Source organism: Chenopodium quinoa, unplaced genomic scaffold, assembly GCF_001683475.1.
Source record: "Chenopodium quinoa cultivar QQ74 unplaced genomic scaffold, ASM168347v1, whole genome shotgun sequence".
Classification (NCBI taxonomy): domain Eukaryota; kingdom Viridiplantae; phylum Streptophyta; class Magnoliopsida; order Caryophyllales; family Amaranthaceae; genus Chenopodium; species Chenopodium quinoa.
The window spans coordinates 2,571,141-2,857,820 of NW_018744718.1; the positions used below are offsets into that span (position 1 = coordinate 2,571,141).

Genomic DNA, 286,680 nt, shown 5'->3' on the forward strand with positions numbered 1-286,680 from the left:
TCCATCTAAAAAAAAATAAAAAATTATTGCATATGGGTAGGAGTCTAGTACAGTGGTACATAATTACATATACTGATATACACATTAGCATTAGCTATTAGCTAATCATCTGAATTAAGGGTCATCAACTAACCTAAAAAGGAGTTTACCCTACAACATAAATTATATATCCAATAAATACAATCTCAACCTCAGTTTTCCAGCTTTACTTCCCATCTAACTTCCACAATTCCGTGTGCTTTGCGTCTTTGCAACATCCACACATCTTTTTCACAATATACCCACGTGCCTTTTTACCTTCAATTAATACAACAACTTGCTACATTCTTTTAATTATATTATATTATATTATATTATAAAATTATACTACAAGTATAAGATTTTCATGTTGAAAATCTCTCTAGAATCACCAAAAATCACAAACATTTTAGACCCAAAACCATCCTAAGAAAACCATGTAGTATACATCAAATAAATATATAAATTTTTACAATATGGTTTATGGTGAGCCAAAAAAGAAAATGATCATATTAGTACCATATCCAGCACAAGGGCATGTAACACCCATGCTAAAACTAGCCTCATCATTATCAACCTTCGGGTTTCGACCATTGGTGGTGTTGCCGGAGTTCATACACAGGTTGATTTTCAACAAAATCAACGCCGCCACCAAGGGTGGGATCGTGTGTGTATCGATCCCAGACGGGTTGGATGAGGAGAGTAAGTCTCGCGATTTCTTTAATATTGAGAAAGCAATGGAGGATCACATGCCGCCTTACATGGAGCGTCTAATTCGTAAGACTAGTAATAATAATGGTGGTGAAAATATAGCATGCATGGTTGTTGATCTACTAGCTTCTTGGGCTTTTGATGTTGGGACTAAATGTGGTGTTGCTGTTGCTGGGTTTTGGCCTGCGATGTTGGCTACTTATTCTTTGATATCTTCCATTCCTGAGTTGGTCCAAAGAGGTCTCATCTCCGAGTCAGGTAAATTTTCCGTTTCTTAATACTATGAGTAGTTGTAACACTTTGACTTATTACTGTTACGATAAAGCATATATATAGTTCTTGTTAGGTTTTTCTCATATGAATTTTAAAAGATCCAATGTTTTTGTAAATTAAATACGTGTATTTTATAATTTAAAGTATGCATAAAACAACATCAATGTGTAACTTGTAGTACAGTACTATATAAGAACATGCATGTTATTAGACAGTCTAATTTAAATTAGTAATGCTCAACTTTGATCTAGTGTGACACTGTATTAGTTTTCTTCTTTTTCGATTAATATAGGAGGTTTCATTTGTACAAGTGTACATCAACAGTACTCTAACCAAATCTAACTACAGAGTGCTTAACTACAAACAACACGTTCGAGTAATTACTTTATCATACTCGTTTAAAATTATATTAATAGCCACATAACTATTTATTATAGTACAATTAGTTGACATTCACCCTTGGACGAAAGAAAGATACAATATGTTAATCTCCTTTAAGTTAAGGGCTAAAAGCCTAAAGTAAAGTATACACATGCTAGTAATAATAATACCTGAACTCCTGAAGTATACATGCGAAATTATACAATGAAGGTGAGGAATAACTCAAGTGATTAGAGCTATAGGCCCTGTTTGGTAAATAGGTTAAAGCTGAAGCTGATTATGTTAGCTGATTTTGACTAGCTGATTTTATTAACTGATTTGACTAACTTATTTTATTAGCTGATTGTATAAAAGTGTTTAATAAATAGCTGATAGCTTACAGGTGATTGAATATGTGAAATGACCAATAAACTAATTGTGGGATTAAAGATAGGATTTAAAATTAAATGAGGTTATAAGTGTCATTTCACAATAATTAATGAATAAGCTAATTGAAAAAGCTCCTAAAATGAGCTTTTTCAAAAAGAGCTTATTTAGTGGAATAAACTCTTTCAATAAGCTTACTACCAAACACTTGTTTGACTAGTTAATCAGCTAAAGTTACTCAAATAAGCTAATATACCCCCAATAAACTTACAACCAAACAAGGCCATGGCCCTGTTTGGGAGAAAGCTGAAAGGTGAAGCTGATTGAGTTAGCTGATTTTGACTAGCTGATTTTATTAACTGATTTGACTAACTTATTGTATTAACTGATTATATAAAAGTGTTTGGTAAATAGCTGATAGCTTAAAGGTGATTGAGTATGTGAAATGACCAATAAGCTAATTGTGGGGTAGGTAGTTTAGATAGAATTTTAAATTAAATGAGGTTATAAGTGTCATTTCACAATAATTAATGAATAAGCTAATTGAAAAAGCTCCTAAAATGAGCTTTTTCAAAAAGAGATTATTTAGTGGAATAAGCTCTTTCAATAAGCTTACTACCAAACACTTGTACTAGCTTGTTTGACTAGTCAATCAGCTAAAGTTAGTCAAATAAGCTAATATAACCCCAATAAGCTAACTACCAAACAGGGTCCATATCTAAAATGTTGCTGTCATATCACCATGTTAATACTATTTTTTATTTATTATAAATTCTTAAGTCAATAACTCAACAAGTCAACTTGCGATAAAATACCATGAATCAATCAAACGTATTTGAGTATTTCATATCAAGTGATATTAAAATAATTTCATGTACTTTAATCAACCCATGTTCCTATGCGTGTTTAAGCAGTGTTCCCTCCTCTAATTTCCATTTACAAATGTCCAAAATAAATGTTGATGCTCTTGTTATATGGTAATATTTTTAATTTTAGCTTCGTTAACGTTCTTTGTTTTCTTTTTATTTTTTTTTATTTTTATTTTTAAAATTCACTTCAATATAAAGTGTCATTTTTTTTGTTGAATTCATTGCAATATAAAGGGTTAATGATAATCACTACGGAAAAAATCAAATTTAAAACTCTAATTATCAACTTGACCTCTTGTTCGAGTTGATTCTCTAACCCAGAATTAGAGTTACTCGAGTTTAAATCTCATCCACCCCTCATTTTCAGAGACTTTTCTTAACAAAAATTTGTGTTTACCACATAATGTATTCAAAATTTGTAGGGCTCCCACAATTTCATGGACCAATATCATTTCAACATGACCAACCACTTCTTAAGAGTGAAGATTTACCTTGGTTAATTGGAACTCAAGCTGCAAAAATGGCAAGATTTAAGTTTTGGGCCAAAACCATGGATCGGTCCAGATCTCTCAGGTGGATCCTTGTCAACTCTTTCCCAAACGAGTCACAAAATATATGGGCCAAAACACCAGGCACGGCCCAACCACTTATTCAATCGGCCCATTAGGCAGTAATGAAGTGAGTGAAAGCCCAACTTTTTGGGAAGCAGATGAAAGCTGTTTGGGCTGGCTAGAGCAACAAGAGCCCAACTCAGTGATATACATATCGTTTGGAAGTTGGGTTAGCCCAATTGGCGAAGCAAAGGTGAGAAATTTGGCCCTAGCATTGGAAGAGCTAAGAAGCCCATTTGTTTGGGTTCTTGGGCCTGAATGGAGAGATGGGCTGCCCAAAGGGTACATAGAAAGATATCAAAGATTAGGTGACCAAGGGAAGATAGTTGCATGGGCACCACAAGTTGAAGTATTGCAACAAAAGGCAGTTGGGTGTTACATCACACATTGTGGATGGAATTCTACTATGGAGGCTATACAATGTAAGAAATGCCTCTTGTGTTTTCCGGTGGCCGGCGATCAATCCTTGAATTGCGAATACATCGTGAATGTGTGGAAAATCGGGGTTAAGATGAATGGGTTTAGTGTAAAGGATGTCTGTGACGGTGTTAAAAGGGTGATGCAAGATCGAGAGATGAAGAAGAGAATCGAGGCTTTGAACATGAGGGTCATGGGGGAGAAGGCAAGCTTGGAAGTTAAAGATAATTTGTTAGGATTCGTGAAAGATATTAAGAGACCGTTTAATGCATTACAATTTAATATATGAAGAATCATACTATAAGGAAAGCTTGTGAAGTTTGTGAACTATATTACCTTTCACTTGTTAACTTTGTGAATAAACTATCTTTAATTATTTAATATATATATATATATTTTGTAAACTATGGATTATAGCTTTTGTTTTGTTTTGTTTAACACTACTTAATAAAAATCTTGACCTACAACTCATTATGATTCCAATCACACACCATTGGCTTCCAATTGCTTAATTCACTTTAAAATTAAATGAATTAGAAATCAATTCAACAATTAAATATCAATCATAAAAATGTGTGATTTGGAGTTTAAGTATATACATTTGAAATATTCCAAATTACTTCGTTATTTACTTATTTTGTATATGTGTATCAATTTTTTTTTCATCTTTGGATAATGCACCTTATCAAGGAGTGGTCAGGAAGAAAGACTATCAAAGAACCTCCAAATATGTACACTTAATGCTCTATAATCAAGGGTGTAGATGTGTAGGCATTCAAACCAAATTCTAAGTATCTAGTGGTTATGATAATTATGTTTGTGATGGTTACTCTTATAAATTAGCTATACTCTCTCTGTTTTTTATTTAATAATTTTTTCACAAACAATATCACACCTTGACAATGTCTTATGTAAATCTTCACCAGCATAAAAGCATTATCTTTGTGATAGGAGGCTAGAGTAGTTGGCTAATTCTTCGACTTTCAGGTATGAGGGTAGGGGTTAAATCTCACCAAACTCATTTTAGGAGGGATTTCCCTTAAATTCATCTTTTTTAGGATGGACCTTCTCCTTACCATAAAATAAAAAAATAAATAAAAAAGCATAATATTTTTTTTTTAAAAAATTATTCATCTACCAATCATATAACAAAGGGTCATAAATTAAAGAAGTTGTAATCTAAATTAGAAAAGAAAAGAAATGCAATATAAAAGTTAACTTTTGAATACACAAGACATCTAGCTAGTTATCTACAAGTATCACTACATACACTTCCCAAAACTAAGATAACAATAACAAATTAACAACTCTTGCATCACCCAAATTAAGTATTTATTTTATCAAAAGTATGAACAAGTATTCTTCCTAAATTTGATAGGCTTGGTGCTTAGATAATCGACCGTAATGTTACAGGATACGTGCAAACGATGCTTCGTTTTCACTAGCTTCCCAACGACATATCCTCGAGAATGGATCTCCGTTTCGAGAATGAACGGAACCTGGCCACCGTGCTCGTTAGAGACATCTACACTTGATCCAGCACCATACAACGGTACCTTGTCTCCGTATACTGTAATTGAAGTAGTCCTTCGACTCTTTCTAGGCTGATAATGTTTCAGTAACTGTAATGATCACAAGTATTATTATAATTGTCGTTTTTTCTACATAGTAGGCTACATTTCTTTATCAGGTATAAATTTGAATTTACTATAATGGTAAAAATTAGTACTGAGATATGTAGAAACAGAATACTGACCTGACCAGTAGCAACTGTAATCTCCGAGTAGAGAAGAGCAATGGGGGTTGAGCTAACATGGATGCCGAAAAATGTAGCAGGATTGTGTATGCCTAGCTTCAGTGAGCCATTGAATGTCATTACTCTTGTTGGTACACCGGAGAAATCCGTTGCCTCCGACACAGAGAAGTAGTGTACTGATAAGCTCTGCCAAGAAGCCAAGCCAAGCCAAATTTCTAAGAACAAATTTAACAAGTTGGTTTTGTTTAATTTGTTTTAATGTGTATTGTACACTTAACAAATATTATACTAATTACGGAGTAATTATATGTAATGATTTTTATTTTAAGGTATAGTGACGGTGGTCTAAACAAAAATTGACTACTAAATCAATATCAATTGTAACTTGTTACTCTCAATCACCTTTTTCTTATCTCTTAGTGTTTTATGAGTTAAATGAGACAACAGACAAGTAAAATGAGACAGATATGTATAAAACGTTTGTAAATAATGATTCTTTTTCTTTTATTTTGAATTTTATAATGAGTTTATCACACTTTTCCCCTGTTTTCTTGTGCCAACAAGGAGTTTAATGATTGTCCATAGATTTATTTCATTTATAACACAGTAATCTCCTGGCACATGACCAATAATGAGATTTAATTCATAAGCTAATTGAAGAAATTAATAAAAGCAACTTAAACCCACAATATCCTAACCACTCTTAACGACCATGTTTAAGTTATTTTGATCAACTAATTATCCTTTTACATTTTAATCTCTTTTAAAAACCGTTTTCGAAAGAATGTGTTTTGAAACAAAAAGAAACTCAATAGTTTAACTCAAAGTCTACCAAAGAAGTAATAATTAATAACCATCTTATAATTACTTAATTAGTTAACAACCTAATAAAGTATACACTAAACCAAAATTAAGCTAGTGGATAATATTGAGATTAATAAATTAACAAAAACAAATAACCAAACAATTGTCCTTTGCTAACAACAAAAAACTAATTAACATAGTACTTATCAATATATGAGCAAGACAATTAGTAATAAAAGACAAGAAAAATAAATAAGTTATTACCTTCAAAGTGACTTGAGTTTTAAAAGGTCTACTAGCACCCCAAATGATCAAGCAAAACAAAGTAAACAACACAACAAAACTAAACACCGCAATTAAGGCTTGAACCCTTCTTGACAACCCTTTCTCATCAACACCATCATAGTGACCTTCTTCAAGAATTACATTACACTCAGGCCAACCTTTCTCATTCCTCCTTCGGCTCCCTTTTCGCCCCGAGGAAGACCGAAACACACCCGAAAACCGGCTTGCGGATGAGTTCCTTGAGTGCCTACCCATGGAAGGATGTGAAGGGGACTCCATAGGACTATTGTACATAGGTGTTGCTTGTAATGAAGCTGACTTGTTGTCTCCATCATGTGAGTCTCTTGATGGACTTTGTACATAGTATATTGGTCTTTTTGGTGATCTTGAAGGTGATGATGGTGCTGAACTTGTTAAATCTGACTCTGATTTTGTGTGTATCATCCTTGTATTTTGGAGATAAATATGAGAGTTGATTAAAAAAAAAAACAGGGGAATTTAATAAGAAAGGAGGGGGAGTTTTTATTTTTGTTAGAGTGAGGGACCAATAATAAGTGAAGCAAGTGGTGTTAGTCGTGTTTTATATACTTTTTTCGTTATAGCCATTCGTACAAGATTTTATGCAAGTGAAAAATTACAAAGAATTAAAATAAATGAGTGACCGTGTGGCCCAACTAAGGAGAAAAGATTTAGAGAAAATTTATTAAACATGAAAATAGGGTAAGTAAATTCGTAGCCCTATATAGAAAATTTAAGAGTAAATTAAGAGGAAGGGAATTTTAAAAATAAATGGATGAGTGACTATGTGAGTATGTGGCCTAGATTAATAAGAAAAAAGGTGGTCAATTGACCAGATTGGTAAATAAAAAAGACCCTTAGTGACAAATTGGTAAAAAAACTTATTCCGGCGACAATTTGATAAAAAAAAGCTAACTATATGCTACAATTTGGTAAAAAAAATAAACTCCGGCGACATTTAGCCCAAAAAATCTTATTATTGTCGACAAACTCTTTAAAAATCTTAATTTAATTTGTGTTTTGTGTTTTTAAATTTATTTTTCCCATTTAAGATTTAGAATTACTATGCCATCCCCTTTTTATTTTGCTAAATCCCAATACCAATTTTTTTAACCCCTTTTTAAAAGAATTTCGTTAATAAGGGGTATGAAACTTAAGTGAAATTGATACTTCAACATTTTTTTTTCTTGAAATTGTTATTTCCATTAAAAGGGTTGATAAAAAAACATGAAAAACGAACTAAAATAAGCATTCGCGAGTATTTTGTCGGAAATTTTTGTATTTTTTGGATTAATTGTCGCCTAAGATTGTTTTATTTACCAAATTGTCGCTTAGGGTTATTTTTTTTACCAAATTATCGTCAGATTTATTTTTTTACCAAATTGTCGCTAAGGGTCTTTTTTTATTTACCAATCTGGTCAATTGGCCGAAAAAGGTACAAGTATATGTAAATTGAAAACCTTATATGGAAAAGTTACTAGTAAAATGAGACAAACGGAATAAAATAAGCATTTACAAATAATAAAAATTGAAAGATGGCCAACAGAAAAATATGCTGTAGTAGGTGACAAGGGATACAACAGTATAAGGATTAAAGAGTGAGGACTAGACTATATATACCTCAAAATTACTACCACTAATATTATAGTGCAAGTGCAAGTGCAACTGCCTTTAACTTGTGTGGATATGTTCGATTGTAGGGCTAAAAGTGTCGGCAACCGACGAATTTCTACCAAATTATGATAGAGATCAAATTAGAATCTCTTTTTCAAAAACTAGACAATGTAAGGTTATGTTGAATTATTAGAGATTATAATTAGCATGTCATTGCGATGGGGATTTCCATATACCTTAAATTAGTTTTCGAGACTCCACAATTTTTTTAGGTTAGATAGCATAAATGACACGAGATTTGACATAATTTTTATGAAATTTTGTCAACAACTACCAAATAAAGCACGTGTTTTGAAAGCAACTGCATATTAAAAGCTTTTTTTAAAAGAACTACCACAAAGTTGTAAGAAGTTTAAGTAGCACTACCACTCTAACAATTTTGGTTAGAATTTTCGACATTTGAGTCTCACTTTTTATGACTTTTTACCTTTATAAAGGGTAATCTAGTCAATTTAGATGGTGATTATATGAGGAAAAGGTACAAAGTGGAACCCACATGCCGAATATTCTAGTTAGAATTATTAGAGTGGTAGTGCTACTTAAACTTTTTACAATTTTGTGGTAGTTTTTTTTTAAAAAAACACGCGCTTTAATTGGTAGTTCTCGACAAAATTTCCTAATTTTTATTGCTGGTAGGTGTATAATGTCTATTCCTTTTGCAATGTTGACTTAGATCGAAACATTTTTCATAATAATATTTAAAGCACTAGTTGAACACTAGCTAGTAAACACTCAATAATCTAAAGAAGACAACACCTAATGACCTTTTTTTAGAATTTTAACCTGGAAGGTTGGAATATTATGAGTTATAAAATGAATGCATAATTGAATTGGTGAACTATATCCCTATTGTTACATCACCATTGTAACTAATTAGGGTGTAGGAGTACATATATATAATGCAATAAGGAACACAAATTATTTTGTCAATATTGTCTCCATCATTCATTGATGAGTGTATTTTATTTTTATGTAATGAAAAAAAATATATAATAACTTAATGTTATTGACGTTTATGGTTCATGTCCTTAGCGGTTTATCTTTTAAGGTTATGATAAATACTACAAATATATAAAACAAGTTAAACAACCCATGATTGGTATATGTCAATATATCCTAGATAAATGAAAGAAAGCTAAATAATTGTATGATTAGGATATGAATGCGATTAAGCAAACTTAGACAAATAATGAAATCCTTTTGAAAGTAATTGATGAAAAATTATGATAATGATATGAATTGGACTATAATTCCTCAGGATTTCATTTTTTCAATATAAGTCTATTTGATGGAGCATCAAATTCGAAAAATATTGAAACTTGAAATATCTTGAGTCTTGAATGAAGGTCATACCTTAAAATCAAATCCTTAATCATGTATGGGAAAAATATTGCTTACTAGTACATATCTTCATTTTCAATTGTAACATTTAAATTTGGAGCAAATACAAGTTTATCTGTCAGATAAACGAATTTTTGTAAATCTGATGACGTTTTTGTAAATATATTGAAATAACGTGGTCATTTATTCAGTGCTTTTGGTGAGTTGTTCGATCATTGTTTGCAACTTGCTTTTACGGTTTGCTGAGGAAGTTACACATGTACGTACCCCTTAACTAGTACATGAAAAGACACATGTACCCTTCCATTGATACTTGAAAAGACGATTAATTTGTTTATCTGGGGAATTAACTGGGTATAGCTCTTAAATTTGAAATTATCTATTACTTTGTATTTTTTTTAGGTAAGAATAAAAGGTTTTTGAGGGGAGAGGTAAATAAATCCGATCTCTTGGATAAGTTCCATAAGATTTAATATGGGAAATTCCCTGTTTCTCATGGTGAGAAACGAAATTTATTTCTCATGGGGGCATTTTCGTAAATAAATCAACAACTTTTTCATTATTGTGGGCTTCACAATTGAATAAAGTTGAATAAAATTGTTGGTTTATTTACAAAAATGCCATGTGAAAAATAAAATTTGTTTCTTACCATGAGAAATTGGGAAATCCTCATTTAATCTTTAGACATAAATTTTAGGTGGATAACATTTGCAAGATACTACTTCTCTAACCCCCCTCCCCCTCAATCTAAAACAATATACCAATTTATGTAACACTTTTTATGATAAAAAAAAGTACAAAGTACTAAAGAATGGAAGAACTAAATTTATGTAACACTTTTTATGATAAAAATAAAGTGCGAAGTATTAAAGAATGGAAGAACTAGATGCAACTCCAAAATAGTGGACTGTAAAGCAAGAAAGCTCTCCAAAGACTTCCTTACCTACCAATAATAGAAATCAAGAAATGAGTACAAAACCAAAAGAAAAGTGAATACGACAAAGTATTAATACACTATACACCTTTTAATTATAATAGCCAGCCAATAACATTGGCCCACATTGGATTAAGACTAAACACCTTTCGTTGTCCAAATTATTAGTGGAATAGTGGTAGTTACTATTACAGTTATCCGTTTACCCCATCTCATGGATCGATATCATAGCCCAAATATACAGTGGTCACTCTTAAGCGGGCCTATAGTTTAATATTGGGCTAAGTTTGGGCCTAAAAGGACTTGGTCTTTCATTCATTTTTAGTGGACACTTCGGTTATAGTGTAAGCTTATAATAATGCTAAATTCTTCATCCGTTGTATTTTAGTATTCTCACATTTCTTATTTTCATGTTTGCCAAATTGTCAATATATGAATTTACAAAACTAATATCTTTAATATCAATAAGACAAAGTTAAAATATGACTATATTGAAAATAATATATATTATGATGAATATTACACACGACTATGTTTATTTTGCAACTCTAAAAGTCACTGAAACCATTTAGAAAATATTTAATGGTTTTTTGTTTTTTTTTTTTTTTTTTTTTTTTTTTTTTTTTTTTTAATTTAATGGGTAAGATGCTTATTTTGTCATGCACTCCTAAACTTATTTGTAGCCTGAGTACATATATATAGCATTACATTATCAAAAAATAATACACTCCTCTCATGAATATTTTATTTAGGTCGAATTTAATCGAAACCTAGATATTTAGATGGAGGTTGAGCTTTGATCTCTGCATAAATCAGCTCCAATCTAAATTTGATTTATGCAAGGTAAACTATCAACCAGCAAAGTGTCACAAATTAGGGTTTCTTCTTCTTTTCCCTCTTTTTTTTTTTTTTTTTTTTTTTTTTTTTTTTTTTTTTTTTTTTTTGGTAAAGGATGTCTAGAAAGGTTGTTTGATGATTAGATCATGCCTCATTCATTATGAGAGGAATATGGGACTATCATGTCTATCAATATTCTCGCTCAAAGATAGTGCATAATCTTTCTTCATGAGGATTCCATATGCGTTGCATAATTGTTGCATCTCGATATAGGACATACAATACCCCTAATTTATAAAAGTACAATACAACCTTAATTAGCTTATTTCTGTCTAACAAAAGGGATACGAAGTGATATATCATTGTCTTCGTACAAGCTGCATGCTCTAAAGCTTAGCACGATTTGGTAATATGTCCAATATGATCAGTTTTCTAATTAAGCTAAGCTACATTCGATTGGGTTTGGGATTGGTTTGGTTAGTTCAAGTTCTGTTCAATTCAGTCTATTCCGAATGGTTTATATTATGATACTTGAATAGGCGAGTAAGTCTTAAACATTATCATGCTCAATTTATCATTTATGTAAATTTTTCATTTGATTCAAACTAAGTTATAATTCCCCATCAATATATATTTTTAATTTCATACTAATCTCATATATAAATTACTGTAAAATTAAACCATTTTTTTCAACCAGCTAGTCTAAACATTCAATTAAATCATTCGGTCAAACCAGTCAATATAGTTTATTATTAACAACTAATTACCAAACAATGACTTTTATCCATCTTTACTCTTTTTTAATTTTACTTACCCTACTTTCATAAATGTCATCTTTATCTTACAGTCTAACACATCAACCACTTGCTTGAACACTCATATATGGCTAACAGTAAAATGGCCGGTGTTAAATATCACACATAAATAGTTTAAAGAACGAACGATGTAGTAAAATTTCTCGGAATCCAATGCATAAAGATAACAACATAACTTCCATGCAACTTTAAGGAAATGCATGTGGCATATCTTAACATCAGACAATGCAACTTTAATACTACAAAAAATTAAAACTTTGACAAAAGTGTGTTAAGTTTGTGGATTCCTCTTGCCTTTTTTTTTTGCATGAATATGCAGAGTCATGTACACAGATCCATCCTCTTTTTTTGCTTTAATTTCTTCCTTTATAAAAGCTTTGCTTGATGAAAGAATACAATATTATCTATAAAAATATTTATATATAGAGTAAAAAGCAACATTAACATTAGTAGAGTAATAATAATGTCATATTTAAAGAGAAGCAAGAATGGATGGAAAGTAGACATTATGTAGAGAAAAAAAAAAAGATGAGAAGGGTTGGTGTATGTAAAAGTAGCCATTTTCTTTTTGGATGTAAAGTCGATGATAATTTAACCATTTATTTACCTGCGAAAGAGAAAGAAGTATGATTAATCATAATGTGAAAAAGTTATTTATCACGTAAATTATGTAATTTTAACGTATAACATGACAACTAAATCCGAATATAAGTAGTGTAAAGGAGTTTATAGCTTACTACTTCCAGCGAAAACTCGGCAAATGAAAGTGAGAAATATGATGACAATCACAATTGCAGCTAGTAGTCCAATTACCAGTGCAAAATTTTTCACTCCCCTATTTTTGTCATCGGTTCCTCCTACAAAGAAAAAAAAGGAAAATAAAGATAAATGAGTAAGTCAAATTTACAAAGTAATGTTACAATGATATGGATCCTAGTCATTAGTCACCACAAAGAAATTAAATTAATCAAAGTCTAAAGTAAAACACAACAATATAACATTACATTCACATGTATACGAAGTACTATATGGTGATCTTTACTGATTATTTATTGATTGTACTACGTATTAAGTTAATTATGGTCCAAGACTCCAAGCTTCCAACTATGGAAATGGACATTTTCAAAAAGTAACTTCACATATACATAGAATTTTATTGTCCAATGACTTGCTTTAATTAGAGTATATTCATAATATGAATTATTTAGCAAAAACTTGCCTTTTTTTTAATTTTACTTTAGGCTACATTTTTAAAAGTTAGATTTTTTTTGGTGTATATAGAGCTATGTCAAATAATATAGGTACATGAAATATACATGATGATAAATATTTAACTGGCCTATGGTATCAACGTTCAATACATAAACCAATAAAATTAGGTGGCATCATTCACTAAAAGGACATGTTAAACATCTAAAATTCTAATACTCCACATATATTGATATATACACTATATATAATACTCCGTAATATATATATAAGCTTATCGATTATATAGAGTAGAAAAAATAGTATTGACGATTTATCAGTTACAATAGCAAAACCAAAACTTTGTTAAGTTTAGATAAAAGTATTCATATTGTCATTACAACTATAAGTAACATACAATTGTTTAAATGTCAAGCATATTACCAAGAACAAAAGTAATGAATTCGTGTTGCACTAGATACGAAAAAAGAACAGAGAGAGTATCGATTAAATCATTTTATGAAAGAAGTGATTAGATAATAATTTGTGTGTATATATATTATATAGAAAAACTTACCAATACCATTATTATTGAAATATCCACGACCACCTCCAATAGTATACCTAACGTAACATTTTTCCAAATACATATCACCATTACCACTCGTAGCACATTCCGTCTTTACTTGATCAACACTCTCTTTCAAGCAATCTTGACATTGTCCTTCACTCAAATCCCCTACACACTGCGCAATCATTGCCACATCCTTCGACCCGCCGGCTCGATAAAACCCTCCTCCGTTCCCCACCACCCCTTCCAACACCGCGTCACGGTTCGCAATCTTATCTTGGTTCCCCGTAGGTTGTCCACACTTTTTCATCACCACGGTCTTATCCTCGGCCCCGATGAAGGTGTCGTTGTCGTACTTAACGTAGCACCCTTGGAGTTGGATGGCCCCGCCGCATGACCCGGGGCATAAGGCTCCTAGACGGCTAACCGAGTTGGCTACGCACGTGGCGCAGTCCGGCATGGAGAGGTCGCCACGGCATTGGTAGAGGCCGTAGACGACCTCGTGCGTGGAGGTACCGGCGATGGCGAAGTGGTTGTAGGCCATGTAGGTGGCTGAGTTGACTAGGGAGGTGAGGAGGGAGTTGAGGTTTGAGGTGTAGGCGACGTCGGAGGAGGAGTACTTGAGTTGGGAGCAGCCGCCGTAGACGAAGGAGTTGAGGGTGGAGGAGTCGGAGGCGGTGGCGAGGGAGAGGAGGAGTAAGAGAGGGAGTAATGGAAGTGAAGTTGCCATGTGATAATAATGCAAGGGTTTGAGCTTTGGGAGGAAAAGGGAAAGAAAATGATGTAGAAAATGAAGTTGGTAGTGTTGTGGAAGCTTACATTAGCATATATCACTTGCTAGGGTTACTTGTTTTTTTTTTCTAATGTTAAGTTATGCTTCAAAAGTCTATAATGTTAGGGGTATTATTGTAAAACTATATATATATATATATATATATATATATATATATATATATATATAGTATTAGAGTGTGTAGCATTATTATCATTGATATATATACTTCTTACAATCTTACTGTTAGGAATACAGAAAAATATATTATTGTGATATATTTTCCATATACATCTTATAAAAGAATAAATAAAATAAAATGAAATGTAGGTATCATAGGACGTTATAGAATTATCACTAGTAGAAAACAAATAGGCAACCCCCTAATGGCACCGGTTCAGGCCAAACCGGTGCCAAAAACTGGCCTGAAAATGGGCAGGTTTTTAAACAAAGAGAAATGGCACTGGTTCAGCTCAAACCGGTGCCAAAAAAAAAGGGCACCGGTTTGAACCGGTGCCTTTACGAACCGGTTCTTTAATTATAAAAAAAAAAACCGCCCATTTAAAACCCCCCCAAACCCTAAAGTTGCCTGCCCATTCTCTCTCCTCTCCTCTCCTCCTCTTTCCTTCTTGCTCACCATTTCCTTCATTTCTTTATCTTTCTGGATCTCCTCCTCCTTTCTATCACTAGAAGACCAAAAACAAATCGAAAACAACAACAAATCGAAGACCAATAAACCGCCCATTTTAATCAATTTCTTGGTTTTTTTTACCATTAATCGATTTCTGGGTTTTTCGATTTGAATTTTTTTTTTCAATTCCAATTATTTCGATTTCCGGGTGTTTTCGATTTCTGGGTTTCTTTTTCGATTTTTTTTTTCTTTCTATTTCTGTTTTTTTTTTCGATTTCAATTTTGATTGTGTTGTTTTCGATTTTGATTTTGTTTTTTGATTTCAATTTCAATTTCGATTTTGATTTTGTTTTTCAAGTTGCATGCGGTTTTGGGGTTTTATTTTCGTGATTTTTAGGTTTTTTTCCTGGGTTTTTTTTTTTCCATTTCAATTCTCTTTTAATTGGGTTTTTTTTTTCGATTTTCATTTTTTTCCGATTTCTGGGTTTATTTTATTTTTTTTTTCAAGTTTGTTTTAATCAAATTTTTAATCAATTTCGATTTTCATTTTTTTTTCTGATTTCAATTTTTTTTTTCGATTACAATTTTTTTTGTTTTCTGGGTATTTTGAATACTGGGTTTTTTTCGATTTTAATTTTTTTTTTCGATTTCTTATTTTTTTCTGGGTATATTCGAATTTTTCATATTTATTTTTTGGGTTTTTTTTAATCGAATTTAAATTTATTTATTTTCTGGGTTTTTTTTAATCGAATTTAATTTTATTTATTTTCTGGGTTTAATTCTTTTTTAACTGATAGATGTTCTGGGTTTTTTTTTCTTTTCAACTAATTTTCTTTTTTTTTTTTCGATTTTCTGGAATTTTTTTAATTTTTTTCGCAGCTTAATTAAATCATTTTAATCGATTTATTTTGGTTGTTTTAATTGGTACAGGTACATGGATTTAGATCTTAAATTGAAGAATCAAGATGCAAGTATATTGATTTAGATGTTGTATGGGTTTTTTTTATTGTGAAGTTGTAAATTTTTATTTTGATTTATATTGTAATTTTTTTTATATGTTGTAATTTTTTTTTTTTTGATTTATATGTTGTAATTTTTTTATTGATCTATATTGTATTTTTTTTATTATATATATATTGAAAAAATTTGATTATATTGATTGTGATGTGCCATTTATATTTTGTGTTCTCATTCAATTTTAGTTTATTTAATTTTTAAGTTTAAAAAAAAATTAATTTTTTGACACTTTTGGCACCGGTTAATCGGTGCCAAAAGTGGTGAATTAATTTTTTTTTGTAATTTTAATTTCAAGTTTTGGCACCGGTTTGAACCACTTTTTGACACCCCCCACATTGGCACCGGTTCAAACCTGTGCCTTAGGCCGGGTTTGAACCGGTGCCAAATTCATTTTTTCACGTAGTGTATGTCAATTTTTTTTTTTCAATAGATCTCTAGCTAATTTGATTTTGTTTACCCAAGTAATAATTATCCCTATGTTTCATTTAATTTTTAATCTAAAATTTTAGCTCTATACATACATTATTGTCCACATCATTGGATTTTCTTAGGTTCAATAACATGATTTTTACATATGAAAACAATTAAAATTAAAAACTACAAAATAGATTTCATTATCTACCAAAAAAAAAAGGATTCATTTTAATTAGAGAGTATTTTAATTACGGAGTATATGATATATACTTGTACTAGAGTACTAGACATGGTATCAAGTTCACACCAATTCCAAGATTGACTCAACACTTAGCTTAATTATTAAATTGGTCTTAACTAGTTTAAAGTCAAATCACAAACAATAAACATGGTATTTGAATGGGATTTGTAACCGGGTCATAGAATTTGGGTTGTATATTCGGTCTAACTCCCTTTTACTTTAATTTTTTTGGCTGGTATGACTTATCATCATAATTGGCCTACATCATATTCATACATATTCATATTAGTAGCTTTTAGGTGAAAGAGATTCGGTTTGTTCAAATAAAGCTTAAATCCTTATGAAATAAAGGTTCTTCATTTTGAATTTTACAAAAAGCATAGGTAAAGGCTAAAGGGAGAGCACACTATAATGTATATACTCAAATCTCATTGGAAGAAACTTGAAAAAAAAAAGATGCTTAAAGATTAAAGATCATCTGTTGCTCGCTTTATAAAAGTTTATCTAATAAGAATATTATGATTTAATGGCTGCTTTTAGTAATCTGATGAATGATACAGCTTACTTGTTGGACCATTTGTAGAAGGCCCATTAGCCCATAATCTCTAGACTAGCCTTGGACGGACTCGCTATGGATATAGAGCTGTCAAATCAGATGTACAAATCAGACTTGATTTAAATTTGGTCAAGACATATTAGATTTGGCTTATTTTAAGTCAATGAATTCTTGCAAATCAAATATGAAGTATGAGTTAAGTTCTATAATCTATATGGATCATTCTTGGGTTGGATAGCACTAGAATTTGGATCGTCAAATTATATATGATGCTCTCTTCATGTCCGAATATACAAGGGTGATTGAAAACTCGAGCAGCTCAATTCTTGCCCTTTAACGGGTGCAATACACCGTTTAATCCCTTTCCTTGACCCTTCAATAATCTCATTCTTAACTATGTTATATAGACACAAATGCGCTTGAATGAAGATGATGACGGACAATTGACAGCTTAATTGCGATCAAAAGGACGAGCTTTCCCATCCCCATGAGAATCTCGCAAGTAATGATCTACGCCAAAAGGGCAACATGACTAGTTTGATATCACATACTTGCCTACCAAATTGTACAATGTACAAATGAGTGTACTACATCTACACGAATTGTATTAATTTAATAACTAGATATATTTGTATATCTAGTAATGGCTAGAGAGTCTGATAGCTAGGAATGACAACGGGTCCGACTCGGAACGGATTATGCTAAATCCGACTCCGATCCGACAGGAAGTCAAAGGTTAAATCCGACTTCGACATTCGACTCCGACTTCAATATCCGACCTCTGACCCGACTCCGAGTTTTTTTTTTCATTATTCAATATACTTTGAGATGTTGGGCTATTTGGGCCTTTACAACCCACACCCAATGCCACCATGACCCACACAAAAATCCACTATCTATTGGAGTCGGAGTCAGATAATCCGTTAAAGTCGGACATTTGTCGAAGTCGGATTTTTTTCTCGGATTTTTTGTAGGATTTGACTCAGACCCTCCTCCGACTCGGAGTCGGATTATTTTAACGGAGTCGAACTCGGATTATTTTTTCTCGGACTCGGAGCGGAAATCTTTACCTCGGGTCGGGGCGGAGTAGGGCCGGATCCGGACTAGATTGTCATCCCTACTGATAGCTAGATATTTGGATATTATCGGTTTGGGTGCTCGAATAACTTTTTTGGGCTTCTTATAATAACATGGGCAATCAAGTCCATTTGGACTCCGTTACATCAATAAAAATAAGGTCCATAATCAACTCTTTTGTGCTACGCATGACAGCATTGTGATATTAAGGCCAAGTATTCGGCATACAGAGGGGATCAACTAGCCAAGGCCCAAGGCACCAACTATCTCATGTAACTATACGTCTATACTACTCGTATTTGCTATCCCTCAAACCAATTACTTCCGAGAATCAAGGTTGACCTTATGGTTAGAGGCCCTCCTTCCACCCTTGTGCAAGTTGGATCCCTTATTTCCCCCCAACTTGCAAGGGAATTCTCCTTACCTTACAAAAAAAATAAAAAAATAAAAAAATAAATAAATAAAACCAATGACTTCCAAGTACGGAGTATATGTGGTTAGTGGAGGAACCAGAATTTTTTACAATAATATTATCTGGAACCTCTTACAAACAAATTATCTTTGGTAATCTATAATTTGTAAAATTTATTCAGTGGTAACATTAGTTAAGTATTTTAAGGAAAATTAACCATGGTTAATGTTTTAAAAGTGAGGGAAAAGCGAAAAGACTAAACTATCCCTTTTAACAAAAACCCACCACCCACTACTTCCCCTTGCCGCCCCTGCCCGCCCAGCCCTATTCCCCTGCTCCCGGCCGGGCGCGCCCACCAAGATTCCCCTCCCCGACGCCGGCTGAACCCCCTCCCCTTGTCACCGCAACCCTAAACCACCCAATCCCACCCTCATAATCATTTCCTCTCTCTTCCACGACACCGTTAATACCACTAACACCAACACCATCACATAAACCACCATCCGCCCAAAATCTCAAATCTCCTTCCACCAATTCTCAACGCCTTCAGACTTTTGCCGTTGTCAATTGTCTCTTGCAAACTCCGATCTCGCCGTCAATCGTCTCGACAACAAAAATTGGTTTTGTTGGTTTCGATAAGAATTCATGGGTTTCGATAAGGGTTTTCGTGGGTTTTGTGGGGGATATGAGAGGGAAGAAAGGGAAGCATCGCGACAGGGGGAGGGAATCGGCACAGACGGCACCGGACCCAGGGGAGGGAGATATGGGATCGACCGGCGCCGAGGGCACGTGGATTGGGTTTTGGCGGTGGGCTGGGTGGAGTGGTGGGTGATTTATTTTTTTAATTGTTAAAAAAATAAAGGAAAATTTAATTTTTAAGGATATGTTAGTCATTTTGCCTTTAATTAAGTATGGTTAGGTTTATAATTGTAAATTAATCTCATTAATGTCACCACTTAATTAGTAACACAAATAGCCATAGGTGATTACCAAAGATAATTTGATTTTTTGATGTTTAGAAAAATAAAAAACTTAAGAGTACTATTAAGAATTTCCCAAAATTAATATACATTTAGGTGCTGCATATCAATCATAAATGAATGCTTTTTTAATAGAAAAGCTGAAAAGGTAATGTTCTAAATACTAGGTTGTTGGTAAGCTTGAACATAATAATGGACTATGGAGTATGTATTTTATTTAAACAAAATTTACACTTTGACTAATTGTTCAAATAACTTATTATTATTATTTATTTATTTATTTTTATTTTTTTGACAAAGAGGATTCAAATAATGTTGTTAACAATGCATATATAAAATTACAAATAGAATTATTACCAACCAAGCATAAATGAGGTTACTAATGAAGTTGGGGATTCGTAGATGAAACAATGTTGAATGGTGATGAGAGTGAATGTAAATGTAATGGTGTTGGACAGTTGATGTTTATCTGTAAGAGTGATATTAATGGATAAACTCCAAAGCAGGTGGGTGACACACAATTTCAGTTTCCAGGGTTAATCCTAAATTAAAGCATATAAAAATAAAATATTTCATATTCTACTACTCCAACACACACCCATGTCATCATATTACCATCTAATCCAAATTTGGCACGTCAAAATTTTGTACTCCCAACACATTCACACATCATACTAAATATCTATCCCTATTTTTAGTCCCTCTTTCTCACATAGTCATAAATCATACTCCCTCCGACCCAAAAAGAACGATCCATTTGGGTTGATTACGCGGGTATTAAGGAAGTTAAGTAAAAAGAAGTAAAAGTATATTGGAAAAATAGATTTACATGGGGTTTGTAAAAAAATAGAGAGACAAATAAAATAACATGGAAAATCAAATTTTTATATAGGGAAGCTAATTTTGCACAAATATTGTTGCAAATTGGTGGTGTTTTAATGCAAATGGATCATTCTTTTTGGGACAAAGTTTTGGCCAAATGGGTCGTTCTTTTTGGGACGGAGGGATTAATACACAAAATTTAGGATGGCATTTTAGATTTTACACACTTTACCAACCAATATTTCTTGGATAATTTATTCTTTTTGTTCCTTAAAATGTCCATAATAAATTTTCACTTTATTAATTAACAGTGGCAATGTAGATTTGTTATTCAATATGTGAGATGATAAATTTAAGAGTAATTCCAAAGGCTATTCTCATTACAATGAATGAATATGACCTATTTTATTAAAAAAAAAAAACAGGTCAATATTTAAGGAACGAAAAATTACTTAACCTCGTGTTCAACTAGGAAAATGGTACAATGACATAACACATGAGGGGCGATTGTCAATCATAATACAACCAATAGAAAAATTGAGGTGAGTACAAAATAACACCCGAGTATAGATGATTTATTGTAATAATATACTACTCCCTCCATCTCTAAATTACAAATCTAATTTTAGTATTTATTCCCCATATAATAGAGATAAATAGGATTATAATTTAGAGACGGAAAGAGTACGTACAATATTAATGAATACTTAAAAAGTCTAATCAAGGAACATAACACTAAAGAACAGAAAGGGTACCCTCAAAGTTGGGAGGAAAATTATTAATAACACTAAAATGTAAGCAAAGTTTGGAATATGTGCCAGACTTCAATTATGTAATCATAAATACGCAAACAAATGGATCATTTACATTTGGAAGGCTAGAGATGGGCATTTCAGGCTCCCACTTCTCTCTGTATATAAAAAGCCAACCTCTGCTTCTGCTAACTTTCTATATTTTACCACATTTAGCTTTTGAAACTTGAAACTTTGTTTTTTCCTAATAAAAGAAAAAAAATAGTACAATTGAGTTTATCTTTTCTGGGTTTTTAAGATAAGAATCAATAAGATCATATCTCATCTGGGTTTTTGTTTTGGAAAGAAACAGAGAAAATGTTGGAAGGTAAAGCTTTGATAGAGGATACTGATATGCCTTTGAAGATGCAGATCCAAGCTATGGCTTCTGCTTCTCATGCTCTTGATCTTTTTGATGTTTTTGACTACAAATCTATAGCTGCTCATATTAAAAAGGTATTCTACAAAAAAACCCGACTTGAGTTTTCATTTTAATTTTTATCCATTACTCATGTCGGACATAGGTACATGTCAAAGCGTCCGGGCTTGGTGATATAATGAAACAACTTCATGGTTTTGTACAAACAAAGTGTCAAATGTTCATCATGTTAAATCTCACATTGGTGGGGTTCGTGTGTGTTTAATGAAAAGTCCGAGTAACATATAGTATACTAAATATGATTGTTTTCTGATATGTTATGTGCAAAATGTAACAGGATTTTGACAAGAAATATGGAGGAGGATGGCAATGTGTGGTGGGATCAAATTTTGGGTGTTTCTTCACACATTCAAAAGGAAGTTTCATCTACTTCACACTTGAGACACTCAAATTCCTCATCTTCAAAGGGGCTGTTTCTTCTTCTTGACTTATTTTGTAAATAGAAAAGAAAACAATAAAGGGGAAAAGTGCAATTTATTACCCTTTTATTATTCTTATGTTTGTAATGTTTGTTTAATTTTCTAGGCTTTGTTAATGTCATCCCACTTTAAAGTGTAAATGGGTGATTTTCAGTCTTGAGAGCAGATGCAAGGTTAGTTTAGGTATTTTCCTTGCTGTGATTTAAGACAATTTCATCTGCCCTGTTTCACCAGTTTGAAAATATTAATATACTTAGTAGTAGTATTATCATGATGCATTACTACATTATTATAATTATAATCTAATACGAAATACGTAGTACGGAGTAATATTTATTTATCCTATGGAATATAATTTGTCAAATTAAAATAGTCTCACTACTGCATGTCTGCATTAATTGTTTTGATTAGTATACGATAAGATTGTGATTTCTTACAAATATAAGAAATCTAAGCGTATGGGAGTCTTCTTTTTCTAATTTGGATGGTTAATGGTGATTATAATGTATTAATGAAATTTTAACAAATGGAAATACTCCTACTTTAATTAAATCATTCAATTGGATCAAAACTAGCTTAACCAGTTAAAATCCTAGGATACATTCAATCCTCACCAAGTGTTATGCATCTACCCTCACTATTAATTATCATCTCTAATTTGATACATTTATAGCAAAATTTTCCGAACATTACAAGATATTATTTCATTATACGACTATCATTTCAGGACGGAGAGTGTACAGAGGTAACTAGGTAAGTCCATAGAGCTAACCTTCCTCCAAATTCTAACTTATAGCTTATACATGTTCTTGAACTTTATAAAACGAACAAAAAGAGATGGACCCATGCACAATAATAATTTAACAATAATCACACTACATAACCATTGTTCTTACGCATTATATGCAGTTGCTATTGACGTTGACGTGCCCAAAAATATTGAATCAAGAATCACTTATTCGTCCACTATACATATTGATGATTATTTAATCATGCCAAATTAACTTAAGTGCCAATAATCAGTTTGGTTCAGTGCATCTTCCAAAACCCCAAAAAAGTAGGGCCTGTTATCAAGTACAGTAATTTTTACATTAAATTTAAAAAACATGTGCTCAAAGATGCTAATTTATGGATAAGGTGAGCCAACTAATGTTAAGGCCTGGTCTTAGGGATGAGGTGAGAAACCTACCCATAACATGCATATTATGTGATGCAGAAGCTGATAAAACGGCCATTCACAGATATGGAGGTGCAGGAAATGGCCTTCAACCCACATCATCATGTCAAGGATTGTCAACTAGTTATTCCAATCCGTTGAGTCTAACCTTCTAGTTATTTACTTATTTCAATCCAACAAAATTTGACTAATTGTCTAACAATTACGCAACTAACCAGGACTTGATATCAATGGTGTTCTTAATTGAGATTAACAATAGTTCACTAATTATAGGTATTAGGCCAAAACATCCACTGTTTGTTGCCCAGCTTATAAATGGTTCTTCTCGGTTTCTCCATCAGAAGTGCTAGAATGTGACACAGTGAAACAGATTATAAAATTACTACTTGCAATAGCTTTAAGGAAAACAAAGTTGAATCACTGAATAATGAAGTTTTGATGCAACTTTGTACATCCAGAATCAGATCAACAATATGTCATCTGACTATCTAAGAGGTTTAGACAAGAAGCTAAATCCTAAACTACAGGAGATTGCAAAATCAACTGTGCTATGGTAAATGATAATTTTTATGTAAGAAAAAGGTGGATCTTGTGTACATGTATGAAAATCATAGATGCCTTTCATCGCCTCAGAATACTGCAAAGATGAGAGACAGCTGACAAAATAATACAGAGAGCAATACGAAGCATCTAAGTGAAAAACCAGAGAATTACCAGAATCTCAGGTGAGCAGAGCCATTTCATAGGTAATGTGGCGATAAGACAGATTGCATTGATCTCAATGGTCCAAATTCCGAAGTCTTCGATGCCTTCAGAGTTCAGATAATGTTAAATAACTGGAGTCAACAATGGCTCTTTTTGGAAATGTGCCTCCAGATTTCTGATCACAAGATCAGCCATGGCTTTGCAAGTTTCAACAGTGTCACTTCCAACATGAGATAACATCACCACGTTATCAAGCTTCAACAGTTCTTCTGGAACGTTTGGCTCATTCTCAAAAACATCAAGCCCTGCACCACCTAATCTACCTTCGAGTAGAGCAGATACAAGCTCAGCTTCAACAACATGAGCACCTCTTCCAATGTTTATGAGGATACTCTTTGGACCCAGTGCATCAATGACATCACGGTTGATGATATGACGGGTTTCTTCAGTTAGGGAGCATGAAATGACAAGAATTTCACAGTTAGCTGCCAAGTCAACAACCTTTTCATAGTATTTGTACTGCACATCAGGTTTCTTAGACCTGGAGCAGTAACTAACTTGGCATCCAAATGCTCCTGCTCTCTTTGCAATAGCAGAGCCAATCCTGCCTAATCCAAGAATTCCCACTGATTTACCAGTGAACTGGAAAGATATAATAGGAGAAAAAGAACGAATATGAGAAAGACTATACAGATGACCAATCACAATTATGTTCCACTAATGTCAAAGCTGACCTATGCCATTTTAACATTTGTAAAAGATAGTAAAACATACAACTATACCAAACAGTAAGCATAATATTAAAAGTTGGCATTGCATCTTTGATATTATATACTTCTAATTGTAGTAATTAGTGAATCTAAGCAAACATTTACAGTTTGGAAAGGAAGACAAGTTAAATGAAAGTTATGATCAATCTTCTCATTTTAAAGGATATAATCAACAAGCTGAAGATTCAAAACAGTAGGCTTGAGGTCCAGTTAGATGGCTCTAATCAACTTTTAAATGAAATTGTGATCTTTGGTCAATCATACGAAAGAAAGAAAACTTACTTTCTCAACGTTGCTAAATCTTGTTCTATAATACTGCGCATTGAACAGCTGACACTACTGGCTTAAAAGTGTTTTGACAATTTAATTAAAATGACTTACCAGTCTTATGATATTGAGCAGCTTATTAAGGCTGGCTGACTAGCTTAAAAAGGTATAAATGATGGCATTATCATCTTATTTACAATAAAATCTTCCACCAGATATCCAACCATTACATTTTGGTTGCTGATGAGTGATGACATATGCTAAATGCTAATGGACCTTTATCCCCTATAACTCTTCACCTTTACGTAGGGATGGGGGTTTTCTCTAATTGAAGTGAAATACGAGTACTGGTTTATTTCTTCTAACAGGCTGGTATTTATCTCTGTACAAATGCAACTCATGAGGTCAAACCTTTATCTTCATAATTCTTCCTATTCCTTTTATCTCAAGATTTTATTGAACAATTTATCACAGAGAAATAAAATACAGTTCCAACACAAGACCTTCTCTCATAAATGTCCCATAACAAAACTCGAACAAGACCATCATGTCATCAACTGTCTCCTAGTAAAGGGGGGAGCGAGGGGAGTAATGTAGATCTAAGCTTGTTCATACGATACAGAATCTATATAAGCTTAAACTTAGAAAGTTCTTAATCCAAATACAAGAACAGTTTGATCAATAATCTTTTGGTGGCAGGAAACCAAATGGACAATACACAATTACATGAAACATTTTACAAAAATTAAACGAGTTATCCAGGGTCAATAACCACACACATAGAACAATGGCGCGATTAAATCCCAAGTCTTTAATACCACCTCCTAAGACTCAACCAACTCACTAATTGGCAATTTGGGCATTCCCTAATTCTCAAAAAGCTCAAACACTCAAGTAACAAACAAATGCACATAACATAGTCATAAACACCACCAATCAAACACCTAAGAATGAATCAAATAACATTAAATCAAACAAATACTTGGTAAATAAAGAATCTTTCTATAAAATTTAATTATTAGAATAAGAGAACAACCTTAGTAGACAAAGGAAGATCAGAATCCTTCCAACACCCATTTCTGACAAAAGCATCAGCAACACAAACCCTTCTAAGAGTGCTCAAAATCAACCCAATAGCCAAATCAGCAACATCATCAGTAAGAACATCAGGGGTATTAGTAACCTTAATTTCTTTCTTCTTACACAAACCCAGATCAATTTTATCAAACCCAACACTGTAGCTTGCGATAATCTCTAAATTGGGGAGGGATTCGATCAAATCTGCGTTGGCACCATTTGCTGCATTACTTACAAATGCGTGGATTGAGTTTGAGTTTTGTTTGAGAAATTGTTGGGTTGAACAAGGGTTTTCCCAGATTTTGAAGAGGGTGAAGCGGGAATTGAGTTCGTGTTCTAAGTAAGGCAACATTGGAGAGGTCATTAGTACGCCTTTCTTCTCCATTTGTAAAGAGTAGAGAGATGTGAGAGAAAAGGAGTGATTAGAGAAGACTTCCTAATAGAACTATAACTATGATTTATGGTTTAGTTTGTTCGGTAAAATTGGTTTCATTTGGTGTTTAGCCAGTAACGAATTAATGACATGACGTAGACAAGATTTTGTCCGAGATACTCCGTATTTAATTGAGTTTATGAATATCACCGATTAACCTCTATGGCTTTTATATGTCGAAATTATTTGGTAACACTACTTGAAAATTTATGGGTTCATATATATTTTGATTATGTACAATTGAGGTGTAAATTGACCCCATTCAAGTATATAACCAACTTACAACATAAATATATTGTTACTTTGTTAGGGTATTACCGTGTATAACCTATTCCTTAAAAATGAGTCATTTACCGGTTTTACCCTGTTAATGGTGTATAAGAACTGACCTATACCGTATTATGTACAGGCAATTGTGTACAAATGCCAGAATGATAAGAAACAAAACTTGGGAGATCTTATATACTCATGTCTAAAAAAAAAAAAAAAAACAGGGTTGTACACTGGTTAGCAAATGCCAGGATCAATCAAAGTGCAAGAATAGAGCTTGACCAACTCTCCTAATTAGGGAGAATTTATTCTTCATCATGACATTAACAGTTACAGAGTACGGAGTAATATTCTCTGTTTGAGGCCTACCCACCTCTTTAGCACCCAAAAAAAAAAAAAAAAAAAAAAAAAAAAAAAAAAAAAAAAGCCAAGTACTTGAAAAATAGCCTATTTTTATGACCCAAACTGGTCTTGGGAATAAATAATGTTAAGCAGGGAATTCAATTTGCGATATAATACAACCGTGCTCAGTCAAATGATAAATGGTTCGTTTCCCTAACAAAACAGTTTGTCCACTATCAGGAATCATATATTAATGGCCTACAATTACCCTGAACAATCAAACAACTGGAGTCAACAGCGGTTTTCCATTGAAGTGAGCCTCCAAGTTCCCAAGAACAAGATTAGCCATGTCAGTACGAGTCTCCTCAGTCCCACTTGCAACATGAGGCAAGAGTACTACATTGTCAAGCTTGAACAACTCTTCAGGAACATGAGGTTCATTTGCAAAGACATCAAGCCCAGCTCCACCTAGCCGGCCATCAGAAAGTGCTTTTACTAGCTCTGGTTCGTCAACATGAGGGCCCCTTCCAATGTTGATCAGAACACCTTTAGGCCCCAAGGCGTCTAGTACTTCACGGTTGACAATATGTCGTGTTTCTTCAGTTAAGGCACAAGCAACTACCAGTATGTCGCAATTGGAGACAAGCTCGATGACACTGGGATAATAAGTATAGTTTGAATCAGCCTTCTTAGATCTTGAGTAATAAGAAATTGGACAGTCAAATGCTTCAGCTCTCTTGGCAACTGCAGCACCAATCCTACCCAAACCTATAATTCCAACCCTTTTGCCACTGAACTAGAAAGAAAAAGCAGAAAGCACAGTTAGTGCTGAAAGGAACACTCATGGAATGAAATACAATAGAAAGTTGGCAATAGGTTTAGTCAAAAAGATAATTGAGTACTCGTTTGCATTATCAGTCCCTTATATAAAAAGAGCAGCATGTAAATACCAATGAGGCAATGCATGATACAACAAAGTACAGCATGTAACATAGACAAATTGGCATATTTACTCTGTAAAGCAAGCAGCTCAATGGCAAGAAGGCCAAGAACCTATTCAATACTGAATGGAGTTTGGTGGAGGAAATCAGTATTGGTAATAGATATGCCAGTAACAGGTTAAAACTAGCCTAACATATCCAACTAGCTACAGCTTCATGGTATGGTAAACTGGTAAAGTATAGATGCAGGTTTCCAACTTCATAATCACAAGGACACATTTTTGAGCATCCTCGGTTAGGCAGAAATTTTAAACTAAAAAAAAAGGATAAAAAAGAACAACAAACAAAAAGGAATTTACAAGGGGGAATGGAGGATCAGTATTAATTCGCACAAGCAATTTCAAGATAATATCACCAATCATATTGTTTAGTTATGCATTAAATTAGTTACCACCTAACGATCTCCCGTTCATCTCCAGTCCAACATAACCAAAGCAAAGATCATCAAAAACAGCTAAAGCACAAGGAAGATATTGTCAACATGATTTCCAAGCCCAAGCCCCCACCACACCCCACTCTATTTTGTGGTTCACAAAGACTGAGCCAGCTAAAGGGTCACTGTTGATATAGAAAACCCTAATTAAAATTCAACATCTATGCTTGTAATCAGCATTTTAACATCTATGTGCTCTCATGCATAACAGCTAATTTAAATTTAAGGTTTCTGAGCAGCAATTTTTCTGAGTTTTTGATGAGCTTCATGCTGATAGCTATATGATCAACAATATGGTGAATTAAAGATAAAGACTTGCAGTTGGGTTTTGATAGCCATAGTAAACATTTAAACTTTTAATCATGCTTGGAAACTTTGTAGATTAAAAAAACAGGACACCGCTACTAAAACTTTACAGGCCCTGCCAGAACAACCCAGTGCAGATACCATAAGGTCCATAGCAATGATACATGAGCATGCATTTTTCGGAGTTGACGGCTAATACATTTACAGTATCTTGCAAGTCAGATAAAAATCACGAATAGACAATTCAGTAGGATAAAATGTTCTCCCCAATTCCTGAAGTAGCAAAAATTAGGCTCTTTGCTCAAATTGCACTACAAACCATTTCTACAAAACTTAACAGATTTACAAATTCATTATTACCACATTTAAAAAACAATAAACAAAATTCAAATTTGATATCAGTTTTTACTCAACTCAAATTATATCAAAGCATAATCAGTTCAATATCAAAAGAGCCAAATTATACCAAAGCATAACAATTCAATGTGGCTCCTTTTCTACTCAAATTACACCAAAGAAAATCAATTTAATTTCAACACAGTCACATTAATCATCAAACTACACCAAAATCTATCAGCAACAACATCAATGGACTTCAGTATTTCATCATCAAAATATAAACAATTATAAATGAAAGAAAAATTAAAATTGGTTACCATTTAACTCAAATTAAACCAAATCAGAATCAATCAAACTTCAGAATAACCATATTAACCATAATTCAATCAAAAAAATGAATCAAACCCAATTCCATAAATAAAAGGGTAATCAAATCAAATTAAATCAAATTAACATACCCTAGTAGTCAATCGAAAATCCCCTTTCTTCCACAACCCATTACGAACATAAAGATCACACTGAGGAATCCTCCGTAAAACAGCAAGCATAAGCCCAATCGCCAAATCTGCAACATCATCAGTCAAAACATCAGGGGTATTAGTAACCTTGATTCCTCTTTCTTTGCATTTACCCAGATCAATTTTATCAAGTCCGACGCTAAAACTCGACACAATTTCAAGCTTCGGCAAAGCGTCGATAAGGGAGGCGTCGGCGCCGGCGAAAGCGTTACCGACGACGGCGCGAATGGAGTTGGCGTGTTGAGAGAGGAACTGGGTTCGGTCTGGAAAGTTGGAGAAGTGGAAGAGATTGTAGCGTTTGGTGAGTTCTTCTTCAAGGTAGGTGTTCATTGGGCATGCTAATAGTACTCCAATTGACTCCATTTTTTTGTTGGTGATGATGTTGTTGTTGATTGAGTTGAGTGTGTTTTTTGTGAGAGTGTATTTTATGGATTGTGAATAAATTTGTGTGGAATTAGTGGTTGGAAATTATCAAATTAGACTTGGTTTTGGTCGTGTCTTGTGTGATTTGTTTGTTGTGTTATGTTGGGCATGTAGCATATATTCGAGTGACACGTACTTTAAGATTAGGGAGTCCTCGATGATATGAATGTACCATTAAGGTTTCGGTCAAGTGGTTATGACTAAGGGTGTGTTTTCTTCAAATTATTTTAAGTTAAGTTCAGTTTAGTCAATTAAAACAGACTCTAAGATATACTTCCTCCGTTTTAAATACTTGGTTCATTTCTCCATGCGCGGAGTTGGAATTAGGAGGTTCTTATTTATGAGCATTGCAATTTACGAGTTTATTCCTCTCTACATTCACTTAAAAAGATTGTTTATTCCTCTCTACATTCACTTAAAGGATTTTTCATCACTCCCTCTCCCACTTTCCATTCTCTTTCATCAAGTAAATGATTATAAAATGATAAATGTTAAATGTGTTCAATTATAGCAAAAGAAATGTTATTTAATAGAGAATTAATGTATGCCAATTGATGATCTGATGTTATATTTTTTAAATTCTATTGTGTAAAAAACAAGCATAACAAATTATATAAATGAAGATTTGTGGGGCTTAATTCCAGTTTATATAATGCATAATGAGGAGATTCTACTTTCCTTCACTTTAGGAGATTTCATCTCATGGTTGGGATGCCATGAGACAAAGCGGCCACAAACTCCTTTATGAGGAAATTTCTCCTCATGATGAGTGGATTGGCTCTAAAGGGAATCCATTCTCTTCATCACTAGCACAATTTGTTGTCACCGAGCACCACAACTTCAAAACCTTGTCAATATTGATCCTAAATACCAAACTTGACACAAAGAAGAGCGGACTACTTTCATAGCAAGTAACTATAGCCCACTATCAGGTATTGTCCATATCAAGTACTTTTTTATTATTATTATTTTTTTTGTTTATACTGTTATTATTGATAAATATACTATTATTGTTGATTTTATACTATTATTTTGTATTCTATACCGTTACTATTCCAATGAGATTTTCAATGAATAAAGAGGGGAAAAGAAAAGAGCATATTTTGTATTATACTGTTATTATTAATTTTATACTGTTATTATTGATTTTTATACTATTTTCATCCCTTGGTATGGACCATACCGGTAGCAGTCCATCACGCCATTAAACAACTAATAAGGGCGAAATGTCAATGGTGCATGCTTCAATCCCCAATCCTTATTCTACTTTTTTCTTGAAGTCTTGAACCCATTGTCTAATCATTTTTCTTCAAAGGTGTCTTAAACACTTTAACAATTTGACCTACATTAGTGACCTAACTATTAACTAATTAGACAAATTGACTTTTCCCACCAATCCACCATTGCAATTGTGATCACCTACCACATCTATACCAATAGATGGTTGGATCAACCCAATATAAGGGTAGACAAATTATATCTATTCTACAAGATAGAATCAAAGTTTAGTAACAATAATCATTTTCCTTAATTACTCTCTACAAATAAGTAAGAAACTTGTGATTAATGTTAGTACAATAGTACTTGTACTTATTTTTGTATATATGATCGATGAATATTGTAAGCTCAGTAGACCTATATGCATGTTTGACATACTCCATTGAATTGTTCCATTTTAATTTTCCCATTTTTAATTTGAACTTTTTATTCACTTTTTTTTTTGAGGGAAACCATACGGTGTAATCATTAATTAATGGACAAAGTGTCCGAGAGTACATATGGAGCAACTTTCGGGGGACAATGATTCACCCAAACTTGCTCTACACCGAAAGGCCTTAATTTAGCTAAATGATGCGCAACATTATTGCCATCTCTCTTAACATGAGCCCAAGCAAAAGGAGAAAAATCATTACGTAAAAATAAAATATCCTCTAGAATTCCATCAAGATCGGAGAAGTAAACCGCACCCTTGGAAAGCCGGTTCACAATAACTTGGCAATCTGTTTCCAAAATGACATCTTTATACCCATACTTCCTGACAACGCCAATAGCAAAACACAATGCCTTTGCTTCAGCCACTTCAGGAGGCCACCAAGCTCTTACTCTACGGGAAGCAGCCAACAGCACCTTCCCTTCACCATCACGAACCACAGCACCCATTCCAGCCTAACCCTCTTCAGCTAAAGACGCATCCGCATTCACCTTGACAATACCCCTAGGAGGAGAAACCCACCTCTTGCTGCTGAAAGGAATAGTGTCCTTCGAACAAGTGTATTATTCTGATAGCGGGTTCAGAGTTATTAGAAAGCTAATATATTCAGTAAAGTCAAGTGATCGGAATGCCTGGGTGGAGGCCGCTTCCGATCAGTAATATTAATATAATTAATATTACAGCTTAACCTTGACTAAACCCTTCGGGTCACACCCAAGCAAATATATGCGAACCAACTCGACGACTTAATTCGGAAGAAATTAATTCGTCGCCCGAGTGTTAAATAATTAGACGTCGGTAATTCGAGCTTAGAGCGTCGAAACCGATCGTCGGAAGTCGAGTCTAAATGATAAAAGACGAGACGCGCAAAATAATAATAAATCAACAATATTCCCGAAAATACCCCTAGTATCGAAGTGCCCCGAGCATCCGAATGCTAGGGACAAGACGAGCTGGCGCACCGTGCTGGCAGCCACGGCCAGCCGCGACTAGGCACAGCAGCAGCCGCGTCGCACCACGGCAGCAGCCGCAGCCGCACCGCGCCACAGCAGCAGCTGGTGCGGGTTGGGCTCGGGCCGGGCTCGGATTTGGCTCGTGACTTGGCTCGGGCCATAGGGCCGTGAATAAGGGGAAGCTTAGATTATGGAGTAAGTGGGGTTTCCATGTGGCACAAGGTGAGGGAGAGTGTGGGGAGCAAGTTTGGTCCCCATCTCCAAGTGGTCCTCCCTACTCTCTCATGTATGCTTGACACTTGTTGATTTATTACTAGTTTGCTTAATAATTTTATTTTAGCTTTAAAATAAAATGTGAAAATCTCATTGTCCCACATTGATGGGAGAGATTTTCATACTCCCATCATTCTCTATAAATACCCAACTTGGGGCATTGGAAATGATGCTTGAGTGGGAGTTAAAAAGAGCATTCCATAATTTTGGGAAAACTCTTAAACTCATATAACACTCGGGTTTTGGTCGGACCTCGCTAACCCCCAGGTAGTAGACCTTAAAGTTGTGTTCGCCTTTTTGTGGGTGGATACCGTCGGAGGCGCGGCGCTTGACGTGCTCGTAGCTTTCAAGTAAGAGCCCCGGTTTTTGGGCGAAGCTCGCTTCGAGGGTAAGATTCGTTATCTTTTCTTTGTGATTATTTATTTATGCTTTATGATTTTAATTATTGCGAGTGGTTCCTCTGGTAGGGGTTTGTTTCCGCGGTGAGTCGGACTCACCAAACCCCAACAGCGGTATCAGAGCCCCGCTCGTTTATCTTTATAATCATATTTTTCAAGGTTTATTTTGGCTTAATTTTCTGGTTTAAGTTGCTAATTAGATTAGTAGCTCCGTTTTATTTATTTTAATCCCGTTTTTAATGTCGAGTTTGGCCCAGAACCCTGATTTTCGCCCAAGACTAGTGAATTTTGGGTGGAAAAAGTGTTATGGAAAGGTTTTTACCCCCAAGGGAACTGTGATTTTAGCCAAATTCTGACCAGAAATGCCTTTTTCGAGGGGTTTTTCGTTTTTGACGAAATTTTTTAAGTCTTTTCTAACCTTGAAATTAATGGCATAAATAGTTGATTATATGGTTGATTATTTGCATTATTTTCTGCATTTTTATGTCCCCTTAAAGCACACTTACTTGGTAGTATTTGATGCTTAAAAGTTGATTTATTTTCACATAATGGCAAACTAATTGCTTTTTAGTGTGAAAGTTTTATTTTTTGAGGCTTCCTAAGTGTTAAAGATTCAATCTTTATTTGTGATAAGTGATTGAAACTTTAAAAACCACTAAATTCCATGTTATTTTGTGTTGAACTTTGATGTTTTAATCTTTTTGAGTTGATTGGAAACATAAAGTTTCGATTTTTGTGATAGAAATTTGGTTATCTTCACGTTGGAAGATATAATTTTCAAGGATTCACAAAATTTAGATGTTGGAATTTTCATTATGAACATTAAAGTTCATATTTTTCCAACTTCCCTTTACTTTGTCAAATTCTCAAGTTTAATTTAAATTGATTGAATTGAAAATGAGAAATTGCCTCAATTTTATGTTGCACCAAGCTAAACCAATTTAATTAAGAATGGTTCTTGGAATTATTTTGGTTATTTGCACTTTGAAAATTTTATTAAGTTAGACTTGTTTAAAATTTTATTTTGCTCTCTAAATTAGTTCTAAAATTAATTTAGAATTAATTATTGTTGTCTCGCGAAAAGGGATCAAATCCCGAGGCCGTGGCACGCAAAACGAGGCATTGCATCACCTTGGCGAGCCGGGCTGCATAGCAGCCCATATGTGGCTGCCAAGGTGGCAGCGCCGCCTTACTTGCAGCCACACGCGCGGCAGCAACCACGCACGGCAGCAGCACGCGGGCTGCAGCAGCCACGCGCGGCTGTGCCGTGGCAGCAGCTCGCGGCTGTGTGCCGTGGGCCGTGTGTTCGTGGTCTTGGCGTGTGTGTATGCTTGGTGCGGTGAGGTGGCTAGCCGTAGTAGGCTTGATGTTGCTTATTTTGCCGTTTTATTTATTTTAATTAATTTTGTTTATTTTAATTAAAATTTTGGGAGGCTAGGCCTCGGTTTTGAGCGGCATTGGCAAAATATCATTTTGACAAGTTTGGGTGCTACCAACTTAATTAATTAGATTAATTAAGGAAATGCGGAATTTAGTGGGAGCTTCAATTATTAATGACGTAAATTATATAATCGGTTAAACAACTTTGACTAGTTTTAATTAGGCGTGTTAATCGGATTAACCACCTAGATTAGTTACTAGTGCGCGCGTTGTTTAAATGCATTTTATTTTGTTTTAATTTGTAAATTGCATGGGCCATTCACAAATAGTGAATGGATGAATGGAATATATATATTCTCTCTCACAGGTTTTATGAAATGGCAACTAGTGGGACCTGACTATGATAGAAAATACGGACTACGTGTCGTTATGTATTTTTGTAAATCTAAATACGGTCTACGCACCGTTAAGTATTTTTGTACTTTAGTATTTAGATCATTCCTAGTTGTAGACTCTAATTTTTTTGCATAGTTTGGTTAAGTCTTGAAGACGGCGTATCTTGGAAGACAAAGCCTTGAATTGCAAATGAAGACCTTTTGAAGATATGAATATCTCAAGGGGTCATGCTAGTTGCCAATATGCATCTATAATTTCGCTTTATATTTTATGCTTATATATATATGTGTGAATTATTCGTTAGATGCATGTTTAGGTTTTCTTGATGTTGCGATGATTAGTTAAGTTCACTTAAATCAACCAACATAGATATCCTAGGTCCCTAATAATATTGAGTCAAACTTGCCTTTCCAAAACAACACTTACTAACCGAACGAGAATGATGGTAGGCTACGCCAAAGCGAGGTTCCATCACTTCTCCAAGGGGCATAAGGCACACCGGGTGTTCACGTTGGTTTTGGTTTAACTCATCGGTATGAGTGAGGAGTCATCACATACCGTGGCAAAAGAGACACATCGTCAAAGATGCATTAGATGCGACGATTGTCTAACCAAGAGTGGCTTAGAGCCATTACCAAGGCAATGCTTACCCTAGAATATTGAGTGTTTAAGACAAGCCAAAGCATGCTTAACCACTCTTTGTTTCTTCGGATCTTGGAATCGCCTTATTTTCGCCAAATAGGGACAATTATTATGCGTAAATAAGACGTTTAATAAGATTGAAGTTTGCATGAATGCTATTAAATTTCAAACTTATTATGTTCTTGATAAATGGTTATACTTAGCACTTATATTTATAGTATTCTAAATCAAATAATATTGTTTCCATGATTGGTAAAGGAAATCCTTGAGAATAGTTCTCAAAGAAAGGAAAAGCATTTCTAAAATACAATTCTCATGAATGACCTTTTAAGTCCGAAAGGACGGTTGGATATCATGTATTCAAAATACTAGGTAGTTTTGATAAAACATGAGGTATTGAGTTGCAAACTCAAGATTGTCAATGTTTGACAACCAACGTATCTTTTCGCATCACAATTGAGTAGGACTCATTGATGTAGTAATTCGAGTAAGAATTAATGGAAAAGATGAAACTTTGTTTAACGGCGCACTAGGTGCTTGATTATGCCTAACAAAGTATAAGAGTCAAGGTACTTAAAGAAATGATTCTTAAAGCAAGATTATGAGATATTGTATGATAAGAAATATAGGAAAGAAGGAACGAAGAAAAGGAATTAGATTTCATTTCAACTCATGAGTTCATGTTATTGTAGTTAACTTAGCAATTCGTTATCTTCACAAGTATCGGATACTGCTTGAGTGTTCCACTATGATAGTGACCTCAAACTATTGAAGTTAAGCTAAGTTATCGACTTACCAGCTTAGAATGAAGCAAGAAGAGCTACATCAGTTGTAAGGTCGTATGTTTTGTTTAAAGACCTTTTAAGACAAAGGCTGGAACAAGTAATGGTTATTATGTCCCATAATCAGCAATTGATCCGTTTACACACGGAAAGACTCACATTCAAAGTAATGAGCAATAGTTGCGAGATTTATTTGAATGGGATGGTTATCCAAGCGTTGAGTTAAGAATGCCTGATTATAAACAAACATTTCCCTAAACATGATAAACTCACTAAGTTCAAGTCATGGGCTTGATTTGCATTCCGAACATCTTTAGCAATGTCACATCGACAAGAAAGTACTCAAAGGCTCTATTAGATAGACTCTTGATAGTTTCTCGATTTGGAATCGTTCTAAGACAAGCAAGTCTTACTTGTTGAAACCAAACAGAGAGCTATTGTTCTTGGTATAGACAGTTAACTCCGAAGGCTAAAGAGGATTCAATTACTTCAACGTTTCACAAATAATTTGAAAGGATATGGCTATATTCATCAAATGTGAACAAACTTGACTTGAGTAGCTCAAGAGTTCAGTGAAGTACAGAATCGACTTGGCAAGATATCAAAACGTCTATATTAGATCGAGCGATGTTTGCTTGAGCCAAGCGTGACTATCTCAAAGTTATGAATGAAAATTTTCATAAATAACTCCACAAAGAACATAGTGTGTCTTCATGGAGACCTCGGTGTCATTTGAAAATGACTCGAACAATGATGGTTCACAACCCTTCCTATAAAGTTCTTAAAGATTTGCACAAATGACTAATGTTACACTAAACAATGTGTCGAAGCTAAGAAAGGACGCCATATTCAGTTATGGATAGAAATAACTTCTAAAAGTCTTTTCAAGTATATTTCTAAGGCTCTTAGTCTCAGTGGGAGTTCACTAGCTCAGTGGGAGCAAAGTGGCTCAGTGAGAGCTAGGTGACTCAGTGGGAGCTGAATGGCTCAATAAAGACTAAGATAGCTCAAGTAGGAGCTAACTGTTTGTTTCACAATGAACTTTTACCCAAAAACAATATACATGTCTCTTTGTAAGCATTCAAGTGAGACTACGGGTATTACCTCCACATCCTAATTGAGAACAAAAATTGTTTGTTGCTCTAAGTAGTGTCTTTCTGGAAAGTAACACGTTTCCAAAACGACAAGTGGGAGACAAATGAACTCGATGACCATCGAACTTAGCAACAAACTAGAACTGAGAATCTTGGAAGACCTTAAAGGACTTCATGAGAATGCTTGATCAAGAATACTCAAAAGGACTTTACAAGTGCCTTAAAAGAGAATTCATTACTCACAAAACATTAAAAATGTTGGAGTAATATCAACATAATAAAAGGGATTTGAAAGCGCCTTAAAACTCAGTGTTTGATGCAATTGCCCCGTATAGGTATAGAATTCACCAAAGGCTTGGATTGAATCCTGTAAATTTTCTATTAAGTTAGAAACAAACCTAAGACTTACAAGCATACTATTTACTATTAGATAGTAAAGGAATAATGTCTTGTAAGATAGCTACGACAAATCCAAATTCCGAATAATGGTTAAAGACCATGTAAATCCGAAATAGACTCCATGTTTGAAAATCATGTTTGAAACTTGATTAATTTGCATGAAAGGTGAAAGACCCATCGATTGCAAATAAGTTTTCAAGGAGAAAACTAACAAATGTGGAAATGTATATGCATACATAGCTAGATTGGTTGTAAAGGATATAATTAATATCAAGGAGTTGATTTTAATAAAATCCCATTCACCAATCGGAATGCTCAAGTCTTTTTGTGATTGATCTAGCAAAATTGCACATATGAAATATGACAAAATAGATACAAAAACCGCCTACCCAAAATAGGATTTTGGAAGTGACTATGGAATAGTCTAAGGGTTTTGAAAATCTAAATAATGCTAGATTTGAGAGCAAGCACATGGAATCCGTCATAGGATTAAAGGAAGCATTGCATGAAGGAATTGGAACGTGTTTTCTCATAAAGTTAATAAGAGGATTGACTTATGGAGAAACATAGAAATTCTGATGAACAAGAAGTTTAGTGGGAGCAAAAGTAATGGTTCAACAAGAAGTTTACGAACTCTATTGTGAAACAACCATCAAATGCTAAATGTTTAGATTTGAAAGTATTTTCGACAATGGACCGAGCTAAAGACGATACTTAGTACATGTTGGGAATTTAGTTCTATGGTATAGACTTAATTAAATGTTTAAATGAGTAAAAGAAATTACCATGTTAAACATGAAGAACTTTGAAAGGCTTTCGACCCATATGTATGAAGCTAAGTAAATGTTTGACCTATGTATAAGCTAGGCTAAGTACTAAGTCAAACGAGAAAGACTCTAGTAGGAGACTTTCAACCACATCATATAACGAACAATTTGGCAAGACTCAGTGTAACTGTATGAGCTAAATGTTACATGGATGGAATAAAAGTGAGAATAATTCTAGAATTAAATCCATCATGTAAAGATATGATATGGAATCGTCAGATGACTTAAATGCTTAGAGCATGTGAAGTACATATATAATACCAATCGACATTAATCTAAGTATTAGATTATTAGATTATAGTCAAGAACATCCAAAGAACTTAGATAAGTAGTTGGATGAGTTCTTGACGCATGGAAACAAATATAATTTGAGTTTTGATGTTGCAAGCACAAACCTTAACAAGGATTAGATCCTTAGCAAGGAAGCCATTTATAAGCACGAGGCAAGAAGTGTCGTGGCTTGAGAATGGTAACATGGATGTGCATCCATGTATAATGTGTGGGAATTTAAGGAAAATTTCCATGCTCAACAGCGATAAGGGTATCCCAAATCGTTGTGAGTCGCTTGGAGTGAAACCCAAGCAAGGCATCATCAGGGAGTCTACTAAAATATATGTTGAGAATTGATAAGTGTATAATATACCATATTTTTAGTCCCTAATATTAGTCTTATAATCATTTTCTTTTATTTATTTTAATAAATTAGTCAATTTAATATTTATAGTTCTTATTTTATGTTAGTATTTTATTTTATAGCAATTATTGTAATAACTGATACTTAATAATACTTTGTTTGTTTTTAATAGGAAAGAAAGTGGAGTATGAAGTGGATTTGGCTATTGTAGAGCATCAAAGGAGGACCAAATTGTGTGGTTATCTAATTCACATTCACGTGCTCTTTCATCATCAAATAAAAGAAGCAAAACAAAAAGGAAAAAAAATAAGAAGAAGAAGATAAGGAGTTAGGCGTGAAGTCAGCAGAAGACCCAAATCACAATGAAAAGATAATCATCCAAATCCCATCAATATTGCAATTTTATCTAAATCCTCCGATGAGTAATGCGATGAAGATATCAGATTCACAAGATAGAGTTTTGGCCAAGAAAAATTCGCAAATTCAGTTCATGCAATTGGTTATAAATTCAGCTCGTATTTCTCCAATTAGAAACACACAACTTAACCAGAAAATACACGAGTGAGGTAGTCCGAGTGACTCATAATTGGGCAATTGTAGCAGAGAAGGTAGCCATTGGAGGGAAGCTTAGTCTCGAGTCCAAGGTTGAACGAGAACGACGACAATTCGCGGGGTCGAATTTGGGTCTTGTACGGTTGTTCTTGGGAGTATAGTTCATAAGTCTTCTTACTCAATTGTTCCATTTACTGTTATTTTGGATTGTTTTTGCTAAGATTGATTAATTACTTTTATTGGATTATTGGTGTGATGATTTGATTATTGATTTTATAATCTATTTGCATGGTTTATTTCAATTTACGGCTATTTGAATTTGCTAGGTATTAATTATTAATTTTGCAGTTCAGCTATGATTGTTACCTTTCTATTGTTGGATTGTAAAGTATTGCTATCTATATGGTTGAGCTTAGTTTAAATTGTATAGAAGAGTAGTCCCTAATTTTAAATCGAGTCTGCGATTATGGTTTGGTTTAAGTTAGAGAGCAATTTCAATCTAAATAATCTGACATTTATGTGATCGGATTAGTTAGAACTAATGAGGTCTCCTAGATATTAATGCTGCCAAGACTAATTCATGCAAGTTGCGACCATATTTGTGTTAATTAGATTGGTTTAGAGTCAATTTCGGCTTAGTTCAAAATTGGTTTAAAATAAGGGAAGACAGGGAGTCTTTGTTACTAAAGTCTCTACAGTTAGTCTGGTAATTAAGTTGATTAATTATGCGAGTCCGGTTTATTATAATCACCAATAGTTTAATTTGAGTAAATGTTATTAATGGAGTTGGTTAAGTATGTCATCGATTGTATATAGTAGTTTAAATTCTATATTTTTTCATTATAGTACTAGTTGATTATTATCATACAAACCCCCTCATTCTATGTACATATGTGAATAAATGTATAGTATATAAGTTTCCGTAATATATCTAGTTAAACCTTGATTAAAGAGTTAAAAGTCTCCTCGTGGGATCGACCCTTGCTTACCCTTTTACTAGTTGTTAATATTTTTGAAGGTTAAGTTAGGAAAATAAATATTTAATTTTATACGGTAAACGACACGTATCAAGAATATTGTTGCCTTAAAGGCAATAATAAGGAAAGATGTTAAATGGAAAAGTTCGTTGTTGAACGTTGATGATTGTAGGTTGTCAAGTAGAAGGTCTCGAATCATAAAAATGAGTGGGAGCCATTGCTTGGACAATAAATCCTGAATCACATGTAATCCATTAAAACTCTCAAAATTTTATCATCTTATTATGGAAATGGTGGATAATGAAGATGCTAAGGTTTGCAAAGTAATTATAACTAAACCTATGCAATAAGTGAACGACAACATTCATAATTGCATGAAAGAAATCAAGCATATCAAATCTGGGTGTGATTTCTATGAATGTTTTATGAAGAGTATTACTCTTTAAACATTTGGGAAAAACCATTTATCATAAGATGAAACATTGTGAAGTTTCATAGTGGAATAAAATATTTCTAAATATTCCACAAAACTATTTAATTGTGGTTTAGAATTAAATAATGAGTCCATTCGATTTTAATAAATATTCAAAATAGGGTATCAAGTCAATGGCTTGGATAAAGAAACACCTATTAAGTGAACATTGAATATTTTAATCGAAAATTATCTCTAATCAAGATCATATTTTGTGGACGGTTGATGACCATCAGAGATTAGTGTGTAGTATGATTTATAGCACCGTTTCTTGTGCTATGAGGATATAAATCATTTGCACAGGTATTGGTTTAGAACCATACTGGATCGACCTATGAGGATACTTTAAGAGATTTAAAAATCGTCATAAGTATTTTCTCATTATTACTATCGGAACTCTTTTCCTTTGACCATGAGTAGTGGGAGATCTCTTGTTTGAGTACTGGTCCGCTTTGGTATCCGCCAAACGTCTGCCGTAACTGGGGATTATAAAGACAGATATTGGGCGGGTGAGTTCTCTTAGTAAGAGAAGCTACATTAAAAGACTGGAAATATCCCCCTACTAACAATAGGGAACATATCTTGTTGTTTACAAGGCCTCTCGAAGAGCGAGACTGTGAAAAATGCATGGTCGTGCTCAGATGGATTTTAGAAATCATCTGCTTATTAACAGTCAAACTCGGATTTCAAGAAACACTTCTGGACGTAACAGAGATGACTAGTAATCTTACTCTGTAATTCATGAAGAGACATGAAGAGACATAGGATGAGGGCTATTCTGATTGAAAGGAATAGTGTCCTTCGAACAAGTGTATTATTCTGATAGCGGGTTCAGAATTATTAGAAAGCTAATATATTCAGTAAGGTCAAGTGATCGGAATGCCTGGGTGGAGGCCGCTTCCGATCAGTAATATCAATATAATTAATATTAGAGCTTAATCTTGACTGAACCCTTCGGGTCACACCCAAGCAAATATATGCGAACCAACTCGACGAATTAATTCGGAAGAAATTAATTTGTCGCCCGAGTGTTAAATAACTAGACGTCGGTAATTCGAGCTTAGAGCGTCGAAACCGATCGTCGGAAGTCGAGTCTAAATGATAAAAGACGAGACGCGCAAAATAATAATAAATCAACAATATTCCCGAAAATACCCCTAGCATCGGAGTGCCCCGAGCATCCGAATGCTAGGGGCAAGACGAGCTGGCGCACCGTGCTGGCAGCCACGGCCAGCCGCGACTAGGCACAGCAGCAGCAGCGCCGCACCGCGCCACAGCAGCAGCTGGTGCGGGCTGGGCTCGAGCCGGGCTCGGGCTTGGCTCGTGACTTGGCTCGGGCCATAGGGCCGTGAATAAGGGGAAGCTTAGATTATGGAGTAAGTGGAGTTGCCATGTGGCACAAGGTGAGGGAGAGAGTGGGGAGCAAGTTTGGTCCCCATCTCCAAGTGGTCCTCACCTACTCTCTCATGTATGCTTGACACTTGTTGATTATTACTAGTTTGCTTAATAATTTTATTTTAGCTTTAAAATAAAATGTGAAAATCTCATTGTCCCACATTGATGGGAGAGATTTTCATACTCCCATCATTCCCTATAAATACCCAACTTGGGGCATTGGAAATGATGCTTGAGTGGGAGTTAAAAAGAGCATTCTATAATTTTGGGAAAACTCTTAAACTCATATAACACTCGGGTTTTGGTCGGACCTCGCTAACCCCCAGGTAGTAGACCTTAAAGTTGTGTTCGCCTTTTTGTGGGTGGATACCGTCGGAGGCGCGACGCTTGACGTGCTCGTAGCTTTCAAGTAAGAGCCCCGGTTTTTGGGCGAAGCTCGCTTCGAGGGTAAGATTCGTTATCTTTTCTTTGTGATTATTTATTTATGCTTTATGATTTTAATTATTGCGAGTGGTTCCTCGGGTAGGGGTTTGTTTCCGCGGTGAGTCGGACTCACCAAACCCCAATAGCTGCTGCGAGCACACTTTACAGGGGCAGGGGTATAAATCTTTTTGCTATAGGCATCAAAATTATCAACATACCTGTGCATACGAGCCAAGAGAATAGCATTTGGGGTATATTTTCCCTCAAACACCTTCAGATTTCTCTCCCCCCATATACACCACATAAGGAAAGCCACACGTTGCCTGAGCTTCACATTCGCATCTTCCCAACTCACCACCATTTCGCACAAATCAGCAGGTCTCCTCTGGATTAGTTCAGCACACCCACTATCCTCCCAGAGCTCCTGAACACGCTGACAATCAAATAAAGCGTGAGAGCTTGATTCCACCGCATCCCCACACCGAGGACAGGCAGTTTCGTCGACCATATGGCGTTCAGCAAGAAGAGCACGAGTTGGAAGAGTTCCCGTACATAAACGCCATAGGAAGTGTCAAACTTTAGGAGTTACTTCTAAGCCCCAAATGGTCCTCCAAACACGGTGAAAATCATCCATATTACAACCTTTGCCAAGCATGTAAGCAGTTTTGGTAGAATATAACCCATCATTTGAAAAAGCCCAAGTTAACAAATCCTTAGGCTCCCTCAAACTAAGTGGAATAGTAAGAATACACTTTTGATCCCTCTCATTAAAATGAGCAGAAATCAAGTCCTCATTCCACTCAAAGCGACTAAAATCAATTAAATCACTAACCTGGTTAATACCTTCACAAGGCTTGGATGTAATGAATCTCCCAAGCTCATCCGCAACCCATGGATCCCTCCACACGTTTACCGTCGAACCATTCCCTATGCGCCAAATAACTCCTTCTTTAACCAACGATTTTGAGCTCCATATACTCCTCCATGAGTAACTACCCGCATAGCCAAGAGATGCATCTAGGAAATCGCAATTCGGGTAGTACTTTGCTTTCATGACCTTACTAAGGAGAGAGCCATCCTTGAAAACAAGACGCCACGCTTGCCTACCAAGGAGAGCATCATTAAAGACACTCAAGTCACGAAACCCCATCCCTCCAAGGCATTTAGGAGTACACATTGCTGCCCAACTCCGCCAATGAACCTTTCGTCTCATTCCCTTTTGACCCCAAAAGAACCTAGCCATCGCACTTCCAATCTTCTCAACAACTGAGCATGGAAATTTATAAACTCCCATCAAATATGTCGGAATAGCTTGGATGACTGCCTTTAAAAGTACTTCCTTCCCAGCACGAGATAAAAGTTTCTCTTTCCATCCCTGGAGCTTTTTCCACATTCTATCCAAAATAGCCGCAAAAATTGCTTTTTTTGAACGACCAACCACCGTAGGAATTCCAAGATACTTCTCATGTCTATCAACCTGTCGCATATTCAGAACACTCATCAATTCATCTCTTTGCCCTTGTCTAACACCTTTGCTAAAAGAAACTTCCGACTTTTCATAATTAATTTTCTGCCCAGATGCTACTTCGTACTTGTTGAGAATATCAACTATGGCTTCGCATTCCCGTCGGTTAGATCTAGCAAAAAGAATACTATCATCTGCAAAAAGAAGATGAGAAACAATCGGCCCATTACGACTAGCTTTTGCTCCATGAAGAACGACGGTTGATGAAGTTCTGGAAATCCGGGTCAGTCGGCTTGTCAGAACAGGCGGTAGGCAGAAAAGGTCCGAAATGTCAGAGCAAGTTCAGGGGTCCGAATGTTCTCGCAAAGTTCTCAAATGTGAAAATGACCGAAGTCAGCACTTCCTTATATAGGCAAAGTGAGAAGGCGAAGGGTCGCTTCCAAATTCAAAATTTGGGCGGGAAAATCTCTCGGCCGTTTGCAAGGTGACACCTGTAGCAGGCCGTCGCCTATCACCGTGCGACACCTGTCACAGGCGACACGTGACCAGTCACGTGCCACCTGTGAGGGGCAAATGATTAGGGGATTTTTATCCTCCAATCACAGTCTGACAAGTGGACCAACCAGGTTCCGCCACGTGTCCTTCACGTAGGCCAATAGGAGCCTGCCACGTGTCAATTACAGACTCGTCCTCTGCGGACCAATCGAGACACGCCACGTGTCCACCCATGCCAAATGGGAAAACCGGCCACCAAGGCCCAATCCTGTTTAGAGGCCCGGTCAGCCCTAGGTTTACCCTAAACCTAGAGAGTGGCACGCTTCTCAAGACTATAAATACTCCTCTTAATCCTCATTAAGAGGAGGGAGAAAAAGAGAGAGAAGAAGAGAGAGAACTCTAATAGCACATGGATTGTACTTTAAACACTCTCACCTAGAGAGACTAAACCACTTTAATTTCCGCATTAATTACTCCTTAATCAGGTACTAACTTGACCGTTGGAGGCGGAGCTCTCAGGAGTCTCCGTTATTTTGCAGGTACAGGCGGCCGGTTCCAGTCTCGGTGTTGTAACTCTCCCGCAGGACATCAGAAAACCCCGAAACATTTTGGCGCCGTCTGTGGGGAGAGTACTTCTGAGATGGCATCCAAGTCTGTACCGACTCCTGAAGAGAGGCGTCCCCTAAACGACCCTCAAGTTCAGTCGGACCATGACACCGAAAGTGAATTTGAAGTGGAAACTCATACAGCTCCAGACGGGACCCTAAGGGCCCGACGTACCCGTCATACCGAAAGGAGGGAACGGGAGCATCTTCAAACAGGAAGCGAGCCAGCAGGCGCACCGCCTGCTCGGCAACAGCCGACTGATGGGTCTGCTCCCATCACAAGGAACGAACTCATGACCTTCATGAGGGACTTCAAGGGAGAGATTCAAGAGTTGATCAACAAAAAGCCGCCTGCTTCAGTCAAAGAGCAGTCGGCCAAAAAACCTTCCACTTCACTGAAGAGGAAGCCAGTTCAAGGGCGAGAGGCAACTCCTCATCCTAAATTCAAGAAGAGGGAGTCACCTGCTCTTGATTTCACAAAATTCCGTTATCCTACGGGAAATAGGAAACCTGTTCGTCACATTCAGGCGGACGGGTCGAAGAAAACATACACAGACGCTCGTCTGCTGTTAGAACAGAAGAAGAGTGACCGACTGTCAGAGTCGGCCTCTACTTCAAATTTTCAAGAAAGTTTACAAAATACCTCGATGAGGCATATCCAGTCGTATCATGAGAGTCAGTCAGGCGGCACCTCCCGTCAGTCAGGCTTTCATAGCGACCAGGCGGTACCAAACCCACCGTTTGTACCGCAACAACAGTATTTTATGCAGCCACCTCCATTTGGTGGACCTGCAGCAAAAAACGTCCAACCTATGGACTGGCAGCTACGGTTGCTTAGACTTGGTGAACAGCCGTCGGCCTTCTCCAAGGAAATTACTGAAGCCGCTCAGCCGGCCAAAGTAAAAAATGTACTAGTAGGCGCCTATGACGGCACTACTAACCCAGAAGACCATCTGATGGCATTCACCAACCTGATGTACCTTCAAGGGTTGGATGATCCCACTTGGTGCAAGTGTTTCCCAGCGACTCTCAAGGGAATCGCACAGCAATGGTTCGGCAACCTGCCGACTGGTTGTGTAAACAGCTTCAGGACGCTTGCTTACTTATTTGCCTCCAACTTCGCCATGAACATCCCTGCGAAGAAAACGACCCTTGATTTGGGAACAATTCAGCAGGGCGAGAAGGAGGGGCTTCGTTCTTACATCAGGCGGTTCAACCTGATGAGAATACAGATTCAAGGGTTACCGGATGAGGTAGCTTATACTGACTTTTTTAGAGGTCTCAAAGACGGGTCTACCTTCAAATTTGACTTAGTTCGAAAAAGGGTGGCGACTCTTCAAGAGGCCTTGATTGAAGCAGAAGCCTATATACAGGCGACTGATCTGTGTACAATAAAACAGTCGGACGGGAAAAGGTTCGACAAAAGAGAAGGACGACAGAAACAGTCGTCTAACAAAGAGGAGAAAAGAAAAGAGGTCTGGGCGGCCGATTCCTCTAAACAGCCGGCCCAGAAGAAGAAAAAAGAATTCAAACCATACTCCCCAAAGTATGTGTTTAACAAGGACAACCAGTTTATCCTAAAAGAAATAAAGGGACGGTTCTCAATTGAGAAGCCGGTCCCCATGAAGGGTTCTGCAAACAACCGGAACCAAGACAAAATCTGTGCTTATCATGATGACGTTGGTCATCACACCAATGACTGTATCAGTCTCATGCGGTACCTAGACCGCTTGGCTGAGCAAGGTGATCTTGACACTTATGTCAAGAAATCTACGGGGAACACTTCCTCAAAAAACCAGTCGGCCAAAAAGAATCAACAGGCCGACAGTTCCGATACAGACGATGCAGTCGTCTACACCATTGCAGGCGGCTTCTCAGGAGGCGGCCCCACTATTAGGGGCAACAAAGATAATATAAGGCGGTTAGATGTAAATTCCGTTCACCAAGAACGGCCGTCCAAATATACATTTCCTGAGATTGTCATCACTGAAGAGGATCTAGGAGGGGTAAGGGGGCCGCATGACGACCCTCTCGTTATTGAATGTAAAGTGGCCAACCAGAGAGTTGGCCGAATCCTCATAGATACCGGGAGCTCCTCAGATCTCATCAGCAGCAAATGTCTGTCAAAACTGAAATATCAGACGGACTGCATACATCCGGCCTCTCACCCTTTAATAGGGTTTGGAGGAGGAGTCGTCCACCCACTGGGACGAGTAGATTTACCCATTCGTCTGGGCGAAAAAGGGGAAGGACGACACATGGTAGTCCGGTTCCTAGTAGTAGAGGAACTCTCGGCCTACAACATGATTCTGGGTCGACCAACCCTGAATAATTCCAAGGCTGTTATAATCCCGTCTCTTATGCTGCTTAAGTTTGAGAGGGATAATGGAACAGTCGGCTCCCTAAGGGGAGATCAGAGGATGGCCCGAGAGTGTTATCTCTCGGATGTCAAGCCCACTGTTATGGCCACTGGGTCAAGTGGAGAAAAAACAGACCTTGACAATGTCAAGGAGAGTGCGCCTGTTCAAGAAACAGGCGACAAAAAGAGAAAGGCGTCCCAGACAGAGTCCGCAAGAAAAGCAAGAAAATAGCAATCATTGGCAGAGGAGCGGCCGGTTGAGTTCCGCCCTCAGCCGGCTGGTGAGCATGCGGACCTGATCTTAGACGATTCACGTCCTGACCGAACAGTCAAAGTTGGGACGACTGCTCTGAGAAACCTTGGTGACGACTTTCACAACTTATTGAAAGAATACAAGGACATCTTTGCATTTGAAGTCCATGAGATGCCAGGCATTAGTCCTGATCTGGCAGTACATAAACTCGCTGTGGATCCGAAAAAAGAAGCCGGTACGGCAAAAGAAGCGGAACCATGGCGAAGAAAGAAGTCAGGCGGCAGCCGCCGAAGTTAAAAAATTACTTGATGCAGGGTTCATTCGGCAATGTTACTTCCCAGACTGGGTTGCAAATGTGGTTCTTGTTAAAAAGCCGAATGGTACCTGGCGAATGTGTGTAGACTACACAGACTTGAATAAGGCGTGCCCCAAAGACAGTTACCCTCTGCCTAAAATTGATAGCCTGGTCGACTCAACAGCCGGCCATGCTTTGATGAGCTTTATGGACGCCTACTCTGGTTTCCATCAAATTCCTTTGTGGAAGAAAGATCAGGAGAAGACGGCCTTCGTCACTGATCAGGGGTTATACTGTTACACTGTTATGCCGTTTGGTCTTAAGAATGCCCCGGCTACCTTCCAACGAATGATAAACACAGTGTTCTTTGATCAAATTGGGAGAAATGTTGAGGCATATATTGATGATATGATTGTCAAGACTAAACTTCAGAAAGATCATCTGACGGACCTCCGAGAAACTTTCGCCACACTCAGGCGGCACCATGTCATGCTCAATCCCAAGAAATGTGTATTTGGAGTTGAGTCTGGGAAATTTCTCGGATTCCTTATCAATCAGAGAGGAATAGAGGCGAACCCTGAGAAGGTGCAGGCGGTCATCGACATGCAGTCGCCCCGTACCGTCCGAGAGGTTCAAAAATTAACAGGTTGTCTGGCGGCCTTGGGGAGATTCCTAAGCCGATCAGGCGACAAATGCCTATACTTTTTCCAGGCAATTAAGAAAAAGGCAAGGTTTGAATGGGGGCCGGATGCTGAGGCCGCCTTCCAGAAATTGAAAGTTCACTTGCATTCCTTGCCGAGGCTGGTCAGCCCTTTGCCCAAAGAAGTACTTTACATGTATTTGGCCGTCTCTGATCATGCGTTAAGCGCTGTGCTCCTTGCTGAAAGGGACGGCTGTCAGCTCCCGGTCTACTTTGTCAGTCACGTACTGAAAAATGCCGAGTTGAGGTATCCCCTAGTGGAGAAATTTGGTCTTGCACTCTTCATGGCTGTAAAAAAATTGAAGCCCTACTTTTTGGCACATGTAGTCGTCGTGTATACCGACCAACCAATCAAGCGGCCCCTTACCGTCATGGAGTCGTCAGGACGAATGATCAAATGGGCCATAGAAATTCAGAGCCTCGAAGTTACTTTCGAGCCTAGAAAAGCAGTGAAGGGGCAAGCTTTTGCTGACTTTATTGTAGAGATGACTCGTCCTCCTGACTCTCAAGTTCCAGACCAAGTCTGGAAGGTATATGTGGACGGAAGCTCTACTTCAAATGGTTGTGGAGCAGGCGTCGTATGTCAATCTCCAGAGGGCGACAGGTTCGAGTATGCTCTACGCTTCAGTTTTCAGGCTTCAAACAATGAGGCAGAATATGAAGCTTTACTAGCCGGGATCCGCATGTGCAAGGCGGCGGGGGCAAGAAAAATAGACGCCTGTTCTGATTCACAATTGATAGTAAGTCAGTACAATGGCGAATACGAAGCAACCCATCCGGCCATGATCAAGTATTTACAGGCGGTCCGACAAGCAGTCGGCTCCCTTGAGGATTTCCATCTGATCCAAGTGCCGAGATCAGAAAACAACCAGGCAGATGCACTGTCAAAATTAGCATCATCCGCCTCCTCCGATACTCCCCGAACTGTTTTTTGGGAAGTAATGGAGAAGAGAAGCATCGAGGAAAACCCTATTGGAATCCTAGACAGAAGCTCAACCTGGATGGATTCAATCAGGGCATATCTGACAAACGGTACACTGCCGGATGATCATCAACAGGCGGCAGCACTGAAAAGACGAGCCACCAATTTTGAAATGATAAAGGGAGAACTTCACAAAAGGGGGTACTTACAACCCTTCTTAAAGTGCGTTACTCCAGAAAAGGGACGAGAGATACTAGACGATCTCCACTCTGGTTACTGTGCTTCACATATAGGTGGAAGGACGCTTGCTCAAAGGGCAAGGCGCCAGGGCTACTTCTGGCCTACCTTAGAAGCTGATGCTATGGAGATGGTGAAAAAATGTGACAAGTGCCAAAGGTTTGGCAAATTAATTCACCGTCCGGCTACTGACCTCACTACCATTCATAGCCCACTACCGTTTGCTAAGTGGGGCATGGACATTCTGGGTCCATATACGCCTGCTACAGGCGGCAGAAGGTATATACTTGTTGCCGTTGACTACTTCACTAAATGGGTAGAGGCGGAGGCTGTAAAGGGAATAAAGACGAAAGATGTAATTTCATTCATTTGGAAAAACGTCATCACTCGGTTTGGGGTTCCCATGTCTATGGTTTTTGATAATGGTCCCCAATTTGAGACGCCTGTTCTCAAAAGCTGGTTGGGTGACCAAGGAATTGCAAACTACTTTTCATCTGTCGGCCGTCCACAAGCAAACGGCCAGGTAGAAGCCTTTAATAAAATCATCTCAGACGGTCTCAAGAAAAAGATTGAACGAGCAGGCGGCCTATGGGCGGATGAACTACCACATGTTCTCTGGGCCATTAGGACGACTGAAAAAGGGGCGACTGGAGAAACTCCATTCCTCCTAACTTATGGTGCGGAAGCTGTCCTTCCAATAGAACACTACGAGCCGACTCTGCGAGTAATGCTATATGACGAAGAGGCAAACTGGGAAGCCATGCGCCTGGCATTAGACTCACTTCCTGAAAAGAGGGGCAATGCTGTTTTGCGCCATGAGATCTATCGCCTGAGAATGACTAGATCATACAACAAAAAAGTACACAGGCGTCCACTCAAAGTAGGGGACTTTGTACTTAGAAAAATGGAAGCAGTTGGAAGGGCTAATGAGTCTGGCAAACTAACTCCCAACTGGGAAGGACCCTACCGAATCTATGAGGAAGTCAGGGACGGTACCTACCGTCTGGAAACACCAGACGGACAACCGTTGCCTCGAACTTGGAATGTAGATAACCTTAAAAAATATTTCTTCTGAATGATGTAAAGTAAAGAGCTACTTAACAAAGTTTGCACTTACTATTCAATTTTGTATTACGAGGGGCATGCCGTCTGTACCTTTACAGTCGGCTACTCTCCATTGAGTTTCACTCTATCTTCAGAGGGGCATGCCGTCTGTACCTTTACAGTCGGCTACTCTCCATTGAGTTTTTCACTCTATCTTCAGAGGGGCATGCCGTCTGTTCCTTTACAGTCGGCTACTCTCCATTGAGTATTTTACTCACAATACTTAGCTAAAAAGATTAGGGCCTGGTCGACCCTGTGCCTAACAGGCGGCTACCCTCCTTTTACTTAGCACCTACGTTCACCAAGAACTTACCAAGGCCACAGGCCGAATGATCAGACCAGGCGCCAAGCCACCTGATCAATTTACAAAACTAATACGACCTGTCCCAACATCATAGCAGGCGTCCGACGGCATCCCTCCGGATGAAATTCGTCGCAGAGAGCAGCTCCCTTTTGGGTGGAACATTGTTCTATAAACTAATTACACGGCACCTATACGACTGTCCCCAAGGGCAACCACGTAGCCGTTTTTGAGACAAGGATAACTCTTATCACTAACCAAACCAGTGGTAGCAGTTGACATCTGAGTCAGATGACCGCCTGTATTACTTGGGATAAATGCAGGGGGTACCTATTGAGTTAATAGCCAACAAACATTGGCGAATCAAGGGGACTAGCCGGCCTACGCCGCCTGGTACCTCTACTTCTCAAACATAAGTGGCGGCGACTGAGTAACTCCAACGTTAACTCATAGTCACTCCTTCAAACTTGGTATGGAACCTAAAAAGTTTGAGTCGTCCGCCTGTTTTAAACAAACAAGGGCACTCAAACCCCTATTCCTACTAGGTAACCTATTGAGTTAATAGCCAACAAACATTGGCAAATCAAGAGGATCAGCCGGCCTCCGTCGTCTGGTACCTCTACTACTCAATCTAGATTGTGACGAAGACTAAGTAACTCTTATGTTAACTTAATAGTCACTCAAACTTAGTATGGAGCCTAAAAGGTATGAGTCGTCCGCCTGTTTTTAACAAACAGGGGCCCTCAACCACTACTCTTGCTAGGTTAACAAATTACGAGTTAAAAGCCAACATTGGCAATAAAGGGAAACAACCGGTACCCGCCGCTTGTTATCCTACTTAATTCCTTGGCGACTAGGTAATACTATTTACTTGGTCGGACCGATTGAATAAATGGCCGACTGATCGCCCATCTTGGAAACAGACAACCAGTCGTCCAGGGGCATAGGCGGACCATCCGTACCTGTCTACAATCGGCCATGCAAAACAGTCGATAGTGTACAATGCAATATCAAATATTCAACACTTAGACAGTCGATATAGGGTAATGCAATATCAAAAAATGATTTCATTAATGAAGATAAAAATATTCAGAACCCCGGCCCCCTGGCCGGGTAAATACAATCAAACGGCACGCAGGCCGTGGAAAGAATACATTAAGCTTAAGAAGGGGGCAGTTCAGTATTAGCAGTTGCCGCCTGGTCAGCACTCTTCTTGCTAGACTCGGCTTCAGCTGCATCCTCTTTTGATGCCTTACCCCCAAGTGGCACAAGCGCCACAACCGGCTCATCCTCAACCAAGGCTTCCTCCAACGCCTCGTCCTCAGCAGCCGCCAGGATCTCTTGATTATATATTTCAGAACACTGGCGGTACGTTTTTTCCCACGAGGCAAAGTCGGCACTGGGGAAGAGGCGGCTCCAGGTCATGCGCTGGATCTGGGAAGAGTCTTCAATCATCTCTCGGACGAGCTCTCTCTTCTCTTGCTCAGCCTTCTCCGTGAGCTCTCTCTTCTCTTGGTCAGCCTTCTCCGAGAGCTCTTTGGTTAGACTCTTCTCCTGGGTCACCAGGCGTTCTTTTACGTTAGCCAAGGATTTTTCCATGGTATCGTAGGAGAGTATCTTTTGGCGGAGAGGTTTAAGCTCGGCCTTGAGGTTGGAGACGGTCGCCTCCAGCTCGCTGTTCCTCTTCTGGGCCGTCTCTAACTGGGCCCGGATAGCGGCGGTAGCCTGCGCCTGATAATAAAGAATATCAATTGTCAGAACTTCATTTTGGGCAATTTGAAACATTGCCTTGTCACAGTTAGAGGCGGCCATAGCTTTTGCAGCCTTTACCTCTTTGTTTTTCCGATCAAGCGGCTTGCGAAGGCCGTTCACTCGGAGCAGGGCCTAAGTAAAAAGGGAACAGACGTCAGTTTCCAAACAAGATAACAGGCGTCCTGGAACTCAAATACAAAAAATGCTAAGTATACCTCAGCAAGGACCCCTGCAATCCCATCAAGGTCAAGGGTGCCGACACCCCTGACCGCCTCCCTTTCAGATGGAGGAACTGCTTTGATCATGGACTTGGCTACCTCTACCAAGTCAGGTTCCTGAGGGCCGGCTGCATCAAGCGTAAAAAAGCAAGTTAGACCTAGTCAAGAAGAAAGCAAGTGAAGGTTTTTACAAGTAATTGTCCATACTTCTAGGCGGCCCCGCCGGAGTTTTAGAAGAAGTGGCCGGCTGCTTTTCAGCCGCCACTGTTTTCCTGGAAGACCCAGGAGAGCTTGCAACAGTCGTCCTCCGGGCCTTGGGGTCCGGCTGTTGCGAGGAAGAAGCTCTTGGAGTGCCCGACTGAAAAAAAAAAAAAAAAAAAAAAAAAAAGAAAAAAAGTTAGTATATGCATAAGACAACAACTCCTAAAAGAGGAAGAGTTTCGAGGCCTACCAAGGGTGCCCCCTTGTTGGGGGAGTCGGTACAGGACTGTTTCATGAGAGAGGCCCGCAACATGGCCGCTGCAGTCTTGGATGCTGTTATTTTGCTCATGGCGTCAGCTGCAAAAAATAAACAGCAAAGTTAGTAAAAATCTCAAGTAAACAAGGCGTGAAAAAAACAGAGTATTTGTCAGGCCGGCTACCTCTAGAGCACCGACTGCTGAGGCCACAGGCGGCCAAAAAGTACTCGTCATAGAGCCACTTAAAGCTCGGGACGCAGTTCAGGGGTACTTGCTCTCGTACCCCTGAAGTAGAGTTCACCCTAGTCTCTACTTTGAAGAGTCCTCTGTCTAGGATCTCTTTTTTAGCCTTTGGGGGAACAGGCGGCATGCTGCGGCCGCCTGCGAGAAGAGGCGGATCCCTATTCCACTTGTTAAAGCGTTTGTTCAGCTCCGTGTCTGAACCCTCGATGATAAGGAAGGTGTTCCGCCAATCCTTCCATTTGTTCGCCTTACCTCTCGTCATGAGGTAGCCCCTGTGACTTGTTAATTGATACCAGCCGGTACCGCCCGACTTAGGGGTCCGGCTGAGATAGTTCATGTGGGCGAAAGCCTCGAAGCTTGGCTCCACCCCGTACATTTCGCACCCGGCCACATAGCCGAGTACGTTTACCCAAGAGTTGGGGGCTAACTGCCATAACCCCAAATCATACCCATCTAAAATCCGCTGAACAGCCGGATGTAATGGGAAGCGCAGTCCAGCTTTGATGGCCGCCACATAGCAGCCAAAGCAGCCGTCATCATAGCTGGTACCAGCCGGCCAGACGACAGTGTCTTCTGGATCCGGCACGAACAGTAAAAACTCCGGGCCCATTCTGTGGTTAGCAATAAAGCTCTCCACTTTGTCTTGCATGGTTGCGATCCGGCCCCGGGGTACCGTGCAGTAGTAGGGGGTGTTTTCCTCTCTGTGAGAGGCGGACGGCTCCGCCCAATTGTCCCCTTTCTCAACTGCATGAGAAAGCCTCGCCTCTTGTAGGCGACTGTTTCTTTCTTCTGAGCCTGGAGAACTGTGGCCAGAAGAGCTGGACTCGGACTCGTCCTCTGACGAGTCCGAAGAGGACGACTCCTCCCCTCTCCCAGAGGGGCCCGCCTCCTCTCCCTTAGAAGGAGCAGGAGGAAAATTAGACGTATCAACGGTAAGATGGGAAGGGACCACCTTGCCCCCTCTCTCAGAACTGTCGGCTTGGCAGCCGCCTCGTTTCAATTCTACATCTGGCGCCTGGTCAGATGTTTCACTAAGGAGCATCCTTTGGGAGGAGCCGTCTGAGTTTGACATCATGACAGTCTTTTTTGTTCTGGCCATCACGTTCTGCATAGACACAGATACAGTCGGACTTTGTATAAAGGGCAAAGATGGGTCCAGAAAAGGGCAGGCGGCACTCCTAGTCCTAGATTCAGCCGTCCCCGGTGACCGGCTGATCACTAACTTAGGTCGTGTCGTGTGCTTCCGTGGTGCCATTTCAAAAAATAAAAAGAAAATTAAGAGTAAGAGAACTGAGTTACCTGAACGAGTGACGGTTGATGAAGTTCTGGAAATCCGGGTCAGTCGGCTTGTCAGAACAGGCGGTAGGCAGAAAAGGTCCGAAATGTCAGAGCAAGTTCAGGGGTCCGAATGTTCTCGCAAAGTTCTCAAATGTGAAAATGACCGAAGTCAGCACTTCCTTATATAGGCAAAGTGAGAAGGCGAAGGGTCGCTTCCAAATTCAAAATTTGGGCGGGAAAATCTCTCGGCCGTTTGCAAGGTGACACCTGTAGCAGGCCGTCGCCTATCACCGTGCGACACCTGTCACAGGCGACACGTGACCAGTCACGTGCCACCTGTGAGGGGCAAATGATTAGGGGATTTTTATCCTCCAATCACAGTCTGACAAGTGGACCAACCAGGTTCCGCCACGTGTCCTTCACGTAGGCCAATAGGAGCCTGCCACGTGTCAATTACAGACTCGTCCTCTGCGGACCAATCGAGACACGCCACGTGTCCACCCATGCCAAATGGGAAAACCGGCCACCAAGGCCCAATCCTGTTTAGAGGCCCGGTCAGCCCTAGGTTTACCCTAAACCTAGAGAGTGGCACGCTTCTCAAGACTATAAATACTCCTCTTAATCCTCATTAAGAGGAGGGAGAAAAAGAGAGAGAAGAAGAGAGAGAACTCTAATAGCACATGGATTGTACTTTAAACACTCTCACCTAGAGAGACTAAACCACTTTAATTTCCGCATTAATTACTCCTTAATCAGGTACTAACTTGACCGTTGGAGGCGGAGCTCTCAGGAGTCTCCGTTATTTTGCAGGTACAGGCGGCCGGTTCCAGTCTCGGTGTTGTAACTCTCCCGCAGGACATCAGAAAACCCCGAAACAGTAAGCCCCGGGTAGGAGCCACCTCCCCACACACTCTCCCATTAATAATGAAAGAGTACTTCACCGTCGACACACACATCATTACGAGATTCACCCATCTGCCATCAAATCCCATAGTAAGCAATAACTTACGCAAAAACCCCCATTCCACTCTATCATAAGCCTTACTCATGTCCAATTTTAGTGCTATCGTACCCTTTCGACCCTTACTCCTTTTCTTCATGGTGTGAAATAATTCCATTGCAATCAGCGCATTATCAGTAATTAATCTCCCCGGAACAAAAGCACTCTGGTTCTCAGAAACAATTCCGGGCAAAATTAATTTTAATCTCATCACAAGGGCCTTCGAAACAAGCTTGTAGAGGACATTACAAAGACTTATGGGTCTAAACTCTGCAGTAGTTTTTGGTTCGTTTACTTTTGGGATCAAGGCAATATTAGTTCTATTTACAAGGTCAAGAGATGAATAACCATGCAAAATGTCACTAACAAAACTAGTTACATCATCACCAACAATATGCCAAAATTTCTGATAAAAAATTGCATGCATACCATCGGGTCCGGGAGCTTTGCAAGGGTGCATTTGATTAAGAGCCGCAAAAATTTCATCCTTCATATAAGGCTTGAGCAAATCGAGGTTTTGTTTAGTAGAAATTGTACTTTGGACATGCTGCAACACTTCATCAATACCCAAATCCGAAGGCATACTCGACCCAAAAATGCCTTGAAAATAATTGGTGACCACCTTCTCAATCTTGTTACCATCTCACTGCCACTCCCCTTCTTCATCAAAAATCCCTTTAATGGTGTTCTTCTTTTTCCTTTGTTAGGCTTTATGATGAAAATAACTCGTGTTTTTATCCCTGTCCCGAATTTCAGCCACTCTAGACCGTATGTACCAGTGCGCTTCTTGCTTCTCGTGGAGGGCATTAAGTTCCTTCTCAAGACGGACACACTCATCACAACTGGCTGGGGAAATCATGGCCTGCTGGGCAGCCTGAAGAGCTGCTTCAATGTCTTCAATTTTGCGCCCAAGATCGTCAAACTTTTCCCTGCTCCAATCCAACAACTTGCTGCCAACTGTTTGAAGCTTCACCACTACATTATCACCAACACCATCAGACCACACCTTGCGCACTGTCTCTTCACATTCTTTGTCTAGAAGCCAAGCTGTCTCAAACATAAATCTTCTTTTATTCTTCTTCTTTCGGGCACCATTATCATCAAACCGAGTCAAAATGGGCGTGTGATCCGAACAATATCGCAGGAGGTGTTCCAAATAAACCCCGGGGTAGAGATTAAGCCATGAAGGAGAGGCAACAAAACGATCGAGCCTTTCCCTAATTTTAGTGGCAGCATCATCCCCCTTCTCCCAAGTCCACCATTGTCCCTGAAAACCAAGGTCTCGAAGCTCGCACGTATCCATGACTTCACGAAAACTAACCATCTCCCTTCTATCACGATCCGAACCCCCCTCCTTCTCATCATACGTTAATATTTCATTGAAGTCTCCACCAAAAATAATTGGCAAAGAAATCCCCTCACATAGGTGTTGGATGAGCTCCCAAGTACGATGTTTATTCGAAGAGTCCGGCCACCCATATAACCCCACAAACCTCCATTTCACCCCACCCTTTGTAACATCCCCACATATATGGTTATGCAAAAAGGAAACGAGGGAAAAATCCACCTTATCAGCATTCCAATACAAGCAAATACCACCCGACTTTCCTCTACTCGAAACACCAAAAGCATTCGAATAGCCAATTCTATCCTTCACACCTTCCGAAACCAACTTACTGATCATAGTCTCCGAAATGAAAACCATGTCAGGGGAATAAAGATTGCTCCACTTACGGAGCCTGCGAACTGACCAAGGGTTGCCCATCCCTCGGCAGTTCCAACATAAGAGACTCATTGGACCTTGCGGGGTTGGTCCCTGCTAACCTCCGCCATTATATCATCTTGGTAATCAAAGCCCATCTTCGAATGCTTCACATCATTAGCAACCCCATCTTCTAAAGCATCTTGCTGCAAGCTAACTCCCCTTTTCCCCCCCAACTCCACTTTACAACTCCCCCCTGGTGTCCCCACTCCAACTCTGGCAATCCTCTTAAAAGCTCTCATTCCACTAGACTTCCCAGTTGGCTCTGAGACTTCTGGAGTGACAACACTAAGACCACGGTCCTGCACATTATTATCTCCTCCCTCCTTTATCAGAGCAGCACCTACACTCTCCGCCTCCACTTCATTAATTACAGCAAGCTCTCCCTTATCTCAAGCACAAGTAGACAGCTTCTCACTTGGTTGTTCAATCTCTTGAGACTCGGGTCAGCTTCCTTGGTTACAAATAACTGACGTTTTCCTTTCGTAACTAACTCCAACTCCTCAGTCTCCTTCGCCCTTCCCTTCCTAGGAGAGGCACGAAGGAAAAGTCCCCAGCCCAACTTCTTCTCTTTCTCTTCATCAGAAACAGAAAGACAATCTTTCTCAGAGTGGCCAATAACACCACAAGCAAAGCAAAAATATGGCAGGCGCTCATACTTAAAGTCCACTTTTAATTCATTCCCTCCCCTGTCTCGAATTTTCTGGTATCTCCGCAAAGGTTTGTTCACATCAACAAAAATTCAAACTCTCTTATATCTGTTCAGTCCAAGTGCATCCTCCTCTATTTCAATAAAATCCCCTAAACCTGTCACCAAGGCCTTGACATATTCATCCGATCGACAATTAAAAGGTAAATTACTCACCCTCACCCAAAAAGGAGTGAATTGCAAATTCACTTGATTAGGTTGTTCATCTCCCCTCACCTCATTCAAAACCAGCAAATGGTTCTCCCAACACCATGGTCTCCCTTTAAAGATTTTTTCTTTGTCACGCCAATAGAAGAATTGGAATGCATATAGGTTAGGGCTTAAAGTTCTAATAATTAATCCCTCAGATGGAGCCCAGACCTTCAGCATTGTTCGTTTGAAAGCCTCGACATTGTAGGGACGAGCAGTACACAACCTCCCTACTAACAACAATTCAAGGTTTTCATCTGTCTTCGGCCCTTCAATATCTCCCAGATTAATCACGCTGCTATAATCCTCGTCCAATCGAAGGGACGAGCACTTTTCAATCAATTCCTCTGCCATGGATCCAGAGTCCAATCGTTCGAGACGAAGAACGACCTTTTTCGCAAGGGAGCAAACCCTATCTTTCGAGGGAGTTTTTAGTACTCGTATTTTCTATTAACTTTTTAATCACTTAACAATATTTCAAATGAGAAAAAAGAAAAAGGGGGCATATATAGGTAAATAGAATTATAAGATGATTAAGTAATACTCATTCTAATGACAATTAATTAGCTTTTATTTTTTATTTTGTTGAAATATTAAAAATATTCCTTTGTAATTTTGACAACGAGTCTTTTTAGAGTTTATTTATTTATTTATTATTATTATTTTAATATATATTCTAAGTGAAACACTATTATTTATGAATTATGATGGTGCTAGAGCACTTGTAATGTGTGGAATTTTGCGTTAAGGCATCATTCTCGATGTTTTCGGCGCGAATACATATGCAAACTTGTAATAGACGATCCAACACATACTTATATAGTTATGTATGTTAAATATCAAATATCAAATGATATAATAACTAATTCATTAAAATAATGCTTCTTTATATGTTGACCATAAAATGATATGAGTACACTCTTAAAATGCATTTATAATTAACATACACAATAACAATATCATCTAACATACACATAACATAATTATATAGATACACCTTATAATGTTCCCTATGAAAATGAAGAAATAGTTGTCGTATCCATTATTAATCAATCATGATGATGCCTTAGACGTGGCTGTTGGTTGGACTTTCTTGACTGTCCAAAACACTAACTAGCCAAAAATCCAAACATTATTCTCCTTATCCTTAGATAAAACTTCCACTTTACCCTTAATCACCCCCTAATTAAATCATAATCAAATCTTAATTAAAATATTCTCTCTTTCATGACAACTTGTAACTTTTCCTCCCAAAACATGCACCCCACGTTCTTAACATCCTTTCTTTTCAAAAATAGTAAACTATCACAAAAACAATCATCCTACCAATTCTTTGCCAACCTAAACTATGCTTGATTTTTCTCTTCCCTCTTAACAATTTTTTTTCTTTTTTGTTACAATTTTTTTAAAAAAATTAAAAAAAAATAAAAATAAACAAAAGTCAAATAAAGATTTCTTCTTCATCACAAACTTTTCTTCCTCTCTTTTTCTCCCCTTATTCTTATTATACTTCATGACACAAAAACATCCTTGTTGTTGCCATTAACAAAAATTTCTTCATTTTTGTGTCATGCAAAATTTTTTGTTCCAACCACAACCACATCCATTCCATGATAGTTAACACAAATTTAGCTAGGAAGGAAATGGTGCACGCGTCGTTGGAGCAAGAACAAGAGAATTACAAGGCAAGGCTTAACCAAATTCGTGGAATGAATAGAGAAAGTGTTGGGAATAATAGCATGAGGCGCGGCCATTCACAAAGTATGATCCTAGAGAGCTCGAGCGCAGAGGACTTGGTTGAGGATCCAAGGGGTACCAAAAGTTATGCTTCTAAGGTAGAACAACCTTTGTTGATTAGCCATAGGATTGGTTCTAGCTTAGAGAAGGATCAAGGTCCTGGTCCGCGATCAAGGTTGACCGCGTATGGTGGAGGTGATAGAGATGGCCTTCAGAAAGGTATGAACACAATTCATAACATTTTCAATATATTGTTCATGTACAATCATTAGATGATTTTATTATGGTTTTCGATGATATATTTAATATAGTATTACCATGTTATAGGTGCATTGTAATTATTTAACGATTTTGGTTTATGGTTTTAGATATGGAAATGATGAAGGAGAGGTTTGCCAAGTTGCTCCTCGGCGAAGATATGTCTGGTGGAGGAAAGGGTGTGTCCTCGGCTTTGGCCTTGTCCAACGCCGTCACCAATTTAGCAGGTAAGGCCTATAACAACCCGAAAATATATCTGTTTTTGGGTTTTTTTTTTTTTTTTTTTTTTTTTTTTTTCCAACAGAGGTCTATAATTGGAATAATATCAGATTGTTTATATTGTATACATGTGTATATGATTATAATTGCTCAAGTGTGCATTTTGATTCAATAGAATAGTAAATTTTGTTAGAATTGCATTATAACCTTCAAACATAGGCTAATGTCTAAGGTTGATGTGTAATTTATGTTAATCCATAATTATCTACAACAATATACAAATACATAGAGTACATTTCACGAACCATAGCGATGATTTGAGCAATAGCACGGGCGTGCAAGGCCTGCAGGACAATTTCTTGAGGCCACCATCTGCCCTGCATCATATTGAGAAAGTAATATTAGAATGGTCAATAAATTTGTTTCATGATTAACTAACACAAAGTAGTACCTTGTGCATTATAATGCAGCATCTGTGTTTGGAGAACAGAGGAAACTAGAGCCAATGGCCCCGGAAAACAGGTCTAGATGGAAGAAGGAAATCGATTGGCTGTTATCTGTTACTGATCATATAGTTGAATTTGTTCCTTCTCAACAAAAATCCGCGAATGGAACTAATATGGAGGCAAGTTTCTTCTTATCTAACACCTCATTTTGTCAAATTTGTTCATACTTTATTACAAGTTGGACTAATTGTATTATCATATCTTTGTAACAGATCATGATAACAAAACAAAGAACGGATATCCAAATGAATATCCCTGCCCTTCGAAAATTTGATGCCATGCTAATTGTAAGTTTTCAAATTAGGCTAAATTCGTATGTTATCTTATCATGTAGTACACTATTGTACATGTAAGTAATTCGGTTTTCAAAACAGAATTTGAATTGCTTGTATGTATCATGAATATAGGACTGTCTAGACAATTTCAAGGACCAAAACGAATTCTATTACATAGCTAAAGATGCTGATGATTCAGAGAAAGGGTCTAAAAGAGATGATAAATGGTGGTTACCTACAGTCAAAGTTCCTACAAATGGCCTATCTGAAGTCACCAAGAAATGGCTGCAGTTTCAGAAGGATTCTGTCAACCAAGTGCTTAAGGCCGCGATGGCTATCAATGCACAAGTCTTATCAGAAATGGAAATCCCCGAAAACTACATTGAATCCCTGCCTAAGGTTTTAATACTAAAGAACATAATTCTTTGTTTTACAAATACAAGTTTCCTAGATTTTTGATGATAAAAATGTCGCGTTTTCTTGGTAGAATGGAAGAGCTAGCCTTGGAGATGCACTATACAAAAGCATAACAGTTGAATATTTGATCCTGAGCAATTTTTTACAATAATGGACTTATCATCCGAGCACAAAATTCTCGATCTCAAGAACAGAATTGAGGCTTCAGTAGTGATTTGGAGACGAAAAATGACCAACAAAGATGCCAAGTCTCCTTGGGGTTCAGCCGTGAGTAAAGGTGGGCACGGGCCGTACCGGCACGCGGACGGCACGGGCCCGACATGACGCCAGCACGGCCCGGCATGGCACGACCACCGGCACGGCACGACACGGCGGCCCACCTGTGGGCCGTGGGCCGTACCGTGAACAAAAAAATAGTTTTGGCACGGGCACGGCACGCGGCACGATGGGCGGCACGTGGGCCGGCACGCCGGCACGGCACGTGGCACGGCCGGGCACGGCACGAGCCCGCCATATAATAAAATAATTTAATTATTTTGTATTATTAAATTATCGTACCTGCTACCGTCATATAATAAAATAAGTTATTCTTCAATTTTTTGTGTTTTCGGATTATCGCACTCGTATTTTTTTTTATTATATGCATTGTTGTTTTTTGCTAAATTAATAAAATTGTTTTTATTTTTTTATATAAACTTAAACATAATTATTAATTAGATAAATAATTTATATAACCTAAATTAAAATAAAGTTGTTCAAAAAATATAAACAAATTATATTAACATTAACATAAACATAAATTAATCACATATATTAAGTTGTACTAAAAAATATATATATATCGTTTAATTCTTTTTTTTTCATTTATTAAAAAAAAATAAATAAAAATAAAAAGGGTGGCACGATTTGGCCCGCGGCCCGGCACGGCACGGCCCGCAAGGCACGTGGGTCGTGCCGTGCCGTGGGCTGGGGTGTGCCAATTTCAGGCACGGCACGACCCGCCGCGGAGCCGGCACGGCACGACCCCCACCACGGCACGGCTAGGCACGGCCCGCGGCGACACGGCACGGCCCGTTGCCCATGTTTAGCCTTGAGTATAGAGAAGAGGGAACTATTTGAAGAGAGGGCGGAAACCATCTTGATTATCATCAAGCAACGATTCCCTGGAATATCTCAATCTCAACTCGGTATTAGCAAGATTCAATTTAACAAGGTAAAATTACATGCTAATCAAGGCCTCCTTTCATGTCATTTTTAGCTTTAATCAGCTGGTCAGCTCTTATCTGAACTTATTTTTTAGACGACTTATTAAGTATGAAGTCTAAATTAGGGGAGCTAGGTTTCAGATAAGTCGAAACAAGAAACCTAAACAAGTTTGTGTAATGTGGTTATTTTATGGCTTTTGCAGGATATTGGTCATGCACTTCTAGAAAGCTACTCAAGAATCCTCGAGAGTTTAGCACACACAGTCTTATCGCGAATAGAAGATGTTCTGTATGCAGACTCTCTTGCTCAAAACCCATCACTCGCGCAAAAGAAGAGGAATCCCCTAGCAGACATCAAGATCACTTCAACAAAGTTCCCAAATGCAGATGAAGAAATAGAGAGACTAAATGCTGTAGGAACACCGCCATCTATGACACTCTCAGACTTCATGGGCTGGACTATGGACAACAATGAAGGAGACTTGAAAGCAAAGGAAGGAGCAGGAAATGAGGACATAAAAGATATAAGTGACTTAAAAGTTGGAAAACTCGCGAACATTGCATTGCCTAAGAAGGTATCCTACCTAGAGAATTTGGGTGGCTTAAGAAGTCCAACTGCTCGACATTGACAAGAGACAGTTAGATTACATTCCGAAATGATTGTAACTTCGATCTTGAGAGATATAATGGAGAGAGCGAGAGAGAAAGCACTTGTTAACAGAGCTTATAGAGATATATATATGCTCAAACCACATGTAACTAATTATAGCTAAGCTAGTTTCCTCAACAGTTTTAACTTCCCTTGTTTTTTGTGGTTGGGGAAGCTAATGCATTGGGTTTGACAGCAAGCAAATTGTTCTTTCTTCGGCGTATAAGTACTGATAATGATGCATGTACACAGAATCTTTAGACATAATCAACTAATTCAGATGTTAAGTTGTTGATCATTACTTCATTTGTCATTAAAATTTATAATTCTTAGTTTTAAAACATGATTACTAGCACATGTCCAATATAGGCGAATCCAGGATTTTGAAGACAGGGTGTCGATATTATGACTACCAAAAGTAAAACAAATTAAACTCGTGCTTCTAATGGTGTCTAGGCTTACATTTTCCAATATCCGAGAAATCATCTTTAAATTCACATTTAAGTCCCTTGCAACATTTAACACCCGTGAAGTCACCACAAAATTGGTCCTTTTTCTTACACAATTTCCCTTTCTTACAAACTCCACCAGCATGCTGAAAATCACCTAGCAGTATGCAATGTAGTCCTTTGCAACACTTGTATCCGGCAAGGCCTCCACAAAACTCGTTCTTCTTCTTACATTTCGGGTTTTTTGGTATACATTTTCCTATCGCGTTTTTGAAATCATCTGTGCGTACACACTTCAATTTTTTGCAACATTTTGCTTCTGTAATGCCTCCACAAAAGTCGTACGCCTTCTTACATTTTGTACTTTTCGGTATACACTTTCCGATTTCATCGTCCGGAGAATCATCTTTAGTAATGCACTTTAGTCCTTTGCAACATTTTTTTCCGGTATCACCTCCACATAAGTCGTATGCTTGCTTACATTTCTTTGATTTAGCGGTAACTATAAGATTTAAGTTGTATAAGAGAGGAATTGAACTAGTTAAATATAAAGTTTGTGAAATATTAATCACTTGAAAAAAAAAAATTGTTTTTAAATATGAAATTTCTACATTAGATAATGAAAGTTGAAACGATAATGCAATTCAGATCATCTGAAATATGAAGCAAAATCCTTATTGATGCATGTAAAACATGAATATTAATTTTGAACAATGTTGGACAACAGAGAATAATCATTTCAAGAAAGAAACATGTTACATGTACGTGTTATTTTTTGTTATATTCACTTTAAGTTAATTCATACTTCCTCCATTTTCTTTTACTTGCAACACTTCCCTAAAAAGGAAATGTCACAATACTTGCAACACACTATAAAAGGAAAGTTACTTTAGGGAATACTATATCCCTTATTTAAAGCACATGACCCACTAAATTACACTCCTAATTTAACAACCACTCATCCTATTTTAAAGTTTATTATATCATGTAAACCTCACCTTCCTTAATTACCGCGCTAAAAGGTGTGTTGCATCAAAAAGAAAACGGAGGAAGTATTTGATAAACCTAGCTAGTCTCTATAGTATTATCTCACAATATTACACATTTGTCACTTTAAGATAATTTATCGAGCAGGTGCTTATTGCCCTAGAGGGGGGGGGGGTTTACCTGATATGGTTTGGAAAGCCACTAGCATAATAGTGGTGATGAAAATTGTAGTGAGAGCTCTAGCCATTTGCAAATTATGATCGTCAGTGATCGATATCAAGGCAAAGTATGAGCAGGGTAGAATCAAAGACTTGACTACTATTATTATAAATAAGAGTTAATCATGAATTTTGTTAAGTTTGTATATATGCATAAAATCAAACTATATAATTGGTGCAAATAAAATTACTAAAAAGATTAAAACTATATATATATAGAGGGAGTAATAAGTTTTGACTTAATGAGTAGTAAGCTATTGCTTTGTTGATGTCTAACAATTTCATCATCTGGCGGTCACGCTCTTTATTTTGCAGTTCATCCGCTTCACAAATTTGTTACTTTGCTATTCTTTTAATTCTCTTAACATTGTATTGTGAGTCAGGTATTAGATATAAGTTGTATAATTAATAGTAGTAATAGTGGTAGATGTATATAAGTTGTATAATTTGGCTGTTACTTATTGGCTAATTTGCAATAGCCTCGGCTTGCTTACAATAATCACTCATAATAGGAAGTTTAGGGCTTGTTTGACATAGTTTTTTATTTTCAGTTTTTTGTTTTTTTGAAAAAAAAAAACAAAAAAAGGAAACAAGAAAAAGGTGTTTCTACTTTTCTGTTGACAGTTTTCAATATTATCATGATTTTAGTGGGTTTGTCTAATTTTTGTTTTATTATATGACATATATCATATGAGTTTGAAAATCAAAAAACAGAAAATCACGACGATGCCAAACGAAGCCTTAACATTAAGTTTTTATCTAAGAGTAGCGCGTTACACGTACAAATCTACTTATTAATGCACAAGTATTATTAATTCATGATCAATTGGTTTTTCTTTGTTTGATTTAATTTTTCCAGGTGAAGGCATAGTGTAATTAACTTTTGTGTCATTTTAAGTGTATTAGCTTAGGTTTCAAAAAAAAGTGTTTTGTTATTATAAGATACATTTTATATTATTATGAGTTAACTCGAATAAACTCTAAGCTAAATGACACAACACGACTAACCATTTTTAATATTATCGTACAAATTACGTGACCCGACTCAATCAAACTAAACATTCGATTTAGCAACTATAATGAGTCGGAATCTTGGATGTATAGCCTGTGCTTAACTCATGCACATTACAGTAATTATGAGGGAAAACACAATCGAAAAGCAAAGTTTATGGACCCAGAAACTGCTTATAAAGAAAAAGAAACAAATTACTTAATACTAAATTTTATTACAATCAATTAACTCAGCAATGTTCTTGACAAATTTGATACAATCAAGAATCAACTAACTTTATTACATTCAACTAACTGAGCAAAGTTCTTGACAAATTTGTAACAATTAACTAACTCAGCAATGTTCTTGACACAAATCAAACACTTACAACTGATGAAAATCAATCAACAAACACAAACTTCTGTCTGCTGACTAACACACACACACACTACTAAAATGCATGATTAGAAACCTCAGCATCAACCTAAAAACTGAGTGTAATCATACTTATTGACACCTAACATACTAAAACACCTAGAATTAAAGACTGATTATAATCTGTAGTCTGACATAAAAGAACTGATACCTAGGAAAAGTTCAGTATTGTACTAAAGAATCAAATTGAGCCTAGACCATGATCACAAGTTCTTGCGTATGATCGACGACATTTTTGACAGCTTCTGACGCCAAACAGGCTTGCTTCTTCCTCTGCCTCCTCCCTGCATCATTCCGCGGAGCCTCTCATCTGCATCAGCTATACCTTCACTGCTCAACCCTGTTCGTATGCCTTCAAAATTAGCCTCCGAGTGAATCAAAGGGTCTCTCAACAGATCAGATGCTTCAGATCTGTCATGTGGAAGGTTCAGACAGCAGTCAATGAAATGCCTAATCTGAGGATCTGTCACTTTCTCAAACGCAGCAGGCCTTTCACCTCTCTGAACACACGACTTAACTTCAGCGCGATTTCTGCACTCGCTGTAAATCTTGTCTCTACTCATCATCTGAATCACACACATCCCGAAAGAATACATGTCAGCCCGCTGATCATAGTCCAACATAAAAACCTCTGGTGCCGTGTACTCTAGTGCACCAGGATAGTCCTGTAAATCAGCACCCTCTTCAAGCCTTATCGCGGCACCAAACTCTCCTAGCTTAACCTCGCCTGTATTCCCATTAATAAAGATGTTCTCCAGGCTAACATCACGGTGTATAATCGGCGGGGTTTGACTGTGAAGATAGTCCAATGCTAAAAGAATCTGTTTACACCATCTCCTGATTGTTTGCCTATTACCAACAAGATCGTATTTCAGACTGTAATCCCTCAAATTCTCTGAAGAAAAAGCCTCAGTAATCATATGAACAGTCTTCAGATTTTCATCAGGCCAAAAATGGAAACATTTTACTATATTTTCATGTTGTAAAGACTGTAACAAGTTAGGCTCAATACAGTAATCTTTGAATTTCTTCTTCTTCTTGACTTCTTCTTCTGTTGAAAGTCCTAAGACAATCTTACACCAGTAGATTTGTACACCAGTATCTGTATCAATTCCATCATAGACTAATTTCATGGGGTGGGGGTGTGATACTGTCATGTGGTACCTTTCGTATCGCCCCTCGGAATCTGCCTCCGCTACACCGCGTCGTAGCATTATCGCTTGTGAACTCGAACCCGAACCCGACATGACTGTGTACTGATGAAGGAGTGATTAACAGAAGAAGGGAAGAAAACAGAACAGAAACAGAGAGATTTCTGAGGATTTTTGGTGATGAAAGTAGAATTTCTGAAAATGTTGCTGTAATAATGAAGAGTGCTTGAAAAAGGGTTGAGGAATGATTTGATTTATAAGGGTGGGTTGATATTTAAAAGGGTAGTTTGGTTGTTACAGAATCAAAATTTTATCCAAACGAATTTATCTTCTTTGGTCTGAGAGTTTGTTATGGCAGTTAGTTAAATCGGTTATGATCAAGAAATGAAAAAACCCTTTCTTGATTTCTTTTTTTTTTTTTTTAAAAAAAAAATATATATATTTAAGGAACCCTTTCTTGATTTTTATTTAACAAACATTTTTTTTCCCTTTAATAAAAATAGGGAGTTGGCTACTTTAACTAGTTTGATTTGTAACAAGAAAGAAGCCGGTTATGTCAGTAATTTAAAACAAAACAAAGGAGCATTTCTGTAATAAAAAATAAATAAATAAAACAAAATTAAGTTTTAAATAAAAAAAGTATGCAAAAGAAAAAACAGTGTAATGTAGAGATAGGATTCGTAGTATTGTACTAGCTATAATTAAGTATATAAGGAATTGCTTAAAAATATTTTAAAATAAGGATTTACATTGTAAGATTACTAATTCACTACATCAATAGTTCAACTAGTTTTTTGACTAGTTGACAGTTCATACATCAATAGTTCCACTAGTTAACTTCATTAGCTATACTCAAATCGATTATTTTTATGCTATTGTGTATGAACTGTTATGGAATAAGTGTATGGCCTGGTAAATCTCTTGTACTTTTGTTCATTTTTAAAGCTTTGCTCCGTACACAATTGAGAAAATCTACATGGATTGAACTCTTAAATTTCTCATTTTTCACTCTCCGTATATAATTTTGAGATGAATGTACATTAATTTATGGAAAATTTGCAAATTACCACCCAAAAATAGGTCCATTTTCTAAATAACCACCCATTAAAAATTTTATTTTTAATTACCACCCACTAAAATATTTAATTACGCAGATTACCACCTTTTTCAATTTTCCGTTTGATTTCAGGTGTGTGGGGCCCATATAATGGCTATTAACGGCTAGTTGATGTTTCCAAAATGAATTCCCCCCAATTTTTTCTTTTAAAACATATCTCCCACCCCTTTTTGGGATTTATGCTCCAAATTCTCCCCAATTTACATGAATTTCACCCCCGGTAATTGCTGAAGCTTCGCAAGAAATTTCAGAGGCTAATTCGAATCAGGTAAAGTATTTCAATCTTTAAATTTAGGGTTCTTATTATGCTTAAATTGGGGAAGACTGATTGAATAGTTGATTAGGGTTTATATTTTCGCAAATTAGGATTCTTATTGTATTTGAATTGGGGGAAATTGGGTATTTAGTTAATTAGGGTTCATGTTCTTTGCCCAATTGTGTTTTTCTCTATGAATTGGGAGTTCTTACCTCTGATGTCGCCATTGACAGCAAGCAATGTCAGGTGATGAACTCAGCACGTGGTCCCCAGTAAAACTCCCTAAAGATGGCGACTTTCACAAAGAACCTTCACGCAAAACCCCAATTACAAAGTGCAAGTTTTATAAGAACTGAAACTAATTTAGGGTTTAATCTCCAATTTTGGATCCTAATCTGAAGAGTGGGTAAGAATGTATGGAGATGGGCGAATTTGCAGAGAGAATGGAATGAGAGAATTGACAGAAGAGAAGTCTTCAGTAGCATGCAATAGTGAAGTCGACAAAAAAGAAAAAAAAATAAGGAGGGAAGTAACGATTGTGGGCCCCACACACCTGAAATCAAACGGAAAATTGAAAAAGGTGGTAATCTGCGTAATGAAATATTTTAGTGGGTGGTAATTTAAAATAAATTTTTTAATGGGTGGTTATTTAGAAAATGGACCTATTTTTGAGTGGTAATTTGTAAATTTTCCTTAATTTATTATAAGCCAATTCTACTTGGTATTAATCTACTTATATGTCACTATATACACTATAAGATCTTCATATGAAAATAAACGTCACTATAACTAATTAAAAACTTCAATATTACTATAATAAAGCTAGAGGTTATCTATAATTTTATTTTTTAAAAAAAAAAAAATTAAAAACCCTTATACTTGTATTAGGTTATGTGTAAGTTTGTTACAACTTATTTTTACTATAACACTTATTTATACTTAGATCCTTGGTGGTTTTTTTTTCTTTCTCAAAAAAAAAAAAAAAAAAAAAAAAAAAAAAAAAAAATCACTTAAAGAGAGGTAAACTTTTACTGTACATATACATCTATTTACGCTTTGTCTAATGTAAGAAAAAAGTTACACTACTTTGTATACTTGTATTAAATTTATTTGTTTTGTCTCGACATGCAATTTTAATATATACTAGGTTAGATTCCGTGCCATGCACGATTTTTCAACCTTTGTCACGGAGTATCAATTTAATTTTATTTTTTTTTAAATCTCAAATCAAGGTACTTAAAAAATATTTTTTTTTTATTTTTTTTTAATACATACTATATTGCTTTCTTCTATTTATTTCGAACCTTGATGACATTTTTTTTCCCCAAATATGATAATTTTTCATTCACCAACTATGTTAAGTTGAAAAATATATATTCATGATTTTTTTTTAAAAAACTAAATATATATATAAATAATCATTATACATTTAAGTTTATAATAAATACTGTATATTATTATACGATTTTTTTTTTCTAAATTTTGGAAGTAAATATTTTGCGTACATTTTTTATCAATTTTTTAATTTTTTTTTTGTTAAAAAAATATACTAAGGACACACCAGAAGATGACACGAGTCGTTGCTGGTGTGTCTTTTAGTATATTGTTATTGACTAACGTATTATATAGATGATAATACAAAAAAAAAATTGTATCTTATTTTATTATTTGAATATTATGATTTGATTTTACATGTTAAATATTTTATTTTTGCCGTTTTTTTATATGAAATATGTGACAATATTATGTTTGACTAATTTATGTAAATCATTATTTATATAGATGCTTGTATCATGTTATCATAATATTTATAGACTTTACAAATAAGATATGAAATTGCATGTTACTAGTTAAGGTATTAGTAATTAAGGAAGTATATATATATACGATATCACGATGTTACCATAATATTACTAATAGAATTAAGGATGTAAACTTTTAACATAATTAAGAAATATGTAACTATAAGAAGAGGCATAGTAGTTTACTAATTAAGGAAGTATATTTATGCACGGGTGCTATGCTACCATAATATTACTAACAAAATCATGCTCTGACCATTTACCATTATTATCACTATGCTAGACTTTACTAATTAAATGTGATATTACATTTTTTTTTCCATAATATTTTATATAGTCATTTAGAATAACATACTTAAAATATTCTTGTTTTAATATGGAAGTATAAACATTAAAAATAAAATAAAATAATATAAGATAGCGAATCATATAGCGACACTTGTCAGGCTCACATTGAGGCGCTTCTCTTTTAGTATAGTAAATAGATAGATAGATAGATAGATAGATAGATAGATGTGCTCCAATTTTAATCAATAAACCTATACTAAAGACGAATCTCAAATAACATGTGTCACTTTATGGTGAAATAATTTCCCGCCTAATTTTACTTTCCAAAAATTTTCTTTTTATTACAATTGTTACTAAATCTTACCAAAACTTAAATTATCATAATTTTCAAGGAAAAGTATATACCCGATATTTCATCAACTATTATAGCAATAATTTTCCTTTTTTATATTACAACAAATCTAAAGTTGGAAAAACATTATTCAATAAATCAATGATTGATGAAATTCTTATTAATCAACGAATAAGGAAAATGTTAGTACTACAAATTCTTGCAAAAAAAAAAAAGAAAAAAGAAAAAGAAAATGTATAAACCAAAATTATTTTTAAAAAAAAAATATTATACATAATAATTTCTTATAAAATTAATGTTAGTACTACAAATTCAAAAAGCAAGACATATTTATGTGTAAATTAATTTTATTAAAGTTTAATTAGGATAATTTTTAAATTAATAAGTTAAATAAAGATATTACTACTATTCGTGCATGCACGGGATTTATACTAGTTACTTAATAAAATCCAAATGAAAGTGAGGGATAACACAAGTGGTTAGAGCTTCCCTCCCGATTTTGGGAGGTTTTGGAATCGATTCTCACCCACCCTTGTGGCTCTCTAAATACCAAAAAAAAAAAAAAAATGATACGAATAAAAATGATTGATTGCAATATTGAGTCGTAAAAATGACTTACATCTAAATTCAAAAGAAAAAGAAAAAGAAAAAAAAAAGTTTTTTGGCGGGAAATATCATATGGCGTATAAAGGACAGTGGGAAAGAGAATAATTGGAGAAATTCAGTGAAGCCTATTCCCAATATTCACAAAGTTTGATCATTTGTTCTTCATATTTTCGGGAGAAACAAGTTTTGCGATCAAGTAATTCTACTAATCTCTTCTTCAATTACTATTTTAATTATCGTTCTTATAATCGCGTTGCATTTGAACGAATTTTTTAATCAAACTTTTTTTTTTTTACTTGATCATCTCTTATTTATTTTATTGATCTGAGAGAATAATTAACTGTATTTGTGCAATTTGTTGATTATTATATTTTGTTACTGCTATATGCTTGTATACCTAAATCTAATCGTAGGAAAAAAAAAAAAAAAGTAAAAAATAATTTCTAATGTAAAACCCTAATAAAATTATTGAATTTGGTTGTAGTTGATTACGAATCTTAGTATACTTTTAATTTCGCAACCATGTCGAGGGTTGATGCACACATTTTTGGGGTTTTTTTTAATTTATTTTTTTATTTTTTTATTTTATTTTTTTAATTTTATGGTTGTTTGGACTAGTGCGTTATGAAATTGTAAGTACATTTATAACATTTTATGGAAAATTAGGATTTTATTTATAGGTTTCTTCAAAAAAAAAAAAAAAAAAAGGATTTTATTTATAGGAAATTAGATAGGAAATAAATTAATGAGATTCGAATTCTGAGTTGAGTCTATGAGATGGGGAGCTGTGGTTTTACTGCCTCGATTGTACATTTGTACCTTTAGAATGTCTTTGTATAATCGTATGTAGATTGTAGAGGAAAGTGCACGGGTTGAATGTAATTTTAGGGAATGATTTCTAATTATGACGGACAAAATACATTTGGACTACCTCATTGTTACATGCCTCGAGCATATTGTGTTGATATGGAATTTTCTATGTGTGTAGAAGAAAATAGTATCCAACATTAGAAGATTGGGAACAATGTAACATTTAGTGTGTATTAGTATAGATCTTCATTTGACTTTTATGTGGATCGTCTCGATCTCCTCTTGTCATGAGCCTTTATGTGTGGGCAATTTGTAGCAGGACAATAAGGCATAAATGGTTCTTTGCTGAAATTTATTTTATTGGATTAATGTGTGTACAATTTAAACATTATAGCAGTGAAACATGACATCCTAATGAGTAATGACCTGCTCACATAAGCAGCTTTTGGTTCATTTCGATGGAAATTGTTTAATCAATCATATTGGTATAATGTTTGATAACGGTTTCATACATACATGTTGTGTAGAAAAAGATGTACCTTTAAGGATTTAAGCAGCTTGAGGATTTAGTCCTTGCAGGCTCATGGCAGTATGTCGAAACTATCAACATTTCTTGCCCTTGGGTAACCAGTTCGACCATAGAACTAGTGTTGTGCTCGATCTTCCCAATTTGCTGCATTTTAAGTATGTGGATTACTTGGCTGAAAATTACTGCATAAAGAATATGAACTCTCTTAAGGAAGCTCATATTGACATTTCATTGGACATAGATAATTCAGATTGGTCTACTTTCAGGGATTCAGTTTTAGGACTCTTAAATGGAATCTCTTGTGCCAAGCGTCTGTACTTGTCCGGCAATTGCATGGAGGTGGCTCTCTTCTACCATCTTAAGCCTATTCTCTTTTCCCTGCATTCTTTACAATGTGTTGTTGATGTCTAATTCTAATTTTACGCTCTTTGATGGATTATTACTTTTTTTTTTTTTTTTTTGACAATAATCTTTATTTCAAAATGATCTTATCCATTAGTCCTTCATTATCATAACTAAAACATGATGGACTGGTACTCTGGTGGATTTAGGGGTTATATAATACAGGATGACTATAGGGAATATATTGTTTGTTCTCGAGAATTTTTTTTTTTTTTTTTATTTTTTTTTTAAAGACAACAGCAAAAAATTAATTTAGGGTGCAGAAACTATCTAATACAACCTAAAATTTGTGAGAAAATACATAATAAAAAATATTGTTAGAAACTACCTTATAAAACGTAAAATGTTATAAGGTACTACCATTGGCCAAATTTCCACCATTAATCCAATTTTAAGGTGTTGACCTACCTTTAAACACCTCTGAAACCACCATAAAGGTGGTAAGGTTATTTTTGGGGGTGGTTAGAAGATCTTCCGAGTTGGTGAGGGTAGTTTAATTTCGTGATTCGAGACGTTGATTTTTGGGGTTAGAGGTGGTGATTTTGGAATTGGAGGGTGGTTTTGGCTTGGTGAAGGCAATTTCAAGTAGGCTGTGTTGGCTTTAGGGTGAAAATGGTGGTTTTGGGGGTGTTTTGAGGTGGGTCAATAATGGTGGATTTCCGATGGAGGTAGTATTTTACAACAATTAACATTTAGTTAGGTAGTTTTTTACAACATTTTACCTTTTATTAGGTAGTTTTTTACAATATTTTTTTATTAGGTAATTTCTCACAAAATCTGAAGTTCATTAGGCAGTTTTTGACAAAAAAAGTCCATTAATTTATAAATCAAGTTTCACCTAAGATTGAACTTTTGGGGAATAAGTTCACAGGTCTAATTCTGCATGTAGCCATATAGCAATACACTTGCACAAATAACACAATTTCACATTCCTCTACATTTTATTAAGGAAAACAAAGATATTTTTATTGTCAAATTATTTATACTTTCTTTATATATTTCTTGTAATAAAATAATAGTGCATAGAGCAATATTATTCAACATGTTATAAGTAGAATATAAAATAGGTCATACTTCTAATTTATTGAATGTTTGTACTTCTAAGGTCCTGGGTTTTTATTCACTTGTAACGCACCTGTTTAGCATACATTTTAATGAGATATTAAAATAGGTAAATGGATAAATCAATTAATAACTATATGCTAAAAGACATACCAGTAATGACATGTGTCATCTCCCAAATATATATATATATATATATATATATATATATATATATAATAATTAAGTCACAATCTTTATTTTCTTTTAAACTTTTTATTTCTTAAGTTACAATAATGTCCCTCAAAAGAAAGGGTTTATCTCCTTCGAAAGATAAGTTTTTTCGATCTCTTTCAAAAGATGATCGAAAGACTTGGTTTTTCGAACCCCTTCAAAAAAACAAGGTTTGATCTATGTTCAATTTGGTCTCGGGTTGTGCGGGGCTACGATTGATTATCAATTTACTCTGATAACCAACTTTGATTTCGATGAGACACTCGTGTTTTCTTCTGGAAATTCAGTGCCTTGGTATCATGATCTGTCAGAGTCGAAATTACATAGCCTGTATGAAAAATATTTAAAAGGACACAGCACATTCAAGTATTTTGTGGATCGAGTTCTGATGCTTTGCAAGCGCACACACATCAACAAATTTCGCCTTAACTGTGTTCAGTCATATGATTCTAATCGTATTAAAAGATGGATAGAGTTTGCATTACTTAAAGGTGTTTCAGAGCTTGATGTCTTCAACTCTCAGTTCAATTCAAGTGTTACACAACAAATTTTCGTGTGTGCAACATTGGTGGTGCTGAAGTTACCTGGAAAATTCGAAATGAAATTACCTGAATCTTACTTTTTGCCAAATCTGAAGTTCCTGCAACTTAAGTCTGGCTGTTTCCCGAAGAACTTCCCTTTGAACAGGCTGATGTCTGTCTGTCCGATGCTGGAAGATTTGGTCCTTGGAGGCAGATGGGGAGATGATGTCAAAGTTATTAACATTTCTTCTCCTACTTTGATAAATTTGACCATGAATTTTATCACCACTAGTAATTATGACCGGCCTAGGACTGATGTTTTGCTCGATCTTCCCAATCTGCTATATTTCAATTATGAGGATATCTTGGCCATACATTACAGCATGAATTTAAATTCTCTTGTGGATGCTCGTATCAGAACAGCATTGACGGGAAGAAGATATGATCCTGATGATGAATCTCCGCAGAATTTCAGTGATTCTATGATAGAATTGTTAAAAGGAGTCTCTAGTGCCAAACATCTATACCTCTCTGGAGGTTTGCAGGTAGCTCTTTAAGTTCCCGCTATTGGTTTTGGATTATGATTTTTCTATTAATTTTTTATATCAATGTAAATTCTTAAGAATCTCAACGTGTTTTCTTTGATGGTTGTATGTAGGCTCTAAGTTTTGGTGAAGATAAGCTTCCGAGCTTCCATCTTGGTGAATATAAGCGGTTTCCGAGCTTCAATCACCTGTCCTGCTTAGACATAGATTTGAGTAGCCAATGTGGTATTTGGGAACACTTCCTGCTGGCTTTTCTGCACAGCTCTCCCATGCTTGAGAATCTTGTGATTCCTGGGGTTAGTACATTTATCTCTTCTGCATAAATCATCCGTTATTTTAATTGTACTACCTCTGTCTGGTTATGTGCAACGATTTGACATAAAGCAGAGAGGGAAAATGTCTAATCGTTGCACATAACCTATAACAGAGGTAACATTTGTTTTCCTAATTTTCTTCCACTCTATCAACTTTTTCAGGGACTCCCAGCCAGCTCATTTATTTATGTGTCGAAATCGAAATCAAAATCGAGATCGAAGATATGCTTCTGGGATGGTTTGAAAACACCGCCTTCTTGTCTTTCCTCTCACCTTAAGACTATTACCATAGGTTCATTTCATGCCCAGGAGTATGAAGAGCTGGGTGTAACAAAGTATTTTCTCAAGTATGGGAAAGTGCTGACAAAGCTGATATTATACTGTAAATTGAAATCGGAAAAGGAGTATACAGAGTTAAAGCAGCTGTTTAAGATAGGAAGGTTAGCCTCCAAGAAATGTTCACTTGATTTGCTGAATGATGATACAACATAGAATAATCTTTGCAGCCCTACATTGTCGTCGGTTTGGTTCGTCTTTTTTGTCAACAGCAGCTTCAATTAGTTATTGCATATGGTGCAGGTGAACCTTAGTTTCCATTAATATGGATGCTTATTTCGAACTTATGGACAAATAGTGCATTTCTTATAGTATTAAGTTGGTATTATGAACTTCTGCATCTAGGTGAAGGTGAGCTAATTTTTCGAGTTTACTAGTAGTGACTAATGATTTAAATGTTCTATGGCTTTTGATGTATGGCTTTAATGTTGTGGTGTGAAGTAGTGCCGATTTTGCCTTGTTTAAGCTCCTATATCTTTCTTATCTATTTATGAAGTTGTAATCTATGGTTTGATCTTATGGTTCTGCAAAGAACAACCTTTTGTTGAGTAGATATTGAACACAATTATACACATTTGTGGGAGTGTCACAAGTTCAGACGCTTTGTGAACTACTCCCTCCGTTTTTAAATACTTGCTCCACTTTTCTTTTTCGACCGTTTTTAAATACTTGTTCCATTTCCTTATTTGGAAAGCTTTAACAATATTTAATTAATTTCTCTCACCTAGTGAACCCACCATTAATCATATTTTATTAATTTCATGTTATCTTTCCTCCAATTCTGTCAACTGCTTTTGTTTTTACAATTTTTTAATTCTTCCACTTACCCCACTACCTTTATATTTTATTACTTTCTCCAATTTCTCCTAAAACTCCGTGCACGGAGAAATGTAGCAAGTATTTAAAAACGGATGGAGTACTTTGTATATTTGAGGACCTTCAAGGGGTCACTGAAGGTCCAACATATACAAGTAATTTACCCGTGGTCGTGCATGATTATGTATCCTTCCCATATACTTCTATTGTTACTAAGACTTATAGGTGGCCATTGAATGACCAATGACCTGGTCATGAGGAGAAAAAAAGAACTTTTTATATTAATAAAATGGAAGAAAGAAAAAAAAAGGGATAAGAGAAGTTGATGACCAGGTCTTTGTAATGACAAGATAAAATTTTGGTCATGAATATATTAATTGACAAGTGGCTACATATTATTGGAAGAAAGAAATGGGTATCTGTATGGTAAAGTAAGAGAGAGAAAATCATGACCAAAATTATTTTGGGCAACCATTGGGAGTCTTTGGTCATGATTGGTCATGTTACTTGGTCATGGATGAGTAGAAAGTGAAAGAAATTATATAATAATCCATGATCAAGAATTTTGGGTCATCCATTGGGTATACTCTTAGGGGACTCTACACGTTTTGGGTCATCCACTAAAGAAAGACCCTGATCGGGTCAAAACACTTTGAGAGTGAGGGGGAAAGAGTAAAGGATCCCCACCCTCATATTGTCTGTAGTGGGGATTGAACCTCCAAATTCAAGGTTGGAAGGTGCAACCTTTACCATTAGACCAAACTTAGCTTGGTAACACGTTAGGAATTGGGTCATACATTTCAACACACTATTTTAATACGAGTATTCAATATGAAGTACTTTCAATTATTTACATTAGAAATGAGTATATATATATATATATATATATATATATATATATATATATATATATATATATATATATATATATATATAAAATACGATGAATCTAGTAAGATTTTGATCAATAATATTTTTTTGGGTTAAAAATCACAATTAATTATCATAGGCACATACTCCCTCTAACCCTCTGTCTCATAATATAAATATATAATGCCTCTTTTTCTTTTTAGGTGAACAAAAATACAAAATAAAATTTAGATAATTAAATTTTTTTTTTTCAAATGATTACAACAAACACTTATAAGGCTATAATTTTTCTTATATTCTCCGTACAATTCACAAGCATTTGTCAAAATAGGTCTACTAAATAGTGCCAAAACTCTCAATAAAACGTTTACAAAAAACAGAGGAAGTAGTAAAGTACGGAGTACTCCGTTATACTTAAAAAAAAAAAAAAAAACCAATTACGGTATATAAGATCTCACTTAATTATTAAAGCTTAAACAAGATTTTTTAAAAAAAGGGAGAAAGTATTAATTAAAGAACAACATCTGTAAATAACGGTCCTAATAATATTCCCACAAACTCTTAATAACATCCGGTTTACACTAAATTAGTGTAAATCAGGCTGGCTGGGCAACTTCATCACCGAGAAAAACACCCTCGCCACTCCCTTAGCTTCTCCCAAGAATCCGGCGTCCCCCTCCGATTTCGACCTTGCTGATCACCCCAATCTCCCGATTCCAGCGCCACTGACCTCCCCCCATCCCCCGATTTGTCGAGTTTGAAGTCCGGGATTACAACAACTCCGAATACCTCGACCCCAATTGCATATATACCTTATTGTGGGTATCTATCATTTCACCTCATCGACTTTAATGGTGGAAAACATGGCGGCAGCAGAGGTGGCGATGACTATGGCGGCAGAGGTGACAATGAAGACAACGTTGAATGAAAATATATGAGGACTTGCAGTTGGTAACGGAGAGGGAGAAGGGGGTTGAGGGTTTGATGGAGGAGAGAGAATTTGAAGGTTTGTTAATGGTGGAAATGTTTAGTTTTGAGGAGAGATAAAGATACCGGATGAAAGTAGAGCCATTGGGTTAACTTTTGCATTTTGTGTTTATTTATTTATTTTTTTATTTTGATACTCTGTTTTTGTGAAAAAAAAAAGGTCACTTTTGTGAAATGTGGGATTATTTTTATGACTTATGGCGAATTTCTTTGGTTTCTTTTGGTGTTTTGTTAATTTACTTTTTAATGTTTTGAGTATGTGGCATGAACTTTTGTGAAAATGGGTCTCTTTTGTAAAAAAAAAAAAAAAAAGGGTTACTTTTGTGAAAATATGGGTCACTTTTGTAATAAAAATGGTCACTTTTGTAAAGAAAATGGTCACTTTTATAAGGAAAAAGGGTCACTTTTCGCAAAAATATTCGATGTACAATAAAATTATTGTAAATTGGGGGCATGCAAAAAGAGTTGTAATATTCCTATATCCTACTTATAACTTTATAAGTGCAATTTTGGAATTTAAGTACTACTCGTATTATCTTGTCAAAAAAGTACTACTCGTATTAGGGACTGGGGCCACTGGGCCAGGTGTGCTACTTAAGTCGAATCTGGATATAATCCAAGCTTAAAATCTGGGGAATCGGGTGGATATCCATAAAAAAAAATAATATTAGGGACTGGGAGGAGCCGTGGAGAGCAAGTACTGTCGTAGAGTAGATGTTTAGAGTGTAGGCTTTGACTTTAGTCACTTTGCTGTCAGAACATGCTTGAACCCTCTGTTCATTTAATTTCATAAAAAAAAAAAAAAAAAAAAAAAAAAACATAAAATAAAAACAAAACGGAGTACAGTATATGAAAAGGTGGAGAGAGACTGAGTTAAAAGTGTTTTAAGCTTATGCTGTTCATCTTTCAGAAGAAAGCTAGCTTATGGGAAATTCAGTAATGTTTCTTATCCTTTTTCTTCTTTAATTGTCTATATATTCATGCTTTGCTTTCTTCTGTTTCTTGTTTAATTTTATCTTTTGCATTGTACATTTCATTTCTGTCACAAAAAAATATTTTTATTAAAAAATAAATAAATAAAACTGAGATATATTGTGAATTTTTTTTTCTCTGTTGAGGTTTTGAGTGTATTAACTTTTTTTTTTTTTGTTTTTTTTTTTTGAAAAAGAGTGTACATATAACTTTGTTGAGAACTTGAGATGTATCATGTATAGTATTGATGTTACAAAAAATTCTTGTTTTTTTTTTTTTTTTTTTTTTTTTTTTCTTTTGGTCTTTTTATTACTCATCTTAAAAGGATACTACTTCTGAATTTCTGATCTTAGTCTCTAAGGGCCTAAGGCCATAATTAAATTTAGTGTAATACTACCAAAATATTTCAAAGTTGCAACTAAAAAAATCGAAGTAGTACGTTATAAGGGTACAAATTATATGGAGTAATAAATTGATATAATGAAATTATACTACATGACGAATTTGACAAGAACCTACGTGAATATATTCCGTATTTTTTTTGAACATGTAAATATGTGGTCAAGATTGCGTCAATAGAACAAGAATGGAGGAAGTATCTTTAAATGGGAAGCAGAGAAAAGGATATACGAGTACACAATAGTTAGGAAAAAAATTGTTTTCCATCCTATAATAAATTGATGAAAATTATTTCTCCAAAGCAAACACAGCTGCTATTTGTGCAGAAAATTCAATACTTCCTCCGTTCCAATAGTATTGCAACAAGGATGAAATTACGCATCACAAAACACATTTTATATATTCAATATCTATATTTGTGTAAGAGTAAAAATTATAAAAAGTTGATATTATAAAAGTATTTTATGAAACGAATCTAACAAGATTTCACATGATTATATTATGCTTAATGTATTTATCATATTATACGGTCAAATAAGAGTGATGAATAGTGCAAAAAGTTCATTGTTGTAATATTAATAAAACGGAGGAAGTATTATTTTAAAGATAGAATGGGGCTAGGGGCTAGCTCCTATTTGTGTTTGTTAAAATTTAGTTTTATACTCTCTTTAATCAAAATCTTTTCCAGGTGGTGGACCATTGGCCCATTGTATTGTTTATGGGAGATGAATATCTTTAGTCTATACAACCTTAATTAGGCTAAATTTTCATAATATTTGATGTAATTATAGCACTTTCATCGTCTAATTTTGCACAATTGGGCTTTCTGTAACACCATTTGATGGATGTCATGAAGAGTATGTGCTAAAGTGTCCCTTGATTATAATACTTGATATTAGGGGCAAATCTTTGACCTCCCTAAGTATTTTTGAATTGTTATTATAAGTTTTATAATACTTACATATAAAAAGTTGTGACATATTGATTAAGTATTCTTGTTTTTGAGCAAAAGGTTGGAGGATCAAATTTTGTCCCCAAACTTTTTAGCCCAAGGTCCTCCACTGTTTGATATGTTTTTTCCATGTATTATTTCATTAAATAAACACATTATAGTAAATTTGGTTTGTATGGAGTAGATCTTCTTCCAAGTATAAAACACATCACGGTAATTTTGGTTTGTATGGAGTAGATCCTCTTCCGAGTATGACATCATGGACAAATGGGAACATCTGTTAGGAGCTGAAGAAGTAGCTAACTACGAGTACCTAATATGTGAAATGTGCATAACACATAGTATCAAATTTTCGTAATCTAGATAGTAATAGTATTTTAATCCTTTTATTGAAAAGTTAACTTGATTAGAGTTTCATGCATACATGTACTGAAAGAGTTGGTTATTGCTTCATTGTGTACCGTACAATTAAACCTTTAGATTATACAATCATGATTTTCTTACATGGTATAATCTATCATATTTGAGATAACTTCCTGTATATTTGAATAGTATTCGTAGCATCTTTTGCAGTTTTGCAAATTAGCCGCAAAGTCATCTGCATATCGAGCTTAGAAAACCATGTAGGATCATATAGCAGATATAGTGTAATATTCTTATACATTGCTAGATTCTGTTGAGTATCGAGTTGTTCTTTGCGTGTAATTAAGTAACCTTATGCAATTAAGTATACCTAAGTGATTTATCGATGCTGTTGTTTGTCTGATGAAGTAAAAGTATCTTGCAGCCCATAGATGAAGGGGTTGACAGGATCAGTGGTTTACCAGACAATATTCTCGGGCACATACTCTCTTTTCTTCCAACAAAGAATGCAGTCGGAACTAGTGTTTTATCACACAGATGGAAGTATCTTTTTACTCTAATAACCAACTTTGATTTCGATGAGAGAGACTTGTTTTCTTCTAGAGGTGGCTTTCGTTCTCAGTATTCGAATGGGTCTGGCACATTCAAGATTTTGGTGAATCGAACTCTGATGCTCTGCAAGGCCACAAAGATCAACAAATTTCGCGTTAAATGTGCTAGGGATTCTGACTGCTCAAATGTTAATAGTTGGATAGAGTTTGCATTACTTAGAGGTGTTTCAGAGCTCAGTGTCTCCACACATCAGTTTGAGTCAAGTGCACTTCCACGACAACTTTTCTTCTGTGAAACACTGGTGGTGCTGAAGTTAAGTGGAAGATTCGAGATAAAATTACATGAATCTCACATTTTGCCTCATCTGAAGTTCCTGCAACTCAAGTCAAGTTCTGTCAAATTTGCGGATAACTGCTCTTTGAACAGGCTGATTTCTGGCTGTCCAATGCTGGAGGACATGGTCCTTAAAGGAAGTTGGGAAGATTTCTCAACTATAAACATTTCATCTCCTACTCTGAGAAGTTTGACCTTGAATTTCAGAGAAGTATTTATGGATGGCAAACATAGAACTAATGTTGTGCTTGATCTTCCAAATCTGCTTCATTTTAAGTATGTGGATTACTTGGCAATACATTACAGCATGAATTTCAATTCTCTTGTGGATGCTCGTATTGACATATCGTTGGACTTAGAAAACTTGTTGGAAGTATCCGAGGTTTTCTGTGATTCTATGATAGAACTCTTACATGGAGTCTCTAGTGCTGAGCATTTATACCTCGATGGAAAATGCATGGAGGTAGCTCTTTTAACTCTTTTCTTATTTGTGTTATGGTCAATGAGAATTCTTATTTATTTTCTTTGATGGGTGTATGTAGGCTCTGAGTTGTGGTGATCAATTTAAGCTTCCAACCTTCAATAGGCTTATTTGCTTAATCATAGATTGGATTGGATATGCTAACTGGAGACGTGTCCTGCCTGAGTTTCTGCACAGCTCACCCGTGCTTGATTGTCTTGTCTTTCCCGGGGTTGGTACATTTCTTCTGCTAATATCATGCAACATAAAAATATGAATTTGTTTTGCTTAATTTTCTTCCATTCTGTCAACTTGTTTAGGGACTCCTACATCGTGCAGATGATGATGACTATGATGACAAATACTTCTGGGGCAGATTGCGAAAACCACCTCCTTGTCTTTCCACTCACCTCAAGATTATTTTCATAGATAAATTTCATGGCGAGTTTGATGAAGAGCTGAAGATAGCAAAGTATCTTATACGGAAGGGGAAGGTTCTAACAAAGCTGATGTTAGGCTTGAGAATGAAATCAGAGAAAGGATGTAAGGAAATACAGAAGTTGATGAAGGAAGGTTAGCCTCCGGGGAATGCTCACTTGTTGTTGTAACAGACGACTAGTCTTTGTAGTTCCTCCATTGTTGTTGGTTCGTCTTTTTTTTTTTTGTCAACAGCAGCTTCAGTTAGTTACCAAGTGCAGGTGCTATAATGATCTGATGACTAATATTTTGAGTTCTTGCATCCGATGCAGGTGAACCTGAGTTTCCATTAGTATGGATGCTTATTTTGAACTTTAGACAAATTTGTATTTCTTATTGTATGCTGTTGGTTTTATGAACTTCTGTGTCTAGCTAGAGGCGAGCCTTAGTCTTTCGAGTCTGCTGCTAACTAATGATATATTGATATGAATGTCCTATGACTTTTGACATATGCCTATATTCTTGTGATGATGTGAAGTAGCACAGTTTTTGCCATCTATCTAATCTCTTAATGAGTTGTTAGTCAAGCAATATACCATTTGAAAGGGTAACAAGGCTTGCAAGGCTGCAAATGCAAGGTTCTAACACGGAACGACTAGGATGTAGGAATATTTCATATCCTTCCATAGATTATAGACAACTCCTTTGAAACCTTCATGCCTAGAATTTGTCAATCCCTGTTTCTGACTGACTTAAGACAATTGTTACCATTGCATCCCATGTTGTGCAGTCTAAAATCTCAACATGCCCTAGTATATGTCAATTCGCCTCTTTGTCAAGTCTTCAATGCTAAAATGTCTTAAACAATCTTATATACATTTGTGCTACTATATTGTTTGATCTAAATCGGATTAGTCCTATTGTTTCATAGTTGATCATCCTGATTCTCTATGTCATTAAATAGTATATTGTTTCATAGTTGATCAAAGTATATTTAATATATGAAAACATTAAACAGTCATTACATCAACATTAAGTTTTGCCTGTTCTATAGAGTACTTTGCTAGTGACAGTTGTACAATAATAACATAGTTCTGATTTTTGTACTTGATGATAACTCTAAGACTTAATAAAGTAGTACTATTTCCAATTTTAAAAATTCTGTCTAAATTTAGTTGACACAAAATTGATTTAAATTCAATATCAATGTGATAGTTAATTTATAAAAATTCAACGTGATAGTTAATTTATGAATGTGGTCGAGAGCTCTTTACTTAAACAAATAACTGTGTGACATGTGATTATGTGAACATGTAAGGTGAAAGAGCATCTCATCCATATACATCCCATTGACCAGTGGTGTTAGCTATATCTACAAAGTCAAAGTAAACACTCTTGTCTCCATAAGCAACCACTGCACCACTCCTTTATGATACCATAAAATTACCATTTACTCAACATAAGCAATCATAATTATAGTGTACTGTATAAAACTCATATAAACGGATCGGATGCGGGTGATGGGTTAGGTGAGTAACGGGTGGATGCAGGTGAAGTTTCATCCAACCTGATTTTGATTTTTTTTTTAATTAAAAAAAAAAAAAAAAAACCAATAATATGTACGGTCAAAAGCCTAGTTTTACTCAAAATATCACCTTTTCGGAATTCCAAAAAAGGAAACCTCTTGGCCAGATTTTTTTCTCTCCTCCATTTCTTCACTCAGAGAGTGAGAATTCTCAGAACGAAAATGGCAACGACGTCGTATTTCTCATCAATACTACTCAGTAGTGTAACTTCTAGTTCCCTCAATTCAACTCATTGGAAAAGGGTAATTTCTCCGGTTGAATGCGGTTCAATTTCGGGTCGAAATGGGCCAATTCGACTCAAAACTGGTTCCGGGTCATCAACTCGGAGATTGGCTAAGGTTGAAGACAGAGGAGAAATATTGGAGAGTAATTGTGGGTTTCTGGTAGATGTTGTTGATGATGTTAATAATGATGATGATGAACAATCTTTTGTTGATTCTTCTAAACACGAGGTAATTTCTTGATTGTAATATTATGTGTTTCTGTAATAGTTGTAATGTAATGTAATACGGTTGATTTTGATAATGTAATGCGACAACTGAATCCAAAAATGAGGTAGTAGTTGGATAATTGATGGTTTGATGACGATCTTTGTTTTGTGTTTGGTTATTATTTACTTTGGTAGAATTGTTTGAATGAGAATAGAGTTGAGTAGTTCAAATTTGGTTTTGATTGCAATTGGAATTGTTGTTGGGAGATATATGAAATTATTGGTAAATTGTGTGTTTAGTCTTTTGAAAATGTTCATAATAAGATCAAAACAAGTACTCTTTCCATTTGGATTTAATAGTCGATTTGATAGTGAATGTGGAGATATTTGGTTTGTTGGGAGAATATGATAATTGGGTTTGTAAATGAGGTGTTGTTATCTTGGGTTTGATCTTGATGTATCCTAGTATAATATCATTAGTTGACATTTGATGATTGATGGAGGGAGTTATAAAATGACATAAAGAAAATGGGTTTGCAAGAGCATGTAGGATTAGATTGAAGGGAAAGTAGGAGGGACGTTATGTGGGGATCACAGGGTATATGATCTTGGTTTATGTAGCTGACCCCGTCTTTTTGAATAATAAGGCTTTCATTTTGTTGCAATGAAGAGTTTTCCTAGCACAATAGAGGTATATAGTTAGAAGAATGTGATAAAATGACAACCATTTGGATCGTAGTGATATTTGAAAAAGAAATTCAAGATTTGGGAGGTGAGTTTCTTTCTTTGTGCTTGACCAAGGTTACACTGGATAACATAGCAATGTACTTTTAATATTCTGATGATGTATCGGTTGGATGCATTACTCCCCTTTTGGTGTTTATTAAAACTTTATGATGATATAGTGAAATTGCTTGTCATTTATGGATTTGTTTTTCTACTATAAACCCCCTTCATAATGGAGTGAGTATATTCCAGTAAAAGAGATTAGATTATCTTTATCGAGTACTGAATTGTAGCCTAACAACTCTTCATCAGATATAGTATTTTTTCTTGTTTCCCGTTAGATTATCATGTGAAGCACCTTGCCATTTTGTAAAGTCCTTTGAAGTGTATTCTGTATTTCTGTTCATCTTCTATACAAAGTACATCATAGTCTGACAACTTTTCAACTGGTTCTCGAATCTAATTTTCTTGAATATATAATTCATGCTTTCAGGTTGCAGAGATAATCCCAGAGATTCCAGAACGTGATTATGCTGGAACACCTTATGTCCCTATTTATGTGATGTTGCCAGTAAGTTTGATTTGTCTTTATTTTATATATCTCCGAATACTTTGTGTTTCCTTCATTGCTCAACCACCTTATTAGTCTCCCTAACCCCTAGTCCCTTGTTGCACTTGCATGTAAGCTTCTATTATTTTTATCACTTAATGTTATTGTTTAATTTACCTTTAGTTCATACTTTCTCTTGTAACAGTTAAATACAATTGACATGAACTGTGAGCTGGTTAATCCACAAAACCTCATCGAGCAACTAAAAATATTAAAGTCGATTAATGTTGATGGTGTTATGGTTGATTGTTGGTGGGGCATAGTTGAGGCACTTGCTCCTCAAAAATATAACTGGAGTGGTTACAAGGAACTGTTTCAAATTGTGCGTGATTTTGGACTTAAATTGCAGGTATTCTATCTTTCTGTGCTCTTGTGTGGTTATGTACTATGAAGGATTTTTCAAGCTTCATTTTTGACTTTATGATACTTCATATTGGTGTTTAAGACTAGTGGAATTCTAATGGCTTGTCATGGTTACACTTCAGTGCGTCACAAGTCTTTAGATACATATCATGAAGCAATATTCTGTCTGGAGTAAAATAATGATTTTTTAGGTTGACAAATGCACTGCAATTTTTATGGACTTGATGAATCGTGTATTTCAACCTTTCTTAGACCAATTTGTGGTGGTGTTTATTGATGACATATTGGTTTATTCAAAGAACAAAGAGGACCATGCAGAGCATTTGAGAGCGGTGCTAGCTACTTTAAGGGCTAACATTCGAGCTAGTATTGTTCTTGTGTTAACTATACTTGTGCTAGTTTGGCAACCTTGCAATGAATTCATTGCCATCTTAAATGATGGTTGTTTTTAAAATGAAAACTTTATCTCAGATCATGAAATACCTATTTCCAAGAGATTAGGAGTAACTGTGTCATCTTCTCTGGAATAATTTTTGGCTCAGGAATGTACAAAATAGAAAGACTAGTAATAAATGACATACAACGAGAAATCTTATTTAATCAATAGGTTTTGGACTAAGTCTAGGTTTTTATAACATCATTAAAGGATTTGTGTTCAGATTTTTTTTACACCTTATCATGAATTTTACTTGTAGAATCTCAAATGGTTGTTCTATTATAGGTTGTTATGTCTTTTCATGCATGTGGAGGCAATGTTGGGGATGATGTTAATATTCCTCTCCCTCATTGGATCACAGAAATCGGTCAAACTAATCCTGATATATATTTCACGGATAAAGAAGGCAAACGCAATACCGAAAGCCTTTCTTGGGGAATAGACAAAGAGCGTGTTTTAAGAGGCCGTACAGCAGTTGAGGTATCAGAATTTATGAATATTTTAATGGCAGTTTGCTTCTGTATTTGTTCATCTGTTTGTACAATACGTGCACTTTTATTCCTTTTTTAGGGTTTGGATGGAAAATATTTTTTGGTAATCTTTCTATAGCCCAAACTTAGTTACGATCTCATGAAAATTGCATCACAAAATACTATGTTAATTAAAATACATAGTCTACTATGGACTCTCTAGTTTGGATGGGTTTGTGAATCTTTTTTTTGAAATTCTTCTGGATGACACGACAGGTTTACTATGATTACATGAGAAGCTTCCGTGCGGAATTCAATGAGTTTTTTGAAAGTGGAACCATCTCGGAGATTGAGGTTGGACTAGGTCCATGTGGGGAGCTACGTTATCCATCCTATCCTGCAAATCAGGGCTGGAAATATCCAGGCATTGGTGAATTCCAGGTAATAACCTATCTGCATACTGTAAATAGTTTTCTGCATAGCTGCATATAGTTGAAAGTTCTCATAGATTCCAAATACTCCCCCGTCCTAACCGTTTCTGAATGCTTCAACGGTTGCAACACGTGCAAAGGACATATATATATATATATATATATATATATATATATATTGAGAGAAGAAATTTAATAAATAGGATAATACAATTCATAGAGCAAAAGAAGTTGCTGCTAGGATATTCTTAAAAAGGATAATACAAAGCATGGTATATACTGCAGAAACTTGACATGAATTAAAACTTACCTTCTGCAGTGTTATGACAAATATCTAATGAAGAGTCTTCAGAAGGCAGCTGAAGTAAGGGGACATGTGTCTTGGGGTAGAGCACCTGATAATTCAGGTTCTTATAATTCTTGGCCACATAAGACAGGTTTTTTTCGTGATGGTGGTGATTATGACAGCTATTATGGTAGATTTTTCCTTAATTGGTATTCTAAGGTTCTGATTGATCATGGAGATCGTGTACTTGCCCTGGCCAACCAAGCCTTTGAAGGCTTCCCTATTGCTGCGAAGGTGAGGAAGCAATGTTTTAGGCCCTGCTTTACAGGCATTTGTGATTTCAATGTGCTATCTACAGTTGAAGGTTGGAATGTTCTTTCATTACTGAAGTCAAGACTTTTGTTTGGTGTGCAGCTGTCAGGTATTCATTGGTGGTACAAGACAGCCAGTCATGCTGCTGAGCTGACTGCTGGGTTCTACAATTCTTCCAATCGTGATGGCTATGCTCCGATTGCAGCAATGTTGAAGCAACATGAAGCTGCTCTTAACTTTACCTGTGTGGAATTACGCACAATGGACCAGCATGAGTCTTACCCAGAAGCACTAGCAGACCCTGAGGGGTTGGTTTGGCAGGTTAGCTCATATTAGACTTCAACTTTCGGCTATCAGTTCTGTGAATCTATGATTATCTAGTGAGGTCAAGTGACCTAATGAGACCATTTTGTTTTCTTCCCTTCCCCTTTTTTCTTGATAGCAATGTATGTTTTTTCTCCATTTGAGATGATGGTGAGATCATTTATGTAATTATGGTCTGGTGCATTCTATCTCAGCCTTATAATTCCAGGCACATAAACTTAGAGATGTCTTGCAAAGCCCTGCTATATTGCTATGATTATTTCACCTCAGCCTTTGAAATCATCCCAATGTGATTGTTTGGATCCACTTTTCTGCTATTGTGTTTGACTGCAAATTTTATTATCCTTTTTTTTTAATTTAGATTTTGAGAAATGTGGTTTGGCAGAAGGCAGAAGCACTAAAATCATATTTTGATGACTTTACTTTTGGTCATTTTGTTTCAATCCTCTAAAGCAACAATTGTTCTTTTTCACAACAAGAAATCTTTAACATTTTAGACATTTGTGAAATCTTTAGAGTGTAGATCCCTAATAATTACTGTTTTATTCTAGGTCCTGAATGCTGCATGGGATGTGAGCATACCAGTTGCCAGTGAGAATGCTCTTACTTGTTATGACAGAGAAGGCTATAACAAAATATTGAAAAATGCTAAGCCTCATGATGATCCTGATGGAAAGCATCTATCTGCTTTCACATATCTCAGACTTAATCCTGATTTAATGGAAGAATACAACTTCCTGGAGTTTGAAAGATTTGTCAAAAGAATGCATGGTACAATTACAAATCCCTTCACGCGCATTTGATCAGTAGATTCACACTCACATGCACTGATCTTTCTTTTTTTTCAAATAATGTTAATAAAATGAGAACTATTATGAAATGAAAAGTTTGATGTTTCAAATACTTTTACAGGTGAATCAGTCCCAGATCTTAATTGCCCAAGGGAACCATCGTTACCTGAAAGTCCAGAGGATTCTCAGGAGCCGGAGCCTGAAATCAAACTTGAAGGTGTCTAAGTGGCTATTATGTAGAATAGTAAATCAATCACTGATCTTACATACCTAGTTAGCTACACTGGTTGATTTCACCCCAAGTTGTATATCTCTATTTTTTGTATAGATCATAACTAAGTAGTAGACACTATATGACTTGCTGATTTGCCAACCATGTATAGTGATCTGTCACATACATAGTATTTTTTTTTTTAGCTTGAATCCAGCCTTTATGGGACAGATTATAATCCCAATTCATTCAACTTTTACCATTACCTGAATTCCAGGAAGTCTCTTGCATTGGTGGTGCTGAAGTTGCGTGGAAAATTTGAATTGAAATTACCTGAATCTCACTTTTTGCCAAATCTGAAGTTCCTGCAACTCCATTCTGCCAAGTTTCCAGAGAACTGCTCTATGAACAGGCTGATTTCTTCTCCTAGTCTAAGATGTTTGACCTTAAATTTCAGAGAAAGTATTTATGTCTGGCAAACATAGAACTAATGTTGTGCTCAATCTTCCCAATCTGCTTCATTTTAATTATGTGGTTACTTGGCAATACATTACAACATGAATGTCAATACTCTTGTGGATGCTCGCATTGGCATAGCGTTGGACTAAGAAAACTTAATGCGAATATCTGAGGTTTCCTGTGATTCTATAGTAGAACCCTTACATGGAGTCTCTGCCAAACATTTGTACCTCTCCGGAAAGTTCATGGAGGTAGCTCTTTTTAATCCATTCTTATTTATTCATGGTATTCTTATCTATTGTCTTTTATGTGTGCATTTAGGCTCTCAATTGTGGTCAACCTAGGCCTCCAACCTTCAATACCTGTCCTGCTTAAACCTGGATTGGACAAGATATGTTGACTGGTGACGTTTCCTGCCTGAGATTCTGCACAGCTCGCCCGTGCTTGAGTATCTTGTCTTTCCCGGGGTTAGTGGCCTGGATTTCTTTTGCGTGTATCATTTAACATTAAAATAACAATTGGTTTGCTTTTCATTCTGTGACTTCTTTCAACTTATGGGATTCCTGCATCGTGAAGATGATGATTATGATGACAAACACTTGTCTTTCCACTCACCTCAAGATTATTTTCATAGATTCATTTCCTGGCGAGTTTGATGAAGAGCTGAAGGTAACAAAGTATCTTCTCCGGAATGGAAGGTGCCGACAAAGCTGATGTTAGGCTGGACAAGGAGATCAGAAAAAGGATAGGGAAATAAATAAGTTGTTGAAGGTAGGAAGGTTGGCCTCCGGGAAATGCTCACTTGATGTGATGACAGACTATTCTTTGCAACCCCTCCATTGTCATTGGTTTGTCTTTTTTTGTCAACAATAGCATCAATTAGTAACCAAGTGCAGGTGCTATTATGGTCTGATGATTCTGATCTTTTGCGGTTCCTGCATCTGATGCAGGTGAATCTGAGTTTCTATTTGTATGGATGCTTATTTTGAACTTGTGGACTAAATTGTTTTTCTTATTGTATGCTGTTGGTATTATGAACTTCTGCATCTAGGTAGAGGCGAGCCCTAGTCTTCCGAGTCTACTGTTTATTAATGATATATTGATATGAATGTCCTATGGCTTTTGACATATGGCTTGATTCTTGTCAAGTGAAGTAGAGCAGTTTTTGCCATGTTTTTGGTTCAATGGCTCCTACATGAAAGGTCTGAACAATGTGTTGAAGTTGGAGGTCTGTTATGAATTCATGTCTTAAGGAAGCTGATGCAATGCAATATCTGTTCTTCTTTCATCAGCGCTCTGATAATGCATATACAGAAAGTTTGTAGAGAGTAGAGACATGTAGCTTATTAAAATGTTAAGTTGTTTATCATTGTTTCATTTCATCATTAAAAGAGGTAATTCTACTCCGAATTCAAAGGAAAATTAAAATCAGAAAACCAGGTGCTCTTAAAATTGTACATTCAATTAAAGATACTTTTGAGTTTTACAATATGATTAATAGTACATGAGAATAAGAGGTTCTTAGATCTTTCCACGAGGTCCGAGCTTAGGAGGTTGTTGAGGACCCCTTGTGATGGGTAGCACATCAGGAGGAGCGGTGGCACTGACGTATGTGAGCAAGGAACCACCTCCCAATATCAAAAATTTGAGCAACAATCCTCTCTTGGTGAATGGAGCTGCAAATGTCTCAAAGAATTTGCTCTGCAATAGGATGCACAAATCATTTACATACAGCCTAATGCAATCAATTACTAGTTTTTTATAAGTTAATGTAATGATTTCGAGTGTAAAGTAGTAATATGTAAGGCAGAGAAATATACACATCTTAAATCGATCATCCCTACTACTTCTAAATCTGTCACAATTATATGACAGTCTGCAGTCTCAATAAAACATAGTGTATATAACATTGAACAACACGAAAACGAGCAAAATATCAAGCTAACATTACATTATGTGATGAACAAAAACTCTTAAATCAGTTGATAGTTATTTCAAAGATAAATTCTGAAGTCATAACACAATCGTTGCTAGCATAATTAATATCAAAGAACATCTAATATATACAAAACAGTTCATTACACCAGCACTAAGTTTTGCCTGCTCTATAGAGTAATTTGCTAGCAACTGTTGTACAATGACATAGTTCTGAACTTGATGATAACCCTTAACACTTTATAATATACTATTTCCAATTTCCATCTAGATTTAGTTGTCACAAAACCGGTTCAAATTACAATATCAACGTGACGTGAAAATATAGTAAAAATTAATCAAGAAAGTGCAATAAACCTGAAGAGAGTTGTAAGGTGAAGGAGCATCTGATCCATAGACATCCCATTGACCAGTGGTGTTAGCTATATCTTCCAAGTCAAAGTAAACACTCTTGTCACCATACTTAGCAACCACTGCACCACTCCTGTATGTTACCATAAAATTACAATTTAAAATAAAGTAATCATAATTATTATTTATAAAACTCATATTTTTTATTTGTTACATGAGTATTTATATTAGTTACAAGTTTGTTACGAGTACTGTCTAGATTACATTATCAACACGACTATTAATTCCGAACAAAGAGAGTATTTACCTGGCGTTGTTGAGCTTGAAGCTCTGGCGGGCAGGCTTGATGTGAAGCTTAGTACCAGTGATGGAACTTCCAGCAAGGCCCTTGATGGTGGTGGGCTGCACGGCAGCCAAGGTTGCTAGAGAAGCCATTTAATTGGGTATGTATGTGTTTGTACCAAGTGAAGATTTTTCTTTCTCTGATTATCACTTGGCTAAAATTAGTACATAGCCAATGTTTAAGTTTTTGTGGAACAGAATGAATCTAAGTTGTCCACGTGGCATTGCTGATTTTCTTGGGATAGATTTGAACTCCTACCAGGTTGTGACACTTGGATTTTGAGCTGGATAAGGCTATCTAATTTGATTCTCCTTGCTTTGGTTTGTATTTTTGCTTAGGTTCTTTTAAATGAACTTATTACTTGTAAAAGATTTTATTTTAAAGTTCAAAGATTTGGATATCAAGCATGGTGGTTTAAACTTAAAAGTCAAAGTATTTCAAGAGCAAGAAATTAATCTCGTCTACATCATTGTTTTTTGTGACTCTATATGCCAAAAACAAAATACAGTAAAATATTAAATATAAGAATTAATGATCATAACGCATAACGACATAAAACTAGTTAGGATAATTACTTTGGCCTCTAACAACTAAATCTAGTAGTCCTCTACAACTGAATTCTACCACCACAATCATTTGATATATTTGCATTAGAGTATTAGACATAAAACAGTAAACACATACGCAACAAGCCAACAATACTAAAACAAAAACTCCCATTTCATTGCATGGTCACCCAAATTACATATTTCTTGGGTTGAGATGCTTGGGCTTAGCAACAACAATTATGCAAAGCCATGATGAGTTAAAACATACCTGTAAATTGATTGGGCTTAAAATCGACGGTTATTAGGCTAAGTCTGAATTAAAACTTATGAATTGCTTGAGCATAAAATCAATGTTATTAAAGCTAAGCCATGAATTAGACATTTTTATGGGTTGAAATGCAGGGATCCAAACTAATATGAAGTATTGATCATTTATTCATCTCTTATACGAGTACTATGTATATACTAATCGATGACTTCCTGACCTAGTAGCAAAGACTGAGAAGCTACGTACAATTATACAATAAGGGCATATTCACATTTATTGAACTGAACTAAAGTGAACTAAACTGAGCTGGAATGAATATTTTATGAGAGAAAGAAATTAAGAGCTGAAGTTAACTGAACTAAACTGATTAGAGCTAAACTGAACTGAAATTAAGCTGAAGTGATCAGGCACTAAGTCATAGGTTTAGTTTCAAGTTTAATTAAAACATTTTGAAATAAAATGGGTTGGTTTGAAATATGTTCATTTGATTACTATGTCAATATGTACTCTCCGCCCCCCCCCCCCTCCCAATTTGAGACGACTAAGGGTTAATAATCATGTTGGGTATTGGCTTGAGAGGGAGTTGACCCGGATTAAAACATGTACGAGTTACAATTTGGTTGGGTCATAAACAACTCAGCATAATTGGGTAATGGGTTGATACAGGTTCATTTGACTAGAGATATCAATTCGGGTGTCTGGATCAAGTTCAGTGATACCTCTACATTTGACCAATGGGTCGATTTCGATTAGTGACCAAATCATTCAATATCGGGTTGAGCCATATTGGTGCATTAACTTTGCCTATAGTCCACTACATCTAAACCTCAATCCAACCCTCAAACCAAATACCAATCCAGCCCACAACAAACACACACTTCCTCAATCCTCATCCTCTTCTTCATCTTCCACCCAAACAAAAAGATGAGCTAATCCCCTCATCCTCAATCCAAATTCCCAACAATGTCTCTCACTTTCTCTCTCCTCAAACCCCCTCTCTCCTCATCCAAACCCACCACCCCATTCCTCCATGGCACCACCACCACCACCACCAAATTCTCTCTCCTCCCATCATTCTCCGCCCTCTCTCTCTCCACCCCACCACCCTCCTCCACCGCAACCTCCACCTTCCCCATCATCAAAGCCATGAGATCAATGCAAGGCAAAGTCGTCTGCGCCACCAACGACAAAACCGTTAACGTTGAAGTCACTCGTCTCGCACCCCACCCCAAGTACAAGCGTCGGGTCAGGATGAAGAAGAAGTACCAGGCCCATGACCCGGATAACAGGTTCAAAGTTGGTGATTGGGTTCAGCTTGAAAAGTGTCGGCCCATTAGTAAAACCAAGACTTTTCTTGCTGTTTTTCCTGAAGGTAGACAGCTTCCTGGGCCCAGGCCCAAGCCCGTTGTTGCTGATGCTGATGCTCCCAATGAACTTGGGATTCCTCTGGAATCTCAGGCTGGTGAAGGGGATAAGACTGTGTGAGTGAGTTTAGGTTTTCAATTTTGGGGTTTTAGGATGTGTTTGTAAGGTGTTTGATGAAATGCCTGACTCAATATTTGGGGGGTTTTGGTTCAATTGTAATCATAACATTTGTATGTTTTTCTACTGTCTAAATTTAATGTAAGATTTTGTTATAAATTTTTATTTATTTTTTGAGTAATTTACTAGTAATTTACTACAGTTTCTTTCAATGTCATTTGAATATATTAGTGTTTAATGAAGTCTAAGTACTTGACTACTGAATATCTTGATTTTTTTTTTTTTTGGGTGATAATTCTGTAGTTTAATGTTAATTTTGAATACTGCGTAGTATTTTTAGTTGAAATTGAAACACAAGTTTACCGAGAGTGAGGAATAGCTTAGAGCTTAATGGCCGGTTCCAAAAATCAATTCTCATCACCCGCCCTTATAATCCTATCATCGAAATAATATCATATGCTATCACTCTATCAGCCTATATGTATAAGGACGGTTCTGTTTCGTATCCAGATTTTGGTGATCAATCCGCGTATTTGAAACTGTCAAAGCATAGTATTTTAAAAATAAAAATGCACTGGCTTGATAACCATGTTTTGTAAAGAAATACCAGTCAAAACTTGAAAATAATCAGATCACATTGCTATGTAAAGGAAACCAATTCAAAAGCATTACATTTTCATGTTGCAAATAATCTGATCTGATCCCATTAGTGCAGATTGAAATGGAAAAGAAGAAGAAGAAAGCAAAGAATTGCTTGACGAATGCTGGGAGATGATCTTTGGTCGTCTTGAGCATGAAAGAGACCAAGAATCAATCAGTTTAGTCTGCAAGAGATTCCTGTCAATCATCAATTCCTTAAAAGTTAGCTTAAAAATCCCAGAATATACAACAATCTCAACCATCTCTAGGCTGGTGCAACGATTCCCCAACCTTAAGCAGATACAGTTCAGTGACTTCCGAGGAGACCTGAATGAAGCTGTTGTTGTAATTGCACGGTCTGGATTGGACTTGGAAGAGTTATTGGATATGGCACATGATCGATATAAACGAGCAGTTTGGTTAGAGGAGCTGGGTTCAAACATGAGGAATCTGAAAGTACTGAGGTTTGCAGGTGGAGAAAGAGATGCTGATCTTGTCAGGGTAGCAGACTCGTTCCCTCAGCTCGAGGAACTGCATATGAGGGACCGTGTTAAGGATGATGATGGTAAACTCATTGTTGCGACTGATAAAGGGATAGATTATATGTCATTGAAGCTCAAGAGATTACGCAAGATAGAGCTTTCAGTTGTTTAGTAGTACTATATATGTATAAGGTATAGTTTGAAACTGTGTTTATTGTAATAAATAAGTACACTAGTAGATTGTACTCGCAATTTACTATGTCCATATGTTTAATTTCCGCTTTCATTGTTATGAAAATACCATTTCTTTTATTCTGCTGTAAAAATTATCTTGCCCCGGTTTAAATTTGAGGGTAATTCTGTTGATTTTTTAAGTTATAAATGCAGTTTACACAAGAAATTAAGAAGACAGGGAACTTCCAGTTAGTAGTTAAGTGACCAGGTGCTTTACAATACATGCAACATTTTTAAAGGGTACAACTCTGTGAAAGAACTAAATGAGTGAATTGCATACAATTAAAATTTAAGCAGACTTGTAGATAACAAGTGCCAAAGTTTATGACATGTAATACAAAGCTAAATATTTTTCGTATGCAGATTTTGGTGATCATTCCGCGTATTTGAAACTATGTCAAAGCGTAGTATATTGAAAATAAAATGCACTGGCTTGATAACAATGTTTTGTAAAGAAAACCCAGTCAAAACTTGAAAAGATCAGATCACATAGTTATGTAAAGGAAAGGAAACCAAGTCAAAAACAATACATATTCATGTTGCAAATAATCTGATCTGATTCCATTGGTTCAGATTGAAATGGAAAAAGAAGAAGAAGAAAGCAAAGAATTGCCTGACGAATGCTGGGAGATGATCTTTGATCGTCTTAAGCATGAAAGTGACCAAGAATCAGTCAGTTTAGTCTGCAAGAGATTCCTGTCAATCACCAATTCCTTAAAAGTTAGCATAAAAATCCCAGAATGTACAACAATCTCAACCATCTCTAGGCTGGTGCAACGATTCCCCAACCTTAAGCAGATACAGTTCAGTGGCTTCCGAGAAGACCTGAATGAAGCTGTTGTTGCAATTGCACGGTCCGGGTTGGACTTGGAAGAGCTGTTGGATATGGCATATGACCGGTATCAGCGAGCAGTTTGGTTAGAGGAGCTGGGTTCAAACATGAAGAATCTGAAAGTACTGAGGTTTGCAGGTGGAGAGGGAGATGCTGATCTTGTCAGAGTAGCAGACTCGTTCCCTCAGCTCGAGGAACTGCATATCAGGGACCGTTATAAGAATGATAATGGTAAAATCATTGTTGCGACTGATAAAGGGATGGATTATATGTCATTGAAGCTCAAGAGATTACGCAAGATAGTGCTTTCGGATAGATTATATGGTATTTCAGATAAGTCCCTTATTTCCCTGTCAAAAAACTGTCCATTACTAGAGCAAATTGAGGTCACTGTTAGTGGTTCTGTGACAGCAAAAGGAATTTCATTCCTTGTTAACAATAGCCATCATTTGAATTCATTATACCTATCTGCACATTTTAAAATCGAATCATTCGGTGTCAAAGGCTCTACTGATTTAACCAACTTACAATCTCTCATGTTAACAAATGTTGAAATATCAGATGATTTTCTCGTTTCTATAATAGAAGCACGAATCCCTATTGCTTGCTTGTTTCTAGCAGATTGTGAAGGGTACACGTTTAGTGGGATCTCAAGGCTCCTACAACACTTATCTCAATCTCTAAAATCTTTAGCCTTGGTGAGTGTTGAATTCCTCACAAATGAGCATATAGAGTACTTGTCCTCTTTTCTCGAAAACCTGACATCAATTCAGCTCCGTAGTTGTTCCAATCTGTCTGAATCAGCTTTTGTTATGATTACACAAAGATGCCTTCGTCTATACCATTTTGCAATGACTAATTCAAGCGTCGGAAGAGAAGAGTACATTTATGATGGCCTAATGAAGAAGAATCGCGCAATAAAGTACTTGGACCTATCATTACATAAAAACTTTAGCCCTGCAGCTCTGAAAAGGCTTCTTAACATATGTCCCGAAGTAGAGAAGCTTGATCTAAGTCATTGTTTCTTACCCCGTGATCAACTGAATGTTCCTTTTATCTTTGAGTGCAACTTGTACTCAGGGATATCGTGCAACAGGAGTCCTGCAGAATTGGATTTGACTGTGTCCAATAGTGTGGAAGATTACGAAATAGACATGGAGTTAGAGTTGTCAGTGTTAGAGGAGTTGATCGTGAGTTATTCAGGGATTAACGATAAATTGCTTACAAAGATCAGCCCTAGATTGACTCACCTGGATCTGGAGGGTTGCAAGAATGTGACAGAAAAAGGGGTAAAGGAAGTGGTGAAATCGTGTAAACGACTGAGATACTTGAACATAAGTTATTGTGATAAACTGGATTTCAAAATAATAGCATGGATACTGACAAACAGATCATCCCTGAGAAAACTGGTCTCAACAACATCATATGATCACAGATACCAAGACGACGATAACCTGAAACTCTTCCTGCAGCAAGGCTGTCTGACAAACAGATCATCCCTGAGAAAACTGGTCTCAACAACATCATATGATCACAGATACCAAGACGACGATAACCTGAAACTCTTCCTGCAGCAAGGCTGTCTTGTCCTCAAGGGTATAGACTACTCTAAACTCGATGACCTGTTTAGTACCATGTATGTGGTATAGTTTGAAATTGTGTGTATTGTGATAAATTGTACACCAGTAGATTGTTATCGCAATTTACTATGTCCAAATGTTTAATTTCTGCTTTCATGATCAAAGCTTGTATGAAACTCCCATTTATTTTATTCTGCTGTGAAAATTACCTTGCCTTGGTTTAAATTTGAGGAGTATCCTGCTGTTTTTTAAGTTAGAAATGTAGTTTACTCGAGAAATTCATAAGACAGGATACTTCCAGTTGATAGTTAAGTAACCAAGTGCATGCTTCACAATTCATGTAACATAAGGGCTACAAGTCTGTGAAAGAATTAAAGGAATGAATTGTAGACAATTATAATTTAAGCAGAGACCTGTAAAGAACAATTGGAATTGAAGTATGAGACCATATAAATCTGAACTGTTTTGTTAGATTATAATTTGCTTCTAATATGATGCCTCATATGTTTCTCCCTTGTTCTGTACCTTGAAAAAGAGGCACAAATTCATGTTACAAGTTCGAAAGATCTATGAGAACTTGGGGAGATCAGATGGAAAAACAAATTGGACTAATACGCCATAAAAGCAGAGACATCAAGGGTAAATCTATAATATTTTACAGCTATAGATCTCTACCTAATTACAGGAAATCCGAGTATAACTCATCCATCCTCACATTCCAAGCTTGTCTTTATTTTCCCAAGTATGCATGCTATAACTGAGCTAACTGGCTCTACGGATTCCACTGTGAGCTTCGCTGCAGGAGAGCTATTTGTGACTACTTGTAAAGCTATTGTGAGCAAAGACCCTCCTTCGGAGCTTCTCTCTTCTTGCCTAGAAGTAAGCACAAGGGGTCTTGACTCTGATCCATCTGGGAGGATTGAGAATCCGGAAGGCAAAACCGCCACGTTGCCAGAGTCACAACCTGTCATGACTGACTGCAGACCTGATATTTCCACAGGGGCATAGACCACCATAGATTCATAAGCATTTGTGCTGTTATCTTGGAGTACCCAGTTCGCGTTTTCCTTAGACTTCATTGTCTGACATCAAAGTGCAGAAAATCGTGTCACATATAGAGGCAAATATGTTGAACACAAAGCTCTGATATTGCACAGCACAGAAAAATAAAGCTACCTGAATGCTGACTGAATTGCCTCGATCCTGTCCTTTTGCTAAGTTTGCAATTGATTGTACTTGACCTCCGTTTGCCATTACATCCCACTGCATGATATGCAATAATATTTCAGGACATTAATAACGAAATTTTGGACAAGAAATGTTGTATAGAGTGTTGAACCTCATGCCGGCGTGAGTCATCTCTTAAGAAATCAAACAGAACACTGGGAGATACAGGAAGCCACACAGATGAGACGGCACATAAGATAACTCCAATAGGTTCACAGGGATCATTCAAGTTTTTTCGCGATGATACTCTAACATCTTCGCCTGTTTTAGTTGTGATCTTGGTCCATGAGTTGGAAGTGGATGCTCCTAGTGCTCGGCAGAAGCTCCATGTCATTCTCTGAGCCAACTTTAGTATGCTCTTTCTCCCAGCTAATGTGCCAACACCTACAACCAGATAATGATATTACTCTGCTTGCCAAAACATTTCAAAAACAGTCTAATTTTTGGGAGAAAATTTCCAATGTACCACTTGAATCCTTGGTAGGAACATTAGTAGCCATGAAGAAAACCAGGCGTTCGCATTGAAGTTGCAGGGTAGCCATCCAATGTTTAGCACCAAAGGCAAGGCCACTGCTAACTATGGTTCTGTACAAGGAATGGACCGCGCTCTTTTGGCATTCCACATGCTCTACCCAAGTAACCTAATAATCATACTTACACATTAGTTAAACTTGTGTTTTGTATAACTAGTTTGGACTATCAAAATTCTTAAAACTAAGCATCTTTTGTATGTATGTGCACCTTGCAATGGCCATTTGATTTATCTTCTATGATGCAACCAGAAGGCCGTTTTCTACACTTTATTAGTGAAGCATCAATGTTATCTTCAAGATTGTCTATGGACACATCAACAATCGCCCACTGCTCGGGGCTCAATTGTTTGCAACATCGTACAAAGTACACCTCTCTTGTAGGAACCATTGGTGTCAACATTTGCAACTCAGCATACATCTGCATAGAATGTACTAAAATAAACTATATTGTCCAAAACAATGTTGTGAAAATTTCGCTCAGTAGATAATTACATGATTCTTCCTATCTTCTATGAGGCCTTGTTCTTTTAACCTTATAAATAATAGAACAGTGAGAGTACAGATAAGGGCCGATAAGTTCAAATAGTTCATACAAGGATAATAGTTCCAATCATATAAGGATCGAGAAGTTTATATAGATGAAGCCTAGACCCCATATTCAACCTCGTAATACTTAAATTCAGCAAGACACTGTGACATCTAAGTCTGAATAGAACAAGGTTCCAACTTAACAGAAAAAATGTATGTAAATTTAAGGAAGTCAAAGAGTGTAATCATGAGTCATTTTTATATACCAAGTACTACCAACATTTGGTGCAACATGAAACTATTGTTTGATTGATATATAATGCAACATTGCTTCAAGAGTAATTTCGCAAAAGCTATTTTCGCAAATGCTCTTGACTTATTCGTTAAAATCATCAATTATAGCTAAAATGTCAAATAAAAGGTCTTTTTGACATTGAGTTGGGTGGTAGTGATGAGAAAAAGGTTGAATCTGTTAAATTAGGGAGTATTCTATGTGAAAATGATTATGTTTTTGTTGCACCCTACTTTTAGGGGAAAAAAAAAGAGCACCTGAAATTTCCTCAACTACACTAAGAAAGAGCCAAAAACTCGTACGTTTTAATCATTCTAATCATAATGCAATTTATAGTCCATGTTTAATAATGATGACTACTTACCAACTGAACTGCACCATCTCTATTGAGACCTTCACCATTGCAGATGACATCCACCAAAGCCGCCTTGGAAACCAAGCATGGGAATATCTCCTTCCATTGATTCTACGAAAAAATACAAATTCATTGAGGATAAGTATCCTCTACAATACTAGATGTTCTTGTACATAAGCAACAAACACTAACAAAAGAAAACCAAATTGTTTTTTAAGTCTAGAGTTAATGCTAATAGTTATTATATATCTTACCACATCCATGAAGCTTTGAACTAGTCTAGGAAGATCCACGAAAACAACTCGACTTTCCCTTGAGGCCTCTATTGATCTTCTAGGCTTTGCACCATCACTTGAGTTCTCCACAGAAAACTCTCTGATATACTCATCGTAGTTTAGTATTTCTCGGTCAGTCTCCACACTTTTCAACCACAATGGCTCCCCTAAAGTCGCCATCTTTTTTAGTTCTTCCAATGATTTATCCACAGCATCCATAATCTTTGACTTGTCAATGCCAAAGACCCCAGTGTACAAATCTAAGGAGCTTCTACTATCTTGATCATTTGAAGTCGAACATGAAGCTGTTGGAGAGACTCTTCCTGGTGGGTATTTTCCCACCACTGCTCGAAGTTTCTCAACCTATATAACATGAAAGAACAGATATATATAATTAAGTTTGCTTTGTTTTTATTTTTAGAGTGAAAAGGTTTCAAGTGAAATAATTATACCTCAGCTTTAAGTCTAGCATTTTCGAGTTTTAACTGCTGCTGATCATCAGCTGTTGCAGTATTGTCTCTACTAGTAGTAGCAAATCCGCAGTTGGGGCAAGAAGATTTATGTGTGTTATCTCTTAAGGACTTGTTCTCCTCTTTTAGCTTTTCTAGCTCCGTTTTCAATAAGGAATTTTCATGGCGCTCTTGTATAGCCTGATACATAAGAAGCATGCACCGATGCACATACGTAAGATGCAGTGTAAAGTTACATGTGTGTGTTTTCGTTCAAAATTAATAGTCACGTATGTCAGAGGTTAAGACAATGAAACAACTGTTTTAGATGGATGGATTATAGACATTGAGTAATAAAGATTACCTTAATTTGAGTTCGGCGATTTTGAAACCAAAATTTGACTTGCCTAGGATGAAGGCCTAATTGTTTGCTAAGTTGTTGCCTTTGCTTCTCATCTGGATGTGGTGACTCTTTAAACAGCCTGCATTTGTTTGTATTATCAAGTACAACTTCAAATAATGCAACAAACTAAATTGAAGTACGTAAAACATTATCTTTAGCTAAATTAAGGGTTATTTGTATTAATTACTCCATGTTATTGGTTGCATACAAATTTATTCAAAAAAAAAGGTTACATACAAATTGTAATTTGAATAAATAAATTATTCTTTTCATCTACTGATAAGTTGTAAGTGCAACCCATTTAAACATTTTTAGATTAAATTAGACCTTAAAAAATTCAAATCGGAACACCTTATTTAAAGTAGAGTAGTCTACGTAATATGATTTATATCATACATACTTGCATGTTATTGGGGAACAAAATCAAATGGGAATTGAAGTTGATGATATAATAATCACGGATCTACAAGTTAATTTGATGATTAGTGCAATTTGTTTCATTAATTTAGGTTTAGGGAGGACCTATGCAATCATAAGAAGATAAAAAGATTTGTGGGACTGGACTAACATGAGAGATCAAATTAGGAAAGGGGAAAAAAATTGAATTATAATGAGTGCACTTAAAACAATATTATCATGATTTTCACACTAAAAAGGTTGTCTGATGATTAATGGGACTTTTTGCAAGATGAAATTAATACAGAAAAAAAATTATAAAAACTCTGAAAAATATATAGCCTTATTTGTGCTTACACTTAAAAATAAACAATATATGAAATTTTATTTGACATAAATATTATTCAAAAGAGGCATTGTATTAAGAGAGCCACAAGGGCGGGTGATGAGAATCGATCCTAGGATCACCTGGGACCGGGAGGGGAGGTCTAACCACTTGAGCTATCCCTCACTCTCTCCGTACCATTTTAATAGGCCAGATATTATATTGAACGTCCCAGATTAATAACGCTTTTCTCAACAGTTGTAAAAATAAATCAATGGTAATTCTGATAATTCAAACTATATCCTTGAAAATGATCTAGAATTAAATGTGACCTATTCATAAGAGAAACCAAGTACTTATACCTCGGTGTAAAAGCATTCAATTCTTAAATTCTACTGTAATAAACAGTACAGTACTCAATTGATATTGATAGTTTGATAGATTAGTCTCTAATTAAAAATAAATAATTAAACCTTTTGGTAGATTAGACATTCGACTGATATATCTACCCAATTAATTACTGTGCTACAGAAGAAATTAAATTTCAATAGTAGTTTGACTAGTTTCTTTATATAAATAAAAAAAATAAAAAAAAAATAGAGTAAAATAAAAAATAAAAAAAATGGGCCACAACCAAAGACTAGCTAAAGTTACATAAACTTTAGAATAAAATTTAGTAGAGATTTTAAACCATATAATTCATAATTATGGCATACCCCGAGTATAATTATACAGAATAACAGAATATATAATATGGAGTATAATTTCTTAAATTAGCATTAAATATTGATTTATATATGTATGACAATATCACACATAAAAATCCTAATTGATAGGATTAAGATCTTGTTGAGTGCACATTATTTTAATTATTAAGAAAAATAAGTTCGTATAAAGGTTAAGAAGTTCAGTTATCTTCCCGACGACTATGCTAAGAATTAAGAAACATTGATTCTTCTCCAACAATTAATTTCATCTCTGAATCATTCTGATGTGTACATAAAATGCAACATGATGATAAACAATTGTTAGAAATTTAGAATCTAGATTCCGAGGAAATAGCTTTTCACGAGTGGAAGAATAAAGAGCTACCAGACAACAAAGATAAATAAAAAGGGCAATAAACAAAGTGCAAGTAGAAATTTTCCAATAATCCAATTATAACTTCGACTTTTTTGTTTTTCTTTTTGTACTTCAAAATTATAATGAAGTCATAAGAAATTTCCTTGATCGTAGTTGCATAATAATTCAATACAATAACTAACTTATAATTAAAGTTAAGCTAGTAAATTACCTAATTAGTGTTTTAGCACGCAATTAGTAATTAGCTAGCTAGCTAGAGGCTAATCACTAGCTTAATCAAGAGTTAGAGACAAAGCATGAACGTGTACGGTTTTTAATTTGGACCACTTTTTTTGTTCTTTTTCCATTCTATATTAAAAACACGTTTTTTAGATTGAGAAAATAATTACAAAATAAATACATATAATCAGAAGAAGAAAAATAATTGCATATTGTTTCTTACAATAATTTAGGAGTATGAAAAATTATTAATAAATTGAAGGTAGAATTAAATAAAAGAAAATAAGACTTTTTTTTTTTATGTATTGAAGCTATAAGAACATTAAGAAGAATATACTTTGCATTATTATTGTAATAAGCTATTCATCTTAAAACAATGGCTTCCCAAAATTTAATGGTGTCAAACTATAAGAGTAAAGAGAATATTCTAATAGTGGAGTACTTTTGGAATATACAAATTGGTTTAAATACAAGTTAATATATTATAGTCCTTTCAAAAAAAGAAAAAGTTAATATATTATTGAATTTAATAGTGTTAAACTGTTAAATTCACTACTTACTCCTACAATGCAATAAATTCCCAATATTTAGAAAACGTACCACAGGGTAGTACTTTAGAAAAGAAAATGTACGATTGGAGTATTATACAGTATATGGATGTTATATACGGAGTAATAATTAATGATTACGATGAAATTAAAAGAATACCGTATCAACTTATTTTCTTTCCTATGGTGTAGAGAGAAGAGTCAAACAACAAGTAATATAAATGTAATTTAATCTTATACACCGTATTTTGAGTACTACGCGCACATATTTTAATCGATAAAAGGTAGTTAGCAATTACATGAAAAAAGTATCATGATTCATGTAATACTAGATTAACATTTTAATGTTTTTAACAAATGAACTTGCTTCCAAAGGTTAGGTAAGGGGGAATTAGCATTTAATTTATTTATTGCCAAATAAAATTATTTTGAGGATATAAATTACAAAACGTGGAAAAAAATTAGGCATTACACCATTAAATTTGATGAGGAAAGGAAAAGGCTATTATGTGGGGTAGATATATATATATTAGTACTTATTAATTACAGCCAACGAAAAACATTAACTACTTACTTTTTAGCAATTAATTGTGATTTGTAGCCCTGTAGAAAATGACGATAAAATCTTTCATTATTATTATTATTATTATTATTATTATTATTATTATTATTATTATTGAGTAGTATTCTAATTAGTCATTTCTCAACAAGCATTCACGAGAGCAAGATCAAATCAAAGATAAAAAAAGGTAGATTTTGCAAAGTTTATTTTCAACACGAACATAAAAACGTCACCGGCCATGCACAGACTTACCTAAATAAATTTTACGTCACTTTCACCCAACCCACCCGTCCTCGGAAAAGACAACAACGACTAACTTACTAATTAAGTGATACAACTCTCTCACAACTCTCGTTCTCAAAACACGAAGAAAAAGGAATTCATTTAACTAGGTACGAAGTATACTTTTTAACTTCTAATCTTTTTCATTAAAACTCAAAACTTAATAATTGTATCGTCCATACAAGTCTCTAACAATCCTCACTAGAGTGGAGAACCTTATTAATCGACATAAGATGTAACTTTCTCACAACCCTCGAAATTGATTTTAAAGAACAAAGAATAAGAAATTATACTCGTAATAAAATTATATTGAGGGTATATATTTTCTTTTATCGATTTGTAATATAAACGGTTCCACTAGATATTTTATAATTTTACGACCTTCCCTAGTCAACTCGACCTCACTATTTAACAATAAATAAAACAAATTAACAATAGTAGTGGTAAATCATCATGAAATTAATTACCATAACACAAAAAAAAAGAACAGTTAAAGGATCGAGAATGAACATACGCTTCCATTTCACGAATTTGTTCAGTAGTATGACGATGATATTTCTTCCTCTTCTTTTTCTTCCCTTTATCATCACCACCACCACCATCGTCGTCGTCATCGTCGTCATCATTAGCATTAATCATAAAATCATCCTCCGACCTCGAACGAGCGGGGCCGGAGTTCTCACTACTAATCTCAACCGTATCTTCCCGCCTTCCGCCACCGCTCCCCTCTTCACCCTCCTCTACTTCCGTACTCTTCGCTTTAGCTGTTGCATCCTCAGCGCCTCGGAAAATCCCAGCCTTACATCAACGGAATAAATAATATCAGTAACCAAAATAAAAAAAATAATTACAGTGATATAAATAATGATTTGATGATAGAAATGAAAAGAAGAGAGGATTAATGAAATTATTACAAGGGAAAGAGAGAGAGCAGGGGAAGAGAAGAAGTCTTTAGGGAATTGGGAATTTGGGGGATTGTTAGACATATCGACGCCCATTTGCGACGAAAAATGAAGAAATAATAAGCAATTTTGTAATTGAAGGTTTTATTTACTTGTATTTATTTGGTTATGAAATTTGGAGAGAGAGAGAGAAAGAAGAGAGGACGTGCAGATGAAGGGGGGAAGTGGGGTCGGGTAGAGTTAAGGATATAAAAACAAAAGAAGGTTTTAGAGAGAGAAAATGAGAGAGAGAGAATGTGAACTGGTAGAGGTTGACTGGTAGCAATTGAGGGAGCAGCTTTGAGAATTGAGATGAGAGAAAATGATGTAGAAGGGTTGGATTATGAGTTTTTGTGCTAATTGCAATTTCTTTGGAGAGATTGGATGGTGGATTGGTGGTAAAGGGTCGAACCGTCAAAGGAACTCGGAGATTAACATTTCAATTTATCTCCTCTCATAATTTTACATATTAATTTTTGTGTCACTATATAATTTGACTTTTAATATTTAAAAAATAAAAGAAAAATATTATAGTGTAAGAAGAGATATATTTACCGTTAATTTATACTTAAGTGTATTATGTATATAATCCATCCTACATTTGGGCAGGGGTCGGTATGGGTTGGTTATGAAAAATGGCGTGGTTCAAGCATAATCTAGACGTGACACAAGAGATACACTGATGGAGTGATGGATTATAATTCATAGGTCTTGTTTGGCTGCTGGCTGTTTAACAAGGCTTGTTTGTAGTAGTTATTTAATTATTTGTTGTATGTACATATGTTTGCTAAAATCAGTTGTTAGCTTTTGGCTGTAACTATGCAAAATGACCTTAAAGGACATTGTTATGTGTTCTTATTCATTTATTATCAGTATTATTAGATTAATAGTTACTGACTTTTAATTACTATTAATTACTATATATACTAATCATTAATTATTAATTATTAATTATCAATTATTAATAACTAATAATTGATTACTAATTATTAATACTAATTACTAAATATTACTCCGTAATAACTAATTATTAATAATCATTAATTATTAATTAATAATTACTAATCAATAATTAAATAATTGATTATTAATTGTTAATTATTTATCATTTTTTATTTATTATTAATTATTAATTAATTAAGGATAAAGAAGTAATTTGTTTAATGAAAAGCCAAAAACAAAAATCTAGTCTTACTAGCCTTTTGATTTTGGCGGAAAAGTCATTTATCAAACATGTATTTTTCCTGTTTGACCAAAAGAAAAAACCAAAAGTCAATCAAAAAGCCAGCTAAAAGCCATTTACCAAACAAGGTCATAACCTTATCTCCTGGGAGCGAGTCATGGGGTCTTGATGGATATTATTTTCAAATTTTGGCATGGTTGTGAGTGATTAGTCTACGTGTACTATACGTTGAATTGCATATATTTTTAAAAATCCCGTGTTGATACATGTGGCTACACACATCATGGCATTTGTGTCAAGTCATACATGGGCTATGTTTGTGACATATTGGCACGCGTGTGGCATGACACGACCTAACTTTTTTCTCGGTGTAGCTTGTTTTTAACACAAGGTAGATTCACTACGCTGAGCTACCTTCGACGGGTTAGGGGTCACGTCCTCTAAATTTGAATTGTTTTAGATGGCATACGTAAAGTCTCCGTGTTGTCAATAAGGCTTTTAGGGGAAATCATGCACTAAGGGCCTGTTCTCATTGACTGAACTCAGCTGAACTGCGCTGAACTGAACTGAACTGAGCTGAACTGAACTGAAATGAAATGAATATTTTATAAGAGAAGGAAATTAGGAGCTGAACTGAATTGAACTGAGCTGAACTGAACTGAATTTCAACGTAAAAGAACAGACCCTAAGACTCTATCAATAATATAATAGAGGTGAACTAAATAAACTCTATTGCCCAAATGACTCTAATTTTTATCCTCTTTTGGTAGTTCAATCACTTTGAAAGTTAGTTACATGATAATTGACCCTTTTAAATGGCTTAAACTAAAATATAATAATACACAAGAAAAAAAAAATCAAACTAAATGAAATAAAATAAATTCCGATAAAAAATAAATTCGAAAAAAATAACATATGTTCATCTTAAATTAAATAATTTTAGATAAACTATTAATTAATTTTGTTCCTCTCATCCTCTCTTCTAGGGTTTTCTAATTTTTTTTTTCCCTTTTAAGGTGAAAAAGTGCCTAAAAGCCTATTCACATTTACTGAATTGAGTTGAACTGAAGTGAAATGAACTGAATTTATTGGAGCTCAACAAAACTGAACTGAACAGAATATTTTATGAGAGAGGGAAATTAGGAGCTGAATTGAACTGATTGGAGTTTAAGTAAATGTGAACATGTCCTATTTTCCTTGGAAATTAGACTATTTACGACTCTTTCCCCTTATTTTTCTTTAATTTTGCATTTTAAGCTTCAATAAATCTACAAGAGTAGTGTAGATGTTCTTTCATCTCCTGGTGGTGGAGTGTCTCCTTATGGTGGTCATTAGTTTTTGTTAGTTCAGTTGTTTTTTTTTTTTTTTTTGTGGGGTTCTTTTGTGTGTTAGGGTTAATAAAAAAAATATAGGTAATCATCTTTTGCCCTATTATTGGTTCGCTGATAAAGATTTGTTCGGAATCGCAACGATTGTCATTTTTTAGACGCGTTCAAGTGAATCAGATGAAAAAATCTTTACGGCTACAACAAATTGTTAGACCGTCTCTCCAAAAAGATTTTATGTTCCAGCAATGTGTGTGAGACATGTACCACGGTGCAAGATCTATTCAACGATCGTAGTTTCTATGAAGAAAACCCTTATTTGATTCAATTTTATGTATTTGTTAATTTAAATTTCATTTGTAAATGGCGTATGTATAACTTTTTATTAATGAATTGATTTGTTAAAAAAAATATAGATAGATGAAAAGGATAATGCTAACAATTAGACAGAGAATTAATACCGGTGATCGGGTGATGCTCAATATTAAATGTTTGATCTGTAGTATTACTGTTTCATGACGTTTGTATTATTATTTGATTGTTTGTTTGTATATAAAAGTCATTTGTTTTAACTGTTTATGTTCTTCCCTTCATATTCCTAAAAATAAAATAAAAATTGCTATTGAGTTCACTTCAATTTCCGGTTTATGTTGACTTGTGTCGGCTTGGTTTTGTGTCCATTATTTTAGATGAAGGGGTACCAATGGATTTGGACTACACTTGTTTTACGGAATTAATATTTGACAATTGACACATCATGTTCGGGGAAACCATAAAATCAAAGATGAAATCGTAACATTATTAAGAGTAATATACTACTCTTAGTAGCTTTTTTTTTAGTTGACGTGTTTTGACTTTAACACTATTTAAACATTTCTATTTGACTGTATCTTGTGATTTATAGGTAATGAAAAATATAATTATGTGGAATCTTGTTAGATTCGTCGCAGGATATTTTTTTCAAATATCAATTTTTTATAATTTTTGTTTTTTGGTAATTAAAGACATTAACGATGATAGTTGTGCATTGGCAAACGTGATAAAAAGAAACGTGTCAACTAAAAAAACTGAGGAAATATTACGAATTTATGATAGAAATTGTTTCATACACCCGGGTGTACGGTGTACCCAAGAGTATTTTTTTTATTCTTTTGATGATTATTGCTCATTTTTATCATCAAATGAACTAACAAAAACCCTTGGGTGTACCGTACACCTGGGTGTATATAACAATATCTCATATTACGGAGTACCTATATTTTTCTTGATTGTTACTCACTTTTCGTATTTATCTATTTTACTTTTTATTTTATTCCAACATTCTTTTTCTAATGAAATAAGGGAGTTATTACCTTGAATAAAAGACATTCAACATTTACAATCATCTTGCACTTACGTTACTTTTTTTTTTTTTTTGCAATTTCCTACCTCAATTTGGGTTCTTGAGGGCTAAAATGACCCTTAAAATCTTAACGAAATATTTTTCGACACGCAAATCAATGAAAAATTTGAATTGGTTGTAATTTACAATTTATTAGTACTTTTAGGCTGAAATTTGCAATTTATTTTTAAATTGTTGCAATTTACAAAATACAAACTTTAAATGGTTGCAATTTACAAATTTTTCGGTTTATTACAAATAACCAAATGATTACAAACTTTAATTGGTTGCAATTTACAATTTATTGTTACATTTTTTTTTTGCAAAAAAGTTATTATTATTATTATTATTATTATTAGAGTCCACTAATCCTTTTTTGGCAAAACAAAATTAAAGTCCCATTGTTAAAATTTTTCCTTTTTTAGTAAGTGGTTTCTTTACAATTTTAACCTCATTCTTCTAATTTAATCTCCAAATTATCCTCAAATTTTACTGATTTTTATGCCAAATATTTTTAATCCTCAATTTTTACTGATTTTTTTAATTTATGAGCACACTACTTATTCTCTTTTTTCTTTTTCTCTCACTTGAATGCACTTTATGTACTTTGGTACTTCCAATCTCATGGTTTAAGTAATCTACAAAAACATTAAATATCGTCAAAAATGAGAAATGAGACTTTAATAAAAATACGGAGGGAGTATGCGCTAAAAAAAGGACGAAGTGAGTATTATAATTATATGTGGCTAGCTACACGATGTGGCCAGCCATCATAGGGGTTACTTTGTTAGTGTAATAGGGGTTACTTGGATAGTGTCAAAGGGATTACTCTGCCAGTGTTAAAAAGGTTACTATATTGGTGTTATAGGGATTACCCAATCAGAATTACAAGGGTTACTTATTAGTATTAGGCAAAAACTAACGAACGCCCCGGAGACGTTGGATAAACTAGCTAAAAGTAGAAAGATTAAATTACAATGAACATTAATTACACCTCGACGCATGATTTTGTCATGCTTTTTCAAATTAATACCATTTTAGGCAATATTTTAATTGTTTATCCAATGCCCCGCGAATGTTCGTTAGTAAGATCCTTAGTATTATAGAGGTTACTTTGTTATTTTATAAGTGGTCACACGGTTTGACCAGCCACACATAAGACGGTCTGCATTATTATTACGACCCATTAAAAAAATATTAATATTACCAGTATTATTAAATTCCTTAACTTCTTGTACATATAACATATTGTCTTGCTAGTTTTACGGATGATACTGAAGTTTTGCATTGGCAACCTTAACAAGAAAAAGGCGAAAAGCCAATCAATAGCTTTAGGCTTTAACCGAGCCAAGCTAGCTAACAACGCCAAATAAAAGCAGAACAAAAAAGGGCCAAAAGAAAAAGAAAAAAACATCAAGTCAAAACTAAAGTCTTAAAAAAAGTTTCAAGTCCATTAATGCTACAAACAAGCATTCTCCAATAAGATGATTTTTCTTTTTTTAAAATACACAAATGGTGAAAATGAGACACTGTGTCTTTTTGTCATTAATTGGGCTCAAAGAATCTCAAGTATTTAATGGATTTAGCTCCAAAGCTTTTCATAACCATCATATATACACATACATACCTTTATTATTAGGACATTTTATGAGAAACTACCTTTTAAAGTATTTTTTTGCGAGAAACTACCTTATAAAAAAATGTTGTAAATAACTACCTTATAAAAGCTAAATGTTGTACGATACTACCCTTGGTCGGAAAGTGAGAGTTGACTTAATTTTTCCGGCGTTGACCTAGTCATGTGCCGGTCACGTGACGTTTAATTCATCTTTCCCCATTTTTTCCCCGAGCCTATCCATATATTGTAATAAAAAAAATTATGAATTACCACGTATTGAACTGGTTAGAATAGTTTAGGAGAATACTAAATTTGGAAGATTTTTTAAGGGAAAAAATAGTGCATAATTTTTTATTTTTTTTTGGTGTTTAGAGAGCCACAAGCCCACAAGGGCGGGTGATGAAAATCGATCCCAAGATCTCTTGGAACCGGAAGGGGAGCTCTAACCACTTGAGTTACCCCTCACTCTCAGAGTGCATAAATTTTAAGTATCGGATTTTATTCAGAGGTTCATGGTTGAAAGTTGGGAAAAAATTGTGCAGTAATTACACACTTTGTGGATTATTATTGTTGTTTTTTTTTTATTATTATTATTATAAAAATATCAATAAACCTACAAAGTCAATCAATTTACAAGAAATTGATGGGTAATTTACAAGATACTAAATTATTTTTTATTATTATTATTATTATTATTATTATTAATATAGACAAAGTCATGCAACCTACAAAAAATTAATGGGAAAAAAAATTGTGTAGTTATTACACACTTTGTTGTTATTATTATTATTATTATTAGTTTAATATTAATTGTTATTGAAATTGTTATTATTAAATATTAATTATTATTATTTTCAAGCAGAGCATAAAGATTTTAGCATAGTAGAGCATACCAGAGCGAAACAACTTAAAAGAACCGGGGCTAAGTTTGTTGGAATAAACAAAAAAAGAATAATAGTTTGAATTATTATGAAATAAAAGGAGTAGTTTTCACTAAAAAATAATTATAATGTGTAAAAATAAGTATCGTCTAGTAAAAATTGATCTAAATTAGTCAAAATTAAGGTCTATTGTACTTAATAAATTAATTGTTGTTTTTTATTTTTTTGGTGTAAAAAGAGTTGTAAGGGCAAGACAAAATTTGATACCAACCTACCAGGTCTTAGGAACTAATGTATTTTCCCCTAATACTTTAACCAAATAAGCTAATTGACATTTAAATAATACTCCGTATAATTTTTTTTATCAATAAAAATAATTTTTAATCAATAATAAAATAATGTCAATAAAATTGAGGAAATTTATAGAACCCTAAGAAAAAATAAGGTAATTTAAGTAAATTGACTAAAGAGATAGCCTTACACCTAATTTTGTAATTATGAAAGTTTATTTAATGGTAGGGGACGAATCGCATTAAATTTATCACTAACCATAAAATTTATTTGATTTAACATTATTATAATCAATACTTGTATAACTTGGATGGAGCTCATAAGTACTTCGTATAAACTACTTCGATCCGTTTCTTTTTATTTTACCGTATATTTTATCCGTAGTATATATTTTATTTTGGGTAATGTTATCTGGCAAAAGCTAATGAGCGCCCCGGGGCATTATATAAGAGAATTAAAGTGTAAATATTAGAGTAAAATTAACATTAACTACACCCGAAACGCGTGATTTTGTCATGAATTCCTAACTTAATACCATTTCAACCAATATAATTTATCCTTATCTAGCACCCCGGGGCGCTCGTTAGCAAGATCCATGTTATATATAGCCCTAAGGACTATATATAAGCATTAAATATACTCTTGGAAATTGTATAAAATTAGAAATTCATGACAAAAACACGCGTAAATCACTGTAATTAGTGTTTATATTTTTATAATAACTTTTTAGGATTTTCAAGTGTAAATTTAATGCTTATATGTAACAACTTACAAGGGTTGTTCTTATTGTAAATATGCATGGGTGATGGGTGTCATTTACTATACCAATGCACTTCATTTTTAACATAATTGCCTTTAATCATATCCTAGTTTTGTGTCCGTACCATGCCCGAATTCTTTATTGAATATTAAAATAAATATTTAATCTATATGTTAAATTTTAAAATATATCATACTATCATTGTAAAATAAATTAGGAATTGATAGACATGTAATGACTAATAATAATATTGGTGAGTGTTCGATTAAATACATAACAAATTGTTTTAAACCCGTGGATCGGAGTTGACCCGAACCCTAACGTTGGCTAGGTTGAACATTTCTCGACACGTAACTTAAAGTGACCCTATTCAACATGACTCGTATGACCAAAACCTGATTGACAGGTTTACATACAGTAATAAAATCATATTAGATTGTGAAGTATATTATTTTAATCGATTAAAATATATTAAAATTAGATATTGTGTGTTTTGAACTACTTTCTTTGGTTTAAAAAAAATATTATCATATAAAAAATAAATTTATATAATAATTATTGGGAGTTATGATCTATTATTTTTTGAAAAATTATATTTCAATTTGTACATATGAAATATTGGTATTTTATCGAAAACAAAACTCTAAATTAACAATTTTATCCTAAAATTTTATACAAATTTGATTGAAAATAAAATTCTAAACTAACTTTTTTTATTATACGGAGTCTGTCTAAACCTATCTAACGTGGCGCGTCACTTAGCTTGGCGAAAAATTAGAATGCCAAGTGTCAATGTCTCGTAGCTTGGCTAAAGTTTAGCTTTATATATATATACTAGTTTTGTGCCCCGTGCGATACTCGGGTTGTTTATGGAATTTTAAGATAAAATTATATTATAATTCAATTTAATTGATTGAAGATAGAATTCTAAATTAACTTTTTTTTCTTCTACAAAGTCTATCCATACTTATCCAACGTGGTACGACACTTGGCGAAAAGTTAAAATGCTATACGATGTTGTCTTGTGGCCTAATTATAAGTTTATTACGGAGTATTTGGTATTTTATCGAAAATAAAACTCTAAACTAACCATCTTATTCTAAAATTCTATCCTAGTTTGATTGAAAAAAGAATTTCTAACTAATTTTTTATCTTATGAATCTATTTAAATCTATCCAAGGTGGCGCGACACTTGGCGAAAAGTTAGAATGCCAAGTGTCACTATTTCGTGATCTGCCTAAAAGTTTAGCTTTATATATTAGTTATATAATTAGCTATATGATTAGTAAGGGTTATAAAGTTCTCACCAAAAAAAAAAGAGTAAGAGTTATAAACGGTTAACATTGAGCGTACATATGTATGTAACTCAATATTATTTTCCTAATTAAAGTATGAGTGTTTGGTAAAGTAATGGTTGACTAGTTGGGTATATATGTAACTCAATATTATTTTCCTAAAACTATAGATTATATTCTCAACATCTATGACCTCTAATCTTCAAAAGGTAATGGTTCTAACTTTTGATAAAAGCTACCTCAGCTCTATCATTAAACACTACTTGTACCACTACATTGCCAAACGCTCATATTTTGGTCAAAACCATTAAAAAATACCTAAAAGCTACTGCCGAACACGCACGTTGTTCAAAAAAAAATTATTAATAAGATGAATACTATCATGCGTGACTATAATTTTTCTTATATTTTAGAAACAATATAGATGATTTAATAAATTTGTGAATATAGTAGTAAGATTCTTAACAAAAACATTAATAAAAAAAATGGAGCAAGTGTATGTTAAATCTTAATCCAACCTACCTAATTATGCTACTATTATAAGCAAGCCATATGCTCAACACAAGTATATATTATCGTAGTTACTAAGCATGGTTTGATGTAGTAATAAGGTTTGCATCTGGGATCAAACCTCACTAGAGGCACTTTGGGCCATTTGGGGTAGGAATTCCCTTACCCTTCCCCCCATCCACTCCCAAAGTGCCTACGCCGCTAACCCACGCTGAGAGGACTTGTGAGAGATTCCGGTCCAATATGACCCTTCTCCTTACCAAAAAGAAATTACCGTAGTACTCTGTATATACAGAGTATTATTTTCAATTACATAAATTCTTGCTATTTTTTTTATTAAGTTGGTCCCTCGAAAATTTAATTAGTTGTTTTTTCTCAAGTACCAAAAATTATGAACCACAGCTTATATAAACAACAAACCAATAGAAATGGTTGTAATAAGCCCACGAAATACATGCATGAAAAATTAGGTCTAGATCCAATTGTTGTATTAGCAATAAATCACTTTAAGGACCAGAGAATTAGACCAATCACAGAATAGAAGCAACATATAGCAGTCAAATATGCTATGGTTATATATCTTGTACAATAAGATAAACATTTATAATATAGCTTTGTAGGTTAATTATTATTTGTTCCTATATTATATTAAAATAGTTTGAACTATGTGTGTGCCAATAATAATTTACTTAAGACAATAAGTTTGATTAGGAGTGTGTGGTCTAATTTTTAAAACTCCACGGCTAGGGCGACATCCTATTAAGTATTTTGATTAGGTATATGTAAGCTTTGACGCGAATGCAACCACCTAGGTGCGGTGAGGTTGTAACCACGGATGCCACCCTTCCGGTGGATTTTAAAAAATGTTGGTAAGGATACTATATATGCTGCCTCTTTAGGTCACTATTTAAAAAAAAAAGTTAAAAAAAAAATCAGGATATCAATCCTTTTTTATAGATAGTATTTTCTTCTTGTAGTAAATTTATTTTTTTGATAAATTAGGTTTTAATCTTAATCTTAAGGGAATAATTTCCTAACTTTCGGTATACTGAAAATAATATAATCATTATATAAAAAATATTTAAATTTTAGGAAGAAGGAAGTTAAGTCCAAACATGATCAATTATATAATTATTTTCAACCCTTCAAAGAATTATGAAATTTTTTATTTTATTGAATGAACAAATTTACTAGAATTAGGAACATGAAGATGTTTACATGTTAGAGATACTACTTAGAGATATGAATTACTAGTACAAATTACCAATAAAATGCTAGAAAGAATATTTCCATAATACTAGTAATAGTTAGAACTAGTTCAGACTATCAATTTGGTTGTTATGAATGGTAGATAATAAGCTGTAATGAAGTAATGATCACATGGCATATGAGCATAACAACCATGTCGAAAGTGGGAAATTCATTTTAATTGATTGATCTTCTTGTTGATCACTAGTCTTCGTTCATTCCTTTTCCCACTCATGCTATGCAACATGTCTCTTTTACATTTAATTCGTTAAGCAAAGTAAGACAAAGAAATACCAAATGAGATTTTGGCCTAGTGGATAGAATTGACAATTTGTATAGTGTACAATATAGATGGTAGGTTCAAATCCTCCTATTCCCAGGTAATTTGCATTGTTCTTATGGCTCAATCAGACTTAAAATTACGTAGAAACAAAGAAACTAAAGTAACACCGTGGACTAAACATATCTAGTTAATCATTTACCGAATATGTGGTGTGTTTATTGGATAGGAAAATTAAAACACGGTTTCATAATTAATTTCCGAAGATAGACTTATTGATAGTGCTCTTAAATCTTAATTGATTAATTAACTTATATCACGATCAATTAGTTAATTAGCTACGAAGTACAAACTTATCTCTAGTTGTCTTGTATTACAATCCTTTGACTTGTGCAAAAGGGACTAGGTGGAAAAGTAGAAAACGACCAGAAAGACCATGAAAGAAAGAGCAAAGATTACAAACAAGAAAAGATGAAAAAAGTGAGCGACCAAAAATACATGAACTACTTTCACTAAATTGGTGTTTTCGTATAAAGTATCCAAGTGATGAAATGTGCATATGACGTCTATTTTAGTAAATCTAAAGAAATGAAACTGAGATACTTCAATTCATAGTTCATACTAGTTGTACAAATCTTTAAACCTTTTTTACTTGTCGTCACACAAGTAAAAGGAATCGTTATTGACCTTTGTATGTAAAAGGAAAAAGATAGGGCAACAAATAAAGTTTTGGTGTAGATTTATTGCTAACTTTACTAGTATACTTGTTCTAACATGTAAGCATTAATTAACATTACTTGTTACCTCATTAAATCAAGAGTTTACAAAGTTTACGTGCAACTTAGGTCATTGATTTATTTATCACTAGATTAGTGCCCATGTAATGCATGATATAAATAGTAATAATTTTTTTTTCCACAATTAATTTGTCTAGACAACTGGTGTACATAGAATAAACGAATTTCAATGTTTATAAGAGAAATGAAATAATAAGAGAAAAATTATTAAAACTAAAATTGAGAAGAAGAAGAAGAAAAAAAAACAGAGTAGTTGGGATGATTAAATGTGTTGAAAATATTTAAAAATGGAGTATCAAATTAATGATGCGTGTATTATTATTACTTTTGAAAAAAATCTAATATTCCATTTAAAGATAATTATTAAAGAGTTGAAATAATATTTTAGGTTTGAAATAATTTAATTTAGAATATTTGATTAAGTGTAGTATTCCATGTTAATTATACAAAAGCTAGTGTCGCAAGCAATATGAGATGAATGACCTGTTCTGATTTACTGAACTGAATTGAACTGAATTGATTGGAGCTGAGTTGAATTGAATAGAGCTGAAATGAATTGTTTATGAGAGAAGAAAATTAGAAGCTGAACTAAATTGAACTGATTGGAGCTGAACTGAACTAAACTAAAATTAAGTTGAAGAGAACAGGGCCGAAGTGAAGAGAATCATTGGTAACAATTATGATCCAGCAATGAGTGACGACTCATCACTCAAATGTGAATAAATTTAACTACTCCGATATATATACCTCCTCTAATTAAGTTCTCAAATTTATTTTCAACTTATGAAGAGTATAGAGCTTACTTCTTAAAGGTTTACACGGACAACATAGTACACAAACATTATAGGTCTATAGTTCATTGAGTAACGTTGTACCCAATTTAACCAATTTTCAACAAAATAACTACTCGTTGTAGTTTAGTACTAATATTTATTTGAGTAGAAAATGCTTTTCTTTTTTCTTATTGTTTTGGAGGGTAAGAGATGCTTTTCTTAAGGATTGTCTACCATCATAATGACTAAACATCGTGTCATACATTTGATCTTTCCCTCTCATCTCCTCACCCCACCTCTTTTTCCTCTTAGAATCTTGTTATATATTGCAAATTTTAGGATACACATCAAAAATGTCTTATTCTATCCAACTTAATGGAAAATTATTATCGGATTCCATCCTTCCATCACATTTTAATTACACGTCTTATTTCAGTAATGTAACTTGAACTAGCAATGTTTTTTTTGGTGTTCCACCCGGTTCACCCTTTGGGCTAATCTGAATTCGGGAATCAGTTTTGAGTGGTTAGGTTCCACTCCCCTTCCGATTGTTGTTGCGAGGGATCGAACACGAGTCCTCCCTACCAAGTGTAGTCTCAATCACCACTACACCAACAACCAATTGGTAATTTGAACTAGTAATGTGAGTATGCAATAACTTATTTCAAATAATGATAATAATTTTACAATTAGTAAAGATATAAGTAATCCATACCCTAAAGTCTACCTAATCAAAGCCATCCGTGTCATATTAATTACATGTTCTATTACAATAATGTATGCAATTAGAACTAGCTAGTGATGATGTAATGTAATTTGAACAAGTAATGTGAGTAAACAATAACTTATTTCAAATAATGACGGTAATTCAATAAGAACTTAAGATATAAGTAGTCCAAACCCTAAACTCGACCTGTCCAAAGTCATCCACGTTAACATATTAGGCATCATACAATTTTATTTTGAGGATAAAGACATCAAATTCATAATATAAAAAAAAAAACAAAACACACGAGGAGAATGAGAAATAATAATAGGTGGTTGTAAATTTATGAAATGAAGAAAAACTAGAAATAAGGCAGACAAATGAGTATGACCCACGCCTTCAATATTTTATTGTACACAGAACTCAGTAGTACATTACATAAACTAACGAAAGCTCCATCACATTAAATCATCAATATCTGATTAAATACAAAAACTATAGTAATTATCAAAGAATACAAAAATATGATCAGTGTAACAACCGCCATATATGATTTATGTTAATCTAATGGAAAAAGAAGTAAGTTGGTGCACATTTTTATTTCTTTCTCTCTCTTCCTTTCCAACTGTCTCTGTTTGCTTTCAGCCTTTCACCATCTTCCTCCTTAGTCTTCCACATAATGATAAACCTAACAAATTTGAAACATAATGTACCAAACATTACAAAAGGTCAATTAGCATATGCTCCAGATATCAATTTGTAATAACTAATAAGCATTATTAATATGGCAACAGGCATCAACCGACTGCCGTCGTATTGTAAAGGTAATTGATCTTAGCGCAGCTGTGTACGACAGCCCCAAACCTAGCAACATTACCTGCAAAAGTGGTAACATGGACATATTCAAGGTTTTTGATCTTACCGCGACTATGCATGACATCCCAAACCTAGCAAATATTACCTGCAAAAGTTGTTATAGTTCAAGATTACCGGGGTGATCTCACAGTTTTGACAATAAGTGAAGCCAGCAAAAATAAAAAATTAATGACAATAATTGGGACTAATTATGAGTGCCGTGACGGTAATTCTTATAAGCAATTAATGAAGATACTGGCAAGATCATATATTTAATAAACTTCCTGAGTTCCTTTTCCTTTCAAGAAACAATCTAACTTTGTTATTGAGGTTCAACAAACAGTCATTAGTTGATGTCTTGAAAATAAGATATGATGGTTGTTTTGGACAAGCAGATGAAAAACTACCCACGTACCAAACTTAATTATATGCCTTTAGATGATGAAAATGATGATTATGAATGTGGAATAAATGTGCAAGAGATATTTAGGGACCCTGCAAATAAAAGACAAACAATGTGACCAGAATTTAACAAAAGAAAAAGGGCTTATAGGAACAATGGCTTTGATGATTGTCCGTACATGTATATGTCACTCATTCATGAATGCAATCACAGGCCACAATAGCTCAAGTTTCAGAGGAAATAAATTCTTCAACCTATATTTGTCCCTTCATATTAATTGAAACAAATACGGAGTAGTAACAACCCTCCTCTCTGCTCCAAAAAAACCCTATTCCTTGAATAATTATTGGATGGTTCTGGACCAAAACTTCATTCGTCCATTAGATCATTACGACACGTTATTAAGGTCTTAATAACATTAATACTAATTAATGGCATTGCGTATCCGTTCGCCACAGCCAGAACGATTTCCGTGGTATTCTCCATAATCCTAGACTAACAGTGAGTAAACAGATATGGGGAGAGGGAAAGGAATGGAAATAGACGTATAAACTTTCCTTTCCCTATCAAGAAAACATATCCTAATGTTAAAATGATTAGGAAGAAAATCACAAACCCACCACTTCCCTTCCATAGCCAATTATAAACTCGAACATGTTTAGTCCCTTTCTCTCGACATTAATAACATAAAAACCTATAAGTTTGATACAGTCCCCAACCTAACAAGAAAAATATAAGGTTTCAAAAAGAGTTATATATCTACATGGTGAAAAAGCAATATGAATGTTAGCTAAAGACAGGTAAGGATACAAAGGAAATATTGATAAGAAGCCTTAAGTCAAGTATATGCAGCACAACAGGTACCTAAAAGAGGTCTCATCAGAACACAATTTCTTTAACTCCGAATCTACTCATCAAGTTTGTACATGCAATGATACCAATCAAACATCAACACAAATTACACAATACTGTGAGCAACAAGCAGAGACAAAGAAAGGAAAAAAGTTGTTATGTTAATGTAATTCAGAAAGGGTGAATGTAAACATAAACATTGAGAGCATGACACCAGAAAAGGGGAAAACGTAAGACAGTGAAAGAAACAATGGTTCAAGAAAGTATTGATGCTTGTACTACGGTTAAGTAAGCTAATTAAGGTGACAATTTTGATCACAATCAACATCTATTAAGATTAAGCTCAAAGTGCAAATTCCGTGTTCCACAGAAAGCGTAGCAAAACAAGCAATAGTTTCGGACACGAAATGCCCTTCAATCTTTTACCAAATCCAAATTTTTACTTTATCTTTCCATTGTGGGAATATGAGTTTCCACAGCAGTGATCATGCTTTTTAGTTTTCACGATGCTCATAATTAATAAAGATCAAGTAGGCAAAGATCATCTACCAGTCCCAACTAACAGTCCAATTCAGTCAATATTCCAATGAATAACTCCTAATTATAACCCAATCCCAATACCAGAACTTATTAGATTACAAAGTAATTATTACTATATAAACATGTAAAGTGTATCTCAGTAATCTCACTAAGCAATAAATTGAATACAAACATGTAAAATGCAGTAAGTACACTACAGAACACTGAATATTATAGTGGGTCAGATACAGTGCTGAAGCTTCAATTTATAGCATCCAGCAGCTAGGAAACATTGGAGGGTGGGCCTAAAGATACCAGTTGCTGAAGGCCCATATTTTGTATGCAACCATAATCAAATGCCATTTTCTGATTGCAAGCATTAGTGCTAGTCATGATATTAAGCACGAAATGAATATACCAAATGCTGCAAAAGGACATCTTGCACAACAGAAAACACATGCAATTTCCTTCACTATTCACTACATTTTCTCAGGATTATGAGCAATAGTTCTAGAATTTAAGGATTTTATCAGAGCAATAGGATAGAACGGATGAGATGCATATCTTTACACGTATGGAAACCAAAGACAATTTAATGTTCAAATGGTCAGAACTTGAATCACAGCCCGACAGTGGAGAGCCTAGTGGCCCAGCCATTAGTTACGTTTCTCTCACAAGCCATCTCTGGGTGAAAAACAAACGTGGCATCTCAAAAGCCATCTTTTGTGAAAAACAAATGCAGCAAAGGTAATTTGAACAGACGGTAAAAAATTGCCTGTTTAAGCATGAATGAGAATCCTATTCATTGTGCCCTTGTGTTGGTGCATGTGAAAAAGTAGTAGTAGAAATATTAAGTTCAATTAAAATTATGAACAAGACAAACCTTTTACAAGCACGGGAATTAAAAAATTAAGCTCTGTCTGGCACTCTGGCACATTGAATATGTTGTAATTTTAGCCAAGAACCTAATATCTGTACATGGTAATGAAAGGTATCAATTAGCAAAATTCAACACAAAAACACCAAAAAAAAAAAAAAAAAAAAAAAGGAGGCAAAAAAAGTTTTGCCATTTCGACTAATACTGCCAACTAAAGCTTATATTACTGAAACATGTAACTGCTTGAACAAAGTTGCATATTGTTTTAGTTAGCTTCAGAAGGCAGAGAAACTAATATTCCGTATTAAGCAATTAAAACCAGCAATAAGTGAAACTAAATTTTCAGTTTTAAAAAGCTAATATTGGGGTTTTGGAAAAGTGGAAATGCATAGATCAAATTGATGAACTACCAATTTCTGAAAGCTGGTACCAACATTTGCACAGTGAAAATATTTCTATGAGCTTATCAGTGACCTTTTCTTTTTTAGAAAATATTAAGAGTTCAAAGATTTATGTTCTCAGTTCTCAGTTCCCAGTATAAAATCAAATAAAAATAATTCCTATTGAACTATATTGTAAAATCAGATAACAAATTTGTTTTTCATAATTAGATCTAAGTTGGGTGAAACTTTGGCTAAAGATCACTCATGGACTGGAGAAAGGTTGAAGTGGAGGGTGATGCACAGATTGTGATTCAAGCCTTGAAGGAGCAATGTAGGCATGGAGGTGACTAAACTACCAACTTATTTTTGAAGGTGCCTTAGCCCCAAGTGATTCCTTGTCTTTCTTTTTTTGCTTTGGTGACTGTCATGAGGCCGCTTGCTGTCTATCTAGCTTGGTGTAACTAAAATCCCAGGACAATCCTAGGGGTTGCCAAATTTGCTTATCCGCAATTCTGAACTTGATTCATTGATCTGAATTGTGGATCAGTAGATTCAGGACTGATACAAATCAGACTAGGGCCACTAGGCAGCAAAATTTGATTTTCTTAAAGAATTTAGTAGTAGTTGATTTGCTTAGTTACTTGACCTAGCTAGTGCTCTACATTCCATAATAGCGATCAGTTCCAGGCCACACTGGTTCCAGCTAACTTCCTCTTTATCTACTCTAGTAAAATGTAGTTAGAGGCCTAAACTCAAAGGCTCCTTTCACACTCTTTATAGGCCACAACATCATATTAGGCCTGGGTAACATGGATTTTGATATTAAACATGTATGTTCAGAGAAATTCGATACATTTGAAAGTCAAAGAAGAAAATAGATGCACAAAACAAATGAAGTTGCAATATATTGCGTATTTTCCCCACAACTACTGAATGAAGAGCATAATTCAACCACCTGTTTTTATCTCAAGATGTCACAATTCTTACTCCTAAAATCCTAAGTGCTCAAGACTAACACATAGGCTATTCACTATATATCTTTGGGGAGTACATACCTAAAAAACAGAAGAGGTGTAAGGGTACTACGAGAAAATAAGTCAAACATTTAAAAAATTTTGTCTAGGAGGAGAAATAATAGAAGCTATAGATATTGAGTGTCCAGTAATAATCCTGATGATTCAGAAACTTAAATTATAAATGATCAGTCAAGGCACAAATCAGAATAGCCAAAGCTCATGTGAGCAAGCATGAGCATCCACTGACCATCAGCATGGGAGATTCAAATATAGGTAATATGCAAATATGCGAACAAGTTTTTGAGTTAAGGACTTACAGTCTGGATTGCTAGACCGCTTGGAGGCAAATTATAGTAGAAACCAACCATCATATTGTAGGATGTCAGATTACAGAGTCTCATACTTATATCTCTAAAGTAAACTTAATTTCTATTGTCCAAAACTAATAGTCGTTTGTTAATCACTTAATCCATTCACATTCCCAGAAGGGACACGTCAACACATAAAACATTCACCAACTCACCATAGTTTGACATGTTTCTATGTAGAGCAACAAAATGTATGAAAATTTCAAATGGCACACTATTTTGCACCAAATTTGTCTAATCACAATCCTACTATAATATTGACTAACACCAGTGATATTAAGTTTGATCTTCCAAAAAAAAAGTGAGAATTCCAGCACAGAAATTTCTGACAAAGTTAAAGATTTAATTAAGCATCCTAATTAGTGTAATTAGTCTAAATAGGTTCTTTCTTCATCACAATAACACTGCATTGAAGCAGCATAAAAACATAAAAGACGACGATTGTTCAGTAACAAAAAGATTCCTATTATCAGAAAATCCTGTCAAGAAATGTGATCTGTCTGTGAAGAGTATGAGCTAAGACATTAATAATAACAAGTCAGAGAAAACAAAACAGGCTACTAAGCACTACCTAGCATGAGAGTTTAGCTATTTTCATAATAAACAGGCAAATCTATAAATAATGATTAAATTGTTGTAAGGGTTAACATAGAAAAGGTGTCAACAAGTTTGCAACGAATACTGCAATTTTCACATCAAGTGTTATTTCCTAACAAAATTTGAACCAAACCAAAAAAGGAAAATACGAAAGTATTGCAAGATTCATACAAGTAATTATAAATTCTGACATTAAAGTCAATACAGTAGAGAGCTGAGAAATAGAATAATTCTCCACGGGACTGAGATTACCTGCACCAATGACGCAGGTAAGCATGACAATCATGAGAGGATTGCAAGGTCAATTCTTCTTGTCATTGATGCTAAACTTTCTCAAAATTACAAGCACTGGTGTATACCCTTGTCGCTTATTCAGTTTTAAACTCAACCAAGACCAAGCACCTACAGGATACCATTGCTTCTCAACATGAAAATTTCATTAACTTATCAGGGAGCCACCAATAAAGCAGCTATTGACAGCCCACATTCACCAAGCCAGCTCAGTAGTCTTAAACAAAGTTGTTACCAACCATTTGAAATCGAAACTTTAAAGTCTCCCAATACCATCAAAAGGCGTGGCTGCTGGTCATCTTGTAAGCATTGTACTGATGTCAACGCGTCCTCTCAGAGAAATAGTCTAGCACTACAATAGAGTTACTACTTCCAGTAGGTTTGTTGATAGAGCATGTTTGAATGATGATATATACTCTTGGGTCCTCAAAGGCCCAGGATGAACTAGCAGGCAAATAACATATTCCATCAGTCCATCTGAAGATCTTGGGAATCAACATGTCCAGGGAACTCATCACAATTGTCAACCTTAACAAAACGTTTATAAAAACAACAATATCGAAAGGATTTTAAAACGAGAATCTTGAAACAGGATAGCTGCTGCAGAACTTCGTTCAAACCAAACAGCAGTGGAGAGAAAATCCTTCATTTTAATTTAAAAATTCTGAGTTTGATTATAGGATTTGAGTATCTTCTCCATCACAAAGATCTCACTTTACGGAGGAAATAAAGTAAACCAAAAAGAGAAAATCACACCAGTCTAACCACCAGTGGCTGCTCTACTTCATATATCCCCTTTAACCCCTGCATTCACCAAAATCAATACTTTCCAATAGTAAAGCACCTCAACCCGTCAATTCTTAACCACGTCATAATTCTGCTGATACCATGCCAACATATTAATCAAGGAAACTAAACCCAGTAATGCCATATTGTGGTAAAAATTCAATGGCATTCGAACGACACAAACAACAGCCAATAATCCTCGGTTCTGTATAACATACATGAATATCTCCATCATCACTAAACTCGATCAAGAACTTCATAAACCAACCATAATGATGATTACACAAACAATATCAGATTAATCCAATAACCAATAAGTCACAATGTCAATACCCAGAATCGTAAAATGTCGTTTCACTAGACCAATTACGAGCATTAAATTCACAACTTGAACCTAATGCAAGACAAGCAACAATGTTATAAAAAAAAATAGTTAGTAATTTGTTTAGGGTTTTTAGGGTTTTAATATATAGCAACAAAATTAAACCACTTGATTCGAAAAACATAATGCTCAGTGAAATGAAAACTGGAATTTGATTGTGTAAGCAAATAAATTCTTGGTTTAAAGAATAAGAACCCTAATTTCTAAGTTAAATCAGTTTTACAGTAGTAAATTGAAAAAAAGTTGATATGCAATTTCGAATTAGCTAAATTGAAGTAAAATCAAGATGAAGAAGAAGATTACCAATGTTGGAAGATCGTCGGAAGCTGCCTTGCATCACCCAAAATTGGCCGGCGATGTTCGTCGGCGACGAGACAGCCCCGTCAATGTTTTTGTGTAAGTAGTGTAGTTCTAATTCTAACTGTTTCAATAAAACTTATTCCCTCTGTTTTCTTAACAGAATCTTCCCGCAGTGAGTTAAATTTAACAATTGGATATTTTGCAAAAAAAAATACTCCCAAATACTTGCTCCATTTCTGTTGGACACGTATACCGATGCTAATCTTTGCTCACTAATAATAATCTATTCATTGAGATGATTTCAACAAGTACCCACACGACTATATTTTTTACTATGTATAAATCACAAACATTAGTCAAATTAGGACAAATGAATAGTGCAAAAATAGAAATTGAGCAAGTATTTAAAAACGGAGGGAACACTATTTAAATGACGCGTTTTGAGAAGAATTACCATTTAATTTTATTTTTTGTGAAAAACTACCCCAAAAACTTAAAAAGTTTGAGTTGCACTACCTTGGCAACTATTTCGACAAGAATCTCTGGCTGTGGGGCTACTCAAATTTAAGAAGCCGGAGATTGGGGGAGTTAACGTCTTAGGAAATGCCAATACGTTGAATTATGGATTTGGATTTCACTTTTAGGTAGCCACAAGTAGTGAAGTAGAGGGCGGTTTCGTTGAGAGGAAAAGCGTTAGTGCAAATCGGTGGACAATTATTCCACGGTATATCATGTTGTCTTTTAAACAATGGAAGTTGAGGAATCTTCACTTCTGCAACAATGGAACTTGAAATCAATGGAAGATGGATTGATGGAAAACTCACAAGCAAATGATAAATACCTTTTTTTCGGGTTAACCATATCCTCAAATTTGTCATTTTTCTTAGGGTTTTTGTTATTTCGCCGTTAAAATGGTGGTAACTGGTATTGGGTTTGAGGTATATTATGGTGTTGAGTTTGGTATTTGATGTGCTAATGGGTTGTATCCGCTATTGTTGTTGGGATATGGAGGAGGAAGAAGGAAGAAAGAATGAAGGAAGAAGACATGATGTTTATCCAAGAAAAACTAAAAGACGCTTTCTAAAAAAACACAAAAGATTGAAGAATTACAACAATGCCATCTGAGCAACACATTTTGTAACTCATAACCTTGGCACACTCATTTTTAACCGACAAAGTTGTAAATAAATATACTAAAACTTACACCATTTATGATAAAAGTCGGATAAAATTGCTAATGACTTTAGCGATATCATTAGCAATTCGAACAATACAAAATTTTTAGGGTAAAACTACTGCTAGTGTTACTTAGCACTTACCACTACAATAGTGAAAAATAGGGGTGGGACTTTTCAAACCGAACCGTAAAACCGTCCGTTACCGAACCGAACCATCACGGACCGAACCGTTTATAACCCGCTAATTTTAAACCGAAAACCGAACTGAACCGTATAATGTCAAACCGAAATCGAACCGAACCAATTAATGTTAACCCGTTACGAACCGTAAACCAATAACAAACCAAACCGTTTATAAACCGAAACCGTTTGAACCGATTAATGTTAACCTGCTAACTAATTAAACCGAACCGTTTATAAACCGAAACCGTTTAAACCGTAGGAAAAAACCGTTTAAATCGAACCATTTACAACCCGCTAACCGTTTAAACCGAACTGTTATAACCCATTAAACCGTTTAAACCGAACTATTTTCAAACCGCAACCCGTTTAAACCGATCCGATTACAAACTATTTAAACCGAACCGTTTACAACCCGTTCCATTCAAATTGAACTATTTACAGCCTTTAACAATTTGTTAGAATTCCACGAAATATATTTTTAACAGTACAATTTTTTTTACATATAATTATTGATTTAAATTTGTAAATTTTTTTCCTATTATAAAATTAAAATTATATTCTTGTATAACTAAATTAGGAGTTATAAATTAAATAAAAAAATGAAAAAATTTGGCCACCCACCCAATCCAACCACCCTCCACCCACCCACCACCGTAACCCACCCTAACACCACCCCCGCCGTCACCCCAGACCCACCCTAACACTACCCCCCACCCACCACCATTACCGTAACCCACCCCCACCCCACCACCGTTACCGTAACCCACCCCCACCCCACCAACGTCAACCCAGACCCACCCTAACACCACCCCCGCACCCACCATAATTACCGTAACCCACCCCACCCCACCCCACCACCCACCGTAAATAAAAAAACCCAGACCCAAACCTTACCCCACCCCATCCACCACCGTCACCGTAAATAATAAAAACCCAGACCCATACCCCACCCCACCTACCACCATCACCGTAACGTACTCCACCCCACCCCACCCCACCCACCACCGTCACTGTAAAAAAAAAAAAAAAACCAGACCCAACCCCAACCACACCCACCACCGTCACCGTAACACACCCCACCCCACCCCATACAAAAAAATCGAAAAAAAAACCCAAACCCACCTTAACCCCACCCCCACGAAACCCAACATCCTCGAAACCCCCCAACTCACTCTAATTGCTCACCCACCATAAAACTCCCTCCCTCCCTCGAAAAATCCTCCCTCCCCACCCACCCGAACCCAGTCTAACCGCCGCCGCACCCACCCTAACTCGGCCCCCTCCGTTGCCCACAACTTGAAAAAAAATTAAAAAGAAAAACAGAAAATAAAAAAAAGAAGAACGAAAACACCTTATATATTAATCCTGAATTTGGCCTCAAATTTGGTTTGAAAAGGCCAAATTCGATCATGAAACAACTAGATCTAGAGTTTCGTGGTCGAATTTGACCATAAAAACCGTCGTGCGTGGTGCCGGTGGACGGAGACGGAGAAACGAGATGGAAGAAAGGAGAACATAGACGGAAGAAGGGAGAAGAAGGAAGAAGAATAAAGGAAGAAGGAAGAGGAGATAAGAGAGAAAACGAGAGAGCAGTGAGCATATTAGCAGCCATGGCTTCAAAAAATTGATAATATTACAGAAGAGGATTAAGAAAACGAGAGAGAAATCAAAAAGAGTACTAAAGAGACGATGGTAAGAGTGATCTGATTGGTGGAAAAGAAAACACACGGATCGTGAATTGGAATGTGTGCGATGATAGGTCGTTAGATGACATGCAAATCAATGGCTGATATTTAATATAAGACGGTGACACGAATCATGGGATAATGGATTTGGATAATATGTTTTTTTTATTCATAGCTACGTACTAATAAAAACACTACTGTACTCTTAACTTTATGTAACTTATAAATTGTAAGAAACACAAATGTTTGGAAATTGGAATTGATTCAATATGACATATTTAATGTATATTAGTTATATGTATATCAGTATATGTAATAAATAATAATGTATGGTACGATTGGTATCATACTATCATTGGTATGTATAGATAATCGATAAATGTATCTGATTATTAAAACTTAAAACAGTTGATGATCGATCTAATTGAATACTTCTACTTCCCCACCCGTTTTCTTTAACTTGCAAGTTGCAACATATATATGTTGCAGCCTTGTAGGCACGTAATCTTAAAAGGTGATTAGAGAGGGTAAGACAACAAAGTAATTCAGCAATATAACTTTAACACCAAAATTATGGAATAGTTACAAACAATTGTCAATTATTACTTTATTAGACTAATGGGAAATTGAATAATCGTGATTTTAATTAAACATCCAAATATAGTTCCGTAACATTAAATTATTAGTTTATTACAATATCAATTATCGATTTATCGTATTCAAAGTACCAATTCATCAAATCATGGTTATGACGCGATCTTTAAAACAAGAAGCTGATAGCCTGATAATATTTGATAATGAAACAATAATACATTAATACCTTATAAATTTGTAATAGACTAATATTTAATAAACAACAACAAGACTATAACCAAATTTGAAACATAACACATTAACATGATATAGAATGAATGAGAATTTCTGTAATTCTATATAATCTGATATCTGAATCGATTTATCGTATTCAAATTAGCAACTCATCAAAACATGGTCATGACACGATATCTAAAACAATCCAACAAGAAGCTGATAACCTAATAATATATATTTAATAATGAAACAATAATACATTAATACATTATAAATTTGTAATAGACTAATATGATAATATCGAATAAACAACAACAAGAGTATAACCAAACTTGAAACATAACATATTAACATGATATAGAATAATTGAATAAATGAAGATTTGTGTAATTGTATATAATCCGATGTCTGAAAATAAAGTGACGAAGTCCCAACTTTATATAAAACGAAAATAGCTAACCGGTCAAAAATCTCTTAAAACCCAATTTCTACTCGATCCATTATTTTTTTCACCAACCTATGCCGACCCGCTAATGAAATGGAAATACTAGTCCCAACTTGATATAAAACAAAACGCGCTAACTGGTCAAAACCACTTTTTAGAACTCGATTTCAACCCGATCCAATTTAACCGATTACCAAACTAACCCGAACGATTTTAGCACCAAACCGAGTATAAACCGAACCGATATGAATCGAACTAGCATTAACCCGGGTAAACCCGCCCCTGAACCGACCCATTTTAAAATAATCCGTTCATGACCCGAACCGATATGAACCCGGACCGACGTTGACCCGGTAAAACCGCCCCTGAACCGATCCGTTTCTAACCGGTCAGATCATGACCCGAACCGTTTATAAACCGAACGGGCATTGACCCGGGTAAACCCGCCCCTGAACCGACCTGTTTCAAACCGACCCGATTATTAACCGAACCGTTTAAAAACCGAACCGGCATTGACCCGAGTAAATCCGCCCCTGAAGCAACCCGTTTCTAACCGATCTGATTATGACCCGAATTGTTTATAAACCGAACCGTTTATGACCCGAACCGAATTTAAATCGTACAAAAATAAACCGAAACCGAACCGACCTGTGACTAATCAAAACCGAACTGAACCGACCCGCCGTCTAAATGAAACCGTTTTAACCCGAACCGTTTCAAACCGAAACCGTTTCAAACTGAGGTCAAACCGAACTGCCAGACCGAAGTCCCACCCCTAGTGAAAAAGATTTTGTGGGTCATGACTATTGAATTATGTGGTGAGGTGTGTTGAATATGAGCCACTCAAAACACTTTGAAATTCTTCAACCTGTCTTCTTCCACTCTATACTGTCTCCGGCCATTCCCACCTCCGGCTTACACTCTCTCTTCTCAACTTCACTCTACTGAAAAACAATAAAGGCAAATTCATCTTCTTCATCTCACATAATTTCTCTCTGTTTTTTGGTTAATTGTATAATTTGTAGAATTTTATCTAAAGTTTCTCACCTTTTTTTTTACAGGTTTGTGAAACTGTGATTATGGCTTCTATAATTGCAAATCTTTCTCTTCCCATTTTGATGAATGGGGTAAAACCCTCTTTGAAACCCACTTCAAACTTTCCAGTTTGTGCATTTCCAGGTCAATTTCTTCTTGTTTACTGCCTTTTATTAAGCTGTAATTTGTTTATCATTGTCTGAAATTTATTCTATGAATGTAGTTGTTTTTGGATTATGTGTTGTTACTGAAACCTGGGAGTTGATGAATGTTCATTTTGTTATCTGATTTGGAAAAATCTAATACTCTAACTGTTTGCTTGTGGGTTACTATTTGGGTTCGGAATTAATTGTCACGTTGATGGTGTAATTCAAACTACTCCCTTCGTCCCTTATTACATGTGAGTTACTGACTTACTGTCTTAGAAATAGGCCTGTAAATAAGGGACGGAGGGAGTAGTAATGTGATAACTAAATTTGTAACGGTGGTAGTATTATGAAATTGCTTATAATGCATCTTAAGACTGAAGCTGCTATTGGGTTAATGAAGTGAATACAAGCAGAGAGGGAAATCAATAGATCTCATATAACTCAATCTTAAACAACCTTAACAAGATAGCAAAACCTAATCTAATATATCGTCTGATTACAGACTGTTGGGGCTGAAACCCTACCTATAGTTGCTGTTTCTAGGTGTCTAAATACACAATTTTTGATGAAGTCATAATTAGATACTATTCTCAGACATTCCTAAATTCCAACCCACAAAACTTATAAGATTGCTGTTAAAATTTCATTTACTGGCATTGAAGGCACCAGAGTAACAAAGTCAGAAATAGCAGATCAGAAAGAGAAGTTGACCACCACGGCTAAGTAAATTGGCCGATGAATAGCCAGTGATAAGGTATAGGAACTAGGAAAAGCTTTCTCAGAAGCCCATTTTTAGGCTTGACACCATATGCCTTGTCTCAATTTTCATTTTATGTATTTTGACTCATGAAGTGAGTTAAGGGATGAGGATTCATCCTAAATGCCTTTATTATTGTTGGTGCATATCATGAGAGTGTATATTGATCAAAATGTAATACAGCAGAGTAATAACTAACTGTTATCTCCTGATATCTCTGGCGTTTGTCATCCATAAGAGATTAAAGTCAATGGTAAGATTAGGGTAAGACTGTTTGGAAGCTTCAATAGAAACCAGCTGTTGCCTTTTGGTACATGTCTTCTAGAAATAGGTGATCTAAGTGAAGTGATGAGTGGTCCATTTCTAGACTTGCTGGGGTTAGAGAGGAGTGCATGAAGATACACTTGCAGAAAGGAAAACATGTTCAACTGGAATTGTTTGTCTGTAATGTAGACTTTCCGATCCATTAATGTATTTCTTGCATTTATGTCTATTATGTTAATACACCAGAAACTATTCACAACTGGTTAGAAATGGCTTAAGAAACCTGGACCCCAACCTAATGGGAATCCTTTCTCAAGCTCAGCTTGTGTTTCATATATTATGTTCATGTACTATAGTTTATGTACATCACTTCTGATTTTTTTTTCCTTTTAGAATCATGTAAATTTTAAATTTCTTGCTTATCTTGATGGGTGCTTCTTTTCAGAAAGACGAGGCCGTGTGGCGGTTGTTGTGAAAGCAACAAGTGACAGTTCTGATTCTTCAACGTCTTTGAATGTTGTCAAATCAGTTCAGAATCTTGTGAGCATCTTCTTACACCCTCCCTACCTTCTGTTCTGCGTCCACTTTGATGGTCATGTAGTATTTACCTTCTCAAGAGATACCTTCCTACAATAATGCAAGTAGAATTGAAACTTGAAAGTTAAAAATTGTTTTTGTTTTGGTCGGCTGATCCATCTAGCACAATTAACTACTTATAATCAATACCAAATTTCTAACTTCTTCTCCCTTTTTTTTGGCATTCAAATGTGTAACTTTTTGGACTATTGTTGATGCAGTGGGATAGCCCTGAAGATCGAATTGCTGTTATTGGTTTGGGGTTGACAGCTGTTATTGCATTTTGGACCTCACTTAATGTCATTGCGGTATGTGCTATGGACTTTTTATTTTGCATTATGTGAGCTTAAAGCATGGTTGTGCGTGGGTATATTTAAGAAAGAAGAACTATACTTAAGGATTGTACTGAGAAGATCTGTATACTCTATATTGTACTTGCTCTCTTTTATTTTTCTCTGACTAGGACTTTACCGTTCCGACAATACCTTAAATTAGTTAATGCTCTGATAATCTATCTGTTGGTTTTTGACAAACAATTTCCAATTATGGGCAACAAGGGAAATTTATTGAAAAATAGAAGTATTGTATACAGAACCTCTGGAGATGTCCATAGATAGTATAGATTTTATTCCAACAAAACTTGAAGGGGGAAGTATAGAGAAGCCCGGAGATTATTTTACCATTGGAATTTGATTGATATTTTCTTATGTAAGCTGACATTTTGTAATGAACTGGCTTAAGGGAAAGGGCTAGTGTAGGCAATGCAGTACTTAATCAGTTATAATAAGCTTTTAGGAAAAGCTAGTCTGGTATTTAGATATAAGAAGGCTATATAAAGAGAAGAGGATGGAAGAAAGACCATGATGAACAAGCCTCTCAAAAGCTTATATTATCTGTTATTTCCCGTTTTTATTGCAAATTTTCATCTTCTTCTTTCTTTCAAATTGTGATAGATAAGACATAAGAAGGCTATATAAAGGGAAGACTAATGAGAGAAAAACCTTGATGTACAAGCCTCTTGAAAGCTTGCATTGCCTGTTATTTTTAGATTTAAATGCGAATTTTCATCTTCTTCTTTCTTTCAATTTCTGCACAAATTTTTAGTTAATAAAACATCTATCTTGTATTATTCTGTTATAGAATGCCATAAGTCGGCAGTATTTAAAGTGAATATAAAGATTAGTGGAACAAGAAGATAATCGTGATTAATTTTTGGATAGCAGCAATAATAAAAGATTATACAAGCTTTTGACAGGCTTTCTCTCTTCAAAATTGTAAAACAAGCTAAAGAAAACATTCAATAATGTTCATCATGAATACTGTTGATAAATCAGGCATTACATTGGTCAAGCTCCCAAAGTGTTGCATTCATGATACTGACTTGGATGTTAAAAGCTGTTTCTTTCAAAAAGCTAAGCATCTCACTGGAAACCTTTCATTTGCTTGGATGAAATTTGCTCACAATGATATTAGGGTCTCCTTCTGGCTATAATGCATATTGTGGTTATCTTGGAGATGACGAGAAAGAGAGAGGAAGAAGGAATGAGGGAGAGATAATGGAGAGGGGGGAAAGAAGCGTAGCTTGGGATGAATAATGAATCAGAACCGTGAAAGACAGATGTGGAATGAGGAGGGAAAGGGGATTTTTTTCTTTCTAATTTTATTTAATGGCATTAGTATTACTTTGTGTATTGGCAAAGTACAATAACTTCTATTACCATACGTGATGACTGGGTTTATCTGAGAATATTCTAAATCTCATTGTCATCATGGAGACATGGATAATTGTCTTAAATTTTATTGATGATGATTGTTTTTGAGTTACATAACTTTTGTACGATTTGGTCATATTTATCTAGTCTTGCTCAACACTTCTTGGAATCTGGGTTTCTGATTCGTTTTTGCAATTCTCTCACTTTCTTGGCATTCATGTCATTTTGTAACTGTTCTGTAGTTGTGAACTTGTGATTTACAATTCTATATAGATAACCAGTCATCATTTTGGCTTTGAATTATGGCTAAGAAACAGATTTCGGATTTCCCTTCTTTTGACTCTGTTATATCTGTTTTATGAACAGGCAGTCGACAAGCTTCCTTTGATTCCAGGTTTCTTGGAATTTGTTGGGATATTGTTCTCTTCGGTAAGTATATCCTACTATGCTTGCTTAAAACTTGCAAGTCTTGGCAATGACTACTCTGTAATATTATATCAATCTGTTACTCTAACTTCAACTTTCTATCTGGTGGTTGATTAATCTTTATGAGACTCATATTGGTGGTAGCTAGACTACTAAGCTGTTGTGTCTGGACTGAATGATATCACAGAAACAAGAAGCCCTGGGAGAGGGGGCGGGGGGTGTCAGGAGAGGAAATGTGGACATTGGACCTTAATTATGATTCAGGTTTCTTATTTTAACAGTTATAAGCTCATGACTATTTGGTCACTATTCATATAATTGCATATCCAAAAAAGACTTTGAAAACAAAAGGCGAAGCTTCCCCTGCAATGCTTTATTGTTAGATGAATTTTGCTGTTAGGTGAGTTACATCAGTTCTCATTTGCGCAAGTAATTAAAAGAAGTTTGGGTGGCTGAGTTTGTAGGTCTATAGAATCAGATATTTATGTGATTTGAGAAGTTGGGTAGATTGTTTATCCTCCCACGGTAAAATCTCTAAAACTTTCTTTACGTTGGTCGAATGTTGTTCTCAATGATGGCCAAACCTTCTAATCACATCTTTTTTTGTTAAGAGACATGTACTAGACATAAGGTAAACGGATGAAGGCCATGTATAGCAGCAACCCATATGTTGTTTCACTCTTCAATTTCATGCTTAAAACCTCAATAATTTTACCTAACCTTCTAGTCCTATGATGAAGAGACTCTCCTGATTAGTGATCATATTATATACTAAAAACCTTTGCCCTTATTCTTCTTCTTGTTTAATGTTGGATTGATCCTAATTGGTTTTCGATGTATAACTTCATATGTAATATTTTTTGTTTCCAGTGGTTTATTTACCGGTATCTCTTGTTCAAGCCTGACAGGTGAGTAAAAGTTTCTCTTCAACTTATTCTTCATCCTTTCTTTATTTATTGCCTGCTTTCTTCTCATCAACTCTGTCTAATTTTTAAATTTTCATTGGGGGCCTTGCGTTATCATAGAGAGGAGCTGTTTAGGAACATCAACAAGTCGGTATCAAACATCTTGGGCCAGTGAAGGACACCACACCATCATCTGTTGATTAGGTATTGATGTGTTTATCTCGGTTTTTGCTGTATGATGCATTAGCTCTGGCCTCTGGGACTCGAACGACCAAAAACCCTTTATTGTATAGCATATTACTTAGTGACATGATACATGGTATAGCATAGTAGTACTTGCCTAAGTTTCTGCTTTGTAGGAGCTATGGTCCAGTTTGGAGTTCTAGATTAACGAAACAATCACAATGTATTACTCGTACAAAATCTTTTGGGTACACCCGATAAACAGTGGAGTATTTTTATTGTATTATGCAATGTCCAATTGTTCTACCCGAACTAATTTTAAGTAATTTTTGGTCACCTATAACCTGGTTTGGAAACCTATAACCTGTGTTACAGAGTATTGATTTTTACAAGGTTAATTTCTTGTAAAAAAAGTAAATTATATCTATATAAAAAAAAACATATATTATTACTATTATAATAGATTCACAAGTAAAACAATCACAAAAATATATCTGCATTTAGGGCACATCTATTTGGACATTATTAAACCTTGTAATATATTTTTATGATTATATGATAGTAATTTCATTATCTTCGTTTTCATTGTTCCTTCTTATATAGTGTAGAACTGATGTATACTATCTCTTTTTTTTAAGGAAACTTTTTAGAGTATCTCTTTGAATAAAGTGAAAGAAATAATTTAATAAATAAATAAAATTTAATGACCAAAATGATAAACAAAAAAAAAAAAAAAGGATACCAAGCAAATTCAATCCATATTAATTAGGTTAAGTATTTGATGTTACTTCATCTGTAAGATACAAGTAACCGATCAGTAACGCAAATTCTATTTATACTCCACAATTTATTGCGATTGATTTGTTACTAGCAATTCAACCTTCTTTGTTCTCCACAAATTTGGTGCCCTTTATTTGTTTTCCCAGATACAAGCAATTCAATAACCTTTTTGCAATTATAATGGAGTCAGCAGCTTCCAATTCTTCTCCTTCATACTCCCCATATTCAAGATTCTCATCCTACTCACCTGAATACACCCCTTCGTCACCTGAATACACTCCGTCGTCTCCTGAGTACACACCAAGGTCACCTGAATACTCTCCGTTGTCTCCTGAATACACTCCATCGTCTCCTGAGTACACACCAAGGTCACCTGAATACACTCCGTCGTCTCCTGAATACACTCCATCGTCTCCTGAGTACACACCAAGGTCTCCTGAATACACTTCGTCGTCTCCTGAGTACACACCAAGGTCACCTGAATACACTCCGTCGTCTCCTGAATACACTCCGTCGTCTCCTGAGTACACACCAAGGTCACCTGAATACACTCCGTCATCTCCTGAGTACACACCAAAGTCACCTGAATACACCCCGTTGTCTACTGAATACACTCCATCTTCACCAGTTTATTCGCGGTGTAAGAGACGAGGAGAGACACCTTTTAAGGTGTAGATCAAGAAGAGAAAAACAAGCAAGGCACCTTTGATTTTTGTATGGCAGTTTAGTGTTAATAATTGATAAGATGTTAATGTTAAAGCAATAATGTTTTTGAATTTTCTGTATCATGATATATTATGAGTTATGAAGTTTCGTTTGACATTTTAATGTTGAACACTTTGAACGGAAATCTTGAACAATGTTGCTTAGTTTTTTTTTTTTCGTTACTTGGTTCGTTAATTTCAAGACAATTTCTATCTTTTACATTCTTATTAGCTAGTTTATGAATTCAGATTGTTTGTAAAAAAATACATACACAAATATTATGTATTTAGATTGAGGTTGATTCTTGAAAATCATGCTTTGAATTTCGGTGCAAGAACAATTCAAATAGACGCCTTGAGCTAGAGTCAAGCCCTACTCAACTCATTGTCTACTTGGACACGTATGTCGGTACATATTTTTTGTCAGTAATATATTTAATTATCAAAAGACAATAAGTATAAATTATAACAATTGAAAATTAATAATCTATTCATTGAGATGATTCTAACTAGTGACTTAGTGAGCAAGTAATAAAATACAGAGGGAGTATTCGATTTTCAACCCTAATTTTCATATTTTCATGAGAGTTAAATTATTGGGCTTTGCTAGAAAAAAAAAGTTTTGCATGTTAAATCATCCTCAAGCCCATAAATCATAAACCCAACTCGCTATGGGCCCAACATTAAACCGCCTCAGCACTCCCCTCCCTTCCCTTGTCTATAAATATACAAAGGGGGTGTAACTTTTCCCTCATTCTAAGCCTTAGATAAAAAATAAAAAAATAAAAAAAATAAAAACACTTCAACACCAATTTTACTCATGAAGCCTTCTCAATCCTACTACTACCGTAACAACCACCACCACTACCACCATTACAATCCTCCTCCACCCTCGCGATATCCACCGCTACTACCCACACCGCCACACTACCACCATCCATCGCCTTTTCGCCTTTACGAGACCCCAACATTACCTCGAAAACCACACAATAATCACCACCACCAATTACCCTCCCAAAATCCAACTTACCAAAATGCCTTAATTTCTACCCTGCCTAATGATCATCACCCTACAACATCACCACCACCACCAGCTGAACTCCGAATTTACTCTCCTTCGTCTCCATTTTACTCCCCGGTATCTCCCAATTACTGTGGTTCTTACTATTATCCACATTACACTAATTCTTCACCTGATCATGATGTACCATATTCACCGTGGTCTCCCAAGTACTCCTTACCATCTCCTGTCTTCGTACCACCATCACCGCCGTCTCCCATTCACACCGAGGAGCCGTCTCAGGCATCGTACTCGCCTCCTCCTTCTCCTGTCCACTCTCCTTCGTGCTCTTCTATGGACGATCACTCGCTGTCGTACTCCCCTTCTTACGTACCCTACACCCCTTAATATATACGAAGTATTTGATTTTTTAAACTCTAGGCGAATTTTGTCATTATAATTGTATTGTAGACCCTTGTTTAAAAAATTTGTTCAAATATAAGGCCATTTATAAATTGGTATTGAATGATTATATTGTGTAAACATCAAATTAAATCCACTATTGATGATTCAAGAAATAATTAAATTGTTTTAAAGGTAATTTGTCTTACATTTTGAAACTTTTTCAAAAGTCGTTGCTTTGATCATGTACAAACTAACTAGAAATTGGTAATACTGTATAAATTTAAAGTGTGAAGAAGTATATATGGTATATGACTTTCCTTTTTTTTATATGACATTTAACGAAATTTAACTTCTACTTGTATAATTTCTTTAATGCATATATATAATGATAATACTTTTTAATTTGAATTTGGTATGAAGTGTAGTGTAGAGTATTTTGATTTATGACAATTAACAGTTTATTATTATGTTTTTTGGTACTAAAAAGGTGTGGACATTTCTTTTTTCTTTTTTTTTTTGGTGTATAGATAATTTCTCTATACATATATATATAAAAATTACAAAATTTATTAAAATATAAGGAAAGTAATTTACAAGGTATTTAGAATGTGGGAATAAGAATTCTTGAATTCATTATATATTCCCTTGTTTTATACTAGTGGACGTAAGATACTAATTTACTAGTTTAATCCAATTTTAGGAGGGCATATCACAACTTGTAGTGTACTCTTTACATCTCGATAGAAGTGTAAGATTGACTTTTTACTCAAACACTAATTCAAATCAATGAATGAAATTTAACCAATAAAACATAGAGTGGATTATTCCATTGTACTTGTTTCAAAATATTTATAATAGCAACAACAACAATCTTGTTAGAAATCTTAGAATAATATTCATTTGTATTTTCATTATTTCAACTGTTTATAATGGGATGTTAAATATCGTCCTCGAATATCTATTTAACGCCCGCAAAATAAAATAAAATTACGTATTTTTCCTTATAATAACGATTTTAAAAATAATTACTTTCACCCCAATTTCACACTTTTACTGTACACAAAACTTTTTACCGTTCTCTCTAGTGGTCAACGACCACTAACGCTCATCGAACAACCACCCCAACCACCGTGAGTTTCAAAATCAAACAAAATTTTTAAATTTTGCAAAATCAAATTCGTTAGATGTTATGGACAACGACGAAATACCAGAAGCACAACCTTAGACGCTCGCCAAAGGCTTGTCGAATCGTACGGAATCGGTACGTCGCGATAATTTTTTTAAAAAAATTAGAAACCCAAAAAATGCCTAGAATTTTCGAATACCTTAGGTTAAAACGCCTAGTTTTTTTGAAACATCCTAGGCTATTCGAAAAAACTAGGCATTTCAGCCTAGGGTATTCTAAAAAAACTAGGCGTTTCACCTCAAACGCCTGGATTTTTCGTACAACCACACGGTTGTTCACACGAACTAGGCGTTTGAGCCTAGGATGTGAGAAAAATCTAGGCGTTTGCCGCGAATTTAGAAAATAGTAATAAAAAAAAAATTTCTTCGCCGACGACCGACTTCCGTTTGTCCTTGCTCGTCATTAGCGCGGCTATGTAGATTGTGAAACCAGAGGTAAGGAGTATTAAAAGGGTAAATTTGTAATTTTAGTTTATTTTACGGACATTAGTTAGACATGAGGGCACGTTTAGCTTCCCACTTTATAATTTTATTTACTGCAATATTATTATAATCTTATTATAATTTTTATACTCATATTAGAATCATCTTCATTTGTTAATTAGAATAGAGGAAATCTATGAAATGGTACCCTATGTCAAAAAGTTTTAAATAAATGAGGGTTTTATTTTTATTTTTATTTTTGGATGAGAATATGGTGAGTATTGTAATGGTGTAAAAGTTTGACATGTATATACTTCTTGAAAATAGTTAGTAATGATTAAATAATAATAATAATAATAATAATAATAATAATAATAATAATATACTAAAATACACACCATTAATGACACATGTCAGTTTTCGGTGTGTCCTTGGTATTTTTTTTTTAAAAAAATATTTGATAGAAAATTTATTTAAGGAAATTATTTGTAAAATTTAATTACTATATAAATAGAAATGATATTTACCTTTTTTTTTTATATTCACATTCAATTAATTAATTAATATGGAAAATAGATTAGCAAAATATAATCTTTGTAAATATTTTTAAAAAATATAATCTTTGTAAATATTTTAAAAAAATACCATCTTCTACTATAAGTTTTTATGTGGAAAACATAATATCCGTTTCAAGGATACAATTGAGATAGACAAAAGTTAATGACTAAAAACGAGATATTACAATATATGATCACTGATAAGTATATACGTCCATAATTTTTTTTTGTCAATAATCGTGCATGGCACGGTACCTAATCTAGTAATAATAGTAAGACAACTGAACCACACAAGCCTAATAGGGGACTATAAGACTAAGAATAGCTATTTCTAATCCAACTTAAAAGTATCTTCATCTCCTTATTTTGTTTGTGTTTCAACCACTTTGGATCATTATCCAGTTCATTTTCTAAATAAAAGCATTTTGACCCTCAGATTAAAAAAAAAATGAAAAAAATACTATTGGAACACTCACTTGAAAAGCCTAGAACACTTGTTTCTTATAAATATATCATCAATTTAAAATTACACGTAAGCTAAATATACATTTTTTTTGTTGTTATAGCCACTACAAATTAAAATTTCGATGTATCTTCTAATACCCTATTGAAAAAAAGGCTATAAGTTAGTTAATTCTAAGTTAGAGCAATAATTATTAATTAAATTGAACATTTTGTCAAAGAAAAAAAAACATGTAATATAATTTCAAGTAAAATTAAGATAAAATTACCCGAAATGACTAAATTGGACCATAAATCCATTTGAAATTATTGTATTACTTCCAAAATGTTTGAGAGTTGAATGCATTGAATTGCATGTATGTCATGTTGTAACTAAGGGATAGAATGAACAATTTGTTTATAGAATTGTAAAAATCTTTGTATTATATATATTAACTCAATGAAAGCGTGGAGGAATGAATGTGGTATTTGAAATTGCAATAGTCATTTCTATTTGTTAAGTTGAAAGGTTTTGATTGGAACATTGTGTTATTTACCACAATTAGCCGAAAAATGAACTCGCTACAAGTCTATAATTTCAAAAACATGATATATAGATGAACTTCTAATCTTTTTTTAATTAGTAGTATATGATATTATTATTATTACACGTATATATTGAGCAAATAGCAAAGTTTGTTTTTCAAAGAATAGGTTAACTATGGAGTAATTCTTTAGCAAATTTAAATAAACTAATTATTCTAAATTATTATAATTATTCATTTAAATACACTTTCATAATGGTTTAAAATTTTAAAAATAAATTCTTATTATATTATATATTATATGTCTTATATTATGTATTATATATTATATATTATATATGATGTGTATATATCTTATACTATTGGAACATTAAGTATAACATTCAAATAAAGACAAGCATAACCACCAAAATAAATTTAATACTACATAATACTAAGTAGAATAATGGTTGAATATACCTTATTATCATGACTCACTATCGAAAGAAATTTGTTCTCCTATGGAATGTTTATGTCAAAATAAAACATAGGAGCCGAGGAGGCTAGTGCTCCAACCGTAATATGATGGTATGTGAGCCTAAATCATGCGGCTAACACTGTGTATATAGAAAATTACATAATTAATATCATGTTTATAATATTATAATAGATTCTACAACAAAATGTTAATAAGTCAAATAATAATAACAAAGGCTAACTAATTACTTACTTCCGGATTAGGAGCAACCTAAGCTATACTATAACCGGTGCATGTTGATCTAATATTTTTTTTTTATATCGATTATAATCTCTGCAAAATCGACTAATGCTTGTTCGGAAGTAAACATGTAACACCCCCTAGTCAATGTATGTAATCAAATAAAATAAACAAAATTTAAATAAAGTTAACTCAATGTATAGGACTAATGTCCCAAATTTTAGTGATGCTTGATTAATAACTCCAATGTTTTGTATAATATAACCAGCTAATGGACTTTAATTTTATTTTCAAAGTAAACTATGAGAAGGTTTTTTGAATGTGGACCGGACCAATTAGTCCGATCTAAGTAATACCTTTGATTGAACTACTCATGTTCCCGGCATCAAAGTGGACTATGGTAAGAAGAGTTTAAGAACATCAAGTTATATAGCAAAAATTATGAGTAATTAGTAACCAAGTGTATGTTTTCTTTATAATTACCATGTATTTAATTAAGTTTAATGTTAAGGAATGAAAATATAAAAAGTGAATTTCTCCACTATTCTACATCTTAGTTATGCTCTTAAGTCTTACTATACATAGACTAGTATGAAAATTAAGAACATTTAATTATAAGTAAACATGTATGTATTAGTGGGTTTATTTACTTTGTTGATTAGGATATATAGATTACACAAAGTTAATTAATTTCTCCACTAATCTACTTCTTTGTTAACAGAAATGAAGTGATGATTTTTTTTTAAATAAAAAAAAATGAAGTGATCATAATACCACGTTGATAAATAATACTAGTTCAAATTTCAATGAACGAAAAAAAAAAAGTTTAGTTAGATAATTAGTACGTAATTAGCATGCATGCCAAGCAAAGACAACAAACTTAACACTACGGGAGCACAACGGTAGAACAAAATATTTACCTCTATGTTCATCGGCCAAGAAGACCTACTAAAACCAGGCACAATCCATCAATTGTCATACCTAAGTCCAAGCCAAAGTTCCTTTCAATTCCCAACACTTTTCCCGAATACTTGCGGCCTTTTTCTATGGACCCCAATTCCAAAGAAGCTCAAATGATGAAGTCAGCTTTGACTCATTGTGAAGATCCTTTTAGGGTTATTCAACACTTCTGTGCGCCCTCAATCGAAGATATGGTTGATTATGTATCTTCTGAGTTCAATCCCTCGGTTGCGAGTAAGGATCTTCAAGTGCTTAGTGTTATCATCACCCCTCCCAAGGAAGGTAGCAACAAGTATACGTACGGCATATATTATACTCCTTCTGTCTCATATTAAGTGTTTAATTATGTTTGATGTGATTTAACCATATTTTGAAAAAATTATAATTATTCTTTTTAAAAGAAAACTTTTATTTTTATTTTATAATTATAAACTAGATTAGTGCCCGTGCAATGCACAGTAGTAATATTTTTTTTTTAAAAAGAAATATAATATAAATATGAGGCAACTCATTATAAAAAATAAATAAATAAACAAAAAAGAGGCAACTCATGTGGAATAAACAATACAATGTGCATAAGAAAAATGCAGTACTAAGGCCAAAATTATTAATATTAAATTTGAGAAAAACAAAATTATTGTTTGTTAGTGGTATTTAAAAATTTTAAAAGTAGTATACAAGATGTTACATTAATGATTCATGTTTTTCCCAATAAAATTATACAACATACTTCTAAAAAATAAGTTAAGGAGAATAACAAAATAAAATAAAAAAAAATTAAGGATGACATCATATATTGTTTTGGAGGGAAATTTTTTAATGACAGCTTGACATATGTCAAAAATGACGTAAACATGTTGTATTTTAGTATTAGTTAATAGATAGATAGATTCATATCGACACAACGTAGCTTAAAACAAATATCAACATGGGTATCACGAATAACGTTGTGCCGAAATAAATTAATAATTATAAAATAAAATAAAAGTTTTATTTTAAAAAGAATAATTATAGTTTTTTTCTAAATATAGTTAAACCGCAAACCTAACCGCACCTGTTGTTTAGTGCGGCTTTTTTTAGAAATGCAATTAGGTGCAGTTTGAAAAAATTACATGCAAATCGTAATTTTACGATTTGATGCGGTTTATGATCCAAATCGCATCGCGAAACACCTCCCAAAACATACATACAGAATGAGAGTATAAATATATAATTAGTTTATTATGTGGGCTCCCTTGAAAAAAAAAATTATTATTATGCGGGCTATGGGCCTGGCCCTGATGTTAGAGATCACTGCAAATTTTCAAAATTTTCTTTTAACGAATTATTTTAGGGTTTGAGTCTTTATTATCTCTAATAATCGTCTATAAAAACAGTTTTTTAGTTTTCATACGTTACATTTTACATAAACTCAGTTTTCTCTCTTTTGTTGAACCCGTCTTTGTTCATACAAAAATGGCGAGAACAAAAAATTGTAAGCGCAGCACTGGAGGCAAAGCTCCACAAGGCATCCAAGTAGAAAAAAAGCCGTGCACTACACACCGTCGCTACTCGGTGATCACCGAGGGTGGGCGCCCTATCATGAACTTCAGCTTGAAAGTAGCCAATCATGTATTGCAAAAAAGTCTTACGGAAAACAACAATAGTCCTACAAACATGGTATTATCTCCGCTTTCAATCGACGCCGTGCTTAACATCTTGGCCCTAGGATGCCACGGTCCGACGCTAGAGCAATTGCTTGAGCTACTTGGGTGCAACGACGTCAATGAATTTAATGAGATGGCGTCGGGTTTAGCCGATGTGCTTAGGGAATCAAAGGGTGATGATGCGCCTGAAATCTCTTTTGCTAATATATTGTGGGTTGATAACAAGTTCCCTTTAAAACCTCCGTTTCGAGAGGTTTTAAGGACTGAATTCCAAACTGAAGCTTGGCCTGTTGATTTCAATAACAAGGTAATAATGTGTAATTTAAGTTATATTTTTTTGTTAGCCATGTTATTTCTTTATTTGATTGTCATATATGTTGTAGAAAGATTGAGACTAAGACCTGTTCACATTTACTGAACTAAACTGATCGGAGCTGAATTGAACTGAAATTAAGTAAATGTGAAGAGACTCAAAACCATAAACCATAAAAATAATGTACTGTATCAAAAAGTATAATATATTTTGGGACCATTAATTAGGTATGAAGATTTATATTGTATTTAATTTTACTAAGAACCAAAGTCTTTAAATTACTGATGGTCTTACGAGAAAGAAAATGTGGTGGAACATATCCATGGATTGATAGAACCATTTATTTGGAGCATTAAAGTCTAACATAATATTATAAATTCATTATATGAAAATCAAAAAGATTACAGAAGATATTTTTTTTAACGTGAAAAAATAATACGGAGTATCATAAATAGATAGCTAGATGATATACAAAATGTTTCAGATATAGCAAGTTCACTCATAAACCATAAGTCATAATAATAAGTCAAATATATGGTATCTTCTGATATTCTAATACGGAGTAAAAGCTAGATTTTTGCTAATTTAAAGTTGAGTTAGATAAAATTTAATTAATTCTGACCTTATGGAGCAATTTTTCACTGTATTGTAAATCTTCTTCAATATATTCCAAGTTTATTTTTTTTTTTCTTTTTTTTTTCCTTCTTGTTTTGAACTTTATGTTTCTTGATAGTTGAGCTAATCTAGCAACATTTTTGGTAACTTGATCTATGTAATCTGTAGAAATACAAATTAAACCTTATTTTGCTTTTAGGGCCTATTCTGATTAACTGAGCTATGAAGAAACATACTCTTATTAAACAATAATGTATTCTATTATTAAATTCCTTAACATATTTATCATTTTTTGAAGGATGAAGTGAAGCAAATGGTAAGTGAAGTGAATATTTGGTCAGAATCAATATCAAAGGGCTTTATAAAACAAATAATTTCGGAAAACATGATTGCTAAAGACACCATGATGCTATTGTTAAATGCCTTGTACTTCAAAGGAACATGGGTTAACAGATTCAAGACTGAAGAGACTAAAGATGAAGACTTTTACTTGCTCAATGGAAACAAAGTTCAAGTCCCCTTCATTGGACAAACTCATAAGAGCTTCGACTATGGAACTTTCGAGGGATGTCAAGTCTTAAGGATGCTATACAACGAAGAAGAAGTCGAAAAGGGTGAAAAAGCTAGGAGCTTTTCAATGTACATTTTCTTGCCTGAACAAAAGGACGGATTGCCAAATCTAATGCAAAACATCAATATAGACGCGGCCATGTTTAGGGACAGGATTAAGCTCGAGAGTACATCAATTGCCAAACTCTCCATTCCGAAGTTTAATTTTGAATCCCAAGTTCAACTCTCGTACCCTATGAAAGAGTTAGGATTGACATTGCCATTTGATAAGCATAACAAGGATCTTACGGGATTCGTTGACTTTCCGGTTGAAAGTCAAGGGCTTTTTGTTACAAATGTGGTTCAAAAATGTCGTGTGGAAGTTGATGAAGAAGGAACCAAAGCCGTGGCTTTCACCCGTGTTCATCTAGCCACAAAGGCAGCGCGAAGGTTAACTCCGCCACCACCACCAATAAACTTTGTGGCGGACCATCCATTCATGTTTATTATTAGGGAAGATTTTTCAGGGGCTATACTTTTCGTTGGCACAGTGGTTGATCCTCAATCTACAAGAGTAAGATAATATTGCAAGCTTGAACCCTATATTCTCTTCTTGGACTAGCCATATTATAGTTTGTGTTGCAATAATACTTTAGTTTTTATTTATTATTAAGAGTTTATTTTAGTACAAATTGTGGTCTGCTAATAATTGATTATTGCATAAAATGCTACAAAGTAGAATGCAAGTATGTAACAGTTTACTGTTTACCGTATCATATATTAGAACAAACAACTTAAACAAGTAATGCAGCGTGCATCCTTGCTTATTAAATTAGTAGACAAAATGAAAGATATCACCAGCAGAAAATATTATTAGAGAAACTTGCAAAGTCGATGACTGAAAAATCTTGATATAATTAGAGAAACTTTACTATTGGTATTAGGAAATTTTGACTTTTACCATCTCACAAAAATCCAAAAATTGCTTTTACCACCTTCACAATAAATTTTTTTTTATTTTACCACCCCATAAAAAAATTAAAATTAGATTTTACCACCATACCTAACTCCAGTGACGGGGCTATTTTTTCAATTTTACCCCAATTTTCCTCGATTATGTTGTATATAAAACCCAGGTCCCTCTTTTTGTCCAAAAATCCCTGAATTCAGCTTTGTTTATGCGAATTTGTTCCAAAATCCTCAAATTTGCTCTACCCTAACAATCCTAGCATCCAATTGTTCCAAATTTGTGCTCGTTTAACGTGGTTAAGAAGGAAATTGGAAGAAGTTACTCATTCAGTTCATTTGCAAACACCATGAATTATTATGTATACTTTCGCAATTCTTCTCTTAATTATGTTCCAATTGTTATGTTTGATTGTAAGTAGGGCTGTTCATCGGTTCGATACCGGCCCAGACCGACTTAGACCTAAAATTAGAATTTTAAGAACTGAAGACCGGACCGATTAAGATAGGATCAAACCCGGACCGAACCGCTTTGGACCAATTTAAGAATTTTGTTAAAAAAGAATTCTAATTTTTTTAGTAATTATATGGAAAACTCAAAAAAAGTAAAGGAAAGTCTACACTTTATCGTTTTTTTTTGTATATTTAGTACAAAAAACCTCATAAATTTAAAGTTTTCTAAGCTTATTAAGAATAATTTTAACTGTTATTTAAGGTTTCATGCATATTTTCTTTAAAACAAAAAAAAATCGGCCTGGCCCAATACCGATTTTTATAGAGTTTTGGACCGGAACGGACCGAAGGCCGAAAAAATACATTTTGAGACCCGAAGACCGGCCCGATTAATTCGGTAATGTAATTAGGGTTTAAGAATGATAATTGTGTTCAATTAGAAGTAATGGTTGATGCTGATGGTTGTCAATTGCAGCCGGAAATGTCCTACATAAGTGTATCACCATCAGGAAATTTTGTGGTGTCACCCAATAGTGATGAAATTCAAAGTTAGGGTTTTACTTTATAGAGAGAAGAAAACAAATTGAGAGGAGAGAGGTTAAATTTTAGACAATTTAATGGAGGAAGGTGAGAAATTGATTGCAAAATAGGGAAGGTGAGAAAATGAAGAGAGAGAGAGAGAGAGAGAGGGGGGGGGGAGAACCGGGGTTTTACCTTTTAATTTGGATGGAAATGTAAAATACTAGGGCCCACATCAATTTTTCGTCACTGGAGTTAGGTTGTGGTTGTAAAATCTAACTTTAATTTATTTATGAGGTGGTAAATTAAAACTTTTGATTGTGGAGATGGTAAAAGCAATTTTTGGATTTCCTCAAAAAAAAAAAAAAAAAAAATTGATTTTTGTCGGGTGGTAAAAGTCAAAATAACCTTAGTATTAATTGATTGACTTAGGTTAAAATATTAGGCAATAAAAAAAAATATATTCCGTACCTATGGACTTATGGAGTACAAAAGGTTCAATGTTTCTCTGAATTATATTCTTTCCATCTAATTTTTAGTTTTTTAACAATTTTTTTTACATGCACATATATTTTTTCTTGATATATGTATATGCGTGATATAATTTAATAAACAACTTTTTTTTTATAACAGAATTTAATAAACAACTTGAATGCAAAATATACTTCCTATATATTTGTCATCAAAATGATCTTATAAAACAATTTATGTTAATTTTTCCAAAAAAAAAAAAATCTAAAGTATGTCCATGATTTGTTGTGAATGATTTTTGGCAAAGATAAATAAAAGATCTAGTATAATATTTTGATGGATTGTACGGGAGAGACTAGTAGACCAAATATTATCATATTATACAAATATTCTTTTAAAATATTTTGGCTTAAAAAAAAAAAAAAAAAAAAAAAAAAAAAAAACCTAAAGACAACGCATATTATTTTATAACTGGTATGTTTTTAATTGATTCGTTTTGTTCAACTACCTACTCGTATAAAATAGGGTTTGCCCTTTCAGGATTAGGGCAGAGTTAAAAAACGAGCTAAAAAAAAATCAAAGATGCTGAGATTGCAACTCGCAAAATCAAATGGTCGTCTTGGGTTTGCCCGAACCAAATTTGTCGCAAGAAGAAAAGGAATTTCAAAATATGAATCATACAATGTTCATGTAAGTTCCTCATCATACCATTAATCTCTTTATTCAATGTTTTTCAAACAACAAATTAGAGTAAAAAAGTTCGTATTTTTTATAATCTATTTTGATGTTATTATACCTTAATAACATTAAACCTGGATTATTATATTGTATTATATATGAAGTAATGATTTTTTTTTTTTATTCATACAATATAAAGCTTTCATGTTCGTTTTGATCGGAGTTAATTTTACTAGTACCATTGCAAAGTTGGTGCATCAGTTGGTGATATTATTGGTGCATAGTGATAGATAATAGATTTATATATTATCTTGTTAATATTCTGTAAAGAGATATCGTGTGTAATTAGCCTCTCATAATTAGGTTGTAAATACCTATATATATTGATTAATGAGAAACACTCCAACGAAGGAGAATTACACTATTCTACATGGTATCAGATTCTAATCAGGGTTTTCTCTTCTCTCTCTCTTTTCTCAAACCCTAAACACGATCTAAGGCCTTCTAGCCGTCCACCACCACTTTCGGCTATCCTTCTCCCTCAACCTCCATAGCCGGCGATGATACTCCTCCCCCACCTCCCCCTCCACCTCCCTCAAACACCTTCCACCCGGCCTATGCCGCAACCAATTAACATCAAAAACCTCATGTCTGTCACCCTTGATCAACAAGAGGCTCAATACACCACTTGGGCAGAGCTTTTCCACATCCAAGCGTGTGCCTTCAATCTCCTCGATCACATTGATGACAAGGTTTCTCGTCCGTCGGACACTGATGATGCTACGTGGAAAAGGTTGGATGCTATCGTGAAGAATTGGATTTATGCCTCAATTTCCAAAGACCTTGTTAACACTATCATGAAACCGGGTGCTACGGCGCTTGAATTGTGGAATCGTCTCAAGGAAATTTTTCATGACAATAAGCACACTAGGGAGGTATATTTAGAGGAGCAGTTTAGTACCACCAAACTAGAGCAATTTGCAAACATGTCAGATTATTGTATGCATCTCAAACTTCTTGCCGATCAATTGAGCAACGTCGACAACCCGGTCTCCGATCGAAAGATGGTTCTCTATTTGATTGCGGGTCTTCCTGAAGGGAAATATGATACCGTCGCTGCTTTGATCTCCCAAACCGAGCCTACCCCTACTTTCAACAAGGCTCGTTCCATGTTTATTCTAGAGGAGACAAGGAAAAATAAGCAAGAGGAACACGGGCAACACGCCCTTATTGCTCAAAATTCGGGTGGGACCACTTCCACCACCTCCGGAACCACCACGACGCCGGTAGACCAGCAGCACGCCACCAGCAAGGGTGGTCGCGGCCGCGGCCGTGGCAGCAGCAAGGGTGGGAAGGGCAGAGGTCGTGGGCGAAATAACAACAACAATCAACAACAGCAAGCTCAGTCAGGTGGGCCTCAGCAGTGGCAGGCCCAACCTAACGGCCCACATTGGCAGCAGGCCCATCAATGGGGAGCCAATCCTTCATGGGAGCAGCAGCCTGGGCAATGGGCTTCCCCCCCCGCCCATTTCCCACGGCCCAACAGCAGCAACACAGAGGCCTAGCTCCATCTATTTTGGGTCGCCCTCCTCAGCAGGCCTATTATGCGAGTCCAAGTCAGCACGGTTATGGTCCTCTCATGTCTCCAACGGACTTGGGTCAAGCTTATAGTTCCATGAGCCTTCAACCGCCGGACAATGGATGGTACATGGACACGGGGGCTACTTCCCACATGACTCGTGATTCGGGTAATTTTTCTACATTGTTTAATTTGAGTTTTCCTCAATATATTGTTGTTGGTGATGGCAAACGTATTCCAATTTTGGGCTATGGCAATTCCACTACCCCCTCACCTAACCCACCTTTTCATCTCAAGCATGTCCTTTATGTGCCTAACATAATTAAAAATTTAATTTCCGTTAGAAAATTTGCTTGTGATAATTCTGTGTCTATTGAGTTTGACCCTCTCGGTTTTTCTGTGAAGGACCTTCTTTCGGGGACAATTCTAGCGAGGTGCAATAGTGTGGGGACTTATATCCATTCTCAACATCTTCCGCTACATATGACAATAGTCAACTTTCTCTAGCTGCTATTTCTCCTTCTACTTGGCATCATAGACTTGGACACCCAGGCGATCCTGTTTTTGATTTTCTTAGGAAAAACAATTTAATCAAATGTAATAAGAGAAATAATTCTCATTTTTGCTATTCTTGTCCTTTAGGAAAACATGTACGACTTCCTTTTAAGCCCTCTACTTCTATCACTTTTTCACCGTTTGACATTATTCATGCGGATTTATGGACATCTCCTATTCTTAGCAAATTGGGTCATAAATACTATCTTGTATTGCTTGATGATTTCTCTCATTTTATTTGGGTGTTTCCTATGAAATATAAATCGCAAGTCTATGATATCTTTCTTAATTTTCGAGCATATGTTAAAACTCAATTCGAAAGAGATATAAAATCTTTCCAAAGTGACAATGGTCGCGAATTTGATAATTCTCCATTTCACCAGTTTTGTGCTAATAATGGCATGGTCTTTCGTTTTTCTTGCCCAAACACTTCTTCCCAAAATGGCAAAGCCGAAAGAATTATTCGCACTATTAACAATATGTCTCGAACCATACTCTTTCATGCCTCTCTTCCACCTTCCTTTTGGGTATATTCTGTTAATATGGTTGCCTACATTCTCAACATCCTTCCCTCCACAACCATACATAACAAAACTCCAACCGAAATTCTATATCGTAGAGCCCCTACATATGATCATCTTCGTGTTTTTGGTTGTCTTTGTTACCCAAATCTAAGTGCCGTTGCACCGCACAAACTTGCTCCTAGGTCCACACCTTGTGTGTTTTTGGGGTTTCCTTCTAATCATCGGGGATATTTGTGTTTTGATTTGTCTACCAACAAACTAATCACTTCTAGGCATGTGACTTTCGTTGAGGATATTTTCCCTTTCTCCAACATTAAAAAGTTTAGGGAAATTGATTATGATTTTCTTGATCATAACCCCACTGCCATTAACCCCATGCATTTCCCACCCCACGCCATTGCAGGCCCACTTCCCACAAATGGCCCACAACTCACTACTCCTCCAAACTCACCATCTCATACCTCTCCCACTCACCATACGCTGACCCAGAACAGTCCGCAGGTGGGCTGCGGCATTTCAGGCCCAACCGCAACCCCCTTGCGGACCTCCCTGTCTAGCCCACCCCATTCACCACATACTCCCTCTTCCTCTCCCACTATGATCCAGTTCGGCTCCCTTCCACACCCGAGCCCAGTTCCTCACACAAGGCATGACACTCCTCCCACTCGCACTATGCAAACATGTGCCATGAGTGGTATTTTTAAGCCAAACCCCAAGTATCAAGCTAATATTGCGGTCCCCTCTATTTCCCCACTTCCTGAAAACCCGAAATTAGCCATGCTTGACCATAATTGGAATACCGCCATGAATGAGGAATTTAATGCTCTTACTAAACAGCATACTTGGGATCTTGTTCCAAGGCCGGAAGGGGCCAATGTTATTCGTTGTATGTGGTTATATAAACAAAAATACAGGGAAAATGGTGACTTGGAGAGACACAAAGCAAGACTTGTTGTGAATGGCAAGTCTCAACAGGTTGGTGTGGATTGTGATGAGACTTTTAGTCTAGTGGTGAAACCGGCGACTATTCGTACTGTTTTGAGTATTGCTTTGGGTAGGGACTGGCCTATTCATCAGTTAGATGTCAAAAATGCGTTTCTTCATGGTGATTTAAAAGAAACAGTATTTATGCATCAACCACCGGGATTTGTAGATCCCAAGGCTCCAACTTATGTTTTTCGGCTCAATAGATCGCTCTATGGTCTTAAACAAGCCCCGAGGGCTTGGTACCAACAGTTCGCTAATTTTCTGATGCAGATTGGCTTTGTATGCAGTAAAAGTGATAATTCCCTCTCTATTTGGCGACATGGTGCTAATGTTGCATATCTCTTGCTCTATGTTGATGACATTGCACTTATAGCTTCCTCAGAACAACTCAAGAGTGATATCATTGCTCTACTCAAGTCCGAATTCTCCATGACTTATTTAGGGAAGTTGAGTTTTTTTTGGGAATTTCTGTCACACGTACAAAGGACTCCATGATTCCTTGTCAGAGTAAATATGCAGAGGAAATTATTCACAGGGCTAAGATGGACAATTGCAAACCAGTTGTTACACCGGTCAACACTAAGTCAAAGCTCAGTGCTCACGATGGTGAGCCAGTGCAGGATCCCTCCCTCTACAGGAGCCTTGCAGATGCGCTTCAGTACCTCACATTCACCAGACCCGATATTGCTTATGCTGTTCAGCAGGTTTGTTTGTTCATGCATGCTCCTAGGGAACCTCACTTTAACGCTCTTAAGCGTATTATACGATATATCAAATGCACTTCTGATCATGGACTACATTTATATCGTTCTGCTCCTACGAGACTTATTTCTTACACAGATGCCGATTGGGGCGGGTGCCCGGACACGCGACGTTCCACTTCTGGGTATTGTGTTTATTTGGGTGATAATCTGGTCTCTTGGTCCGCAAAACGACAGGCTACATTGTCCAAATCAAGTGCCGAAGCAGAATATAGAGGTGTTGCTAATGTTGTTTCTGAATTATGTTGGCTCCGGAATCTACTTCTCGAGTTACATTGCCCCATTCGACAGGCATCCTTGGTTTATTGTGATAATATTTCTGCCGTCTACTTATCTTCCAATCCGGTACAACACCAACGTACCAAGCACATTGAGATGGACATTCATTTTGTACGCGACAAGGTCGCCCTTGGAGAGATCAAGGTTTTACATGTTCCGTCCTCTTATCAGTACGCAGATATTTTCACCAAAGGATTACCTCGCCAACTGTTCTTGGATTTCAGATACAGTCTCAGCGTCCGTCCTCCTCCCGCTTCACTGCGGGGGTGTGATAGATAATAGATTTATATATTATCTTGTTAATATTTTGTAAAGAGATATCGTGTGTGTAATACCCCTAATTTTTGAAAATATTTTCTTAATTAGTAATTTCTTTAATTAATTGAAATAATTAAAATTTCTAAATTATGATCTTGGTCGGTCCGTATTTTTATTAATTAACGTTGTACGCCGTTTTAATTTTATTTTCCGGATTTTATCTTAATAATACTTAACAACTTTAGCTTAATTATTATCTCATGAATTACAACAAATCTTAGTTTTGATATTATCTATATATTTTAACTTGATTTAATTATCAAATCTAATTATTTTATTTATTTAAGAATGATTTTCGTTATATATATATATGTAAAAAAAAAAAAAAAAAAAAAAGAAGGGCCGTGAGTTATGAAGAAGCCATACTCATCATTATTATTTTTTTTAAAATCTCTTAATTTACCATTTTTTTTTTTACTTAAATCTCTTAATTTATCTTTCTTAACCATATTAGCATTTATCTTACTTCCATCCCTAATCCTTTCCATTGTATTTTCCCACATGAATTAACCTAGACTAAGTTTCACTCATATTCATTTAACAAACTTACATTTATCATGTTCCCATGTTAATCTCAAACTTCATTTAACTCTATCTTACTACCCCTTAAACACTATAAATAGACCCTCAACACTTCACAAATTCCTCACACCAAAAATTAGAAATCCTCTTCTCTACTCTATATCTCATCACCCCTTTTTCTTACTCTATCTAGCTTAAATAAACTCTGCAACCCATAACCAAGTTGTTGCCACCGAACAACCACCTCATCCGCCACCAACGACCACCCAACTATACTAATAGCACTATTTTGATAAAGGTTAATATTTAGGTAGTTCATGCACAATAGAATGGTGTTTTTGGTTTTGTGTTATTTTGTTAACCTTATATTAATTAAGGTTATTTTATTTGTGTAGGAGGAGTCTCCCGATCGTGGTCAAGTTTAGTAGTCGTACCTTTTTTTTGTTCTCATGATCAAGGTATGTATAGGTGGCAAGGTCCTTGATACAATTTTGAATGCGTGTTTTGTATAACGTTTGTTTTAATGATTGTTTGAATAAATGTTGCGTATGAGTATTTAAGTTAACAATTTTCATGACAAGTTAAAGTATATAATTTTATGATTTGAAGGTTTGATCTCTAAATGTTGATTGTTTTAATAAAAGTTGTTTGATTTATAAATCACTTGGTTTAATTAATTTGTAGCTCATTATGAGCCTGAGTATTTGATATTTTAATTGTCCCTCTACCCGGGGCTGGTTAAGTAAGACCATGAGCTTTGTATGATCTGGTCTTTCCTCGAGTATAGTATAACTTGCTTGGGGGGTGTGCACACTTAGGTGAGGAAAATTGGTTTAGAAATATATCAAAAATTGAGAAGTTTATAAATTGGAAATCTATTGGTTTGGAAAGTTTTTATTGATGAATATTACTACCCTTGGAAGGTTTAATTATTTTTGGAAAGTTTTATTTTGGAAAGTGACTCGTGACAGGTTTTAAATTTAGATGGTTATTTCGAAAGCAAGTTTGTCTAATAAAAGTATTTACATGCCTTGCATTTATACGTACTTAGTGTTTTTGCTAATCTGTTTTCCTTTTTGTTTTGGTTCGCCCTGTTTACCATTTTGGTAAGCAGTCTTGATTTCAGGTGTGAAGTTGTTCGTACGCATGCTAGAGTCGGGATTGGGATCACATAGATAGGAATTAATTTTATTTATGTATGGACAAGTTTTTTATTAGCTTATTTTGAAACAGTTATTATAATTATTCATATTATTAATAAAAGTTAGTAATTTTTCCGCTGCAGTTTGAGTAATTAAATAAGCCTTACGTTTTCACGTGGCGGTAATACGCCCAAGTCTATCTCTACGGTATTTGTATACGTATAAACATAGTATTTACGTAGAGGGAGATTTGGGGGTGTTACAGTGTGTAATTAGCCTCTCATAATTAGGTTGTAAATACCTATATATATTGATTAATGAGAAACACTCCAGCGAAGGAGAATTACACTATTCTACACATAGTATTTTTCTATGTTAATGTTTCATTGAGAAGAAACTAAATATGTTGTTTTTGCTTTAATATGTATTATGAACCCTAATAATGTAGGGTTCTTGTACTCAACCTCTTTTTTTTTATTCCGTTATTTTCTTGTTTTTACTAGGCTTCCAATATAATTGTATCCATCCTATTAAATTTGAACACGATCGTTCATTTATGTTGACTAATATTAACCGTTAATATAGATTACTTTTATTTTTTAAAAAAAAAATAAGAAGGCCACAACATTTTGTCAGTTTCTTTTGCAGAGTAGGTTTTTTTTAATATCTTAGCCTTACTTAAATATGAACAAGCCCTAACTCCATTTCCAATTAAAGTTTTTAATATCTGATTAAGTAATTAATAGTAAGGCTAAGATATTAATTACGATTCCCCAAGCTTTACTAGGAAGCTATTATCTGATTTCCGAATCAATCAATTTGTGTAACACTAAGGGCCTGTTCACATTTACTGAATTGAGTTGAACTGAACTGAACTGATTGGAGCTGAACTGAACTGAGCTGAAATAAATACTTTATGAGAGAGGGAAATTAGGATGTGAGCTGAACTGAACTGATTGGAGTTGAACTGAACTGAACTGATTAGAGTTGAACTGAACTAAGCTGAAATTAAGTAAATGTGAACAAGCCCTAACTCCATTTTTCTTCATAAGAGATGAATATACATAATGATTTTTAAATATATTCCAAAGAAAACGAACAATTCAAGGTTTTTTTTTTTTTTTTTACTGAGAAACGGACAGAGTTATGTGTCCCAAAATTGACCCTATTATATAAAAGATTCATATTAGTCCGTATAAAATAAATGGTTGGGATTTGATTTAATATAATGACTATGATTTTATTGTCTAATATCATCTTAATTTTTAAGAAAATATATATAGTATACACGAAGGTTTAGTTGGAGAGTGATGCTATTTCGGTTGTCTACGCATTAAGACGACTAAAGGTACATGATACGCTCCTTTCTTCCTTTTGCTAGAAGATATTGGTGCTCTCTCTTTGTCTTTTGATTTCTGCAAGTGTTCTCATGTAAAACGGGCGGGTAACACCCTAGCTCACTTAATTATTAGCTAGGTCGGATTTTAGGGGGCTATGAGTATGTTTGTATGGGTCCTTTTTCCCAAAGCCTTACGACTTTGGCGGATATTGATTTAATATAACCTCGTCCCGTTTTTATAACAAAAAATAATTAAAAAAGTAACTCTAACATAGTTTCTTTTTTTCTTTTTTTTTTTATAAATGTAACCCGAGTCAAAAGTTTAATTTCTTCTTTATGAAGATGTAATTTTTTTTTCCTTTCCCTAAATAATGTTGGGAAATTATCTAATTCCCAAATTACAGCTACTCTTTTTTTAATTCCCATTATACCGTCCACGTCAGCTAAGGAAAACAAACCGATTTTTTTTTTCTCGGTCCAGCAACAAACAAACCGCTACTTCAAGTAGCGGTTTTAATTTTGTAAACCGCTACTTCAAGTAGCGGATTTCCTCAAAACACCGCTACTTGAAGTAGCGGTTTATGATTTATGAGTTTGTTTTGTAAGTTTTCTTTAAAAACAAAATATCTGCAAATCAGTAATTAGTAAATACAAACCGCTACTTCAAGTAGCGGTTTCTAATATGTAAACCGTTACTTGAAGTAGCAGTTTTCAGTAGCACACCGCTACTTGAAGTAGCGGTTTTCTAATAAACCCGTTTTTTAAAAAAATTCCCACTGAACCGGTGACGTGGACAGTATGGTGGGAATTAAAAAAAGACTAGCTGTAATTTGGGAATTAGATAATTTCCCAACATTATTTAGGGAAAGGGCTCGAGCATAATATTATGATTAATATGACTTGAGCAAAATATTATAATTGTACGTTGCTTTTGCTAGAGATTTGGCACCTTAGCACAAAGCCAAGAAGACAAAGGCATGGTGACAAACAGCATTACGAAAAATAACATGGATTTCAGTTTAGAAGTGGCAAAAAAAGCTCTGAATCATAACTCATCATCAGTTAACAAAAACATGATTTGCTCTCCTTTCTCCATTAGCACCACCCTCAACGCCTTAGTTGCCGGTGCGAAAGGCAACACCTTGGAGAAACTACTTGGCCTCCTCGGCTATAATAACATGGAAGAAGTCATTGCTATGGCCTCTAAATCGGCGTCTGTTGTTAAATCCAACGGCGTTAGTGGTGGTGGACCGATAATTGCTTATGCAAATGGAGTATGGTTGGATAGGAAATTTTCTCTTAATAGTTCGTACAAAGAGTTTCTTCTAAGAATTTTCGAAGTGCAACCGAAAGTAGTGGATTTCCAAGCCAAGGTATAAACCTACACCCTTGTTTTCATATTAATTGCATTTACATATATTAGCTAGGATTCAAAACTAAAAGTCAGTTTGATTAACCAAAAAATATTAGATAATATATTACTATCTTTGCATCTTTAAAAAGCTATTTCAATTATGTTTAAACTTTTCTTATCAAACAATTTATCATCCATTAAATAGGAAGAACTTTATTTTAGAAACAATTACGGAGTAGTGATTAGTTTGGTTCTAAAATCAATAATTATTCCTTTTTAGGGTCTATTATTTTCAGTTCAGTTCAGTTCTTAATTTATTCAATTCAGTTCAGTTCAGCTCAATAAGTTCAGCTCAGTTCAGTCAATCAGAACAAACCCTTAGTTAACTTTTCTATGTTTTTCAATGTAGACCAAGGTTTCAAGCTAGAGAGTTTGAAAAATACATACTTCATTACATAATTAGTCACTGCACATAATTATATTATACGATCCTTTGTGATATAGTAGTTGCATGTATAACTTGTTTTTTTCTCTATTAAATCATGGCGTATTAGGAAATTTAATCATAATTTTAGCCGAGCAAATTAAGTGTATGTATGTAGTTATGTACATAACTGCTACGTATTTAAAGATCCCAATTTGGATAATTTTCTCATTAATTATGATGTATATATGACTGTATGTTTATTTATTCCTTGTGAAGCCTTATGAAGTAGTGAAGGATGTCAACTCCTGGATTAACGAACAAACGAATGGGTTCATTCCAAAAGTGTTATCTTCGAATCACACTTTCAACCAAGACATTGTAATGTTTCTAGCCAATGCATTATATTTCAAAGGAAAATGGGCTACGACTTTTGATTCATCCATGACACAAAATCGTCGATTTCATCTCCTTAACGGAGACACCGTGCAAGTTCCCTTGATGAAAAAGTCGAATTGCATGTATGAGTACGGCTCCTATAAGGGTTGCAAGGTTCTCAAGATGCCATATTTGGGTGACAAAAACGATAAAAGAAGGTTCTCTATGTACATATTTTTACCAGACTAACACGTGTGGTCTCCCTAAACTTATGGAGAACATCAAGTTGAGCAACAACATGTTTGATAATGAACAAATCAAGCTCACCAACATCAATATAGGGAACGTTTTACTCCCAAAGTTTAAATTCGAAAGCTCAATTGAGCTTTCGAGTGTAATGAAAGAATTAGGGCTAACACTACCCTTTGAGTATCCCGGGGAGCTTACTAAGATTGTTGATCTCCCATCAGAATTAAGTGATTTGATCTTTGTTTCGGATATTGTTCAAAGTTGTCGTATCGAAACTAATGAAACAGGTACGGAGGCAGCGTGCTTCACCAGGAAACGATTTGCAACCGGGTGTGCTCCGCCATCATCCTTGGATTTCATTGTTGATCATCCTTTCATGTTCATGATTAGGGAAGATCACTTTGGCAAAATACTTTTCATGGGCACGGTTTATAATCCTTTACTGGATTAAGGCATAATACAAGGTTGAGGTGTTGAGCAAGGTTTTGATCTACTACTAATTCGTTAATCGTTATTAGTCCATGTAATGGTCTAGGATCATTATATATATTTTAAGGTAACGAATTTAATTTTAGTGTATTACTAATTACTATTATTGATTATACTTAATGCAGTTTGAGTTTTAGATTAGTTATAATTTTAGTGTATTACTATTATAATTAGTTATAATTATTTAATTTTAGGCATAATATGTTTTGAGAATAATTTTATTTCTATCATATTGAATTTTAAATTTAAAAAACTTGCAAGTAATATATATTTGTTTAACCAACGATTATCAATTTTCATTTTTAAGGGAGTTTACTATGTAGTATATGATTTGTTGAAAATAATATTTTATTTCTCCACTTGTAAATATTTCCTTAAACGATACATGAAGAATTTTAGACGATAGATCAATATACTACCTCCGGTCCAATTTAATTGCCACTTTGGGGGTGATTGCGGAGGTCGAGGCAAATTTTCCTAATCATATTTATTGAAAGATAAGGGTATACACTTAAGTATTAATCCAAGTAATTAAAAAAAAAAAAAACAAATTCAACCCAATTTAAAAAAAAAACCACCACCACCGACACCACCTAGCTACACAGAAACCACCCACCAGGCCAACACCACCACCTACCACCGAACCCAGCCACCCAAGCACCGACGAACCCAGCCACCACCAAATCACCACAGCCGAACACAGCACTGCCAAAACAACCAACCCCGAAACCACCAACACCAAAACCACCAACCACGAAACAACCAACACGAAACCACCAACCACGAAACAACCAACCCCAAAACAACCAACACTGAAACCACCACAGCCGAACGCACCAACTGCCGAAACAACCAACACCGAAACTCACCGACGAGCCGCAGTAACCTCCCACCTACCACCAAACCCATAAACCCACGAACCCACAAACCCACAGATCTGGAAAAATAATAGGAATGGTTGAAGGAGGAGAGAGAAAAAAAATGGGGATGAGGAAGAAGATGTAGAAATTTGATGAATTATGGTGATGAAGATTGAGGAGGAAGATGGAGGTGGCTGGAATTGGTTTTGGTGGCTAAGGGGTTGATTTTGGTGAAAATAGGTTACTTAATTAATGTTGGGGTTAAAGCAAATTAGATAAAATTAGTTTTGTAATTAGGGTGTTTTAAAAAAAAGTAAGGGTAAAATGGTAATTTCATCACTAAAAAGTTACTAAAAAAGGAAAGAAATGGGAAAGTTGCAAGTAATGTGGACCGGCCCAAAAAGGAAATAGTTGCAACTAAATTGAACCGGAGGTAGTATATTTGTGTTGAAAAAAATCACCTAATTAAAACAATGCTATGTATATAGGGAAAAAAAAAAGTATATAATTGTGCGACTCTTATCGTACAGCAGAAATGCCACAACAAAAATATTAGAAACTCAATATGCTCTCGTTGAGAGTCGAACTCAAGACCTCCCGCTTACTAAACGGGTGCTCTAACCAACTGAGCTACGAGAGCTGATTGTTAATAGGTGCCTAGTAAATGCAATTATACAAAACACCTTTTGGAGTTTTGGGTAACAAAATTAATTAGTGCTCTAAATCTATATTTAATCAAATGGTCATGCAAAACACTCACTACCACTGTACCACATCAAGAGCGAGATGTCTAATACTCTAATGCCATGCCACCAATTTGTCGGCAAATTTCAAAGTTTAAATTAACAACCCAAAAAAAAAAATTAATAAAATATACTTGTCGCTCTATTCTTTTTTTTCCCAATTGACTTATTACGATCTCATTAATTAAGGGATTCATCAAATGATGACCTCAAAACTATATGTCATATTATTTTGTATTTTAAGATGTGTGTCTAATCAATTTTATCTTTTGACCAACAATACATTGACTAATGTGAAAGATAGTCATGAACTACAATCATTAAAGGAAATTGAACATATATATGAAGTATAACAATTATAATTAACTTTATTTATTGTTTAAATTAAAGAGAAACGACACCAAGTTAGACGAGTTATTATAGGCAAGCTAAGGTTCATTACTGTATTGTGTATGTACTGTTATGATATATCGCTAAAAGAACATGATGCATGGTTGTTATCGAGTACTTTTGTTTGTTATGAATTATTGCAAGTAATGTCGTACATATGATGCGAGGTGTACAAGAAGTGAAGAAGGCCATTAGGCTAATTACCACAACCTACTTGTGAGTTGTGACAAAGATGACAAGTTGCACTACATGTCATTTGAAGTAGTGTTAAAAAAAGTTACATTTTTTTAAATAAAATTCATTATTACAATTATACGGAAGAAAATTTCCCTTTATCATTTCAAACTAAATTAACATGTATCTCATTAAATGCTAAACCAATAGTAATTCAATTTTAAAAAAATTCATTATTAGATGGTGGCATCTGTATATCGTATACAGTGCATTCGATAAAAATCAAGTATGCATAAAGCCAATGATCATGAAGACTAAAACAAAAGAATATAAATTCCAATAACATAACATCATTTTTGCTATAGCTATTATTCTATTTTTTTTTTTTTTGAGGACAACTATTATTCTATTATGTATGTTCATTGTAGTTAGTTTTCATGTTATTTGGTTTTAGATTCAGTGTTCAACGGATTCACAACGAACACTGTGCATACACTTTCACCATCATAATTGCAAGTAAAATCCACATTATAAAAGCAAAAAAGATTAGTGAGAGTTTTCCAAAACCATATCCCTCAACCTAAATCAAAACTTACTAAGCACAATCGAAATACTAATGGATATCCACTTAAATCCCCCCACCTAATCTAATAAAATGTATACTAATCCGTATGCTCAATCATATATTCATATTCCATCAACAATATCAATAAACAAAATAGAACGTGAGTTATCTAAAATAGAGAATTTAGATAACTTGTGTATAACATGAGCACAAACTAGTTTCACAAATTCTTATGGTTGCTCATACCGTGTGGCCGGCTACCTTGTAGGTTACTTTGTTAGTGTTATAGGGGTTACTCGATTTGTGTTACAAGGGGTTACTTCGTCAGTGTTATAGAGGTTAATCGATCCGTGTTTTAGGGGTAACTCGATCCGTATTATAGGGTCGGAGTTTCTCGATCAATGTTATAGATTTTTATAGTCTTTTATAAGAGGTCACATGGTGACCCGCCGCACAAAAAACCGCTAAACAAGTTTTTAGTTTTTAATGGGTATAATTTTTAAAAAAAAAATTAAAAAGAAAAAAAAAAAATCAATTACTGTATTTTGATTTAACAAAATTTCGAACAAATTTTGCTGCGTAAAGTACGAGTGTCAAAAATTGGGTTGGATCCACCAAAATCAAAAGTATTTCCAGAGTGTTAATTATAGTATCATCTTCCTTCTCAATCTGATCATGGTTGTATATTCCAGACTTCACACCTGAGCTCTCACCTTTCTTCTTTCTCTCTCCTCCCGATCTTCCGCAACATTATTGCCGATTTCCTAGATCTCAATTATTTCCAGGTTCTCAATCACACTCTTAATTTATTCATTTTTGTTTCTGTATTTTATTAATTAATTTGCACATTTGCATAATTTAATTGTTAAATAATGTTTGATTGTTGGGATTTTGCTGTGATTTTAGGGTTTTGTGATGAATTTGATGTTAAATTGTCGAATTTTGTGATCGAATCGAAGTTAGGAAGATGGATTGGTGGGGGAAAAGTGTGTCGTTGGGAAACTTGGATTTTTCTGGAGCTGTGAATAAGCTTCAAGAGAGTGTCAAGAATATTGAGAAGAATTTTGATAGTGCTCTTGGTTTGGAAGATAAGCCTCAGTCTGGCGATGAAGGTATTTCACTTTTATTATAATTTCGAATTTTGTATTTTGAATTTGAATTTGATTTGGATGTAGTAATGTAGTATTATTGTTTCTTGTTGAATACTTGAATTCTAGTGGGAATTGTGTGGTAATTAGATGCTTTGTTATGGAATTGATAATTGGTAGAATGTGGAGTAGATCAGAAAAGGTATGTGAATCCTGGGAATAGTGGGATCAGACCGATTAAGCTGTTGAACACGGTTTGTCTTCAGCTCGTTGTTCGATTGGTTTAGTGAGAAACTATTATTGCTGCTTTATGAAGGGAGATTTTGAGTTAGGGAGTGTGTTTGGAACAGAAGAATTGTTGACATTATACATGGGATTTGTCTGAGCCAGATGGAAGGGGCATTATGTAGGCGGCACTTGTACAATGTGTTATAATTTATTAGATGCTATGATTATATGAAAGCATGAACTACGACTCAAAACCTATAGTCAATTTGATTTCTGATACTGTAGTAGTTTTAGACAGTGATGAAAGCATCTGCTATGTCTCTAATTCATTTTCATTCTGTTTTTCAATAGGAGCACTTGACAATTGATTTTAATTTTACTCATTTCTTTTGTATCTATAAAGTGTAAAGAGAAGGCTTGATCTCTAAGTCGTTCGATTTAATAATTGTAGAATAGTGGTTTTCAGTTTCTTGATCCTTGCCCTTAGGATTTTTTTAGATCTATATCTTGATGTGGGTAAAGTACATGGAAGTAGTGGAGGTGGTGGTTGTTTGAGCCATCATCCCTAAATCCAATGTAATCCCGCCTCCGACCAGTAAAAAAAAAGAACAGAATTTCCTATATTTTAACAATACAATATGTAACATGTTGGTGGCTATGGAAGTGGAGAAATGAAAGATGTATTGAGAGAGGGGTAAGTCTACCCTATATCAGGCGGCTTTATTATGACTAGAATTGGAGACATTTGAAAAGCATTAGAAAGAGGCAATATGATAAGTGGATATATACATCCACGAAAGGACAGGTATGGTTGAATACCAATGGGGCTACAAAGGGAAACCCAGGTTCTGCAGGGGCAAGGTGTGTTATTGGAAATATAGAAGAGCTATTCGAAATGTTTGCTATAAAGTGTGGGATATGTTCATGTACGAAAGTTGAACTGCTTGGAATGCTTCGAGGTCTTATTATGGCTTGGAATGGAGGTCACCATAACACATAGAGTCTAACTCACGGTTGACTCGGAGATAGTTGCCCCCTTGTTAGTGGAGCCTATTCCTCTCAACTCTCCTTATACTGATATCATTTGCCAGTGCAAAGCTCTCCATGATCTACGTTAATATCCCACCTGTTTTTGGAGCAGTCCTGGAGGACCTTCGAGCTGTTTTATTGGAGGACTTGGGGGAAGTACTAGATCACGTATGGGGCCTGAAAACTCTTTCTAGCCATGAAGGCGGAACAGCTGGATGTGTGATTTAGTAATCTGCTAGTTTTCTGTCTTTGCTGTTCTGTTTTGTTTTGGTTCGCTTTTTGTCTGCGTCTTTTCTTTTACAGTTTGTTTTAGTTTTCTTTTTCACTAAAAAAAAAAAAAACAAAAAACGATATGTACGTGTTAAAATTTAAAACTTGTCTTTCAGCCTGCACATTGAGTCATTGATTATCAGTGCATAAATGATTGTGTTATAGCAAGAGTGGGATGTTCTCAGCTGATGCTTCTTTTGCTAACTATTTGTATTAGTTTCTGGAGAACAATCTTCTTCTAGCAATAGAACTGCATTATTCAATCCTGTTATGGCATTTATGGGTCATAGAGGAGAGGAAAATGCAGATGAGGCTGATGACAGTGAAGTTTCGCATGACGAGGCAAGTGGAGAGAGTAAAGATGGTTTTCCAGAGATTTCAGAAAGCACTCAGGATCCCTCTATAGTTGAGGAGAAGAAAGATGATGTACCTGATACAGATGTTAAGCCTGCTGCAGAGTCAGTGCTTCCTGCTGATGAAGAGGGGGAAGTGAAAGAGCAAAGAGATAATGTAGCATCTGAAGCTGTAGATGAGGTGGTCACTTTGGCAAAGGATTCTGATGAAGTCAAAGCTGATGCACAGGAGCCTGCTACCTCACCTAAACAAACAATCCAGGATGCTGGGATAACAAATTCTAATAAACAGCTTGATGAGGAAGGGGTAGCTGAGGGGGTATCCCCAGAACATTCAGAATTAGCAGAAAGTAATCTAGCTGATCAAGTGCAACAACTACCTATTGATAATGTAATTACTAGGGAAGCTAGTGATGGTGTAGAGACAAAAGAAAGCGGGCAAGAGCTCGCTGTGGACAGAGATATCCCTAAACAAGAGGAAGTGTCAATTGATACTGGAAATCTGATTGAGCACTTGCAAACTGATGATAGTATTGGCATTGCTGAATCTGAAAGTCCTACTGAATCAGTCAATGATAGCGCATCTGCTGAACTTCCAAGTAATGCAATCCAGGGAATTGTTTCTGGTCAAGCTACTGAGGAAAGTGATTCACATGATACAACTATTGAAGAGTCAAAGCAATTCAAAGAAGATGAAAATGCTAAGGTTGATAGACCTGTCTCAGTGGCCAATGTGTCTGACTCTGCTGATGCTGTCCTTGAGCTAGAAAAGGTGAAGAAGGACATGAAAATGATGGAAGCTGCATTGCAGGGAGCTGCTCGACAGGCTCAAGTATGTCTTATATCTGTCATCTTGTGAAGAGGGTTGGACACTATAATTGTTCATAGTCTTATAAACTGATTATAAACTAACCAGATTCTCATTTTACTGTTTTCCAGACTAAAGCCGATGAAATTGCGAGGTTAATGGGTGAAAATGAACAGTTAAAATCTGTCTTGGAAGATTTAAGGGTGAGCTTCTAACTATGTTACTGCTCCTTTTCGCTCATATATTCCTCTGTTTGCTGTACCCAAGAGCAGCTCTGGGATCTGAAAAAGAAAACTCTAAATTAAGTTTTGGGGTCTAGGAGAAGAAAACTGAAAATAAAGTTCTGAAATACGTTTCATTTATTTTGTCAGAGAGATGGAAAATGCTACTATTTTCATATTTTGTTTACTTAATTTTTGTTCCATTGACATTCCAAGGCTTCATTTTCATTTCTACCTTTATTACTCTCCCTCAGTTAAACAAACGCCAAGTAGCTCTCTTCTAGGTTTCTTCATTGGCTGGTTTTTTATTTTTTCTTCCTTATTGGGGATTCGTAGGGAAAGAACCTTCAATGCATCCTTCTAGGTTTTTGTTGCCTGGTGTATTTCAAAAAGACTAGTTACTTTAAGGAGAACTTACTCCCCATGATACATCCTAAATTGAAAAAGATATTCGAAAAGATAGACGAGGTTCCCCCTGGTCTATTTAGGCTTGCTCGGCCTTTGTCACTTGCTCGTGCTTTGGTTTGATGTGGTGTATATAGAGGCTTGAGAGGACTATCAGGGAACTTGATAACCTAGCATAGTGGAGAGATGAGATTTCATATATGTGTTGGTATTTGGAGATCGATACTTACAGTAATAGGAATTAACAGGATCTAACTGATGTGCTTTAGGAATTAACAGGATCGATATTGTCCTTTCCCACAGTTAGGTGCTCTTAGAAGTGAAATTAGTCTCCAAAGGAACATAAATGTGAATTTCATCTTTTGGTTTAGTAAGTGGCCGACTCTTGGCCTGCCTCGTTGGCTTTACTTGTTCTCTATCTGTAGCATATGTCACATAGCCACATTAATACCTTGCATCACTGCATCAGTAATCTGCATTTGGTGAATTGATTTTTTGTTTCTTTGGTTGTTCATTGGATGTCAAAGAAAAGAATCTAGGATTAACTCTTATCTGTTAGAATATATGAGCTGTCAAGTTTAAAATTATCTGACACAGAATTTGTGCTGAGATTCTTATGTTGAATCAGCTTGTTAGTATTCAGTTATCATTTTCTTATTTAACTTATAAGCTTTAGATGAATGCTTGTTTGTGGAATTTGATGGCCTATTAATCCATACTCCATAGACAGAGCTCTTTATCTTGACGTGTTAAATTTGTAAGGATAACTGTGAAACCGAGTATTCTTTGTTGTTGCATATGATCTGCTACATATATGAACTGGCTTACATGAAGTGGAGAATAGGGGGCTTTGGGCCGCCGACATTTGGAGTTTATTTTGTGAAAAGTAACTGAATTAAGAGGCTTGAGGAAAAGCAGATTCATAGAGAATAACCTTACTAGCTCTTCGTCCTGTAATTTACCATGTAGTAATTAATTGCTTAAAAAGATTTTCAGCACAACTCTGTTCATATCTCCTGGTCATCATTTTTTCTATATGAACAACGATCTATTTATTAAAATTTAACACGAAAAGTCTATTGATGAGAGTGGTAAAGAAATTTGGCTGTACCATGTTTTTTCATGACATAGTGACAAGTCGGTAAAATACGAGTATTAAGTGTGAACTTTGCCAAGAATCAGATATATTATATATTTTTGAATGGGCATGTCAGCAACCCTTGCTAAATTATTTCTGCTGTAGGAATTGTAGATCTATTGCTTATATATATATTTTGGAACTGTAGATCTATTGCTTATTCACCATGATTTGATTGAGTTTTGTAGGTCTTTCTAGGGTTGAAGTGTTTGTGTCAGCTATATTGATATTAGCATATAATGTAACTTTATCACACAAGTTGCAGTTATCTATTTTCTCTATTTGCTTGATCAAAGAGGCTTATTCCCTTGGGAGAATTTTTGTTTTTACTTCTAATTTCTGGCTCCTTTTAGTTGAAGATGTGTTACTGTTATATCTGCTAAGTTTATCTAAAAACAGTAAATATCTATGACAGCGGAAATCCAATGATGCAGAAGTTGAGTCTTTGCGTGAGGAATATCATCAAAGGGTTGCAACTCTTGAACGTAAGGTACGGTTATTCTATTATGCACTAAACTCCAGGGTTTGCTGTTTTAATTATTTATTTTATTTTATTTTGACCGCCCCTTGAGTTTATTGCTTCTGAACTTTTCTTTTGACATAGTTAGATATTGTAGCCGTGGTTAATAAATGTTTAGGTGTTTTTTGATTTGTCAGAGTTTATTATCTTATAACGGACTGGTACAGTGGTACCAGCCATTTGGTTGTATTACTATTGACTGAGGTTTCCTGACTTTAAGCTCTAAGTAGTCCTAATTACTTTAGCAAGAAGACAAATTTTTTATTGGGCTTCCACTTTTGTTAGTAATTTTTCTTATATCATTTCTTCATGTGCATGATTATAGGTTTATGCTCTAACCAAGGAAAGGGATACATTACGACGAGAGCAGAACAAGAGAAGTGATGCTGCTGCTCTTTTGAAGGAAAAAGATGAAATTATAACTCAAGTCATGGCTGAGGGTGAGAGCTGAACTATGAGAAACTCTTCTCTTTGGTTGTGTACTAATATGATATCATTGTGGTTTGTCTTATTGCTTTTGTCCAAATTTTTCAGCAAAATTTTTACCTTCTTTAAGAAATTTTGACGAGGGCTCTTGTATTGATTTCTTTGTTATGTTAACAAAGTCAGGAATTTCAAGTAGCCTTAACACTGGGATTTCTTGGCTCAAAATCTTGTTAATCATATTGATGTTTCCAAACTTAAGCTAGAAGCCTCAGATTAAAGCGGTGAAGAGAGTGAGTTAGTTAAACTGAGTTGCATATTGTAGAAAATCAAGCCTAATTCAGGTCACCAAAATTTCTAATCTCTGAGTATACCAAATGGTAAGATAAAAGTTTAAATGGAATTTTGACAATTGATTTAATGGCTGTTTGTCCACTAAGAGTCTTGAAAGGGCGTGATGCTAAAAAAAGCACAATGGGAAATTTTCTGTGTCTTCTTGTGTAGTAAGAGCCCATATTTTATTCTAGAATGCACTTTACAGAAACAATTTAATCATAAGTTCAGCTATTTAAAGGCTAACTATGATGGATCCCCAAAGAATGTACATGAGTTTTATATTTGAATATATCATTTGATCTTGATAAACAACTATATGTCAACTAAAGATGAACCTTTCAAGAGCTTCTCTTTGGAAAATTTTCCCTTGAATCTAATTTTCTCTCCATAATTGTATTAGCAGCTTTCTGATCATATTAAATTTACTGTATTTATCTGTATCTACCTGTATTCCATGATAGGGGAAGAGCTTTCAAAGAAGCAAGCCGCTCAAGAAGCTCAAATGAGAAAATTAAGGGCTCAGGTTGTTATTCTATTCTCCTTTATTTTTTCATGTAAGCCAACCAATTATTGAAGGGTACTAATTTGCTATTTTCCTGGTTTTTTGTGAAAGCTAGATTAGAGAATTGGATGAAGAGAAGAAGGCATTGGTTACGAAGTTACAGGTAATTGATTCGTGGGTTACAATTCAAATGAGTTTAGAGTTTAATAAATTTCTTTTCTTAATCACCGATAAATCAGATGTAGTACTTTAACATTGTTATTGTATGATGAAGCGATGATATGTGCAACAGTGCAAGCCTATTACTTCAGGATTTTAGGTATAGAGAACAGATGCTTTTTTGGTCTCTGACCCGACCACCCATGAATTGCATCACATTTTCTAAAACAGAACCAGCTTTTTAAATGCTTCAAATTTATTTCATAACTCTTATTTCTGTATCTCCAATCAATTTTATTATGTAAAATTGTGTTTCAGCACTTTTATTTTTGTTTTTAAGACAAAGTTTGTCAGTTGTGAGTCTATTTCTCTTTTACATATTATAATTTTTGTTGCTTTGACATTCAAATGTTTGCTTGCCCATTTGCCTCACCATGTTATGCTGTTAGCCTTACTCTTTCCAACTTATATGCTTGATCAACTTAAAATTTCCAAGAAAACTTGCAGTGTTCTTGTCATGATATACTTTTGCATGGCAATTGAAAAGTGCTTTATTTACACTGAACTCTAGCAGGGAAAAATTCTTTGCAACATTTTCATGTGTAGTGAAACATTAGATGAATCTGATATAAAGAAAAGCAAGAGTGTTCCCCCCCCCCCTCAACTTACATTGGGCCTCTATGGAGAACATGCAACTTTTTTTTTATAAACTTTTTCTTCATCTATTTCTTTTGGGGTTTGGGGAGATATCTAGGACAATATTTTAGGTAAGGATGGTAAAAGCTTCATTATCTCCATATTTGGTTTGGTAATAATTTGATGATAATAAATTATAATTCATTAAACTGGGTACACTTATTTTAGTAACTGTAGTATATATATGCCATTTAACATCTCTGGTTATCTCCCTATATGATGTAAACTTTGGTTCTACAAGATGGTTCTGGTGTGATGTCCTGTTTATTCTTACTGAGCGTTTCTATTTGATTTGTGCAGCTTGAAGAAAATAAAGTGGAGAGTATAAAGAAAGACAAGGCTGCAACTGAGAAGTTGCTCCAAGAAACGATTGAAAAGCACCAAGCAGAGCTTGCAGGTCAAAAGGAATATTATACAAATGCTTTGAATGCAGCAAAAGAGGCTGAATCGTTGGCAGAGTCACGGGCCAATAATGAAGCCCGGACTGAGTTGGAGGGACGTCTAAGGGAAGCCGAGGAACGAGAAACAATGCTTGTCCAAGCGCTCGAGGAATTAAGACAGACATTAAGCAATCAGGAGCAGCAGGTTCTTTTCTAAACACCAGTGTGTATTTAATTTATCTGCAAGCTGATATTATTTTGCTTTTCCTATGAGGTACTGTTTGAAGATGATATGTTTGGTTTTTTCTTATTGTATTATATAGGCAATTGCGAAGGAAGACATGTTACGCAGAGATATTGAGGACCTTCAGAAACGATACCAAGTCTGTTATAGTCTTGTTTTTTAAAACTTACCTTACTTGTGCTAGTTCATTCTGGTGACTGCCTATTTGAGTTTCTAACAATATTACTTATTTTCTTGATGCTTCTTAGGAAAGTGAGCGCCGGTGTGAGGAGCTTGTTTCACAACTACCTGAGTCCACTAGGCCTCTCCTGCGACAAATTGAAGCTATGCAGGTTTTTCCCCTTAATTAGAAATTCTTTTTGGAAAATGAAGGATGCAAATATGCTTACAAGATTTCCGATATTATGTTTATTCTTCTTTGCTTGCAGGAGACGTCTGCTCGCAAGGCTGAAGCTTGGGCAGCTGTAGAGAGAACTCTTCAATCTCGGCTTCAGGTTTCTATTCATCTTCTAAACACCTCTACACAACTGTTATTAAGCATTTCTTACAAGCCTTCTTTTACAGGAAGCAGAAGCTAAAGCTGCTTCTGCGGAGGAAAGAGAGCGATCAATAAATGAGCGTTTATCACAAACTCTTTCCCGGATCAATGTTCTTGAAGCTCAGGTAAAGTTCCTATATCTTAGTATAGACAATAAATGGAATGCATAGCCTTTTGTTTATTTTGAAAAGAAGATGGTAGCTTATACTGTTACATTTTGTAGATTTCATGCCTCAGAGCAGAGCAGACACAGCTTAATAAGTCTCTTGAAAAAGAAAGACAAAGAGCAGCTGAAAATCGGCAAGAATACCTTGCTGCAAAGGAAATAGCAGATACTCATGAAGGTCGTGCAAAACAGCTTGAAGAAGAGATCAAGGAACTTAAGAGAAAATACAAAAATGAGTTGCAAGAAGCCCTTACCCACAGGGAACTTCTACAGCAGGTTAGCATTTGGTTATGATTATCATCTATCATGTATTCTCACTGCATCTTCAGTGTTGCTGTTCACACATTCAATTGTATTTATTTGTTTTTGGATTATAATAGGAGTTAGATCGGGAAAAGGCAGCTAGATTAGATTTGGAAAAGGCTGCTCATGTACAGTCTTCTTCTGCGTCAGATCAAAGTCCAACAATGAAGAACAAATCGACACTTGAAAATGGTATCAATTTGTTATTTACCCGTAAAATAGTGACCATTTTTTTTTCCTAATATAATTTGCGTCTACAGGGAACTTAACACGTAAACTTTCAAGCGCCAGCAGTGTGGGTAATATGGAAGAAAGCTTCTTCTTGCAAGCTTCTCTAGACTCTTCCTCCTCTTTCCTAGACCGGAGAAATTCTGGAGAGGCTATCATGAGTCCTTATTACTTGAAGAGCATGACACCTAGTGCCTTTGAAGCCGCCCTTCGACAAAAGGAGGGAGAACTTGCATCATATATGTCTCGCCTGGTATGTTTTAATGCTGTTTTGACTTCAAGAGCCAACCTTTTTTAGTTCGTACTATTGTCTTTTTTTTTTTTTTTTTTTTTTTAAAGTTCTACTATTGTCTTGGGTACTTGAGTATGTATTTGAATGTACGAAAAGTCTCAACTAAAGAAATATCTTCTGTTCTCATGGTCAGGATCCCATTGACGTTATCAACACAAGAATATTAAATGGTAGAATTTGGTCACTTCATAGCATGTTGAGTTCTACTTATAGTTGTGTTCCTAACAGCTTCATGATTTGAAGCTGGAATCCCTAAAGAGTTAAAAATTATGATGAACTGTTTCTCATGCATCACTTTTAACCTATCCATCTAGAAATTTTAAGAGAAATTCCCTCTTCATTATGGTGGCATGTTTGATCTTCTTACTTTTTAATGATTATATTATTGGAGAAGAATTCTCAATTTGCCAATTTATGGATCAAATGATGGTAATTAACATTGGTAGGTAGAAACCACTAGAGTAAAACAACTTAATGGCTGCACCAGTCCTTGTGTATTGTTTTCCGTGATTTCTAAATTCTAAGTTTTGTGTACTTATAGGCTTCATTGGAATCTATACGGGACTCACTTGCTGAAGAACTAGTTAAAATGACTGAGCAGGTTTGTTCAACTGTTCTTCCACAAACATATTATGGGTTCATGTGTTGTTGTCTTGCTTACTTTTTATCTGCTTTGCAGTGTGAGAAATTGCGGAGTGAAGCTTCTATGTTGCCCAGCATACGGGCAGAGCTAGAGTCTCTGAGAAGGAGACATACTGCCGCTCTAGAGCTGATGGGTGAACGTGATGAGGAGGTATGTTAATTATGCTACTTTAGTGCAGTAAGGAGATATGTGCTGTAGTGATTGTTATTTAGTTTTATCCTTTACTAGTTAAATGACACAATCATTATCAAAATGATTCTTTTTTCATTGACGTGACGTCCTTAATGTAATTGTATATGGTGTGATGAACTGTTTGGAAAAGGTCTTAGTGAGTCAGTTTACCAGGCTGCTCATTCCATGACATTAAGTCTGAATTTTGCAAACTTAGGTATGCTATAGCTTAAATTTTTGACCTTTTGAATTATCTCCCCACATGTGTTGGCGAGAGAATTGATTCAAGAATATTTTAGCAAAAATATATAGTATGATTCTGAACACTTGCTCCCTGCCAAAGAATGTATCCATCTTTTAGATTGATCTAGTGGATTTTGGTTAGTGACTCTGGTTTCAGTTGAGCAATTACATTTTGTTTCCACTGAGTTAATTTTAGTAATTAGAACTACGCTTCTTAAAGGTGTAATACTTTTTTCTCCTCCACTCAAAAAACTACAATCCTCAGTTTATGTGAAATTTTTATGTCTCAAAGGGGACAGTTTTTCTGGATACTAATCTCAGGGAATAAGGGTTTTATTTATTTGTTTATGTTTCAAGATCTAAATTGTTCTCGGGCAGTTCCTCCCCGTACATCTTATTGTTGCTTATATGAAGTGTGTGGAAACTAGAAAGGTATAATTATTATGGGATAAAAAGAAGAGAGGGAGGGGAGGGGGGGGGGAAGATGGTATTATGAGGTATGCCTAAAATATTATAAAACAAAAAAGAATGGGAAAAAGTTGAAAATGAGTAGAACAAAAAAAGAAAAGAGGGAGTACAAACAAAAGTGTCCAGCTAATTGCCAACTTCTAATTCAACCAAACATGTTATACATTCACTTGTCAAATAAGCCCTCAATTATCGATTAATAGTGTTACCAAACAAGCTTATTAGTTTGCTACAAATATGCTATTTGTTGACAGTGTTAAATTTTAGTTTTTAGTAAAAGTTTCAAAATACAATTTATATGTTATAATTATTAATTTTGTTTATGAATATAGTTCAAGAATAAATTTAATTCTTATTCAAAAGCTTTGAATCAAACGATATGAGAGAGTTTTAGCAATTTGAGTTGAAAATACTACTATTTGAAAATTTTCACAGAAGTCTTATTCAAAAGCTTTGAAAGTTAAACAATGTGAAGTAGACAGTAACATTTCTTCTTTATTCACACTCTCTGGACTGGCTAAGATTTTGCTGAAAAGAACTGCAAAACCAGTTTGATGCTATGAGTAAATTTTTTGTCCTTGGTTGATCAAAACTTAAAGGTCTGTCAATTTTTGTTTTATTTTATTGCTGCATCAAAATTGGCCTTCTATAGTCCATTGCCTGTTATACAGTTTAAACTTTGAAGGTTATTTATTTATTATTTTTCTAACAGATTTCTACTTATGCTAGATTACCTTCTAGCTATCTATCAGAATTAACCTTACTAATTGTTGTTGACGAGTAGTAAAGTTTTACTTCGTATATAGCATTGTGGTATTGTCATAGAGTGCTAAATTACTATCCCTAGAGATCTACTTGACAATCTTGCTGAAGCTACCATCAAATGGTCAGTCCAGTGTTCTGGGCCTATTGTAATGAAAGATAATGCTAGAAACAGCATGATTTATGTTGGCCTGAGTTTGAGCAGCCTACTACAGTCTCAAGTAGGAAATGAGCTTTTGGCTTGATTTCTGCCCATCCTCTCTATCTGCATATTTTGGATAGATACCACTCTGCCTCCTCCCCCCCAAAGTCATTTTTCTTCGTCCCATTTTTTTGCAACTTTGAGGTATTATTTGTGAGGCATAAAATATTCAAAAATTGCAAAAAATATGAAACGGAGGTAGTAATACATTTAGGAAAGTGCTTATTATAACTATTTTTTGCTGTTTAGCTGGAAGAACTTCGTGCTGATATCGTGGACTTGAAAGAAATGTACAGAGAACAAGTCAACTTACTTGTCAACAAGGTACTCTCAGCCTTGTTTGTGTGGATCATTTTATCTTCCTTCACAATTCTTGCAAATTCATGCTCTATTTATACTTGTATATGTAACACAGATTCAGATGTTAAGTCCACAAATGGGTGTTGCATGATCATTTCAACCAGTGTCTGTATCAAGCTTTTCATCCATGGGAATTTAGTATCAATCTCACAACTCGCCAAATTACTGCAAGTCCAAGCATTTCAATTTATCTGAGTGTTTCAGGAAGAATCTACGTCCTCGCTTGATTAGAAACTGTATTGATGTATACTAACTGTTACCCTTAGGAATTCAATACTAGTCACTTGTAGCATAATTCCAACTAATTTGGAAGAGATTTTGTGAGAATTGGGGTGTTGTATTGTATAGCATGAATACCATAAGGATTGGACTTTATATTTTTTGGGGGGTATTACTCAATTGTATCTAATTATGCAAAACTGTTACATCTTCATTATTTTCATTACTCATAAAGTGAAAGGTTAACTTCATTCTTTCAGTAAAGCATGTAAGATATGGCATCGGTTGTTTTGCTTCGTTCTTGCATGAACATCAACTTAATCTGCGTTTGATTTAGCTTAGGAAGATATGTATTGCCTTGGTTATAAACTTATAACGGTGTCGTTACCGAACTAACAAGTGCCGTGATAAAACTGATATGAAATGCAGAAACAACTATTCTGCATATCTGCCAGTCTTCAGCAGTCAAGTAAAAGGGTATAACCTCCTCCCTCGTCTCTCTCGAACACCGCCTGCCACTCCAGCAGCCTCGAAGACTTTTAGATTGGGTTGGTTGGGTGTTGATCCATTAAAACAGGGGTTAGTTTGGTCTCATTAAAAAGAGGAATTGGTTGTGCTCATTTCTACCTTTATTCGGACACTTTTGCTATAAAGGTTGCGTTTCTCCGTCTTTTTCAATTTTGGCTAGTCTACCAATACCACCACTAATCCACCACCCTATATTTTTTTTATCTATTCTTTTGGCAGTTTCCCTCATTAATTTATTCCCTAAATCTTTGATGCTTTTTGGTTCCAAAGACAGTGTGGATCTTTAGAATCAATATACAAAGAAAACTGTGAAAGTCAACGTCTAAAAAGTCAATGCCTCAGTAATAGGTACTTGTAGTAATATAAAAACTTAAAGTGAGATAATTATTTTAGCTTGTATAAATGTAAATGTCACATGAACTAACAGCTAATTGCCAACATATACTTTAACTAAAAATGTTTCATAAATCATAGTAATGGGTTTAATTACTCAGTTATCGACAAATTATTTTCCTAACAAGACCTTAAAAAAAGTGTTTAAGCGATGTATAACTCTACCACTAGATACGATATTTGCCAATCTACTTTTTTTTTTTTTTTTTTTTTTTGAAAATTTGCAAGTGTTAAGTCAGAAATATAACTATAATGTGAGCTTATTATTTGTATCATTGAAAGAATTATTATACCACCTTGCTATAAGTGCTAATAACATCATACACTCCAGGCTTACAAAAAAAAAAAAATACTACGTATAACCATAATGTGAGCTTATTATTTAGTAACTTCATGTTCCGAAAAGTACACTTAAAATAATTAAAACTTGTGGTTAAATGTACTTTAAATTAGGTATTCTCGAATGAACAAGTACGTGTTTAAATTCACAAATAAAAAACGTCTTTGCACTATAAAAAGGTTAAAGGGGTTGGTGTTATTGTGGAGATCTAAAGCAACAGTAAATCAACACAAGTGGGAAGTGCAACTGGCAATGACCAAATAATTGTTGAGTTTCTAAGGAAGTTGGAAAACCAAACCAAATTATTAGCAGGAATTGACAGAAGATAGTGACAGAGTCATGCTAGTATTAAACCCTTTATTATTTTATTATTAATCCTTTATTATTTTATTATTAATTATTAATACTCCTACTATTAGTTGTAAATTAAATACTACTCCATTTTTTAAAAGATTTTTATAGGAATTTTTATTTGCAAAACATTCTGACAGCTTGCAATTGTTGCAAATGACCAATCTTATCGAGTTTTTACTATTTTTAATGGCGCCTGTTTTTTTAAAAAAATAATTAATTCAATTCCAGCCGTTAGATAACTATATGTACAGCCTAGATTGACTCACACTACTTACTATGGTCCCCACATTAATTAAAAACATACTCCCTTGATTGATTTAATAAGTGTTATAGTTTGACGAAACACGTATGTCGAGACACGAATTTAACCCTTAATTTATCTAATTATACTCCGTATGTTAATAAAATCATAGGAAATTTTATGATATGAAAGTATACATTATAACGATTCCAACAATGTATTATATAATAAAATTTGTATTTTATATATTAGTAAATTAATCAGGTCAAAACTATTATGTGAATAGTGAAAAAGGTCAAACTGTAACACTTATTAAATCACGAAGGGAGTAATAATATTCATTGTTACTTGAGCTATGTATAATAATAAGAAGCTTAAAAATAGAAATATATATCGTAGTTTGAACACTGTTATGGACACATAAAGTAGCATTTACAAGTAAGGTTTATGCATTATGCATCGATTCGCTTTGTTTCTGATTAATTACAAGACTTCTCCTTTTCACTTTTTTTCTCTCACTTGCATCACTTTTAAAGTCGAGAAGAATCCATCATTCTTGAATTTTTTTTTTTGTATACAAACATTATTTATTAATTAACTCTTCCATAACATCTCTTTAAATCATTTTTATTAATCTTATTTCCACTAACAATCCTCTCTGATCGATGATTATCATCTCACTAGTCTAAACTTTACAATTTCTTCAATGTACTCCCTTCGTTTTTAAATTCTTACACCATTTCTCTATGCGTTAGGTTTTAGTATAAGCTTTTTAAATAAGAAAATAGAGTAAGTATTTAAAAATGGCTGCAAAGGAAAAGTAGAGCAAGCATTTAAAAACGAAGAGAGTATAAACTAAGGGCCTATTCATATTTACTTATTTTCAGTTCAGTTCAATTCAATTCAGTTCAGCTCCAATCAGTTCAGTTCAGTTCAATTCAGTTCAGCTCCAATCAGTTCAGTTCAGTTCAATTCAGTTCATCTCCAATCAGTTCAGTTCAGCTTAGTTCAGTTCATTTCAGTTCAGCTCTAACAGTTCAGTTCAGTTCAGTTTTATGCATTTTAATTTTTCAGTTCAGTTCAGTTCAATTTTATGCATTTTAATTTTTCAGTTCAGTTCAGCTCCAATCAGTTCAGTTCAGTTCAGCTCCAATCAGTTTAGTTCAGTTCAGTAAATATAAACAGACCCTAATTCACTAAGCAAAGTGTTGCAATTAATATAAAACGGGCAAAAAATATCATAATCTAATCAAAATATCACGTGCTAAACCCCATACGGCCATACCCAAAAAAAAAAAAAAAAAAAAAGTTCACCCTCTCCAAAAACACCAAGAACCTCTTTCTCTCTCCTCCCAAACACACACACTCTCTCTATTCCACTTTCTCTCTATATCTCTACTTTTCCGGCGCTTAACTTTCGACGCTTAATCTTCTGGGTAAACTTCTTTCTCAGCTAAAATCTTCATTTTCTCTCTCTTTCTTCTTCGTCTTCTTCAATTCAACTTCTCTGTAAATTTGCTCAGATCTGCAACTCTCAATTTTTCCGGCTATTTTCTCACTCTTCTTTCATTACTCTTAACCTCCGACGGAATCTCCGGCGAGCTCAATCTTAGTTCCGTTGGAATATTCGTGGAATCTTCTGAAATTCGTGTTTTTCGGCGTTTTCCGATAATCTTTCATCATCGACCTAACCCTAGCTCCTTGCTAACAATTTATTGATTTGTTTAATCGGAATCTTTTCTTCCAGGTATTTAGCGTTTTTTTGTAGTTTTATATTTTTTGAAATTCGGTTTTTTTTTAACTGTTTTATTGATAATGTAGGCTATATTATCGGCTTATCTTAAGAAATTAGTTGTGTTTTGCAAATTTAGAAACTTAAGCACTTGGAAATGGAAATTTGTGCTGTTGAATTTGAATTTAGGTCAAATTTTTGGCTTAATTTAGGGATAATGTAGGATTTATAGTGCCAAGAACCCTAAAATGATGAATTGTGGTGGTGGAATTGATTTTCAATTGTTCAATTGAGCTTGTTTCGAGGAGAAAGATTTTTATGGGTCAATTATGGGTTTACCAGAAGTTACAGGAGTGAATTAAAGGCGTTTCGTGTCATTAAGCTGCGAAATTCAGCCTTTTAGTTGATTGTTAGTAATAGTTGTTACTCTAGCATTTGTTTGATGTTGATCATTGATTGTCTCATGGATTTGAATGCCTACCAGCTTTGGAAAACCATGTCCAAGACTCTCTTTCGGATATAAAAACGAAGAGTTTATGTTAAAATTCTGACAATCTAGTGCGAGTACACTTTCAGATAAGTGTGGTGGGCTGGTGGGATTATGTTGGTGTTTCAGTAATGGAAGAATTGTTCTATTCTGGGGTCTTCGATTTTCTTTAAACATGCCTTGACTTGACTTATTACTATAAAAAGAACTCGCTATCCAAATGAAACACTCTATGTGCGGTTCCTTTCAATTGGAGCCTGCCACTCAAACAATGCTACTCCTATTAAGCCTAACATGTTCTTCAAAATGGTTACCCTGACATGCAATATTGAAAATTGATTGTGATTTTAGTATAGTGTACAGTGATTTGAGTATTAAGCTGAAGCTTGAAGTTGATTGGTGAGTGTTAGAAATATACCAATTGCATTTTCATTAACTAAATTTTTTTGTTGGCTGTTTGACAATCTTTGAACAGCAAACAGTGGTGTCTCTGTATTAAGTTGCAGCTGTAGCTTCTAGGCTTGACAAATATGAGAAATTATACTTCAACTATAAGCCATGTGAATTTTGTATTAGACTTCTTCCATCCCTAATGAATAGACCACATCCTACTCTTGGATTGTAATAAACTATATAGGTTTAGTTTAAAAACTTATAAATCATCCATACCACCCTTAATGATAAAACTAAGTATGTGGCATGGTAATGATTTAAAAAGTTACAAAAAGAAGGACCGCCATGGTAATAAAACCCAATTCCTTATCTAATATGGCCTATTATTTAGGGACGTATAAGGAATACCGGTTAATATACCTTTTAAGCCTGCAAGGTTTATCTTGTTGATTTTGAAAGATAGGAGGATTCTAGTGGTAGAGATGAAATTTGAGTGTAGTGTTTCCTACTTCCCTTAATGATAAAACTAAGTATGTGGCATGGTAATGATTTAAAAAGTTACAAAAAGAAGGACCGCCTTGGTAATAAAACCCAATTCCTTAAAATTGACCTTCAATCTAATATGGCCTATTATTTAGGGACGTATAAGGAATACCGGTTAATATACCTTTTAAGCCTGCAAGGTTTATCTTGTTGATTTTGAAAGATAGGAGGATTCTAGTGGTAGAGATGAAATTTGAGTGGAGTGTTTCCTACTTCTGTGATGCAAAAGGAGTGATGCTGTAATGAGTAATGACAAAGTTGTTGACAGCATGATTTAAATTAGTGATGCTCATTGGTGCAGTGGCTATTATGCAAATAATGGTCTATTTTGTATCAGCTACCTTAAATTCATTTATGGATATTACTTGATTCTATACTTGTGAAATTATGTGGAATATGCAGAATTTAAGAGACACCTGCTGTAGTTGTTGAATGCTAAACTCTGTAGAATGATTTTTTAATTCATTTGGCATTCTCAACTTTTATGAGCTAGATCCAAATATTCTTTCTTCTCCCAAAGAAATTTCATATATTGATCATCTAACAAAACTATTACTTTGTAGGTAATTGTTGCACCTAGGATATGTCAAATCCCAAAGGGCCTGCAAATTTCAGAAATCTGATGCAGAATGGGAAGAACTCTCTACTTCCCCCTAAATGTCCATTTCCCAGCATAACCTCATCTTACTCTGATTATGGACCCAATACCAGTTTGGGTTCAAAACCTACCTCAAAGTGCAGAGATGGAAATGCTTATCATCAAAGAACTTCATCAGAGAGCCTTTTAGATGAGCAGCCTTCTTGGTTGGATGATCTTTTGAATGAGCCAGATACTCCTGTTCGCAAAGGTCATCGTCGTTCATCAAGTGATTCTTTTGCTTATTGTGATGCTGGCAGTATGCCCAGCATGGATTATATGGCACCAATGACGGTGTCGCACGATGAAAACATTCAAAACAAGTTCAGACCTATGGTATCTGCTCCATTATGGGGATCACAAAACTTTGATCTTAGCAAAGAAACTCCTCAAGGGTCACTCTACCATGACCTTAACTTTTATGGGAAACGTAAGAACAAGGCATTGGAAATGAAATTGGCTCCTGCAAATCATACCAGTGGCTTGCGTTTATCAAGGGATAATGCCGTGACCCAAAGTGTAGGAGGGTCTGCAGCTCCACTTGAAGCATATCCAGTTCCAGCTGAGAAGCAATACCAAAGTGACTCTGGTATTGCTTCTGAAAAGAAAGATGGTTCCCATGCCAAAACTCCATCTGAAAATGATACTAAACGTGCTAAGCAGTAAGCCTCTATCTCATTAATAATTGTTACTGACTATAGTTAGCGGCTCTCACCTTTTGCTTTCTGTTTTTCTTTTTATTTATTTTTTATTTTTTTGAAGGAGGGGGGGGGGGGGTGTTTATAAACACCCTTATATGCCTCTTCTCAAGCCCCTGAGTTAAAAAGGAGAGAGAAGAAAGAAAGAATAAAAAAAACTCAAAAGTAATATTGTATTGTTCACCTTATCATTCTTAAATCTAGTTTTTTGTGCTTAGTTCCTTGTAGATTGATAACCATTTTTTTAAAAAAATTATCATCCCTGTCCCTTTTTAGATTCTTGTTTATAGTACCGCCTATTCTTATGCAACATGCTGAACCTCCTATTGCTTGAGTAATCACATAGCTGAAAATATATGAAGCTCTTCATTTATCATTTGGTGATCTATTGATCTGTGACCTCAAACAATTTTCCGTTGTTTTACATGACTGATAAAGTTTAATTTATTGTTTGGTATGTACTTTGTTGAAGGTTCTTTTGTACAAGATTATGTTATCATGCTATTCCCTATGCTAAAAAAGATAAGAACCATAGACAATGTTAGTTGCTAGGAACTATGTGTAGATCTTCGTTGATGAACCTTCTGCTTGCCCTCATGTAATTGACTGACCCTTACAGGGTGTTTCTTACTTTTATATTTAATTAATAATTAAATTAAGAGGACTATTCTAACGAAATATTTGAGTAGCAGTTCATAAAGAGAAATCTGTCTACTCCGTATTTCAGATGGTCAAAACTTGAGACTAGAGATAGTTGAGGCTATACAATATATATATATATATATATATATATATATATATATATATATATATATATATATATATATATATATATATATATGTGTGTGTGTGTGTGTGTGTGTGTGTGTGTGTGTTCTTTCCAATGTTAATAGCTTTGTAATTTTTTGAACATCTATTGTTTTAATGTTAAACAACCTGCTTAGGTCTGGTAGCTGCTAATTTGACTGCTATATTGAGAACAAAATTTTTCTCTGAACTTTTCTTAATGTAGGCAATTTGCTCAACGTTCGAGGGTTCGGAAGCTTCAGTACATAGCTGAGCTGGAAAATAATGTACAGGCATTACAGGCAAGTTTTTGTTTAGTAATTTACCAAATCGGTCCTTTTCTTCTCTCCTGTACAATTATGGGAAAGGAAAAGGTAGGTCAAAGGCCACTGGTTTTATACTTTCTTGTCTAATTTTACAGGCAGAGGGGTCTGAAGTTTCAGCAGAGCTTGAGTTTCTTAATCAACAGAATCTAATCCTAAGCATGGAGAATAAAGCTCTTAAGCAACGTTTGGAAAGCTTGTCCCAGGAGAAGCTCATCAAATACAGTAAGTGTTGTCAACTATTTTGAAGATAAATAAGCTCTCTTTTGTAATATGGTGATGTCAAAGATTGTGATTGTCAGACAAGCTGCTTAAGCTAGGTCATAATTTTGTTAATCCAGTCTTGTCTCTGTTTTCTGGTATGCTTGATTGTTTGGAAGCAGTCAGAAGCTTGATGCTTGTATACTAGAAAAATCCTCTTATAACTTTTTTTTATTATTATTTATAAATCACTCATTGGAGTGGGGGTGAGTTATTTTTTGAATTAGTGGATCCTAGGGGTCACAGTGCAAATGACATGCTGAATGATTTCATTGGACTTGTATCAGTTATGGGAGAGATTTTAGTTACCATGATAGTTGATAATCTAATGCATGATGTGTATTGTGTGCCAAATTGCCAACCCCTCTCGCATATTGTGGGTCTAACCGTCCAAGATGCTACCATTTGATGTCACATCATACATTTTTTTGAGGCTGGTCTGCTGGTATAGAGTACTCTGATAGATTCATGAATGTTGAATCTTGCTTTGATCTCTTCTGCTAAGATCTTTCATGCTGATACTGCTAAAATTTTGAAATCTCATTCTTCACTTTGGCTCTTCCTCTGGTGAATTTATAATAAAAATAGTACAGCCTTTACTTAAAAGTTTTGCCCTCATAATAAAGAAGCTTGCTGTTTTGAGATTACGTATCATTTCTTGCTAATTGCTACTTTGTGTCTTTGTATGACTTTGTAAAATTTGAAGTTTGTCTGGAGCTCCCTGTTATTCATAAGCAATTCTGATGAATGGTAAAAATATCAGTATATTATATTGTATTTATATTGATAACATAAAATGGCCATTTTCTGTGCTATGCCATGTAATTGCTGCAATCGATGAGAATTGAGTTAAATAGTGCTAAGAAAGCTCATGTTGGTTTCAGTGGAGCATAAAGTTTTGGAAAGAGAAATAGGCCGTCTTCGGACTTTGTACCAACAGCAGCAGCAGCAGCCACACCAGCCACTTCAGCGGCCGTCATCTAGCCACAGACGTACAAATAGCAGAGATCTTGATTCACAGTTTGCAAATCTCAATTTAAAGCATAAGGAGTCTAGTTCAGGCCCTGACTCCTTCAGTGGTCCAGTTGGTATTTGAACCTTGGGATTGTCAGAGGAATTTGTATGTGCTTTGTGTCCTTCAATCACTGATGCCACGCTTGTTTAGCTGTCATTTCTGCTGCAGGATTGGTCCCTTTTGACGTCAAGGTGTCCCCGTAGCTCGGATAACCTAATTTCTTCTTTCAGTTTTCATTTTCATTGAATTATTATTGTTTTGTGCACCTGGTGGCCGTCACTGGAATGGAAGGAAATTCTTTTTCCCAGGGATGTCTTGCCTGAGGTGGTTAAGGGGAGGGTATTTGTCTCGTGTGATGTAGCAATCACTAATTTAAGAATTTGTTTATCCCATTGTTTTTGCCTTTTGCGCATAGCAATTGTCAGATGTAGAACCTTGCAGAAAAGCAGGAGTGGATATGGGAAAGTTACCTGTAAGAGTATGTATTACAGGTTACTTGTAATGCATTATTGGTGAAACAGCTCTATAGACTATAATGAGCATTTTTACTGACAATTCATCCTTGTTATTTAGATGTAAATTGTTTAATGTGCAGTTAAAGTAGTTCTTGTTTGAGGCTTGGTCTGATTTGTCTTCCTTCTTCCCCCTCTTTTTTTAATTTAATTTTATTTTTATTAATATTATGATTATCATCATCTCGGGTTGGCTATGACAAATTTTTTGGCTCAATTGTTTGAAGCGTAATCTGTGTTTTCAAAAACATAACTCAGCTTTAAAAGAAACAACCTGTGCGGCTATGCCTCGAGGTTTAATAGGCCTGTATACCTTAATTTGGATGCTGTGACTATTTAATATGCAAGTATTTAATGTGCATTTAAGAAACTTACACATAAGTACAGATCTGGTCTCAACTCCTGTTGTTAAGACCAGTTTGTTTCAAGGATTTGTGTAGGTGATACGGAGTATTTGATTAAAAAAATACTTAAGTCTTTGAGGATTCTTGCCCTTCTATCACTTAAATTCTACAGATCAATGTTTAAGTAATAGGTCCCACTGCGTCCATCTTTCCATTTATGTCATAGAGGTGGTGATCTGGTCATTCAAATCAATTTAAACTAAATTAATTTGGGTAAGACTTGCTTAGCCTTACTTTCGATTGGTTCCTCATTTTTATAGCCTATATGCTTAGTTAATAATTATAAGTATTGGTAACATTTATAATCAGGTCATTCAGGTCGGGTCAAATTGAGCCAAGTGATTTTGGATAGAATCCATGTTTCAAGTTGGGTATTGAGTATAGTTCAGTTTTTCCAAGTTGATATGTTTAGATTAATATTTGGTGAATTCATTAAAGGTCCAAGTGAAAATTAGGAGAATTTAACACAGTAAAAAAATTATACTCCGTTTTTGTTCTAGCTTCTAACTAGTCTGCAGTCCCTCGACACTTACCAATCAAGGTGAAAACCAAAATGAAAGACACTAACTGAATCGTTGCAAGGCCAATCTTTGGTTATCTTGGTTAGTCACTAGACCTATACTCCGCCCTATGTTTTCTCAACACTCAACAGAACCAAATTCTGCCAGTGAGTAGAATTGAGCACATGAATCTACTGTCAATACAAAGATCCACCTGTGATAGATTTAACTGCCAGCCCAGTTCACTAAATTTTTTTTTAAAGAGAAGCACTAAACTTCAGCAACTTGCAAAAATAGACAACAGAATGGCAGTATATATCATAAACAGAGACATGTAACTTCCAAATAATTCAGTGTTCAACGGAGACGGATATCCAGTAAGAGGTTTCATTTTCCTCATCAAGGTAGTTCTTATGCTATACATGATGGAATATTTAAAATTGACAATTTACCTTGAGATAACTATGCTCTATGGTCATAAACAACAATTACAATGTAAACAGGGTCAAGACTCAGGAGCCAAGTAGCTTTTTCCACCTGGCGTATCCTAAAATCAGGAGAAAAATCAGAAAAGAAAAGGCAGTGCCACCTCCAATAACGTAGCCAAATATACCGTTTATATTATATAGGCTACATGGTATATTCATGCCAAAAAATCCTGCTATGAGGGTATCAAGTGCTATTGCAAATGATGCAATTGTCAGATTGAGCTGCAATTGAATAAGTTCGTTACGCTGGTTGTCAAGTTGGATATTCACATAATCTTCCGTATCGTCAATGTATTCCCTTACCTGCAGCATATACATGGTTATCAGATAACTAAAAGAACATAATGACCCGCAAACACTTCTGGGAATCATTCTTAGTAAGCGAGAAATACAACTCAGGACAGAAGAATTAAGCAGTTTGGCACTTTCAGCAGTTCAATTTTAAGTGAGACAAGAAAATTACAGATAATTTAAATTAGTGTTAGTCTGCCACAATTCTGACTCTGACAACTCAACTCTCTCGTAAAAACATACAAAGTGTGTTGAGTTGTTGACAACCACTATGGTCAATGAGGTTCATCAAATGGTAGTTTAAGACTTAGCTTACATTCAATAAGAAAACAAAATCATCATGGGTTAATTACTCCCAGAGGTAGCAATCACATTGTTCTAGGTCAATTTTATTCGGGTAAGACTCGTTCAGGTTGAATCGGGTCATTTTATGTTCTATTGCCAATATGTAATTTTTAATAGAATAATCAATATTAAAAACAGTGATTACTAGGTTGGTTCGAATCAGGTAGAGTACGGTTTCGGGTGGGGTAATCGGGCATGGTTCGGGTTTTAACAGGTCTAATCGCATCTCTTACTCCCCCAAACACCCCCCCCCCCTCTCAACCAACCTTAAAATAAAAACGACTGTCAGAGGAGGGATTAAAGCATTACGGGACACGTCACATCAACACCAAAGCCTACCAAGATTCATAGATCACAGTATTTCATTAAAGAACTAACATGGCTACATCAAATCAATAAATCTTTTAGGAATCATTGCACAGATAGGTGCGCATATTTATATTTATAATAATGACAAGCAAATGCCACCAAAATTAGCAAAATGTCACCCTTAATATATAATAAACTCTCACATGCCACTTCATCAAATAAAATAAAAATAAATAAATTAAAAAAAAAAGATACCTTTTCTGATTGCTACATCAATAATAATTTTAATCAAATATCAAATTGGTTTCCTTAATCAATTTCGATCAATCACAAATTTCAGCACACCTAATCAGAAGATTGTTGATACATCATACATACTCCATCTGTCCCTCTAAAATTGCCCCAAAGGTTAATTTTTATTTTTCGAAGACTTCATTGAAGTTTTGGCAAGTGAAGTTGTTCTTTTGTCATTTTCTTAGCCTGTATCTCATAGCAAACCCAATGGGACAGCAACAAGAAAACTGGGATAAAATTAGAGGGACAGAGTGAGTGCTAACCAAAGATCTATCCAGCACTAGCTAACCAACCAGCAACAAAATATTTAAAATAACAAAAAAAATAAAGGACCCCTAGGTCCCCTACAGGCTACATCACACCAGGTCCATACAAGTAACGGCAAAAGAGCATACATGATGCTGCCATATAAGCAGCAAATACAGTGAGAAAAGGAGCCCCCTATTCCACTTGTCCCCGGCCCCCACAGTAAATTAAATAAATAAACAAACTTAGTGCAGCTCCATAACAATCTGTCAGTTTTCATTTTTTCAAGTACACCAGCTTGGAATTTTAGGCCTAATGATTGTCCTCCCTCCTCTCAACAGGGTAACAGATGAAGAGCTTCTCCAGTCTCCACTAGACACCCCCCCCAAAAGAAAAAAAAAAAAAAAAAACAAAACATGGATGAATGTGCCAGCTTTTTCTCCATCTCATTCTTAAGCTGTGGAGTAACTTCGTCAATTTTCGGACTCCATTTTGACTTTTACAGACTTGTTTCAGTCATAGAGAAAATCACCTAATATACTCCTCTTGTTACCAACACCATTTGCGAATATTTTGTCCTCGTAAATTGTAATTGATATGTAATCCTTTAGTCTAATCGCCTTTACCAAAATTCCCAACCCCCTCTCTAGCTATCTCGCATATAAGAATTAATCCCAAACTCCCAACTCCCATATTTTTTAGAATAGCAAATACCTAAGGGTTTAAAAAGAGACTTTACAATACTTTATGGGTTATAAGAGATTAAGAGCATACACAAGACATTAAAAACATAAAAATATGATGATACCCTCCTGCCCCTCTCTTCGCCTTTTCTTATCACAGAAAAGAAAAAGGAAAAAAAATAGAACCATGCAGAATTTTCGCAGGTACCAGAAAAATCAAGATGAAACAATGCATATACAACCTTACATCCCCTCAAAAGCACAGGTAAAATTACAAGTGCTAGCATACCTATCTCAGCACACAAATTACTTCACCAAAAAGAAAAAAAAAAAAAAAAAATATATATATATATATATATACACGATTGCATGTAAACAGGAAAAAAAAAATGCTATGGTCTTCCACAAATAGAGCAATACTTACAGACAATATCTTGTTCCTAGTCCCATCCAACTGCATGAAATAAGCCTCCAGTAACATCTCAAGATCTTCAACATCATCATCCCAGTAGTTGCTGGTCATTATACTTCCACTCCGATGAGAGCTGTTCCGATGAAGAGCATGTTGTGACGGGACAAGGGAATGTGATGCAGCTGAATTCATTAAAGCTTCAGATTGTTGATATTGAATCAACTTTCTCGTAAGATATAGATGAGCCATATCTTCATTATCATCCAAAAGATGCTCAATTTCATCTCTTACCTTGAAAGATTAGGATTTAAACTTATTCAGAAGCTGAACACAACAATACAGCAGTAAGATAATATGGAGGATTGTTGACAAGAAGCTATTGATTAAGATGAGTAACAAAAATATATGTACAATCCATCATAAAATCAACACTGTAGCATCTTTACATGTATATTATAGGTTAAAAGGCGGATTAAGATGTGACCACTGACCACAAACATTGTACATCCAAGAATGTAATAATTAATGATAAAACTCATTTAATATATTTGTCGAAGGATCTACCATAAAAATTGAAAAATAATGGATAAAAGCAAAGATTGTGACCAAGACAAGTGACAAAGACACGATGTAACAGCTGAGTTCAGAAACAGCAAAAAAAGTGGCATGTAGGCTGCAGCAAACAACCTTTACCTTGGCTTTAATAGACACAATAAATTCGTGAGAATTGCAAAGGACATTTACCCCAAAAGTCTGATCCCTAGCAATTTCATAAAAAGATAGAGTTTCCAATAAGTCTGATCTAGCAACTTTCATGAAAGATAGAGCTTCCAAATAAAATCTGAAAATAAGTGCTGGCAAGGTGGGCAATTAATGAACAAGGTACAACATATTCAGCAGTGCAGCACAGATACTCTAACAAAAGAAATATCACAATCACACTACACAGCACTGCCAAGAACTCAAAAGACAACTTTCCATAAGTGTATTGGCTGTATTGACAGAATGAATCAAGCTTTAGGTGACATTGAATTTGAAAAGCAAATCCACGACGTCCAAAAGGTATCTAACGTTCCATCTAATAAGAAAGCATCTAGAACAGAAATTCAAGACATCGGACTAGAAAAAAGAGCTGTGACCTACCTAGAATCCTACACAAGTAATCCCCATGAGAGCAAGAGCAGTGAGCACTCAAGTTGGGAAGTTCATACTCTGACTTCAGTATACAAATATAGAGATGATATAGGTGTATTTGTAAACAGATCCTACAGAGGATGAAAGATTAAATAAGTTTGATAATACTCTTCTTTCCCGGCTATTAATTTGGCTATGGTTCCACAATGATCACATACTAATTCATCTACATCACAACATGCCTACTAGACAAGAAGTAATATGAAAATACTTTCACTGTACAGAAAGGTATCCAACTGTAAGATTTTAGAAGCATAGCTCAATTCAGCGTTTATTACCTTTTGCACCCGAGCAAGCAAGCGGGTGAGATTACTCTTCAAGCTCCTCACACGTTCAAGATTCTTGGTACTTACGTTTCGAGCCAATTCATCCAACACAGGATAAGCATGCTTCTCAAGCTCAGCAACATTGGAATCCAAATAAGAACAGACCACCTCTAAGGCAATTTCTAGCACCTGGAATTCAAATGGAAGCTCCTGCTGCTCACCTTCAACAGCTTCAGGGGTACGTGCCCACTGCGCCTCAGTGGAACGTACTTTATTATCACGATCATTTACAAGTTCTGATTTATTCATAGCCTGATTCTTATGAGGAAGCTGTTGCCGAAGCTGATCCACGAAAGGAAGAACCTCCTGGCGAAGAGGCTCAAGTAAAAGCACCTCTTCAGCAGTTACTATGGCCTTGATGAACTCTAAATTGACAACCATGGCTCTTTCTCTAGCTGCCAAAAAAGATACAGGAAAAAAAACATTACTGAGCTTGATCCTCCTAATCCATCCTATAAGATTTAAGTCAACAATTGCGTGTAACAGCATTGTTTACTTATACTACTATAAGACAAATTCAAATAGAAGGAAACTTAAGCTTATAGCAAAACAGCAAACCTATTATAAACTTACAACTCATTCATGTCAAAATTAAATCAAATCATACCAAAGTTTTGTGCAGAGTTTCCATTTACTTGTTACCAAACATCTTTGATTGCTTATACATAAATGCTTTATTAAAGTTTTGATTATACACATTGCCAAATCTAACAAGATCCTACTACATAATGTTTATTATAATACGTAAGTGCAAAATACGGTCAAAACTTAGTCAAATCAATACATCTGAACAGAAATATTTGGACTAACAACACTAAGTTAACAGGTCAGCCCATTGCTCAGTTATTAACCGAGTAATGTAACAAGATAGTTTCTTTACCCACTATAATATGACAAATGATGGAAATACTCCCAGTGCCTAATATACTAGCCAGCCTTATTTTGCTATCTTAAAGGAACAACTGAAATACTCCCTCCCGAACAAAATTTGAGCAATAAGATTATATCCTCTAATCAGTAATGAATGCATATTCAACCAGTTTTCTTGCATAACACACTTTCAGTTATATCTTTCACGCCTTCACTAGCTGATTAGCAATCACTCCCCGTGCCCTAAGTATGTGTAGTTCGATTCAAGACCGGTTAGCTATTGCATTGGTGTTCTAAAGTGACAAGCAACAATATTTTTCCAATCCAAAGAAGCAAGCATTAAGGAAATTTATTAGTTGATCAAAGTAACAATTGACAAGTAATTAGAAACAAAATCAAGATACACAACTCCCAATTTAGAACAAAATTAAACCCGTGTTAGTTATTCCATTGGTATTCAAAACGCGCTAAATTCATTGCATTAAGTCACACATTAAGTGGACACCTACATCAAAATCCAGTTATAATCAACTTTGCATAATCAAAAAAAATAATTCCACAACATTATACTTATACCACTATGGTAATTAACGATTAGCTCGCGATTAGACTGCCTCACACTAATTTATTGCGAGACATTAAAATTCAAACTTACCTCAACAAACAAATAAAAATAGATCAGTCAACCATTAAATAAACTCTAATAACCTCAAAATAACACAAAACAACATAAAATAAATCAAAATCATCACAAAAAACCAAACAAAAAGATGAAATTAATACCAAGAATATTAGAAGATTGAGAGAAAACAGGCCCAAGAATCCTCAAATCTCTCGCCGGAATCCCAACACGCTTAATAATCGAACTCTTATCCCACTCAAACAATTCCGACTCACCAAACTTATCGAATTTCATCCATAACCTCGAACCTCCCATCTTCTTCTTCACTTTACTACTACTCGCAACGACAACAGCGTCGGCGGAAGATCCGGCAACTTCATCGGTTTTCGGCGTCGGAACAATTTCAATTCCCGAGGTTTCCGGCGACATCATAGCCGGAAGTTTGCGATTCCGGCGACGAGAGAAACTCCGGCGGAAAGAGAAAGGGTTCTTCCCCATTCTCTCTCTTCCTGAGGAATTGGTAGGCTTTCTCTCTCCTCAGAAAGTGGGATGATTGCGTGAATAATCTGGGTTATTTCCGACGGGTCGGGTTTGTCTGCCATCAACTCCAACAAAAGTCGCCGAATATATTTTTTGGGTGTTGGTTTAAAAATGGATTGGATGTGATTTGCGCAAGATAACTACTTTCCTTCCACCCTAATTTTTTAAGTTGGGAGTTTTGGAAGTGGACCATCTTCTGATTGTTCGTTTTCGCCGGGAACTGTTTGCGATAATGTAACTTTTACTTGTAACTTTGAATATTTTAGATCTCACAAATAATACGTAAATTAACAGAGGGTTGGAGGTAGTATTCAATATTCTCTTCATTTTTCTTTCAAGTGTCTCATTGACAATTTAAACAATGCTTATGAATTATATATAAGAAAAAAAAAATTGAGTGCTAGTTGGAATCGTTGTAATGAATAGATTATTAATATTTAATTATTATAATATACTTATTGATGAATTAAGATTTTATTGGTCAAAGTTTTGCATCAGCATGTGTGACGCATCACTATGTGATACGTGCTAAACTCTAATTAGGCACTTACAACCAAGGGAATATAAAAGTATACATAGTACGAGTAATATAGTTATATAGAAAAGAGGGAGCCCCATCAAACTTAGATCAACGAAGTTTGTTAGTCTATTGGTCGAATTGTAAATAAAAACAACAATGCAAGCTCAAGTTCATATGCTGAGTTAGATCATCCCCTTTTTCTCTAATGAAATAAACCCGGTCGTCGCCACCACCTTCCTCCATCTTCTCACCAGTGAAGCACCATTTCCTCCGATATCCTCCATTTCCTCTCCAAAACCCACTACCGCCACCACCGATCTCCCTGTTTCCTAGTCGAAACCCATCATCGCCGCCACCACCATCTCTTCGTCAACTTGCCTATCAACCATGACGCACATCTTAAACGCCACTTCGCGGCTGTAAATTGTCCGTCTTACAAAAAGACACTCTATTAGTAAAGTGTGTAAAACTATAAACCGACCCGTTAAAACAAAAAGACAAAGCATTTTCGGCGAGTCTGATGGCTTTGTCGCCCCTTCTCCTACTTCTACCTCACTACCTACATTAGTAACTCAAACAACACCCTAATAGCATTTTTAGTAGTAAATGACAACTATATCCCCAACTTAATGAGAATAAAGTCAGATATACCCCTTGATATATTTTACTTAGCTTGTTTTTAAAAAATATCAACTTATTATTTTTTTTTTTTTTTAATTTCGTACCTTCCCAGCCCCTAAATCCACCACTTCAACATCGTCGTTGTCAAGACGAAGAGCATTTAGAAAAAGGTCCTCAACCATAGTGTCGGAGATCAGCATCGGTGATGGAGGTCAACTTTCTTTCGAGGAGGAAACCCTATCTTGCAAGGGAGAGCGTATGGGTTTTTTTTTTTTTTTTTTATCAACTTAAATAATTAGGATAACTACTTCCACCCTATAACAATTGTGGATAAATCAGCCATCAGTTTTTAAGAAATAAAAAGTACTGTACTACGTAGATAAATTGACTAAGTCTTGGTGGAATGGCAAAGCTATCCCTTATTTATTAGCTGAAATGACCATACTACCCCTTGATTTACATCTTTTTGTGTATCAAGCTTATAAACTTATTTTTCTCCAATTAGAATGAGGTGAACTGTAAATCCTTTTCATTAAATTAACAAAAAGAGGGGCAAAACAAACTGCATTGGTAGATAAAATGTACAACAATGGACATTTAATCTGTCCAGAACAAAGTTAAGATCAAACAAGATACAGACTCACCATAAATACTCTAACCTGTATACCACTATTGACTTCTCAAATTAAAATAAAAAAAGTCTAGGTGTTAGTAGTTAGCTACGCAGCAGGAAGAGGAATAGGCTTAACAGCACTATGGATACGTCGGAATGCTGTTCTAACTCTTTCCTTCAGCCCTTCATTCTCACTCTCAACATCACCACTCTGTTTGTCAAGATAAGCCACGTTGTTGTCAACAGTGATCACCAATCTCCCATCTTCACCTAACTTCACATCTCCAAACAGTGATACCAGAAGTGCATGGGCAACCTTCTGCATCTTCTCCTGACTTTCTTGAGTTTTTTCAGACTCTGAATCAACCACTACTTTTGGCATCTCTTTGCTCAAATTTAGAACCATAGCCACTATTGAATCTGAAACCATGTCGCAGATTGGATCAGCTGACCAATGGAGGGATACATGCTTTTCTGACTCCTGCTTTATAGTAACAGAATCATGTACCCGCAATGTTGGAACATTAGAATCTTCATCAACCCCAGATTCAACACTCTCATATATCTGCTTTAATCTGTGCTTCAAAACACCAAATGCACCAGAATAAGGAATGGTAATCCGTTGGTTAACATTAGCTGTGCATAGCTGAGAAAATAAGTGAAGATCTTCTGGGGCCATAATCTGGTAAGTGAAGCCTTTCTTCACCAATAAACCACTCACAGTTTCACCAACTTCAGGGGTTTTCTCAGCGACCCTTCCTATGGTTTTTGCCATTTTTTCAGAACTAAAATACATTTCAACAGACTGGCAGTTCTTAGGAGACATAATTTTGGTATTCTGATCAGAAAACAAGTCGATGAGACTCTGTTTAAGCCTTCCCATTTGAGTAGCCTCTCCATGAACAAGTATTATGTTGGGAGGCATAAGCTCTTTAAGGAAAGCACTTGTTTCAGAATAATCAGCATGAGCAGAGAAGGATATGTAACGGACCTGCATATTAAGAGGAGCAGCAAGACCGTTCATCAGGGTCACTTCCTTTGGTTCGTTTAAGATGGTTTTGGCCAACGTCCCTTCAACTACATACCCAGGAATGACACATGTATTTTTCTTGTCTGTACACCACTTGTCAAAAAGCTGTCTGGACAGCCCACTCTGAAGCCCACCTGGACTTGCCATCACCACTGAGGGACCGACATCATCAAAGTTCTCAATGCTCTTCAGTGGAGATATGTGCTTGAAGTCAAAGGGGTTTGAACTTTCAAATTGGCTGCGGATCCTGTCATTCATAGCATTTATGTAGGTCTGATAGACAGCCATGCATCTTTTTGCAAGAGGAGAAGCATAATATATGGGGATGTTGTGAAGCTCAGGGTGATTCGACCAATACTCATCAAGAATTAATAACAGTTCTTGAGCACGACCAAGAGCAAATGCCGGAATAAGAACACGGCCCCCTTGGGCAACAGTAGAGTGAATAACATCAGTGAAGCGTTTCTCTCTCATGTGCCTAGGTTGATGTAGCTGAATACCATAAGTGGATTCAATTATACATATGTCAGGAGAGAACTCAGGAGTCTCAGCACAACGTAAATGTCTGTCTTCTTCACGGGAATAATCACCAGTATAAAGCACTCTCACTCCGGCAATGTCCACCATGAACATGGCTGCACCAAGGACATGACCGGCAGTATAACACCAGAAACGAATTCCATTTACTTCTAAAGTTTGATGAAAATCAATAACCTACAGATGATATGATACATTATCAATGTTGACCATATCACTATGTCAGAATGCATTTCAACATAAAGACTCTTAAATACGCTGCATGGGAATGTCTTAAACAAGTCATCAATGGACAATATTCCATGTAGAGTCAAAAAATAAAATCAAGCTAATACTTAACATGCTATGATATTTCGCTACAAAATTAAGTAATCAGATTCATTTTCCCCAGGTAATTATTCCATGATGTGATTGATAAATAATGGTTGTTTTACAGTTCCATCCTACAGCATGCTTCCTCAAGATGTCCATGCTTCAATTCTTTTATAGGGAACTTAATCATGCACAAAGCAACATATAAAAAACATGGATTCGCAGCACAAACAAAGCTTAGAGAGATCAAGAATATTTTATTTATATTGTCATTATTTTGACAGGAGATCATGATGAATGCATTCTTACTGCAACATTGCTAATCACTGTTGAGTGTTAACTAGTAACTTCCAAATGTGAAGTGAAATGTAGTAAAACACTAATTTTACAATTCCAATATAAAATTTAAATGATTCTATCTAACACTTAAGTGATAGACCCAATATTGGGTCAGCCCATTAAGGTTTATCACCGTAGGTCCAAGAAGAGTCAAGCTCACGAATTGGGTCCAGGACAAAAACAAATCAAACACAACGGTAACCAGCAAGAGCAAGCAACAGAAGTGGAGGAACAAGGAGAGCAGTAGCAATTGTCAAGGAAGCCAAATTGGGAAAGAGACAAGCTTGAAAAGGATGAGACACCACTTTGTAACCATGGCAAAAAGATTGATGTTCCCTAAGCTTTGTAAGTCAACTAGTATTAGTTTTAGGGTATATTGGAGCTTGAGTATAAATTGTATGGTATGTAGTAATAGCCGTTTTATCCAGAAAATTGTTGAGAGAATTCTCATGAGAGTTGTAGCCTAAAGCTACTTAGAGATTAATAGCCTCAAGCTATTGCTATCTTGTAATCTTTTGAGCTTCCTGTCTAATCAAATTACTCAAGCTTAACCTTAATTTGCGTTAATTAGTCTTAATTACATTGTGTGAGAAGCGGTTCTTGACAACTTACCATTATTAACACGATATTTGGATAGAAAGATTTGAAGTTTAAGGGAGGAAAGGCCGAAAGGGAAAGTAAGGGATTAATTTTCCATTGTTGGATGATAAGGGAAAAGGATTAGAGGGATCCATTTTCCTTTATCATTTAATAAATCATATCCCTCCATTCGGGAAATTTTGAGAGGAAAATTGAAGCTCACTATTTCCACCCCTCACTTCCTTTTCTCTTCCCTCGTTTTCCCCTTCTTTTCTTTCCCTCTACAATGCTATCATCATTTCAAACTTACATTCACATTTCCAATAATACTAGAATTTTGGTGGTTTTGTCACCTTAATTCAAGTGCAAAACTCCCAAAAAAAAAAAAAAAAAAAAAAAAAAACTTAAATACTACCCCCTATATTATCTTTTATTATTTATTACTTCCTCTGTGTTTTTTAGATTCATCACCTTCTAAAACAGGGAGTTTCAATATAGATCATCACTTTCCTTTTTAATTAATAAACTCTCTTTATCTTTCTCCTATCAAATGGGTCTATTATTTTCTTTTCCTCTAACTCTCTCATCTCCAAAAATAGTGTAGGAGGCCGCAATTTTTAAAGTAATGCAACTAAAAAGAAATGGAGGAAGTAGTGAGAATTGAAAAAAGTTAATATTCTGAAGAAAAAAAACATCCATAACTATAACTCCAAGCTCCAACAACATCTAATTTATTAACATTTGTATATATTTGTGAGCAAGAAAAGGGGTCTAAATAGTAATTTAACCAAAAAAAACCAAAGTGTGTCATATAAATAAGGCCAGAGGGAGTATTGGTACTTTTTTCAAGTTATACTTAGGTTTCTGAATTAGTATAACTAAATGCAAAAAAGCTAGTACAGCAATAATGATAAATAAACAATAATAATAAACAATGATAATAATGACAATGGCAACACTAATAATATACTTCCTTTGTTCTTTTTAAGTTGACACATTTCTTTTATGACGTATGCCAACGCGAAACTTCAACCATAAATATCTTTCAATGAATTAAACTTATAAAAAGTTGGGCATTTTGAATATATGCAACAACGCGAATCTAACAAAATGCCACATGAGACATGACTATAATCTATCTTAAGCATAAATCACAAAAAGATTGTTAAAATTGTGCATTTGAAATTTTGAATAGCATCAAAAGTTAAAACGTGTAAACTAAAAAAGAATGGAGGAAGTATATAGAAAAGCTAAAACAAGCCAAGGGGAAAGGGTTGAGAAAGACTATTACAAGGCATAGGTAAAAGATAGCATGCAAACAGAAAATATATATAACACATAGATGACATAGTCCATTAGTCCCCTAGTTAGAAATGAAAAATATATTTTTTAAAAAATCTGTTAAGACTCTTAGTTCTTCCGTTGTTCCAGAGAACAATTGCCCTAAGCACCGTAAAAGGCTTTAAGCGTGTTGTAGCTATAATGTTGGCATTCATGACTTAAGACACCATGGATTCAATCCACACGGCTACAACTAAGTACCAAGATGGTCAAAAGAAGTACAGATACAAGAAGAGCTAACCCGTAAGAAAATGGATAAGTTGGAAGTCAAATAACCAGTATAAAATCCTATTTGCCGGTTAATTATCTGTTAGGAAAAGTAAGCCATGTGGAACTCTATTGACTATGAAAGTGCGGTGACTAGTAGATCATTATTTCAATATAAGTTTATAACAACACCATCAATTCAATATGCTTGAGGGTGTTTGGATAGAAGAGGTTTGGGGCAAAAAGAGAGGTTTGAACTTTGACTAACTCAAAAACCTGTAATATGAGTGTTTGGATAATTGGCTGCGGGGATTATAAAGTTTTGAGTTCAAAAGGCTAATTTTGAAAAAGCTACTAATATCAGTTTTTTGATGATAGGTTTGTGGCAGTTAAAAAGATATTACTCTTCTATCTTAAAGCTGATCAAATAATACTAATACCAAGTTTGTTCAAACTAATATTCTAATAATAGCTAAAAATATATGATATATCCTAACTGATCATTTTACACAATTAAATAGTTATTAGCTTGCAGCTATTTACCAAACACTTTTACATAAATAGCAAGCAACTAGTCAAACCAAACTAGCTCATACAAACATCTAACAAGAGTCACAGCTAACCTTGTTGCCAAATAAGGCCTTCATCTTCAGAAAAGCAATTAAGATACTAAACTAATTTTTAAAACAAAGACAGAAAAAAGAGGCAATTCCAAAACAATGATAACATTCCTATGCAATTTGGAGAGAAAACCAACCTCAATTCTGTCCATAGAACGAAGAATATCTTGCTCATCAAACAGCATGTCTTCAACTGAAACTTTGCTGACTTTGACATAATCAGACAAAAGAAGTCTGTAGATAGCTTTAGTTGCATGAGTCATATAAACTTTGCCTTTAAATGTAGTCTGATAATAGAAACAGAGAATGAGTTAGTACAAGTAGAGTGTCCTCTGAAGTATATAATTACAGATCAAGCAAACACAAACCTTTTCCAAGAAATATGGAAGAGATGCAGCATGATCCAAGTGAAAGCTGCAGGTATGATGCGGGATCAATGGAATGAATCAAATATTTATAAAAAAATAAAAAATAAAAAATAAAAAATAAAAAATAAAAAAAAAACAACAACAACAACACAGAAAAGCAAGATGCAACCAAACAAAAACAGGAGTAGTAAGAAGAACACTGTAGATTTTTAAGTAGAATACAACACTGCTAAGTTGGTTGTAAGGTATAGAGAATGGCCTATTATCTTTAGGCCTTACCAACAAGACAACAATTGGACAAAGGTAGAATTCAACGCATGCAAATACCTTAGCAAAATTAAAACAAAGTTGTACGTCTGAACAAATCAGCTGAAAAAGGAAAGAAAAACATACTGAGTAATCAGAAGGACGTCAATTGTTGAAGGATCAATTTCATCAAAGTAAGGCAAAGCAGCCATTCCAGAATATGCAGGGTGAATGCCACAGTCAAACTGGAAGGAAGATAATGAATGATTTAAGTAACCAAAAACGAGATAAGGTATTAACATTTAGTCCCGCTAACAGAGTAGAAGTTTGTGAGCAGTCTATACCATTACAGTCTTCCCTTTGTAGGACATATAAACACAAGATCGTCCCACTTCACTTCCAGCACCTAATGGGGTTATAATAAGTTGATCTCCTTCTCTTGTGGCTGGAGAATCGCGTTTTTTCAGCGATGATGGTGGCTGACCAGTTGACGCCATATTTAAATCCTTCAACAAGGACAACAATGATCATATAGTGCTTTAAAACATCACATAATACTCAGTTCAAACTCAAACATGCAACAACTATAAACCTTCCCATTTGTTTCCATTATATTTCCTTTCGATTCAATACAATAACCGCACTCTCGGAGATGACATGGTAAGAATTTGAAACCCAATTCTCACTTTACTTGCTACACTACAGAATGAATACTTCAGCCAATTCCTACAAAGCCCGGTTTTCTATTCAATACAATATACAAAGGCAACAAAGCTATGACATTATGCAAATTGGCTAATCTCTAATTCCAATCCAAATTTTTGACCTAAATTCATGTAATATAGGGTTCAACCCCGAAAAATCAGAAAGTCTTGAAACCGATCTTTTCTAAAACTTAGGTGTAATTAAGCTGAAATCAGTGTTTGTAAATATACAATTCTACTTCTACTATCAATAAAAGTAGACAACAACCCAAAATTATGAAAACATTTTCATTCATGCATTTCACCGAACACTTGGTATGCAACTCAAACAATGTAGTTCCCTAAGCTCAAAAACAATCAAATATAATCATTAATATCCATCACATAACAACAGTCCATATCGAATCGTACTCAATTTACAGCGATAAACCCTAATTAGAAAACCTAACTGATCGAAAATCGAAGCATAAACTTACCAAAGCAAATGTAAGTGGTGGAAGTGGCGGTGAAAGCAATGAAGAGGTGATGGTAGGTTGTCGACGGCAATGAAGACGGTGGTTTTTGGATGGAATGAGATGAAAGAGAGGAGAGAGAGGGGGAACCCGCGGTTGAATCAGAATAGTAGGCTAGTAGTGCCGGGCGCCTAGGGGAGTTCGGATGAAACTTTGGCTGAGGGCCTGTTCCGAAGTAATTCGAGGTGAATTGAATTAAATTGAAATGAACAAAGTGATTAGAGGTGAATTGAATTAAGCAAAAATGAACTGAATAGACCTTAATTGAAGTGAAGTGAAATTACAGGCAAAATTTTGTCCTCTATTTGTGTTAATGGTAAAAAAAAAAAAAAGGAAGCCCCGGGTAATCTCTGTGGGCATTTTGTTAAATAAATCGATAAGTTTATCCAGTCATCATAAGATTCATAACTGTAGGACCCGCTTTTATTGAAAATTTTATTGATTTATTTATTAAAATGACATGTGGTAAACAATAATTGTGTATCTCGAAGATGAACTTGTATTTGCCTATAAAAAAATAAGGAAGCCCCACTTAATCTCTGGGATAAACAAAAATCGTTTATCACGTATTATGCTATGTTTACTTCAATTTATGAAAATATAAGATTGAATCAATCAGAAAAAAATAAGTTATGACAATCTTCACAAATTCTTATACTCTGTATGTGGCTGGCCATACCGTGTGGCCAGTCGTCACAAAGATTATTTCATATGTGTAATAGGGTTACTTGGTTTTTGTTAAGGGGGTTACTTTAAGGGAAGCCTCAGTTACTCAATATGAGTAACAATTTGTGTTACTCAAATTACATAAATTGTAAATAATAGTGAATTTAACAATAATTTATAATTTTAATTTTGTTGCTGATTCAGTCACCCTCCTTCCTCGTCCTTCCTCCCCCTCTTCATCCTCCCTCCTTTCTCAATTATAATGGCAGATTTTCACCAAGAAATCATACAACAACCCAACACCACAACAAACCAATCCCACTATTTCCAACGTCCCATTCTAGCAGCTCCACCATCGAATCCAACGAAAACCCTAGGTAAAAAATAGAGAAATAAAGAGCATGGTTAACCCATAAGGGTAGGTGTTAAAGTTTTCTTGTTAGCTTTCCCTCCTCCATGCAACCGAAAGTGACTAGACAACCAGGGACAACGAAGCAACGTAATGACACACGATTCCGCAACAAAAGGCTAACAAGGAAGGCCGACTAAGCAATCAGAAACCTAGTTCGGGCTAAATTAGGCTAACAAGGAAGGCTGATTAAGTCACCAGAAGCTATTAACCCTCAAAAGCTACTTCTATGGTGAAGAACAAACTTCATGCTTCAATAGAGAATTTTAGGGCACGGGCAAAAAGAGGCATGAGAAACTAGAGGAAAATGGTGAAAACTGAAAAGGGGAAAAGAGAAAGGAAGTTACATTATTGTCCAAACTTTATTAAGTGAAAAAGACAATTTTTACCCTCGAGTAACACAATTGTTACTCATATTGAGTAACTTGGATTTACTCGTTACTTAGTCAGTGTTACAAGGGTTACTCAAACAGTGTTACAGGTCTACTTAGTCAGTATTACTAGATATAATTGGTTAGTGTTATAGAGGTTACTTTGTTTATTTATAAGTGGTCATACGGTGTGGCCAACAACACACAAGACGGGCTGTACAAACTTTAAAACACACTTTGTTGTTTTATTGCTAAATATCTTTTTAATTTTATGTTGAAAAAAATTATAAAAATTATATATTAAGAAAATCTATACTATATATAATACTAAAGTAATACACTTGGCATAGTTTTGTGAAAATTTTCTCTAATAAATGTTATTTACATATATATATATATATTTTTAAATCCATTAAAATTAATGTAAAATTATAATTATAAGGTGTGTAATAAACATTAAATAAATTCAAATTTTCTTAAAAAAAAGTGTTACATTAGTCATTTAATTTCAATCAACACTATTTTAACTGACTATCATTATTAATAAATTATTAAATCTTATATTATGGATCTGTGCATTGCACGAGGCTAAAACGAGTACACATTATTACAAATCCAATAAGACACCACTAAATATATTTTTTCTTTATAGATTACTGTACAGTAAAGTCTAATTTTGGTCAAATCAACAAACAAATTAGATCAAATCAAACCAAATTAGATTTAATTATATAAGAAAAAATAAGATGAACTAAGCAAACCTTAAAGGAGTACTTAACTTTTAGATAGTAGATCCGATCCCTAGGCTGGCTAGCTCACCGACCAACTTGACCGAGCCCACCACAATTCATGCTAGATTATGGAGATCGTGCCTCGCTGGTAATTTGGAACTTAGGCATGGCATCACTAGCCCATGACCGGTTTAGGGACTATATATCTATTACGTAGTAGTTAAGCACCATGAGATTAACAAATTGAGTTTTATGATCAAACCATCGTTCATTGTATATGTAGCCAATATCATAATTTACAAAAGCGTAAGAATTATTGGATTTTTACTGAGGATAGCCCGTGGGCCATAGGCTTTGTAACGGGCGCTCGGAACTGATTCACGTTTATTTTGACATTCTTTTCCTCCACAGTACCATTATGTCCAACTAAACTATCTTCAATTCGTTATCTTAAATGCAAATAAAATTTAGAACTGAGTTTATTGCCTTAGTTATACTCTTTGTATTTTATTACTTGCTCCATTTCTCCAAGACATATATGTCGATGTAAATATTTGATCAGTATATCTTTAATAATCAGTAAGCATAAATTATAACAATTAAAAATTAATACTTTATTTATTGAGATAATTCTAACAAATACTCACAAGACTATATTTTTTCATAAGTCACAAATATTAATCAAGTAGGTCAAATAAACAGTGCAAAAATGCAAATGAAACAAGCAAAAAATATAGACGGAGTAGTATAAAACATTAGCCCTTTGTCGGTTTGTCCTCGTGGATCGATTCTTGCTTAGGAATAAGTTCATGATTTAATTGCATTATTTTGTTCTTGTGATCAATTTTTTTTATACTACCTCTGTTACATATATTATGTGCAACTTTTGAATATTTTATCTCATAAATAATGCCCAAAAGTTGCACATAATATATAACGGAGATATTATTTATAAATATACTTGCACTTAAATTGTTCAACCTTCTTTGTTTTTTAACTGCATAATTTTAAAGTCGTAAAATGTAAATTACATTTATATATGTAAATTTAATATCATAATATAAATCGAGACGAAGCTAGGGTGCGTTCAAATCGTCTGAATTTTACTTATCCAAACTAACTTATTAGACCTTATTAAAACTCATATTAATTATAATTTGAATTTAACAACCTTTATTCGAACTTATTTTCCTAAACTGAACTTATCTGTTCTTATTAAAACAAGTGAAAATAAGGTAAATAGATTAGACATGTAAAATACTACCTCCGTTACATATTATTTGCAACGATTAGACATTTTTCCTCTCTACTTTATGTCAAATCGTTGCAAATAATGTGTAACGGAGTTAGGGCCTGTTCTCATTGACTGAACTAAGCTGAACTGAACTGAGCTGAACGAAACTGAATTGAACTGAGCTGAGCTGAACTGAATTGAACTGAATATTTTATAAGAGAAGGAAATTAGAAGCTGAATTGAAATGAGCTGAGCTGAGCTGAGCTAAACTCAACTGAATTTCAATATAAGAGAACAAACCCTTAATAAGTAATGCTAACAAAATGGCAGTCTACACTCCACTTTTCATGAAAGTCCACTTTGAAAAGTGCAGTGACAGTCCCACTTCGACTCCAACTATCAATTGACAACTTGCCAAATCCATAACCCTCATGTAACGCTATCAAACCTCCCTTCCACGTGTTAATTCTCAATTACACTACAGATCTTCCGCTCTAGATTTCGTAAGCGTCAGTCGCTCCCCCATCCCTGTTCTCAACACCATCACTCCCATTTTCTCTCTCCTCCAAATCTCATTTTTTGTCACTTAATTTTTTTAAATTTTTGCTAATTTATACTTTGCGTATAAATAACTAAAAAAAAAAAAAACATAAACCTCTCCAAATTTCTCACCTTTTCTTCACTCTCCCTTCACACCGACTTCTCTAGCTTTCTCACGATCCATTTTTCCTTCTTCTCGTGATCGAGATCAAATCTCGTCTACATCATTATTCGCCGAATTAGAGGTACGACATTGTTGATTGATTGAATGTGGTTGTTTAATTTGTTGATGATCGTTTAATTTTGATGAAACTTTATGTTTTGAAGATTTTTGATTATTGTGTTTGTTTGATTTGGTTGATCAAGTGTGGATTAGAAGTAGAAGGAGAGAGAAAGTGTATGTAATTTTTGAATCTGAATCTAGTGAGGGTATTTTCGTCAATTTTCGGCGGAAATGCGAGGACGTCAAGCGGTTGGAGATGCTACTTTATCGACTTACAAACGAGTTGCATCTAAAGATGTAGATGGTAATTACACTAATGAAGGTAATTTCTTAAATTTTTAATTGTTAATTACATTTTAGTAAAGTTTATTGTTTGAGAATTGTTTATATTTTGTCACAGTGTAATTAATACGAAGTACGAAGTAACTTGAATTAAGTTTACATGTATGAATGTTGAATTATTAATAATTATTCTAATTGCTTGCTAATGATTACTGGTTAGTTTAGTTATTCTTATTCCTAATACTAATACTAAGCCAAAATATGTAGTTTGTGATCAATATTTTATGTTTTAATTTGCAATTGTATATTGCAAGTTGGTTAATTTATGAATTTTTGGATGAAATTGATGTTATTTAACAGACTACATCCGTTTCTTATTATGTGCAACAAAGGGGTATTATTTGTGAGACATAAAATATTTCTTTTTTTGCACATGATAAGAAACAGAGGTATTACATTACTCTTATGATAAAGTTTATGTTTACAATACTTCTATAAGCTATTAAATGATACATGCACCAATGTACGCGATGCACCGAATAATTACTTAGTGCATCTCATAAGTTTATACTCCTTCAATTTTTATTTTTAAAGTGCAACACTTTGAGTAACATGAGTTTTAGGTGAATAGAGTTGAATTTTTTTGAATTTTGTGTAAGCGGAGTTTGTTAGAGGCTTAATTATAATAATAAAAAAAGAGATAATGAGTTTATAGATATTGCACCACTAAATCACGCATTGATTGGTATAGTTAATATTTCATTTAACATTTTAACTTAATATATTCACTTTCAGCTTTATATGCATCATTTTTATTCGCAATATAATTAAAGGGTAATGCTATATGTAGCCCTAAGGGCTATATATAAGCATTAAATACACTCTTGGAAATTGTATAAAATTAGGAATTCATGACAAGAACATGCGTAAATCGTGTTATTAGTGTTTATATTTTGCGATAGGAGAATAAAGTGCCTTCCTCTTTGGAACGTAGATATAGAGTTGTGTGACCTACTGTTATTTTTGCATCTTTTGGCTGATTGCTTTTTTTTTTTGTTGCTTGTAGCTCGTCTCCAAGGGTTGGGGAAGGAAGGCGGAAATCCTCCATGGTCAAAGTCATTACCTCATATTGTCATTGCTACCATCGCATCGTTTCTGTTTGGATACCACCTTGGGTATGAGTTTTTTCAAACTTGTGTGTCTGTGACAGCATATATTATAACTTATTTTTATTTTTTATAATTTTTTTATTTGGGGGTGGGGGAGAGTATTGGTAGGATCATATATATATATATATATAGGCTGTGATTTTCTGGGGAAATCTCTAACGAGCAAGACCTATTCATCTGATAGATGTTTGAATTGAACACAACCATATTAGATAACTAGGAAAGGGCTTGGTGCATCAAATCAAACTCTCTTAACACTTGCTATGAGTTTTATAGATCTGACCTTATATGGCCTAGTTTACCTCATTAAATATCTTCACCTCAGGACATTTCTACTTAGATGAAGCCGTCGTGATTGTTGTGCTGAAAGCCTGAAACTTGAGGTTCGATCAAGAAATATTGTGAGAAGAACTTTTTATATGCCCGTTTTAAAATGTTTTTCCAATAGTAGTTATCATTAATCTGGATCAAGTTCAAAGTCAGCAAGCCGAATGGAATTACCTTTTTTAGTAAAAGATTTTCCAATTTGATTGAACGAAAAATTAAAATTTTCAAAATTTGGACTTTGGTAGTTGCATCTTAATCCAATTATCAATAAACCTTTTTTTAATGATAATTGTTCAACCTCCCCCCCCCCCCCCGCCCCCCCCCCCCCCCCCCCCTATCAATCTAAATCCAGTTCTCCATATACTTAATTTTAATAGCAAAGGGATCCATATTGTCTATGTCTACAACTTGTCACCATTTGATTTCTTTAAAACACAATTTTTTTCTGAATTTTTTTTTCCCAACATTGTTAGATTCAATTTGGACTCGAATTTGAAATTCAAGATGTTTTGTTATCGGGTTAGGATTGGAGTGAGCCCCAATTCAATTGGGTAATCTGTTTTCTTGTTCTAGGAATCATAAGAGTTAAGTGCATTGTTTTAGTTATTTTGATTTGTAAATTCTTAGTATGCGTTCTTAAAATGTTGAGGTGTTAAATATTTGGACATGGCCTATCGAATATACTACATATATTATCAAAGTCTAGCTTCTTTAAAAGGATGAAACATGAAAGAGTATGATGAGGGGATTTATTGGTAGATTTATGGGTTGATGACTTGCATTCAAATAAATTCTGATAATAATGAGATATAATGTGCTTCTTGTGTTACTGAAACTTATATCTTTATTTGTTTGTTTGTTGTCATATGCAGAGTAGTGAATGATACACTAGAAAGTATTTCCATTGATCTTGGCTTCAGTGGCAATACCTTAGCTGAAGGTAATCATATATTCTTGGCACGAATTTTTTTTTTAAAATTTTCTTAAACCTACCTTTCTTATACAGCTTGATTGATCTTGTATCTCTAGGTAGTTGAGGAACAATGTTTTTTATTGCTGATATTGGAGTCATGGCAGCATACATTATATAAACTTTCTGAAAGATTTGTGTAAAATTTACTGACAGTTTATAATTATTTCTTGTAGGTTTGGTTGTAAGTATGTCATTGGGTGGTGCATTTCTTGGATCCTTATTCAGTGGATCAATAGCTGATTATTTTGGCCGAAGGAGGTCCTTCCAACTGTGTGCATTGCCTCTGATGGTTGGGGCCTCAATGAGGTCAGTGCGATTGATGAGATGTTATACTCCAGCTTTTCTCGTCTTTGACTAACTTTAGTGCTGATGCTTATTTCTTTGCTTGAATAGGGCTCCATTATTATAGGTTTTCTCGTCTTTGACTAAATTTAGGGCTAATTTGGATGCATCTATTATCAATTTATGAGCGTTACTGGTCTCTTGCTCTCGTTGGGATGTTTTGGGGGAGAAAACATTAGATTAGATATGCATGTTACCAAATCAATTAGCTTTTTTAGGTGATTAGCCCTTTTTTTTTATTTTATTACAAATATGTGGTTTTTGTATGGTTGGCCACACTACTTACAATTGCTAAACTCCTCTTTTAAGGGTTTTTTTTTTTTTTTTTTTTTTTTTTTTTTTTTTTTTTTTTTTTTTTTTTTAATAACACAATTGTTAAGCTGTATCATTGTTTGACATCTCATATATAACCTGTCCTCAATTGTGCAGTGCAATGACAAGTAGCTTGCCCGGCATGCTTACTGGAAGGTTTCTTGTTGGAATTGGCATGGGACTTGGCCCAGCTGTTGCAGCTCTATATGTGGCTGAGGTGCATTAGATGTTTCACTTTAGCAAGTCTATGGGTCCATTATTTTCCAACAGTTTGAATCATGTTTTGTAAATTGCAGGTTTCACCAACATATGTTAGGGGTACGTTTGGAAGTTTCACCCAAATTGCCACATGCTTGGGACTTATGGGGTCCTTTTTTATTGGCATTCCTGCCAAGGATACTAAGGATTGGTAAGAAGAGCTTAAGAGTTTTGAGTCATGCTCATACGAGTTTTCAGTTTCTCTGCACTGCTAGTTTTGGACAAAACAGTACATATTTAAAGTCTGCTTTTGTTGTCAGGTGGCGTGTTTGTTTCTGGGTATCTGTGATTCCTGCTGCCGTACTTGCTCTATCAATGGAACTTTGTGCAGAGAGTCCTCACTGGCTCTTCAAGGTTTTGCTTCCTCATGACCTCTGACTTTTCAAGATTTCTTTTATTTTTTGCAACGATTTTTATTTTTAATACTTTTTTTAAAGATGATATGGGTTGTTGCATGCTTTAAGGTAGAATACTCATTACTGGTTCAATCACCAATGTTAAAAAAAAGCCTTTTGAGTTTTGACAGTATGTGGTATTGGGAGTAAGATGCAGCTTCTTGAAAGAAATAATTTAAGTAGATACTTGTATAAGTCAAATGCTAAAAATGCTTTCATTTATGTTCGAGTGTGGTGTGCAATTAAAAATCCAATTTGAACTAGCAACTTATGTGGCATATTATTTATGCTTCATACATCACACTAACTTTTTGTTTGTCATTCCTTCATTCTGATTATGAGGCTGAAATTCCTTTAGCTTTATATCAACAACCATATTTGTGTTTTTGATTCACTGTAATGATGTTACCTGTAAAGTTTCTTTGTAGTTTGGTTTGATGTTCACACTCAACCTGTGGGACTTTCCCTTATGAATTCAATATTTTGTTGGTGTGACACAGAAAGGAAGGAGTGCTGAAGCTGAATCTGAGTTTGAGAGGCTATTGGGAGGTTTGCATGTTAAGAGTGCAATAGCTGAGTTGTCTAAGTCAGATAGAGGGGAAGAGGCTGATACGGTCAAATTCTCAGAACTATTTTATGGTCGACATCATAGGAGTAAGGCTTTTTATTTGGTTTTGACAGTTGTAGACTTGTAGTTGACCTTTGTATTAAATCACTTTTTTACAGAAATTTGCTATAAGCTGATGCAGTCAATATTTCACTTGCTCCAAATTTCATATTTTCCTTCATTTTGCAGTTGTTTTCATTGGGTCTGTACTATTTGCTTTACAGCAGCTGTCTGGTATCAACGCTGTGTTCTATTTCTCATCTTCTGTTTTTAAGAGTGCTGGAGTTCCACCAGATACAGCAAACATGTTTGTGGCAGTTGTAAATTTATCAGGTAGACACTGCTCTCATTGCTAGTTTCATCTTTCATCTGCCATACAAGTTCTGAATTTTTACTTAGTTTATATGGGAGTGGAGGGTTGGGCTATCTAAGAAATAATAAAATTTAAATCTGGATTCCCAGATACACATGCAAACTCATGTGATTGTTTATTTAACAACATTTTACTGACATTTTTAAAATTATGCTGTAGGATCATGCACTGCAACAATACTAATGGATAAACTAGGAAGGAAGCTGCTGCTTCTTGGTAGCTTTTCGGGCATGGTAAGCCGATGTATTAACAGGCAAATGGATTGCATTGATGTTAAAATTGTAGTAATCTGCAAAGCTAGTTAATTCTGCTACCTCATTGCAACATCTTAATGAAAGAATTTGCCTTCAAGCCTGAACATCACTTTAACTCTTTAAGCAAAAGACCCTTGTTTAAAAAATAATGTGTTAAAATCAGGAAGTTCAGATATTTTTGTTTTGCTTGACTAATATTTCTGGTTGTTCGCATTTTTGCTTCCATCGCCAGGAATGAGGTGAATTACTAAAATATGTGCCTTTTGTTGCTATCACTAAAACATCTATTGATGATTTCTTGATTAGTTTGGGTGTTTGGGTTTTTGCCAACTGCTGAAGTGCTTGCTCTATGTAAATCTGACCTTGACCATTACCTTTGTCTATTTGTGTTCAGGCCGTGTCATTGTTTCTTCAAGTAATTGCTGCAAGCTCCTTTGTATCACGTGAGACATCAGTGTACCTGTCTGTTGGAGGCGTGCTGCTGTAAGTTTCCAGTACTTTACCTTAAATTCAATAAGTAATTATGTAGGAAGGCTTCGTTAGGTTAGAATGTAAAAAATAGAGGACGGGGTTGGATAAGGCAACATGATTCAAGAATTTTCTAGGTTGGAAGATCTTTCTTTCCCAGTTATATGACTTTCATACCTGGAATTCGCTCAGCAGTCCAAATCCTCTGAAACTCTGAAAGTTTATAGCCAGATAAATCCCAACCTTTTCTTCGAGTTTAAAGTATGAAATTCCTTTTTTATTAGCCATTCTGGGGTTTTAGAGAGAAAAACTGTCTCAAAATGCCCTTTTCCTTTATTTTTTATGGAAAAGTTTGAGGATCATGCAAGCAGGCTTGATATATGGTGCTTAAATTTTCTTTTCTAATCATTCTGGTTGATAATGAATACTGATAAACCATAAATTGTTTATGCACCATGGGGACAATGCTTCAAAAAGAACTTACTGTTCAAACTAAAAGAATAAATCAAAGAACGTAAATCATCATACAATTTATAATAAAGAACATACAGTAAAAAGAACATACAATTCAAATTTTAAGTATGTGGTTGTAACTATTTTCAGTATTTTAAATTTTAACTTTCAATGTAATGACTAATTTACCTTCAGATAGTTGATTTGTTGAACAGTAAATAGTCAAACATGTGAAAATAGTTAACTAGGTCACTTTTTTTTTTTTTTTAAGGTAATTCATACAATATCACATCACATCTATTATTTTATGAAGTTCTTGGGGCATTAGGAAAACTGATCACCACTTACCACTACCCAAACCTAAGGCCACTTAGCACTTAGATTCAATTTGTTTAGAATGACTAAAATGTCACTTAGTGTCTAAGAGAAGTAAAGATCTATTGAAACTTATTTTGAGGAATTTAAAGGTCTAGAAATTTGTAAGAGAAATCTCACTTTTCATAAATCAACTGACTGCTTATATATTAGTAAATGAGAGATATATCAATAAATGAGAGAACTTCCCTTTTTATAGTGCTAGACTGCTAGCATTCCTAAAACAATTAGAATACAGAAGATCTTCTACTCTTACTCCTAGGACAAGAATACTACCAAAAATGGGGAACAGGTTATGTAAATAGACTCCTGATATACCTTCCTAAGTTGAGTTTAATTTAAGTGAAAAAACTTTTGCTTTCTTGCTTGAACGCCTAAAATTTTGTTAATCATTTTGATTTTGCAAACTGTTTAATTATCTAGAATGGTTCATCCCAAGTTTTAATGTTTTATAATCATAATACTCCATCCCACATTTAAAAAAAAAAAAAACCCATTTCTCTCTTATTGTTTGTCCCACAAAAAGCTTCCCAATACTCCTTTGACTTTAGTCTACATAATACTACGTATGTTTAATATTTCTTTTTCTTTGATTATCTTTGTAAATTGATTTTCTCTCAACTCCCTTAAAACATGATGTACCCCACTTTCTCACCTCAATTGATAAACAGTAAAAAAAATGCTCACTATTATATTTGATTCATGTATATTATACGAAACTCCACCACCAACGCCCTCCTAAGACTACGTTCCCAAGAGAAATGGGAATTTTTTGTGGGATGGAGGGAAGTTTTTTTAATTTTTTTATTATAAATTGCTAATGTTGCCTTTAAAATAAAAAAAGAATGCTCTCTAAAAGAAACCAGCATGATATATCTATGAAAATCAAATTATTCTCTGAGAATTGAGAAGTGCAATTTGGATTTGGTCTTATGTATGTATAGTTTATGGACCACCACAACTGTTATTTTTACACTTGCTTGTCCAAAAGAAATTTCAAAGACAAAAATTCTTGCTCTATCAAGCAAGTAGGAATTACCTTATCTATGATAATTATTTTTAGGCTAAGCAGCATCTAATAGTATGAATTTCACCTATACATGAAGCGGAAGTTAGGTAGAAGACAAACTAATGGTTTGATGTGATAGCTTTTTATATGTGCTTTGCACTTTGTTCTGTTTCCACTTACAGGGCCATCGACCATGTACACCCTTGCTGTAATTACATTGTTAAACATCAATAAGCTAGTGACTTAGATGGTATGCTTAAGAAAAGGATGGTAGTCCCTCTCTTGTTTCTACTTTTTTTTTTTGGGTGATGGGGTTGTGGCCCAAATCCCTCTGTTATCTTGCCCATTGAAAGGGGCCAGCCTGTTGTTTCAGAAGAAAATAAAGAACTGGTGATTTATACCATGTGTTGAACTGTTGATCTATTAGTTTTAGGATAATTTGCCAATTACTACCGCAAGTTAATACTACTTTGTAAATTACTACCGCAAATTTAAAAAGTTGTGAATTACTACCGCAAAAAATTTTAAGATGTTGCGATTACTATCAAACCCCCATTAAACCCAACTATGACGTCATTATATCCCTTTAACCCGTGTTTGACCATGGTTAAGGGCTTTAACCAGCCCACCAAAAAAAAGAAAATGGGTTAGGGATATAATAACGTCATGGTTAAGGGCTCTAACCATGGGTTAAAGTGATATAATGACGTCATAGTTGAGTTTAATGGGGGTTTGGTAGTAATCACAACATCTTAAAATTTTTTGCGGTAGTAATTCACAACTTTTTTAATTTGCGGTAGTAATTTACAAAGTAGTATTAACTTGCGGTAGTAATTGGCAAGTTTTCCTTAGTTTTATTATAAAGGCACTTCAAACTTACCCTTCTAAAAGAGGGATGATCCGAACTCCATATTTGCAATGGGGCACAACTAATAAGAAGAACTTTACTTCTTGGATACTCAACAATTTCATAGACCCAATAAAATGCTGTTCCAATAGCAGAAAATCTCTCCAAAAAGTATATAATAGAATGTTGGCAAGATGTGCCTGAAGTTTGTTGTCCAATTACCTGGTTTTCATTTTGCTTTCACTATTTTTTCAGGGTTGTTCTGACTTTTTCTCTTGGAGCTGGTCCTGTCCCTAGTCTTCTCTTGTCAGAGATGTTTCCAAATCGAATAAGAGCGAAAGCCATGGCTTTTTGCATGGCTGTTCATTGGGTAATGTGCTTTATATTGTGTGTCCAATCTTTTAGATTACTAGTACTACCTTTAATTTGCTTGCTTTCTAATCTCTTGTTCTGTTTTCTTCTTGGCAATTAACTTCCTTATGTACGCGTAGTTGTGTTTGAAGAATTTTAAGTATGTGGCCGTATGTGTCCTGTCATTCCTGTGCATAATCAAATAAAGATCATTGCTAAGATCAGATTCATGCTCATGACTGGATAAAATCATGTAGTTTAATGGCGTAGTCATCTGCCATTAATCATTATGCTAATGTTTAATGTAGCTCATTTGTTATATATTTTCCTCAGATTTGGTTAACAAGGATGTAACCTTTTCGCTAATTAACATTTATATTCATCTGCAGGGGGTAAATTTCTTTGTTGGCCTTCTGTTTTTGCGATTACTTGAGCAACTTGGGCCAAAGCTCTTGTACACATTCTTCGCAACCTGCTGTTTGATAGGATTTGCTTATGTCAAGAAGAATGTTTTGGAAACCAAGGGAAAATCACTTCAGGAAATTGAGCTTGCACTTCTTCCAGTTTAATGAAGGTGTGCCCTGTGAGAAGTCCTTATATATGTCTTTGTTCTATTTAGACTTTAAATCCATCATTATTGTATCTTTTTTCAAATTGTTGCCTCTAGGGGTGGCAGTAGATTACCATCTCACCAAACCATCGTTTGTCTGAAATGTAGCTGGCTGACCTTTGCTTTCTCATATTGGCAGATTTTTTTTTTTGTTTCTTCATGCAACGTGTGAAGTGCTGCTACCAATTTATGACGTGAGAGTCGCACAAGGTGAAGACTGTACTGCTACATTATTCTTCATTCATTGAAGAACCAATTTTGGCGCATATAATGCAGTGTCCAACAGCGTGTTATATCAAGCGTTGGCATTCATGATTAGGTGCTTGTGAAAGTCAATTCTGGTATATATCATAAGAGATCCTCTGCCCACTTATATTGTTCAATCGAATTTATGTGTATTATTAGTGATCTAGGGATAGGAAACTAGGTTATCATTGTTATTGTGTTTAAACTTTTCCTTTCTTCCACCATTATTTTTAATACTAGGGAGTATTATTTTAGGGTGAAAGAAAATCTCATTTATTGAATTTTGTGAATGAAACATTCGGCACTAGAAACTGGGAGTTGTATGTCATTTGAGCCACATATTTATACTGGGTATAAAAATAATTTTAGTTCTTGAGGTATACTCTTGTGAATTTAATACTTTCTGGATACAGGAAGATCACCAAGATAACTATCGTGTTTTTGTTACAATGTAAAGAAAATAAGGTTTCTGTTCTATTGAAATCAATTTTAGGGATTCTCTCAAAGTCTTACATATAGATTGAGAACTTCAGTGCTTGCAGATGGCAGTTCGACCGATTTTTCTGGAGCTCTCTATTAGGAAAAGCTTGTACTCTACCTTATTGTTCATGCTTACATTATTTCATCAGTACTGTTTATGCGCCCTTAATTGTGTGTGAAGTTTATCTTGACTGGAATATTATGTAGATTTAGAATTCTGGTTTTGTAGATAATTGCTTTGTATTTTTTTTTTGCGTCCGATATTATAATTGTCACATTGATGGTAAATACAACTATTAATTTAGCAACATGATAACTATCCGGAGGTAAGAAGTTCTTCCTTTCTTGGTCTAAAGCAGCTAGGCTCTATATCTATAGGTCCAAATCAAGCATTTCATTGAATTTCATGTGGGCATTGATAATTTTCACCTCGTATAATGGGTTATAACTGATAAGTATTGTGATCGATTGGCATTAACCATCCTAAAAACTTTTACTTCCTATTCAAAATTAGTTGTCACATAATCTATGATATTGTTTTGTTCATTTATAACAGACTAACAGTTGAGTTCATTATTCCTCTTCTATTAATTTTGGATGAAGACTCGAATGAAATAATTTGAAAAAGATATTAATCGTTAGGGTTATATGTAAAGGAGGATCAGTCTTGGTTTTTGATTTAGAGAAAGATATAGCATATGGGCTAGTGTTCTCTATATGTACAAATGTACAATAGAAGCAACCTAAGTACCTAACTGTGATAAAACAAAAATCTAGGCTAGCTAGTTTGTACTACGTATGATAGAACCAACCGTTAATACTTTAAAATACGAAACAAATTCTCTGTTTTTTAAAATCCTTCTTTTACTACTTATTTGGAGACCAGAGTTAAAGAGAAGTGAGCTTATATTCCACTGTACTGGTGCCAAAACTTAGCATACGCGTGAGAGATTAACACCAATAAATAACCTATTTCCACCAGTAAAATAAAGGGTTTTTTTCAATATGACTGGCCACATTGCGTGGATTACTCGAATTACTCGGTTAGAGATTATTAGAGTTGCTAGGGGTTATTCGGTTAGGGGTTACTCAGTTTAACCCCTGATCAAGTAATCCCTGACTGAGTGACTCGAGTAACTTCTCGGGTATACAATGATACTCTAAGAATGCGTCCATGATGCTCAACAACGTATGTCCACGGGTGGAGTCGACCTGTTGGTCAATCCTCGGAAATGGGTGGCAGTCCTTGGGACATTCAGGGTACCGGCCTTGTTAAGGTTAGTTAAGTAGCATTCTTGATTGAAGCTTGATGATCGTGAAGCTTCTGCTTCCACTACTTGGTGGAAGGAATATAGTGAATAATGGGTGTGATTGTGTGAAGCCATATGCTAGAAAAACTCTTTCAGCTGATTGGATGATTGCATCTTACCCAGGTTAGTATCAAACTCTTTTGGTGTGTTTATGTGCTTTTCTTGTAATAAAAAGCTTACCTCTGTCGAATAATAATGGCGAATCGGAGACACAACTGAGCAAGAAGTAGTTCATCATGTCTAAAAGAGGATTTGAAGCCTCAAATGACAAGAAATCCATGGATTTCACTTCAAGCTAGGTAGGGTTCATGGAGGTTTAATAAAAAGAAAGCAAGGAGTTTACTTTTTAGTTTTTACTATTGATATTGGGTAGATTTTGAAGTATAGATCTACCTAGCAAAGTCTATCAAAAGATATTATAGGTTTAGGAGATAGCTATGTTATATTTTTAAATAGCAAGCACGCAAACAAGAAAAGATAATGATAATAGTTGATTGTACTGATAAGATATTATAAAGTTGTTTTAAAGTCAGACTTATAACACAAAAAAAAAAAGTCTCCAAAAAATATCAAGAAAAAGTCATACATGACTATTTACTATTTATTGTTATTTTTTAGTTTGATGATTGTTAGCGACTTAGCGTGTTTGATTCTGTCACTATTATGAGAGAGTCAATCGTATAACCAGTTGTATATGACAAAGACATCTCTTCTGAACCAAAAAGAAAAGTTATGTAGATAGCATAACACGATTCAAAAGCAAAAGAAAACCAATATTATAACAAGATTACAACTACATTCCTATCACTAATCACCAATAAAAAAAATAAACAATAATTATTTTTGTAAAAATAAACAATGATTGTTTTTGTAAAAATAACACTATTAACCATTCAATGCTTGCTCACACGGATATTTCAATCTTTTATTAGTTTGCAACAATATTCACAAGGACAAACATTGACATATACAATTATAAGTCATTCTATCGACATAAATGTTGACTTATCGAATATAAAAACGAAAAAAAGGTAATTATAAAGAAGAAATACATGTTTAATTGATGAAATGACGACATTATGTGAACATACTTCACTTGTTTTGGCTAGTCAAACTCCGAATTTTGGACCACTTATTTTATTCTTTTCCAGATTAAAAACAGTCTATTATTATTAATATAATTTGTTGATTTTAAACAGTATTATGTCATATGTATTTTTTTAATTTGTGATAAACTATTAAACTTGACTCGTCCCATCTTGTAATTGTGATTATCATACAGTAAAACTTAATCGTATTTTCCTTTTTGGAAAGAGAGGGAATACGTCAGGCAAATCCCAGGGAGATTAATGATGATGTACCATAATTACTATAAAAATCAACAAATCATTACCTAATCCATGGTATATGTATACCACGCAAATTGAACTTTTAAGATATGCTATGTAAAATTTTGTAAATTTAATTGTTAGTCAACACTGTAAAATTATATAAGTTTAATTATTGATCAACATTTAAAGTTAAAATCTTAAGTCGCTGATTTAAAATTCCCATAGCAAAAGGTTTAACGTTTAAATTAAAATCCCAAAAGGTAAAAGAAGCAAAAGGAAATGATAACTTTGTAGTCAAAAGAAGAAGTCCGGTCTTTATTTTTAATTTTTAATCTTACTTACTTGTTACTTGTATACCTAGCTAGTTGTACATATGCAGTTGATTCTGTCGCTTATAGGAAAAAGTCATCTATATATACAGTTACGCGTAAATGCAAAAGATATATACATATTTATCCAATTAAAATAGAAACCAAAAGGTTATAACATAGACAATACATACATAAACGGATAAATACAAAACAAAAACAATATTTTTTTTAATCCTAAGAAATAATGATACAAGACAACTAGCTAATTGAAAAATGGCTATGAGATTATTGAATGTATAGATTATCAATTAGCTGGAGTGCTGTTGCATTATACATTTATACGTAGTACTTCGTATTAGTAGTATTATATAAAATGAGATTGAAAAAATAAAACCATAATCGATTTGAGCTAATTAGACGGCCTAATATAAATAATTTACTCCGTATTTATTAATCAAATGACGACATTCTTTCGACACTCTAGCTCTCTTTTGGGTAGTCGAATAAACACAGAATATGGACCACTTCATAATTCCTATGTTTGGTTTTGCCGGTTTCTGGTTTTTCGAGATTTGTAAGAAGCGTACTCGTGTACTTTCTCGCAATTTAATACTCCTACTTTGTTTATGTGACTTTCATCCTTATGATTTTGTAATTATTGGTGTACATTTATCAACAAGTACTCAGTTGGATCTACTCGTATATCAAAACTACACAAAAAGTTCTATCTGCGCGCAGAAAGTTAGATTTTGAACTATATGTTAGATGTCGTAAGCCTTTAATTAATTTTAAAAAGTTAAGTACGGAGTATATAGTTTTAAAAATAAATTATTTAAGATGTGTGTGATTTAGATTTTATGTGTACGGTTCCTCTATTTTAAGTTGAATACCAAAATTTTTAATGTTACCAGGCTGAACTTCTATTTCTAGATGTATACTAAATTATTAATTAAATGTATATGGCAAAAAAAAAAAAAAAAAAAAGAGCGAGCATTCAATGGTTTAGCTATTACTAGGCCACTAGTTTACTCTCCTCCGTCTAGAGATACAAGGTTCAATGGTTTTGAACTTTTGATGAATTGAAAATCCATGACCTTAATTTGTTTTTAACTCAATTTTCTTCCTTGGAAATAGATTTAAAGTAAGCTAAAAAGCCCTATTCTATTCCTAACAAAATTGACCCAATTAGAAATAACCTAGTTATTTCAAAATCAAAATGTACTTAAAACTTGTATAATTAGATAACATGATTTAACTAGAATAGAAAAGGCTCCGAGTGATTTAACCAATTAAATCCAATATGACATTTTTTTTACAAGGGTGAGAATCAATTCCAGAATCTCCTAAAATCGGAAGGGAAGGACTCTAACCACTTGAGTTATCCCTTACTTTCAATCCAATATGGCTTATGCTTAAAAGATACGGAGTATAACATCAAACTTTTGAAATATTTTAAGCTATTTTTTCGTGAAAAATCTGTATACTCCAAAGTACATGTGACATAACAAATTAACTGGCTTCAATGACAACTAAAGTCGTGTGATCATGGTCGTTGTTTGCTATCAATGGTGCATAAAGACATGGTCACACCTGCAAACTTTCTGTAAAAAGTAACAATTGCGTTGTACTATTTTTTGAATTTGTTAAGATATTCTGAGTTAAGGAATATTTAATTTAACTTTGCATTGAGTAGTTGTTATTCAATTTTACACATGAACATACACGACATTACATCGTATTGAATGGACATCAAATTTCAGGGCCTGTTCCGATTGACTGAACTCAGCTGAACTGAACTGAACTGAACTGAACTTATTAATTAGTGATTTTTAACTACGGATTAGTAATTTTTGATTATTTATTGATTACTTATTACTATACATATGTGTATATACAAATGTACATATTATTATTAATATTATTATTATTATTAATTATTGATTATTATTATTATTATTATTATTTATTGATTATTATTATTATTATTATTATTTATTGATGATTATTATTATTATTTATTGATTATTATTATTATTAGTATTATTTCAATTATTATTGTTATTGTTATTATTATTATTATTTATTGATGATTATTATTATTATTATTATTTATTATTTATTACTTATTGATTATTATTATTATTGTTGTTGTTGTTGTTGTTGTTGTTGTTGTTGTTGTTGTTGTTGTTGTTGTTGTTGTTGTTGTTGTTGTTGTTGTTGTTGTTGTTGTTGTTGTTGTTGTTGTTGTTGTTGTTGTTGTTGTTGTTGTTGTTGTTGTCGTCGTCGTCGTCGTCGTTGTAATAAGAGCTTAAAAAAATGAAATTTGGCTTTATATCATTAGCAATATCATTAGACGTAAATTAAGAGCTGAGCTGAACTGAACTGAACTGAATTTCAACGGAAGAGAACATGCCCTAAGTTGAAGCCATATAGGATATAGCTGCAATAGTGAGATTATTTTTTTTATTACTTTTTTTTTTCATGCTAATTGATTATATCCTATAAAATTCTTACATCCGTTTTTTTAGTCGATACATATTTTTTTTTAGGAAGTTTTAGTCGATGCATTTTCTTTTTGAGTGAGTTTTATACCTTGCATTTACTAGCGTACACTACTTGCATGTTTTATCATTCTCTCTCCTTCTTAATTAGGTATGCCTAAAATTAAACGTGTCACCTAAATAGTTTTATCGTTCTCTCTCCTTCTTAATTAGGTATGCCTAAAATTAAACGTGTCACCTAAATAGAAAGGGTGGAAATAATTAAACAAATAAAACAATACATGTTATCATATTCAAGTACGTAGATTAACATAATTTATGTCTCATTGTCTCATTCAAAATCCAATATAAAAAGGTGACAATAATGACAATCATTATTTCCCTCATTGATCTCAACATAATTAAAAGGTACAAACGTTGACAAATCTCAAAAGCTCCCTCAAACAACTAACCATGGTGTCAAAACCATCTCACATTGCTCTCATCATTCTCTCCCTCTTCTTGCTCTCCGCCACCTTCAACCTCGTCGCTGGCCATAGCACCGAGAAGAAAAAGGAATGTACCTGTCTAAGAGAAGACAAAGACGAGCATGCAGGAGAAGTCGTCGATAAAAGTGTCTTACATTATAAAATTGGATCAATTGTTGTCATATTAGTTGCGAGTGCGCTAGGAGTTTTTCTCCCCATAGTGGGGAAAAACATCCCAGCGCTTCACCCTAGTAAGGGTGGATTCTTCCTAGTAAAGGCATTTGCGGCAGGTGTCATCCTATGTACCGCGTTCATCCATATCTTACCCGAGTCCTTTGAGAACCTAACTAGCCCATGTCTCGGTGAAGATTCACCGTGGGCTAGTTTTCCCATCACTGGCCTCGCCGCCATGGGTGGGGCTATTCTGACTTTGATGATGGACTCCATTGCTATGCGCCATTTTCGTAAGGCTCATGGCCTTGATGATCACAATGCCGCGGATGAGGAGGCTAAGGATGCTCACCACCATGTTCATGGCTCAACTAGTGTTGTCCCTCAAGGTCTAAGTAAAGCGGAACAAGTCAGATATAGAGTCACTTCACAGGTAATTTTTATACATATTGCTCTTTTTCTTGATGCATATACCAGTAATAATGTTTAATTTGGAGTACATGCTAGCTGTAACGGATGCAAGTAAAATCTTTTTAAAAACATTAACAAACAAGGACACGATTTTATTTTTTTTGAAAAGGTAAGAAGAATAAATGTTAGGAAGCTCTCCTCACAAGGGGGGAATTCCTAATGTATAGAACACTAATTTTATGTGGTTCATCATTAAACATGAGTTAGCTTTGTGGCTATATGTCCACAGATAAGCAAGATTAAAGTGTAAATTATTTCTAGCTGTGGAAATAGGCTTATATAGTCTTGTCAAAAATAATACAGTACTACGTAATAATAAAAAAAGTTTACAAAATACACTTAAATTTTACGGAGTACCTGTCAAGAAATAAAATTAAAAAAAATTACACGTAGTAAAAAGAAATAGGTCTAGGTTATAGAAAACCATAGCTCATAAATGAAATTACTCAAACATCCCGACTAATTGATTCAAGTCATATTTTAACGGTATATTTTATATAAATTTTATTTTCTAGTTAGGATTGGTGTTGACCGTTTTTTATGTTGGCTCTGCATATATATATTTAATAATGATAATGTAAAAATATGGTCTTTTTATCTGTAACAAATTAGTATTAGTATTAGTATAACGTGGGTGCAACACTGCAACTAGACATAATGAATGAATGCAATAGCTTATTATCATAAGGAAGGACGGAGTATCTTGCAATTACCTCGTCCTCCATATCGTCGAGGGTTGATCTGATGTGATCGAAACAAGCCTTATTCCCGAACATGAAACCTAACACAAAAGAGCTGGCTACCTTGAATATGGATAGAAAGGAAGGATACCCTAGACGATCCGATGATTGAAATCGTCCGTGCAAGCGGACCTTTTCTTTCCTTAGATCACGTAGTCAGGTCGACTAAAACATTTTCAATAACGTGGACTGTGCATGTGTAGGGAGTTGCATTACATATTTAGGCTTTGTTCTCTTCACCTTAAAAAAATAATATTAAGTAAAAATAATTTCAGTTCAGTAAAAATAATTTAGTTCAGTAAAAATAAGTTCAGTTCAATAAAAATAATTTCAGTTCAGTAAAATTCAGTTTTCTTAAAGAAGAATTATAATAGAAAATCAGTAAAAATAATTTCAGTTCAGCAAAAATAATTTCAGTTCAGTAAAAATAATTTAAGTTCAGCAAAAATAATTTCAATTCAGTAAAAATAATTTCAATTCAGCAAAATTAAGGTGAATAGAACGGGCCCTTAGTCATTAGTAATTTTTCTTGTTAGCTTTATGTCATCTGCAAATTTTCTTCCCAAGTATGCATCAAAGTCACCAATCTCCTTGGTCCTAGGATACATCAGGCAACCGAGCTAACACCACACATTTTTTGACCAATTTATGTTCCCATGACAATTACAGTGTACCTAAGTACAGTGGCGGATCCAGGATTTTTGAACTTATGAGTCACCATCAATAATTGATAACTTGTTTCAATCCAAAAATTATATATAAAAAAAAAAAATTATATTTCACTAAAATGATTTCAATCTAAAAATAGGATATAAAAATACATACTATAAAACTATTACATTAAACTAACTTTATGATTTTTTTTTACTTAAAAACAAGAATTATTTTTAAAAAAAGTTAGATAACTTAAGAGACCGGTTATTATATATAACAGGGCTCTTTAATGGCAAAAAATGATTCTAGGCTGACAAAAAGAGACCTGTTATCTATCTGGATAACAGGTCTCTAATGACTTGGTGGCAATAGCAACAACAAAGAGACCACCTATCTGATATTTTAATAGGCGGTCTCTTTGATACTTTAAAAAGGGCTAATCTCAAATAGAAGCAACAAAGAGACCCCCTATCTGTAATAGGCGGTCTCTTAGTTTTTTTTTTTTTTTTTTTTTTTTTTTTTTTTTTTTTTTTTTGTGCTGGTGAGTCACGTGACTCACTGTGCACCTTAATAGATCCGCCCCTGCCTAATATTGTAATATTGTAACAGTCTTCAAAAAAAAAAAAAAAGGTGTAGATACACCATATTCTACACTACGGACTTACGGAATAAGGCCCTGTTCTCTTCACCTTATTTGTGCTGAACTGAATTATTTTTAGAGAAACAAAATTATATTTGCTGAACTTGAATTAATTTTACCGAACTAAAATAATTTTTGCTGATTTTCTATTATAATTCTTTTTATTGAACTAAAATAAAAGTATAATAAAGCTGATTTTTACTGAACTGAAATTATTTTTACTGAATTAAACTTATTTTTATTGAACTGAAATTATTTTTACTTAATAATTTTTTTAAGGTCAAGAGAGCTGAGCCTAAGTTGTATATTCTATTTCTAATTCCTAAATAGTCATAACAGCCTAAGGACCTGTTCACATTTACTGAACTGATTGGAGCTGACTGAACTGAGCTGAAATGAATATTTTATGAGAGAGGGAAATTGAGAATTGAACAAAATTGATTGGAGTTGAATTGAACTGAATTGAACTGATAAGAGTTGAACTGAACTGATGAAATTAAGTAAATGTGAACAAGACCTAAGTTTAACACTATTCATATACGAGAATTAATTATTGATACATATCAATATGTCATTCAAGTATTCAACTGCAAAAGGTTTCTTTTTTTTTTTTTTTTGAAGGGAAGGTTTATTTATTTATTTGGAAAAGAGGAGTTTTTTTTTTTTTTTTTTTTTTTTTTTTTTTTTTTTTTTGTGAAATTCAGTTTTTAAATAAAATTGCTTTTGCGTTGTTCTATTTTTCATTGCACCAATTTAAATAGAAAGCTATTATTATTATTATTATTATTATTATTATTATTATTATTATTATTATTATTATTATTATTATTATTATTATTATTGTAAAAAAATAGTGAATTTTTCCAAAAAAAAAAGTGAATTCTTGAAAAGATATACGTAAAGAAAAACTGTCAAATTAAAGGTTAGCATTGAATATTTTGATCAATTAACAGCTATTATCCTTTCCAAAACAAAAAAAATCTTATCACATAATATACACACAATGTCGACATTCTTATGTTGACTAGTAGAAAATACATCAAATTCGTACTTAGAAAATTAACAGAATCTTGTTGTTTATTGAGTTAATGGCGACATTTGTGAACATTATTTCTTACTCCTGTTTTACGCTCTCTTATACTTCCTATTTATATTATTTCATTAATTTACTTTTCAAACTCAAAAAGCTTACTCTCATGTCACTATCCCAAAACTAAGATCAAAAGTCATAGATATAAAGTTAGTCCATCATACAATAATGATGAATTTCATATAAAAACACATACATTATACTATATAATACTCTTTTTTAGTATCTTCTTTGACTAACTTTTAGGAAACATAGAACTCCCAAAACAAAAGTTGTGAAATCCGAATCAAATAAACCTTCTATTCACACACCAAAAAAACAATAACAGCAACAAATAATTCCTCATTCGAGATTCGAAAAAGTCGAAAATAATGTTACTAGGCAAGAAATCTTACTACGTTATTTTGGTTTCCATTGTCCTTGTTTTACCAATTTCATTGGTAGCGGGTGATTGTACGTGTGAACGTGATGAGGTTACGGGCAATAATAGTAACAACGCGGCCTTAAAATATAAACTCGGGGCAATTGCCGCTATACTAGCGGCAAGTGCCCTAGGAGTATGTCTCCCTATAGTAGGAAAAAGTTTCCCAGCGTTACACCCCGAGAGTAATTTATTTTTCCTAGTAAAGACGTTCGCGGCCGGGGTAATTTTATCCACGGGATTTATTCACGTGTTACCCGACGCGTTCGAAAGTCTTACTAGCCCTTGCCTTAAGGAGAGTCAGTGGGGGAAGTTCCCCTTCACCGGACTCGCCGCTATGGTAGGGGCTCTAGGGAGTTTGATGATAGATGCTTTCGCCACCGGACACTATCGTAGGGTCCACTTTGGGAAGCCGACCGTGGAGGCGAGTGTGGATGAAGAGAATAGTGGTGATCATGCCGGGCATGTACACCTTCATACTCATGCTACTCATGGACATGCCCATGGTCCGGGTCCAAGTGCTACCCCTGAAGGGTTGACTGAATTAGATCGTATCAGATATAAAGTTACCTCACAGGTAAAATTATTATAATATTTTTGTGATTGTTTTTTGATTTAATTAATTAGTTAGTTTAAGATCAAGTTGAATCTATATAATATATAATATACCATCTATATAATATACTACCTCTGTTTCATATTTTTTGCTACATTTGCCAAAAATAGATGGTACACATTATTTTGCAACTAATGTTTTATTTCCTTTTTAGGTTGTTATTTCTCTCTTTCTCTCTCCTCATCACATGCATTCTTATTTTTCTCTCTTTATCTTACACTCACAAATAAATTTTGTCTAGAAGTTCGTGCACCCTTCAAAGTTGCAAAAATGTGAAACGGAGGTAGTATAATATTGGAACTTTTTTTTTTCGTAAAAAAAAAATTTCTTTTTTTAATTTTAGGGTAATGATAAATGTACTCCAGTAATTCATAACAAAATTACACGTAGATCAGTATAATTAATTACACGCAGATCAGTATAATTAATTTTTTATTAATCGGTTAAAGTCCACACAAAAGTTGCAGGAAACGGAGGAATCGAAGTCGGCAACTATGAGATTTTAAATTACATGATATTTTGTGCACATGGTTGAGATTAATTGTGTGTTAATTTACTAACAACTTAATTTCTATAAAGATTTTTTTTACAGATTCTATAAAGAATTATTGAAAAAATATAGATATAATTGATAATTCCATATTTTTTCATACTTGTCGTTTTTATTTGATTGAGATGTTATGAATATTAATATTAATATTCATTATCATTATTTTTATCTTTATTAATACTCGTATTGATTTTTAGTGTAGAAATTTATAATTGACTCAGTGTAAATAATTATTTGTAATAATTTATCGAAGTTGATTCATAGTGTAAATAATTATTCGTATAATTGATTAGTAGTTTGTTGTTGACTTGTTGATGAAATCGAACTGAACTTTCTTGTGATTGAATTATTGATGAGCGAATTATTTATAAAAAAATAAATAAATAAATAAATAAGGACGTATATGTACTATGTAGTCATACTGTTATAGTATAGGGTCAGTAGGCAGTGGGTTTAATTATTTAAGGAAATTAGAGAGGCCGAAAGTACTCAAGGACTGGACATTATAACTTTCAACTTGTCTTTAGTACTATCGACTTTGATAGGCAATTGAAAGGAACATAGCACCTACATTGGCTACATATGTTAACATTTATTATTATTATTATTATTTTTTTTTAGAGTGGTACATTTTTGTACATTATTATACATGTATAATGTACCATTAAATTACAAGTTGTCTTAGTAGTACTTTTTGTGTGCTATTATGTATGTAGTGGTACTTTTTGTGATCATTTGTTGTTGATTATTTTCTCCTAGAATAACTACTACCTATCACCTATTATGCTGTAGTGGTACATTTTACCATCGTACTCCGTATATGTTTCTACAACATATAGGCGCTATGCGCCAATACTTAACCCATTGCTATATCTATTCACCTATATTTACTACCGAATTTAAAAATAATGTTATTTGTTGATTTATTGTTCAGGTGTTGGAGATGGGTATTGTGGTTCATTCAGTAATCATAGGAATATCACTAGGTACTTCTGAAAGCCTCGACACCATCAAGCCTCTCATGGCGGCTTTGTGTTTCCATCAATTCTTCGAGGGTGTAGGACTTGGTGGATGCATTGTACAGGTATATTATGTTTACAACACTTATATCTATGTTATAAATAAAATATGCTAATGTATGCATGATCATATCATAATGAACATTATTTTTCTAATTTGTGCATACTATATATGTATGTATCCTTGATAATCATGTAGGCAGCTTTCAAGTCAGCATCTACGTTGTGCATGGCATTGTTCTTCTCCCTTACAACTCCGGTAGGAATTGCAATCGGAATCGGAATATCTAATGTCTATGATGAAAGTAGTCCAACAGCTCTTATTGTTCAAGGGTTGCTAGATGCGGTGGCGGCCGGAATTTTGATTTACATGGCACTTGTAGATCTTCTAGCTCAAGATTTTATGAACCCTAAGGTTCAAAACAACACTAGACTTTTCTTTGGAGCAAATCTTACCTTGCTACTTGGTGCTGGTTTTATGGCTGTCTTAGCTATATGGGCTTAATTTTTTTACCATGACTTTAAACATTTTTGTGACGTGATCACTGATTATATTGATTTTTACCTCTAATTTTTTTTTTTTTGAGTGTAATCGGGTGATGAGCTACATATATTTTTGTACTCTGTATGATGTACCATATATATATATATATATATATATATATATATATATATATATCTGAATTTTTCATCTAAAAGATTAGATCATCTTCCTTCAAAAGAAAAAAAAAAAAAGATTAGATCATCACAAATAAGTGCTCCGTATTATTTTTTTTTGTCCAAAGTATATTATTTGGCAAGCTCATGCACCGTGTACAAACAATAGCACCTTCATTCGTTTGTACAATCTGTGGTAATTTGGTGATGAATTGAGCAAATTGATTTAGTAAAATTTCTTGTTTTAATTAACTGAGCAAAGCTTGCATTGTAAGAATTAAAAAGGAAAATTTGGTGACAATGGTCCAAACCTTCACATTTTCTCTTTAAATAATCCCACTTATATTTAAATAATTTGAATTTTAGATTGTATTCGCTCCCCACCCACAAGTTGTTGCCACTCCTCAACCTACAATCTTGAAACCCCTCCACCTCCCTTTACCCAACCCCAAAATCCCTCCCCCTCCTTTTACATCCACCCTCAAAAACCCTTATGTAGAGGTGTTTTAGGGTTAGGAAGGGGAGAGGGGTGGAAAATTACCTTTAAATGCTCCAAGCGGTCGCATGCCCGAGTTGTAAGTCCAAGCAAAATTGGTTGTGCCTAGGAAGTTGTGTCGCTATTGAATTTAATTTAAAAATAATCTTATTGGAATATAGAACTCTTTTAACTTAAATTACTTTTCCCGTCAAAAAAAAAAAAACTTAAATTATTTTTATTTTTGAATTTTGGACAACCCATAATAATTGGTTAAAATTTTGGCATGCTTTGAATTGGCTTGAAAGAGCAGGTTTTATTGCGACATTTTTCTTTTGTTTTTTTTGCTCGAACTTGGTCCTGGCCTGGCCCCATGGTTAATAGCTTTAAATTCTTCCAATGGCCACCAAAATTGTTAGAAAATCTAGAAACACCAACCACCGTTGCACCAAGTCACCAACAACCAGCCTCGATCTAACGGTTTTGACGACTAGCTAGCCACCAGCGCTGCGTTGTCAACAATGAGACATGTGTGTTTTTATTTTATTTAGGCATTCCATGACCATATATACATGATTAATTGATTATATATATCAAGGCCACTAAAGGGTGGCGCTACCTGCTTTTCTTAATGCTCAACCAGGAAAGCGGTGCTGCCCTTTGGTGGTTCTGATATAATTTATTAGGCGATTACAGATTAGGTAGTGACATGTTAACTATGGTAGTTCATTGTGTTTACAGATTAGGTAGTCATCACATTTTAAGATCTACTTCTATACCTCAAATTTAGACATGAAGGAGTTTTTAACCACAACATAGTTATGTCATACTATGTTCCTTGTGAACCACAACATAGTTATGTCATACTATGTTCCTTGTGTTTGATGTCATTTTTTCTAAGTAATCAATTAGCAAATTTCTTCTGATATGGTCAATAATAATAAATGTAAATATTTATAAGCCAATCAAGCAAGGAATTAAGCTAGCTAGCTAGGAGTAGAGCTATACACTATAAATATATATCATATGTAGTAATCAATGTAGTTGATGTATACGTAGAGCTACATATAATCAGGTGTATATTCTTATCCAAGTTTGAGTTTTTCACCCCCGTTCCTAGAAATTTATGGGCCCTGAGCATAATGTCAAAAAAGGCCCTTTACGTAACAATTTTTTTGACAGTCGCAATAGCTTTAAATAAAAGACAATGAAAATAGCTTACATTATTTGAATAGTAAGTCTCCATACACAATACTGGAGAGTTTGCATAACATTTTCGGTAATTGAATAAATATGAAACGGTGTAATTGAAAAGATTAATATTTTGGAGCAAATACTCATAGAAACCGGAAGTCTAGAAGAAGAAGTGAAAGGCTATATTGCATTTTGTGGATGGAAGCGCTACAACGACCAGATGTGGTGATGGTATTATTTGTTAGTCTCCTTAGGGAGATAAGTTTGAATATGCAATGAGATTTCAGTCTCCACCTAATTGAAATCTAAGTAATTTAATGTTAATTGCTAACTAAATGCAGTAATTATCTTTTTAAAAAGTAGTTTTTTTTTTAACGAGTAAAAACTAAAATTCTATAGCTATGCAAACTGATTTTATTTATTTATTTATTTTTGGGCCTCTTTTTGACATGGGTACTAGGCGGTCGCACTCGAGGCCTACCCCTCCGGGCCGGCCCTGCCCTGGTGTTTTCCGAGAAGCCAATTGATTGATTAGGTTGGTGCCTTTTTTTTTAAATGGCTCGGGAACATATTAATAACGATCAATATCCGCCGCTAAAGACAATAGGCCTTGGGAGAACATATCAGACCAAAACTTACAAACTTATCATACTTTCTCCGTGTCTTTTTAAGTGTTACACTTACCAAACCCGGCCGTGTTTTAAATAAGTGTTACACTTCTTTTTTTGGCAAAAAGCTACATTAAAATATTATATATCTCTCCTCTCATGGTCCCCACCCAAACCCACTAATACTTTTTTATTATATTTCTCCTCTCACATTCATTACTTTTCAATAAACTATTAACCCCACTATCTTTCTTTTTCAAATTTTTAATACTCCAACTACCCCACTTACCGCTTATTTTATTTAAGTCAATTAAATTGTCTAAAACTATGTGCCGGTCAAAGTGTAACACTTAAAAAATTACGGAGGGAATAACCTCTAGTATCCCATATAGCCACAAAACAAGCTACTCCCTCCGTGTTTTGGAGTCATTTCAAAGGGATGAGGGGGAATGATAGGGGGAATATAGATAATTCAAGTAAGGGGAAGTTGAGGGGGTTTCCGACGACTTTGGGGTGGTGGCCGTGGCAAAAAAAGGGGGAAAGGGGATGAGGGAGGGTGTCTTGGGTGGGGGAAATGGAGGCGGGTGGGCGTTGTGGGTGGGGTAAAGTGAAGGGGGTGGGGTCGCTGGCGCCAATCGAAGCTTCCGGTACCGGCTGCCGGCAGGGGGGAGGAGGGTGGCTAACGAGGAGAGGGGTGGGATTTAACGGAAACCGTTAGGGTTTCCGTTAAAAGGTAGTGCTTTTAAAACAAAATTAAAACTAAGGGTTCGTTTGGCATTGTTGTGGTTTTCTGTTTTTTAGTTTTTTTTTTTAAAAAAAAGTATATGATATGAGTCCCATAATGAATCAAAAATTATATAAACTCATTAAAATTATGATAATTTTGAAAACTAACAACAGAAAAGTGGAAACACCTTTTTCTTGTTTCCTGTTTTTGGTTTTCAAACAAAAGGAAACTGAAAACCAAAACTGATGCCAAACAAGTCCAGGTAGTGTTTTTTAAAAAAATTTAAGATAAAGGTAGTTATTTGCAAAAAAAAAAAAAAGTAGTTATTTTTAAGAAAGTGTAAGAAAAAGGTACTTGTTTGCAAATTTTCCAAACAAATATGATGAAAAAGTTATAAAAACTGACTACACATGCGCAGGGAAAGTATGCGTAAAATTCTAGTATTTTTCATGGTATTCTAACACGAAATTTCGAGCTAGCATAAATATTGGAAATAAAAAATTTTTTGGGGGGAGAAAATACCTGAAGAATACCATGAATTCCCTGACTCGACATTCTGATGGGTTCAGATGGTTACCACCCTTTTTTCTACAAGAAATTTTGGGACACTATCAACCTTGACCTTACTTCTTTCATTAGGAATATCTATGAGGACAAAGCTATCCCCGCGAGCATTAATAAAACCCTGATAGCCATCATTCCCAAGATCTCTGAGCCTACTTCTATCTCCCAATTCAGACCTATAAGTCCCTGCAACACTGTGTATAAGATAGTGACTAAGATCATTGCCAATAGACTTCGTGGTTTTCTTCCTTCTAGGATCTCTCCTAACCAAAATAGCTTCCTCCCAGGGAGAGGCATCAAGACAAATGTGATTGTGGTTAATGAGGTTTTACACTCGATGAAGAAAAGAAAGGGGAAAAAGGGTTGGTTTATCCTTAAATTGGATTTGGAGAAGGCTTATGATTAAATTGAGTGGGTTTTCTTGAGAAATGCCTTAGTTTTCTTTGGCTTAGACCTCCCTTCAATTGAGCTCATTATGACTTGTGTTTCTTCAGTCACTTCTTCTGTCTTAGTTAATGGTATTCCTACTGAGAATTTTAATCCCTCTAGAGGCATTCGTCAAGGTGACCCCCTCTCCCCCTACTTAATTATTCAGCATATGTATGGAGATTCTTTCTCAGTTGATCCATAGGGAGGTAGATAGGAAAACCTGGTCTCCTTTTGGTATGGGTAGTAAACAAGTCCCCATTTCCCATCTTTTTGCTGATGATATTCTTCTTTTTGGGGAGACTTCTCTTGAAAACATTCTTTCTCTTAAGGACACCTTTGATACTTTTTGTGCTTTTTCCAGTCAAACCATTAGTGTGCTTAAGAGTAGAGTTCTGTTCTCTAGAAATACTTCTCAGAATGATAGAAATCTCTTCTGTGATGCTACGAGCTTTAGAGAGACTGATGACTTAAGCCCTTACCTTGGTTTCCCCATCTCTAGTAGTAGACCTTCCAAGAATAGAGTTAAGTTAATTTGTGACAAAATTCTCAAGAAACTAGATAGCTGGAAAGCTGCTATATTATCCAAAGTTGGTAGGTCATGCCTTGTTTCAGCCACCTTAAATACCCTCCCCAACTATTATATGCAATGCATGCTTATGCCCTGCTCTCTTTTGAATTCCCTTAATAGTTCCTTGGCTAAGTTCTTATGGGGGAAGGGTGAAAATTCTAGAGGTCTCCATTTGGTGGGGTGGGATCACATTGCTAGACCTAAGGAGAGTGGGGGGCTGGGTATCAGATGCTTTAAGGCCTTGAATAAAGCTCACTTATTGAAACTTTGGTGGAGGACGTCGAATCAGGAGGGCAACCTTGCTGTTCAAGTTTTAAAAGACAAATACTCTAAACCTAATAATCAATTTAGAGCTTTTTCTGCTGGGTCTCATCTCTGGAATAGTATGGGAAAGGTTTGAGATTTGTTTAAGGCTTGTATTCAATGGGGGGTGGGAAATGGGATGGATATTTTTGCTTGGTCTGATAATTGGGTGGGTTCGGTTTCTCTTAGAAGCCTTATTCAAGGCCCCCTTTTAAAAGAAGAAGAGGACATGATGTTGGAGGAGTGTATTACAAATGGGCAATGGGATTTCTCAAAGCTTTCCTTTGTTCTTCCTGAAAATATTGTCAGTACTTATAAGAGTGTTCCTATCCCGGACCATACCCAAGGATGCCAAGACTTCATCTTTTCTACCCTCACTGATAAGGGAAAGTTTGATTTTAAAAAAGCTTTAAACTTGTTTCAAAATGATTTTGGTGAAAGCAGGAAAATGGATTGGATTTGGGCTATTAATTCTGCCCCAAAAATAAAAATTTTCATCTGGTTGTGTTTTGTGGATAGATTACCTCACAGGGTCACTCTCTTTAAAAGAAGAATCATCTCCTCAAATGCTTGTGCTCACTTTCAAGACATCCCTGAAAACTCTCTCCATGTTCTTAGGGATTGTGAACAAGCAAAAGGAATTTGGGAGCTTCTCCATATGCCACCTCCTTTCTTTTCTCTTACCCTCCAAGATTGGCTTTTCTCAAATCTGACCCATAACCCCCCTTCTTCTTCTGACACTTTGCTCCCTTGGCAAACTTTCTTCTTCTTCATTCTCTGGAAGTTGTGGCTTATCCGTAATGACTGTCTCTTTAACCAAAGAAACCAAGCCCGTGAGAAATCCCTTAGAGAGACCCAAGCTTTAGCTTGGGAATTCCATACCTCCCTAATGATATGCTCGGGTGTTTCAACTCCTAATTCTACCTCTTCCTGCTGGCTTCCTCCTTTGCAACCAAACTTCAAGCTGAACTGTGATGCGTCCTTCTCCTCTGAGGGTGAATGGGTTGTGTAGACACCCATTTGTGTCTCCCCAAAACCAAACCCAATGATGAGTACCTTTCACGTCGAATCATAATCGAATGAAGTGAAAGTGTGGAAAGTTTAGCGTTGCGGATAGTTTTAATTTCTTTTCTCTTCTCTCTGTTTTTGAAAACCTATTTTAAAGAAAACAGCCAATCCATTTTGGTTGGTCCATGATATGGGTCCAATAGTAGTGTAGTTTGATGGGGCTTGAAAAGAGCTTTCCAACGATATATTATAAGCCCAATTCCGATGAATATTGAGGAAGTTATGGCCAAATTATCGAACTGGGCCTGGTTTGAGCCTTATATGCGGCCCAATGATCTAGAGAAGGGCCTAATATAGATTTATCATTCCTAATGCACTTAAGAATGGTTTTAGTCTTCTAGATTCTTCTAGAAGGTTCTTTTCATTCCTAATTCAATTAGCATTGATAAATTGACTTTTGTTGACTTTTTAGAGTTTTAATCAGAATAAAAGAACGTTTTTGAGGAAAATACGATTTTATCCTCCTATACGGGAATTTCTATCTGATTTTAAGAAAACGCGACAAAAACTTAGTCAGTGTCAAACGCCAGCATAAGCGCCTGGTGTAACGTCAGCGTCTGGTGCTAACCTGGTTTGTTATTAATCTTGTTAGTATCATGCCTAGGATCTTGCTATTATTATACTTTAACATGAACATGATTATGATAATTATGATTATGATTATGATTATTGTTGTGTCGAATTATATAATTTAACGTAATTTGTTAATTTACGAATTGTTTTACGTAATTTGTTAATTTACGAATTATTTCATGTTATTTGTTAATTGGCGGATAACTTATATATATAATTTGATTATTATTATGTTGCTTGATTATATTTTATTGTTATTGCTTGATCACGCCTTTTATGCATGTTTAAAGGGAATTTGTACTTGTAATCACGCTTAATAAGATAATTAATAATCTTGTTAGGGTTAATATGATTATAATTCAAGTGATCGCCAATAATAGATTTATTTGTGCATTAATATTCAACCAACATAGATTAAATAGGTTTAGGGTTAATCCTATTGATTGTAGTTAGTCAGAAAGCGCACATGAATACGATCAGAATAAAGTAGAGGCCTATTATTAGGGCAGGTTCAATCTCTTTTAGGTTGGATTTGTACCTTCATCCCCAAACTCTATTTGGTTCAAGACCTTATGGAGTTGACGATCTCTTGGATCGTTAAGGGGGTGTAACCTTCACCTCGTGAACGGTTTACAAGTTCCTAAAAAACTTGTTGACGACTCTTTTGCTCTATCTTCTTTCCCTTGGGACGCCACCGTACTTTAGTGTATGATCACAGTGGGGTTCAAGCTAGGGATTAACGCTTGAAATATTCCCTACAGGCTGGTATAGCTGGTGTCTTTCGTTATTTTTCAGGTACATGGATTCTTGGTTTCCAGCAAAAATGTCGGGTTAAGTATGTCATTATGGGAGAATTGCTAGCTATCTTGGCTGGTCTGCAAATTGCAGTAGAAAAAGGGTGGAACAGGCTTGAAATTTCTTCATATTCGAAGCAAGTGGTGGAGCTTATACAGGATGCAATGGTGGTCAAAGATGCTAACTGGAACGTTCTGAAATCTTGCAGGGACCAGTTTGAGAGGCTACGATCAGCGAAGTTATACCATGAATGCAGGAATTCTAACAAAGTAGCTGACCTCTTAGCAAAAAGTTGTAGAAAGTCCTCAGATAGAGGCACTGTGGTTGTAATTTTAAGTGAACCTCCTGACTGTGTTCATGATGTAATATGGGAGGATAAACCTCCTTAACTATCGTGTAACCTTTTGACTTTGTTTTTATCTAATTTCCTGCCCCGGCTTTGCATCAAAAAAATTCTAGTATTTTTCATTAAAAAAATTTAAAGGCCTTATTAGGGCCCGGCTCTGCCCGTTAAGGATCCATAATTGGTTAACCCATTAAAGGCCCGGCCAATTTAATTATTGGACGGCTTGGCCCACTTATAAATGGGTCAGATCAGAGCTTTTCATGGGCCCCCAGTCCAATGAAAAGCTCTACCTCACAATTGATGAACCTAAAGCAATTGTGTTTGTTAGGGCAGGCAGTCGTTCTTCGGACTGAGACAGCTAAAGCTGCTACTACGTAGATATTCTAGCTACACACGCCATTCCTTTTTGACAAAACCTCCGCTTAGGAATATTATTAAACAATCAAAAGAGCAGTATCATTACAAATAGCACCCTGTATCTCAACAGGGGTATCTTCAAGCCAAACTCTATACTCACTAAACTTAAAACTCATGTTTGCTAAGCAATGAGCAACAACATTACCCGTCCTTCTCACGAACGAGAATGAAATGCACTGACAACCACGGGACAGTAACAAGATATCCCTTACCACATTCCCAAACGCACATGGAGGTGTGAGACCCTTCTTCATATGGTGATAAAGCTTAAGATTATCGGTCTCAAGTATAAACTTGCTGAACCCCGCTTCCATAGCAATTCGGAAGCTTGCTCTCATTGCGACAGCCTCACCCACATCAACAGCGAAACTGCCTTTTTTAGTCGAGCAATAAGCTACAACAGCAGCTCCAGAGTCGTCCCTTAACACTCCACCTATCCCCAAAATCTGGCCGTGGAAAGCTGCGTCTGTATTCAGCTTATACAGACCAGCAGCAGGAGCTTTCCACACCGAGGAACATTGCAGCCCCTGACTTACACTGTTCTCCCTTAAATTTGCTTCCTCATACTCTCCAATCAAACCCATAGCCTTATGAAGAATGTCAGACTCCCTTCTCTCTTTTTTCTCAAAAATCCACATATTTCGCTTACGCCAAATTCCCCAAGCTATGCTCCAAAACACATCCCACCATTTCGAGTCTTTGTATTTATCTTGCATCAAGCAACACCAGCCCCTAAAGCTACCCATATCCACCTGTCTTGTATCAAGACGAAGCACAGAATGTCTCCAGATGGAGCTAGCAGCAGGACACTCCAAAATCATGTGTGCTGTAGTCTCCTCCCCCTCCCCACACATAGGGCATTACACACGCCATTCCTTGTGCAATGTCCGATAATCTCAAGACATAAGCTCGAGCCTGAATCTCAGCTCGCTTTCTATACAAAAGAGTTTTGCATACTGTTTTAGAATCTTTTACCTGAGCAAATTAAATTTACACCCTGCTAAATTTACATCCTACTAAAGGTAAGAGAAATCAGTGTTTCATTGTTACTACATACAGCTTGATGTATTATGCAGCCAATTTATACATCAATATATGGGGTAGTATGTATTATATATATTTATTAATTCCCCTTTGTAAGAGTAAAAAATATTGTAATGTATCATTAATAATATACTCATACTAATCCTTAAAGAGAGGGAAATTATACGGTGTAAATGCTAATTGCAACTTCAGTTTTTAGTAGTTATTAAATAAAATTATACAGCTGAAATGGGATGGAGATTGAAGAAATAATATTACTCATTTCTCATGTGAATCTTGTAATGAGAAAACAATACATGATGATTATTAAGTGTCTATGAAGCTGCAATATCTGGGATCATAGGGAGGGAACCTGGTCCAATCCACATACACTCGTAGACAATAATTCGACCCTTGGAATTCATCATACATGGATTTCGGCTTCTCTGGCTCAAATGTTTGCTTATACTCTAAGGTCTCAAGCCGTCCACCATCACAAAGCACACACAAGTTTGCTAACACAATGAGTGACGCGTTTAGTGGCACAGCAACCACGGATTTTGACAGTGGTATCTCACCGAGGGTTACCTCCTCAACCTCTGATTCACCCTTTTCAAACAAACTACTCTCATAGTACTTCTTCTCATAATGGGTTAAGTATCTAAAGTTGCTGTACCTTGTATTAATCCTCCCATAAACCTTATAATTCCCACATGATGAGCCCGACGCCATCAATGTAAACCTTAACTTAGCTTGTATAGCATCGCTGAATATTGTATAATGTAGAGCTGCAAAACCATGTATACCACAAACAATTGAACAAATTCGAGTATTAAGGAACAAACCAACGTTGGTGAAATTATACCACGCACTCCCTGAGCAAATATTACGTCCCTTGCCATCCTCCAGCCTAAGGATTATTGAAAGATCTTCACCAGTGTAACACCTTGGAGATCCTTTTAATTTTAGACTAGTTTCATGAGAATGTAAGATGTCAGACTCCTTGCATCCATCAAAGATAATAAATTCTTGGTATTCATCTGAAACAAGGATTTTTCCCTTCACCCCTGAACGAAGGCCGTCCACACCATAAGAAAAAATAGAAATTGAGAAAATCTCCATCATTTCTATCCAATCTTTTGACTCTGATACATACCTGGATCGGAGAAAACAAATGACATATCTTATAACTTTAAATATATGTACAAAATTAAATATAAAAAAAGCACAAAACACATATTTCTATGGTTATAGGAGATATAACTAAATGTATCTCACTTAGGGCCTCATCACTTCACCTTATTTTCAGTTCAATTCAGTTGTTCTCTGCTAAAAAGAACAGGCCCTTAGACATTCATAACACAATCCTCGCTGATAAAAGCAAGGAAAAATTGTCTTCAGCGGTCTTCCATAAATATAAGACTTCTTAATAATCTCAGAATATTATGACCTTTGACCCTGATCTTCCATAAATAGGATGTTACCGGTTACTGACCCGCTAAAAAGGCTATGAGTAACACGTGTCACTTTTTAATTGGTCAAGTACTCTTATATACAATTTTCATATTTAAAAATTATGATTTTAATAATAAAAACATAAATACGATAAAAAATAAAATAAAACACACCATTCTACCACCATCGTCCTATCATCCCCATTCCCATTCCCATTCCCACCCCACCCAAGTCCCTCACCCTTCCCCAAACTCACACAAGAACCCATCCCCTCCCCCGAAACTGAAGAAACAAAAGGGGAAGGGTTTTTTTTTTTTTTTTTTTTTTTTTTTTTTTATCTTTATTTTTTAATTTAAAATCAATTTTTTGCAAAAAAAATTAAAATAAAAATTTCTAACCTATCACAATGTGACACGTGTCTTAAGGTAACCTTTTAATCAGGTTACCGATTTTTTTTATCCAATTCATGGAAGTTCAGGGTCAGAGGTCGTAATATTTCGGGATAATTTAAAGGTCGTAATATTTTGGGATAATTTAAAGGTCGTTATATTTATGAAAGACTGCAAAAAGGTCATAATATGATTAATATGCAGAATTTTTTTTTTCCTAAAAGCAAAGAGCATGTGACTCAAAATTAACATGTGTTTACCACTCAATATTGTTCAAGGCTTCCAATAGCTGTGCTTGCTGTAACAAAAAAACAAACAAACAAACAAAGAGGTTAGGTTTAATACAAAACAGAGTACACAATTCAACAATGTATATGTGCTGCACAAACCTGGTTTGCCTTTTGGATTGTAAGGCCTCTTGACCTCTTGCGGTTGATCCTTTTATCTTCAGATCTTTCATTGGACATTCTTTTACCATCATAATACTCATACATTGGATATTCAGAAAGGATATCTCTTGCATGACCAAAATGTGCAAACACTCGAATGCGACATGATTTCCCATGAATATTTACACAATAAGGGCCACCGAAACATGAATATGGTTTAAACTTGACCGTATCGCAAAATCTTTCACCCTCAACCTCCACGTTTACTTGGATCTCCAGCAAGGAATAACTTGGGACAGAAAAGGTAGATAACTTATTGGAAGCCTCAAAAAATAACTTGTCTGTCTCATCAAAAAGCAAACGTCTAATACATGTCATATCACTTGTCTCAGTAGTAGAAGTAATCCTACCAAAAACTTTAGCCGGTACAAAATCACTTTCATCAGTTGTATTATTTCTACCTTCAATACGAGTAGCAGTATCTACAAGTTCAATAGACACACAGGCTAAGAGTGCACAACGAAATATAGCATAGTCCACACTAACCGAAGGTAGGCAATGAGAGTCTTGTTCCGACTTTTGTTCTCTGCGGAAGCAAAAGGTATGGATTCTGTCATAAGTGACCCCTTGAGTACAATCTATTAGTTTGCAGTCCTTAACAATTACGATATTTTGGTGCTTATCTTTGAGATGAAATTTCAAGCAAAATTTACTAGGTAGACAACGAGGACTTTCAAGATCAAAATTGTGAAGAATTACTGTGCTGTCAAGTGCGTCATTATGTAGAAAAACAGACTTTGCCTTAGATTTTCTTCGTTTAAATAGATAAAATTTGTTACCAAGTTCATCGATGAGTACAATACGGCCATATACTTCAAGATGTGAAAGCGAGGACATAGCGGTAACCTCCTTGATCGGGCGCATGTGCACTCTCACAGCAAGTAACTCAAACAATTGTGTTCCTTGTGAATCCCAGCCCTCAGTTATAAATGACGGACCCAGACCTTGCCTCACGAAAGAAACTAGAGGCCGAGCATATTTATCCTCTTGCATTGCTACCATCTAAAGAATGAATAAGCTACAATGTAAGTCAACAAACAACTCATTAATTATAACATCTCTCTTTTTAACTTGCACCCCTTATTTTTAAGTCAACATACCCAGAGAGTATATTAGTATAATCAATGACTCAAAATTATGATTCAAGAACCTTATATAGTTATATATGTTACAATCATCGAGTTTCACAAAGTAAGAATCAGGGTCTGTTCTCATTGACTGAACTCAACTCAACTCAACTGAACTGAAAACTGAAATGAATGTTTTATAAGAAAAGTTCAATGTATGAGAATAAGCCGTCAGACCCTCAATATAAAGAAGAAAAAAAAACAAAAACAAAAACCTGAAACCATTACAAGATAATCAGAAGACCATAGCAAGTGTGTATAGCGCACTTCATAAACAAAGCCCAAAAATGTGACCTAGCATAATACAAGTCTTTTCATCACTAATAAAATATGGCCTAGAATGAACAATACTTTCTATAGTATGAACACGGTAAAACAACACTTTTTATAGAATTAAAATTGTAAAATTAATTATCTCTTTGTTTTGCTCTAAGAAAGTATACTTTAAGATCATTTGGGTCATTGTTCATTTACATTGTTTTGTTGTTCATCTATAGATTGTTATGGTTATATACATCCTTCGCCATTACAAGTAATTAACCCCATAATTACTAAAGCCGAAACCACTATGGACATGTGGCAACTTCTCAAGAACTATTTCCCTTACATAGAAGCTTCTAGGATATACTCCATCCGTTTTTAAATACTTGCTCCATTTCTCCATGCGTAGAGTTTTAGGAGAACTTGGAGAAAATAATAATATATGGAGGTAGTAGGGTAAGTTGAAGAATAAAAAATTGTAAAAAAAAAAAAAGTAGTGGAGAGGATTGGAGGAGAGAAATATATGATGGGCCCACTAGGTGTGAGAAATTAGTTAAATATTGTAAAAACTTTCCAAATAAGGAAATAGAGCAAGTATTTAAAAACGGCCGAAAAAGGAAAGTAAAGCAAGTATTTAAAAACGGAGGGAGTAATATTATACAATGTTATTTCCTTAGTAAAAAGAGTTATACATGATTATATATTTAACTACTCTTTTTTATTTCTATATATATATATATATATATACACACACACACCAATTTTGGCCCGTTCCCTCAAAATAATTCCAACTTTGAATTATTTGGAAATAATTCGAACTTTGGGGGTTAGTCACTCAAAATGATCCAAAGTGACCGGTCAAAGAATTAAATTATTATTTTTTGTTTAAGTGACACGTATAAAAAAGTAAAAAAACCCAAGAAATCCCCCACCCACAAACCACCCCAGCCCCACCAGCTCGGCCCCCTCGACGGGCGGATCTATATTGTAACTCGGGGGGCACGTGCTACCCCCGAAAAAAAAATGTATAAATCCCTCAATTTTTTTAATTTTTTTTTTAATTTTTTGTATATTCTAAGTCTTTGATTTATTTAAAATAAAAAAAAAACTACAATATTCATGCTTTATTATTTTGTTTTCAACCCCAAATATTTTTCCTCTTTCTACACATTTATATTCAAATAGATTAGATAAAAAGAATTCCATCAAAATTTGATTTTTTTTTCCAGATTACTTCCACTTTATTAGTTTCTTGACATTTATGTTAAAATACATTAGATAAAAATAAGTCCCTGTTCTATTCACCTTATAAAATAATATTAAGTAAAAATAATTTCAGTTTAGTAAAAAGAATTCAGCAAAAATAATTTCAGTTCAGTAAAAAGAAGTTCGGTTCAGTAAAAATAAGTTTTCTTAAAGAAGAATTATTATAGAAAATTAGTAAAAATAAAAAAAATAATTTTCAGTTCATCAAAAATAATTTTAGTTCAGTAAAAATAATTTCACTTCAGCAAAATTAAGGTGAAAAGAACAGGGTCTAACTCCCATAAAATATGTATAAATATAAATAGATAATTCGTTTGTGAAGAAAATTAGTAATATCTTATTAATTTGACTACTTTTATTTGATTGTAATATGTGAAGAAAATTAGTAATATCTTATTAATTTGACTACTTTTATTTGATTGTAATACCAAGTACACATTTTGAATTTTTGATAACTAGTATGGTGTACATAATTTTACAACTCATAGCAAAATGTATAGATGGGTGAATTTGACGGTAACATTTTATACATAATCGCAATACATTTTATACATAATCGCAATACATTATACAAAAACTTTAACTTTGATGATTTATACCAACTTAAATTTAATTTGAGTTTCAAGTTCGTAAGTGTATATTGTTTTTTTCCCTTTTATTTTTCTAGCGTGCGTTTAGTGCTACCCTTAATCCGAAATCGTGGATCCGCCACTAGGCCCCTCCCATCCCCACCCAAGACCCCCTCTCCAGCGTCAACATCAGCCTTCTTGCCCCTACCCCCTAAATCACCGAACTTTCACCCTTAAACCACCAAACCCCTACCCTCGAAACCCCTAAAAAAAAATCTCCTCCATAAAAACCCTTAATTCCTTAATTCTTCATATAAGAAAATCAGTTAAAAATAAAAAAAAAAGTCGAGAAAATATGGAGGAAAAATAGAGAAAATATGGAGGAAAAGAATTGAAAAATATCGAGAAAATATGGAGGAAAAATAGAAAAAATTGAGTAAAAAAAACAGAGAAAAATCGATGGGAAAAAAATTGAAAAAATCAACTAAAAAAAAACTGAAAAAATCCAACAAAATCATACAAAAATTGAACAGATTAAAATTCGAACAAAAATCGAACAAAATCGAACTAAAATTGAACAAAATCGAACAAATAAAAAATCAAAGAACAGCGAACAAAATCGAAACAAACGTACCGTAGTTTGATTTTGGGAGGTCGTGTGAGGAGAGAGAAAACCTTGTGAGGAAGAGTGGAGAAAAAATCGTGTGAGGAAGAGAACAAAGAAAAAAAAAGAAGGGGGTTTTGGGTTTTGTTTATTGTTTTAATCTCAGCCATCTATTTTAATCTAATCCTACGGATTAGATTAATTCCTATATATGATATTGTTCCTACATATGATGTTTTCCTTATATATATATATATATATATATATATATATATATATATATATAGTCATGTGGGCACACATAAAAAATGCCATATAAATCCAAAAACTTATACTTTCTCCGTTCTGTTAATATTGCAACAAGGAGGAAATTACGCATCCCGAAACACCTTTTATATGCTAAATATCTATAAATGTGTAAGAATAAAAATTATAAAAAGTTGATATTGTGAAAGTATTTAATGAGACGAATCCAACAAGATCCCACTTGACTATATTTTGCTTAACGTATAACTCATATTATATGGTCAAACAAGAGTGATGAATAGTGCAAAAAGTCCATTGTTGCAATATTAATAGAACGGAGGAAGTATTAGAAACTTAATACTGATTAGTCACTAATCCGATCATATAAAAGGATAACTAATAGAGAGCATTTCATTTAATAAAACATCAAATTAAACTTAAATACTACCTCCGTTACATATTAGTTGCAACGATTTGACATAAAGTAGAGAGGAAAAATGTTTAACCGTTGCACATAATATGTAACGGAGGTAGTATTTATCTTGTATGTTAGAAACAACTAACTACATATATGAATGGTAATAACTATAAGTACGTGAAAATATGTACCTGTGAAGTAACCTTATATCTAATACGATCCAATTGATTCAACCCTTGAGGGATAGCAACCGGACCATGACCATGACCATGACCATGACCATGACCATGAACGTGGGCGTGGCCGGCCTGGCCACCAACGATCTCCTCATCATTAACACTTGTGGGTGATAAAGACTTTCCTGACTCGTGTACCCTACGGTAGTAACCGGTGGCAAAAGAATCAATCGCTAAACTTCCAATGCCCCCTAACATAGCGAATAACCCGGTGAAGGGATAGTTTCCCCAAGGGTTTTCCTTAAGACAAGGGTTTGTAAGATCGTCAAAAGCATCAGGGAGTATGTGGATAAATCCTGTGGATAAAATCACACCTGCCGCGAATGACTTGATAAGGAAGAATAAATTGCTATTAGGGTGTAAGGCGGGAATTTTTTTTCCAACTATAGGAAGAGAAACTCCTAGGGCGCTTGCCACCAAAATGGTGAAAATTGCCCCAAGTTTATATTTCAACGTGTCCGATTTTTGATCTTTAGTTATTTCTTCATGGTCGCAAGTGCAATCACATGCCACCTTAGAGGCCGAGAAGAGGAGGATTAAGAGAGAGTAGATAAAAAGGTAGTACGATCTCTTCCCCTTCGACATAATTACTAGCTTAACTTCAAGTTTTCTCTCTTTATGAAAGAAATCAAAGAGATCGGAGAAGATTGTGTTGGTGGTTGAGAGAAGGTCACAAATATATATGATCAAAGTTGTTAACCCTAATGTGTATTTATAGATGAAAGAATTTGTTGTTGATGAAAAAAAAAAGCTAGCTAGATAAAACTAAAGTAAATGTAGTAATGTACTAGGGAAGTGATGTTTGAAACTAGTACTCGTAAAAATGTAAAATAGATTAGTGTATGATATACAAACTTTTCTTTTTTAAAGACATTTTAGCGAGTTTAACGAAACACGTCTAAGTATGAAAATTATTAATTTATTAAATTATGTATTTAAGCAAAGCATGAACCATTTCGTTGGTTTATGCACAAGACAACAAATTATAGTTTGTGTTGATGTCATCACATTGTCATGTGAAAATATAACAAAGTGATATAGGTAATTATTTATAATAATACATGCTACTATCTATACTACCTCCGTTAATTATTATGTGCAACAAAGAAATATTTTATCTCATAAATAATACGCCTTTATTGCACATAATAGTTAACGGAGGTAGTAATTGTTTTACTTTTATATCCAACATAATAAAATTTGAATAAATGAAGTCATAATTTTATTATCATTCTTTGGTTTTGTGGTAAGTCTTCCGAATCTTCTTGAAGCTGAGCAATGAAAGACCGAAAGAGATTTGTTGGCAGAAAACGCGTAGTACGGGAAAATGAAGAGAGATTTTATCCATTTGGGTATTTCACTATCTAATTTGTTTCTAGGAACCTTGAAATTTTGAATGTTGGGAAAATTCAATTTAATAATTCAAACCAATAATCCATAATCCGTTATCTTCCAATCAAAACATGAGAACGAAGATGGGACAAACAAGTTTGTGGTACTACATGCATTGTAAAAGTTGTTGTGAGATAGATAATAAATCTTGCAAGGTAGTAGAGTGGAAGATGGAGGTAGCTAAGGTGGGGATTGATGTCACATTGTCATTAGAAAAGTTTTAATTTCGTGTATTTTACATTTATATACATTGCTCTATAACTTTTGTATTTTGACCGGTATATCATGCGTATGGTAGTCCAGGGTGTATGATACCTTAAGAGTTTTTGTTTCTTCAAAGAGTGTTTTTCGATATTATGATCCTTTGTGTGTTGTTTCTACGTTTAAATTTTGGTGGTGTCATTATTTCAGACAATTTTGGATAAAATGAGAAAGGATGTCAACTATCAAGTTAATTAGTAAAAAAAAAAAGTTAATTAGTAATACGTTTAAGGTTGCAATTTGCTATTTAAAAGGCTGCAATTGGCAAAACGAGTACCTTTTACAACTCGTTTGGTAGTCAGTAATAAATTACGATAATAGTACTACATTTCATTTAAGTGATAATAACTTAGAATGAAAAACAACCTACTGGTATATATAATTTCCATGGAACATAATCTCTTCCCTCAACCTTTTTTTTTTTTTTTAAGGAAACTTCATTATTACCCACGCATTAACAGGCCACTGGAAGTTGGCATTAGGTGTGAATGAAAATTTATGATGAGAAACAAATAGTTTGAGCTATCTTGAATGACCATGAGATTGAATATGATTTCATGTTATAAAATTGACATATTAAAATACTATTTGGTACGTTACAACTTTACAAGATGTAAAGTTTGTCAACTCAAATTTTTTAATGGATACAACATAAAAGAAACAGAACAAATAAAATTGGAGGAACAAATTGAATAATGTATGTATTTGTACTAGTCACACAATGAAAAAAACAAAGGACGAAAAATTAAGACACAAAATCAAGCCCATATAGCCATAATAGCCATAGCAGCAACACCAAGAAGCAAAGCCTATTGGCCCCAAAGAAGATCTTAGCTTTGGATTGCACCTTAGGGTTCATCAAGCCCTCCGCTAGAAGGTTAACGAGCGCCATGTTAATCAAGATTCCGGCCGCAACTGCGTTCAACAACCCTTGAACGATTAGTGCTGTTGGACTACTTTCCTCATAAACTTTGCTTATTCCAATTCCTATGCCAATTCCTAAGGGAGTTGTGAGGGAAAAGAACACTGCCATACATATAGTAGATGTGGACTTAAAAGATGCCTACATATGTAAATGTATACGTATATATATAGTTAGTCACAAAAAAAAGTTATAGTATATAATGTTAATATATGGCGGATAACATCAAAGTCAAAATAAAAAATAATGAGAGAAAGTGAAAGGGATGCCCTAGTTTCTCATAGTGAGAAATTTGCTTCTCACATTACATTTTCGTAAATAAACCTATAACTTTATTCAATTTTATTCAATAGTGGGGCCCACAGTAATAAAACAGTTGTTTATTTATTGACGAAAATACCTCTATGAGAAACAAATGTCATGGATTTTTCCATTAAACAAACCATTATCGTTACTTTAAAAGAAATGGAGATGTACGTACCTGTACAATGCATCCACCTAGTCCAATACCCTCGAAGAATTGATGAAAACATAGAGCTGCTATGAGAGACTTGATGGACTCGAGGCTATCGGAAGTACCCATTGATAGCCCTATAATGACTGAATGAACCACAATGCCTATCTCCAGCACCTAATGATATACATACAACAACAACATAAGTCAAATCACCTATTACTCTATTAGAAGCTTTTATATACAAATTTAAGTATTTCCAAGTTTATTTCGGCCATTTAATCTTCCTTGATTTAAGTTTCGTTTTTATTTATTCCTCGTAAAAGTTTTTAAGTGAAATGTATGTTTAACTAGGGGTGAGCATGGGACGGGTACCCGTATCATTAGTACTAACGGTTCGGGTACCCGATAACCAATATCATTAAAAGTGATATCCATAAACCGAACCAATAAGTTCAAGTACCCAGACTTTGGGTACCCGGATTTTCGAAACGGTTATCGGATACTCAATAAAGTATCCAATAGTGATAATTAAACTTAATAAATTAGTTATTATGATATATTTTAACACTAATTAACAACAATACCACATGATCTTGACCAAATTATTAATTATATTACTAATCATTGATATTTTATAGTGATTATGAAGTAAAGTAAAGGTATAGATTTTGGAAAAAGTAGATTAAAGTAGGATAAAAAACAAAAAATTGTTTATTGGTTTGGAATTGGTAACCGTTAGATTTAAAATTATACCCAATAATCATACCCGATAACAAATTATCGGAACAGCTACCCGAACCGTTATGGTTATCGGATCGGGTACCCTAATTTTCGGAACGGTAACGGAACAGATTTTCGGGTTTTCGGTTTTTCGGGTAGTTTTGCTCAGCCCTGTTTAACCCATGTAACATGTGCCGATGTTTAATTAACAATATATTTGATTATCAATAGGTATAAATTATTATAATTGAACAATATTCATAATCTATTTATCAAGGCTATTCCAACAAGTACCTACAAAACCACAATACAATTTTTTCATATGTATAAATTATTGACATTAGTCAAAATGGATAAGATGAATAGTGCAAAAGTAAAAAAAAAATCAGTTGCAAAAATACGAAAGGAGTATACAATTTGTTTTTATGACACTTAGTCCTTGTTTGGTATTGTAAAGAGCTTTTTGGAAAGCTTTAAGCTTATTGAGTACTATTAGAGGTTTGATTATTTAAAAAAACTAATTTGGAAAAAGCTCATTTTAAGAGTTTTTTGAACAATTAGCGTTTCGAGTATTAAATATACTGAAACAATTTATAATAAACAACTATTTACCAACTACTTCTATGCAACCGGCTATTTACAATCAGCTAGTCAAATTAATTAATACAATCGGCTAACAACTAATTACCAAACAAGGCCTTAAGGGTGTCAATATATAAGAGCAATAGGTGACTCAGGATTGTCATGAAACTTTTAATTTGTGTGTGCTAAAAAATTCAATTTATTTATTTATTTATTTGTCTAGAAACTTTCACAACATATAGATGATAGAGTCATGGTTAATTACATTTTTTTTAATGATTTTTTGATGTTTAGAGAGACACAAGGTTAGATGACGAGAATCAATCACATAATCTTTAGGCGGGAAACTTTTAACCACTTGAGTCTTGAGCTATATAAAGAAAAGCTAAGTAAAAAGAAAAGTTAAGTAAATTTACCTGTGAAGCAACTCTATATCTGATTTGTTCAACCTTGTTAAGACCTTCAGGAACATGTCCACCAGAGTACCATGAGCATGAACATGGGCATCCATATCCTCCTTAGCACCAATTTGATCCTCAACACTTACTCCCTTACGGAAATGTCGAGTAGCAAATGAGTCCATCATCATTGTCAAAAGAGCTCCTACCATGATGGCGAGGCCACTGAAAGGGAATTTTTCCCAAACAGTGTCCTCGCCGAGGCAGGGGCTCGTTAGGTTTTCAAAAACCTCAGGTAATATATGAATAAATGCAGTACTCAAAATAATCCCAGCTGCGAACGATTTTATTAAATAAAAAAAGCCCCTTTCGGGCCGAAAAGCAGGGATTGTTTTCCCTAGTATTGGAAGGAAAACACCCACTGCACTCGTAATTAATATCGTTACGAGTGCTATTACTTTGTATTTCAAAATCTCCTTAGGAGAATCCTCTTCTTCTTCGTGTTCGACCTCATTGCCGTGATCATGCCCGACATGGTTGTCGTGTTTGGGCTCTCTAATACATGTGCAAGTGTGCTTCTTTTCGGTACTATGGCTCGCTACGAGTTTAATGGTGACCGCGAAGAGGAGGATGGCCGTGCGCGATGGTTTTGGCGCCATTATTGTTAGTTTTGAAGAAATTGAAGCTAATTAATTTGTCAACTCTTTTTGCTGTTTTTAGGAAAATATTAATAAGCTGCTAGCTAATTGTATTAGGTCTATAATTTTTTAACTATAATGTCTATAATATTAATGTTTGACTTCAGATGTGACGACATTTAATGAAATGCAATACGTGCATTAATGTTTGATGTGTACGTAATTGTGTAATGTTCTGTACTACATGGACTAACAGACGTTTTTAGAAGATAATACGAGTAGACGACTGCACTCATGAAATAATACATTTGCGAACAAATTAAAGCAATTGAACAAGAAATTAAGGTGATGGAGTAGTGACATCGCTCCCACCTTGTATCACTCAGGCCTAGGGAACAAGGTTAAATGGAACATAATATGAGGCTCATTTACTAAACAAGATTTACTCAAATAACATCATCGCGCATTAAACTTTTTAGTATTCTAAATTGTAGATTTTGTTTATATAACACTCGCGAATAGCTTGTTTATAACTCATTAATATTCTTTTCATTTTTAGTTAGTCTTATAACTACTCATAATTCAAAGGGATTTTCTTAATTATTTCCAACTATAAATTAAAAATTATGTGTTTAGACCAATTTGTTTGGTTTCTTTTAAAGAGTGTTTTATTAAGAATATTACAGATCAGAGTATATACATGTTACAAGTTTTTCAATATTCTTTGTCTCATAAGTCTTTTCCTACAATTTAATTAAATAATATTCCTTTAATTTATTGTAATTATTTTTTTTATTAATTGCAATAAAGGATGTTATTTGTGAAGCATAAAAAAATTAATTTTGTTACAATTATTAAAAAAAAAAGGTAGTTTTTTATGATTTGAGAAGATGAGTTATTATGTATTCAAGCAATATAAATCTATAGAGTCCATAGAGAAGATGAGAGCCACATTAACTTCATAGTTTTATATTTATATATAATGACGCGAAATAACTTATGTTGTAATTATGGACTTGATAATAGCTCAAAATTGACGTAAAAAATTGTTAGCCTCTTTAATTTCTCTACAATTGTATGACCTACCCTATGCAAAATTCCTGGATCCATTCTTGCTTGGTTAAAGTAGTACTCTGTACTCCGTACTCCGTATTGGATATCACTTTTAGCTCGTTTTTTTTTTTTTTTTTTTTTTTTTTTTTTTTTTTTTTTTTTGAGGGAAAGCTCGTTGGTTGGTGGTTATAAATTCCATTTCCACCTACTATCACCTCTAAAAAAAATGAAAGATTATAGATTATTTTTCATACTAAATTATAATGTAATTTATTTTCATTTCCACAAATTATTATCGACCATCAAGGAGCCGTTTGTATTAAAGCATGCAAGTATCTACAACTATTTGTGCAATAGTTGGATATAGGTTTGACCGTTTGGCAGATAATTATAAAATTATAAAGACTAAAGCTTCACAAAAGCAAGTAGGCCAGGGGTATAATATATAAATAAGAGATAATCCTTGAAACGAGCAAGCTTCCCAAAACACAAAATAAATTTAAAGTACAAAAGATAGGAACCGGCAACCAGAATTAGAAAGTGGTTAATTTATTAGTTCAACTCTAGAGTTTATTCAAAATACAAAAGAGCAAGAAGTGTTGAAAGAATGTCATCATTTTGATTAAATTAAACAGTTTTAATAAAGCTGTCTAATTAACTCCATATTTTGGTTTATATAAGTATTGTGCATTAGTGCAACAACACTCTTGCTACTTATCAATCTGATCTGTAATTAATTTTTTTTTTAAAGATAATTAATTTTTATTTTCTAATTGTCTTTTATCAGCATTATTCTTTGATTATTTTTATTTTATATATACTCCGTTATATATATATATATATATATATATATATATATATATATATATATATATATATATATATATATATATATATATATATAAAATTGGTATAACGGTACAATAAAAGTCAATGTGTAAATAATCTGATAGATATTATATTTATGATAACAAAAGGTTTTGTGTGAGACCGGACTCAATAACAAAAGTCCAACCAAAAGGCGCAGGCTAACTAAACCCGATAACGAGGCCCGCAACACCAAATACATGACAATAATATTCTTATACACATTGGCACTAATATTTTAATATCTGACAACAATATTCTAATACATGACAGTAATATTCTTATACATGACACTAATATTCTTATACATGACACTAATATTTTAATATCTGACAATAATATTCTAATATTCTTATACTTGACAATAATATTCTTATACATGACACTAATATTTTAATATCTGACAATAATATTCTAATACATGACAGCAATATTCTAATACCTAACAATAAAATTCTTATACATGACACTAATATTTTAATATTTGACAATAGTATTCTAATACATGACACTAATATTCCTAACACCTAACCATACTATTCTATTACCAAACAAAATATTCCTAACACCTGACCATACTAGCTAATTTATTACCAAACAAAATAAACCTAATACAAATTCTTAAATGGACCTGGTTCATACTAATTTATTGTGGACCACTAACATTAGAGAAAGTATGGTTGTTTTATTAATAAAAAAAAAGGGTCACTATAATTAAAAAAAAGGTCACTATATTGAAATAAAAATCATTTTGGTAATATATATGCCTAAGTGGTTATTTTTGTAATGAAATATTTTATATACTGATCAATATGAATAATAAAGGCCACTATGTTAAAATTAGGGTAATAGTGTCATATTTCAAGTTCACAATATTATTAAACGTTGTAGTAGTTTTAATAAAGGTTACTAGGTTAAAAATAAGGTTACTATGTTAAAAATAATGGTCACTTTGTTCAATATAATGTCAGTTGCATGTGTATAGATCTCGGATCCACAATAATATTATTGTGGACCAGGTCCACGCAAGTCTTTTTGTAAACCTAATACCTGATTATAATAAACTAATATCTTACATTAATAATCTAATATCTAATATCTTATATAGTAGTATATATAACCTAATTTCTGACAATTATGATTTAATTTCTGATATTTATAATCTAATATATGACAATTATAATCTAAAATATGACAATTAAGATCTAATATAGCAACAATCTCGGAGATTCAATCAGCTTCAATATGGCGTCTTTTTCCCTAATTTAAGATCGATTTCAACGCTCATCTCTGATTTGAAAGTCGAAAACCTCGGCGACCGCCTCACAAACTCTCGATCAATCATAGAATTTTGCTTTCTCTTACCACCATTAACAACTGAATCAGAGCTCAAACTCAAAGCTAGCTAATTTCCTCGATTCCGAATTTCTCACCGTCTTTCCATTCGATTTCGACAATGTAGAGGCATAAACATTACAATTCCCAGATTAAATAACACAATTGAACCTTGGTGACCGTCTTACAGGCGAAGAAGGTGGAGGTTTAAGCAACAGAAGCTTAGTATTCTGGGGTGATGAACTTTAAGAGGTTGAGGAGTGTAATGTTGGTCATTGTGGAGTACTGATCCAAGAACAGGGTGTGATTTAGAATTATGATGCAATTTGCATGAGAGCTAATTGGTGGTAATCGAGAGGAGAGAGAAAGAGTCTGCGAGATCTTCTTCTGAGAGGAGGTTCATGCATTTTTTGTTTGTATGACCGGATTCACGTGAGTCCGTTCTACACAATACTTTACCTTATGATAATATTTGTCGCAGATTAGGATAGATTTTATGTATATTTTGTTCGTACTAGGTTTCCTAATGTCAACCAAGGAATATGTTTTACACTCTATCATACCTGGTGCGAATTAATTCCACTTTGGAACCCGTGACCTTTGTGTCACGCTGGCTCCAATACCATGCTAGAGGACCAACTCAACCAAAAGCTTAAGCTTGGTTGAGGCCCAAGAATATGTTTTATACTCTATCATAATCATTACCTAACACTTTTGTATACTCCCTCCGTCCCTAAATTACATTCCTCTTTGGAAAATTACACTGGAATTAAGGAGGAAATAATAAGACAAATAACAATAGTTAGATAATACAATGGGAAGTACAAAACATTAAATAATGTTTTTGAGTAAAACAAAGATAAATTAGTGATTACTCATGACATATCATCAATCCTTTACAAAAAGAAAGGACCAATCACACGCTCCTAATTGAAATTTTTTATCCAATCATATTCATTATAATTTGGCACAAGGATTCTGAAAAATTAAAGGCTAAAAAGTACATTAGCCAATCAAACATTAAAAGTGGAATGTAAATACAATAATTATACATTAAAAGACAACTGAAAAAGCAATCAATTCAGATTCAGAACATAAAATCAGAACAATTCACAACTATGCCTGAATTCATATGAAAACTACACCAATGAAATAAATGGTCAAACTTCACAGAAGGTGCAAGCATTACCCCTCGATTTGGATAAGCACATTTTTTAAAGAGCGGAAGTTGAATGTCGTGATTGGAATTTGTAAATCAAATTTCCAGGCTTATATATTAATAAAACATACTTCCTCTTTTTCTTTTTAAGTGCAACACACCTTTTCAGCACGCATTTTGAGAAAGAGATTAAACAATGTAAACGGACAAATTAATCAAAATAATTTATACACGAAGTACCTAACCCTTCTCTAATTTTGGTGTTCAAATTATTTTGTTAAAATCGCTCGTTTACCTACTCTAATCAACTCCTAAAAATATGTGTCCAAAAAGTGTGTTGCACTTAAAAAGAAACAGAGGAAGTATTAGTTTATTCCCATTTCTGAATAAAGCAATAATTTCAAGTCCAAGAAACATAATATGCCAGAAATGCACCAAGATAGAACATATATAGGAACAAAAAAAAAACAATTAAATTAAAGCTCATACAAGTTGAAATAAGCTAGACGGCCAAACTAAAAATCAAAATAACTACCACTTGTCGGAATCTCGCCGTTGAATTTTAATTCCGGCGTTGACTAGACCATCTTCACCCACGTCCGCCTCCCTTTTCCAATTTCCGACCACCCCCACCCCCTCCGCCTCCCTTTTCCAATTTCCGACCACCCCCACCCCCTGCACCCATCCTTTTAGCCATCCCTTACCCCTTCTTGCAGCCCTCAAACATATTATCAACTTCCAGCCACTCCCTTCCCAACCCCCACTTCCATTTCCGGCAGCAATATCCGGCCACCCCTCAAACAAATTATCAATTTATGAATTTCGGCCCCGAATGCTTCAAAACCCCTCAAACAAATTATCAATTTCTGGCCAAATTTCATCTCACCCACACATATCTCACCCTCGAATTCCCGCCCACCCTCCTTCGCCCCCCTCGAAAACCTTACCCTTTTCAATTTCTGAATTTTGGGTTTTTTTTTTTTTTTTTTTTTTTTTTTTTGAATTTTAGGTTTCAAAGACAGTGAAGTATGGTTTTAATGGTGGTTGCGGGGAAGAAGGGGTAGGGACGACTAGATTAAAGGAGGTTTGCAAGAAGGGGTAAGGATGGCTAGGGAAAAGGAGGGCTTGCGGGGGTGGGGATGGTCGGAAATCGGGAAGGGAGGCGGAGGGGCAACAAGCGCAATTTTCCGGCAGGGGTATGGGTAGGGGTAGTCTGAAACTGGACAAAGGGAGGGGGAGGTGACGGCGAGGGTGGTCGAAAACTGGAAAAGGGAGGAGGAGGAGGGGGTGGGGATGGTCGAAAACGGGAAAAAGCCGCCAAGTGGTCTAGTCAACGCCTGAAAAGTGAGTCAACGGCGAGATTCCGGCAAGTGGTATTTATTTACAACATTTTTTTAAAAAAGAGGTAGTCATTTACAACAATTTTTTTAAAAGGTAGCTTTTCACAAAAAGTTGTATATAAAAGTTAGTTTTTCACAAAAAATCCTAAAAACAAACTAACTAACTATAGGAAACTAACACTAAAAATAAGAATATGAAGAAACAAAAATAATAACAAGATTAAAAAAAATGTTGTATTTCATATAAAACTTCTATTTAAAACAAAAATTGCAAATAAAATGAAATGAATTAACTGACTGAATTCAAAAAAATTAGTGGCACTTGATAATTATTTACTCCCTAGACAAGCATTGATAGAGTTTGTTCACACCGACAAAAATTACACGTGTATGTATTGCTCATTCACAAGTAACTAAGTTCAACACACACTTCTACTAGCCTCACTAAAGTGGTGTTTGGGGGGGTAATATAGTACTGTAGCCTCTTAAGTGGGTTTTAGCTTTCTAGTTTGATCAAGCAACCCAAGAAAGTACAACAGCATGCAGAGAAGTTGGAAGCTAACGAGTGGTTTTTCATCATCTAACAACCAAAATATTACCAAAACAAGATGGGACGAACCACCTTATAAAATAAATGCATCAAGAAAAAGTGCTTCCATTGGTTTCAAAACCATAGCTACTAGTGCATTCCACTACAAACGGGGTTTTGGAGTATGATGCTCACAGTTTATATGGTTTGACAGAAACAGTTGCAACTCACTAAGTCCTTCAATAGATACTAAGCTACGAGGCACATACCACTGGTGCACCAATTGCTATACCAACCACATAGGTTGGAGTTCTCCTGGTTTTGTTCCTATCCGATGAAAAGAATTAACTCGTCTAGTTGAATAAACTACTGTGCTCAATGATGCAGCACACTCCATGGAGCATGAACTCCAATGTATCAAAGGATTGACCGTCTTTTTTCATTATGATTGGTAAGCAAGAATTTGCATTTATACTAAAAGAAGTCAATACAAACCATAATTCTCTGTAGATGACCCCCACAAGCCCACAACCAAGAGAGGTACCACAACTAATAGGCCAAATGGCAAATAACAGATTCACAGTACAACTATCTACCATAGTAACAAAAAAATAGAGTTTGAAGCCACTTTCCTGTACGGTGACATTGTTACTAAGTTTTTGTATGGTTTGATTCTTTTCTTATCAAGTTTTTGTATGTTTGTAGTGTTTACTAAGTTCTTTACACATTGAATTGTATGGCTAACTGATTAAATTTTCCTTTATCAAACAAAATCACTGACATGCTCGCCTGCAGTTGTTACTGATCCAATATGCTAACTTCGTTCTCAGTCCTCCTATTCACCATTCGAAGCCAGCTTTGAGCTTGCATCATGCACCGAATTACTGCACAGTGGCAATATATTTTATTTCGAGAACATGTTGATTGCTCAAAATAAATAATAAAAATAATATAATAGATATAACAAACCTCAAAGCCATCCATAGGATCACTAAACATGTATCTTTTGTCGAACCTGTAAATTTCACCTGTAAAGAAAAATGATACAAAACAATTTTTCTTATTTGAATTTCACAATAATGAAAATGCAATAAAACAGATAATAACCGAAAATATACCTGTATCATCAACAGCTAACCGCAAGTCATGTCGGATTAAATTGACATCCGTGTGCTTCATTATTAACTTCGCATATCTCAGATCAGGCTCGAGAATACACTTATGAATACTCCTCCAAATCCCTAAAATTTGGGGCAAAGTTGTATGTATAACGGTCAATACTTAAAAAAGCAGTGAAACCATTTTAAATATCAGATTAATGCAATATTTTTAACCTGAATCTCCTCCCGACCTCATGCGTCTTAGAAGCTCGTCTTCTCTAGCATCCAGTAGTTTTGCACGACTCCATCTACCAGTGTTCTTCCACTTCGGCCTCCACCTACGAATCTTCTTCACAATTGACCTATTATAATACTTAAGTGCTAAGCCTTTGGTCTTCTTCACAAGCGTTAACCTTCTGCCATAACGTTTCCTCTCATTCTCCTTCAACATGATTTTGATTGAGTTTATTAGATCAGTATGCTCCCGTATTCCAAAGCAATTATACGGCTCCAAAGCAGCTTCAAGAATACAAGAATCCTCATTATTGTGTTGGTTACAGTCTCTTAAAATCTTGCACAGTTTTGCCCATTTCTGAAATAAGTCCTTGTATATTCCTAAAGAGATTGTAATTCCCCTGTCCATTGCATCAGAGACCATCTTTGAAATTATAGTTAAACGGGCAGCCTCACATAGATTATGGGAGATCGCATGGTATCCAACCTTTTGCTCATTTTGGTTGCCGTATTTAAGGCACCAAAGACCACATAATATGGCATCCTTGCCAACATGATCCAAGAGAAATATAAACTCTGGATTAAAATCCATTATTAGCTTTGATCTAGTCTCTGCATCATCATACTTGACATGATATGTGGCTTGCTCTGCATCCTCAACCTTAATCAAAGATCCTTTTACATCAACCCAATTTGCACCAACAAGAAACTCTGCTTTGTGACAATAAGAACACAAGTATAGATCTCCTTTTCTAACTAGGAAGCAGGTTGTTACATCATATTTCTTCCATTTCCCCTTATACCGTATTATGGTCCCGGGATGTAGGTCATCATCAAATGTTGTAATGATGTTAGGTGTATGAATTGCACCTCCCCTTGAGCATTTGGCATTTAACTCATCAATGTATTTCAAGTATGCAAGTTCATCTAAATGTTGATTTAAATCAATATCTATGAGTTCTTCAGGTGGAAAGTTGCTGATATTGTAAACACTGAAACACATAAAGTGATAAAGGTATAAATATTAAAAAGACTGCTAAAGAGCACCCTGATCTAAGCAATAAAATTGTTTAACCAATGATGCAAATAATGATAAAATAATGCTGAATGGTAAGTCCTGGACAGTAGATGCAGGGGCCACACAGTAGGAAATGAAAGCCTATTTAATCAATTAATTGAGATGCCTGAATATACCATTAGTGTAAGGTTGTCAAATGGAAGTTTAAAAAGGATGCATAACACTGAAATGGATGGTTTAGATGTAATAGATGAGTTTGAACTAGCTCTAAATGTATCATATACTGATGACCTGGGAGCTTACCTTGTATTCAACTAGTGGCTAAAAAAACTTCTAAAAATAAGAACTTCCTCATTAATATAATGGATACAGAACTCTATTTTTCGAAAGCCAATTGCTCTAAAGACAGGTAGGAAAGTGCTTATCTAATCCACCCTTCAAGCAATCCCTATATACTCAATGCAAGGCCTTCACTTTCCAGCCTATCTGACCATCTAAACATGATGAAATTTGTGCAAACTTCTTATGGGAAGTGCACAACTTAAAGAGAATAATAATCTGGATAGCTTTATTTGAATTATATTTGTAAACAAAACAACAAAGAGGGCTAGGATTATCCTGAACAAAATTTTAACCATGTTGGCCTTAGCTGGATCATCTGGAAGCTTGACAATAAGGATAACTTTATTTGCTACTCAATTCATCCATGATAGGTATGTAATGAACAAATCTGAACCAACTAAAATCTCCAAGGGTTCTCATGTTAGGAAGAAAATTGGCCATGGTTATCTTTATAAACATACATAGCTATGCTTGGGAGGGCAATGGTTCAACATTAGAAATGACAGAAGGATTTGATGAATTATCACTGAAAAAGTTCATCACTAGACACTAGTCCAAGTAATTGGGAAGATCTGGATCTGAAAGTTTGTGACATCCTTCAAAACTCTAATATCTCCAACCCCACTAAGAGCTTACATTCCATATAACCAAAAGATAATAATTTCCATATGAAAAAAATTATTATCTTGGGCATATATTAATGAATCCCCAATCAGTAACTCTCATTCACAATCCCTTCTTCTATTCTCCAAACTCACATTCTCACGTACCAAACGCCCCGCCCCTTACAGTATTATCAAACTAGAGATTAAAAGATACTCCCTCGGTTTTGCAAATATTGCACTCTTTCAAATTTTGATGTTACATTTCACAAAAAATGACCGCAAATTGATACTTATTCATATGATAAAATATGATCACGTGAGATCTCAATGGATTTGGCACGATGAGTGCTATCAAAATATCAAATTTGTGTAATTTTCTTCAAAGCACAATTAATAATATCAAAATTTCTCCTCATTTAATCTCCCCTTTTCTCTCACGTTTATTCTTCTCCTTTTCTTTCTACCTACTTCTTAAACAATGAAACATAACAATATAAATAAAAGACATCCTCTGCTTAATAATTAAAGGATGTAATTAACTCTAATTCTTAAACACCTCTTAAATTATCAAATTCTAAAATAAGCATTCTAATAATAAATCTTCCAAAATTATAGTTTGTAAATTACAGCAGGAGGGAGTATAGAAGTAATAGATAGAATAAGAGATTAAAGTCAAAAGAAGTACTTGTAATTAAATTATCCACACCAAACACAAAGTAGCATACGTCAAATCATCTAAACATACTTGAGAATACACATTTAACTCTTCGTTTTTATCAAGAACACAAAAATTAGCTTAAATCTATATTGAGAAATCATACATTTATACGACACAAGCAAATTTGTCCAACAAAATGCCAAGATGATAGTATAAGAATTTGGATACATAGATTGAATGTGGAAAAAACTAAAACTAAAAGCATAAATAAAGTCATAAATGTTAGTTAATAGTATACCTCGATGTTTCTTGAGCTCCTTCTCTTGATTTCATGGTGCTCAGCAATGTCTGTAATTCAATCAGTCTAAGGCTCAAAAGAAGTGCAAAAATGTACCAAATATGGCAAAAATACTATCTAAATTGCGATCATTTAGGTCAAAAGATTTTGATTAGAAGATCAAGATGATCCAAAAAAACCCTAGGTATTGATTAATGGGAAGAAGATACGAAAATGTATATGCAGTAAATTGGAGAAAAACAGAGAAGATTAAGAAGAATTCCGACGTTGAACATTGAAGTGAGAGAAAATGGAAGCAGAATAGAGAGAAAGTAAAAGGAAAAAAAATTCAATCGAATGCCAAAAAAAATGGAGAAAATAGAAGATGATTCAGAAGTATATCGACATTGAAATGAAATACTACATAGTAAGAAGAAGAAATGAAATAAGGGGGGAGAGAAAGTGTGAGAAGCAAAGTAAATGAGTCTGGCGCGCGTTTTTGGACTTGGGTATTATTAATTTATTAGTAGGGGTATTCAAATAAATCCCATGATCCTACCCAAAATTTCGGATATCCAATTTGGTTTTAAAGATTCAAATATTTTGAATCAGATATCCAAAAAAAAATTCAGATACTCGGATCGGATACGGATAAGAATTTTTTCAAAAAATTTCAACTATCTGATCCGAAAAGCCGTTTAACTAATCCGAAAAATCTAAATATCCGATGCGAAATTTGGGATATTCGAAAAAATCAGATCGCGATTTATCCGATCCAAAATTTTTCGGATATCCTGATTTCTGGATTGGGTCCAATATGATATCCAACTTTGAACACCCCTAATTACTACTCCTTTGATCTAGCTGCGAAGTTATTGAAAAATAGATTAAAATATAGGAAATTTTATCACGAAAAACCTATTATAACACTCGTTTTGTCAGAAAAAACCTAATAAAAAATTTTGGTCAAAAAAGACCTGATTCTAAAAAAAATTTGTTGAAAGTAACCAAATATCACTAATAAAACTTATTAGCCCCTAATAGCCCCTAATAACCCCTAGTTATATACTAAGGGGGCGTTTGGTTGGGGGGTTTCAAGAAACGGAATGGGAATCAACTACCATGATTCCCTTTAATGTTGTTTGTTTGTCTAATTTAATCATTCCCTTTCCCCTTTGATTACCCAATTTTCTTCCATCATCATTCCCCACCCCCTCCAAGGGAATCATCCATTACCCCAAAATCCTCTACACCCAACAACCATAACCAACTTTCACCACCTGACTTGGTCTACCAACAACCTCCCACTGCCAACCGTGAACCGTCCCCACCGTAGCCGTCACCACCACCGACGACCCCACCTTCAAACGCCCCTAAAACTCCACCGCTCCACGAAACCACTTTGAAATTACCATGATACCACCAAAACCATTAATCAAAACCACCACAACCACCCCGAAGCCCCACCACCACCAGAAAAAAACCACATACAACCTCCCAATTACTACTAATTTTAAAATTAAAATAATATAAGTGAAAAAATTACCTTTTTCTATCATCAAATATGGCTATAGATGGTCAAATACACCAATAAAAACTCCAGATCTAGAGTTTTAAGGGTGAATTTGACCTTTAAAACCTATAATTAGATGAGAGAGAAAATTTCGGTTGTGGGGCCTAAGAGAGACAGCGGCGTGAAGGTGGCGGCGTGAAGGTGGCAGTGACAATGGAAGGGATCCGAAAGCGACAGTCGGGATGGAGTGGGTGGTGCTCCATTAATATGAGGGAGAAGTTTTTGGAGAAGGTGGTGGAAGATCTGTAACTTATTGATTATGTAACCCAAACAACATATTACATCAAAGGGTATCATTTCCTTTCCCCCTCAATCCCTTTCTTGATTCCATTCCGTTTACCCTATCTTAACCAAACGACCCCTAAATCCTTTAATTTCCCTTATATCTACTAATTACCCTCTAAATCACACTTCATTATTAAAAACAAAAATCATCCCAACTTCCGCCTCCACCACCAATCAGCAACCCCCTCCCCTTCCACTCCCCCGACAGCGATCAACCTCTCCCCGACGCTGCCCCTCCCCCTTCTCCCTAAATTACCACGTCGCCCATAACCCCCCCTTCTCTCCTTGTGCACAACCCCAGCCTAGCTCCTTCCCCCGTTAGCATCGTCCCAGCCCAACCCCCACCCCGACCAACCCCCCTCCCTTTCCCCACTAACCCTACCGCAACCATCCCAAACACCCACCCCTCTTCAAACCCAAAACGAATAAGATTTAGGGTTTAGATCAAAATAAAGGTGGGTGGTCGCGGCGGGGTTAGGGGGAAAACGAGGGGGTCAGTCGAGGGTGGGGGTTGGGACGATGTCGGCAGGGGAGGGGTTAGGCTGAGCTTGGCTTAGCTTGTGTCCAAGGAAAGAGGATGGGGTTATGGGCGGTTTGGTGGTTTAAGAGGGAAAGGGGAGGAGCAACGCCGGAAAGAGGCTAGGGGGTTGTGGGGGTGGCTGATTGAATTGGTGGGGGTAGGAGGTTGGGGTGGTTTTTATTAATTTACTTTTTAAAATAATTTTTTAGTGAAATTTAGAGGGTAATTAGAGCAACTCCAATGGTTGCTTTTAGGGAATAGCTTGCAATTTTAATAATTTTCAAGCTAATAGCCAAACCATTGGAGGATAGTTTAATAATTAGCTTGGCCAAGCTAATGCCAAACAAATTAGCTTAGCTAAGCTAATAAGCTTAGAAATTAATTGTCTCTAATAAAATACTAATTATATAAAAAAAATAAAGCAGAAAAATCTAAATGCTAATTAGCTTAACCATTGTGGCATAAATTAGCTAGAAAGAAGAATAGCTTTGTAATCCTAGGTGGCATGGCAAGCTAATTTGGCAATTAGCTTGTTGTTGGAGTTGCTCTTAGTAGTAATTGAAAATTTAGATGTTAATTAAGTAGATTAGAGGCTAATTAGGTGGATTAGAGGTTTTTGGTTTCTTTCGACGATATTTTTTTTTAAAATCAGGTCTTTCTTAGCCAAATTTTTTTTATTAGGTTTTTCCTGACATAGGGCTTGTTCACATTTACTAAACTGAGCTGAACTGAACTGATTGGAGCTGAACTGAACTGAACTGAACTAATTAGAGCTGAACTGAACTGAATTGAGCTCAAATGAATATTTTATGAGAGAAGGAAATTAGGAGCTGAGATGAACTGAACTGATTGGAGCTGAGCTGAAATTAAGTTAAAGTGAACATGCCCATAATAAGTGTCATAATAGGTGGATTTTGACAAAAAACAAATTATTTAGATGCAATAATTATTCTTCGTTAAGTTTTCTTTTAGACCAGCTGTTGCACAGCGCGCAACGCATGCGGCATCCCAACATTTATTTTAGTTGATTTTTAAAGTATTGCCATGATTGTATATTCATGTTTATAAGTTGAGGTTATTTTGATTTATAATAATAAAGTAGTAATAAGTAGTAAAACTAATAATAATAATAATAATAATAGTAATAATAATAGTAATAATAATAATAATAATAATAGAGTTTTGATTAATAATTAGTTTTTGGTCCAGGCGATGTCCCACGTCAGTATTTTATTAAAAAGAACTTTTGCTTATTACTGCAAATATTATTAATCATTTTCAAAATTCATTATTTAATAGGAAAAATGGAAATTAATAATCCCACCTTTGCCATTTCTGCTCAAAACAATCCTACCTTTTCGAAATCTGGAAATAATCCCACCTTTGACCCCTATCTGCTCAAAACAGTCCCTTTTACATACAACCTGTTTTATAGGTTAAACTTTTTTTTTTTATAAATTTGTTTCTGTAGGGAATAATTTCAAGCCTTTAAATCCCACTAGCTTGAACCCCATTGTGATCATACACTAAAGTATGGTGGCGTCTAAAAGGGAAGAAGATAGAGTAAAAGAGTCGCCAACAAGTTTTTTAAGGAACTTGTAAACCGTTCACGAAGTGAAGGTTACACCCCTTAACGATCCAAGAGATCGTCAACTCCATAAGGTCATAAACCAAATAAGGGTCCGGGGATGATGGTACAAATCCAACCTAAAAGAGATTGAACTTGCCCTAATAATAGGTCTCTACTTTATTCTGCTCGTATTCATGTGCGCTTTCTAATTAACATACATTCAATAGGATTAACCCTAAACCTGTTTACTCTATGTTGGTTGAATATAATGTACACATAAACTATTATTGGCGATCACTTGAAATCATAATCAAAGTTAACCTAACAAAATTATTAATTATCTTATTAAGTGTGATTACAAGTACCAATTCCCCTTTGGTGATCAAGCAATAAAGTATAAATAATGTATCAAGCAACATAATCAATAATAATCATGAAGAATAATAATAATCATATCATAATAATAATAATAATCATAATCATCATAAATAAAATAATCATCATCAGAATAATAATCAATTATAACAATTATAATCATAATCATGTTCATGTTAATATTAAAGCATAATAAAAATAGTAAGATCCTAGGCATGATACTAACAAGATTAATAACAAACCCTAGCATGTCACTAAGCAATGAAAATCAAATCTTTAACCCTAACATGATGCTAACAGTCATAAATATTAGGAAGAGAATAAAAGGCATCGCAACAATCATATTTAATATTAAAATCAACCTAGACATGATACTAGGAATCATAATAACAAAATAAACATGATATCTACATCATAATAACAATCAAATCAATTAAAGTACTTACTTTGATGCCTCGTACCTCTTTCTAATAACAAAATACACGCGTTAGTAGAGGTGGCCAGTGGGCCGGGTTGGACCCAGCCCACCCTAACTCGCACGGCTGGTGGGTCACGTGGGTCCGACCCGGTTTCAATCCGGCACAGCCCGGCACAGCTCGGATTTAATCCGGGTTGTGTCGTGGGTCCAAAATTTTCGACACAACCCATTTCAACCCAGCTCAATTTAACCCGTTTGATTCGACCCAAATTGCACAACCCGTTTTGACTCATTTAATTCGACACACCTAGCCCGTGAACCCACCTAACCCGACCCACCTGGCACAACCCAGCCCGCACGGCCCACCCGCACGAATGACCCACCCAACCCGCACGAGCCAACCCACCTAACCCGCACGCATGACCCACCCAACCCGCACGCATGACCCACCCAACCCGCACGGCCGGCACAACCCGCACGGCCCGCACAACCCGCACGGCCCGCACAGCCCGCACAATTCGCACGACCCGCACGGCCCGCACGGCCTAACATCCATTTTAAAAAAAAAAACGGCTAGTTTTTTGTATCTAACGGCTAGTTTTTTGTATCTAACGGCTAGTTTTTTAAGTGTATGATCATCCATTCTATTTTTCCTATAAATACCAATTCCATTTCACTCAAATTTCCACACAAATTCAAGCTTTCTTTCTCTCTTACTTAAAAATTCTTATTGTTCTCAAATTCTCAAGTGTTATATAGAGTTATATTTTTGTTAAAAAAAATCTCCTTAATATTATTATTAGTATTCTTAAGATTCTAAAAAAAAAAAGTTCTTCTCCATATTATAATTAGTAATCATACAAAAAAAAAATGAGCTCAAGAGGAGGAATGGGAAGGAGTCAAAGTGGTGGTCGAAGTGGTAGCCAAAGGAGTGGTGGTGCAAATTTTTCGTATGAAATTAATACGGAAAATTTAAACCAATTTCGTGTTGATCCTACTGAGTTAATAACCGAAAGTCATTGGACTAATGCTTCTTTTGTTCGTGATGTTTTAAATGCTTTTGATAGTGCAACTCATATTTTCTCTTATATTTATGAGCCTAACGTTCATTTAGTCATAATTGAGTGTGTTAAAGTTGTTCACACCATCGAAGAGCATATGAAGATTGATGGACTTCGTCCCGTTCTTGATAGCATGAAACGTAAGTGGCATACTTATTTTAGTGAATTTTCAATCATTTATGGAATTGCTGTTATTCTTGACCCCGGTGTCAAAGCTGAAGGTTTGGAAAATCTTTTAGAATTTTATTATACAAGTTTAAGTATCGATTATGATGTTAGTGAATATATTAACAAATGCAAATCTGTTTTGGGAGACCTTTATGATCATTATGCATCTATTTATGGTTTTGATTTGGCAACACCAACTACTACTAGCACTTCCGATTCTAGATTTGGTTTTCTTGATAAAGTTATGAAAAAAAAACACAAAGCATCTACATCATTCTCATCATCATCTTCTTCAACACTTGCTATTAATGATTATTTGTCATATCAACATGAGACCAACAACAACTTTCAAATTATAAAATGGTGGCAAGAACATAAAAAAAGTTTTCCTATATTGGCGAGAATTGCAAAAGATATACTTGCAGTTCCCGCTTCATCTGTTGCTTCCGAGTCTGCTTTTAGTGCAGGTAGAAGAGTGTTAGATGAAAAAAGATCTCGCTTAACTCCGGAAAGCATTCAAATTTGTGTTTGTAAGAAAGATTGGGATCAAGCTGAAAGAAGAACTCAAGGTTTAAAGGAAGACGAAGACGATGAAGATGATCCTGTGATGATATTGGAGTCGTCAACGGATGATGCAGCTTCCGGGGATGATGATGCAACAAACATGGGTGGCTAGAAAAGTCTAAATCAGGTACGCTAAGAACTACGTGGGCTTTGATTCTTTCGGGATACGTAGGCAACTTATTTTTCGAAAATTACAATTTAATTGCAAAATTAAATTTTAGTTTTCTAAAGATAGGTCCAAGCCCCCCCCCCCAAATTTCAAAAGAAGTACAATATAAGAACTACGCTGGCTTTGATTCCTTATTTTATAATATAAGGATACGTAGGCATCTTAATTAAGAGCAAGCCATCAAATTGTTAATTTTGTAAAAATTAAAACACCACACAACCCACCCGACCCTAACCCACGAACCCACCCGACCCTAACCCACAAACCCACCCGACCCTAACCCACCTAACCCACAAACCCACCCGACCCTAACCCACTAACCCACCCGACCCTAACCCACCTAACCCACAAACCCACCCGACCCTAACCCACTAACCCACCCTTCGACCCACCCTAACTCACTAACCCACCTTGACCCGTCTAACCCACGAACCTAGCTCGACCCACCCATGACCCGTCTAACCCACAAACCCAGCTCGACCCACCCACGATCCGTCTAACCCACAAACCCAGCTCGACCCACCCACGACTCGTCTAACCCACGAACCTAACCCTGGTGTGTCCAACTTCTCCGACCCAACCCACGACCCGGCCCACCCTACCCTACGTGTGTCGTGCCGTGTGTCATGAAACCCCAACCCGCGACCCACCTAACCCTAACCCAGCTCGCACGACTCGCACGGTGGACACCTCTACGCGTTAGTAACTTCATGGAAAAATAATAATCAAGACAATTAAATTAAATAATTGAAAGAGAGATTTGGGACCAAACCCTCAGAAATTAAAACCTTTCACGTCTAGGGCGAAGGCAACTTCGAATATGGCTAGGTGTTTCAAGATCTTGTGAATGCGGAATTTTGTATGAAAAAGCAAGAAAGAAAGAATGCTAAAGAATACTTGATTATGGAGAATTGGTGAATGGAAGATGAAGATCGTAGATGAATGAATTGTAGATTAAAGTTGGTAATTAGTTGGTGAATGAAAACGGAATTTTTGATACGATATTTATAGAGAAAATAATTCAAAAAAGATAATTTAACAAAACAGAGTCTGAAGATCGTAAAACCACATTGGCGCCAGCCCTGGCTAGTTGGCGCCAGGCACCAGTGGCTAGCGTCAGGCGCCAATGGCTAGCGCCTGACGCCAATCCTGGTTCCAGGCGCCAAGGCCTGGGGTTGGATGCCAAACTGATTTTCAACGCGTTTTCGAAAATCTGATAAATTTCCCATACTGGAAGATAAAATAATATAATTCCATCGAAAATGCTATTTGATCTTGATTAAAACTCTGAAGAGTCCTAATTGAATTAGGAATGAAAAGAACCTTCTAGAATGTTCTAGAAGACTAAAACCATTCCTAATTGCATTAGGAATGATAAATTATATTAGGCCCTCCCCTAGATCATTGGGCCGTACATAAAGCTCAAACCGGACCCAGTTTAGTAAATTGGCCATAATTTCCTCAATATTCATCGGAATTGGGCTTATAATATATCGTTGGAAAGGTCTTTGCAAGCCCCATCCAACTACACCACTATTGGACCCATATCATGGACCAACCAAACTGGATTGGCTGTTTTCTTAAGATAAAGTTTTCAAAAACATGGAGAAGAGAAAAGAAATAAAACTTTCCGCAACACTAGACCTTTTCACACTTTCGTTTCATTCGATTATGATTCGACGTAAAAGACACTCATCACTGGGTTTGGTTTTGGGGAGACACAAATGGGTGTCTACAGTTTCCCTTTTATCACTCTCCTCCCACCTCACCACCCTCTTTCATGGCAACCCACCATAGCCACCACCACATCACCACCGAACCCCCATCCCACCACCTTCTTTTTCTCTCCTTGCCACTGCATTTTTCTCTCACCACTTCCAACAACCTGAGCACCTTCTTTCTCTTTCCTTTTACTGCACTTTCCCCTACAAACCCCCCCAACATCTGTAGCAGGCTGGCAGCAACCCACGCATCTCCCCCATGCCACTTGCCTCCCTTCGAATCACAATAACATCTCCACACCGAACACCAACCTTCAACCTCCCACATTAGCACAACCCAATTGCTTTCCTATTCGAGATTTTGAACCAAAGACGTGGAAAGGGAAACAAAATTACCCAATTTTCGGGTTGTTGGTCATCGAGAAACGGGGAAAGAGGTTAGGGTGGGGGCTTATGTTTGTCGACGTGGAAGGGGTAAGGGGTGGAGATTGTTGTCCGCCGACGGGGAAGGGGGTGGGTCTGGCGAGTCAGGGGATTGCTGGTCGTTGGCGGGGAAGGGGTGGGCCTGGGGAAGGTGGCTCCGGCAGGGGAGTCGGGGAAGAAGAAAACTTTTTTTTTTATAATTGTTTTTTTTATAATTTTTAATAAAATAAACCAATTAGAAGGTGACACGTGGCAAGTCACCTTCTACAATAGGTTACCAATTTCACAAACCGGTTTAGGGACTGTTTTGAGCAGATAGGGGTCAAAGGTGGGATTGTTTCCAGATTTCGAAAAGGTAGGATTGTTTTGAGCATAAATGACAAAGGTGGGATTATTAATTTCCATTTTTCCTATTTAATATGCAATAACAAAAATTTTGTCAGAAAAAACCTTTTACAACTTTAATTTTGTCAAGAAAAACCGTATAAATTTTTAACGAAGAAATTTTTTTTGTTAAAGACAACCAAAAACTCTAATCAACCTAATTAGAGGCTAACTTTCCCTAATTAGACTATAAATTTCCCTAATTACCCTTTTAACTCTAACTTCTTAATTATTTTAAAATTATATTACTTTTTTAAATAAAAAAACCAAAAATCACCCCCATCCCCTTCCCTGCATGTTGCACCACCGCCATACCCCTTTCATGCGTCGGCGTCGGTACCCCTCCCTTCACATCCCTTAGCGCCGACGACCTCACCAACATCCCTCTCCTCTGCCTACAAACCTCCACCCTCCCCTAAAAACCCAACCCAATTTCCAAACCCGACACCGCCCCTCCTCATTTCCCCTTAATGGAAAACGCCCCCTTCCCTTCCCCCACCTTGAATCGACGCCCCTGCCCCTTCCCTTTTGCCACCCAGAGCCACCCCAAAACCCTAAACCTAACTCCTAAACCAACCTTAACGAAACCCGTTTAGGTTTATTTTGGGTGGTAATTTAGGGTTTTGGGACGACAAATTTTGGCTGGGGAAAGGAGGCGGGGCGGCAATTAAAGGTGGGGGAAGGGGAAGGGGGACCCGTTTTTTGGTAAGGGGAGGGGTGGTGTCGGGGTGGGGGGTTTGGGAATCGGGTTGGGGTTTTTAAGGTGGGGGGTTTGGTGAGGTTGCCGGCGCTAGAAGATGGGGGGGGGGGGAAGGGGGTTGCCGGCGCCGGCGCGAGACTAGGTACACCGACTGCTGCAACGGCAGGGGAGGGGAATAGGGTGGTGGTGGGGATAGGGGTTGTTTAAGGTAAAAATAACTTGACACGTGGGCCAATAAGAGCGTGACACATGTCAGCCTGTAAGTGGCCCAAAGCAAGCCACTCCTTGGTTGCCACGTGTCCTATTCATATGAAAGGCTAAAGAGCCTAATTCAATCCTAAAAAGGCCTAAACATAGGTATAAGCCCAAATCTCTAGGGTAGAAACCCTAGGAAAGGGCACTTACCCCAAGGCTATAAATACCCTCATTAATAAGGGAAAGGACATGCAATTACACGGTTCATTACACCAAAAAATACTCTTTATTACAGTTTTCTTAGCATTTATTACGCACTTTTCTCTCTCTTAGTAAGTACACTAACTTGAGCATCGGAGGTGAGCCCGACCCTGTCATGTGTTCATTCCAATTCAAGTGCAGGCCCGGATCCGAACCAGTCTTTGCAACTAATCTCCAGCGGGACGTCTGAAAAACCTGAAACATGGGTGGTTTTGGGTTATTTTTGTTAATTAATATAATTATTAAATAATTAAGTGAGTATTTAAGGGTAATATTGGAAAATTAGAGGATAATTATATTAATTTAGACTCTAATTAGTTTAATTAGTGGTTTTGGTTGTCTTCAACAAAAAAAAATTATAAACAGGTTTCTTTTGCCAAAAAAAAAATGATAAGGTTTTTCTTGACAAAAAAAAAAAGTTTTAAGAAATTTTTTTCTAACAAAATTTCATAAGGTTAATTTATTTGTTAAAAGGATTTTATTTTTTAGTTTTCATTAAAATATCGTTGCTAAAATAAACATATTTTACGGTTAATAGAAAAACTTTTAAAATTACAATGAATTTGAAGGTTACATATTTTAACAACTATAACCTATTTGTTTTATTTCTCCGTTGAGGTCGGAGGACGGGCCTAGCTACAAAGGTCCATCAAACATCTGGAAATGAATGATTTATAGGAATAACAATGTTGTTATTAGGAATAAAACACATAGAACCATACATTGCCTAAGGCATACCACACTTAAAGCAAAAATTAAAGATGTTTTGGGTGTTTTTGTCCCTCAGGAAAGTTACGTCACAAAGATTGGTCCGGCTGAGCTATACCTACAAAACAACGGAAACTCTGGGTGGTTGGAGCTCTGCCTCCGAAAATCAAGTTAGTAACTTGAAAAGGAATAAAGAGTACGGAAATTTAGGTGGTGATCTGCTTGGATTCCAAGCTCAGGTGTTTCTCTGATGAGAGAGAATGTAGGTGTAATAAATGATTGAACGTGTCCCCCAAATAGGGGAAATATCTCCCTATTTATAGGGTCTTTGGAGAATGTGCCTCTATCTAGGTCACTTGACCTAGATTTTAGTGGGCTGCGTCGCTTTACGGCGCTCCTAGGGATATGGGCCCTTGAAGGCCGTCATTTCAAAGGCTTATCCAAGGGGGCCACGTTTCAAGAGGATATTGGGCCACTTGGGCCATCCTGAACTCACCACGTGGTCTCCTCTCATCGGTCCACGTGTCTAGGGTATTTTTACCCTAAACATTTGGCCCTCACAGGGGTCACGTGCATATCACGTGGGGCCTGTGACACGTGTCCACCTATCAGAGGTGAACAGTAACAGATAGTAAAATTTAAATTTCAAACAGGAATTCCCCCGTTTTTACCTTCTATAATAGAAGTTTACCTCCCCCTTTTTCTCTCACCTTATTTTCATTTGACTTTTTAGAGAGAGAAAGAGAGTTTTTAGAGAGAGATCCTCTGCCTCCGTCTGCGTCGAGTTTTCAGGATTCCCGTGTGCTAACGTTGTAACACCCGGTTCACTAACTGTAGCTGTTTTCAGATTAATCAGAGCTAAAGTAAGGTAACCGCCTGTACCATTTTTAGCTTTTCTCTTTTTCAACTTGTACACATTCTTTCTCCGCCTGTATACATAGTTTAGAAATAAAAATGAGTTCTCAATCCACACACTCGACACTGCCTAGGACACTCAGCCGGTCCCCCGGAACGGCTGAGTCTAGAACAGGGGGTGCCTTTTCTGGACTGTCAGAATCGATGTGCTCATCTCCGAATTCCTCACCCTCTGTGTCTATGCAGGACACAATGGCCAGAATGAAACAGACGACCAGAAGTTCTAAGAGCCGGCGCACTATGTTAGTGCCAGCCGATGAGGTTGTTCCGGACGGGGAACAGGGGGATTTGGAGGAGAGCGGTTCTGATGAAGAGGCTCCCTCTACTTTCGGGAGCTCGGGTGTACGAGAGGAAGGCGGTGAGGAAGTCGCCTCCTCTAATGGAACCGGCGATGATGAGGCCGGTGAAGGGTCAAAGGCCGAATCTTCTGGCTCTAACCCGGATAACTTTGCGGCTGACTATCAGCAGCCGCCTAAAGTCGCTGACCACCCTAACCCCAAAAGGACTAGAATGCTGCCGGGTGATATTGCCCTATTAAAGAGCGTCTTTAGGGTTTTTAAAGAGAAGCACCCCTTTGGAAAGGGGTGAGATATCATCGTCCCGCCTGCTGATGCAGTAATGGCATGGGACGATGACATTGATAATGCAGATCATTACTTTGTCTGCTACGAGGCGGTCATAGAAGCCGGCCTCCGGTTCCCCCTCCATACCGAGATTAGGAAAATCCTGAAGGGGTATGATCTAGGAGTTTGGCAGCTCACCCCCATCTCGTGGGTGAACATTTTGAGTTACATCGCCGCCTGCGAGCTCCAGAACATAAATCCCAACTTCTCCGCCTTCGCTCATATGCATTACTTGAGCAAGGCACCAGGCGGTCATGGGGCATGGTACACTCTTTCCACCTTTCCCCATTATTTGATGAGTTTGGACAAGGTGTCCAAATGGTCCGGGTGGAAAGATAAATAGGTTATAACTATTATTTAGGTAATTAATTTAAAATAGATACATATTATTTTTGTAATTTTTATTGATATTAGGTTGTTGGAGTCTTTATAGGAGTTGTTAGCATAGTTAAAGTCAATTAAAGTGAACTTATGAACATTTTGAACTGAGAGTGAGGTATAGCTCAAGTGGTTAAAGCTTCCCTCCCGATTCCAAGAGATTCTGGGATTGATTCTCACCCCCGCCCTTTGTGGCTCTCTAAACACCAAAAAAAAAATGAACATTTTGAACTCAAAAAAAAATGAAAATAAATTTACAAAAATCCAAAGATAAATTACTATAAAACTTGTGCATCGGCAAGGCTGCTAACCTAGTTGTTGGATAATTAAAGAATTGCCCAACTTTTAACCCAAAAGAAATCAGTGAGGGAAAGCAACAAAAAAATAAAAAGGAGGACAGTCCACTAACTCGTATAACCACAACAATGCAGCGCACCAACCTCAAACAAACAAGTGCCTGAAACCGCAACAAGCACAGCAGCACCACCCATTCACGCAACAAAACCCGCAGCACCACTAAACACAGACACAGCACACCAGAACATAGTGCACCGCAACACACACCAAACCGAAAAAAAAAATTGAAATTGGGGAAATAAACCGTTATCGAACAAAACTGAAATTTTGTGGAGTAAAAAAAAAACGAATTGAAGCCCTAATCTCCCAAAGAAATTAATTGCGGAAAATAATAAAATTAGCGGAAGAACTAACCAAGATCGAAAAAAAATTATCTAAAAATTAGAGAGGCCTGATATCATGTTAAACTCAAGAATATTGTGGAGAAAACGACTTAACCTTTTAAAGAGAACACCAATCTAGCTCAACAACAAACTAATTCAACGATTATGCACCCAGATAACAATATAGGTAAGCACAAATACCACCAAAACCACCACAAAGAACCACAATCCAAGGGAAGAGGCAAGACCACGCACTATAACTTCCGGTATTGTGATAAATGCACTAGCTATGTCTTCCTCTATATTCTTGAATTTAACATTTACATCTACAGCTTGATGTATTATGCAGCCAATTTATACATCAATACATGGGTAGTATGTATTATATGTATTTATTGTAACTTAATTAAATTTTTATTTTTTGTTAATTTATACTCCATAGTGTTGTTCAATGAAACAAGTATAATTAACTCGAATGATTTTAACATCTATAGAAATTTGCAATACATAACTGATGAGCCACGAGCATCTACTTTACTTGAACAAAACAAAGCTAATTAAAGGGTCGTTACTAACTCGAAACACATGAAGTTGCAGCGAAAGTTTAAAAGTAGTAGTGTTTGAGAGAGACTACTTAAGAAATTAAGACCACATAAGAAAATCAAGACAACTTAAGAAAATCAGGAAGCTTATACTTAAAAATAATGAAGAGAGAGAGAGACACCACTTAATAAAGATCACTTAAGAGAGAAATCAAGACGACTTAAAAAAAATCAGGGAGTTTATACTTAAAAATTATGAAGGGAGAGAGACACCACTAAATAAAGATCTCTTAAGAGAGAGATCAATAGAGAGAGACTACTTAAGAAAGAGATAGAGAAAGAAACCACTTAAGAAAAATCACTAAATAAAAAAAATCAATCATCTAAAAAAATCAAGTACGGACATAGAGAGTGATAGAAGAGAAAGACCAATTAAAAAATATTAACTTAAAAATTAGGGAACATCACTTAAGAAAAATATACCATTTAAGAAAGATCACTTAAAAGTTAGGGCAAGTACCTTAGGCAAGATAGAAAACGACACCACTTAAGAAAATTAGAGCAATCTATATCTATCTATACTTAATATATGAAAACACAAACCACAACCACTTTCATGCCATGTGTGATTACAAATCATTATTCCCTCCGTCACGTATCTACAAGCATATTTCTCCAATTTATGTGAGTATTAAAAAATTGAAATACACATGTAGATATGTAACGGAGGGAGTAATATGCCACATGTCACCTCTCTTTCTAAATAAGTAATTAGTACACATTACATAAACATATAAAATACAATTAATTAGTCTTTTTAACTCGATAAATATAACCTAAGTAACAGCCCGTGCAATCAGAGTTAGAATTGGAAAACTAGAGTACCGCGCTGTGCAGACTGGTGACTAAAAATATACTCATACTAATCCTTAAAGAGAGGGAAATTATACGGTGTAAATGCTAATTGCAACTTCAGTTTTTAGTGGTTATTAAATAAAATTATACAGCTGAAATGGGATGGAGATTGAAGAAATAATATTACTCATTTCTCATGTGAATCTTGTAATGAGAAAACAATACATGATGATTATTAAGTGTCTATGAAGCTGCAATATCTGGGATCATAGGGAGGGAACCTGGTCCAATCCACATACACTCGTAGACAATAATTCGACCCTTGGAATTCATCATACATGGATTTCGGCTTCTCTGGCTCAAATGTTTGCTTATACTCTAAGGTCTCAAGCCGTCCACCATCACAAAGCACACACAAGTTTGCTAACACAATGAGTGACGCGTTTAGTGGCACAGCAACCACGGATTTTGACAGTGGTATCTCACCGAGGGTTACCTCCTCAACCTCTGATTCACCCTTTTCAAACAAACTACTCTCATAGTACTTCTTCTCATAATGGGTTAAGTATCTAAAGTTGCTGTACCTTGTATTAATCCTCCCATAAACCTTATAATTCCCACATGATGAGCCCGACGCCATCAATGTAAACCTTAACTTAGCTTGTATAGCATCGCTGAATATTGTATAATGTAGAGCTGCAAAACCATGTATACCACAAACAATTGAACAAATTCGAGTATTAAGGAACAAACCAACGTTGGTGAAATTATACCACGCACTCCCTGAGCAAATATTACGTCCCTTGCCATCCTCCAGCCTAAGGATTATTGAAAGATCTTCACCAATGTACACTAGTAGAAAAAAAGCATTAGGCACCCCCCATATGGCACCGGTTCAGGCTAAACCGGTGCCAAAAACCAGTCAGAAATGGGCGGGATTTTAGAAGAATAGAAAAGGCACCGGTTTGGCCTGAACCGGTGCCTAAAATTAAAATGGCACCGGTTTGAACCGGTGCCAATTGAACCGGACCCATTTTTAAAAAAAAACGCGAACTCTCTTCTTCTTCTTCTCCTTCCTCTCTTTCTTCTCTTTCTCTTTCATTCCTTCTTCAATTCCGTCTTACTGTTTCATTGCTGGGTTTCGAAATTACATCCTTCAATCCTTCCTCTCTCTCCTTCCACCACCAGCCGTCACCTTCACCGGCGGCCACCAGGGGTTTCGAAAACCGGCCTAGTTCAATCCTTCCTCTCTCTATTTTCCCTTTCTTTCTCTTTCGAAAATAAACCACCACCTAGCCGCGCCACCCCCCTGAGGCTCCTCCACCACCGAGCCGCGCTACCAGCCTGAGTGTCCTCCTCCATTTGCCGTGAGTGCTGTTGCGCCTCCTCCATTATGAACTTAGCTGCTGCCCTAATTTTCTCCTCCACCACCTATCTGCGCCACCCCCCCGAGGCTCCTCCACCACCGAGCCGTGCCACCGGCCTGAGGGTCACCACCGAGTCTCCTCCTAGCTAGCTGCTGCCCTAATTGTTCAAGGTTTATTTTTAATTTTTTTTTACATTATTTTCCAATTATATAATTATATATATTAATTTGTTTTGTATTTTGAACCATTGTTAGTAAATTAAAATTTAGGTTTGAATATAATTTTTCTCAATTTTAGGTTTGAATATAATTGGAAAATTGTGAAAATATTAGAGATTAGTAACCTTGTTACTCAATTAGTTGGATTTTATTATGTTTTAATGGTTAATTTAATGTGTTTTGGTGGATACTTTTGAAATAATTATAGAAAATATATTAATCTTGGTACTTAATTAAATAGGTGAAATTTGGTATTTTACTTTTAATGTTTAATTTGAAGTTGTTTTGATGGATTATTTTGAATAAGTTAGAGATTAGTTGACTTTGTTATTAAATTAGTTGAATTTTGGAATGTTTAAACAGTTAACATTAAGTTGTTTTGATGGGTATATTTGAATTAATTTGAGATTAGTAACCTTGCTTGTTACTAAAGTAGATGAATTTTGGAATGGGTGAATGGTTACTTTTAAGTTGTTTTGATGGGTAATTTTGAAAAAATTAGAGATTAGTAACCTTGTTAGTTTAGCAATTGTTAGTTCAATGAATGATGTGTTTTAGCTTATAAATAAATGAGTGAATTGACATGTTAGTTTAGCAATTGTTAGTTCAATGAATGATGTGTTTTTTTTAACAGATTTGTGAATTGGAGCAAGAGTTTAATTAGCTTGAGGACTACATATTGAGCTCAAGTGGGTAGTTGCTATATTGGTATGACTACTAAACTTTACTTAGATATATTTCTTTCTATTCATCCATTTAATAAAAGTTTATTCATGAAATTGCAACTTGTGTATTGTTTAATTGCAAATAAATACAACAATATATAGAATACTTGAATTGCATCATCATATGCCTAGATACCCGTTCAAGGCTTTCTCATTAGGAGAAAGTCTTGAATAGTCCCCGGTTAGGACTGTTCTTGAATGTGTACTCTCACTTAGGTGGTGAATGTATGTTTCGATTTTAAGGAACATCTCGGCTTACCATTTCCTCACTATGTTCTCTGGGTACATATGTGGGTAATTAATTATCTACATCGTGTACTTGGAGAACTAGGGGGAAATGCTGCCGGATTTTCCTTAAAATTGGAAAGTTGACATACATTCACTAGTGAGAGTAGACATTCAAGGATGGGTTAGGTTGGAGTGATAAGGACCCTTTGGAAACATGAATTTTTTCACTATATGAATGGTATATTCACGTTTTGTACTTGAATTTGATTTACATAAAATATGTAGCACTTACACATTATAATTATATGGTGCTATATATATGTTTAGAGACAATTTACTAAATGGAGAAGGATCGTGGTTGGATGTATGGTAGACGCGATACATTGGAATTTTGGAATGGGGTTCAAGAGTTTTGCGAGAGGGCTTTAGCTTATCAACGCACACTGGGAGGCAAAGGCCCAACCGACGACGGGTGCTACGGCGGGGCCACATCATTACTCGGTTGGGATCGATTCAATGGTTGCGGGGTTCGAAGACATCCCACTACCCGTACCAATAGAGGAGGTTGAGATAACAGCGCTTTGGCAAGCTGTAGGTAGCTTCGTTGATTGGCCACGTGCATGGGTGAAGTTGATTAATAAGGAGGTAAATTAGCTACTCACTTGACTATTTTCTTAATTTCTCAACTTTTAAACTCCTTGCATATCAAAACAACTCATAATCACATATTTATAAGTGTTTGTCATTTGAAATTACATTAAAATCGCTAAGTTCTAAGGTTTTGGGTCCAATTCATCAAACTAAAGCCACTTTGAGCCGAAATGGCTACTCACTTGCCTATTTTCTTCATTTCTCAACTTATAAACTACTTGCATCTCAAAACAACTCATAATCACATATTTATAAATGTTTGTCATTTGAAATTACATAAAAATCGCCTAGTTCTAAGTTTTTGGGTCCAATTCATCAAAAAAAGCCATTTTGACCCGAAATGGCTACTCACTTGCCTATTTTCTTCATTTCTCAACTTATAAACTCCTTGCATCTCAAAACAACTCATAATCACATATTTATAAGTGTTTGTCATTTGAAATTACATAAAAATCGCCAAGTTCTAAGTTTTTGGGTCTGATTCGTCAAAAATAGCCATTTTGACCCGAAATGGCTACTCACTTGGCTATTTTCTTCATTTCTCAACTTATAAACTACTTGCATCTCAAAACAACTCATAATCACATATTTATAAATGTTTGTCATTTGAAATTACATAAAAATCGCCTAGTTCAAATTTTTTTTTTAAAAAAAAAATAAGCAACTTCTGCCGCACCGGGACACCTGAGGGAGCCGCCCCCGCTGCCGGAACAGCAAAGGCAGCCCCAACGAGGCCACAACAGCCCCAACAGGTGGCTGCCAAGGCTGTAGCAGCCACGGCAGGTGGCTGCCAGACTGCTGCAGCCTCGGCAGCAGCCTGCCTGGGCTGCTGCAGCCTCGACAGGCGGCTGCCATGGCTGCTGCAGCCTCGGCAGGTGCTGCTACAGCCATGGCAGCCGCATGTCAAGGCAGCAGCAGCCTAGGCAGGCTGCTGCCAAGGCTGCAGCAGACTGGCAGCCACCTGCCGTGGCTGCTACAGCCTTGGCAGCCACCTGCCGTGGCTGCTACAGCCTTGGCAGCCACCTGTTGGGGCTGCTGTGGCCTCGGCACGGGCTGCCTTCGCTGTTCCAGCAGCGGGGGCGCCTCCCTCGGGTGTCCCGCTGCGGATTCCGTTGCATTTTAAAAAAAAAAATTTAAGCAATTTTCATCATTTCATCAAAAAGTAGCCATTTTGAGCCGAAATAGCTACTTACTTACCTATTTTCTTCATTTCTTAACTTATAAACTCCTTGCATCTCAAAACAACTCATAATCACATATTTATAAGTGTTTGTCATTTGAAATTACATAAAAATCGCCAAGTTCTAAGTTTTTGGGTCCAATTCATCAAAAAAAGCCATTTTGACCCGAAATGGCTACTCACTTGGCTATTATTTCATTTCTCAACTTATAAACTCCTTTCATCTCAAAACAACTCATAATCACATATTTATAAGTGTTTGTCA

The 286,680-nt window shown here is 35.0% G+C and overlaps 32 protein-coding genes, 1 long non-coding RNA gene, 1 other non-coding gene and 2 pseudogenes across 37 annotated transcripts; 20 read left to right on the forward strand and 16 right to left on the reverse strand.

Moving 5' to 3' along the window:
* Positions 1–395: 395 nt before the first annotated feature.
* Positions 396–4,004, forward strand: LOC110703367 (UDP-glycosyltransferase 82A1-like). The gene is given in 3 exon segments (XM_021881167.1): positions 396–987; positions 3,041–3,232; positions 3,235–4,004. Coding segments are annotated over 3 exon segments (1,386 nt in total). The 5' UTR covers positions 396–494; the 3' UTR covers positions 3,936–4,004.
* An 801-nt stretch (positions 4,005–4,805) lies between these two features.
* On the reverse strand, positions 4,806–7,154 carry LOC110703369. Its single transcript, XM_021881169.1, has 3 exons — positions 6,471–7,154; positions 5,403–5,588; positions 4,806–5,268 (listed from the first exon to the last, which is right to left on the reverse strand). Exons 1-3 carry the CDS (start codon positions 6,933–6,935, stop codon positions 4,987–4,989), a joined length of 933 nt encoding a protein of 310 aa, XP_021736861.1. The 5' UTR covers positions 6,936–7,154; the 3' UTR covers positions 4,806–4,986.
* Positions 7,155–12,205: 5,051 nt separating this feature from the next.
* On the reverse strand, positions 12,206–14,781 carry LOC110703370 (cysteine-rich repeat secretory protein 60-like). Its single transcript, XM_021881170.1, has 3 exons — positions 13,876–14,781; positions 12,848–12,967; positions 12,206–12,717 (listed from the first exon to the last, which is right to left on the reverse strand). Exons 1-3 carry the CDS (start codon positions 14,597–14,599, stop codon positions 12,710–12,712), a joined length of 852 nt encoding a protein of 283 aa, XP_021736862.1. The 5' UTR covers positions 14,600–14,781; the 3' UTR covers positions 12,206–12,709.
* Positions 14,782–21,555: 6,774 nt separating this feature from the next.
* Positions 21,556–22,735, forward strand: LOC110703372 (dynein light chain 1, cytoplasmic-like). The gene is made up of 2 exons (XM_021881172.1): positions 21,556–22,038; positions 22,299–22,735. Exons 1-2 carry the CDS (start codon positions 21,901–21,903, stop codon positions 22,446–22,448), a joined length of 288 nt encoding a protein of 95 aa, XP_021736864.1. The 5' UTR covers positions 21,556–21,900; the 3' UTR covers positions 22,449–22,735.
* Positions 22,736–23,988: 1,253 nt separating this feature from the next.
* Positions 23,989–30,639, reverse strand: LOC110703121. The gene is made up of 4 exons (XM_021880871.1): positions 30,019–30,639; positions 27,762–28,277; positions 26,396–26,872; positions 23,989–24,964 (listed from the first exon to the last, which is right to left on the reverse strand). Exons 1-4 carry the CDS (start codon positions 30,439–30,441, stop codon positions 24,446–24,448), a joined length of 1,935 nt encoding a protein of 644 aa, XP_021736563.1. The 5' UTR covers positions 30,442–30,639; the 3' UTR covers positions 23,989–24,445.
* Positions 30,640–44,380: 13,741 nt separating this feature from the next.
* On the reverse strand, positions 44,381–58,077 carry LOC110703122. Its single transcript, XM_021880872.1, has 2 exons — positions 57,504–58,077; positions 44,381–45,468 (listed from the first exon to the last, which is right to left on the reverse strand). Exons 1-2 carry the CDS (start codon positions 58,075–58,077, stop codon positions 44,381–44,383), a joined length of 1,662 nt encoding a protein of 553 aa, XP_021736564.1.
* Positions 58,078–61,203: 3,126 nt separating this feature from the next.
* LOC110703368 lies at positions 61,204–65,612 on the forward strand (annotated as a pseudogene).
* Positions 65,613–65,695: 83 nt separating this feature from the next.
* On the reverse strand, positions 65,696–67,289 carry LOC110703371 (low-density lipoprotein receptor-related protein 2-like). The gene is made up of 2 exons (XM_021881171.1): positions 67,037–67,289; positions 65,696–66,371 (listed from the first exon to the last, which is right to left on the reverse strand). Exons 1-2 carry the CDS (start codon positions 67,101–67,103, stop codon positions 65,863–65,865), a joined length of 576 nt encoding a protein of 191 aa, XP_021736863.1. The 5' UTR covers positions 67,104–67,289; the 3' UTR covers positions 65,696–65,862.
* A 1,414-nt stretch (positions 67,290–68,703) lies between these two features.
* Positions 68,704–69,747, reverse strand: LOC110703123 (probable serine/threonine-protein kinase WNK6). The gene has a single exon (XM_021880873.1). It carries the CDS (start codon positions 69,745–69,747, stop codon positions 68,704–68,706), a length of 1,044 nt encoding a protein of 347 aa, XP_021736565.1.
* Positions 69,748–75,465: 5,718 nt separating this feature from the next.
* On the forward strand, positions 75,466–78,960 carry LOC110703124 (F-box protein At4g22280-like). The gene is made up of 4 exons (XM_021880875.1): positions 75,466–75,736; positions 77,376–78,154; positions 78,268–78,450; positions 78,631–78,960. Exons 1-4 carry the CDS (start codon positions 75,466–75,468, stop codon positions 78,958–78,960), a joined length of 1,563 nt encoding a protein of 520 aa, XP_021736567.1.
* Positions 78,961–81,652: 2,692 nt separating this feature from the next.
* On the forward strand, positions 81,653–86,434 carry LOC110703374 (F-box/LRR-repeat protein At4g14103-like). Its single transcript, XM_021881174.1, has 4 exons — positions 81,653–82,413; positions 84,588–85,511; positions 85,591–85,740; positions 85,829–86,434. The coding sequence occupies exons 1-4, from the start codon at positions 82,402–82,404 to the stop codon at positions 86,084–86,086; spliced, it is 1,344 nt and encodes a 447-aa protein (XP_021736866.1). The 5' UTR covers positions 81,653–82,401; the 3' UTR covers positions 86,087–86,434.
* Positions 86,435–87,348: 914 nt separating this feature from the next.
* Positions 87,349–93,381, forward strand: LOC110703373 (beta-amylase 2, chloroplastic-like). The gene is made up of 9 exons (XM_021881173.1): positions 87,349–87,963; positions 89,161–89,238; positions 89,423–89,626; positions 90,362–90,556; positions 90,823–90,987; positions 91,297–91,557; positions 91,678–91,896; positions 92,451–92,670; positions 92,812–93,381. The coding sequence occupies exons 1-9, from the start codon at positions 87,673–87,675 to the stop codon at positions 92,913–92,915; spliced, it is 1,737 nt and encodes a 578-aa protein (XP_021736865.1). The 5' UTR covers positions 87,349–87,672; the 3' UTR covers positions 92,916–93,381.
* Positions 93,382–94,782: 1,401 nt separating this feature from the next.
* LOC110703375 (photosystem I reaction center subunit VI, chloroplastic) lies at positions 94,783–96,148 on the reverse strand. Its single transcript, XM_021881176.1, has 3 exons — positions 95,954–96,148; positions 95,653–95,779; positions 94,783–95,061 (listed from the first exon to the last, which is right to left on the reverse strand). Exons 1-3 carry the CDS (start codon positions 96,079–96,081, stop codon positions 94,882–94,884), a joined length of 435 nt encoding a protein of 144 aa, XP_021736868.1. The 5' UTR covers positions 96,082–96,148; the 3' UTR covers positions 94,783–94,881.
* Positions 96,149–97,653: 1,505 nt separating this feature from the next.
* On the forward strand, positions 97,654–98,456 carry LOC110703376 (30S ribosomal protein S17, chloroplastic-like). The gene has a single exon (XM_021881177.1). It carries the CDS (start codon positions 97,769–97,771, stop codon positions 98,288–98,290), a length of 522 nt encoding a protein of 173 aa, XP_021736869.1. The 5' UTR covers positions 97,654–97,768; the 3' UTR covers positions 98,291–98,456.
* A 1,765-nt stretch (positions 98,457–100,221) lies between these two features.
* On the forward strand, positions 100,222–102,123 carry LOC110703125 (F-box/LRR-repeat protein 3-like). The gene has a single exon (XM_021880876.1). It carries the CDS (start codon positions 100,222–100,224, stop codon positions 102,121–102,123), a length of 1,902 nt encoding a protein of 633 aa, XP_021736568.1.
* A 383-nt stretch (positions 102,124–102,506) lies between these two features.
* LOC110703377 (homeobox-leucine zipper protein GLABRA 2-like) lies at positions 102,507–110,868 on the reverse strand. The gene is made up of 11 exons (XM_021881178.1): positions 110,446–110,868; positions 110,046–110,329; positions 106,078–106,195; positions 105,717–105,914; positions 105,244–105,627; positions 104,999–105,100; positions 104,023–104,232; positions 103,748–103,922; positions 103,394–103,665; positions 103,231–103,317; positions 102,507–103,136 (listed from the first exon to the last, which is right to left on the reverse strand). Exons 1-11 carry the CDS (start codon positions 110,527–110,529, stop codon positions 102,756–102,758), a joined length of 2,295 nt encoding a protein of 764 aa, XP_021736870.1. The 5' UTR covers positions 110,530–110,868; the 3' UTR covers positions 102,507–102,755.
* Positions 110,869–123,901: 13,033 nt separating this feature from the next.
* Positions 123,902–131,304, reverse strand: LOC110703378. The gene is made up of 4 exons (XR_002507671.1): positions 131,153–131,304; positions 129,643–130,861; positions 127,033–127,121; positions 123,902–124,481 (listed from the first exon to the last, which is right to left on the reverse strand). It is a non-coding gene; the product is annotated as an uncharacterized LOC110703378 (long non-coding RNA).
* Positions 131,305–136,259: 4,955 nt separating this feature from the next.
* Positions 136,260–141,749, forward strand: LOC110703380 (protein CURVATURE THYLAKOID 1C, chloroplastic-like). The gene is made up of 7 exons (XM_021881180.1): positions 136,260–136,410; positions 136,512–136,629; positions 138,101–138,195; positions 138,453–138,539; positions 140,310–140,372; positions 141,240–141,277; positions 141,395–141,749. The coding sequence occupies exons 2-7, from the start codon at positions 136,530–136,532 to the stop codon at positions 141,447–141,449; spliced, it is 438 nt and encodes a 145-aa protein (XP_021736872.1). The 5' UTR covers positions 136,260–136,410; positions 136,512–136,529; the 3' UTR covers positions 141,450–141,749.
* A 95-nt stretch (positions 141,750–141,844) lies between these two features.
* On the forward strand, positions 141,845–143,022 carry LOC110703379 (DNA-directed RNA polymerase II subunit RPB1-like). The gene has a single exon (XM_021881179.1). It carries the CDS (start codon positions 142,418–142,420, stop codon positions 142,910–142,912), a length of 495 nt encoding a protein of 164 aa, XP_021736871.1. The 5' UTR covers positions 141,845–142,417; the 3' UTR covers positions 142,913–143,022.
* Positions 143,023–143,761: 739 nt separating this feature from the next.
* Positions 143,762–144,349, forward strand: LOC110703126 (extensin-like). Its single transcript, XM_021880877.1, has one exon. The coding sequence runs from the start codon at positions 143,762–143,764 to the stop codon at positions 144,347–144,349; it is 588 nt and encodes a 195-aa protein (XP_021736569.1).
* Positions 144,350–150,609: 6,260 nt separating this feature from the next.
* Positions 150,610–152,860, forward strand: LOC110703127 (serpin-Z2A-like). Its single transcript, XM_021880878.1, has 2 exons — positions 150,610–151,107; positions 152,027–152,860. Exons 1-2 carry the CDS (start codon positions 150,610–150,612, stop codon positions 152,858–152,860), a joined length of 1,332 nt encoding a protein of 443 aa, XP_021736570.1.
* A 3,121-nt stretch (positions 152,861–155,981) lies between these two features.
* On the forward strand, positions 155,982–156,929 carry LOC110703128. Its single transcript, XM_021880879.1, has one exon. It carries the CDS (start codon positions 155,982–155,984, stop codon positions 156,927–156,929), a length of 948 nt encoding a protein of 315 aa, XP_021736571.1.
* A 2,571-nt stretch (positions 156,930–159,500) lies between these two features.
* LOC110703129 (uncharacterized mitochondrial protein AtMg00810-like) lies at positions 159,501–160,328 on the forward strand. The gene has a single exon (XM_021880880.1). The coding sequence runs from the start codon at positions 159,501–159,503 to the stop codon at positions 160,326–160,328; it is 828 nt and encodes a 275-aa protein (XP_021736572.1).
* A 4,049-nt stretch (positions 160,329–164,377) lies between these two features.
* On the forward strand, positions 164,378–166,240 carry LOC110703131 (serpin-Z2B-like). Its single transcript, XM_021880881.1, has 3 exons — positions 164,378–164,743; positions 165,413–165,700; positions 165,771–166,240. The coding sequence occupies exons 1-3, from the start codon at positions 164,378–164,380 to the stop codon at positions 166,224–166,226; spliced, it is 1,110 nt and encodes a 369-aa protein (XP_021736573.1). The 3' UTR covers positions 166,227–166,240.
* A 1,450-nt stretch (positions 166,241–167,690) lies between these two features.
* TRNAT-AGU lies at positions 167,691–167,764 on the reverse strand. Its single transcript has one exon. It is a non-coding gene; the product is annotated as a tRNA-Thr (tRNA).
* Positions 167,765–169,483: 1,719 nt separating this feature from the next.
* On the forward strand, positions 169,484–182,655 carry LOC110703381 (golgin candidate 5-like). Its single transcript, XM_021881181.1, has 20 exons — positions 169,484–169,781; positions 169,903–170,108; positions 171,829–172,796; positions 172,904–172,975; positions 174,952–175,026; positions 175,382–175,496; positions 176,277–176,338; positions 176,433–176,480; positions 177,473–177,757; positions 177,876–177,935; positions 178,045–178,128; positions 178,225–178,290; positions 178,361–178,459; positions 178,558–178,776; positions 178,881–178,995; positions 179,064–179,284; positions 179,865–179,924; positions 180,003–180,116; positions 182,062–182,136; positions 182,228–182,655. The coding sequence occupies exons 2-20, from the start codon at positions 169,964–169,966 to the stop codon at positions 182,261–182,263; spliced, it is 2,919 nt and encodes a 972-aa protein (XP_021736873.1). The 5' UTR covers positions 169,484–169,781; positions 169,903–169,963; the 3' UTR covers positions 182,264–182,655.
* A 2,927-nt stretch (positions 182,656–185,582) lies between these two features.
* On the forward strand, positions 185,583–191,749 carry LOC110703382 (uncharacterized protein At4g06598-like). The gene is made up of 5 exons (XM_021881183.1): positions 185,583–185,994; positions 187,966–188,701; positions 189,750–189,825; positions 189,945–190,071; positions 190,992–191,749. The coding sequence occupies exons 2-5, from the start codon at positions 187,986–187,988 to the stop codon at positions 191,201–191,203; spliced, it is 1,131 nt and encodes a 376-aa protein (XP_021736875.1). The 5' UTR covers positions 185,583–185,994; positions 187,966–187,985; the 3' UTR covers positions 191,204–191,749.
* Positions 191,750–192,832: 1,083 nt separating this feature from the next.
* LOC110703383 (magnesium transporter MRS2-4-like) lies at positions 192,833–199,287 on the reverse strand. The gene is made up of 4 exons (XM_021881184.1): positions 198,780–199,287; positions 197,079–197,521; positions 195,619–195,897; positions 192,833–193,329 (listed from the first exon to the last, which is right to left on the reverse strand). Exons 1-4 carry the CDS (start codon positions 199,114–199,116, stop codon positions 193,051–193,053), a joined length of 1,338 nt encoding a protein of 445 aa, XP_021736876.1. The 5' UTR covers positions 199,117–199,287; the 3' UTR covers positions 192,833–193,050.
* A 1,519-nt stretch (positions 199,288–200,806) lies between these two features.
* On the reverse strand, positions 200,807–208,145 carry LOC110703384 (cleavage and polyadenylation specificity factor subunit 3-I-like). The gene is made up of 6 exons (XM_021881185.1): positions 207,672–208,145; positions 206,836–206,997; positions 206,639–206,736; positions 206,246–206,291; positions 206,015–206,164; positions 200,807–202,656 (listed from the first exon to the last, which is right to left on the reverse strand). The coding sequence occupies exons 2-6, from the start codon at positions 206,986–206,988 to the stop codon at positions 201,019–201,021; spliced, it is 2,085 nt and encodes a 694-aa protein (XP_021736877.1). The 5' UTR covers positions 206,989–206,997; positions 207,672–208,145; the 3' UTR covers positions 200,807–201,018.
* Positions 208,146–211,561: 3,416 nt separating this feature from the next.
* On the forward strand, positions 211,562–221,912 carry LOC110703385 (probable plastidic glucose transporter 3). Of its 3 annotated transcripts, none has more exons than XM_021881187.1 (15): positions 211,562–211,903; positions 212,035–212,203; positions 213,230–213,338; positions 214,532–214,599; positions 214,806–214,938; positions 215,404–215,503; positions 215,583–215,695; positions 215,805–215,898; positions 216,440–216,593; positions 216,736–216,879; positions 217,079–217,152; positions 217,568–217,656; positions 220,581–220,695; positions 221,066–221,250; positions 221,426–221,912. In XM_021881187.1, the coding sequence occupies exons 2-14, from the start codon at positions 212,113–212,115 to the stop codon at positions 221,243–221,245; spliced, it is 1,464 nt and encodes a 487-aa protein (XP_021736879.1). In that variant the 5' UTR covers positions 211,562–211,903; positions 212,035–212,112; the 3' UTR covers positions 221,246–221,250; positions 221,426–221,912. The 3 variants fall into 3 exon arrangements, with proteins under 3 accessions (XP_021736879.1, XP_021736880.1, XP_021736878.1); XM_021881188.1 differs by having other exon boundaries at positions 212,083–212,203; XM_021881186.1 differs by having other exon boundaries at positions 211,564–211,903; positions 212,025–212,203.
* Positions 221,913–227,334: 5,422 nt separating this feature from the next.
* LOC110703387 (zinc transporter 1-like) lies at positions 227,335–229,121 on the forward strand. The gene has a single exon (XM_021881190.1). It carries the CDS (start codon positions 227,919–227,921, stop codon positions 228,591–228,593), a length of 675 nt encoding a protein of 224 aa, XP_021736882.1. The 5' UTR covers positions 227,335–227,918; the 3' UTR covers positions 228,594–229,121.
* Positions 229,122–231,776: 2,655 nt separating this feature from the next.
* LOC110703386 (zinc transporter 1-like) lies at positions 231,777–234,936 on the forward strand. The gene is made up of 3 exons (XM_021881189.1): positions 231,777–232,696; positions 234,220–234,369; positions 234,504–234,936. Exons 1-3 carry the CDS (start codon positions 232,070–232,072, stop codon positions 234,807–234,809), a joined length of 1,083 nt encoding a protein of 360 aa, XP_021736881.1. The 5' UTR covers positions 231,777–232,069; the 3' UTR covers positions 234,810–234,936.
* Positions 234,937–243,045: 8,109 nt separating this feature from the next.
* LOC110703132 lies at positions 243,046–243,849 on the reverse strand. The gene has a single exon (XM_021880882.1). It carries the CDS (start codon positions 243,847–243,849, stop codon positions 243,046–243,048), a length of 804 nt encoding a protein of 267 aa, XP_021736574.1.
* Positions 243,850–244,217: 368 nt separating this feature from the next.
* Positions 244,218–250,354, reverse strand: LOC110703389. 2 transcript variants are annotated; one of them, XM_021881192.1, is made up of 4 exons: positions 250,202–250,354; positions 246,285–247,362; positions 246,156–246,193; positions 244,218–245,207 (listed from the first exon to the last, which is right to left on the reverse strand). In XM_021881192.1, the coding sequence occupies exons 2-4, from the start codon at positions 247,344–247,346 to the stop codon at positions 244,379–244,381; spliced, it is 1,929 nt and encodes a 642-aa protein (XP_021736884.1). In that variant the 5' UTR covers positions 247,347–247,362; positions 250,202–250,354; the 3' UTR covers positions 244,218–244,378. The 2 variants fall into 2 exon arrangements, with proteins under 2 accessions (XP_021736884.1, XP_021736883.1); XM_021881191.1 differs by having other exon boundaries at positions 246,285–247,346; positions 250,202–250,353.
* A 644-nt stretch (positions 250,355–250,998) lies between these two features.
* Positions 250,999–251,656, reverse strand: LOC110703133 (zinc transporter 1-like). Its single transcript, XM_021880883.1, has one exon. The coding sequence runs from the start codon at positions 251,654–251,656 to the stop codon at positions 251,003–251,005; it is 654 nt and encodes a 217-aa protein (XP_021736575.1). The 3' UTR covers positions 250,999–251,002.
* Positions 251,657–253,298: 1,642 nt separating this feature from the next.
* On the reverse strand, positions 253,299–256,462 carry LOC110703134 (annotated as a pseudogene).
* Positions 256,463–286,680: the final 30,218 nt, after the last annotated feature.

Bases quoted from the DNA above. Each gene is read 5' to 3' on its own strand.
- LOC110703369 (XM_021881169.1), bottom strand. From the start codon at position 6,935: ATGATACACACAAAATCAGAGTCAGATTTAACAAGTTCAGCACCATCA. The intron at 5,589-6,470 runs GTAATAACTTAT...GCTTCTTGGCAG, and splicing joins AAACTCAAGTCACTTTGAAG to AGCTTATCAGTACACTACTT. The intron at 5,269-5,402 runs GTCAGTATTCTG...TGATCATTACAG, and splicing joins TTACAGTTGCTACTGGTCAG to TTACTGAAACATTATCAGCC.
- LOC110703370 (XM_021881170.1), bottom strand. From the start codon at position 14,599: ATGGCAACTTCACTTCCATTACTCCCTCTCTTACTCCTCCTCTCCCTC. The intron at 12,968-13,875 runs GTAAGTTTTTCT...TTTTCTTTGTAG, and splicing joins TTTCAATAATAATGGTATTG to GAGGAACCGATGACAAAAAT.
- LOC110703372 (XM_021881172.1), top strand. From the start codon at position 21,901: ATGTTGGAAGGTAAAGCTTTGATAGAGGATACTGATATGCCTTTGAAG. The intron at 22,039-22,298 runs GTATTCTACAAA...AAAATGTAACAG, and splicing joins TAGCTGCTCATATTAAAAAG to GATTTTGACAAGAAATATGG.
- LOC110703121 (XM_021880871.1), bottom strand. From the start codon at position 30,441: ATGGAGTCAATTGGAGTACTATTAGCATGCCCAATGAACACCTACCTT. The intron at 28,278-30,018 runs GTATGTTAATTT...TTTTCTTTCTAG, and splicing joins ATTTTCGATTGACTACTAGG to TTCAGTGGCAAAAGGGTTGG. The intron at 24,965-26,395 runs GTTGTTCTCTTA...ATATCTTTCCAG, and splicing joins ATCTTCCTTTGTCTACTAAG to TTCACTGGTAAATCAGTGGG.
- LOC110703122 (XM_021880872.1), bottom strand. From the start codon at position 58,077: ATGCCTTCGGATTTGGGTATTGATGAAGTGTTGCAGCATGTCCAAAGT. The intron at 45,469-57,503 runs GTAAGTTATTGC...TTCTTTTTGCAG, and splicing joins AGTGGAATGGGGGTTTTTGC to ATGATAGTATTCTTTTTGCT.
- LOC110703371 (XM_021881171.1), bottom strand. From the start codon at position 67,103: ATGGCTAGAGCTCTCACTACAATTTTCATCACCACTATTATGCTAGTG. The intron at 66,372-67,036 runs GTAAACCCCCCC...TAAATCTTATAG, and splicing joins GGCTTTCCAAACCATATCAG to TTACCGCTAAATCAAAGAAA.
- LOC110703123 (XM_021880873.1), bottom strand. From the start codon at position 69,747: ATGTCGGGTTCGGGTTCGAGTTCACAAGCGATAATGCTACGACGCGGT.
- LOC110703124 (XM_021880875.1), top strand. From the start codon at position 75,466: ATGGCAGTATGTCGAAACTATCAACATTTCTTGCCCTTGGGTAACCAG. The intron at 75,737-77,375 runs GCAATTGCATGG...CTGGAAATTCAG, and splicing joins CAAGCGTCTGTACTTGTCCG to TGCCTTGGTATCATGATCTG. The intron at 78,155-78,267 runs GTAGCTCTTTAA...GGTTGTATGTAG, and splicing joins ACCTCTCTGGAGGTTTGCAG to GCTCTAAGTTTTGGTGAAGA.
- LOC110703374 (XM_021881174.1), top strand. The intron at 85,512-85,590 runs GTAGCTCTTTTA...GGGTGTATGTAG, and splicing joins TCGATGGAAAATGCATGGAG to GCTCTGAGTTGTGGTGATCA. The intron at 85,741-85,828 runs GTTGGTACATTT...CAACTTGTTTAG, and splicing joins ATTGTCTTGTCTTTCCCGGG to GGACTCCTACATCGTGCAGA.
- LOC110703373 (XM_021881173.1), top strand. From the start codon at position 87,673: ATGGCAACGACGTCGTATTTCTCATCAATACTACTCAGTAGTGTAACT. The intron at 87,964-89,160 runs GTAATTTCTTGA...TCATGCTTTCAG, and splicing joins TTGATTCTTCTAAACACGAG to GTTGCAGAGATAATCCCAGA. The intron at 92,671-92,811 runs GTACAATTACAA...ATACTTTTACAG, and splicing joins ATTTGTCAAAAGAATGCATG to GTGAATCAGTCCCAGATCTT.
- LOC110703375 (XM_021881176.1), bottom strand. From the start codon at position 96,081: ATGGCTTCTCTAGCAACCTTGGCTGCCGTGCAGCCCACCACCATCAAG. The intron at 95,780-95,953 runs GTAAATACTCTC...GGTAACATACAG, and splicing joins TTCAAGCTCAACAACGCCAG to GAGTGGTGCAGTGGTTGCTA. The intron at 95,062-95,652 runs GTTTATTGCACT...ATCCTATTGCAG, and splicing joins CACCTTACAACTCTCTTCAG to AGCAAATTCTTTGAGACATT.
- LOC110703376 (XM_021881177.1), top strand. From the start codon at position 97,769: ATGTCTCTCACTTTCTCTCTCCTCAAACCCCCTCTCTCCTCATCCAAA.
- LOC110703125 (XM_021880876.1), top strand. From the start codon at position 100,222: ATGGAAAAAGAAGAAGAAGAAAGCAAAGAATTGCCTGACGAATGCTGG.
- LOC110703377 (XM_021881178.1), bottom strand. From the start codon at position 110,529: ATGGGCGTCGATATGTCTAACAATCCCCCAAATTCCCAATTCCCTAAA. The intron at 110,330-110,445 runs GTAATAATTTCA...CGTTGATGTAAG, and splicing joins CTGCTCTCTCTCTTTCCCTT to GCTGGGATTTTCCGAGGCGC. The intron at 104,233-104,998 runs GTAAGTAGTCAT...CATTCTATGCAG, and splicing joins GAGATGGTGCAGTTCAGTTG to ATGTATGCTGAGTTGCAAAT.
- LOC110703380 (XM_021881180.1), top strand. From the start codon at position 136,530: ATGGCTTCTATAATTGCAAATCTTTCTCTTCCCATTTTGATGAATGGG. The intron at 138,196-138,452 runs GTGAGCATCTTC...TTGTTGATGCAG, and splicing joins TCAAATCAGTTCAGAATCTT to TGGGATAGCCCTGAAGATCG. The intron at 141,278-141,394 runs GTGAGTAAAAGT...GCGTTATCATAG, and splicing joins CTCTTGTTCAAGCCTGACAG to AGAGGAGCTGTTTAGGAACA.
- LOC110703379 (XM_021881179.1), top strand. From the start codon at position 142,418: ATGGAGTCAGCAGCTTCCAATTCTTCTCCTTCATACTCCCCATATTCA.
- LOC110703126 (XM_021880877.1), top strand. From the start codon at position 143,762: ATGAAGCCTTCTCAATCCTACTACTACCGTAACAACCACCACCACTAC.
- LOC110703127 (XM_021880878.1), top strand. From the start codon at position 150,610: ATGGCGAGAACAAAAAATTGTAAGCGCAGCACTGGAGGCAAAGCTCCA. The intron at 151,108-152,026 runs GTAATAATGTGT...CATTTTTTGAAG, and splicing joins CTGTTGATTTCAATAACAAG to GATGAAGTGAAGCAAATGGT.
- LOC110703128 (XM_021880879.1), top strand. From the start codon at position 155,982: ATGCCGCAACCAATTAACATCAAAAACCTCATGTCTGTCACCCTTGAT.
- LOC110703129 (XM_021880880.1), top strand. From the start codon at position 159,501: ATGATTCCTTGTCAGAGTAAATATGCAGAGGAAATTATTCACAGGGCT.
- LOC110703131 (XM_021880881.1), top strand. From the start codon at position 164,378: ATGGATTTCAGTTTAGAAGTGGCAAAAAAAGCTCTGAATCATAACTCA. The intron at 164,744-165,412 runs GTATAAACCTAC...CTGTATGTTTAT, and splicing joins TAGTGGATTTCCAAGCCAAG to TTATTCCTTGTGAAGCCTTA. The intron at 165,701-165,770 runs GTTCTCAAGATG...TATTTTTACCAG, and splicing joins GCTCCTATAAGGGTTGCAAG to ACTAACACGTGTGGTCTCCC.
- LOC110703381 (XM_021881181.1), top strand. From the start codon at position 169,964: ATGGATTGGTGGGGGAAAAGTGTGTCGTTGGGAAACTTGGATTTTTCT. The intron at 175,497-176,276 runs GTGAGAGCTGAA...ATTCCATGATAG, and splicing joins AACTCAAGTCATGGCTGAGG to GGGAAGAGCTTTCAAAGAAG. The intron at 177,758-177,875 runs GTTCTTTTCTAA...TGTATTATATAG, and splicing joins TAAGCAATCAGGAGCAGCAG to GCAATTGCGAAGGAAGACAT.
- LOC110703382 (XM_021881183.1), top strand. From the start codon at position 187,986: ATGTCAAATCCCAAAGGGCCTGCAAATTTCAGAAATCTGATGCAGAAT. The intron at 189,826-189,944 runs GCAAGTTTTTGT...CTAATTTTACAG, and splicing joins ATAATGTACAGGCATTACAG to GCAGAGGGGTCTGAAGTTTC. The intron at 190,072-190,991 runs GTAAGTGTTGTC...TGTTGGTTTCAG, and splicing joins GGAGAAGCTCATCAAATACA to TGGAGCATAAAGTTTTGGAA.
- LOC110703383 (XM_021881184.1), bottom strand. From the start codon at position 199,116: ATGGGGAAGAACCCTTTCTCTTTCCGCCGGAGTTTCTCTCGTCGCCGG. The intron at 195,898-197,078 runs GTAATAAACGCT...TAATCTTTCAAG, and splicing joins TGCTTGCTCGGGTGCAAAAG to GTAAGAGATGAAATTGAGCA. The intron at 193,330-195,618 runs GTAAGTATTGCT...TATATGCTGCAG, and splicing joins CTAGGAACAAGATATTGTCT to GTAAGGGAATACATTGACGA.
- LOC110703384 (XM_021881185.1), bottom strand. From the start codon at position 206,988: ATGGCGTCAACTGGTCAGCCACCATCATCGCTGAAAAAACGCGATTCT. The intron at 206,292-206,638 runs GTATGTTTTTCT...TCATACCTGCAG, and splicing joins GACGTCCTTCTGATTACTCA to CTTTCACTTGGATCATGCTG. The intron at 202,657-206,014 runs GTTGGTTTTCTC...TATCATCTGTAG, and splicing joins GTTCTATGGACAGAATTGAG to GTTATTGATTTTCATCAAAC.
- LOC110703385 (XM_021881187.1), top strand. From the start codon at position 212,113: ATGCGAGGACGTCAAGCGGTTGGAGATGCTACTTTATCGACTTACAAA. The intron at 213,339-214,531 runs GTATGAGTTTTT...TGTCATATGCAG, and splicing joins CTGTTTGGATACCACCTTGG to AGTAGTGAATGATACACTAG. The intron at 214,600-214,805 runs GTAATCATATAT...TATTTCTTGTAG, and splicing joins TGGCAATACCTTAGCTGAAG to GTTTGGTTGTAAGTATGTCA.
- LOC110703387 (XM_021881190.1), top strand. From the start codon at position 227,919: ATGGTGTCAAAACCATCTCACATTGCTCTCATCATTCTCTCCCTCTTC.
- LOC110703386 (XM_021881189.1), top strand. From the start codon at position 232,070: ATGTTACTAGGCAAGAAATCTTACTACGTTATTTTGGTTTCCATTGTC. The intron at 232,697-234,219 runs GTAAAATTATTA...TTTATTGTTCAG, and splicing joins GATATAAAGTTACCTCACAG to GTGTTGGAGATGGGTATTGT. The intron at 234,370-234,503 runs GTATATTATGTT...ATAATCATGTAG, and splicing joins TTGGTGGATGCATTGTACAG to GCAGCTTTCAAGTCAGCATC.
- LOC110703132 (XM_021880882.1), bottom strand. From the start codon at position 243,849: ATGATTTTGGAGTGTCCTGCTGCTAGCTCCATCTGGAGACATTCTGTG.
- LOC110703389 (XM_021881192.1), bottom strand. From the start codon at position 247,346: ATGGTAGCAATGCAAGAGGATAAATATGCTCGGCCTCTAGTTTCTTTC. The intron at 246,194-246,284 runs GTTTGTGCAGCA...TTTTTGTTACAG, and splicing joins CAATCCAAAAGGCAAACCAG to CAAGCACAGCTATTGGAAGC. The intron at 245,208-246,155 runs GTAAACACATGT...TCTCCGATCCAG, and splicing joins GCCTTGAACAATATTGAGTG to GTATGTATCAGAGTCAAAAG.
- LOC110703133 (XM_021880883.1), bottom strand. From the start codon at position 251,656: ATGTCGAAGGGGAAGAGATCGTACTACCTTTTTATCTACTCTCTCTTA.